At 43.8% G+C, this 288,358-nt stretch overlaps 5 protein-coding genes and 3 long non-coding RNA genes across 25 annotated transcripts; 3 read left to right on the top strand and 5 right to left on the bottom strand.

Annotated features, from left to right (window-relative positions):
• Nucleotides 1–1,850: 1,850 nt before the first annotated feature.
• Nucleotides 1,851–8,439, bottom strand: LOC125391248 (uncharacterized). The gene is made up of 3 exons (XR_007229031.3): nt 5,903–8,439; nt 5,498–5,611; nt 1,851–4,392 (listed from the first exon to the last, which is right to left on the bottom strand). It is a non-coding gene; the product is annotated as an uncharacterized LOC125391248 (long non-coding RNA).
• A 19,129-nt stretch (nt 8,440–27,568) lies between these two features.
• Nucleotides 27,569–44,341, top strand: Tp53inp1 (tumor protein p53 inducible nuclear protein 1). 4 transcript variants are annotated; one of them, XM_085677017.2, is made up of 5 exons: nt 27,569–27,714; nt 34,565–34,820; nt 35,507–35,867; nt 38,607–38,644; nt 39,841–39,981. In XM_085677017.2, the coding sequence occupies exons 2-4, from the start codon at nt 34,706–34,708 to the stop codon at nt 38,626–38,628; spliced, it is 498 nt and encodes a 165-aa protein (XP_085533143.1). In that variant the 5' UTR covers nt 27,569–27,714; nt 34,565–34,705; the 3' UTR covers nt 38,629–38,644; nt 39,841–39,981. The 4 variants fall into 4 exon arrangements, with proteins under 4 accessions (XP_085533143.1, XP_085533141.2, XP_085533142.2 ...); XM_085677015.2 differs by lacking the exon at nt 38,607–38,644 and having other exon boundaries at nt 39,841–44,341; XM_085677016.2 differs by lacking the exons at nt 27,569–27,714; nt 38,607–38,644 and adding an exon at nt 30,655–30,673 and having other exon boundaries at nt 39,841–44,341.
• Nucleotides 44,342–59,147: 14,806 nt separating this feature from the next.
• Ccne2 (cyclin E2) lies at nt 59,148–71,041 on the top strand. 5 transcript variants are annotated; one of them, XM_087897065.1, is made up of 12 exons: nt 59,148–59,275; nt 61,338–61,376; nt 61,474–61,573; nt 61,654–61,707; nt 62,324–62,475; nt 63,292–63,427; nt 65,269–65,415; nt 66,442–66,537; nt 66,955–67,089; nt 68,261–68,372; nt 68,848–69,005; nt 69,581–71,041. In XM_087897065.1, exons 2-12 carry the CDS (start codon nt 61,363–61,365, stop codon nt 69,692–69,694), a joined length of 1,218 nt encoding a protein of 405 aa, XP_087753191.1. In that variant the 5' UTR covers nt 59,148–59,275; nt 61,338–61,362; the 3' UTR covers nt 69,695–71,041. The 5 variants fall into 5 exon arrangements, with proteins under 5 accessions (XP_087753191.1, XP_085533139.1, XP_048276673.1 ...); XM_085677013.2 differs by lacking the exon at nt 59,148–59,275 and adding an exon at nt 60,168–60,191; XM_048420716.3 differs by lacking the exon at nt 59,148–59,275 and adding an exon at nt 60,381–60,463.
• On the bottom strand, nt 70,968–123,035 carry Ints8 (integrator complex subunit 8). 2 transcript variants are annotated; one of them, XM_085677011.2, is made up of 27 exons: nt 122,748–123,031; nt 121,382–121,556; nt 117,945–118,085; nt 117,633–117,704; nt 115,980–116,031; nt 113,599–113,781; nt 109,614–109,721; nt 107,457–107,612; nt 104,799–104,899; nt 104,051–104,192; nt 100,961–101,031; nt 100,093–100,268; nt 99,119–99,252; nt 96,981–97,091; nt 94,947–95,148; nt 92,047–92,168; nt 85,822–86,006; nt 84,055–84,088; nt 83,246–83,302; nt 83,088–83,149; nt 80,570–80,688; nt 78,245–78,348; nt 76,947–76,997; nt 74,571–74,644; nt 74,404–74,468; nt 73,885–73,928; nt 70,968–71,166 (listed from the first exon to the last, which is right to left on the bottom strand). In XM_085677011.2, the coding sequence occupies exons 1-27, from the start codon at nt 122,875–122,877 to the stop codon at nt 71,050–71,052; spliced, it is 2,988 nt and encodes a 995-aa protein (XP_085533137.1). In that variant the 5' UTR covers nt 122,878–123,031; the 3' UTR covers nt 70,968–71,049. The 2 variants fall into 2 exon arrangements, with proteins under 2 accessions (XP_085533137.1, XP_085533138.1); XM_085677012.2 differs by lacking the exons at nt 73,885–73,928; nt 74,404–74,468 and having other exon boundaries at nt 122,748–123,035.
• A 10,096-nt stretch (nt 123,036–133,131) lies between these two features.
• Dpy19l4 (dpy-19 like 4) lies at nt 133,132–193,933 on the bottom strand. 2 transcript variants are annotated; one of them, XM_085677009.2, is made up of 19 exons: nt 193,813–193,933; nt 188,770–188,877; nt 181,532–181,656; nt 174,647–174,737; nt 174,252–174,373; nt 173,623–173,768; nt 167,331–167,454; nt 164,619–164,753; nt 163,053–163,184; nt 162,858–162,956; nt 162,119–162,192; nt 160,496–160,654; nt 158,602–158,721; nt 154,784–154,904; nt 151,701–151,757; nt 147,566–147,648; nt 144,254–144,386; nt 139,448–139,606; nt 133,132–137,850 (listed from the first exon to the last, which is right to left on the bottom strand). In XM_085677009.2, exons 1-19 carry the CDS (start codon nt 193,826–193,828, stop codon nt 137,686–137,688), a joined length of 2,169 nt encoding a protein of 722 aa, XP_085533135.1. In that variant the 5' UTR covers nt 193,829–193,933; the 3' UTR covers nt 133,132–137,685. The 2 variants fall into 2 exon arrangements, with proteins under 2 accessions (XP_085533135.1, XP_085533136.1); XM_085677010.2 differs by lacking the exons at nt 181,532–181,656; nt 193,813–193,933.
• A 5,527-nt stretch (nt 193,934–199,460) lies between these two features.
• On the bottom strand, nt 199,461–256,871 carry Esrp1 (epithelial splicing regulatory protein 1). 8 transcript variants are annotated; one of them, XM_087897058.1, is made up of 17 exons: nt 256,408–256,871; nt 255,780–255,908; nt 254,545–254,658; nt 249,833–249,947; nt 235,269–235,367; nt 235,110–235,164; nt 233,377–233,484; nt 233,141–233,273; nt 232,999–233,041; nt 230,370–230,671; nt 229,326–229,544; nt 227,173–227,359; nt 223,695–223,751; nt 223,053–223,221; nt 212,937–213,087; nt 207,823–207,935; nt 199,461–201,192 (listed from the first exon to the last, which is right to left on the bottom strand). In XM_087897058.1, exons 1-16 carry the CDS (start codon nt 256,537–256,539, stop codon nt 207,858–207,860), a joined length of 2,091 nt encoding a protein of 696 aa, XP_087753184.1. In that variant the 5' UTR covers nt 256,540–256,871; the 3' UTR covers nt 199,461–201,192; nt 207,823–207,857. The 8 variants fall into 8 exon arrangements, with proteins under 8 accessions (XP_087753184.1, XP_087753182.1, XP_087753188.1 ...); XM_087897056.1 differs by having other exon boundaries at nt 233,377–233,487; nt 256,408–256,870; XM_087897062.1 differs by lacking the exon at nt 207,823–207,935 and having other exon boundaries at nt 233,377–233,487; nt 256,408–256,870.
• Nucleotides 256,872–257,100: 229 nt separating this feature from the next.
• LOC146891379 (uncharacterized) lies at nt 257,101–264,307 on the top strand. Its single transcript, XR_015735077.1, has 2 exons — nt 257,101–257,901; nt 263,780–264,307. It is a non-coding gene; the product is annotated as an uncharacterized LOC146891379 (long non-coding RNA).
• Nucleotides 258,923–284,996, bottom strand: LOC125391378 (uncharacterized). 2 transcript variants are annotated; one of them, XR_014997237.2, is made up of 5 exons: nt 284,852–284,996; nt 265,674–265,892; nt 265,064–265,175; nt 264,032–264,142; nt 258,923–259,579 (listed from the first exon to the last, which is right to left on the bottom strand). It is a non-coding gene; the product is annotated as an uncharacterized LOC125391378 (long non-coding RNA). The 2 variants fall into 2 exon arrangements; XR_007229099.3 differs by lacking the exons at nt 265,674–265,892; nt 284,852–284,996 and having other exon boundaries at nt 265,064–265,196.
• Between the last annotated feature and the right edge of the window lie 3,362 nt (nt 284,997–288,358).

The raw sequence follows: 288,358 nt of genomic DNA, 5'->3' as shown, positions 1-288,358 counted from the left end.
AGCTTTAGGGATCCGTTCTTTCTACCTTGTGGGTTCTCAGGATCAAACTCAGGTCATAGGGCTTTGTACAATAGGTGATTTTTGGTTTAGTTTTTTTTTTTTCCTACAGAGCCATCCTGTAGACTCTTTAGAAAGAAGTGGGGTGGCAGGTTGTCAAGAGAGGGGTAGCCTCAAGTCCCCAGGAAAAAGTGATTACAGCTTACTTCCTCTCCTGATTCGGTCTGTGACACTGGCTTGCCACATCGACAGCTGGGGCCTGGGGAGGGCCATTATCCTGAAGAAAACATAGAGCTCTGAATGTTATAACCGTGAATGTTGAAATCCTAAATTTGTTTCTCAGATAAGAGCTTAGGTGGCCCAAGGCTGGCCTTGAACTCCTGATCCTCCCGCCTCCACCTACGAAGTCCTAGAATTACAGCTATGTGCCCCACACGCAGATAATTACGTGATGAAGAGAGGACTTATCTGAAGCACATTAAAAACATGACAGAACACTCCATAGGCCACTTGACTTTACATAACACACATCTCTGCGAGCATAAACATCCAGGCCTAGTAACAACCCTCACACGGATAGAACAGTTTTGAAATGATAAACGGTGTTCATAAAGAAATGGGTCCAAAATTGAAATGCATACGGAGTCATTGGTGGGGCCGTCTGAGCTGGTCCAGCCTCACAGCTGCAGACAAAGAGATGCTGTGGGCAGAGGCTGGGAACGCGGGCAGCTGAGTGGCGGGCACTTGCCTATCTAGCATGAAGCTCCAGGCTAGGATCCAAAACCACTGGGGAGGAGAGGGGTGTCCAAAACCTGCTGTGAGTCACTCCCACACAGGCAGCTCTTCGAGGAGCCAAACCCAAAGGCCTTAGAACCAGAAAAGCCAACCATGCAACTCTCAGCCTGAGGTTGAAAGCGCTTCCGCTCCCAGAGAGACCAACTCGCCGTTCTGTGTCTGTTCTTTCCAGGGCCCTGGATGATTAAACAGTACGTGACACGAGGCTGGACCGTCTCTGCTTCAGATGCCCACACTAATGTCCACACCAGGCTTCCATCCCACATCAACCCAAAATGCATTCAGCCCTTCCCCCAGAACTTGGCTTTCTGCCCCTCTTTTAAGCCTTTTTAAAAAATGGAATTGTATGTTTGGGCACGTTTGCCTTCCAGGGTTTTAATCTTTTAGGATTGTAATTATTTATGGCATAACCTCACACGGTAGCCCATGTTGGCCTTGGATTCACCATCCTGCTGCCTCAGCCCAAGGACTGGAGTTACCGGTACACTCACCAAGCCCAGCAAAGGGACTCCGGGGATTTGAGCGGTTGGCATTAGTGAAGTTGGGACTGTGTCCCTTGGGATCCTTACTACTTAGCTCTAACCCTCGAGGCTTCCCCAGCTGGCAAAACTGAAGACACGGATCCAGCAGCTCCTCTCAAAACCGGCGACTTTAGTCCTACCGTGTTTACAATGCCGCGCCCAACAGACCGTGACTTCACAATCTTTATCCTGGTCTTAGAGACCGGAACTCCCCTCTGCAGTCTGAAGGAGAAAGGGCGTTGTGCTCTACGTCACGCAAAAGAGACTTGGCGCTGGAGCAGGCGGCGCAAGCCCCGGCCACCATCACAGCACCAAGCTTCGTGTTCCTGGCGGTCAAGATGGCTCAGGGAGGAAAGGTGTTTGCTGCCGAGCTGATCCCTGGAAGCTACATGGTGGAAGAAGAGAGCCAACGCCACAAAGGCGACCTCTGACCTCCACATGTGCTGTAGCGTGTGTGTACCCTCTCCAATAACAATAATAAAACCTTTACATTGCCATCCCATGTTTTTGTTTTCATGTCAGTCTTAATGAGATAGATTCCATACACCATGTAATTTAATTACGTAACCTGTACCTGCCGTTATTATTTTTAGTGTTTTTCCGTTTTGAATACAAATGCCGTCACGACAATTTAAGAACATTTTCATTAATTAATTACCCTTCTGTTGCCGGCAGTGTGTAATCAGCTGTCCTGTCCATTAGACAAGCTGGATTATGGGGCGTGTGGGCTTTGTGGCTGGCATCTCACGTGGCGCGGTGTCTTGTGGGTCCGCCCACGTCTCCGGAAGTGCGGGCACTTCATTCCTTTGTGCTGAGCCATGCCCCTGCATGGTGTTGTGCTGTTTGTCTGCTCCTCCGTGGACGGTGAATTTTACCATGTAAATGGAGAAACTGAAACATAGAATTAGGTTGGGGGTTGGGGCCATGGAAAGCCTCGTGTCCTTCGCTCTCGCTTCGGAACTTACTCCATTAAATAGACACATTTGGCTTCGTACTTTCTTTTTCCCCCTTGATGGTGCGTAGATGCATACGTGTGTGCACGTGTGTACAAGTGTACGTGTTCATGCTTGAATGGAGATCAGCGAAGGCCACCAGGTTCCTCTATCACCCTCCACCTTACTCCCCTGAGACAGTTTCTTACTGCACTTTGGAGCTAGACTGGCAACCAGCAGCCCGAGTGAGCTTTCCGTCTCCACCCTCTGCAGTGCGGGTTTAGAGGTACAGCGGCCACGTGAAGTTGCCTGTGTGGGCGCTGGGATCTGGGCTCGGGTCTTCACGTTTATGCAGCACGCATTCTTACCCACGGAGCCGTCTCTCTAGCCTCCGAGGCCTGGCACGTAAAAATGCAGATTCATATCTGCTTTCACAACACACTGGCCTAAGAAATTTTGCAAACAGGAATGAAGCTTAGAAACGCTGTGGGGCTGGGCCACCTTTCTGGGTGCCTGGGATTGTTACTCGAGGGCTTGTCTACTCCTGAAGAAAAAGAGAAGAAACACTTCAACGGTGAAAGAATTCAGTTTTAAAAATCATGTAGAAAGTGGTGGTCAGTGGCTGGCCCCCTTCTCAGATTCTCTCTCTCTATCTGTCTCTCCCCTCTGTTTTCTGTTTTCTCTCTGTACATGCCAAGCATCACGCCAAACCAAGGCTCAAGGGAACTGAGAGGGGCAGCGAAAATTCAGTCCTCGTTATGGAAGGAGAACCCGGGAGGCCGACTGTCACCAGCTTCAGCCTAGGCGGAAAAGAACGGGGCCCTTGAATGTACAGGTCAGGCCGGACTCCTCGCTGCTCTCTGTTGTTTGGCTGGTTGGCTTTGCACTGCCGGATATCAACCCTGCCTCACGTATGCCAGGCCTGATTAGCTGTGCCTGCCTAGCTGGTTTACACTTAGATGAGCCCTTGGGTGGGGCGATCCTAAAGGAGGCAGCTCTAGGAAAGATAATAAAATCGACAAAATTCACTCATGAGTGAAACTCAACATCAGGCAGAGAGGCTGAAATAAATGAGAAAACGTCAGAGCTGCACAAGCCACACCTTGAGATGTCTGCTGCCTGTGTCTGGTGTCCTCTTTCTGCTCCCAGCTGAACGGAGGCAGGTGGGGATTCTAATTCAGGACTCCAAGATCTGCCCCTGACAACTGTTAGGAATATTTTTTAATATTAGCTCCCTGATGACACAAAAATTCCCAATCAAGCCAAATCAAAACAAGCCAAATTAAGAAATATCCAGGTTTAATGGGAGATCTGCGCTCTCGGGTGGCCTAGAGGGGGAAACAGGGAAGCCGCAGAAAGGCAACCCCCAGGAGGAAGAAAGGGAGACCACATGTTCTTCTTTTGGGGGATCACTTAAGTACCCAGGGAGGGGTCAGAACCTGGCCTGCTGGGATTTGAAGTCCAGACCAGGCCTGGGGTCTGGGATAGATGCAAGGGACTGGGACCTTTGTTCCCAACTTAACAACTGGGCAGATCTACTGGCCAGGGCTGTCCCTGTTGGCGGAGGCTACCCCAATACATAGTCAGGTGTACTCCGGCTTCTGAACGAATCCTGACTCCTACCCTGCTTGATTCCCGTTTGACTGCAATGTTGTGTGACGGCTGAGACGCAGGTGGTGCTGTGCTTGGGGACAAGGGCCTCCTGCAGGGAGACCTGCACCTGGTTTGCAGGAAAGGGTGATCAAGAGACACTCCGAGGGTAGACAACAACAAGCCCGACGCAGGCTGCAGCACAGCGCGCACCAATAGTACGGTTGTGCCGGCTGAGACACTGGAAACTCTGCGTCTCCAGGGATTTATCCAAATTTAGAAAAGCCACAGAGGAAGACGCGAGTAGCAAATCCTGGAGAGTCAGTGGTTCTGGGGGGTGAGGCAAGGCTTTGGGCATGGATAGTGAGGAGAGAGAATGGCTCGTTTTGAAAGTTACCTTTATTTATTTAGTGGGTATGCCGTGTGCGTGTGTGGGTCTATTCTCTCCGAGCAGCTGGTGGGTCAGGAGGTCAGATTCAGGCCATCAGACCTGGCGCCAAGTGCCTGTGCCTGCTGAGCCATCATCCATCACAGGCCCAGACGTCTCCTTCTTAAGCCTAGTGGTAGAGACCGCGTGAGCATTGTCCGCACTTGTGCTGGCTAGATTTTCTGTCATCTGACACAAGCTAGTCATTAGATATGAGGGAACCTCAACTGAAAAAAGACTTTATTAAAATCCCCCAGCACTCAGGAGGCAGAAGCAGGCAGATTTCTGAGTTTGAGGCCAGCTTGGTCTTCAAAGTGAGTTTCAGGACAGCCAGGGCTCCAGAGAAACCCTGTCTAAAAACTAAAAGCTAACAAAAATTTGTTCAGTAGGCACGCCTGTAGGGCATTTTCTTGATTAATAATTGATGTGGGAGGGCCCAGCCCATGGTGGGTGGTGATATCCTGGACAGGTGGTGTTGAGTTGTATAAAACAAAGCAGAGGAAGCCAGGCAGGGGAGCGAACCAGTACGCAGCACCCTCCATGGCCTCTGCTTCAGTTCCTGCCTCCAGGTTCCTGTCCTGATGCCTCTCATTGGTAATCTGTCATCTGGAAGTATAAGATGAATAAACCCTTCCCTACCAAGCAGCTTTGGTCATAGTGTTTATCACAGCCACAGAAGAGTAACTAATACAGTTCATAATGGGTTATTTTAGTTAAAAATTTTAATGAACACTGAGGTAAACACTGATCATACACCCGAGCACACGGGAATTCTGTAGTTCTCAGCGTGGGGTGGCTACCAGGGATTGGATGCAGGGTTTCCTGGGCACCACACATGTGTTCTCTGCCTCAATTATCTTTTCCTTTCCTCTCCTCCCACCCTGTTTAGAAACATGATCTCACATAGCCCAGGCTGGCCTCAAACTGCTATGTAGCACATGAAGACTGGCACTCAGGACTGCGCCCAGGGAAGAAGGTGACCAGACTGGTCTGCTGACCAATAATATCTGCACCTCTAACCCCTGCTTTGTGACATCATCTTCAAGACTCACCCAGTTGTTAAAATCACTTCTCATCACAAACACCACTGTGAAAACACAGCCCCAAGATCACCCGGCCATTTTCTACCTCACGTCTCCCTCAGCCTGGAGTCTGCTCCCAGCTTCACTGTTCTAGACTTAGCTAGCCCTCAAACACCCTTTTCCCAGCTATGCCTTTGAACCTCCCCCAAAGACCTTGAATATCTTCAGGATCTTCGGGCAAATGTTGACTCCTCTCTGAGGTCTCCTGGGGAGCTCGAACAGGCTCTGTGGGTCCAGAGGGGGGGGGGCTCTGCTCTGCCCTCTGAGCTGCAGAGGAAATACACAAGAGCGCTTTGTCCTCACAGGCGACCACAGAGTCACAGCTCACCTAGGAAGACTTGGGCAGGGGACGGCAGGGGATGAAGTGCTGGGGCCTCAGTGCTGACAGGTCGCCTGTGGGTTCAACACTGCAGAAATCCTGGGTTTTGTTTCCAGGAGCTATAGAAGGAACCATCTCGAACACTCTGCTCTCCTGAGCTAGCTCTACCGTCCGGAATGGGTCCCCTGGAGACAGACTGGCTCAGCACAGGGCGACAGGCTGCAGGAGGGAACACTCACCTCCAGACCTCTCTACTCATCCTGTCCTCCCAAGGGCCAGGCATGGAGTTCGCAGCTAGAGCACAGGCTCACTAGATGCTGACACAGGGCTGCAGAAGGCATCCCCTCCCTACCGCGCCACCACACAGGAAAGGCCCTATTTATAGCAGTTCCTTTAACCTGGTACATCCCGTCCCTACCGAGAAGATAACACACTAACAGACAAAGTCATTATTTGGAAGCTGGGTGTGGTGGTGGCCACCTGTAATGTTAGCTCTTTGGGAGGCAGAAGCGCTATTGCTGCGAGTTCAAGGTCAGCCTGGGCTACACAGGGAGACCATGTCAGAAAGCAAAGCAAACAAAACACACAATTTGAAGGGGGCCAGACCAGAGGTGGCAGGAATGCTGGGATTACTAGACCAGAAAGTAAGTAAAGGTTGTACTGATTTTTGTTTTGTTTTGTTTTGAGACAGGTGAGACTGAAAGTTGCTATGGAGGTTAAGATGATCCTACTGCCTCCACTTCCTGAGTCCTGGGATTGCAGGCATACATTACTGTATTTATGTAGCACTAGGAGTAGAACCCAGCTTCATGGATGTTAAGCAAGCACTCAGCCAACTGAGTAGTAGCCCCAGCTCTCTTAGGAACAGTCTTTCTGTGTAGCCCACGCTGGCCTCACACTTGCAACGGTTCTGCTGCTTCCGTCAAGCTTGGATCTGGAGCATGCAAGCGCACACTGACTGCATATCAGGGCTCCTGTGCAGATGGCTGCTCCCTTTCACCTGCTGCTGCATTCTCAGGCTCCACGTGGAAGCAAGACTGCAAAAGCTGCTCCTGCCAGCAAGTTTCAAGTTCAGTTACTGGGGGCCTCATTCGGTGGAGGAGTAGGTGCAAACACCAGGCCCTTGTTTCACCATCAGTACAGACAAATCAAAGTTTCCTAGTCAAGAATAACAAGGGTTGAGAATATGGTGGTGGGGCTGAGCCTCATTGCAGCGACTTCCACTCAGTTGGTTTCCATTATTTGCTCCTTCAAGCCAATCATGAGGCACAGGGAAGATGGTGTGTTAATTGACATAGGCCTGTATCCTGTGGTGCTTCTCTTGAGCAGAATATGAAGTCCTGGGAACTCCAAGGGTTTCGAAAGGAAGCCCAAACAAAAGGCACAGTGACAGTTGTTGTCAGTTTGACAGAACGGGCAATCATCTGGGAGATAGGCCTTTGGGCAGGCTGAAATGGAATTGTCTTGATTATGTTAATTAACCACCTGCCCACTATGGGCGGCACCATCCCCGGTTGGGATCCCAGACTCTGGACCTGAAGAAAGGAAGCTCGGCAGCCGCAGCAGTCACCACCCTTCCTCCCTTGAGTTGGTTCTGACAGGACATGTTGTTCCAGCAGTATAAAAACAACAACTACAACAAAACAAAAGCAAGATGGGGACTCTGGCTGGATAAAAGAAGATAACGGAAGTAAACCAAAGCCCACGGGCCTTCATGACAGATCCAGGAGATAGTTTTTCCTCTTAACAACAGGCACAGGGCAGTCACACCTTCCTCAGGATCCGCCCCAGTCTGTTCCTCTGTTTCCCACAGGACAGTTCTCACAAAGGGTAGTTTCTGAGGCTGACTGAGACGGTCTGACATCATGGTTCACTTTCCCTGCCCACCATTAAAAGACCAAACTCTTTTATTTCTTAAGATTTATTTTTTTTTTTACCAGCATTGGGGTTTTGCCTGCATGTGTGTGTGAGGACTCAGATTCAGATCCCCTGGAACTAGAGTTACAGACAGCTGTGAGCTGCTATGTGGTGCTGGGAATTGAACACAGGTCCTTTGGATGAATGGCTGGTGCTCTTAACTGCTGAGCCATCTCTCCATCTCCAAGACCAAGCTCTTTTGGAGACAATGTACACAAGACACAAGCATACAAGAAGAGTTAGAGTTCCAACTCTCTCTTCTCATTACATGAGCGTGACCACTATTTCCTAGGTGTTTCTGTTCAGATCTGTCATCTATGAAACATGATTCATTTCTTGTCACACTCCTGTTTCATATTAGAAGAATGAAAATAGTCCCATATCTATCACCATGCACAAAACTCAAGTCCAAATGGATCAAAGACCTCAACATAAAGCCAGCCACACCGAACCTTATAGAAGAGAAAGTGGGAAGTACACTTGAATGCATTGGCATAGGAGACCACTTCCTAAATATAACCCCTGCAGCACAGACACTGAGAGAAACAATTAATAAATGGGTATCCTGAAACTGAAAAGCTTCTGTAAAGCAAAGGACATGGTCAACAAGACAAAACAATAGCCTACAGAATGGGAAAAGATCTTCACTAACACCACATCAGACAGAGGTCTGTTCTCCAAAATATACAAAGAACTTAAGAAATTGGCCATCAAAAGAACAAATAATCCAATTAAAAAAATGGAGTACAGACCTAAACAGAGAACTCTTAACAGAGTAATCTAAAATGGCTGAAAAACACTTAAGGAAATGTTCAACATCCTTAGTCATCAGAGAAATGCAAATCAAAACAACTCTGAGACTCCATCATACACCTATAAGAATGGCCAAGATCAAAAACACTGATGACAACTTATGCTGGAGAGGATGTGGGGTAAAGGGAACACTTCTGTATTGCTGGTGGTAATGCAAGCTGGTACAACCCCTTTGAATGTCAGTGTGGCAATTTCTCAGAAAATTAGGAAACAACCTTCCTCAAGACCCAGTAATATCACTTTTGGGTATATATCCAAAAGATGCTCAACCGTGCCAAAAGGACATGTGCTCAACTATGTTCATAGCAGCATTATTTGTCATAGTCAGAACCTGGAAACAACCTAAATGCCCCTCGACCCAAGAATGGATAAGGAAAATGTGGTACATTTACACAATGGAGTACTACACAGCAGAAAGAAATAACGACATCTTGAATTTTGCAGGCAAACGGATGGAGCTAGAAAACATTAAATGAGGTAACTCAGACCCAGAAAAACAATTATCACATGTACTCACTCATAAATTGTTTTTAAAGATAAAGCAATGAAAACCAGCTCATAAATCACAATCCCAGAGAACATAGACAACAATGAGGACTCTAAGAGAGACATACATAGATCTAATCTACATGGAAAGTAGAAAAAGACAAGATCTCCTGAGTAAATTGGGAGCATGGGGACCTTGAGAGAGGGTTGAAGGGGAGGGGGGAGGCAGGGAGGGGAACAAAGAAATATGTAGAGCTCAAAAAAATTAATAAAAAGAAAAAAATTTTTAAAATTGAAGAGAGGTAAAAGCCATGTGGTAGAAGATAGATTAACAAAAATGAGGGTTAATTAAAGGTATGAGAGCTAGTGGGACAAGCCTAAGCTAAGGCAGAGCTTCCACAGTTAATAATAAGTCTCCATGTGGTTATTTGTAAGTTGGTGGCCCAAAGAAAAGTTTGACTACATACTAATTTTTACAAAGCCCTCTACTTATCCCTTGGGTGCCACTGATCTATTTACATGCTGACTTTGTAATGACTGCTTTAACAAATGACAGCAAAAAAAAAAAAAATTACCTTCTCATTTTACTTTCTTAATATGGTGTTTCACAATCACTTATAGGGGAGGAATTATGGCCTAGGTACTTCTCAGAGCTGTTTCACTTAGTGCTCACAGCGACCTTGTAAAGTGGGTTTTCCTGATGGTTAGTGCTATCGACTTGACAAAACCTACAATCTTGGGAGGTGGGCCTCTTGCTTCTGTTGCAGTGAGAAGCCCCGCTCCCAGCGGATGGCACCACCCCCTAGGCCTGGACTGAAGAAGACGGGAGAAGACAAGAACTGGCATGCACACACTCATTGCTCTCTTCTGCTCACAGACGTACGTGGTCGCTCCCTGAGGCCGCTTGACTTACTGCTGGGATGGGCTTCAACCTGGAGCTGAGAGCTGCAGTCAACCCTTCCTCCCTTCAGTTGCTTCGGTCAGAGTTTTAGCACAGGCACTGGGAAAGAAATTAAGACAGTCTCCCCGAGGTGGACAGCTGCTCCTCCCCCCAGAAATTATGTAGCTTGCTCAAAGTCATGAAGCTAAGCCAGAATGAACACAGAGAGTTCATGCTTAGACACTGTGACCCTAATCACACGGCAGCCACCTAGGATTCCTTGGTAGAAATGGATTTTCAGTGGTCGGAGGTGCTGCACACCTTTAATCCCACTCTGGAGGCAGACCTCTGAGTTCAAGGCCAGCCTGGTCTACAGAGTGAGTTCCGGGACAGCCAGAACTACACAGAGAAACCCTGTCCCCCCAAAACAAAACAAAATGAAACAAAAAGAAGTAATTTTTTTTCTCATATAGAATAGGCTGGCCTTGAGCTCCTGATCCTCTGGTCTTTACCTCCATGTCCTGGGATTACAACCATGACCACAGCCGACTTCTGCCAACCCCTTTGAAGACAGTCATTAGAAATCAAGGCTCAAATTGCACCTCCTTTCCTTAGACTCCGGGTCTCACTTGATAACCCTGGCTGGCCTGGAACCCACTGTGCAGATCAGGCTGGCCTTGAGCTCACAGAGACCCACCTGCTCCTGCCTCCCAATGACTGGGACTAAAGGTGTGCGCCATGTCCGACCTGCACTTACTTCCACACTGAGAAATCCTTTTTCCTTTACATAGGTTTCACACGAATGTCTTTCTACGCCACTGACCAAAACATTTCATTGTTTTCTTTTCGTTGAGACGAAAGCCCACAAACTCCCTATGTGGCTTCTGATAACATTTAGCTTCTGACTCTCCTGCCTCCACCTCTCGAGTGCTGGAAATACAAACCTGAGAGACTACACCCAGTTTTATGGGGTTCAAAGGATCAAACCCTGGGGACTGTGCTTGCTGGGTAAGCAATCTACCAACTGAGCTACACCCTCCATACCCAGATACTGCTTAAAGACTGAAGTTCTCAGAATCAGCTTCCAACACATCAGAGCCGCCTTCTTCTGACCTAGCATCTGTGAATGGCTGCAGTTTGGTAGGGAGGGAAGGCAAACATGGAGGAGACACAGCCAGAAAACAAGTAACGCAGCTGGTTTTCTCTTAAGCAACTGCACTATCTTTAACTGGTGAGTCAGAATTTTTCAAAATAGAGTCAGGCACTGATAAGGATGGAGATGGAACCTGTGGAGTGCATCCTGAGTAATTCTCTTTATGTGAGTGTCAGAGAATGCAAGAGTACACGTACACAAGACTGGATGCTACTGGCTCATCGATCTAGGTCTCCCTGTAACCAACAGACACAATAAACACCCAACCTATGAGGCTGCTGCTTACTGGCATAAAACAGTGTGTAGGGGGTTTTGTTTTGCTTCTAGAGGCAGAGTCTCCCTCGCTGACCTGGAACTTGCTATGCAGATCAGACTGGCCTCAAACTCAGATCCTCCTGCTTCTGCCTCCTGAGTGTGACCGCTGAGATCAGAAGAAACTTTTCAAAAGTTATTCATTGATCTCTGTGTGTGTGTGTGTGTGTGTGTGTGTGTGCGTGTGTGTGTGTGGCTGTGTGTGGTTGTGCACGTGCCCACGTGGGCCCCCTTCGCCTAGCAAACTGCCACTGTTCAGACACCAGGTCTGAAAAAGACCACTGTGACCATGACAGAGAGGACACTCCTGACAAGCTGTCCATTGAAAGGCAGGTGGTATCACGTCAGATTAGAGGGCAACGTGTTGAGGTCTGTTCTCACCCATCACAGAGGATCTGGGGACAGAACTTGGGTCATCAAGCTTGGGAGACATATCACCGGTACTGGTTTTGCGGGGGTGGGGGTTGTTTTTTGTTGGTTTGCTTTCTTGGGTATTTTTTGTGTGTGTGTGTGCTTTTTTGTTTTGTTGTTTTGAGACTAGGTCTCAGTCACCATGTAGTTGGCTGGGAATCTCGTCTACCGACTTGGCTGGCCTTTAATATGCAGCGTGTCTCCTTCCCCCACCTCCCGAGCTCTGGCATTCTGCACTCTCATGAGCAGCTATGCATATATTGAACTTTTCTTTCCTTTGGGCACATACTGCACAACAATGATGAAAAGTGGGCTGTAGTAAATTCATAAACCTACAACGTGGTTGTTCCTTGTATCGTGTACTACATATAATTGTATAATTGAGCTGCTCTTTTTCCTTTGGTCCAGGGCCGTGCCCGTGTAGGCGAGTGTCCTGCCACCGAGTCACACCAGCCTACTAGACCTTTCCATTTTGGGCAGTCAAACGTGTTTGCTCACTCTGGGATCACTGCAAGCACCAGTAGTCATTACCTGTGGAATCACAGGCAATAAAATCCTTCACCTTCATTGTATGTTAGGCCATGGATGACCAAAGCATACGTGTTGGGCACGTTGTTAGGTCTCAGAAACCTGGGACAAATGGCTGACGGGCCTGTGACATGTGACTCCGTGAACCTATGCAAGGGCTGGGGCCTATGGGTGGGACTCTTCTTTGTCTGTGAACGGCCTGGACGCAGTATGCCCGTCCAGCTGAGCCCGGCACAGAAGCAGGTACTTCCAAGCTAGTCTCTGTCAGAGGTGGGCAGGACGACTTCCTCCAGGAGGGTGTCTGTGGTGGCTCTGACCACAGGCTGAGCAGGAACATCCGTTTAGGAGGAAGTCAAAGACCAAATAGCCGAGAGAATATCAGTCCCGCCCTAGGGCTCCATTAGCTTCACACTCCCTTCTCTTTCCTTTCCTTTCTCTCCCTCCCTCCCTCCACCTCTGGTACTAGGTAATGACTCCAGGGTGGTCAGAATGAGAATGGCCCCCATAGGCCCGCTTTGTTGGAGCCCAGGAATGGTTTGGGAAGGGTTAGGAGGTGTGCCCTTGTTAGAGAAGGTCTGGGCATGGGCTTTGAGGCTTCCAAAGCCCTTACCAGGCCCAGTGTTTCTCTCTCGCTGCCTATGGTTCAGGATATAAAGTTCTCAGTAAAGTTCCAGCACCATGACTGTCCACTTCCCAACAAGAAGACTATGGACTAACCCTATAAAACTGTGAGCAGGCCCCCAATCAAATGCTTTTTTTAATGAGAGTTGCCTTGATCGCGGCACGGCAATAGAACACTGACTTAGCGCCCTACTCAAACCTGTCCAGAAGTACTATACCATGGACCTACATCCCCAGCCTTGACTTGCTGCCCTTTAGGGCCAGGGCCACCTTCACTCCTGGGGTGTCTCTAAGAACACAGCTGACAGCTACAGTCCCCGTCAGTTTTCTGACCTGAGGGTGCAGACAGGAGCAGGGACAGAGGAGGCCAGCTGTGCAGCCAGCTGCCACCTGAACTGGGCTTACTTTTGCTGTATTTTTAGATCCTGGTGATATTTACATCTTTTAGACTCTGCTGTTTACTCCTGATGGTCAGTTTTTCAGATGAGATCAGCATGCTGAGGTTTGGAAGGCTACAGGTGGATCAGTTTTCAAGTTTCAGTTAGACACAGAGCAGAACTTCCTGAGTTACCATTGTACTCTCAAACTTAGTGCAGGGCTGTACAAAGGGGCCCTGCAGGAAAGGGTGCCTTCCTGCGTGACTGTGGGTCAACATGTAGCTGGGTTTTCCTTTACCACGGTCTTCCATACGTGAAATATAAAATACAGTTTAATCTGGCTTGTATGTGCGTGTGTGCGTGTGTGCGTGTGTGCATATGTGTGCATGTGTGTAGTGTACGTGTGTGTGCCCATGAGAGTGGAGGCCAGCGGCCCAGCGTCAGGTGTCATCCTCAGTCACCCTTCACCATATTTTGGGGGGACGAGGTCTCTCGCTGAACCCAGAGCTCACAATTCAGCTGGGCTGACTAGCCAGCAAGGCCCAGAACCCTCCATGCCTTTTGTTCTATGTGGGCTCTAGACAAACTAGGATGCTTACCCTCTGTGACACATGCTTAGCGCTGGAGCCGTCGACACAGCCTCTAATCTTACAAATGAATGAAATATATACATCTTCCCATGACCACGAATGTTTCCTAGATATTTTATGTCTCCACAGTTTAATATTAATAATCTGTACGGTCTTAAATGACTGGCCTATTGCTGTGCAGCAGCACCATGGCTGAGGCAACTCTTATCAGGGAAAGCTTTAATTGGGGGCTCACTTACAGTTTCCGTGGCTTAGTCACTGTCATCACAGTGGGGAGCGTGGCAGCACACGGGGCGCTGGAGCAGTAGCTGAGAATTCACATCCTGGTCAAAAAGCAGGCAGACCAGGAGAGAGAGAGAGAGAGAGAGAGAGAGAGAAGCTGGGTTTGGCATGGGCTTTTGAAACCTCAAAGCCCACCCCAGTGACAAACACCTTTTCTCAAGCGGTGCCACGCTCTGGTGACTGAGCCCATGGGCACCACTTGTAGTCAACCACAACAGTGTGACTGTGTCACAGATCTCTGAGCTGCTCTCTCTCAGTGATTTGAATTATTTTCTATTATTGCAGATAAAATTGTGGCCAACTTTTTTTCGCCTACATCTTAGTTTCTTAGATTTCCCTGAACTGGGATTACGGGAAAAAATGGCATGAAAAGCTTAGTTGAAAACATGTCATCCTGTGGTTTTAATCTGTATTTCTTTCCTTGTTGACGATGTCGAGTATTTTCTTAATCTTTGTTTGCTCGTTTTATTTCCTTCTTGGTGCGCTGTCTGTTTATATCCTTTGTCTGTTTCCTGTTAGGCCTTGGCATTTTCCACATGAATTTGTCCTCTTTCCCACCATTAGATTCCCAGGCTTTGTCTTAATCCTCGCGTCTGTCTTGGTCTGAATTTCAGAACTGCTACAGTATTCGTTTGTTGGTACAGAGATTTCTTAGCTGGGCGGTGGTAATGCACGCCTTTAATCCCAGCATTCAGGAGGCAGAGACTGGCAGTTCGAGGCCAGCCTGGTCCACAAGAGCTAGTTCGAGGACAGCCACCAAAGCTACAGAGAAAACTTGTCTAAAAAAATATATATGTGTGTGTGTGTATGTATATATATTGTAAAAATTATATAAATAATAAAATTATATAAATACAAACATATACAAAACATATATAAATATAAAAATTATATATATAATTTTTCTTAACATAAGTTTTTCCCTCATGCTTTTCTTCCACCTTCTCCTCTTCTTTTTGAGAAGTGACCCTAAAAACACAAGGTGGCTTCACCAGAATCATCTGCCCTCTCTCATCCAAGTTCCCGTCACAGATTTGCTCCCATCTCCCCATTTCCAAAGGTTCTGCAGGCTCCTGGACTCAGTCCAAATGTGTCTTCTCAACTCCTTTAACCCCTAGGCAACAGTTCATCTACCCAGGGCTTTGAATGACTTGACCCCACCCCAGTATCTACTGCCAGCCTGGACCCCCTGCCCCGGCTGCAGACTCTAGCACCCCTCTTGGCTGCCCAACAGGAATCCCAAACGGTTCCTTTTCTTACTGCTATGAGGAAATACCTCACGAAAGCAATTCAAAGAAGAAGGGGTTCATTCTGGTCAGAGTTTGGAGGGAGGATCACGATGGTAAGGAATGGGGGTCGCGGAGGGGCTCCATCTGTGGTGGCAGGGCACTCGGTGAGGCAGCTCTTCTTGTTGGCTCCGGAATTGGGAGTAGGAAGATGAATTCTCTTACTTAGCTCACTTTCTCCTTTTCATTCACCAGCCCCAGTCCACGGGATGCTACTGCCCATATTCAGGGTAGGCCTTCCCTGCTCAGCTAAACCTCTCTGAGAAGAGCCCCACGTGTATACACAGGTGATTTAAAAATCCATTTGAGTCGGGAATGAAAATTAAGCATCACTTATGGCCTTCACATCAAAGTATTTGTTTCTTTTGAGGCAGGGTCTCATGTGGCCCAGGTTAATCCTCCTGCCTCTGCCCTCCAACTCCCAGTTTGAATTACAAGCATGCATCACCATGACCAGCTTCAAATTCTTTTTTTTTCTTTAATTATTTTATTTTATTTTTTGAGGCAGGGTTCCTCTGTGTAGCCCTGGCCATCCTGAAACTTAATATATAAACCAGCTTAGCCTTAAACTCGGAGATCTGCCTGCCTCTATCTGGGAATAAAGGCCTACACAGTTTCAAATTCTTGACACCCCAATGGCATCCTGCATCCTAGACTTCCATTTTAAAGGATCTGCGGCGTCCTTGACTCCTGCCTGTCAGGCTCTGGGTCACCAGAAAGTCCCTGCTCAACAGATCTGGAGTCCAACCAGTTTCCCCCACTTTCAAAGCAAGCCTCAGCGGTCAGCGGCCATCCTCCCTTCTCTCTTAGCCTTTCTGTGATCTGTCCTTTGAAAATGAGGCAGACCGTGCTTCACCACCGTGCAGAACCTTCCGGAATGTTTTCTGTTTGTTGGTTGGTTGGTTGGTTTTGACTATTTCCTGGCTGCTAGGTGATCTTCAGAATCCCTCCTTCCCTGTCTAACTCAGTCTCCTTTGCTCACTCAGCCCCAGTCACAGTGGTTCTGTGATCCCTTAATGATGTCAGTCACCAGCACTCCCACCTCTGGGATGAATAAAAAACCTTTTTTTAATTGTTATTGAGTTATACATTTTTCTCTGCTTCCCTCCCTTCTTCCCCCTCTGGTGACCCCCACACTTGTCTTTTTCTCCTTCCTGTGTAGATCCATGTATGTCTCTCCTTGTTGTAAAAATAAAAAACGGAACCAGGCACTAACCTCTGAGCTCACAAGTTCCACCATTTCTCCTGACAGTGTATCTGATCTTGTTTACCACTTTTCTTTGAATAAAATACCCTTGCTTCTTTGCAAATCTGTATGAACTTTTGAGTAAGCGTCCAAACACCTGGAAAGACCCAGCCTAGACCAGTGTCAATCCTGCCTGCCTTTCTTTTCTGTTTCAGTATTCCGGATCAAGCTCAGGGTCTTGCGCATGCTAGACAACTGAGTTGTATTTCTAGCCCTAATCCTGCACAGAGGTGCCCAGAACTAGCTGCAAGGGAAGCTGAGAGGGGCGGCAAGGGAGGACGCAGAGGACAAGAACGAGGACATTTTCAGACCCTCCCCAAGAGCTGCTGAGTCAGAAATGCTGGGGTTATGGCATGAGTACCAACAATCCAGTTGGTCACAGATCTTTCGGAAGATTCTGATATTTCTGAGGCTATTGAATCATAGCCATGTGATGGGGAGGGTTTATTTGTTTCTCTCTGTTTTGGAAAAGAGTCTCGTGTATTCCAGGCTGGCCTGGAACTTGCTATGCTGCCAAGGGAAATCTTGAGTTTCTTATTTATTTATTGATTGATTGATTGATTGATTGATTGATTTTTACCTCCTGAATGGAAGTATTATAGGTGGTGAGCCACCACACCCCATTTATGGGCTGCTGGGGATAAACCCAGGCCCCCTCCACACTAGACAAGCATTACACCTACTAAGCTGCACCCCAGCTCCCACTATAGCCAGTCTTGTGGGGTCTTGTGGGGTGGAAAGAGTCCTGGACTAGCTCACACAGCACCGGTTTTCTTTGTGGAAGTTCTGTTACTTGGTCACCAGAAGACATTAGCTTTCTGACCAATAGGATGAGGGTGACAACAGCTACACTGGTTTCATCCGATAAACTGTGGCAGTCAATTTAAATACTGCAGAGGAAAATGTTGGCGCCTATAAATCATCAGACAAACATTTTGATTTTTGAACGACTCTTAGAAGTTCTAAATGAATTGGGTCTCGAGTTCAGAGACAAAATGAAACTGAAAATACGATGGTGATGGCCTTCGTCAGCAAAGAACCAGAACGGACCCAAGGAGGAATTTCTAACGGTTATGGAGATGCGGTGGTAACGGTTACTGTGTTCATCTGTACCGCGCTAAGGGCCAACACTCCAGACAAGGGAAACTCCCTTGACGACGCCTAATGTTTGAGGATTGCACATAGCAATCGATAGGAGGTCAGCCTTGTATCAACTCCTAGACGGGCGGCGGTTTATTACACCCTTACTCTATTCTGCGTCAGGACCTCAAGTCACACGATGTAGCTCAGCCTGGTCTGGAGTTCACTACCTAGAAACTCAAACCAGAGTCTCAGGCCTCAGCTTCCCAAGCGGGGATTACAGACATGTGCTAGCACACCCAGCTTGGGTTTCAGTCTTTCTCAGATATTTTCTGGGGTCAATAATGACAGTGGGATTTTGCCATAGCTTTCTCAACCGCTAATACAGCTGACATGATGGGCAGAGTACACGTCTGGGAAACCAAACCTACCCATAAAAGGTGTAAAGAGATAGAAAGTTACAACAGTCAAGGACAGAAATAGAAACCGAAACCACAGACACTCAAAAAAACGCACCATTACAAAACAAAGGTTTGGGGCGGCTGCTCCAGGTGGTTTCCAGGAGGGGAAGGAGGTGTAGGAGGCTTCATAGCGAACACTCTGGAGGGTACAAGAACGGGGGTACTCAAGACGACCGGCGAGAAGCTAGGAAACAAATTCGGGAGATTTCAGATTGAAAAGACAGAGAGGCTATTGTCTGAGCACAAGTATGCCGCCATCCCTTACGGATAAAGCCTGCCCACTCCATTGCCTGTCCATTCACTCCACCACAGCGGCCCACTGAACGGCACTCGGAGCTGTTTTCACTGGGTGAACTGAGACTAGTCCTCAATGCCCAGGAGGCGCCCAGTCGTAGCTAGTTTTGCCCTCGGGAAACTTAGACAATGCCTGGCAACTGTCCTGACTGACAGCAGGGCCTTCCTGAGGCTAGGCGTTTGACCTGCCTCTTCAGGTGAGCCTGTGAGCAGGCGGAAGTGTTGGCAGGGTGTCACCTGGCAACATGGAGACCATGGAGTAGTTAGGAGACTTTGTCTGTGTGCCTACTCAATTGGCCTGTACAAAATGTGAAGCCAAGGTCTATTTATTGATTGATCTGTTTAATGTTTGGGCTGCAACGCCAAGTGCTACGATAAGAGAGTTTGTAGAAACAACATTGCAAAGCCACATATTCCTTGGCTCGAGGAGAGGATACGATGGGCATATGGGAATCCAGTGATGTAACCCTCTGAAACGGCTGAGGGAGGCCTGCCAAGCCACCGTCAAGTTGACCATGCTCAGGTCAAACAAATAGGCCAAGGCTGGGTCAGTTTCAAAATCTACAATCTTTGGACCCGCTTTCTAAGGTGTTTTAGTTTCTCAGGCAGGCAAACAAGGCCCATTTTCCCCCTGCCCCCGCCATGAACCCTCTGACCCACTTCACCTAACGGGCCTTAAGTATCTGGTATATAGGTCGCCAGGGCAGCTGTCACTTGCTGTATGAACAGGTCTCCCCACTCTGAATCCCGAAGGAGAATTCTGATTAGCGCTTCTTTAAGAAAGGATTAAAATGCAGTTTGGTGGCTCTCAGCAGCTGCAGGATGCTAACTCCTGGGGTCAAGCGCGGGGCCGATGACTCACAGGTTATGTGACACGAGTGACATTTAACACCTCTTGATCCCAGCCCTTCTCAGGTAGGCGACTGCCCCCACCCGTCCTCCAGGCAGGTTCAACTTCTCTGTGACACCCTCCTCATCAGCGCCATACCTGGTGTCATTTCTCCCCCAACAGCAATCTGAGACAGAGCCAAAATTCCCTGCCTCTCATCCCCTCTGGTTGCCCTGTGTCCTCTCTAGCATTTCCCCTTTCTTTCTTCTCCTTCACTTCTGTTCTGTTTTTGAGACAGACAGTCCAGGTGGGGCTCTCTAACTCGCTCTGTAGCTGAGATCGGTCCCAAGCCTGCTGCCCTCCTGCTTCTGCCTCCTAAGAGCATAGGTGTATATCACCATGTCTGCCTCAAAATGTCTTTTAAAAGAATTTCTTGGGACTGGAAAGAGGGCTCGGTGATTCTTGCAGAGGCCCCGGGTTCAGTTCCCAGCACATAGCCTCACTCAACTGTCTGGAATTCCAGTTCCAGGGCATGACACACTCTTCTGGTCTTTGTAGGCACCAGGCAGACACATGTGCTCTCACACACCATATCTTAAAAGGACTGCATAATTGTTTGAGCTGAATTGTGCCCCCACCCCGACCTTGAAATTCATGTTAGAGGCCTAGCCCCTGGCACTTCAGAGAGCAGCTAGACTGGAAAGGTGGAGTTAGAAACAGACCACTAGGGTAGGTACCCTGTGAATTGCTCTGCAGCCTGCCTATTCTGGGGACCTGGAGAGGCTGCTGAGCAGACAAATAAATACAGTTAGACTTCTTTTCTGTTCTGTTTTTTCCCAAGACAGGGTTTCTCTGTGTAACAGTCCTTGCTGTCCTGAAGTTTGCTTGTAGACCAGGCTGGCTCAAACACACAGAGATCCACCTGCCTCTGCCTCCCGAGTGCTGGAATCAAAGGTGTGCGCCACCACTGCCCAGCTCAGCTGAACCTTTTAAATTCTGTTTTTAAAATTTATTTATTTATTTTATGTATATGAGTGTCTGGCTCACATGTATGTCTGTGTACTACATTTGTGCCTGGTGCCAACTGAGGAGGGCAGTAGGGTCTCCGGAACAGGGTTATAAACAGTAACGAGCCACCATGTGGGTGCTGGGAATCAAACCCAGGTCTTTTTCAAGAATATGTGCATTTGCTGAGCGGTGGTGACACACGCTTTTAATCCAAACCTTCAGGAGGCAGAGGCAGGCGGATCTCTGTGAGGTCAAGGCCAGCCTGGTCTACAGAATGAGTTCCAGGACAGCCACCAAAGCTACAGGGAAACCCTGTCTGGAAAAACAAAACCAGAACAACAACAAAAGAGTTCTCTTAACCACTGAACCAGCCCTCCAGCCCCCCAGTTAGATTTCCTGTTTCTATTGCCCTTTTTAACCTTGCCCACCCAGGATCCCGCCAGTCCCCACAAACTGCTATTTCAGGGTCATCGCTGACATTACCCAACAGATAATGGCAGGCCTGGGCCACCTCTGGGATTTCCCCGCAGCTGTTCAGATTCTCTGGTGGCGCTATTTCAGCCCCGGTCTCACCCCCCACCCTCTTCCATGACTAAAACACTGGGAGTCACATCCTCACCTCAGCCGTCCCACCGCTCCCTGGAGCTGCGGCCCTGAGGTCCCTACTGGAAGACCTACAGAGAGAGCATTCCCAGTCCAGCGCCAACTCCGTCTCCCGTTCCCTTCTCCAGAGAAGTCAGAACCCCAGCATCCTCCCTTCCCCACCACATACCACAGAACACTTAACAGCCTCACCCCAACCTTAAAATAAGCCCCGATTCCAACAGTTCACCCCACTTCTGCTGCTGCACCCTGCCTCCCACCTCCCTCCTCACCTCTGGGCTCATCCTGACTGAGAGCCCGGCTGATTCCTGAGCCTATTCACATCTCATTGGCTTGTGCTTTCTGCTTTTAAACCTAGGGATGGAAGGCAAATGGTGGGCAGCCGAGCCATACCTCCTACCTTTAGTTTTTTGTTTGTTTTCTGGTTGTTTTTTTTTTTTAAACTTTTCTTTTGAAACACAGTCTTAAGTTGCCCAGGCAGGACTTGTCATCTTCCTGCCTATCCTTCCGAGTCATGGGGCGACAGAGACCCACTGCAGAACCCGGTTTGCAGATTTGCTCTGACTTGCACGTTCCCAACCCGACCCTCTGGCTATGTTGCCAGTCTTCTGTAGTGCCCCTGGGTGGTGACAGGCCTACAGACTCACTGTTCCTTCCACACCCTCTGTGGGTCACTTAGGGCTCAAAGCTCACCCCCTGGAGAGGTCTTTCTTGAAACCCTCCTCTCACCTAGCACTTGCTGGGAGGTTAGAGAAGCCAGCAGACTCGGGTTACAGCCCAGCCATGTGCCAAACATTGTATCAGATACTTCATATTCTTACCTCAGTTAGCCCTCAGCACAGCCTTTAAAAGGGCCTTCAAAAACCGCAGTCAAAAAAGAGCAGTCAATGCCAGGTTCCAAACCAGGCCTCCAAAGCATCACTTTCTGTACCCACCTTGAATTCAGTCCTGAGCTGTGGGTAACACGGCTCCAAGGAGCTGGCTCTCCAGGGCTGAAGATTTCTATGGCACTTCCGTTTAGGCAGGTAAAGCCATTCAGGTGCACCGGCTGTGCTAGGGAGGGACAGCCAGATAATGCAAGGCCAGGTCAGAGCCCAGTGTGCCTACAATCCCACACCTGGAAGGCTAAAGTAGCATTGCCACAAGTTCAAGGCCAACCTAAGCTATGTAAGGAGACTTTGTCTCAAACAAATCAACAGAATAAAACAGAAACCTAACCAAACAAAAAGCAGCAACAACAAAGAACAACATTTGGGTTTGATAGGCATAAATTTACTTATGGATCTAGACACCTTTATGGGTTTGTCTTATCTTCAAAGACTCAAAAAATGATGATATTTAGCTCTTCACTCAGGTGGGCTTGGGACTAAAGCTCACAGAAACCATTAACACTTTTACAATTGCTGGGCAGTAGTGGCGCAAGCCTTTAACCCTGGCACTCGGGAGGCAGTGGCAGGCGGATCTCTGAGTTCAAGACCACCTGGTCTACAGAGTGAGTTCCAGGATATCCAGGGCTATGCATAGAAACCCTGTCTCAAAGAACCAAACCAAAAAAACAAAAGCAAAAAAGAGAACTCTGCCTCTGAAGCACCTTTAGGGATCATCCCCATTTAGGGATGACCTTGCCCCCCACCTCCTGACTGCAGGAGTGAGTCTTAGTATAACCGTACACAAGTGAACTCTCATCTCATCTCCCCAGCAACCAAGGAGCTGAAAGGTAAATGACGGCTTGACTGAGCTGCGGAGCCCGCACTGACTCAGCTGCGGAGCCCACACTGACACGGGTTTCCTTCATGCTCCCTAAGTGCGTGTTTGATCCTTTGTCTGAGACAGCCTCATTCCACAGACCACACTAGCCTGGAACTTACTATACAGCTTAGGCTATTCTTAAACCTATGGTAATCCTCCTGCCTCAGTCTCCTGTGCACTATCATGCTCAGCATGAGGCCCACAGTTCTTGAGGGTGCATCTTTTCAGTGTTCTCCTGAAAACAGAACTCTAACCAGGGCTGCCAGGTCACAATAGCTTCCAGGTTGGGGATGCAGGTCCGTGGCAGAGTTTTCGCCTAACATGCACAAGGCTTTGAGTTCCAGTCTTCGCACCCTGCTGCCTTCGTAACTTCTCTAAGCTGTCTTCTCGGTTTTTGTCTTGTTCTGTGGTTTGGTGCTGCGGGTAGAACCCAGGTTTTCTAGGCATTCTAAGATCCACCATGGAGCTACAGCTATGTCTTTTCAAACCCTGTTTCCGTACAGTGATCAGGAAGAAAGTCTTTGGGCTGGCACAATGACGCAGTTAGGGCACTTGTCCTCAAGCATAATGACCTTCACTGGATGCTGGAGACCCTCATAACGGAAGGAGAGAACTGACTCTCACGAATTATCTCTGCCCTCTATACCTTTCATGTATGTGCATGCACACTTATACACACACATACAATAAAAAATTACAGTGTAAATAAAAACCTCCACACTAGGGCGGTTGAGGCAGTAGAATATGAATTTGAAGTCGTCTGGACTATATATTAAGACCGTGTCTCAGCCGTAAGGTGGTGGCTCACCCCTTTAATCCCAGAACTTGGGAAGCAGAGACTGGCATGTTGGGAGCATTTGGAGTCCTGGCCTCCAGCTGCTCTTCTCTGCTAGAGATCTTTACTTTCCTTCTGATTTGAGTTACTAAAGGCTGGGTTAAAGTTGTTTACCAGCTCTGCTTCACGAGCACGTGTTGCCTTGGCCTTGAGGATCAGAGGATAAGGTTTTCACCTGTTGGCCCACCTGACTGTTGGGTATATAAGCCCCCATGGTACTATTGAATAAAGGGCTTCTTACCAGTGACTAAAGGTTCGTATCTCTGTCTGTCTGTGTGTCTTTGTGTGTTTCAATCTCCAGCCTCTTGCCCAAAGCTCGAGAACTGTATGGTAGCGCATAGAGCGCAGACAGGCGTTGTGTGCTGCACTGGTGGATCTCTGTGAGTTCAGATCTGGGCCTAGTATGAACTTTTGAAACCCCAAAGCCCACCCCAGTGACATACTTCCTCCAACAAGGCTACACCTGCACCTCCTAATCCTGCTCAAGAGTGCCACTCCTTGGTGACCAAGGATTCAAATCTGTGAGCCTATGGGAGCCATTCTTATTCAAACCACACTTCTACTCCAAGCTTTTTGATCCAGTTTGACTCTTTCTCTTCATTTAGGATAATGGATTTCATTGGAATTTTAAGTAATTGATCTTCTTAAATGCATTTTTCCTAGACAACTGGCAATAGTCTAGTCCATGGCCAAAGGCCAGCTGACCCTCTCTATTGGTAGACAAATTTAAGATGACCTAGCGGACTTTACTTTGGGATCATCTACGGTACAGCCAAGCAGCTTGGTGCTTTCTGTTGGAAGGCCGCCTGTAGGACCCTCCTTTGTGGCTAGGAAGAGAAACACCACTCTTCAGCAAACTCAGCGTGGCTGGCAGGGTGGACAGCCACAACCGAATTTGGTGACCAGGATGTATCTGGATGTTGGCACAAATGTGGTTCAGCTCTGTGATCCTTCAAACAAAACTTGAGGTTGAATTCCTTTTATTCTGTCAGATAAGGAAGCGTATTGAGCACCATGGAAAACAGATGAGGGGTACTCTGACAGATGGGAAGAGAGTCGCCCCACAGCAGGGGGTCAGCCTGAGACTGGGTACTATAGCAACACTCTGAGAATTAGCCTATGAATGAAAGGATGGTTGCATTTGCCCAGTCTGTGTAGGCAGGGGATGGCCAGGTCTTTTGTCAGCCAACAGAGAAAAAACTGTTTTGCTGTTGTGCGGTTTGAGTTCAGTCGCAAGCAGACAGCTCCCTGCTGTGGAGGTGACCTTACTCCTGAGTCTCACTTCAGCAAAGTAGGCAAACAGAAGTGTTCCAAGGAGGGAAGCAGCAGGAATGATCCACCCCACCACCACCCTCACCCACTCACCCCTGTGAATGATCCCACACACACACCACCACTACACCCACCCACCCCTGTGTGGGCACTAGGCAGGGAAGGGTTTTGGTGATTTCTTCTTGCTCCTTTTATTACTATTTAGTCCCCTCTCTTCCAGGCAATGCCAGTAATAAAATACTCCTCCCTCGTAGGGACAGACATAAACATTTCCCACAAACAACCATCTACCCCTAATTTCTTGGTGTATATTGGAATAAACAGTACCAGGTGATAAGATACTAAATCAGCAAGAGTAAACAGAAAGCAAGCAATGCCTGAGGTAAGTTATGGTTTCCCTTTTCTTTTGTGGTGCTGGGCATTGAACCCAGGGTCTTGAACATGCCTGGCAGGTACTCTCTGTCACTGAGCTAACATGCTGGGTCTGATGAAAAACACAAAAGCAGTTAAGGTAGAGATGGCTATGTCTGAGATGGCCTTTTGTGGGGTGGGTTTGGTTTGTTCGTCGTTTGAGACAAGGTCTCTGGCAGACTCCATTGCCTCCACTTGGACGATGACCTTGGGCTCCCTCACCCAGCCTCCACTTCCCCACACTAAGATCGCAGGTGTGTGCTACCACTCTACTGGCTTTCTGATTTTTCATTCTGTATTTTGGTCATCTGTTGTTTTAAAAACTGCACCATGGGCTGGGGATATAGAGGTAGATTTCTTGCCCATCTTAAGACAAAAGGCCCTAGCTTCAATCCTGAAAGACAAACAGCCAGATTTTCTCAATGCTCAGAGGTGTGATTCCTGGAATATCATTCCTGGTTTACGATGCGGCTCAAAGCAGCCACAGGCTAGCCCAGATTCAAGGGGTGTGTGTGTGTATATGTGTGTGTGTGTGTGTGTGTGTGTGTGTGTGTGTGTGTGTGTGTGGTGGAGGACAGGTTACATTGAATGCTGCAGATGTTCTGTACTATCTCTGGAAGAATCATTTACCTCAGGTTTACTCTGTCATGAGAAGGTACTGTACACTCTGACACATTGCCTTTAGAGGTAACAAACTTATTAAGCTAGACAAAGTAAGTCTTTTCGATAAAAGACAAAACTAGATGTTTATAATTGTTAGTAAATTCTGGTTTTAAATAGGAGATGACCTCTAGACAGATTCTTAAAAGAGAAACAAGAGATGGTGGGGCTTCTATCACATCAATGGCATTTGAGAGCAAATAACCTGATTTGCCAAAATCCAAAATACAGACCGTGCAAAGACTACACCCTTGAAGCTCATAAGGTCAAATGACCAGGATGTGTCATTACCTGAGTGCCAGACAAATTCCCTGACTCCCTGCAGAGCAGAGGAGAACTGGAGATCAAAATCCATTTCTCGAGGGAAGGCTGGGTGTTTTAAGTGTTCTTGGTGGCCGGGAATGGGTCCCCTCCTCTAATTTTGACTTGGTAAATTAGACAAAGAAGAGCTGATGGGCCCACAGCGTCAGGTAAACACGGTCAGGACCAGCCTTGAACATACCTGAGCAGCCTGAACCAATCACTGAGAAGGGATGCTCTCCTGGCAGGAGAAAAAACACACAAGGTCTTTGTCTCAGGTCAAAAGATTAGGAAGAAGCCAGACATCTGCCATCTTTTATCTATAGCCTGTTTCTTTGTTTCCCCCTCAGGGATCTGTATAGTTCAGGAGCTCTCAACTTTCTTAATGCTTCTACCCTTCAACACAGTTCCTCATGTTGTGGTGACTCTCAAGCATAAAATTATTTTCGTTGCTACTTTGTAACTGTAATTTTGCTACTGTTGTGAATCATAACATAAATGTCTGAGTTTTCCAGAGGTCTTAAGCAACCCCTGTGAAAGGTCGTTTGACTCCCAAAGGGGTTGAGACTCACAGGCTGAGAATTGCTGGTCTAGCTCCTACTCCCTTATAGAGGCCGCCTGAGCGCTCTCCAGTGACAGTTACATCGCAGCCCAGCAGAATCCACACAAGTGACGGGCACCAAGGTGCTGCTGCCAGTTAGCCCACCTATGTACATGCAGTAGAGCTCTGGAAACCCTTTCTAGGGGCAGTGTCTCATTTCCCTCTCACTATAAACAGCTGGTGAGTTCTCATGGGAATCTCTACATTTTTCAGGCACATAAACAAAACGGGTCATAACCTCCTCGGGTCATATGAGCGTTTCGATGCAGGTCCCTGGGAGTACAGAGCTAATTCTCCACTCAGGGTTCCTCTTTTCGGAAGCTAAGGCCTCGACTGAAGGCGTCCTCTGTCTGGCTTTGCCTTGCCCATAGGCAAGACCATGCTCTACCCGTTGAAGTTCCTAAAACAGATGAGGCCCTGGCTTCTTGTCTTACTAAGGGGAATGAGTAGGCCGTCCGCATCCCACCTATTTGAGGCTCAGACTTCAAGGACTGCCCAAGGGTGGGTTCGCCTTCAGCACCACGGCTACTGGTTTACGTCTACACCGGCCAGACGAGTAGCTGGTATCCCCAAGCACCCACCCGCCGAGAAAAAGGGCTCTGCGTGGCTGTGCCCACGCTCAGCACGGCGGCTGTGCGGGTCGGGCTCTCGCCGGCTCCCATCTCGGCCAGTCCCCGGCCCCGTTCTCTCCCCTCCTCCCACTCGCCCGAGAGCGCTCGCTCCTGCTCCCGCTTTGTTGCCCGGGCTTGTCTGAGCCCGGGGCGCGCCGCGGGCTGCCCGCCAGGTCACGTGCGTTAGTGACAACCTCTCCCGGCGCAGCCCATTGGTCATCCCGGGGCTGGCGCGGCTCGGGGCGGGGCCGGGGAACGATCCGCTGTTCCCATTAGCCGTCCCGGGGCTGGCGCGGCTCGGGGCGGGGCCGGGGCAGCGATCAGCTGTTCCCAGAGCTGCACAACAACAAAAGGACCCGGACGGGCCGGCGGCCGCCAGGGCAGAACCGCAGCACCGGGGCCGGCCCGCCGCTACCTCAGCGTCGCTCGGCTCACGTAAGTGCGGGCGGGAAGGAGGCGGTTGGGGCCCCCTCCCGGACGGCTCTCCCGGCCCGGACCTGCGGGTGCCGGCCGGCCCGCTCCATGACCCCCGCTGACCCCGCGCTGCACCCGCGGAGCTCACTTCCCGTCGCCCCGGTCCCGATCCGTGTGGCTCTTGGCGCTTGGCGGGTGCCGAGGACGGCCGCGGGCTCCCGACGCTTCGTCTCGGACCGTCGCGGCCGCCCTGTGAGGCCAGCTGTGCCTACTTAAACGGAGGAAACTTGGAGGCGCGGGGAGATGAAGTAATTTTATGGCCCATGAAAAGGAATGGGTGTTTACTCTTTGCAGAGGGAGTTCGCGTGCAGTTCCTCCCTTTTGCTTCTATTTGCACCGTGTGTCTACTCCATGCGAAAGTTCAGAGTAGGTTAAGGGGGACCCGCTCTCCACCTGTAACCCCTGAGGACCAAGGCAAGGCGGCCCTGCCTGCAAGAGCCCTTTCAGAATGCTTAGTAGTTCTGAGAGAGGACTTCGACTCCTGCGTCTTTGAACCGACATCGTTACAGATGTCCAGGATCTTGAAATCGCATGCTTGGTGACTGTAATGCTTATCACTGGCAGGTGTGAAAAACACCCGGCAGCCTTCCCAGCCTCCGGTGACTATCATTCGAAACTAATTTTCAAAGGCCCTGCTGGAAACCATAGCCTAATTTTTGTGATCAAGGTGTCTTTTGTTTTCTCATGCAGTCTCTTATTCTTTTCTGCTTCCTGGTCTATGTCTCTTGAGAATGGCTGCTTTCAAAAGTCAAGACTAGCAAGCACTGACTTCCTAGCCTAACTGCTTTCCTCTCACCCTCTTCAGCCCTCAGAACAGGAGGTGGTAAGCCCCTCCTGTAATCCCCTTGTAAATTAGCTGAATAGACAGAGTAGAGGTGGGAGGAGCCGAGACAACTTTCTTGGCATGTTTTTGGCTTTTGTTTGTTGTTTTTGCAGTTCAAAATTGACTTTTAAATTACTTGAATCAAAGTCAAGGCTTGGTGGCTCAGGCCTGTAATTCCAGTACTAGAAGGGTAGAGGTTTGAGACTCAAGAGTTCAAGGCCAGCCCAGCCTGTAGTTGGAGGCCAGCCCTTTCTCAGACCAAAAGAGCAAACAGTTAATGTTAGCATCTTTGTTTTTCTGAACTGGTAGGCTCTTTCCTGCCACCGCGTAGACTCTGAGGATCAAGCTCGGGTCACCGGCGTTACTTGTTGAGCTACCCTGCTGACCCAGAGAAATGGTTTTAAGGATGCTTTTCCATGATATGTTTAGTCAGCTGGTATTTCAGAACTGCCAAGGAGACACAACTGCACCCATCAAAGTTGTGGGGGCTTTTGTTGTTGTTAATGTGTTTTTGGAGCCGCCTGCTGGCAGCCAAAACAACTGAAAAGTGCTAGTCTCCGAAGTTTTTAGGCTGGAAGGAACTCTAGATCATGTGGTGGGGGAAGGGAAACAAGGCACCAGGTTAGAAGAATCCCACCCTCCTGCTGCCCTTAGATACCGGCTCTCTTGCTTTTGAGCAAGTTATTTTCATTTCTGGGCCTCAGTTTCTTCATCACAGGACAAAGAAATAAATATCTCAACTGCCTGTCACATACCATAAAGCATTCTGCAAACTGTGATTCTAGTTAACTAGTGTAGTCTTGCTTATATATGTGTCTTTAGAGGAAAGACCCCCAGACCTAAAGATGCTAACTGGCCTGCTTAGTTTCCCTGTGAGCCTGCCTGCTAGGCACCAGGCAGTTACTGTGAAGTTGTTCCTGAAGCAGCAAGAGGCGTCTAAACACCTAATCCCCACACAGTGTAGCAGAAGAACCAAGTTTCAAAACCAGCAGTTAAGCCCACACCACACTCTTCCCCATAGTGTGTGTCTCAAAACTGAGCAAGGCATGCCCACATGATCTCACAGGCTAGCAACTCCACTGTAGGTTCTCAAAGAATATTCTTACCCACAATCAAACTCAGTCACTTTCTCTGCCCATAAAACTTTCTACTCATAAGATGTGAAAAACAGAATAAAATGTTAAATTGAAAAGATAGTTACTTGCCGGAAGGTGGTGGCACATCTTTAATCCCAGTACTCAGGAGGCAGAGGCAGGATAGCCAGGGTTGTTAACACAGAGAAATCCTGTCTTGAAAGACAAAATAAAGATGACTTATTTTTTTAAGTTATTCCTATCAAAAAAACTAAAAGAAAATGCGCCAGATGCTAACAATAATTGAACAAGGTGGTGGAATAGAATCCACCCCCTCTTCTTGATGTGGTTTGGTTCATCTTATTTTTAAAAAGATACCATTTTTGTAATGAAGGTGGAGGTATTTTAAAGCAAGCAAGCAAGCAGTAATGAGTAAATTTGTCTTGATCAATACTTGCGCCCAGATAATTTCTTTTTCCTACTCGGGTTTCCAAGTGCCCCAGGCCAGCAGGCTGCCTCCTCAGCTTCTCGGCCTCTGCTAAATTCCACAGCTGTATTTGTCAATCTGTCCTCTTGGGATTCTTGTTTTCTTGGGAACTACTATAGTTTCTACTGCTGCAGGGTTCTGAATGTGTCGCTAGCCATATGGGGAAAGTGGGAAGCCCTGGCTTTTTCTGTCTCCACACAGAACCTGCTCCCCTCTGGAGCTGACATCTCTGGGTAGGTGCTGAGGTCAAAAGGAATAGTGACTATTAAGACGGGACAGTCTCTGGGTCCTTAGTGGAGGATGGGTGGTAATGTTTTGTTTTTTTGTTTTTTTTTTAATCTCACTCACACAACAGAGACAGCTGGAGACAGGGAACATGCATGCAGTACCCACAGAGGCCAGAAGAGGGCATAGGACCGTCTGGGGCCGGAGTTGTCAGTCACCTGATGCCAGTGATGGGAATCACTCTCTATTGGGAGACAGCATACACTATCTAACTCTTTAGCCCCTAGGAAATTTTTTACAACACTGTCCTATGTGAGTGCTTTAAATTTTCTAGTAGATATGTTTAAAATTAAGAGGAAATTAAATTAATTTTATTAGCACAAGTTATTTAACCATAGCTATCAAAACATGACACTAACATGTAATTGATGTAAAATTATTGAGATATTTAATGTTTTCAGTACAGAAATGTTTCAAGTACATTCCAGTATATGCCTTATATGAGTGGCATAATCAGATGCAAAGTCCTCACTGGAAATACTTAAACCATATTTAGGATTTTTGCTTTAAGAGTAGTTTATTAAGCCAGGCAGTGATGGCGCACACCTTTAATCCCAGCACTCAGGAGGCAGAGGCAGGCAGATCTCTGTGAGTTCAAGGCCAGCTTAGTCTACATAATGAATTCCAGGACAGCCAAAGCTATATACTGCAACCTTGTCTTGAAAAAAAAAAAATCAAAACAAAAAAAGAAGGAAGGAACCCCTCCAAAATTTAAAAATATTTTTAACCCAACAGAACAGTTTTAAAAGTTAAAATTCAGCATTGTTAACAGAAGTAAAATACATGGAATGGTTTATCTGATGCATTTGGTGGCAGCCTTGATAGAGTTTGGTGTACAGGGTTTGATTCTCTAGCAACCCTACAGAAAGTAGGGCCAGAAGCCTCTACTTAGACCGTCCTCACACAGTCGCAGACACCCAGTGCCAGAGCTTGCACTGGTTTCTAGCCTCGCACCCCCACCTCCTCCCAGGACTCCATCCTGAGTACTTCTCAGAGCCTCCAGATGTGTCATCTAAATACCAGCAGTGAGTGACTATGTTCTGTCCTCCCCACTGCTCTCCTTGCAGAGAGATGTGACTTCTGACTGTAAAGCAAAGACAGATGGGCTATGCAGTCTCACAGTGATCTTTAGGAGCATCCTGTCTGTGACAGAGTCCAGACATTACAGGCACAGCCAGCCTCTCTGGGTTTGCCTGTAGCCAGAGGGGGTAGTTTGCAGCTAGCTGTCCCAGAAGCCTTGACCCAGACATTTTGTGGCTTGTAGCCACTGATAATGGCCTGAGTCCCAGTGCCTTGTCCCCAGGCAAGTGGAGGACAAGGCTCTCACTCAGGGTGACTGAAGAAGTCCCTTTGAGGCTCTCCCCACTCCACAGCAGCTCTGGCTAGTGAGGGCATGCAGCCAGAGTCTTATACTCAGCAGCGGTGCCGCTCTCTAAGCCTCAGCACAGCTGGACTTGGGCTGGGATCTGCCCTCGTAGCCTGGGGGAGATTGGGGGAAGCTTGAAAACGTATCTTTATTCCCTCTTTCGTACATGCTCAAAACCCTTTACACCCTAACGATTTGTCCTCTGGTTTCAGGCAGACTGCACAGTGCACAGGTCTCTTAAATTCTCCTATCAGCATGGAGCCCTCATGGTCTGACCATGCTGTTTCCCAGAAGGTTTCAAAAAACTGGTTATGCAAGTGACATTTCCTGTTTACCCGTTTTTAATAATTAATGGCTGAGGATGATGCACTACAACCGCAGAATGTCTTAATGTCATTTGTTTGAGATGTTTTATCCTTGTATGCCAAACAGTTGTGCCAGTCTTTTCTGTACCCAGAGAATGCCCAGGTGTGTTAGCAGCACAATGCAGCTACTCTTAAGGGAAGACGGTTTGGAGAGTGAGCTGGGCATGTGTCTCATGTATATAACCCTAGCTGATATAGAAAGATCACTATGAGTTCCAAACCAACCTGGGTAATCGTAAATTTGCAGTCCTAGCTGAAACCACACTCCCAAACTTGTATTCTGCCCTAACATCTCATGTGTGCCACCATGGACCCCCTAACTCAGGACAGTGGTAGCCCACATCCTGTACTCTGTATGGTGTCGCCGCCCTCCAAACGGTTCCACTATGACTCAACTTACCCAGAAATCTGGGTCTTCCTGACCACACCCCCTTTATTTATTTATAAAAAACAAGCCTATGTACCCCAAACTGGCCAAGAAATACTGATCCTTTTGTTGGTCTGTCAAGTGCTGGGGTCACAGACGGTATTTCCGTACCTGGGTTTCTCTTCATGTCTCCCCTATAAGGTCCTGCAGGATCTGGTCGTGCTTGGTCCCTAGCTTGTTCCTTTGCCCCTCTGTGTGGATGTTGAGCCATCTGCACAATGCCACACTCTCACTTTGCAGGCTTTCAGAGTTGCCTTCCCCTTGTCCAGTACAGGTCTCCCCAGCTGCACCTAAGGTCACTATGGAGAGCTGTGTCAGGGAGCTCTGAGGACCGTCTGGTGATTCTTCTTGCCACATGAGTGATTGTGCTGCTTCACTTCCTGTGTGGTTCTTGTTCACTGCTGGTTGCCTTGTGCTTAGCACTACGCCTTACACATAGTAGGTGCTCACTACATATTTGTAGAACAATTGACATATCTGAAGAACTTTGTACCAGGACTCTTGCTATGCATACTGCCTGTATAATCTCACTTAACAAGAGTAGATTAGGGAGAATGCTGGCCTGAAGTAGAATGAAAGCAATCAAGAAGAGCAAGTAGATTAAGACTTTTTGTATAGCCAGAGTCCACAGAACTTGCTGGTAGTTTGGATAAGGGACTGAATGGCATCAGAGGGGATAGGAGGTAGCAAAAAAAGATATTCTTGAGGAAAAAATTAAAAATTCTTGTTGATGTCTTTTCCATTTACTGTGCTATCAGCCAGCCAGGTAGAAATGGGCACTTATATCTGTAATTCTATGCTTAGATAAAACTGGCTGGGTTTCCTCATTTAGAACTCACCAGAGCTACCTGAGGTGGGAGCCTTAATCAGCTAGAATTGTATAAATTCCCAAGTCTTCTTTTTTAAATGTGTGTGGCACATGTTTGGAGGTCGGAGGGTAACTTGTTTAAGTTGCTTTTCTTCTACCATGTCGGCTCTAGGCATCAAACTGACGTCATATTAGCCTTAGAGCTATCTTGCTGGTTCATCTTCCTAAGTTTCTGTGTCGCTCTTTTTTAAAAAAAGATTTATTTTATACGTGTAAGTATTTTGCCTGCATGTATGTATATGTACTGTGTTCATGCCTAGTGCACTCTGAGGTCAGAAGAGGACGTCAGATCCCTTGGAATTAGAGTTATAGATGGTTGCAGCCTGTCCTGGAACTTACTCCATAGACCAGGCTAGCCTCAAATTCAGAGAGATCACTGCCTGGCTGACCACACAACTCTTACACATGAAAACATTTAATTGAGGTGGTGGCTTACAGTTCAGAGGTTCAGTCCACTGTCATGATGAGAAACATGGTGGCATGCAGGTGAACATGGTGATGAAGAGGTAGCTAAGAGTTCTACACCGCATCCACAGGCATCAGGAAAAGAGAGCTACACTAGGCCTAACTTGAGCTTCTGAAACAAAGACACTCCCCACCCCAGGATACACTTCTACCAACAAGGCCACAGCTCCCAGTAATGCCAGTCCCTATAAGCCTATGGGAACATTTTCATTCAAATGATCAGTTGTGAACTACCATGTGAGTGCTGGGGACTGGTCATCTACAAGAACACATGATCTTAACCACATCTGTCTCTCCAGCCCCATCTTCCTGAGTTGTAAAGTGACAGGGAACCCAGGACCTGAGGATCATGTCTCCACTGAACACCCCATAGAGATAGTGTTGGCAGCCTTGGCTCTTGAAGTTGCATTTCTACAGTGTAAATTTTCCCTGTGAGTAATAGGAATTGTTTCAAAAGCTAAACTACGCTGTTCCTATAGATTTCAAATATGAGGCTTACTTAAAGCCATATATGAAGAATACAAAACAGAAGGATAATTGGGTGGAGAAGATGAGGGCTTGGCATCATGGTGGAAGATAAAGAGGATTGGGGGTCAAAGCCAACCTCTGACCTCACAACAAGTAAAAATAACCCTTTTCTGTTGTATTTTAGGGATGAGGACTCTTCTTGTTCTTTGCCTGAGCTGAAGAAACACTGCACTTTATCTCCCGTCTCTGCCATCAGGCCCGCTGAAGAGAGAGTTCTGAGATCTCAGCTATAAAGATACCCAGCCAAAGTCTCAATCTTGCCTTAATGATGTTTCAGAGACTGAACAAAATGTTTGTGGGTGAAGTCACTTCTTCTCCCAACCAAGAGCCAGAATTTAGTGAGAAAGAAGATGACGAATGGATCCTTGTTGACTTCATAGGTAAGGCATACTCAACAGTCGGCCATCACAGCACAAATGGCATCTAGCAAGCCATGTCGCTAAGGATAGCTCCTGATCCCTGCCTTCATTTCCCAAGCACTACGATCATAGGCACACCCCACCACACCTGGCTCAAACCTGGGAACTCCTGGGGCTGGGGGTGTATGTGTGTGGCTCAGTCAGTAGGGTGCTTCTCTCCACACACACACACTGGTCTTGTGCGCAAACACGAATGTATACATATATCCACAGAAATTGTGAACTCCTGGATGTAATTTTTAAGGTTTAAAAGTAAATAAATAAGGACAGCTCTAGAAACTTTCAAGAAACATTTTATGCCAGACAATCCAGTCAGTGAAACCGACTGACGTCAGACTTTCCAGTTTTGCAACTCTTAAAGCCTGATCCAAGCAGAGGCACTTTAATGGGAAACCCTCATATGAGCACCAGGAACCCACAGGGCTCATAATATGTTTATTTGCAAGAATAGAAGATCCTAAAGCCATTCCTTAATGCCAGTATAACTATACATAGACGGGTTGGAAATTAATTTATAATTGTTACAAACAAAACTTCCTTTGTGAGCATCTGTTAATGTGTTGTCCTTTGTTCTGCCGTGAACTGGATGGCTGACTCCACCACCACTGACTGCTCCCCTCCCGTGTGCAATGTGGACCACAATCTAGACACTTGCAGCGGCTTCTCAGCAGAGGAAGAGGAGGAGGAAGATGATGACATCAGCGAAGAGTCTCCAACAGAGCACACGTCAGTCTTCTCCTGTTTACCTGCATCCCTGGAGTGTTTGGCTGATACCAGTGATTCCTGCTTCCTCCAGTTTGAGTCCTGCCCCATGGAGGAGAGCTGGTTCATCACCCCTCCCCCGTGTTTTACAGCAGGTGGATTAACCGCTGTCAAGGTGGAGACGAGTCCTATGGAAAACCTTCTCATTGAACACCCCAGCATGTCTGTCTACGCTGTGCACAGTTCCTGTCCCGGGCTCAGCGAGGCCGGCTGTGCGAACGAGGACTACAACCCCAGCAGCCCCAGGTATGTTGCAAGCACTTTGTTCTCTGCACAAGAAGTCTGCTACACAGTACAAAGCTAAGGCTTTAGACGATAGAGAGTGATTGTGCTAGAGATTTACTTAAGTAGCATGGTCAGGGCTGTAATTGCTGCATGACTCAGCTGTATAATAGAGAACTATGTCACTTACAGAATTATGGTACTGAAGGGAAACTAAGACTAGTGTTTCTGATAAGTATATTAGAATATAATTCTGGCATATCGTAGACTCGATTATCTAGGGTATCAAATTCACCTAAAATGTCTTAAAATTTTATTTTCTTCAGTATCTTAGCTAAATCACTTTAAATGGTGCTTAACCTAGAAAATCCAAATATTTGTTCCAAGGAAGGGCTGTTCTCAGATATCACACTGCGTGATATTCTATTCTGTGGCAGTCCAAGATGGCAGGGATGAGGGCCCAGCAAGCTCGGGGAAAATAAGTCTGTAAAGTTCAGCCTTCGTCAAGAGAGCATCCCCAGCAGTACATTACAGACATTCTCACCTACCAAACCAAGCCCTCCTCTCCACCTCATCTGCTTAGTCTGGCCGGCCAGTCATGCTTGCCAGTGGACCATGCCCTGTACTGGAAACTGCACTGTGAGTGTTGGCACTGACTCACACCTTCTTTGGGTGCTTCACTGTCACCCAAAGAGCTCCTTTTGGATAGTTGAGGCCACGACTCCACTGGCCCACTATACACAACTTGTTGTATGGAGAAGCAGGCCTGCTTTTCATCCCGCCCAGCTCCCAGCCGCCCAGCTAGCTTAACCCCCAAAATACTCACACAGAAATTGTATTTATAAATTACTGCCTGACCATTAGCTCTAATTTCTTACTGGCCAACTCTTACATCTTGATCTAACCCATTTCTATTAATCTGTGTTCACTTATGAGGGTGTGGCTTACTGGGAAAGATTCTAACCAGCGTCATTCTCAGGCAGGAGAATCATGGAGTCTGCCACACTGCCCTTCTTCCCAGCATTCTGTTTTGTCTACTCCACCCACCTAAGTGCTTAGCCCTATCAAAAGGCCAAGGCAGTTTCTTTATTCAACCAGTGAAAGCAACACAAATACACCAACCTCCTACACCAACTTGTTTCCCATCTATGAAGTAAGACCCTAACCCATTTCCAGAGTTGCTGCCCTCCAAGTCTCAATATAATAGATGCACTTTAGCAAGGCTAAAGACATTCCCCCTTACTTGTACTGAACAAAAAAATCATGTTTTTATACAGTTATGTAATATCAGGCATACACTGGGACTTCATGTGGCACTTTTCGAGAGTGAAGTTTTCAGCATCCCAACAAAAGCGTAAACTACAACTCATTTGGAAGTGGTGGTGATTTAACTGCTTTACTGCCGTGAGCAGTGTTCTTCAGTTAAGAATTCTTCCCTCTGACTTTGACTGTATCTGATGAGTCCACTCAAGAATTTAACATGACTAGGGGCTAGAGAGATGGTGCATGTATGAAGAGCACTGACTGCTCTTTTAGATGACCCAAATTCAATTTCCAGCATCCATATTGCGGCTCATAATTGTAACTTCAAGCCTTAGGGATGACGCCATTTTCTGGCTTCTGTGGATACTGCAGGCACATGGTGCACAGATTTATTTACATGCAAGCAAAACATTCATACACACAAAATGGAAATAAGTAAAATCTAAAAAAAAAATCTCAAAAAAGAATCTTAACATGATTAACAAATGTTCACTTTAAATTTATTTACTGGCATTTGATACTTTTAAGTACTAAAGTACACATGTATGTGTATAATTGGCAGTTTTTCACTATAGCATACATTGCCAAAAATTTAAGTATGTAGAAATTTGAAATGGCATTCCTCATAACCCACAGATAAATACTATAAACACCCTAGGTGTGTCCAAGATTGTTTTTACTACACAGGCTCATTTCAGTCATGTTCACCTCTACGTTGAACCCAAATGTAGACATGCTCTCTTCACTATTTTATTAGACATGATACCCATTATCATATTTCAGCAAATTTTCACTTTATCTTCTTACCAAATCATACGTTAATTTTCCTCTTAAGAGCCTAGCTCTAGAGTATTTCAACTTTATCCAAACCAGCATCTGAGCACTGTATTTAGGGTTAATTGTTTGCTACCTTATGCCCCAAGAGGCTGGATTTGCATGCCTGTATCATATGTATTGATATGTAGGATCAACAGATACTCTTCACAAATGAATTATCGTGGTAATACATGCTTATAGCATTTACGAGGGTGAGGCAGGAGGTTCACTAGTTTAAGGATAACTTGGAATACATAGTGAGATTCCTGTCTGAAAAAGGATGTGTGTGTATGTGTATTTCTAAATAAAGGAAGAACCAGGTGTTATCAAAATGGCAAGATTATTTATGTAGTAAACAGTCTGTGCTTTCCGAGCAAGCAATAAATCATGTTTTTCAAACATACTACTTTCATTCTGTGTGTCCTCAGGGATATTACTATAAACCGCATGAGTATGAAGCTGAGTACTTATAATGGCTTTAGAGTGTACATTTTATTGCATCTTAGCCTTTATATATATTGTTTGTGAAGGTTTATGAGCAACCATAATTTTCAGTAATATGTCTTCAATTGCCCATAGTAAATCAATCTTAATAAAAAAAAATGACCGTGTCCTAGTAGTAAAATTAAAATGGCATTTTAAATCTTACTAGTGATTTAATAGTTGACCATTTAACATTTGTAGGGCCAGGAAAAGCTGCTTATAAGACTCATGGGCACAGAGTAAGTATGTTCACTTTGAGACGGTATGATCTGATCTGTATTATCAGTCTGAGCAGGGAGATGAGGAACCCAAATGCCTGCCTTCTAAAAAAAAAAAAAAAAACTGAGTTTATTTTAGCTTCTGTTTGTTTTTCCTTGAAACTATCCTGAGCTAGACACCTCATCTGAACCCTCACAGCTGTGCTGGGACTGTAGCGGGCCTGTCAAGCACTCACTGTCTGTACAAGAGGCCCGAGATCAACACACAGCACTGCAAAAATATTAAAACTTTGTTATGTGTTAATATAGTTTAACTAATTTGACTTGATTGGCTTTTAGTATAGAAAATACATACTATATACAACCATGTTCTAATATATGTGTTTTTATAAGGGTCTTGAAACACTGATGTAATTGCCATTCCAAAATATGCCCTCGTGTGGTATAAATAAAAAACTGATGTGTGTAATAGGCACTGATCTTTTACCTAGGGGATGTCATGTTAGAGGAATGTTATTTATACATCTCTATGAAATACAGATTCATATGCTACCTAGGCCATTTTACTTGTAGCCAGAAATCATCTGGGAAGGTGCTGTTGATGTAAATGTTTTTTCATCAGTCAAATTTGAGAATTAAAGTATTTTATTTTTAATATTATAGTAAAGCTGAAATAGATATCTTTAAAACAGCTAAAAGCTGGGTGTGGTGGCTCACACTGTAATTCCAGCACTTGGGAAGCTGAGGTAGGAAGATCAGTAATTCAAAGCCAGGGTTGCCTACATGACAAATTTAAGGCCATCCTGAGCTGCATGTGATTCTGTCTTAAACAGACAGAACTGCAGATGCTCAGTAGACATCAGTTCTCCTCCTGGAGAACCATATTAAATTCATTCCGAGTATGAAGCACATTTGGCCATCTCTGAATTATATGCTACATTCCTATTAAAAGTTCTTTTTCACCTGGGAGTTATGACACATTTGTAATTCCAAAACCTGGGAGGCTGAAGCAGGAGCATGGTGAATTAGAGGGCCTGGGCTCAATAACAAGACACCACTTCAAAAACAAAATAGTTGGTTTCTCCCTTTAACACTATCAGCAGATACAGGCCCAGAATATAAGCCTGTCTATCACCAGGACAAACAAATGTAGAACTGACCCCTCAGTAAGCAGTTTCCATAGTCTGTGGTTGACACCCCACTCTGGTCTGTTTCAGGATGGGAGCCCAAAGTGACATGGGGGAACACATTCACTGCTGTGTCACTGCCCTCGCCGCTCAGGCAACGTTTCTGGAACAACCTAAGAGCTTCCGCCCTTCTCAGTGGATAAAGGGACACAGTGAAAGACAGTCTCTGAACAGAAATGGCCTTCGTCGCCAAAATCTTACCAGGGATTGCCACACTCGACAAATGAAGCACGGTGGCTGGGTAGTTCACCAACCCTGCCCACGCCAGTACAATTACTGAGGACGCTGAGTCCTGGCTGGTTTCCTGGGGTTTGTGCCTATGTATGTGGATGCGTGCATACAATGAAATGTTTCTCCTTCTAGTCAACTGAAGACCAATCGCCTAGTGTGTCAGTGTCTAGACACTATCACAACCAGATTTTTGTGCTGTTTATCACATAATGCCTTGCTCCTGACAGTTTCTTAAAAAAAAAAAAACTTTTCAGAATATTTTTGGAAACATATCAATACAGTTGCAGTATTGGGATGGTCTTTAAATACAGTAAGGTATATATGAGTTAGCCAGCATCTTATCAACTTCATTTATTTTGTATTATTTAATCTTTTGTGCAAGCAAAAATTTATTCTCAGGGTCAGCCATATACTTTATTGACCAGTACTTGATAGTCCTTTCTGTATACAGTGAGTATGTTTTTACACACTGGCAGGAGCACTAACAGGTGATTTTTGCCATGGATATAATGGAACTAATGGCTGAACTTACTTCTGAAAGAAAACTTGACATATTCTGTATGTGTGGTTCTTTTTTTCCCAGATTGGTCATTGCAGTTTATTGTGGAATTCAGGTACATTAACTCTGAACAATGCATTCAATGATCCCGATGTGACTCCGCAATATGGTACAGACAGTACAATCTGTCATGGACAAAAGCACTTGTCTCATATGCAAAGGGAAAAATCAGACCTGTGAGCTGATATGGGTGTAACCCACAGAGCAGTCAGTATTTGGAGGCGTCAGGAGCCCAGCTGGAAATGCACAAGTGCTTGCCCAGGCACTTGGTGACTTCATGCTCTTGTCTGCCCTTAAGAAAGGACAAGGTGACAGTGGTAACTCCTCAGCCATGGAGCCTGTCCTCCCAAGGGGAGAGCATGGGGAGATCTGGTGGCGTATGTTTACGGCACCCCAGTGAATATTGATGGGTTGGTTTTCTTGAGCTTTCTTCAGTTTTTAACTTCACAAAATCTTTAACCACTTTGGCCTCTGTTTCCTCCGCAGCAGGAGCAATAATTCTTACCTCCCTCACAGCATTGTGAGGCTTACATTTAATTGGAAGTGGAGCTGTCAGGACTGAACTTGGTGTGAACTTCCAGGGCCTCTCTACTGAACCTAGTGGTGGAAGGCTGCGGCACGTTTTCTGCCATGATTCTTCAGGGTTGGTGCTAATGAGGCCAGCATGCAGGGTTCCACTCACATAGGCCAGTTAACTTGATGTAGAGAAAAGTTCATTTTCTTACCTCTAACTGGTCACTTCTTTTTAAAAGCGGTTTTGATAGATTTTAATGAGCCATCCACACTTGTAACCAACTTTCTGGAAAATTAAACCCATTTACAGTGTAAAGCGCATTCTACTGAGAATCTCATTCCCTGTATAATCCAGCAGCTCCCTCACTGTCTCCTCTGCAGCCCTAATTAAATACTTGTTAATGAGTTATTTCAAGGAAGCAGCAACACACTGTTATGTGAAGCGTTACCCTGTAGCAGACTGATGCAGGGAACTTTGGGGAACTTGGGGAAGAGCTGTGCTCTCCTCTGCAAGCCTCGCTTCTAGAGCTGCAGTCAGACAGTGAAGGGTGTTCCTTACACTGGCTGTGATGGTGCCCGGATGTCTCTCTCAGAACAGGAATCTAGACTCCCCATCCTTAGGCCCTGTCCATAATGACGTCCCCTTTATTTTTTGTAATTAGGGGCCAAGTCTGCAGTTTGTCAAAGTGAGAAGGTATTTGTTACTATTTGTGTTTTTATGGAGGTGTGCATGTTTTACGCCGCGTTTGTTACAGGTCATGCCAGTGACTTGAAAATAGACCAGCTATGTGTCTTCTGGACACAAGCTTCTAAATGTACGTAAGCCTTTCCTACCCTCTGATGTCACAAGCTGGAAGTTCAGCCATGAGAATTTGTTTGGCCAGCATGAACTGATCTGTGTATTAAACTGCGGTAGTTTTCGGTTTTTAAGACAACTTTCCCCCAGATTTGTTCATTCCTTAAGAACATTTACATCTTTCAGTTACCGATTTTTAATTTGCCTTGTATGTCCCTAGTGCTTTTGCCTCGTTCCTGAAAACCAGCAAACAGATAAATTACTGGGACTTTTTTCTTTAGGGTTGAGATTACCACAGCACCTACAGTAGGTAGCACACTGGTTCTTGTGTGAGAATGTAAAGATTATGGCTAAAATTGGCACATGTAAGAACTGAAGGAAAATTGAAGTTCTTGGTCATTAGGTGTTTTGTTATGCAACTGCTGTGTATAAGACCCAAGTCTAATAACACAGAGCAGTGCTAACCTGTTAAATGTTTTTTTGAAACATGACCAAAATGCATTTTCTAAGTTGATTAGCCACTGATTAGCATCATCATTTTGCTGTAATAACCACTGATGGTTTACAATGTACTTCAGTATATTAAAAGTACAGGCAGTAGTAAGACCCCAAGGGGTGGGGATGTGGCTTGGTGGGAGAGCACTTGCAAGGACCTTGTGCAAGGTCCTGAATGCTGTCCCCAGCAGTATAAACAAAACAGGAGTAAGACTCCTTTAGGAGCTCTGACCACTTCTAAACCGATAGCCTAGAACATTGCTTGGAAAGTCTGGAATACAGTATGAATCAGCCATCCATTTGGAGTATGCTTTTTAATTTTTACAGTAGACCCCACGTTCCTCAAATGTTTTGCATTAAACATTTTAGAGTGTGTACTCTGTTAATCACTATTTCCTGAGTTATATTCTGCCTATATGTAGACACTTAGCTTGCCATATTTATCTTGTGGATATTTGTGTTTGTGTGGTTGAGTAGCTACAGAGATGCAAGATTAGAGTTTTACTTCCCGTTAACTTTGTGTCTATTTCTCCAGTTCCCACGCAGATGGCTGCTGTCCTGTCAGGTCTTTGGTTCTGTCGAGAGACTTTACTGAGAACTTGCCAGGGCTCAGAACCTGCTGCCATTCGTGCTTCCTAGATCTGTACTTGTTTAGTCTTCACTTGTGTTGAGATCTGAGTTGCTTTGCTAGTTTGCTTCACTCTCACAGAAGCAGTCTTTGTAAACTATTGAGACAAACAACAAGAGCAAGGGAGGGTATTGCCTCTATTCTCATTTTTTTTAATATGGAGTACAAAGGACTATAAGTAGATGGACATTTAAATGCATTTAAATAGATTAGTGGGGAAAGTTTCTTTTTCTTTCTATTTTAGAGACAGTTAAGAGACTGCTCCTTGTACTGGGAGATACTACTCTATGTTTCTGTTGTTGCCTTGAAGTTATCCTTTTTATTTTATGAGGCCTATAGATACTATTAGTTTTAAATTCTTAAGTTAGGTAGTTCCATGCCATCAGCCTCTGATGCATTATACATGGCAACCCTACCTACTTATTATAATGTTGAAATTTTACATGAATGCTGGTCTATTTAGCAAATCTGTATATACGACAGTGTTGTTTCCTGTGTTATGGGCCAGTTTCTCTTGAAATGTGACACCAACCCAAACAGCTTAGGTGCACAGATGCTCCAGGAAGAGGGTCTTCTCTTGCGGGCAACGGTCCCCTTCATGTGGGAGAGAAGTTAATGTTCAGAGGAAGCAGCTTATGCGGATGATGTTCTGTGTGTCACTGCTAAGTTTCCTTGTGATATTGAAAGGTGTCTCTGTTAAATGACCAGTTTGGCTCTGTTCTTTCCTGCCTGTGTAGTATTGTTTTCTAGGCGGACTTGTAAAAACCAAACAGTGCTTGGGGAGGTTAGACGTGTGCATTTGGGGTCTCAGGTGTGTGTGTGTGTGTGGTTTTGTTTTGAAGTTTAGTCAATAATCGTGTGTTATTTTAAGAAGTGGCTTTCTTTCTTTCTTTGCCCACACACTGGCCTTCTGAAGGCAGGGTGTGAGCTGTGGATATGGAGAAACATTTCAGGTTGTGTTGTGTGCCTTTGTGATGTGTTTATGGGCACAGTTTCTCTCATCAACTTAAACTGAAAAGGGACATTTTGGTTAGGTTTATATACTGTACATCAATCTATGCATAAATGGCAGCTTGTTTTCTTGAGCCACTATCTGTGTTTCTGTTTTTATACATTTTATACTATTTGGGTCACAGATGGTCAGTTTTATACAGAATGGACAGCACAGCACTTTGCCAAAAACACGTGTAGCATTGCCGAAACATTGTGTGTAACACCAGTTCTTGGTAATGGCTTCAGTAGTGCATTTTGCACTGCTGGGAGTTACGGTGTTTTAATCTGTCAGTAAATAAAATGTCCTTTAACTTAACATGTGTTGGATTCTTTTATCTTCGTGGTCATAACTCTTGAAAGTAAACACAACTTAGAACACTTGCGTCTAGCACTGCTTGTGCACAAAGCTGTTTAATATGCACTGGAAACACTCTACCTGTGATCTCAATGCTCAAGAACTGCTAAGGCAGGAGCATTGCTGCACGCTCAAGTTCCTCAGAGAGCAGCCAGGTGTGCTGGCACAGGTCGGAAATCCAAGCTACTTTAGAGGTTAAAGCAGGATTCCAAATTCCAGATCTGCTTGGCTAAGAGTGAGTTTAAGGCTAGCCTGGGCAACTTAGTGAGACCCTGTATCAACAAGTCAAGAGGGCCGTGCTAGGAGTGCCTGAAAGGTACCAGCCTTCCCTCTGCCACTGTTCTAGCTCTTTCTCAGAGAACAGACGATCTCATACATTATTTTTATGTGTGTGATACATTCTTAACACATCTGTCACTAATAGTTTACTCACTAGAAATACATTATCCAGTCAACTAGGAGTGTGTTATGGGTGTGCATATGAAGAAACCGTTATATCTTCACTTTACACGCACAACTGTTTCCTAGAAGTGATAGATGCCGATGACCACCAAGTTTATTCTACTGTGTGGCTAGACTACTTATTCTAATTAAATGCATGAATCCACCTCCCCACCAAAAAGGATGGCTGGGGAGACAGCTCAGTGGTAGAATGCTTCCCTACCATACTAGAGGCCCTAATTCCAACTCCCAAGAATCATAATAAGCAAACAGAAAACTGAGCACACACTGGTTAAGCAGATTTCTTTTTTCCTTTTAAGATTTATTTATTATAAATATATATTATGCATATATACAGGATTCTACCTGCATGTACACCTGCAGGCCAGAAGAGGGCATCAGATCTTATTACGGATGGTTGTGAGCCATCATGTGGTTGCTAGGAATTGAACTCAGGACCTCTGGAAGAGCAGCCAGTGCTCTTAACCACTAAACCATCTCTCCAGCCCGGTTATGCAGATTTCTAACTGTAGACAGTCACTGTGCTTTTCTCTTGTGGTACCCAAATCATTGTGTTCGTGAATGAACACATGCACACACCTACCTCTTATTTTTTAAGCAACGAAACAGAAAGACCATGCGTGGTGGGGAATACTTTTGGATGGTGTCTACTGTAATCAGGGATCTTTACAAGGTCAAAGTGAGGCAGCAGCGTCACTGTAATGAACAGTGATTCACAACGAACATCAGGCTTCCAGAGTTCTCCGTGCCAGGCTCCTAGGCACTTCTGAGCCCAGTCCAGACTATCACTTCTGCTCTCTGGCTGCCTGCTGTTGCATCCTTGCTAATGACGGAAGTTGGAAAGTCATCTTCAGGTTTCTGAAACAGGAGGAAGTGAGCTGTAGAAGCTGGACTAGACAACTGTTTTGGCAGATGCCCGATTCTTTCCTCCTTACTTCTCAGCTGGGTTACTGTAAGTGACAGTACTGGGAAAACAGGTCCTGAGGGGAAAAGGGAGAGATTATTCTTACTCTGGCTATAAGGATTCAAGGGAAACAGATTATCTCCTGATTTTTTTTCCTGAACACTAATTCACCTCTTGAGGGCCAAGGTCAAGACAAGAACGTTGGGAAAGCACACACCAGCAGCAAAGCTCATGAGTTTTGAATGTGTTAATACTCCAATTAATTGCATATGTGGTGAGAAAAATACAGAGGCCTTCAGGGAAGTTTTCCAATGTGCTATCGCTTCTGCTTCCCTGATCTAGGGCCTTGAGGTATATATAGCGCCCCCTTTACAGACAGGACTGAAGGGAAGCAACTGGCAAACATCAAAAGACAGAAAGTAGAAAACAGCCTTCTGAGCATGTCAGTCATTCTCTCAGAACTCTACTCTGCAGTAAACCATCACCATTCCCGAGCCATGTGTAGTTGGAGTCTACTAGAGCACAGCAGGCAGTGGCTGTGAGGCTGGTCTATGCGAGATACTATAAAGCATGCCCACGACAGGAAAGGCTTTAGCAAGGATTTGGGAATAACTTGGAAAGTGGGAGAATACCTTTAGCTGAATTTTTTTATTATTTTGTTTGTTGTTTTATCTTTTGAGACAGTCTCACTACATAGTCTGCGTGGCAGGCAGGGAGCTCACTATGCTGGCCTCAAATCCACAGTACAGGCAGCTAAAGGTAACTTTACCCAGATCTCTGTCCCTCTGTAGAACTCAGGATTCAAAGGTTGAGGTGAAATTCTGCTCAGAGAGACTGAGGAGCAAGCAGCTTACCTTCTCTCCTAGCTCACATCTCCCCACAAACAGGGCATCCTTCTGCTCAGCCCCCACTTAAGAACCCTAGCTACACATGGCTTCCCCCCCACTTCCTGTCAGCTTGTTGCTGACTCAATCTCCTGACCCCAGGTTAATTTTATTTAATCAAACAAATGTAGCACACATCTTTTGCATCATTAAACAAATGTTCCAGAGCATAGATGAATGTAACACATCTTAAATTAATATTCCACAACAAGTAGGCTCCAATGTCGGTGCAGGGGTGGATGTGCTGAGAAAGTGAGGGCAAGTGAGCAAAGGAACATACCCACTTGCTTCTTTCCTTGTCCTTACAGAGACTCTGGGCAGAAGGTGTGGGCCCAGATCTGCCTTCCCGCCTTAAGTCTGGACTAAAGGCGTACGTTATCCAGCCTTAAGATGCAGACCAAAGGTATGCTGCCTTCTTGCCTTAAGATCTGGATCACAAGTGTGCACCCCATTTCTGAATTATGGTTCATTCTAGATACGGTCAAGCTGACAACCAAGAATAGCTATCATCTATGTAAACCTGGCTGGCTTGAAACTTAGCATGCAGACCAGGTGGGCGTGGAACTTGCAGCATTCTTCTCGGCTTTGCCTTCCAAATGCTAAGGTTTACAGGAATGCACCGTGTTTCCCTGCCCAGTGCTGGCCAGAAACAGTGTTAGGATACCAGCCATAAGTGGTGATGTGCTTTCAGTGAGAGATGCAAAAAAAAAGTGTCACCGTGTTCACAAACAAAGCAGGGGGCCATGTGAGAACGAGGGAGGAGCATCTGCCAGGGTGTTCTCAGCGGCACACGACAAAACAGACAGCAAAACTGTTGGTGTTACCCGCTGCTTTGTCACGGCATGCACTTCAGAATAGCAGGTGGACTGTCCCCGCAGGTACACATCCCGTGACACTGACCCCCAACAGCAGGCTCTCGGCTAGCTCTAGGCGGTGGGAAGACTCAGAAGGCTGTTCCTCCAGTATCACTCTTGTCAAGGCGGTGGCTAATGCATCTGGTCTTTTTGGCGAGTTAGGAGCAAGAGGTAGGAGGAAGGTACTTCCATTACCCACTCCATGACAGGATTGTTTTGCTGTTGGTTTGACTACAATGCACCTCAAAATAAAGATAAAAGGCTGCGGTAGTGTGAATGTAATTGGCCCCCATAAGCTCACAGGGAGTGGCACTACTACAAGGTGTGGCCTTGCTGAAGGAAGTGTGTCACTGTGGGGGTGGGTTTTGAGGTCTCATATATGATCAAGCCATGACCAGTGTCCCAGACCATTTCCTGTTGCCTGCACATTATAGGACTCCCAGTTACTTCTCCAGTATCATGTCCGCTTGCATGCAGGCATGTCCCACCATGATGGCAATGAACTGAACCTCTGAATAAGAGCTGCTGTGGTCATGGTGCCTCTTCACAGCAAAACAAAAACCTTAACCCAGACAAAGGTGTCACTCAACATCCAATCAAAGGTAGCATAAAAAGTGTTTATGCAAGATACTGCCAGAAAACAAACTTGTCCCAGGAAGAAAACTCACTAGGAAAACATCACCATGGGTAGAAGATAATTTTAAAAGTGTAATGAGGCAACAGCTATGCAGGAAGATGATAAAGCAGAAGCAATGAAAAGCAGGAAGGGCTGGCCAGAGGCCAGAAGCTATAGGAGGTACTTGAACCAGAAACTGGAAGTTCAGAAAGGAAAAGGGAAAAAAACACACTTCAGAGCTGAAAAACCAATTAAAAAACAAAACAAACAAAAAAGCAGTAACCCATGGTAGCATTTTAAGGACCATCTGTGAAAGATGTGAAGGATGGGGAAGTTTGAAAACTAATTAGATAGGAAATGACAGAGAAGATGGGTAAATGGGAAACACACAAATGAAATACTGAGTCGCCAGAGAAAAAGACCTAAAATAATGGAAGGAAACAGACCAGGATGCAGGCAGCAGCTAGGAGCAGGTCAGAGGTGTCCCAGCCCCCAAGGAGCTGTTCACACAAGATGGTGGCCTAGAGAGGACAAGGCTGGGCCTCATCTCCTAGGCTGAAGTGGTACTCAGCAGTTCAGGAGATCCTTGGGAGCTAAATCAGCAAGCAGAAATTCACAAAGCTCAGAGCTGAACACCTGTCGTGGAATATGCATCCACTGTTATCAAATCTTGACATTTATTATAATTGCTTCTAATGCCTTTAAAGAAATGCAATTTTACTAGTTTAGATGGAGACTATCATGAGCCCCTCTAGTTCCACGTGTCACCCCTGTTGGAGGTTCCGCTGTCCTGACATCAGTGACTTATTTTTACAAACATGTTACCTCAGACGTACATAGCTATGAAGGTGTAACATTTGTCTCATATGCTTTCCAATTTTATATAAATGCAACCATACTGAATATTTCAATTTATAGTCTTTTTTTCTGGCCAAAAACTATGTATCATTTTTTTCTTGGCTTTTTAAATTAATTTTTTTATATGTATGGGTGTCTTATTTGCATGTATGTCTGTATACCATTTCATGCATGGCCCTAGAGGCCAGAAGAAGGTATCAGATTCCCTGGAACTGAACTTACATAGGGGCTGGAAACCAAACCAGGGTCATCTGGAAGAGCAGTCAGTGTTATTAAATACTGAACCATCTCTCTAGTATTCTTTCTTGGCTTTTTGAGAGCTGGCCTTGAACTTGCAGCTTGTCTTGGCTTAGCAAGTGTTAAGATTAGAGACCGGCTATCACATTTAGCACAAACTGATCCCTATCTGTACAGATCCTTTTTTATATACCCTAAAGTTAAAACTTGTTACCTATCCTATGATCTTCAAATTGCACTCTCAGGAATAAAGACATGACTCTGTATGTTCCAAAAAAAAAGACCTTCCTTGTGGATATATAAAATATTTATGACATCTTTATTCATGGTAGCCAAAAATGAAAATCTAAACCATGAGGCATCCACACACCAGGACATCAACCAGCAATAAGAAAGAAGAGAGGGTGTGCTGGAGAGATGGCTCAGAGGTTAAGAGCACTGGCTGCTCCTCCAGAGGTCCTGAGTTCAATTTCCAATATATGATAGCTCAGAACCCTTCTAAAATGAGATCTGGTGCCCTCTTCTGGCTTCCAGGCATACGTGCAGGCAAAGCACTGTGTACATGGAAGGAAGGACAGAGTGCAACAGCATGGTGCAACTGTGCTAATGAAAGAACAGGCGTATGACTCCATTTATTAAGTTCTAGGATGGAAAAAACAGAATTATAGATGCCTTAAAAGGGACTGTAGACAGGGCTTTCCTAGAAACAATTTTTTTCTAAGCATAATCCAAACAGAACACTCCTCCCTTCTGGATTATGCAGAAGGCGTGGCAAGCACAGGCACTGGACTAATGAATGTAGATCAAAAGATATTCAAGTTAACCTTTTGCCATTGGAAACTCCATGATGGGCCTCTTGCAGAACCTATGCCAAATCTGATTCAGCCATTTCCTGCCATCATAGAGAAAACTAACCAGATCAATTAAAGAACCTAATGCCTAGTGTAAGAAGCCATACTGCTGCTCTGGGTAACAGAACAGCTACAGAAGAGAGAACAAAAAAATTTAGGAGAAAACATAAAGCAAGTATTTTAGCAAACTTCTATAAATGAACAAAGACCAAAATTTAAAATATGAACAAATGACATTACCATTGAAGGTCTGATAGACACAGGTGCGGATGTGACAATAATTTTATCAGAGTCTTGGCATACAAAGTGGTCTCTTCAATACATAAATGTTCAGCTTCTAGGATCGGAACTTTATCGCAGATAAAGCAGAGAGTGAGATAGGTCAAATGTATAGGGCCAGAAGGACAGAAAGGAAAATTAAAACCTTATGTGGCTAACATAGCAATGAATTTGTGGGATGTGATTTGTTACAGCAATGGAATACTCAGATTAATATTCCCTCAATCTTAGAAACAAACCTTAAATTAAAATATGTTTGAGAAAAATATTATAAGATATTATAAAGAATAGTCACCCACCACTCAGATTGTACCAGGGCACAACAGCTGCTGATATTTCAAAGGCACCAACAGCCCCACCTTTAAAATGGTTGACACACAAACCTGTATGGCTGTATAGCAGCTGTTGGAACTGATAAGCAAGCAATTTCCTCAATCTATAGTTTGCCATTACATGGATGACACTTTACTATCGGATTCAAATGTAGATACTTTAGAAAGACTTTGAAGAAAGTTTTGCCTTGTTGCAGATTACAAATTGCTCCTGGAAAATACAAGGAGAGTCAATTAATGATTTAGGCTATAAAATAGGTTTACAAAAAATTAGACCCCAAAAGGAGCAAAGTAAAAGAGATGGACTGCAGATTCTTGATGACTTCAGAGCTCGCTGGGAGACATTTCCCAGCTACAGTCAGGATAAAACCTGACCAACTTATTAATTTACACAAACTCTTAGATGGTGACAAGGACTTAAATAGCCAATGATCAGCTGAAGTTGAAAAAGAATTGGCTCTGGTAGAAGAGAAATTACAGAAGGCACATAAAATTCGGATCCCCATGATCCCCAACTGCATTCTGGTCATATTACCCTCCAAACATTCCCCTACAGAAAGTCTAATGCAGAGGGAAGATATTATCTTTAGAATGGATCTTTTTATCACATAAACTGAGTAAATTATTAAAAACTTATGTGGAAAAGGTCTCTGAGTTAATTCTAAAAAGAAAATTGAGACTTGGTCAATTAGCAGGAATAGATCTAGTAGAAATTATAGGACCTTTTAATAATGATGAAACTGACAAATTATGGGAAGAAAGAGAACCCTGGCAAAGAGTTTATGGTATTTTGGGGGAGTGATTAACAAATATCCCTGAAGCAAGAGAATTCAACTTATAAAGATAATTAGCTGGATCTTTCCTTACACCAATAATTGGAACCCCTACATTCTATACTGATGAAATAAATCAGGAAAGGCAGGTTACAGATCAGAAAATTTAAGTAGAACAAAATCCTTATGATTCTGTTCAAAAGTCAGAATTATATGCTTTTCTCATGTTACTAAGGGATTTTAAAGATCCTCTCAATATAGTTACCAATTTGCAGAAAGAGTTGTTTTGCATATTGAAACTGCTGAACTAATACCAGATGCTTAAGAATTGACTTTATTATTTATTCAGTTACAAAATAAAATCAGGAATAGGAATCATCACATATATGTAGCACACATCCAATCCCATATTGGTCTGCCATGTTCTCTAGCACAAGGTAATGGAGAAACTGATCAATTATTGTTTGGAAATGTGCTGGAGGTCTTAGACTTTCATTAAAAATATCATGTCAATAGCAAAGGTTTAAAAAAAAGACTTTTCTATCACATGGCAACAAGCCAAGGAAATTGTAAGGAAATGTCCCACGTGTTCTTTATACAACCTAACCACACTACCTGCAGGAAGTGACCCAAAGGGTATTCAAAGAAATTAAACCTGGCAAATGGATGTGTTCCATTTTGCAGAATTTGGAAAACTAAAATATGTACATCACACCACTGATACCTATTCAGGTTTACAAGGGGCAACTGCTTTGAGTTCTGAAAAGGCTGATTTGGTAATCACACATCTGCTACAAGTTATGGCCATCATAGGTATGTTAAGCCCAAATTCTGGAACCCAAATCACCATGAGACCAACTCCGATGCAAAAACACTGACTCTTTATTCACGAGTTAACTCAGGACAGCAACAGCAATGGAAACAGCACAGGGGGCTTGTGATTGGCTGTCCCCTAGTGGTAGAAGTGGGAATTCCACAGTTCCAGGCTTGAGATTGGCTGCCCTCTGATGATGTAAGGGGGCTTTCCAGGCCTGAGAGGAATTCCCAACTGCCAGTAACTGCCTGAGGCCCTGACTGGTCTGTTTTCTCTGTTCAGGGATTGGTTGGTTTTGAGTCAGGGGTAGAAATGGATCCATTTCTGGGGCCAAACTGTGTTTCTTTTTCTGGTTCTTTCTACCTTTTTAACCCTCATCTTGGGGCCAAGGCGAGTATCTTTGTTATGGCCTGAATCTAGGGACTTAGTGCATTCTTTTGGTCCTAGTTTCAGGGTTCAGGGACTTTTCTCCAGCTCTAAGATTGGGGACTAAGTGTCTCTTCCCCTGACTCTGGATCCATTTTCAGATTGTGTTTCTTCCCAAGTTGGGGCTTGGAGCCTAGCCATTTGGGGTCTGTGTGTGGGCTGCAGATCAGAGATTTTCTGGGGCCTAGGACTCTCGTCCCCCATCTAAAAGAAACTAGAGGACTCAATCATGGCTCTGAGAGAGTATACTGAGACTGTAGCACCATCAACTGTACTGTACTGACCCTCCCCATAATGAAAGTCAGCATCTTATTAAGGATACAGGGCCCAAAAGAAACTACAAACATTAAGATGAGCAGGGCCCTAGCAATGCAGTGATTAAGGTTGTTTGCCATAGGGAGGTATTGAATAAGTATGTGAGCCAGCCTTGAGCTTGTCCACGGTCCCTTTCCTTTTGGCTAATCCCTCCCTATCTTCAGTTAGCAAATCTTTCACCACCCCTGAGTGGTCCACATAAAAACACATTCTTCTTCCAATGATGTGCAAAGTCCACCTAGTAGGAATATAAGGTCTAGCCCTCTCTTGTTTTGCAGCACTACTTTGGCTAAGAAGGTTAGGGACTCTTATAAACGGGTTATTGATGTGTGATTCCCCTCTGTATGCTTTAATTACCATTACTGAATAAAGAAAACTGTCTTGGGCCTGCGCAGGGAATAGAGGTAGGCTGGGAAAACTAAACTGAAGGCTGGGAGAAAGGAGGAGGAGTTGGAGAGAAGCTATGTAGCCCTGCCAGAGCCAGACAGAACTTTATCCAGTAAGCCACAGCCATGTGACAATACACAGATTAATAGAAATGGGTTAAATTAATATCTAAGAGCTAGCCAATAAGAAGCTAGAGCTAATGGGCCAAGCAGTGTTTTAAATAATATAGTTTCTGTGTGATTATTTTGGGTCTGAGCTGCCAGAGCAGCCAGGAAACAAACAAGTGGCCTCTCCTTACAACAGGTATGGAGCTCTCTAACCTTGTATGTCCAAGTCAATAGCCGATCACAGGTCATTATAATGTCTTAGACTGCCAGTGGCCTATCCCAGTCCCTGCACCTGCTAGCCCGAGGCTTAGAAGAATGCCCAATTTAAGACCCTTTTTAGTCGGGTCTCTGCAGTTACTGGGAAATTTCTGTTTGTATGGTAAATTATCTAAGGGACCAAGTGGACTAATACATAGAAGTCCTTATATTGACTTAGTACCTGCTCACAAACGCATGGAGCAAGCCCAAAAGAGCATGCCCACCAACCATTTTTTGGAGGTAAAAGAAATCTATGAGGAGGTACCTGGACTGTACAGATGCATAGGGGTCTGTAGGTGTCAGCCACAATCTCTAAGAAAAACCAAATCCTTCAACTGCCTGTAATGTAAGCCTGGCTTACCCCTTCTGCTGCCAGCAACACAGCATGGGTTGGTCTGAGTCTATGAAATATCCATTAACAGCTACCCCTTCATAGAAAGGGAGCTTCATATCAAGACACAACCAACAGGATTGGGTGAGGTCTGATCTAATAGCATTGAGGACCTGGTAGGAGGCCTGGTAGAAGGTAGGAGCAACCTAAAATGGGGGTCTCACCCTAGAGAAGTTAGAGTAGGCGATGTAGTAGAGCGGCTACCTGGTGCTTCAGTGGGGGATAGCAGTGGTGCAGGCTGGGCCAGTTTCTTGTTGGACTATCTCTTGGGGGATTTTTTGCCTCCTAGAGGGTAGGAACTGTTACAATCAGTCATAACGTGAACAAGGTTCCTGTTCCTATTTCTACTCTTTCATACACCTGATCCCTAACATCTTCCCTGTATCCAGCCTGTTACCATCTACCTTTGGTCTGTGAAACTATTCTTACCGGGTTACAAAGGTAAGGGGTAGGCCCTGGACGGGGGATACTACGTGGAAATCGGATGTTGGGGTCAGCAAGGACAATGCCTGGCTCTCGGTGAAGGGTGATAAGATCTGTCTTTACTAGAGGTACCCACCAGATACCCAGAGGACTCAGCCCCACTCTTCACAAAAATAATCCTCCGAGTCCCTCACTACTCAGTCATCAGTCTGTCCCACTCTGGGACCTCGGAAACGGTGAGCAGCCGCTTTCCTCCTAGAGCACCCGAGGTCCTTACTGCTATCTAACCAACGGGGACCCACTGTCTCACACAGGTCAAATACTATATTGGGGAACCATATTCCAAATGGGGAAACCCTACTAATCTGCTTAACTGGGTTTCCAGGGTGCCCAAAAGTTGCCATGTAAGGTTTCGGGGTTGGTGTGAGCTACTGGCAACCCAGCTTCATGTTAGTAGAAACAGGAGCAGAGCACTGGGAGATCTGACTGCAGGTTTGAGTCTCAAGGGGTTGCTGGGGTTAGGCTTTACAACTCCGTGTGGCTCGTGCTGTCTGGACAGGCTCTGGACGGCTCTGGTGATTCTGGATCAGCCGTGCAGGTGTGGGAGTGATGTACCCATGCGGCAATGCAGTCTACTTTCATGGCAGTGGAGTGGTCAGGATCGTGACATAAGGTCCCTTCCAGCGAAGCTCTAGGGTCCTGTGTTCATGTAAACCCAGTCTCCTGTTTGGAACTGATGCAGAGTAGGAGGCGGAGCCGTCTCATACACCCAACCAACCTCGGCCTGGTGTCTTTGAACAACAAGGCTGCAGCATGGAAAAGGTATTCAAATTGACATCACCAAACTCAGTAAGTCAGAATGCATGTTTGGAAGAATAGGAGGTTTGCCCTCCAGTAGGCTTAGCATTCATTAACCAGCAAGCCAGGCACTTAGAAGCTACCAGTTCTATCTTGTCTCTAAGGCTAAACACCTTGAGATGGGATCTTCTGAATAAGTCCTCAATCTTTTGGGGGCCTAAATGGGTGGTCCGGTGGATATGTCCCAATAAGTACATGTCCATCTTCGCAGGCAGGATTAACCTCCCACTTCCAGGCAGCCACCATTCCTCTAGCCACCTGGGTTGCCAGGCTTGGGGTAGACTACAAATGAGGGCCAAGTATTCCGCATCACATCTGTCAACTCCCGAGGGCCAAGTCTGGCAGCTTAAGGTCTAGTGCTAAGGCAGCTTATTCTGCTGCCACCTTCGGGGTCTTATCCGCACACTGATTTCCCCTATCGGCTGGGGAATCCACTTTCAGGTGTCCCGGACCAAGAATGACTGCTAACTTAGCTGGGAGCCACAAGGCTTTTAACAAGTCCGGGATTTCCTGTTTATTTTTGATAGTTCTTCCTTAGCTGTCAGGAGCCCCCACTCTTGGTATATAGCATCATGTATGTGTGTTATGGCAAATGCATAACAGCTGTCATACATACATCAAGCCTCTTGTTCTTATTCGTTGCAAGGCCTTAGGGCAACCAATTCAGCTTTCTGGCTGATGACCCTGGAGGGGACACTTCAGCCCAATTCCTCTTCCTCCATCACCACTGCTGTGCCCACATACCTTTTCCCCCTAATGAAACTGCTCCTATCAGTATATAGGTGAGTTCTACATCAGGCATTGGTTGGTCTCTCAAAACAGGTCATGTCCCGTGTACTTGGGTAAGTATCTGGGAGAAGTCATGAATCAGTTGATCCAGATTAGGGTCAAGAAGTAAGATAGCAGGTTTTAAGCCACTGACAAGGCAAAGTGTATGTGTGTTGGGGGGAGTAAGTAGGAGGGTCTGGTAGTGGGTCACTCTCGTATGTGTGTTGGGGGAGGTTAAGCAGGAGGGTCTGGTAGTGGGTCACTCTCGTATGTGTGTTGGGGGAGGTTAAGCAGGAGGGTCTGGGAGTGGGTCATTCTCGCATTGCTCAGCCAGCATGAGAAGCTGCTTGAGAATTCCTCCTACTGTATGAGCTGTGTTACGATCAGTTCTTGCCCCAGCATAAGCCTGTCTACATATCTGACAAGTAAAGCTATGGCCACTATGATTCTCAGGCATGAGCCACCTTGAGGCACTGGGGTCTAGTCTCTTTGAAAGATAAGCCACTGGTCTTCACCAGGGTCCAAGCATTATTATCTAATTATCATTATGTATAATTCATTTTTGCTTAGCTTCAAATCAGCTTCTTGATTTAAAAAGTATTAAAAATATAAAGACCAAAGCTTTACACAATTTGTAGCACAAGATTAAGTGCTGAGTTCCATCAAATAGTCATATATACAAACAATGGAGAAAATTAAGCCATGACAGATCTTCAGTACAGAAACTACACATGTGGGGTCTTCATTTGAAAGGAAGGGACGTTATTTCCTCAATACTTAGGTATGAGCTGCATATCCTGACTCTTCCCAAAGAACCCAGCATGGAATGGAAAAAGAACTAACTTTACAATGGCAAAGATTATTTCAGACAGGTGACCAAGGGTCATCATCAACCATGATAAATCAGGGCAGGATAGAGCCTAACTCAATCCAACATCGATTCACAAACAAAGCATGGCTGGAGAGTTGGCTTAGCAGTTAAGAATACTTGATACTTAACCAGGCGGTGGTGGCGCATGCCTTTAATCCCAGCCTTTCAGGAGGCAGAGGCAGGCGGATCTCTGTGAGTTCGAGCCCAGCCTGGTTTACAGAGAAACCCTGTCTCTCCTAAAAAAAAAAAAAAAAAAAAAAGAGCTCCAGTTCTAGGGGATCCTAGAGATCCTAGATGCTTTCTTCTGACCTCTGTGAGCACCAGACAGCAGGCAAAGCACTCAACACAAAACCAAACAATAACAAGGTACACATACACGCAGGCAAAACACAAAACAAACACAAAAAAATATTCAAACAGTCCCATCTTAAATGGCAGCCTACAAAACATTTCATCAGCTTTCTTAAAATTTTTCAGTCATGAAAAACAAGGCAAGGCTCAAAACTGTCACAGGCTAAAGGAAACTACGGACACAGTATTTGAATGTGGTATATCTAAAAGTGCTTGTGGAGGGATAAAAACACAGGTAAAGTCCTGTCACTGTGATGGAGCCCATTATTTAGGACGCGGAGGCGGGAGGTTCAGAAGTTCAAGGCCAGCTTGAGCTGGCTACAGACAGTAAGAGACCCTGTCTAAATAGGTTACAGTCCCACCCAGAACCCTGTAAATTGGTTATGATAGTATACACCTGTGATCCCATTAAGTTCAAAATTATCCTCAACTACAAACAGAATTCAAGGCCATCCTGAGAGTCATGGGAACCTGTGTCAAAGCCAAACAAAGAAACCAACAGGCATTAGGTAAAAACTAAGGACTAAAGGCCTGTACCTGTCATCCTGACAGAGGGCTGAAACTGTTTTAATTTCTGGTAAGGAGGAAGGGTATATAAGAGCCAGAATGACTTGTATTTACTGATCATCAATTCTGATTGGCTGATATGGAAGAAGTCTCTGTATACTACCAAATTTAATCTTTTTTATCAAAACATATTAGCTATACAAAAGAGTTCACCATGACATTCTAAGGCTGCATAAAACCTTGATCCTATTTCTCTCCCATCATCCACCCTTGTTCAGTCTCTCTTTAAACAGTCCCTTTCTATACCATGCCCTCCCAACGTGCTGAGGATCAAACTCATGATAGGTAAGTGCTCTACCACTGAGCCATTCCTCTGTCTTTAATCTTAACCTAGGTTTTGCATGAGAAAACGTGCCATACTCATCTTTCTGGATCTTATCTCCCTTAATATTATGTCCCAGTTCCATCAATTTTCCTGCAAATATAACTTTGTTCTTTATAACTGAAGAATACTCGATTGTGTATGTCTAGCATATTGTCTTTATTCATTCATGTGGACAATGTAAAGCTGATTCTGTCATTTAGGACTTGTGAATATCGGTGTCATAATAAATGCTTGTACTTACTTGGTTTTTCCATACAGTTTCTCCATACAGCCTTGGTTGTCTTATAACTTACTCTGTAGAGTAGGCTGGCTTAGAACTCACAGAGACCCATCTGACTGCCTCTCAACTGCCACTACTGCCCAGGTTGGTGACCTTGTTTTTGTTTTGTTTTAATGTTGACTCAATTCCTTTGGGTGTATGCCCAAGAGAATCATCCTAATTTTGCCTTCACTATGGCTACTCTGCTCACATAACGATAAGGATAGGGCTACAGTACATTTCTAATGACTTTATTTACATTTACTTATTTTGGCTCGGCATATGATAAGACAAACCCTATGTGAACAAAAGCCCTCGTTTTTCAGTATATCTTGGCCAAGCTCACCCAGACGGGCCACCAGTTTGGCTTTTCAGGACAGTGTAACTTAGACTGGTCTCCAACTCAGTATGGAGCTAAGGTTGTAGGCCATCTGTTTTGCTTATACTCATTTGAGAGAGAGAGAGAGAGAGAGAGAGAGAGAGAGAGAGAGAGAGAGAGAGCGTGCGCGAGCGCTTTCTCGTCACCACAGGTTAGGTCACTAAGCTGTACAAGACGACAGGAACTGCAGAAGAAGGCAGCTCCCGCCTCTCTAGAGCCATGATAAGCATTACTGGTTGTTAGGCCTAGGACTCTCTGTGCCTCTCCCACAGATTCTGTCGCCTACGTGTCACTGGGGGAGAACGAGCTTTTGGCCGGAGTAAAAGACTGCCCTCGGAATCCAAAGGTGCATGCGCTGGGTCCTTCCCGGGCTCCGAGGGGCGCATGTCGGGAAGGGCCCGCGCGGCGGTTGGGCCGGGCGGGGGAATCTTTGTTTCCGGAGCTGCGGCCCGGCCGCCGCGGGGCTGTGCGCGGAGTGTCACCCGCACACCCGGCCTGTGCGCGTGCAGGCCTCCTGCGAGGTGACGGGAGCGCCGAGCCGGAACGCCCGATGGCGGCCCGCCACGTCCCAGCAGCGCTCGCTCTCTGCTCGCCGGCGGGCGGGCGACTCTCCCGCGCAAGCCGTTAGCGCGGGCTCCGCAGGGCGCGCTGGCGGCGGGACAGGGCGGGGCGGGGCGCGCGGCCGGGGCTGTGCGCACGTGGTGCGGCCCGTCCTGCCCCCCGGCCGGGTCCCACGGACTGATGGCCGGCCCGGGACGGCGCCCGGAACCGGGACGAGGAGGGGAGGGCGCGGCGCGAGGGGTTCCCGCGCGCCGGCGGGGCGCGAGGATGCGGCGGACACGTACCTGCTCCCAAGGCTGCTTTCTGTGCGCGGCCGGACCGGGGCGGTCGAGCGGCTCGTCCACCGGCGACTGGCTCCGGCGCCGCACGTGGCGGGCCGCGCGCTCCGCCGTGTTTACATTCCGCGGCCGCTCCACGTTGTGCCGCCGTCCTCTCTCGCCATTGGCCGGCTCGGCGGCCGCTGCCTGGCTCCTCCCGGAGGGGCGGGCCCTCGGCTCCCGCTCCCCCGCGTTGCAGGGAAGACCCGGCTTCCCCGGGGCCTGGGAGGGCCCCGCTCCCTGTCCTGCGGGGCCAAGCCGTAGCGGCCCGGCGCCCCGAGATCGGACAGCCATTGTGGGGTGTGGGGGAGAGGAGCGAGCCGGAGGGCGGGCGGGAGCTGGTGGGGGCGCCCCGTCAGCCCGCTGCAGCCGCGGCGCGCGCAGGTGGAGTACCGAGCGGGACGGAGGAGCGCGGTCCGGGAGGGCAGCCCTGCGGCCACTCGGCGCCCGCCCGTCCGTCAGCCCGCGCGCACTGAGGGCAGGGCAGGGAGCGGCGCGCGCGGGCGAGCTGGGCGGGCGCGGGCGGGCGGGCGGGGGAGGGGAAGGCGCCCGCCGAGGTGTCAGTCTGCGGCGCATGCGTGCGGGGCGGGCCTGACCAGGCCTATATATTGAGTTGGCGCCGGCGCCAGCTGAGCCGAGCTGTAGCGGGTCTGGCGGTGAGGAGTTGCTGGCCGCAGCGGGGTGCGGGAGGGAAGGGGACCTGGGCTGGCGGGAGCCGCGGGAAAGGAGAAACGGGGGGCCGAAGAGCTGGGAGCCCGCCTGGGGCGACCGTGTTCCCGAGGTCGGTCCCTGTCTGACAGGATCCGTGTCAGGGGGCCCGGGAGAGGCGCGGGGTGAGGGTACCCCCAGTGAGGGGCCGCGGGAAAGCCTCTCGGGCCACCCTCATTTGGGCAAGATCTCCCGCGCGAGAGGATGGAAGTGTGGGTCCCTTTACGGGGGAAACATTCTTGAACAGAGCTTCCTCATTTAATCCCCCCCCTTTTTCCCTTTTGCTCTACTGGAATTGGGGTCCTGTCGCCCCTGCAAGCGGCACTGCCCGCCGGGCGGGGCCGGGAAGGAGGGAAGGGAGCCTGGAGGACGTGACACCAGGCTTGGGTCCCTCCACCCCCTGCTTCCCCGCCACCGCGGCTCTCCAATTTGGCGCGGAACCGGCTTCTCCAGAGCCCGCTCTTAGAGGCTCGCCCAGGCGCCTGGCGGGCCGAGGCCGGGACGAGCCTTTCCCACCCTTGATGCACAGGGAAATGCGTGAATACCCGAAAAATACTCATCTCAAGGGTGCTGGGGAACAGCGCAGATCTCTGAACGCACTCACTTTCCGAGTGTAATTCGGTTGAGGAAATGAGGGCATATATGTAAAATTATTATGAGATAGTTAATGTATTTCGGAAGATGACCTGGATTTTTTTTTTAAAAGGCTCAGGCCACCTTCTGGTAACGTTAGCTGTTCATTTCTGAATCAATTTTAATTGGCACTTGGAGAACATGAATGAATGAATGTGTTCTTGATTTTGATTTTTCTTCCCTATTTAGCGTTTCATAGACCTTAAAGAAGAGAATGTCGAGACGCAGGTAACACTGTCAGTCTTGGAGACATGTTTGAAAATTAGTTGCTGCCTATGAAATCCATGACTTACTAATTAAACTTCCTGTCTAAAACCCATCACAGTAGCCGTTTACAAGCTAAGCAGCAGCATGCCCAGCCCAGCCAGCCAGACTCCCCGCAAGAAGCCCAGATAATTCAGGCCAAGAAGAGGAAAACAGCACAGGTGATTTAAGGAAAATGAGGGAGAAAGGGAGGAGGTTCTTTCTGAGAGCTTAGCTTATAATGGTCTTTTCTATTCTCCAGGATGTCAAAAAAGGAAAAGAGGAGATCACCAAGAAGCATCAGTACGAGATTCGGGTAATGTAGAACTGGACTGGGTGGATTGGGGAAGGGTACAGTAGTGTGTCACTGCCTTAACGGTGGAAAGATTCCTCGGACACTTGGAATGCTCTCAGAGGTTGACAGGAAGCAGCTGCTGGGAGCTGGCTGGTCCACCAGGCCCGCCTATATACTGCTCTTTGTGCACTTCCAGACTACAGGCGAGGGTCCTAATCGCTACTGAGTTGGCACAAGAAGGATGTGAGATCATTGGCAGCCTGGCAAGCAGCCTTTTGCGCCCCCTTCCTCCTATGTTCACTTGGAGATGGTAATTCTTCCCAAAAGATCCTCTAAGTGACTCCATTTGACTGAATTTTTAAGTCTTTTGCATTCAAGTTTTCTCAACCAGAAAACACTTGTTAAAAAAGAACTTTTATTTAAAAAAAAAAAGTATCCCTGCTAAAATTTCTAAATTCAGAGAACTGCAACTTCTGTTAAAGAACTTCTTTCTTTTAAAGTTATTTTACACTAGAGATGCATTCGTTATTGTTTCAATTTTTAAAGGAATGTCTTGTGGTATTATTTAATTTATGAAGGCTGGTATGAATTCTATGGCTTTAAAATAAGTTTTTCTCTTTCTGTTTTGAAACGACAGAATTGTTGGCCGCCTGTACTGTCTGGAGGAATCAGTCCTTGCATTATTATTGAAACACCCCATAAAGAAATAGGAACAAGCGACTTCTCTAGATTTACAAATTACAGATTTAAAAACCTTTTTATTAATCCTTCACCTCTGCCAGATTTAAGGTAAAAAAATAATGTCAGTAATTTGTTATCAAAGGTTAAAACAGTAAAATTAAAATAATGCCTTCTGTTTTCTTTTGACTTCATTGTAAGACAGAGAAACCAGTTTACTATTTTAGTATTTCCCTTATTGAGAAATAAGTATCATTCTTTGTGAGGCAATATTATTTGCAAGTGTTAGCAACTGATATATTTAAAACTCATACTCTTTTTCACTTGCTTGGTACATGCTTCCAGACTTAGCAGAACTGAACTATTATTTAAATGTAGCTTTAATAGTTGTCTAATTAAGATGGGAACATTTTAAATAGACAGCATTTTCAATTGACTTAACCCACTTAATTCCTTACCAGTTATGACATGACTAAGAGGTACAAGCTTACAGAAAACATTGATGTAATAATTGACATTTAATTTGAATGAGCAAATTCATAGAGTTTGATACTTCAATAAATCATCCCCACCCCTGCTACTTTGTTCCACTTTAACCTCATAAGTGATACTGACCCATAAGTGGTGCTGTTGATGTATATTTCAGTGTTGGGACTTACTTAGCATTGTGTTCATATATTTTAAATATTTTTCTAGTTTGCTTTTAAAAGTTACCTTGAACCATAACTTTTATAAACTATAAGGAAGGATTGTACAGCATTCCTGAAATTTATCAATAAGTGGAAATCTTGGAGTTGACCCCAAGAGCTACTTTTTCCAATTTGTAAGTTGGAGTTGGGTGTCTGAAACGTGGAGTTATGCTAGTGCAAACGGAACTTATACCGATGACCGAATATAAATTATGTGCCCCCTCCCTGCCCTCTGTAGCTGGGGATGTTCACAGGAGGTTTGGCACAACATGCTGCAGAAGGAGAGCAGATACGTACATGGCAAACATTTTCAAGTTCTTCACTCTGACCTGGAACCACAGATGAGGTCAATACTTTTAGACTGGCTTTTAGAGGTATGTTCTAAAATTAGAAATGTCTTGTGTCTATAAGGAAGAACTATTTGGATGGTTGTGTGCTGTCCCTGTGACTTCAGGGTGTGCTGTCCCTTACCTTTTGCGGGGCACAAGCTGTAGTTTGTGGCACCTAAAGTAGAATATGACTTGGGTTTTTTTTCCTCCCTTGTAGTGCTGGGAATTGAACCTAGGGTCTTGTGTGTGTTAGGCCAGCACTTAGCTACAATCCCAAATCAAATACCTTTTTTAAGAGTAAAATCAGGAGTTGGTGGCATATCCCAATGATAGTGTGGTCCTCAGTAACAAAGCAGAGTAAAATCCTAAGAACACATCTTTTAAGATCCAACCCAAAACAAAATCAGAAATCCCTGACATGCCAGGTTTGGGTCTCTGTAAGGTGCTGAAGGTGAACAGTTTACTGGGGTAGTACAAGCAAATGAACAAGCTTAGGCTTCAGAGCCCTCAGACATCTTCTACCTGCATCATCAAAGCCAAATCATGAATTTTGATTTTATACCCTAAACCAAAAGGCTTTGTATACCCAGAGACCCTAAGTCCTCTAAATCCCATTTAGCTTCCTTTATAATGTATTCCTGTTCAGGTCAGGTGTATTGCATACTGAAACCTTGTTTCAGAAGGGGGGGGGGGCATCATACCATAAATGTAAGGAGTATCAGTAAGCCTGGAATCTATAGATCTATGTAAACATTTTTTTTCTTACTTGGGTCCATTCCTTTTCTCTAGATTATTATAAATTCCTTATTATTATTGCTGAGGAAACAATTACTTGATGTTAAAGATTTATAAGTTTCAAGGAAGCTAGTACAGGTTAATGATATCTCAAAATAAGGGGCAGGTGGGGTGTGTGTGTGTGTGTTTATGTATCTTAATGGTGAAATGCTTGCCTAACACACAGTGAAGCCCTGGGTTTAATCCCTAATTGGGGCGAGGATGTAGATTCATTCTAAGGGAGGAAGACTTTGGGTGGGTGGCCTGTGGGTAGAAAAACATATATGGTATCTCAGAAATTATCAGAAATGTTTCCAAGACAATAAAATGAGGTTGTGTTATCAGGTATGACTAGAAGTTTTTACTTTGTATGATGACAAATTTATTTTTAATCTGAATGTAAAAGTAAATTCATTGTTTGAAAAATCTTAAACTGACCATACATGGAAAAGACAATCTTTTTGAAATGCAATATCTATCCCTGGTTTTAAGATTTTAATTATGTATAACCTGAGTGCAGGTGCTCAGGTCAGAAGAGGGAATCTGATCTCCTAGCACTGAGGTTGTAAGCAATGATGAGGTGCCTAGATTCTGGTACTAGGAGTCAGTAGGTTTTGCTTCTGAGCTGTTCACCCCAGGTATCATACTCCTGATTTTAAAATAGTATAAGACAGAAACAGAATAGTTTTTTAATATACTCAGTGTTTGCTTTAAACTCATCTATTACTGTTCCTATTTTCTCATTTCCAGAAAGGAGATAATGGCATGCATTTCATAGAGTAACTCTGAAAGTTAAAAACTTTGCTTTATGTGTGGGAATAGCAATATTTATTCACAATAGTGAAGATGAGGGTAATTCCCACTAAACCAAAGTCATGGAAAGATTTACCACCAATGTTTATATTAGCTTGCAATAAAATACAAAAAGGAAAATTGTAAAAGTAGGAGAATGTGGATGATAAGAGCCTCGCTGTCAGTACATGCTAATCCCTCACTTATAGCGCTGGCATCCTAGAGAGGTTAGCCTCTTTAGTCCATCATTTAGTATAATAAAGGTGACTTTATAACTTGGGTAAGTTCTAAAGATGACATCTGAACACTTGGTTCTTCAGGTATGCGAAGTCTACACACTTCATAGGGAGACATTCTACCTTGCCCAAGACTTTTTTGACAGATTTATGTTGACACAAAAAGATGTAAATAAAAATATGCTTCAACTCATTGGGATTACCTCATTGTTCATTGCTTCTAAACTTGAGGTAAGTTCTTAAATTTCATCACATAGTCTTACTGGCAACCTAGTTTTTAAGTGAACACATTAATCTCAGGATACTATTTTCTGTATTAAATATTTAGGGAACAGGGATTGTTTTATTATAGTGAGGATGGAAGAAATTATCATAGGTCTTTATTTTAGTCTCTAGTTCGTATAGTTTATCTATATTATATTAGGCTCTAGTTTAGATGAGGAATAGTATGACTGACTCATACACAGTCCTCTCCTTCCTCCCCCTGCCCATACTGGGGATTGAGCCAAGGACCTTATCCATCTTTCACAAGCACTTTGAGACAGGGGTCTCTCAAGGTAGCCTTGGCTGGCCTGGAAATTGCTATGTAGACCTCAAAGAAATTTGCTTGCCTCTGCTTCTTGACTTCTGGAATTAAAAAATTACCAGTAACTTGCCTTTGTTTTGTTTTGTTTTTTTAAGGTACAGATGTAACCAAAGCAAGCATAAGCCCAGTATTTTTTTGATAAATATGCTTTTTTACTAAGTTAATGTGTTCAGTTTCTAGACTTTATTGTTTTGAGTGGTCCAAGCTGGCTTTGAACTCACTCTGCAGCTGGAAGATGATGACCTTGGCCTTCCTGTCTCCACTTCCCAAGGAATAGGATTACAGGGCTATATGCAGTGCTAGAATTTTCTACACATTAGGCAAGCACTCAACCAAATCAAATGAACCACACCCCAACTTTTTTTATAGAGTATCTTGTTTTGGTCCTACCACCGGACTAGACAGTATTTAAAAGGTTGCTATTCTTTCTTAATTGAAATAGCAGATCAAGATATATACTGTTTATCAACTAAAATCCAAAGTCAACTCTAGACAAAGAATCCTTGGAAATCAGCACAGTAGCTAGCCACAGATAACTACATACAAAAAAACTTACATGGTTTTGATATATAGTTACTTTGTGAAGCTGTCCTTAAAACTGAAGCCCACATAGTCTGTATATAACTTTTGTTTTTATTTAAAATGCTTAATAAAAATTTTCTAAATTGAAGGAAATCTACGCTCCCAAACTCCAAGAGTTTGCTTATGTCACTGATGGTGCTTGCAGTGAAGTAGATATCTTAAAGATGGAACTCAATATCTTAAAGGTAATAATAATGTCCTTTCTTAGTTGCAGCTTTGTTATATAATAGGAGTGAACTTCAGATATAACAGAGCCAAACTTAGGGGCAATGAGATGACTCAGCAAGTTAATTGCCAGAGAGGCGTGACAACATTTTGATTCCTGGGGAACCCACGTGGTATAAAAAGTTGTCTCTGACCTCTACATGCAAGACACAGCATGTGCCTACCCCAAAAAATAAAATAATTTTGAACAAATTTTTAAAGAGAGCCAAAATTGATGTCTTATTCTGAGCACAGAATTCTATAAGTTAATGCAGCAAAAATACTGGTATTGATTGATGGTTGGTGAGGAACTTAACCTCTCAACTCTACTGTATACATTATGTAATACATGCATATATATGTAGTTACTAATGGACTTTTTAAAATTTCATTGACAGGCTTTAAAATGGGAACTTTGTCCTGTAACAGTCATTTCCTGGTTGAATCTTTTTCTCCAAGTTGATGCTGTTAAAGATGTTCCTAAGGTTCTTCTACCTCAGTATTCCCAGGAGACATTCATCCAGATAGCTCAGGTACTGACCCTGTTTCTGAACATAGCTAATGTTATTGTTGATGACAGATTTGGATAGTGTATTCAGAAGTCCTGGGCTACACAACAAAGTGGCATACTGAGTTAAATCTTACTTGACAAAACCCTTTTGAACCATAAGATACTGTCCCTAGCATTTACATGATTCTAGAAAAGAAAGTCTTAAACTTTTATGAGCATTCCCTCCCCCCGCCTCTTTTAAGGGCTTGGGATTGGAGTAAAATATCTTTGATATAAAATGGAGAAAATGTTCACAGCCAGTTGTCTTTAGAGTTTTATTTGTTTTCAAGACTATGTAGCTCTGCCTGTCCTAGAATTCACTGTGTAGACCTGGCTGGCCTCAAACTCAGAGATTCACTTGTCTCTGCCTCCCAAGTGGGATTAAAGGTGGCATATGCCACTATACCCAACCTGCTGTTATTTAATCTAATTAAACTGCATTACTCAATATTCTATCTGTAGTAGTATTTCACTTCCAGCTCTTTTCCAGTTTATGCCACTTTCTTGCCTGATGAGTCCAAAAACTTCCTGAACAGGAACCGCCTCACCCTCTGAAAATCTAGCCTTTATAGCACTAGCTGCTGTTCGCGTCTTGCATTACCAAGATGATATTTACCTATCTACTTGATGCTAAGAATACTGCATTCTAGCCTGTCCAGTTTACCGTGTTCTTTTTAAAGTGAATTTTCCTGGATTTAGAATCTTACAGTAGCTTCAATAAACTTTAGTGGTGCTCTAACTTCTAGAATGCCTTTATAACTTAACTAGACTACTTCTAGCTTTCCCTGCCTTCAGCTGCTCACCTTGGCTAAGGAAGAAAAGTATTCCTTGCTTATTTCATAATAAGAAATATTACCTTTGGTAATGTCCTTCTATCTCAAACATTCTCTACCCGCCAATTCTTCTGCCTAGTTTATTATCTAATTTAGAAGCCTTCACTAGCTTTTTCCAATCTAGCTGAAGTGCACACCCTGCTAATATATTATCACTCTCTTCCTACAACCCTGTCCTGGTTTTTACTCCTTCCCTGCAATCCTGGGACTGGGCGTGGGTTATGTTTTTACCTTAGAGTTGGCAGCGATGGTATATAAGCTATAAAATAGGAACGTATTCATCTTTTAAATCACTTAAACTTTTTGCTTTTTCCTGGTCAGCTTTTAGATCTGTGTATCCTTGCTATTGACTCGTTAGAATTCCAATACAGAATTCTGGCAGCTGCAGCCTTATGCCATTTTACCTCCATTGAAGTGGTTAAGAAAGCCTCAGGTATGACTATTTTGTTCATTTTTAATGGAACTCAGGAACTTTAACACTTATCAAGCTCACAATTTAATAATTTACTGATTATGTTTTCTGTGAAAAGTACTTTATAGCCTTTAGTGTATCTCCACAAGCAAACTAATATGTGAAAATTAAACTCATTTGAAGTAAATAAGCACAATTCTCTTTATGAATGTGCACTGGTTAAAAAGCTCTGAAGAGGGCCTGAAAATGTGGCTCAGTGCTTAAGAGCACATACTACTCTTGGAGAAGAGCACAGCCTGTGACCCAGCACTTGGGAGGCCAGATCAGGAGGGCAGCCAGCCTGGACTTCAGAAACTAGGAATTCTGCCAGCTTTGGCTCATATAAAGTTTGATAAACATGTGATCATTTCTTTGGGTTTTTAAATGACTTAAAAATTAGAAGCAGAACAAAGTACATTGGCATAACTTTAACATTTTATTAACTTTTCCAATTTAGGTTTGGAATGGGAGGACATTTCCGAGTGTGTAGACTGGATGGTGCCTTTTGTCAGTGTAGTCAAAAGTATAAGTCCAGTGAAGCTGAAGACCTTTAAGAAGATAGCCATGGAAGACAGGCACAATATCCAGACACATACAAATTATTTGGCTTTGCTGGTATGTTTTTTTGTTTGTTTTGGGGATTGGTTATTCTTTTAAAATTCTGTCATTGTATTTTAGATCTTGCTATCTAGGTAAGTCCTGCAACTGATGGAAAGGGTACTATGGATCACTATTTCAAACAGTTATATAAGATCATAAAGGAGAAAATAACAGTCACTCTGATTTTAAAATGTAAAGGAAATAATAAAATTAAGGCAACTTGGTGCCACAAGCAGTAGGGAGGCTGAGGCAACAGGATCATGATTTCAAGGCCAGCCTGGGCCACACAGTAAGACTGTCAAGAAAAATACTGCTGTGAAACAGCTCAATCAAAACCAGCAGTTGAGATAAGAAACTAAAAACGTGTTTTTATTGTTGTTTTGAGAGGGCTTACTGAAGTTAGCTATATAGACCAGGCTGGCCTCGAGTTCATAAAGATCTGTCTGCCTCTGTCTCCTGAGTGCTGGGATTAAACAACTGGCTTAAGTCTTAAAGTAAGCTTGATAGTTTCAAATAATATCTGTTTTACCTTACTATATACTTGTTTTATCTTAGCTGTTAATTGTGGTATAATTCCTTCATGTGTACAGAGTGAAGTGAACTATGTGAGCACCTTCAGAAAAGCAGGGCAGTTGTCGCCAGTGTGTAATGGCGGGATTATGACACCACCGAAGAGTACTGAAAAACCACCAATAAAACCCTGAAGTTAACATCAAATTGGAATTGAAAAAATACTGAATAAGGTTCATACAAATGAGTAAGTTTACAGGAAAGTAGTGTTGTGGCTATCCTTGCCCACTGAGGAGTTACACTGCCATTTTATTTAAAAACTACATCAGTTTGGTGGCACTAAATGCCTAGGGTACATGAAGCCGTGGGCTCAATCCCCAGCACTACAAAAGAACAAAACAAACTTCCAAAAAAAAAAAAGTTGGCACTAAAGAAATTTCCTCTAGCTGTTCATAAGAAAAGAGGACTTGTTTACAGGGGTGACTTCACACCCAAGGACAGTGGCTAGAAGCCAGCAACAATTGGTGCTATAGCAGTTTGTTTGTTACTGTGTTTCTCTTGATAAAGTAGGATTTTATCATTGGACTATGGACTAAACTAGTGATACTCAAAAGATACATCACTGACACACAACTTTGATTCCTAAGTTCCTACACTCTTGAATGGTGCAATTTGTCTTTTGAAAATGAAATTTAAACTTATTTACAAAGAATGTTTTGTAATACAGTGACTAATTTATCTAAAGCTGTTTGTAACAAACAATGATAAAACTTGAATTTTTACAAATGGTGAAGCTCAATCTGTTTTTAGTTTGTCTTACCATAATATTTCTTAATCAGTAAGGCATGAACCAAATGTTTAAACTGTTCTAAACAATGGGAGAACCAAAGAAATTATAAACAAGATAAATGCTTTGGCTTCTGTGGGGTTTTACTTGATCTAAAGGTTGCTTTATGACCTTTTCATACATCACATCTGGGTAAAACTTTAATGCCTTTTCAAACTATTTACATAGGAAAGTCACTTTATTGCACTAAGCTACCCCTAAGTATTTTTGAAATATAGTGTGAAACTAAGGCTTTATGTTTGCAAAACTGGCAGTCCATTTTTAAGCCCCATCTTATGAGATGAACTTAACATATGACCTAAACTTTCTATTTTCTATGGCAGAAAAAATATTAAATGTATACTGACTCCTAGAAATCTATTTATTTAAACTTGTTGTATATAGATTAGCTACTTATACATTAAATATTTTAAGTTAGCCTTTGAAAAAGAAATTTGGGCCTAAAAAGTCAATTTCATTAGAAAAAAATGACGCCAGGTTGCCAGACATGAAAACCTTTTCTCCTTGAAGAAATTGTGAACTATTTGTTAATGTGTGACGTTGTTGTATAGTTTTTGTTAATAAAACTAGTTTGCTTCAGTTTTTGTCTGAAAAGAAAACACCACTAAATTGTACATATGTATTATATAAACTTCATCTTTTAATACTGTTTACTTTTAGCCCATGTTTAAAAAATAAAAGTTTAAAAAATTAACTAACTGCTTAAAAGTAAAGTTTTGCCATTGCTTGTAGAAACTTCTTTTTCCTTCTCTGTGCTGCCAGCTGCAATACTTCTTCAGGGTTGCTCGCGTTCAACTCTGTTTGGCCAATGGCTTTGATCTTAAAACAGAAAAGTATTATCAGAAATTTAGTTAACAACAAAAAAAAATCAAGTCTTCCTAGTAGTACACATAAGTCAAAGTTAAAATAACTAAACAATTATAAAATATAAGAGCTACAGAAAAATCAACAGCTGTTGCACTGAAAGGAAGAGGCTGACTGGGGGTGGGATTACAAACCACACAGAAGGACATCAAAAGAGGCCATGGACAAAACGGGTAATAGTAAATAATAAAACTGGAAAATGACAGTGTAGATGCCTGACACAGATTAAAAGTAGTAAGTAAAACTGGCTAGAGTGGCCTCTAATGTGATAAAAGATACGGGGCTTTAAAAATAATATAGTTGGGGGTCAGGTATGGTAGCACACACCTTTGCCTTAGGCATATGATCTCTGTGTTTAAGACCAGCCTAATCTTCATAGTGAGTTCCAGGGCCCCTAGGGTTACATAGAAAAACTGTCTCCTCACGGGCTATTGCTACTGTCCTTGGTTGCCTCCCAAAGAGAAAGGTAAATTACCCACTCTTGAAGACATGATATACTTCACAGGGCCCAGAGTCTCCTGACCTGCATCTGATCTAAAAGTCTCGTGAAGACTAGCTCCCGTGGTACCAGAAGGCATCATACAAGCTTCCAAAGGAAGTAAGCAAGCAGCAGTCCTACTTAGCTGTGCTTCCTGTGAACCACAACCAGCATGGCACAATAACCCCAAGGGTGCAGTAGTGTCACTCACCCTTGGTGGTAACTGACAGCTCTCTAATCGGACCTAAGATCATGCCTTGTACTGGAAACCTGTCCAACTCCCAAGGCTACTGAAGCCATGGATCTTGAAAGAGTCTACAACCACTTTATTGTCCTCATAACCACTTTATTGTCCTCATACCCACAGATAAGTGTGGTCCTCACTCTATCAAAGAAACTTCTCTTTGCACCAGACAGAGACCATTACAGAAAACCTCAACTGATCAAAGTTGAAACCCAGTCACAACAGATATATCTACAAAGTAACTCCCACACTTAAGACTCAGGAATCATTTTGGAAGAGGGGTCTTAAAGATTTTCCGAACAAGAGGGTAAGGGAGTTTGCTGTGAGATTGTGTCTCCTAGGAGTGTTAGGAGCCCATAAACCTTGACAGAATGAGCTGAACAAGGACAATACGCATGCTAACTAAAGTGGACAGGGCACAGCATACAAGGCCTCAATCCCAAGAGTGGGAAAAATGGCCCACACCAGGGAAGAGTCCCCATCTGTTTATCATTGTGTATATACATACACATACATGCATGTAACAATTACTCTTTTAAAAGCCATGAATTTGAGAGAAAGGGTATATGAGAGGGCTTGGAGAGAGGAAAGGGAGGGAGAAATGATATAATCTCAAATGTTTTTTAATGATGCAGTATAAAAATACCAAGGGACTACTAAAAGTATTGCTTTCCAACCCCAGGTAAATTAGGAATGGGAGAACAGAAGCAAGCTGGCTCATTGGTCAAAGTACTTGCCATGCAAGCCTGATGGTACCACGGTAGAACTAGTTTCCCAAAAACTACCTTCTGAATTCTGTGTGTATACTGTGGTACACATCACACACATGCAGTAATAATAAAAGAAATAGAACAGGGGCTAGGGAGACACATTTGTAATTCTAGCATGCTCTGTGAAGAGATGGGAAGTCAAGACAATTCCCAGAGCCCTACAGACCCACTGTCTAATACACCCAGCAATGAACAAAAGAGCCTATCTCAAAGTTTCTACCTTCTGGCAAGGATCAACACACAAGGTTATCTTCTGATCAACTCTTGTGCCCCAGAGCATAAGTTAAGTAACACTTAAACACTACAAACACAGTGTATACACAGCATTAGTAGATGGAAGAAGGTATGGCATTCAGTCAAGTAGGTTAACTGTAGGCCAGTCCCAATTAAATGTTTCCTTTATAAGAGCTCCTGGGGTCATGGTGGATCTTCACAGCAATAGAAACCCTAAGACAGCAAGATGTTCGGTGGGTAAAGCTTTGCTGCCAAACCTGATATCCTGAGTTTTAATCTTTGACACTCAGATAATAGTGAGTATCCTCTGGCCATTAAAATACACCCAAACATACACAGAAATGTTAAAAAAAAAAAAAAAAAGAAAAGAAAGAAAGAGAAAAGAAAAGAAAAACGAGTAAAATTTAAGTACTTATTCAGTAATTGTTGGGCACCATTCTAGTTATCTATGAACAAGTCTTCACAGAAGAGTAGATAAATATATACCATATCAAATGTTGGCAGATGTTACAGAGAGAAAGAGAATAAGAGTAGGAAGGTGGTGGGAGGCATGCTAATCTAGAAGATGTCCAGCGAAGGCTAACCACTAAAATAGCAAGGCAGAGACCTGAGGAACCTGAATGCTCTGGGATAAGAAAACACCAAAGGTCCCTCCCCAGAGAAGCAGTCTTCTTGACATGTTTGGACAATAGGATATTTGTATTGACATTAACAAAGGGAAAAACTAAACCCGTAAGTCACAATAAGGATCCAGTGAGATGAAAGCTCACTTGAAGATTTAAAACAGGTAAATACAGTGCTCTAATAGTTTAAAGTCACCTAACATTACAAGTAGATAATGATAACTAAATTCTGGCAGTAAATGGCTAAACACAGTCTTTGCTCAATGGTACAAATCTAAATATTCTGAAAACAACATCACTGAAGAAAGGGGTAAGGCAACTTACAGCAATCTGTCTTTTATCTGTTTCTCCTCTTTTATGATGAAGATCTAAATGTGTCAGTTAAGAATAATAAAACTGATTGTTATATCATGATAGGATCTCGACTCTCTTTAAGGCTGGTGAGGTGGTTCATTTGCTGTCAAATCTGATGATGCGAGCTCAACCCCAAGACTCATGGCAAAAGAGTATTGAATGTGTGATATTCACACTGCAGAATATGCACACACACACAATCATATGTAATATATTTTTAAAATTCTGTTTCTATTTTAGATTGGAAAATTTGTTCCTTAAAATACTTTTCTCTTTTTTTTTTTTTTTTTTTTTTTTGGATTTTCAAGTCAGGGTTCTTCTGTGTAGCTCTGGCTGGCCTCGAACTCACAGAGATCTTCCTGTCTCTCTCTCTGCCTCTTGAGTGTTGGGATTAATTGAGTGTTGGGATTGTGTTACCTAACCCCCGGTGAAATACTTTAATTACAGACATGAACTGCTGTAATATCACATTCACTGATAGAAGGATACAGGTCAAGTACTCCAAGATGGTGACATCCCAAATGTAGTCATAGTAGGAGTCCATAGCATCATGGCTGCAAAACAGAATCTCATCACTTATGCCAAAAAGATTCAGCTTATGCCAAAAAGATTCAGCGCCATGTTTCAAAAAAAAAAAAAAAAGCACAAATCCATACCTGTTTTGTTCCTGCAATGACTTGAAAGCTGTCTTGTAGTCAATTTCTCTGAGGAACTGACATAAAATTGCCACCTGTGGAAACAAATTTTTAAAAAGGATAACGTGACCCCTCCTGGTTTGGGAGAGTAATTTTTATTTTTTTCACATTTATCTTATTCTATGTAGTGGGTGTTTTGTCTTCATGTACATCTAAGCACCATATGTGTGCCTGGGGCCTGCAAAGGCCAGAAGACTACGTAAGATCCCCCAGAACTGCAAGGTGGTGGTGGTGGTGGTGGTGGTGGTGCAGGTCTTTAATCCCAGCACTTGGAAGGCAGAGGCAGGTGGATCTCTAAAAGGTCAGCCTGGACTACAAAGTAAGTTGTAGGACAGAAAAACCCTGTCTTAAACAAGAGCCCCCAGACCTGGAGTAACAGATAGCTGTGAGCTGACAGGTGGTACTGGGACATGAGCCCAGATCCTCTGGAAGAGAATGAGTTCACTGTCCTTAGACGACAAGTCAATAATTCAGCCCCGCAAATATATTCTTTAGAATACTTGAAATCATGCTGGATAAAGTCAGCTCATATTTATAGATCCCATTTAATTTTTGTCTAAAAGACCTTTATGCAAGATTTTTGTGTCTATCTGAACCACAAGCTAGGTCATCAATAACCTAAATCACATTTGAAAACTAAGCTGAAGATGGGAGCTGACAACAAGCAACTATCCTAGCATTCAAGGACATAAATCACATGGAACCATACCTTTAAGAACTGGCAGATATAGGAGGTTATTTTTAAAGAAAACATAGGCCACCAGTCTCTAAACACAGAAAGCATCTAGTTCAATCACGCAGATAGGTCTGAGTGCTTATCTTGGAACTGAGAGTGTTGGGTCAGTGTTACAACACTTGGTAGAATTTGTGAGGATCAGGGTTCATCTCTGATATTAGAAAAAGCAAAGGTTAAAAATAAAAATTGAGGGACTAGAGAGATGGCAATGAGGTTAGGAGTATTGGGTGCTCTTCCAGAGGTCCTGAGTTCAATTCCCAGCAACCACATGGTGACTCACAACTGTCTATAATGAGATCTGGTGCCCTCTTCTGGCCTACAGGTAGACATGCAGGCAGAACACTATACTTATTATATATAAGTAAGTCTTAAAAAAATTGAAAGCTGGGCGTGTTGGCACATGCCTTTAGTCCCAGCACTTGAGAGGCAGAGGCAGATGGGTCTCTGTAAGTTCGAGGTCAGGCTGTGTCCTGAAACACAGTGAGTTTCAGGACAGCTAAGGCCACACAGAGAAATCCTGTCTCAAAAAAAAAAAAAAAAAAAAAAGTAGAGACTATTTGTATTAGTTCATATGCCTTAAAATTTTATCTTTTTAAAAAATAAAACACAGGACAGTCAAAGGTACTTAAGAATCCTTATCTCAACAAACAAACAAAAAACCCAAAACAAACAAAAGGCCAGTGGAGGTAGCGAACACCTTTCATTCCCACACTTGGGAGACAAAGCAAGTGGATCTCAGTCTGATCTATAAAGTGAGTTCCAGGACATCAAGACATAGAGAAACTCTGTCTCAAAAACCAAACACCCACAGATGTCTAATATCTTTAGGGAATTGTATAACCATCCCCATTAGTTCTAAAGCATATTAAAGGGATTCAAAGTCAAGTTCAGGAACTCCCCATTCTCTCTTCCATCAAGCCTCTGATAGGCAGTGGACCACACTTTGTCTTGACAGATGTGCCTATTGTGAGCATTCTTACAAATGGAATCAAAATCTATATAAGTCCTGTCTTTCACTTAGCAGTGTGTCAGTTAATCCATGCTGTATTACATCTGTAATTCATTCCTTTATATAGTTGCAGGATTTTGAAGTACAGATACATTACACTTTACTTAATCATACGTTAGTTAATGAACACTAGGATGTTTTTTTCTTTATTTTTTTGGCTCTGGTGAATGTTGCTGCTACGGATATCCAAGTACAACCTTTTCTAATTCTCTTGTGTATTTAAGTAGAACAGAAATTGCTAAATAGTTTGCCAAAGCTGCACCTTTTCAAGTTCCTAGCAGCGTGAGGATTCTAATTCTTCCACAACCCTGGCTGACTGCATCTTAGCAGAAGGCCCACCTACATCACCCAATGGCTAGTACACATACCTCATCATAAACATAAGAAAGCATAAAGTGCTTCATCTGCAGTTAAGTTTAATGGTCAATGCTTACAAATTCCTACCTGCATCTAGTACAGTTCTATAAATACTAAGAAAAGAAAATGCTAAACTACTGACAGCCATTCTGATACAAAATAAAATCTACTTGCCAGCATGCATTTACATGTAAGCACGTGAATAGCAACTAATGTCACAACATCATAAACTAACCTGTGTGTGACAATTCAGCAGGGAGCAGCACTTTATCATTCGCTTTATCACCTACAAAAAAACAAGTATTTAAAAATTAGCTAGCACTAACTGCAATACATGTGCCAGTCTGGAACAAGATGTCAACAGTAGAGGAGCAGGAAGTCTAAGAGAGGACAGTAGCTGTGTAGAACTCAGGGCTTCCCATTCACTTTCGCTAGTTTATAATGCTATAAAGAAAAAATATTTAAATATTACTTTTAAAACTTGTGAAATAGGGGCTGGAGAGATGGCTCAGTGGTTAAAAGCACTGCCTGCTTTTCCAGAGGTCCTGAGTTCAATTCCCAGCAACCACATGGTGGCTCACAACCATCTGTAATGAGATCTGGCGCCCTCTTCTGGAGTGCGGGCATACAAGGAGGCAGAATGTTGTATACATAATAAATAAATCTTTAAAAAAAAAAAAAGACTTGTGAAATACTGAAAATTTTCATTGTTAAACTAGTGGTCTAATCAGATTTAATAGTAAAATATATTAAAAGAGCAAAATATAATGTGGTTTGAGTTAGAGAAGGAGGGCGGAGTATGTCAGCAAGCCAAGTACATCTAGAGAACTAATGGACAGCATGGGGAGTTCACTTGTCTTGGAGGCTACAGATGTAGTTCAATAGTATAGCTCTTGAGTGGCACACAGGAAGTCCTGGGTGAGACACTAACACTGGAGAGATCATAATGGTACTACATGTGCACTAAAAAAAATCTAGAAAGAATAGATTCACTGACCATGCAGAGTGGTGTACACCTCTGATCTCGGCATGAAGGCAGCAGAGGCAGGCAGATCTCTCAGTTTGGGGCCAGCCTGGTCAACAGAGTGAACTTCAGACCAGCCAAGGGTACACAGAGACCCTGTCTCAGAAACAAACAGCAACAACAATAAAGAGTAGGTTTTGTTTGCTTTTAAAGATTTGTAAGTACACATGACAGCCCATTCCTGACTTCAGGTATTCTTATCACAAAAGGGGAGACCATGAAAGGCAATACCACAAGCATCGTAGATATTGGTCCTAAAATGGAGATGCAAGCTGGGCATGGTGGCACATGTCTGTAATCCTAGCCCCGGGGAGGCTGAAGCAGGTGGATCACTAGACGTTCCAGGCTAATATGGGCTATATATCAAGACTATCTCCAAAGGACAGGAAACAAATGGAGAGCAATAGGGTCTAAGCCATCAACCTGAGTGTTCTCATCACATACACAGCAACAGCAAAGCTCTACACTGAAGTTAGGCAAGAAGCAAGCAAGCCCACAAAACAACTTACTTGATCTGTATAGACATCAGGAGGCACAGCCTTGTTAAAGAAGTCAGAGCACACAGCTCCAGCCTGGAGGTAATAGTGAAGAGCTGCCGAATGCTGATTTGTTGCTGTAACAGGAAGCAGAAGCAAACAGTGACTTGCTAATAAAATACAAGAGTAGAAACAGATTCAAACAAGTTAAAGATAAAATTCTGCGGCCAGCAAGAGGGCTCAGCAAGTAAAGGTGCTGCCACCAAGCCTGACCGCCCAAGTTTGATCCTTGGGATCCACATGGTAGAAAGGGAGAAGTGACTTCCACAGTTGTTATCTGAAGTATCTGAAGTCTACATGCATGCCATGTACACACATAAAATGTTTTTTTGTTTTGTTTTGTTTTTTGGAGGGGTTAGGGTTTTTTTTATGGTGTTTTGAGACAGAGTTTCTCTATGCATCAGCCCTGGCTGTCCTGGAACCCGCTCTGTACATCAGGCTGGCCTTGAACTCACAGAGATTCACCCCCCTCTGCCTCCCAAATGCTGGGGTTAAAGGCATGCACCATCACCACCTGGCACACAAATGTTATTTTTAAAAACGATAAAACTTGGCATCTGGCTGAGGAATGATAACACTTTTTATTCAGAGTAATATTGTGAAAAACTGCCTTTATATATTTAAAAAAAATCAAAAAACAGAAAGACTTTTCAAAATGATACAATAAATTATTTACATACTGAGACTGATTAGCCAAAATCTAGCTCAGCTTTCTCATTAAATTTATAGTAAAGGGGGCTGGAGAGATGGCTCAGAGGTTAAGAGCACTGGTTAAGATCCTGAGTTCAATTCCCAGTAACCACATGGTGGCTCACAACACAATCTGTAATAAGATCTGGCGCCCTCTCCCGGCTTGCAGGCAGACATGCAAGCAGAATAGTACAGGAGATTGTGTGTGTGTGTGTGTGTGTGTGTGTGTGTGTGTGTGTGTGTGTTGTTTTGGTTTTCAAGACACAGTTTCTCTGTGTAGCCCTGGCTATCTTGGAACTTTCTGTAGAGCAGGCTGGACTTGAACTCAGAGATCCACTGGCTCTGCCTCCTGAGTGCTGGGATTAAAGGTGCACACCACCACCTGATAACTACAAGATTTATTATAATGGAAATTTTTATTTCCCATATTTTCAGACTGGAAATATATCCTAATTTTTGAATGTATCTTAGAATCTACATATCCAGTGGCAATAAAACAATCGGGTTTGGCAATGCATTCTTTGGAAAGCTAGGATGAAAATAAGTGTTAAAAACAAGCAGTACCTGGCTATTGTGGTGCACAACTACAATCCTAGCACTTGAGAAGTGGAGGCATCATGAGAGAAGTTTACAGCAAACCTCAGCCAAGTCATGAATCCCAGGCCAAAATGGGCTACAAAAGACCATATCTCAACCCTTACAACAACACCCAGATGCCGGGTGGTGGGGTGGTGGCTCACACCTTTAATCCCAGCACTCGGGAGGCAGAGGCAAGCAGATCTCTGTGAGTTCAAGGTCAGCCTGGTCTGCAAGAGCTAGTTCCAGGACGGGTTGCAAAGCTACAGACAAACCCTGTCTGGGGGGGGGGGGGGGGGGGGGGATGGGAGGGGAAACAAAAATTATTGGATACATGACAAAGTTTTATTTTTATTATTTCTTGTACTTTTAAATTTTGAAATTCCTTTTTAAAACACACTGATCCCAAAACTGATACCAGTCAAAAATTTTATCTGTATAGTAATATGAATTTTGGAAGCCCCATTTTAACTTGGAAAGCCTATAAACACAGAATTGTTTATGAGGGTGGTAGACATTAATTTCCAAGAATACAGATTGTAGAGTTATTTATGTATCATTGTGTGTGTGTGTGCACACGCATGAGCACACATTTGCTCCAGAGTCCGAGACAGGGTCTTACCATGTAGCCTTAGCTGGACTGGATATTACTATGTATCTTGGACTGTAGCGATCTCCCTATGTCAGCCTCCCAAGGACTGAGATTAAAAGGATGAGGAACCAACGTAGTTAGAATTTTTACATTTATTTATATTATTTATTTGGGTGTGTGCGCACCCTAGCACATATGAAAGTCCATATGGGTCCTGGATATTGAACTCAGGTCATCAGGCTTGGTAGAAAGCCTTTACACCAAGGCTTTACACCATCATTTTCGGCCCAAGGTAGGATTTTAAACAGCAAACTTACAAACAACGCCTCGCTGACATTGCGAGACCTCAGGAGATGGCTCAGTGATTAGGAAAGAGTGCATAGCCCTATTCCAGAAGACCTGGCACAAATAAAGCATAAAGCAATGAATCTCTCACTTACCAAAATAAATATCTGCTTGAATGATTAGCCAAGCATGGTTGTTTGGATTTATACTGAGTGTATATCGAACTAGTTCTTTCACTGTGATTGCCACGGCTTCAAAATCCACAGACTGGAGGCTGAAAAAAAGTATCACACATTAATCTCTATTTTCACAGTCTGTTTTAAATTCCACACATGCATTGAATATAAAACAAAGACACAGTCAGAATATAAATAGGAACACTATGACACAGCCTTTACCTCGGTTTAGCATTACTTAGAGCTACAACGGCTGGAATACTAACAAACACTGTTATGTGACCTGAAGTCTACCAAGGATTTCTCTCAAGAGTGTGCTCTGCATTGGGTGTTTCACTGGCCATTATGAAGTTACAAGTTAGAGAGGCAAATACACATTTCAGTGCTTTACACAGCAACGCAGTCAAACACACCAGTAGGGGAAGGGCCAGATGCTCTGGCCTGCATACAGCCAGGCCAGCACCCAAGAAAGCGGTCCCTTGCTCCTCTTTCCTAGAAGCCAAAAGCTTAGTGAAAAGGGACCCAGGTCTCAGATTCGGAAGCAGATAAGGCTCAGAGGCTGCAGCCCTTTACAAGGGATGTGACAGAGCAATTCCGTGCCTAAGGGTTAGATTTTATCATGGCTCACAGCTACACCAGCACAATGAAGAAGACCGGCAGTACTGTCAGCAAACAACCAGTTCTACATTTACAGCTAAAGGAATTAAGCTGACTTATGTTATTTTGCTAAATCTATAAAATGTTAACAGGTCAAAGAGTCCTGTCTATGTAATAACCAGTGTTAAACAGTAACACTTAATCCAGTGCTGCCATCTTAGGAATCCATAAGAACTCTTGATCAGGCAAAATATGTTTTCTGCTCAAATCTTTTCTTTTTTTCAGAATCAACTTACATTACAGTATTACCATCATAAAAGACAGCAATTAAGTCTGCACTAACTTATTAACTCTCACATTTCAAGGGTAAATCCTATACCCATTTTAGCAATGAAGAATTCAGCAAAAAAGAAAAAAAAAAAGCAAGTTGCTCACAGTCACATACCTAGTGCACAAAGAGGCATGCTTCAGGGCTCCTGTACAAGCTACGTTTGCTTCTTATGAACATGAGCTGGAAACCGACTGTGACAGTCGGGATGTAACCCACAAGAAGTGACAGAGGGAACAGATTTCCTCACTAAAGCCAGTTAAAAAGACAAAACCAGGGGCTGGGAATGTAGCTCAGGTGAAGATGTTTGCCTAGCACTGGTTCTGAGTTCAAGCCCCAGTACCGTTCAAGACAAAGAAGCAGGACACATAATTGTCTGATTCTTGGAATGCTGTATCGTATAGCAAATTGTGTATAAGTTCAGAAACATACACAGTAAAATCTGCAGCCTGGGTGCTGGGGCGCACATTACTTAGGTAAGAAAACACAGTGCTCCTTTGCAAATAAGCAAGTGGACAGAGGTCACGGAGACACACTGTCCAGACTGCTGTACGTGACACAGCTGCTCTCCTCCCTCCCTCATTTTTGGGGGGGAAAGGATGGGGGGAACTCACTATGTAGCCCAAGCTCACAGCCTGCTGAGTGCTGGGATAACAGGCACACAGCACTGCCAGACGCAGTCCAAGAAGGCAGTTGGAGGAGATTCTAAGTGCTTGTGTGGAAACAAAGAAACCAACACAAGAGTCTTGAAAACTACGGAACTGTTCCTGGATTAAGCTTTTGTGCTCTCCCATGGGTAGGGGTCTGAGTGAGTCTACTTGAGAATATTCATTGCAACAGGCTGTTTTGTCCATGGGGCTTTACAGAAAAGCATGCGACTTGTCTGCCACAGCTTGCCTTGTAACAGGGTCACTTTACTCTGTGACTCTTATCCCTCAGAGTACAAACTGTCTGATGCTCTGAGAAAGTTGGCTACTGCATGAGACTTTAGTCCAGCTCCATCCTCCCGGGTCCCAGTGCTCTAGAGTGATGAGCACAGCACACTGCAGACCTGCTCTTCAGTCTCCGTGCGACGGAAGACTATTCCTATCCACTGTGCTACCGTCCTCCCACCTACCAAATCCGTTTCTCCTTAAAGATGTCAGAAAGATTAAAACTGAGGTTGGGAACAGCAAAAGCGCAGGAGGACAGCGGAAGTCTGAGACAAAAACCACACAACTGCCAAGATGCTATACTCGGTAACTGGGGAGACCGAGACAGGACTGAGAGTTCAAGACCGGCCTAGACTACAAAAAGAAACCCGTGCACAAGCAGGAAGGTGAATGGATGGGCTGGTCCTATGACAGCTAAAAGGGATAGGGAGACTGATAAAAATCATAGCAAGAGAAAAGACCTACAAGGAATTAGAAAACAAATCACTTTTATAATGACAAGGAAGATAACAACAGTAGCAGAAAAACACTAAGACGTCTGTAGAATCCTCTACACTCGCTGCCTTTATCGCAGGATATCTATGCCAAAAAGGAAGATTTCTAAATGTATAGTTTATTCTAAGCATAGATGACTACTTACTTAGGAATGGAAGATGGCCAAATAGAAATGTGTTCAGCTGTGATATCATTCACAATGTCCTCCTTTTAGAAAGAAAAATGTGCTTTTTATTTTTTAAGCAGTATGACTTTTAACAATATCTTTCAAATAATTTTTAACTGAAATTACAAAATACTGACCCGAACATTGTGAAGCTTCACGAACAGTGATAAAATAATAGTCAAAACCAGTGGTTCCTATGAGAAAGAAACACAGAATATTTAAAAAGCATGTGTGCTGCTGCATGTGTCCTGTCAGTCTGAGAGACAATAAGTACTTTTTGTTTTCCTTCAAGACAGGGTTTTTCACTGTTTTTGAACTAGCTCTTGAAGACCAGGCTGGCCTCAAACTCACAGGGATCCACCTGCCTCTGCCTCCCAAGTGCTGGAATTAAAGGCATGCGCCACCACCGTCCAGCCCACGTACTTTCTTACCAGTAGAGAATCTGGGATCTACAGTGCAGCATATTAAGTATCACTTTCAGTTTCACAATAACGTCACAGCGTAATATACATTGAAATCATCACATTTAGATCCCTGGCTTATAATCACTACTCTATCTTTTTGTCTTCTTTTCTTTCCCGTGTTTTTGGGAGAGAATTGCTGGGAAACTGAACCCAATCCCGAGCAAAGACTCAGCCACTGAGTACGCCCACATCATACCTTTGATGTGACTTTCGGAATCTTCCCAAAACTTCTAGCTACTTCCAAAATGAAACTATGTATTTGTTTAAAATGGTATTTAAAAGATGAAACCAGAATTATGTCACCAAAGCTAACCTAAGATTTAGTTTTAAAAGGGCCAACTATATTTATTAAAACCAGCAAGCAAACTTCATGTCTTGATTCAGATTATCCTTGCTCAATAAAGATCACTCCAGACAAACACGTAAGGGATCAACCAGAATCTGGAAATCTGATAAACCCAGTAATTATATTAAAAACTTACCCGTAATTTTTTGATAAAAGAAAGTAATTCACTCCTACAAAAAAAGTATATATATTTAGTATCAGACATTAAAATAACATAAAGAATGCAACTGATGTAATGCTTTACTCCTCTCTCTTATGTGAACAGTATATCTAGCCAGGCATAGTGGTGCACACCTTCAATCCCAGCACTGGGGGCGGCAGAAGCAGGTGGATCTCTGAGTTCAAGACCAGCCTGTTCTACAGAGTGAGTTCCAGGACAGCCAAAGCTACACAGAGAAACCCTATCTCAAAAAACCAAAAAGAAGTGTAAGACAACCCATTGTCATAATCACACAAATGCCTCAATATTATCCAACCACAGACATTGCTGATTTTGAAGTGACACAGAAGAAACTAAATTGCTGGGGCTGGCAAGATGGCCCAGTGGGTGAAGGCACTTGTTGATAAGCCTGATGACCTGAGCTGGAGCCTTGGAACACACGTGAGAAAACTGGAAAACACCCACTTGTCCAGTTGTTCTCTGACCTCCACACACACGCAACCACCCCCAAGCAAAACATGCAAATAAATAAATTGCTGACAGTCTTCTTAAACAAAAAGGAGCACCTCAGAATTCCTTTAACATTTATTCATTGAACACTAATGCACACACAGACAGAGGCGCATGCGCGCGCACACACACACACACACACACACACACACACACACACGGCATGGTACAACTGTGGTGAACAGGAGACAATGGGCAAGTGCTAGTTTTCGTCCTCCAGCATAAGGGTAGGACGGAATTTGAGGTATCAGGCTTGGTGGAGAATGCCTTTACCTAGTGAGCATTTCACCAGCCCAGAATTTTTTGTTTTCCTTTTTGGTTTTTGAGATAGGATCTCACTATGTAGCTCTGGCTGTCTTGGAACTCACAATATAGACCAGATTGGCCTCGACCTCAAGAGAGATCCACCTGCTTTTCTGCCTCCCAAGTACTGGGATGAAAGATGCATTCCACTGTGTTCATCTCCAGAATTCTTTTTTTTTGGGGGGGGGGGGGTGTCAAGACAGGGTTTCTCTGTAGCTTTGGGGCCTGTCCTGGAACTAGCTCTTGTAAACCAGGCTGGCCTTGAACTCAGAGATCTGCCTGCCTCTGCCTCCCAAATGCTGGGATTAAAGGCATGCGCCACTACCACCCAGCTCCAGAATTCTTAAAATCTTGAATTAAGATTATTATACATATATATTGCATATACATATATATACACATAATATATGTACATGTGTGTGTATATATATATACACACACAATATGTGTGTATACAATATATGTGTATAATGTATTAGTTATACAGCTTGGGTTTTTTTTTCAAACATATTGGTTTTTTTTAAATATTTATTTATTTATTTGTTTATTTATTTATTTGTTTATTTATTTATTATGTATACAATATTCTGTGTGTATGTCTGCAGACCAGAAGAGGGCACCAGACCTCATTACAGATGGTTGTGAGCCGCCATGTGGTTGCTGGGAATTGAACTCAGGAACTTTGGAAGAACAGGCAATGCTCTTAACCACTGAGCCATCTCTACAGCCCACAGCTTGGGTTTTATTTTGTTTTGCACAAATGAACCCACAGTCCTGTGAACATTAGGGAATACTAATGCAGCTGCATCACAGCCTAAAATTATCTGTCTTTACAATCTACAGGATAAAGATGTTCTTGAAAAAGTACAAAACTAATGTACAAAAGTGTAAACTAATGCAAATGCAAAAACATCACCAAGAGAAACATACCGGTACATTATTCCTAGCGTGGACTCCCTCTGCTTTATTAAACTAACCCTGCCATCGCTTCCTCGCTTGTGCTGGTTAGACACACTGCAGATCTGAACAACAACTTCCCAAAGGTCCTTCGCAGTCCGCCGACTTTCTTTAGGGCCTGGAAGTTCTTTGCAGGTAGCTGCTAAAAGATGTCCAAGCTGTAATGTAAAAACCAAACAAAAATATATAAAAGAAAATCCAATTCACACGACAATCTTGTAAGAAGGCCACATTGGAATAATGACTGGAACCTACCCAAACATTCAGACATTTGTGCTCAGATTCCAATACAATGTTTGAGAACACTTCTTCCACCATATGGGAACCAGGGATCAACCTAAGGTGTCAGACTTGATGAAAAGTACCTTTTACATACTTGACTGAGGCCTCAGTCAAGATAAAATTAAGATACAGAAAGTGGCTGATCTAATTAAAATTGACATAAGGTCCTAAGATGCAGGACCAACTCTGGAATAAAGAATAGAACTGAAAGTGAACATCAGAGAGAAAAGGGCACCAAATAGGAGAGGGTTCAAGTTTAAATCAAATTCAAGGCCAATAAGATGGTCCAGTGGGGCCAGATTGTGGTGGCACATGCCTTTAATCCCTTCACTCAGTAGGCAGAGGCAGTGGGGCCAGGTTGTGGTGGCACACGCCTTTAATCCCAGCACTCAGGAGGCAGAGGCGGGCGGGTCTCTGTGAGTTCAAGGCCAGCCTGATCTACAAGGAGTTCCAGGACAGTCAGGTCTGTTACACAGAGAAATCTTGTCTCGAAAAACCAAAACAAGCAAACAAGATAGCCCAGTGGGATAAGGACTTGCCACGCAAGCCTGACCCTACCTGATTACCCCAGTATAATCCCTAAAGCCCATGTTTCAAAACAAAAAGTTAACGTGTTGCATCTGAACATCAGGATTCCTATGACAAAAGGGGAGGCAAAGAAAGCAGAGGCCCTGTCGGGGAATATTATCTTCATATGTGCAACTTTTGTTTACGCTGCATCTGTTTAACTCTGTAAAGCTGTGTTACTGTGCCTGTCTAATAAAGAGCTGAATGGCCAATAGCGAGGCAGGAAAGAGGAATAGGTGGGGCTGGAAGGTAGAGAGGATAAACATGAGAAATCTGGGAGAAAAAAGGATCTGGGAATGAGAGAGGAAAGAGGAAGACTTCAGGGGCCAGCCACCCAGCTACACAGCCAGACAGAATAAGAAAGAAGGGAAAGGTCTACAGGAATAGAGAAAGACAAAAGCCCAGAGGCCAAAGATAGATGAGATGATTTAAATTAAGAAACTCTGGTAAGAAACAAGCCAAGCTAAGGCCGGTTATTCATAACTAAGAATAAGCCTGTGTATGTGTGATTTATTCAGGAGATGGGTGATGTCCCCCAACCCCCCAAAAAATTCAAAAGACTACAGAGTCCAAAGAGCAAAACATCACACAAAAAGGCCCCTTGGAAGCTCTTCAGCCAGCTAGCCAGAGAATGCAGCATGGCAGGATCAAGCGCGTCAGAAAACCCAGTGCCCACCAAACTGGACCAGGAAGGTTTGTTCATGGAGTCCTACTATTTCAGGCAGCCTCTCTAGAAGGAAGGCAGGATTGGGACAAACGAAAACTAGTGTTTCCCCATTTGTTATAAAAAATTTCTAACAAAAAAATTCTAAATAGTTCAACAAACACCTGACCCTCCATACACTTCAGTATTTGCTGTGGCTAAGGTTTGCTCACAGGAGAGGTTAAGGCAGGAGAAGCTCAAGTGCAAGGCTAGCCTGGACTATTTATCAAGTTCAAAGCCATCCAGGTCACACATCAAAATTTGTCTCAACAGAAAACAAGGAGAACCTTAAGAGAGACATACATGAACTCCCCCGGGAAGGGGAAGTAGACATTATCTCCTTAGTAAATTGGTAGTGTGGGTAGAAGAGGAGTGGGGAGGGGAGAAGGAGAGAAGGGAGAACATGAGGGATTGGGAAGGTTGAGTTGGGTGACGGACAGAGAGGCAGAGCAAGGAAAGAGATACCTTGAAAGAACGAACCATTATGGGGCTAGCAAGAAACCAGGCACCAGGGAAATTCCCAGGAACCCACAAGGACGACCCCAGCTAAGACTCTAAGCAATAGTGGAGAGGGTGCCCGAACTGCCCTTCCCCTGTAAGCAGACTGATGACCACCTTAATTGTTACCATAGAACCTTCATCCAGTAACTGATGATGGAAGCAGAAGCAGAGATCCACAGCTAAGAACATCTTGAGTTCAGTTATAGAGAAGGAGGAGCGATATTATAAGCAAAGGGACTAAGACCATGATGGGGAAACCCACAAAAGCTACTGACCTTAGCTAGTTGGAGTTCACTGACTCTGGACTGACAGCTGGAGAACCTGCATAGGACCAAACTAGGTCCTCTGAATGTGCACGATAGTTGTATGGTTTCAGTTTGTGGGGCCACTAGTAGTGGAACCAGAATTTGAGCCCATTCCCTGTCAGTGGAGAGAGATACAGGGAGGAAGGCCCTGGTTCTGCCTCAAGTGATGGGACAGGGAACTGGGATTGGTGTGTAAAATAAGATCGTTTTAAAAATAAAACACACACACACACCAAACAACAACAACAACTTGTCTCAGGAGGGAAAATGTTTTTCCCAAAAAAATCTTAAGCACCTTAAATCAAGTGAATTCTATAAACCCTCTTGAACACCAATTTAGGTAATGTATAGAACACAAGATATAAAATTAACTGCTTTCAAGAACTCCCTATCTCACAGACTATTATCCTACTGTGGGACAATGGTTTTGTACCCTGTAAAAATTTGTCACTTGTTTAATAAAACATTGATTGGCCAGTAACCAGGCAGGAAATACAGGCAGGGCAACTAGAACAGGATTCTGGGAAGAGGAAAAACTCAGTTCTGCATTCATGGCCCAGACACAGGAAGTAAGAAGAGAATGCCTCACTGATAAAAGGTACCAAGACACACGGCTAAGACAAACAAGAATTATGGGTTAATTTAAGATGTTAAGAGTTGTTGGGAGCAGTGAACCCCCAGATCCTGAATTTCTTGTAAGCAACTTGTTTTCCTCTGCTCTGAGACAGCCTGCAGCTGCTCTGAGCACGAGACCCTCAGGAGTTCCTGATGGCAGGAGAGTGGTTTCTGGTGGGTTTGGCTGGGGCGTGGCTATCAGTTAAGGATCCCTATAAAAGCAGCTCTGGTACACAATAAAGGGGGCATTCCTGCATCAAGGATGACCTGTGTCTCTGTCTGTGAGTCGTTGTGTGTTTCAATCTCCAGCCACTTGCCTGGTTCATGAACTGTATAGTAGCACATGGAGCGCAGACATGCATGGTGCGCTACAAGAGTTAGTTAATAAAAAGCCTGAACTAATAGGCCAACAAGTTTATAATTAATGTAGACCTCTGTGTGTTTCTTTGGGATCGAATGGCTGCAGGACCATGGCAGGACAGAAACCTCTGTCAACATTATACAGCATAAACAAAAATGTCAACACTGCTGGGCAGTGGTAGTGCACACCTTTAATCCCAGCACTGGGGAGGCAGAGGCAGGTGGATCTCTGTGAGTTCAAGGCCAGACTGGACTACACAGTGAGTTCCAAGATAGTTAGGGCTGTTATACAAAGAAACCCTGTCTTAAAAAACCAATCAGAAAAAAAAGAAAGAAAAAAGCTACTGTGTAATAATCTGTTTGTACACTGAGAAGCTATGTCACTCTGGCTGGTTTAATAAAAAGCTGACTGGCCAATAGCTAGGCAGGATTTCAGGGCAGAGAGGATGCTGGGAAGAAGGCCGAGATGCCAGCAGACACAAAGCAAGCAGGATGGGTAGTACAGAGATGAGGCAGAAAGTAAGCTAACAGAAATGTGTTAATTGAAGTTATAGTGCTAGTTAGAAACAAGCCTAAGCTAAGGCCAAGCTTTCATAATTAAGTTCCCACATTGCTTATTGTGAGCTGGCATCCCAAGGAACACCAACTATGGGAAATGCATGAGCCAAGCAGGGAGGGCCATCCCAGCGGACAGCATGTGCAAAGAACAGAAGAAGGAAAAGGTATCACGGAGCACCGTGAGCTGCCAGCAGAGGTGGCTGATGCAGAGGACAGGCACAGGACACACACCTGCCAAAGAAGCACTCACACCTTAAAAGGTCTATAGATCGAACTAAAATCCTAAGTGTGGGGCCCTTAAGAGTACTTACTGGCTACTCTTCTAGAGGCCCCAACTTCACTCCCAGCACCCACATGGTGGTTCACAACCATCCATAACTCAAGTTTCAAGAGACCCAATGCAGTCTTCTGACTTCTGTGGACACCAGGCACACAAGTATACAGACATGCATGCAAGCAAAACACCCACACACAGAAAAAAAAAAAAATGTTTCTTAAAACATAAAAAGGGGGGGGCATGGGCTGGAGAGATGGCTTAGCAGTTAAGAACACAAGCTGTTCTTCCTGAGATCCTGAGTTCAATTCCCAGCAACCACATGAGATGGACTCTCATCTTCTGGAAATAAGTACATAAATCTTTAAAAGAAAACAAAAAACTAAGCTGTTTTCTACAAGAGAGCACCCCCGCCATCAGCAGCAGCCGTGGCCTCCTCCGAGTTGTGTGACGGATGACAGTAGACCCCGTGCCTGCAGTGCCTGCAGATCCTGTGCTGTGGCCATTTTACTGCAGTGTCTCCTTTCTGGTACAAGGAAGAGAGTAGACAGTTCATATTCATTCAGAAAGGACTATTTTAGTCATCTGCTGAGGAGTTTCCCTTTCCTTTGATTATATAGTAGCATTGTGTTAAGAGAAAGCAGGTTTTGCCCTCAGCCCACTAGTTAGTCACATTCTCAGGGATGCTTCTCTTAATAGATAATTTCTATTCATAAAGAAAACAGGGTGGGGATGGGAGAACGGAAGCTGCACACACATCTAGACCTCCACACTTGATAGGAACCTGAGATGGAAGATCATGAATTCCAGGGCAGTCAGATTTACATACTGAGACATTGTCACAAAGATAAAGTGCATGTCTAACAGAGAACACAGACATAGCTAAAGTCACTCAGTTCCTACCTCAGAAACGGACAGCATCTCCTCACTGTTCCACATTTTTACATACACACATCCCACATAAAATTGAAAGAAACTGCTCCAAACCATATTTTCAAAGCATAATTCTCACTCTATATCTCTGCTTCTTAGTATTATCAAAAGAGGAAGGGGCCAGTTATGGAAGGAGCCCTAATCACCTAACCACCAGGTAACTTTTAACAAGATCACCACAGTCTCCCTCCTTTTAGACTATATCAAGGGCCAGTAGGAGACAACGAGAAAACCTGTATAACCAATGCAATCAATCTACACACAACTTCCTGTGTCCTTACACATCACAAGCCAAGAACATTATTACACAAGCATGGGCCTGCCTGTTTCACATGGTACATGACCCCAAAGACTGCTAGAAGTCAAGAGAGGAGCTACTGTACTGTCTTAACAATGAGCAGCAAACTTCAATTCTACACAGAAACAATAATAACCATGAAAAAACAAAGTTCTGAGGGCCTATTATTAAAAGTCATAGGGAGAGTGTTGGACACAATCAAGTTACTCTGGGTATTAGAACTCTCAGATTCCAGAAAATTTACTAAATTCAGCAAATATCTGAAATTCCAAAGGCAATTTAAATGCACCAATACATTCATGAACTGTAAAAGAGGAAGAAAACTCAAGAATCTACAGATTTTCAAAGGGCTGGATTCAAATGAGCTCTAACGGGCTAATGAGCCCTGTTTTCCACCTGTTCAGAGTCTAACCTTAGCACTCAAACCAAGAAATGGTAACAAACCTCCTGCTACTTTACAATTACAGCAAAGTGTTTGCTTGACCTCTTAACTATTTGTATGTTTATATTATAAGGTATCAGAAAGCAGTATCAGAGCCAAGTTAAGTGGCTTGTGCTATCTATACTATAGGGTGCAAGATTACTGTGGTTTCATGTACCCTAGGATATGGCTCTAAAAACCGAGTTACGTTCCCAGCCCAAAACTACACACATTTCACTACAAACTGACAAGGGCTTGCCTTAACTAACATGGCAACATAGAAATCAGACAAATTTCAGAGTAGTGGAAACTAATAAAATGGGTACTAACGATATAAAATACCAGCACTCTGATAGCCATTTTAGCCTAAACATTAATTACCTTTACATATGGATTACTCTGAAGTAAAAATGCAGGAACTTGCAGGGTAAGATACTCATTTTCTCTCCAGTTTAGCATAAAAGCAACGCACTCTTCAGCTACAACTTGACGAAGAGGAATGTCTAAAAAGCAAGGAAAGAAATAGTTGAAATAGCGAAAAGTAGAGACAAGGGTATTTTGTCAGAAGTTCAAGGTCACCCTGAGCTACAAAAGACCTTACCTGTAAATAAGTGAACAAATAAATAAATGTACTAGAAATAATTTAAAATACAAAAGTAGTAAGGGAAGAAAAAAAAAATCACCAAAGTTTATTTTAAGCATTGTTTCCTTTGAAATAAATACACCAAAATATGTTGTGAATTTTTGTGACTCAAAGCAGTATCAAGATCATAATGTACTTTGGGAATAAGATATAATGTATCCTAAGTCACAATGCCCAGACAATGTTATGGAGAGACAAATGAATCTGGTGCCTGAGCCCAGAAGAGGCCACTGATCTCCTGGAACTGGAGTTATACCAGGCTGTAGTATACCATGGGGGTGGTTGGAACTAAACCCAGATCCTCCAGAAGAGCAGGTAGTGCTCCTAACTGCCGAGCCATCTCTCCATCCCCTCTCAACCCTATTTTTTTTCAGACAGTGTCTCTCAATGAACCTGCAAAGGCACCCTTACACTTGTTCGTCCTGGCCCCAGAAAGAGCATGCCTACCAACTGTGACTCTCATGGTGGCACTGACTCGGTCTACGCTGTAGTCAAATAACCTAAGCCCATAATCATGGCTCCGGCAAAGATAGGAACTGTATCCATGGGAAGAAAAACTCATTTCCTTGCTTTTCTCTGAACCGTTTGAAATAATACATATTTTTCTTCTCATTCTAAGCAGTAGTAATAGTATAAGCTATAGGAAAAGTTGCTGAACAGTTAGGTAAGCGTTTAAATAAATTATGTGTTGAGTGATGATCTACCATTTGAGAGAAAAATAGAGAAAGTGACGTTATGTGACGTTCCTATCAGTTCAGCAATGTAAAGCAGGGCTGGAGCTACAGCTGAGCAGTGAAGTGCTGGCGGGTGAGGCCCTGGGGACAATCCCCGTTCCCACCTAGAGGAAACACATCGAGCTAACAAAGAGCCCTGGCGCTAGAGCTGAGAGAGATCAACAACTGTTGAAAATCTGTCATTAAAAACTGTAGGTCCCTCAGGAAATTAGAATGTAATAACTACACTCATTTGTAACACCCCCGAGGACTACAGCTACTGCTGTTTGGACAAAGAGTTAACATCTTTTTCCACAATTCAAATGTACACATTAATTCCTGCAACTACATTTCAAACCTGTAAGATTAAGAAAGCACTTCACCTAACAACCACCAGGTGTGACACGGGTGTTGGTTTACTCTGTTCTGCTCCTGCGGGGAGCAGCCAGTGAGTCTCCAGCACCTTCTATTGCAGCAGTGAGACATTAGTCTTTATAAACAGTGCCAGCACAGTTAAGGACAGTCAATCCTTTTATACATTACACCTTTTTATATTCAAATAAAAATAATCTTTAAAAATTCACATCAAAATTTGTAAGAACTAAAACTCATACAACTCTGTGAGTTTCTCCCTAGTCAGAATGGTCGTTAGGCTTGCTATTCCTGTTAAACTTCACACTTTCAGTATCAAATACATCTCACACCTATTCACCAGAACCAACAACTGGTGAGTTTCTCCCCAGTCAGAATGGTCGTTAGGTTTGCTATTCCTGTTAAACTTCACACCTTCAGTATCAAATACATCTTACCCTATTCACCAGAACCAACAACTCGTGAGTTTCTCCCCAGTCAGAATGGTCGTTAGGCTTGCTATTCCTGTTAAACTTCACACCTTCAGTATCAAATACATCTTCCACTATTCACCAGAACCAACAACCCGTGGCAGAGTGAGCAGCAGAGAGAGAAGCACTCCTTTCACAGCTCCTGCCGATGGCCTGCACTCAGTCCTCACCCATGTCCTTTCTAACAGACCAAACTTCTTTGGTTTTGTTTTGAACAGTGTCTCTCTATGTAGCTCTGGCTATCCTGGAACTCACTGTGTAGACCAGGCTAGCCTAGAACTCACAGAGCTCTGACTGCCTCCAACTCCAGAGTGCTAGGATTAAAACCATGAACCACCAAACCAGGTTTCTTACCAGGATATCAGAAAATTGCAATATAAGACCTGGGTGTGGTAATTCACACTTGGAATGCAAGCACAGAAGACTGAGAGGCAGGAGGCCCAAGTGTAGACAAGCAGAGCGGCACATGCGTGGAGACCAAATACTCTTCACTTGAAGCCACATGGCCAACATAGAAAGACTATGTCTTAGAAAATAAATAAAATTACAACATATAGTTTCTACAATGTGTTGAAAAGTCCAACAAAGACTCATTCTACCCCAACCCCTACATTGCCCCTGCCTCTAAAACCTCTGAATGTGACCTTACTAAGATCGCTACATATATAGTCAGTTGACCTGAGGTCATACTATTTATGGTGGACCCCAAATGCCTAAGTAGTGTCCTTCTAAGAAAAAAAGCAGCTCCACGAGAACAAGGGCAGAAACCAGACGGATGCAGCTACAGCCAAGCAATGACAAGGATTGCCAGGCAAAGCTACGAAGGCTGAGCAGGGTATGGCTGAATCATTCTGATTTCAGATGTCTAGTCCCTACGAGAGGGCAATGGTCCCATTGCACGGCTGGTACGGAAACCCTTGGCAAGGAAGTTTCTCCCAGTCACTAATGTTTTTAAGTCACTTCCAAACCCAAACTGTTCCAGGAGAGAAGTTTTCCCATAGAGGTAAAGTCAGACCTCCACCCAACACACACCCCAACAGTGAAAGACTGAATTATGAATGTGGACACGTGCACCCGTCTTACCAGGAAGCCTCATTTCCAGATATCCTCGGACCCTACTAATAAGGTCGGAAGGAGGTCTCTCTCCTGACTGTCCCAATCCAGCTTCATGGGTGTGAATATCCAAAAGTAACATCTCATTCAGCATAACCTGCCGCAGTTTCGGGGAGAACTCTGTTACCAGCTCCAAACAAGCTGCAAATAGCTGTTTAGCATGGGGAAAGTCCTATAAAAGAAGCAAGAGGACAGTCTGAGTCAGTCCTCTGGGGCCAAAGTAATGTGGACTTCATGGGCGTTGGAGTGGTCAGCACTGGAGCTAGGAGAGAGGCTAGTCCCATTTCTCTACTGCTGATCGATTACAATATATATCTGTAAGTGCATGCATTGCCAACAAGTTGGACACAAATTACACAGTAACAAAGACTTTGATATAATGCAAATATAAAATGTTATGACAACACTTCTCCATCTAAGATACTCAGACCCTAAAATAGGTTTCACATTCCCACTCCTTGCCTATCTACTGTAGAACTACCTAATAAATCAATGTAATCATCTATGTTCCACTCACTCCTTTCCTACCCACCCCACTGCAAACTAGTACTAACTCTTCCCCAAAGTATGACTTCCCCAGTCACGACACAGCAAGAATAAAAGGTCTTCTCAGTATCTTACAGGGCTACCTGTCAGAGTGTCTGCTAGTCTTTTTGGTCTTTTATTTGCTTGTTTCTTAGACAGGAGCTCAAGATGCAGCTAAGGCTGTCTGGGATTTCCTATGTAGACAGGATGGCTTCAACCTCACAGAGATCTGTCTCTTCCTCCCAAATACTAGGATTAAAGACATGTACCATCACACCCAAATGCTTCTCTTTTCCTTAGACATTTTCTTTGGGTGTTTCAATACACGGTTCACTGTATGGCACTTGCTGTCCTGGAACTCACTCTAGACCAGGCTGGCCTCAAACGGGGAGATCTGACTGCCTCGCAAGATTAAAGGTGTGCGCCACTGGGACTGGAGAGATGGTTAAGAGCACTGGAGGCTCTTTCAGAGGACCCAGATTCAATTCCCAGCACACACATGGCAGCTCACAACTGTTTGTAACTCCAGTTCCAGGAGATCTGACACCCTCTCACAGACATACATGCAGGCAAAAGACCAATGCACATAAAGTAAAAATAAATAAATCATCTTTTAAAAAGACACGTGTCACCATTGCCAGGCATCTTTTATTTTGTGCATGAGTGTTTTGTTTGGACGTATGCACAGTGGGTGTCCATCAAGTGGGCATTAGAATCCATGGAACTGAATTGAGAATGTTGGTAAGTCATTACATTGGCATTGGAAACCAAGCCTGGGTCCCCTACAAGAGCAGCAAGTACTCTAATTAAAGAATCATCTTTCCAGACTTGCTGTCTTTCCCTGTTTTCTATGTGTACGGTATCCATACTCAGCACATCATTCTTGTACTCGATGGTGCTCTGCTCTAGGATTCCGTCTTGCATGTTAACATTAGAAAAGACAGCTCAGCAGGCAAGAGCACATGCTGCTCTCACAGAGGACACACTCAGTTCAAAGACCCGTGTCTCATAGATCACAACCTCCTGTACTTAGGCTCATGGGATCTGATGCCTCTGGCACCCAAGGGCACCTGTACACATTATGCACATGACCACACACAGACACATGCCAACACATAATTAAAGATAAAATTCTTTTTTCAAAGCAAGGAACAATCAGCTTTGACTCCTTTCTCCTGATTATTAACACGTGTGCAGTGCATGTACATGTGTGTGTGATGCATGGGTCATGTCATGTATGAGGAAGTCAAGAAGACAACTTTGGGTTGGTCTGAGACAAGGTGTCTGAGTACACGAGCTGACTCACCCCAGACTTCTGGAACATCTTCTGTCTAGGAGTGCAAGGACTACAGGCTCCTGCTACCCTGTCTGACTTTATGGAATTCTGGGGATTTGAAATCCAGTTCTCATGCCCATGCACCAAGCACTTTACCCTCTGAAGCAGGTCTGAACAAGTGCTTCACACACATTTTCACTCACCTTGACAGTACTGCAGTGTAAACCTTTGGCCATGAGAATGTAAACCAAATCTCTTGTCAAATTGTCCTTAATTCCTAGGATAACACCACTATATACAGAAGGTACTTCCCACTAAAAAAAAAAAAAAAAAAAAAAAGTTTTAAAATAAATAAATACTTAAAATATATAAGTGCGCGCACACACACACACAGCAGAAGGCAAATCTAGGTGAGAATCTCTCAATGCTCATCAATTGCATTTAAAAAATAAACATTGCACCCTTAACTTCAAGAAGAAAAGGCAGGTGGATCTCAAGGCTAGTGGAGTTCAAGGCTAGTCTGGTATACAAAGTTAGTTCCAGAACACCCAAGGCTACAAAAAGAAACCGTCTTGAAAAGCAGAAACAACAATGTAGTGATATTTTCTTTGTGTTTTAACAAATCAAGTTTACCTGGAGATCAGAGTGAAGAGCTAAGCCACTAGAGGCCAGGGAGTGGTGGCACACACCTTTAATCCCAGGACTTTGGGAGCCAGGCAGTGGTGGTACTCGCCAATAATCCCAGTACTAAAGATATTGAGAACAGGAGTGATATGGCTGGGTGGAGATAGGAATATAAGGTGGGAGGAGACAGGACTCATTGCAGTGAGTTTGGTGGAGAGAGGCGATTGTAGTCTGAGGTTTGGTGGAGACAGCTGCAGTCTAAGGATTGCCTTTCCTAAACAGAGTCACTGGGGTGTGGAGCTAGAAACACCGTCGAAAGGCTGCAGAGATGGTCCGGCTGTGAAAGGCTAGGCTCACAAGCAAAACATATCACCTGAGCTTTCTCCTATAGGTACTGCCTTTTGCCCTAGAAACTACAACCCACTGAAAAAGTATTTTATGTACTTTTATTTTTACTACATTTCTGAGACCTGTCTCAGTCTGTCACATAAGTTGGCCCCAAACTCTGGATGTTCCTACCAAAGCTTCTTTCGTGCTGGGATTAAAGGTATGTAGCTGTTTCCAACTTGAAATGCTACCTTAAAAGTTATTTTCGGGGGCTGGAGAGATGACTCAGAGGTTAAGAGCATTGCCTGCTATTCCAAAGGTCCTGAGTTTAATTCCCAACAACCACATGGTGGCTCACAACCATCTGTAATGGGGTCTGGTACTCTCTTCTGGCCTGCAGGCATACAGACAGAATATTGTATACATAATAAATAAATTAATTAATAAATAAAGTTCTTTTCATGTAAGACAGTTTTGAAGAAAAAAAAAGTCTTATAAAGAAGTTAAATTCCAAAGTGGAAGCTGTAGATGTCAAGATAATAGTAAAAAGTAAAACCACCAGCGTGTTTTTATTTTATTTTTTTCAAAGCAAAGTTGTCTTAAAGAAAAAAAAAAAGATGGGTGTTTTTATGGCCCTGGCTGTCCTGAAACTCACTCTGCAGATCAAGGGATCCACCTGCTTCTGCCCTAGCGTGTGGGGAGTAAAGGTGTGCAGCCCTACACCTGGCAGGAGCTAAGGGAGCCCTCCCACCCAAAGCTGAGAACTACCGATGGTCACAGGCTGCTGCTAGAGCAGGGAGCTCTCTTCAGGCCCACCCTCCAGTACACTGCCCCAAACCCAGGTACGTAGGGCGGTATTGGCCGGGTTCAAGGAGCTATAAAAAGAAGAAAAAGCCTGGTAATGGTGACGCAGGCCTTTAATTCCAGCACTTAGGAGGCATTCTAAACATGCATGAAATTCTCAAATAATAAAAATATTAAATAAATAAATAAATAAATAAAATACAAGGGTTAGAGCTACACCTCGGTGGCCTAGTACTTTCCAAGAGTGAGTGAAGACTTGGGTTCAATTCTCAGACTGAAACAGACAGACAACAAAGAGACCCTTTAAAGGTCTTATAAACAACATACATTTCATCTGCATTCACAGTGGTGTTTGAAATGCATGGAGGAGCTGAGACAACAGATGGAATAAAAACTCACTGCCCATGTTACTGGATTTTTGTGTGTATTTTCCCTTTTTTCTCTCTAGGTCCAATTATGGTCATATGAAAGTCTATTAAATGAGTCCTTATTATTTTAAATAAAAAAAGTCAGAAAATGCATTCTTCCTAGAATGCAGAATAAAATTAATGAAATTCATACCTATTCTTAACAGAGAGTTTCTTACCTTATTGGACACAGTCCAAAATTGTCGCTCTGAAGTCATACCATGTAACTCAATTAAGATCTGTCTAATCCTCCAGGGATCTACTGACAATATAAGCTGATGTTCCAACTGGCCAATGTTGACACTTGCTGAAGCTAAGGAAGAGAGTTCCATTTCAGCAATGAGTAAACTCAAAGTTAAATGTAAAATTTTAAGTGTGATACAACTGAGAGAAAAGGCATATGTGAAATATCTTAAACTAGAAACCATTTTGAAAATGGAATTATTTTACATAACTCAAATTTTGTATTACTTTATTCCCACACAGAAAACCTACCACAACATGTATGCACTTAGTAATGTGAATGCATCTTTAGAAATATAAAGCAAAGGGGCTGGAGAGAAGGCTCAGAGTCTAAGAGCTGCTCTTCCCAAGGTCCTGAGTTCAATTTCCAGCAACCACATGGTGGCTCACAACCATCTACAATGAGATCTGGTGCCCTCTTCTGGTCTATAGGCACACATGCAGACAGAACACTGTATACACAATAAAATTAATAAATAAGCAAACAAACAAACAAATAAATATATGAGAGAAAAGTAAAATAAGATAAAAATGAAATTTTCAAAGCTAATGCTAAGCCGGCAGGTGACAGCACAGCTACGCTGGCTGACAATCACAGTTCCTTTTGACCCCAGTATCCCTGATCAACCCCGCACCATCTGTACTTTTATCCTCAAGAACACACTAGTAGTACTGTCTGTTTGGGTCTATCCTCAGCTAAATCCTTTTATGAACTACACCCAAACCTCCATCAGCCTCTGGCTAAGCTAAGAACCAAAAACTGCTCACGAAGAAATCCGACCACAGCAGACAGGTTAGGTTTCTACTAATTACTCAAACAAATACCAACTGAAATACCAGAGAAGCCTTAGGAACATCTTAGTATTAACTTGAGCAGCATCAAAACATGAGCTAGCAGAATAGGTCTAACCTGGGATATCATAAAATGAAGTCACAGGCTTAATGCACAGATTTACTCTAGGGGATCTCTTCCTCATCTGATCAACAAGCAGTTTTCGCTCTTCATCTTTCAACAACGTAATGAAAAGCTCGTGTGAAGAAATCATGAAGACATACTGCAGATCTTCCAGCCCCAGACACACGTTCCTACAGCAGCGAGAAACAGAAGACTTTACATTTTAAAAGTGCAAACTTTGGTAGGGAAAATCATTCCTATCAATCAATTACACTCATAGGCCACCTTAAAAATCCATCATTTCATAAATTATGTGATAAGATAGGCACGCAGTGACACCGGCAATCTCTGAGCAGCAGAGTAAAGAGAACTGGTGTTTGGGCCAACTGGAGTAGAGGTGAGCCCCAGGCTCAAACGAATAAACGCTATGAGTGAAGCCCATCAGCGTGTACAAGTCCCGGGACTGACCTCCAGGATCACACAGACACACCCCTTCCTCAGCAGTCAGGACTCAAGGTCACAGGACTATGAGTCTCAGGATAACTGGGATATTCATAGCAAAACCCTATTTCCAACACTAAAGCTAAGGTAGGGGAGTGAGAGGTGCAGGGTCAGCATAGCTCAAAGGCTTAAAGCAACTGCAGCTAAGCCAAGGTTAATTCCCAGAGCCCACACGGTACAAGGAAAGAACAGAGTCCTTTAGCCTGTCCACTGACATCCACATACACACCCCGGCACGAGCTCACACAGACACACATACATATATACATACATATACATGCACATATAAAATTTATAAGCTAAAATGTCTTTTAAAAAAAGACACTTTCCTCATGAAACTAAGTTTCAAGTTTTAAAAAAAAAGAAAAAGAAAGGTACTTACTTAAGAAAAGCAGCCATATTTCCCTTCAAAGAATCTGAAGCTTTTTCTACATTTATTGATCGTGAACATACCTAGAGAGTTGAATAATTTTCATTTGAGTTATTTAAGAATTACAAACAACTGAAGTTTTAGTTTTTTCCTAATGTGTAGGATGTTTAGTTTGGATGGCGATCTGTGCAACATGCGCATGTCTGACGCCTGCAGAGGTCGAAAGCTGGTGCTGGATGGAGTCCCTGGAACTGCAGGGACAGTTCTGAGCGGCCATGTAGGTCTAGGAGTTCTCTGGAAGAGCAGCCAGTACCCTGAACCACTGTGCTGTCTCTCCAGTGCTCTGAACAACTCAACTTCTGTTTCAATCATTGTGGTGGTTTCAAAAAATGGCCCACAAAGGGAGTGGCAGTATTAGAAGGTGTGGCTTTGCTAGAGTGGGTGTGGTCTTGCTGGAAGAAGTATACCATGTGGAGGCGGGCTTTGAGGTCTCATACATGCTCAAGCCACACCAGTGAGACAAGACTCTCAGTCTCCAGCACCAGCACCATGTAGGGCTGCACTCCACCATGATGATAATAGACTGAACCTCCAAACTGTAAGTCACCCCAATTAAACAATCTTCCGCTATAAAAGCTGCCATGGTCATGGTGTCTCTTAACAGATATAGAAACCCTACCAAACACAATCACTAATCACTGATTTGGTTAAGTAATTTAAGACAAAAGTAAAGGTAAGAATCCATAAAAAAAAAGATGGATCATTTTCATAAATTCATAAGAACATTTTCATAAGTTCAGGCGTATGTAATTAAGAATAACTTAGCACATTAAGTTATTATTATATGAGACAGGATTTGTCTTGTACGACTAGGTTTCAAAAATTCTAATACGTAAGAGGGGAAAATACTGACAAGAACCCTCAAGAAAGGTAGGAGTCCAAGTACCCATGACAGCAGATTAGTTAGACTGAGAAATTTAAATAAAGCTACAATGCTCTTTTAGTTTTTTTATTTTCAACTGTAAAACGTGCCCATTTTTGTTTTCTTTCTTGATTCTCTCTTTTTTCTTTTTGAGACAGGATCCCATATATTCCAGGTGGTCTCCAATCTGTCTTGTAGTTGAGAATGACCTTGAACTTCTCCAGTAGTGGTCTCAGTAGTGGAATTACAGACTGTGTTAACACGACCAGTTTTATATGGTGATGGGGATGAACCCAGGGCATGCTAAGCAAAAATTCTTCTACCAATGGTGCAACATCTCCAGTCCAGTAAAGAAAACTTTTAAGAGATTAGCAAAAATGTTGGCTATAAAAATGTAGAAAGTTCATTATGCCTGTAATCAATGCATCAAATTCATATTAAAACACATAAGTCAGGCAAGGTAGCACATGCCTGTAATCCCAGCACTTGGAAGGTCAAGGCAGGAAGATGTCAGGTTTAATGCCTGCCCAGGGTAGGTAAACAGTCAGCCTCTATCACAAAACAAAACAATGAAAACATGAAAGCTGAGAAACTGCTCAACAGTACACTGAAATCCTAAGGACCAGGACTCAGATTCCAGCCCTCACACGAGGTCAGCAAACCCAGCTCCAAGGGAGAGACAGGACCACTCCTGGCCCCTACTGGATCCCGGCAAAGTGGAGAAAACACAAGCTCAAGGATCAGAAATGAGACCCTGACTCAAAAGTTTAGGTGAAGAGTGACAGAAGAGAATTTAACACCCTCTTCCGACTCTGTGTACACCTCTGTGCATATGCTCACACAGACACCTAAATAAATAAAAGCAAGCCTTTAGGGCTATCAAGATGGCTCATCAGGTAAGGAAGCTCGACAAAGCATGATACCTGAGTTCCAACCGACAGCTTGTCCTCTGAGCTCTGATTTTGTGCAATTACATGTGCACACACAAACGCATACAATATAAAAAATGTAAATAAATATGATAAAACATTTTTTAAAATAAATATTTTTAATTAATAATTAGGGGCTGAAGTTGCACAGTGGCATGTGCCTTTAATCTCAGCCCTTTGGGAGGCAAATCTCTGGAGATTCAAGGTCAGGCAGGACTATGTAGTGACCCTGCCTCAAAAAACTAACAAACAACAACAAAAACCTTGGGAACTGGAGAGGCAGTTCAGCGGCTAAGAATACTTGCTGCTACTGTGTAAGACCTAGATTCACTCCCCAACACCCACAACAGACAGCTTTACAGCAGCTTGTAATAGCCCCAGTTCCAGTGAATCTGATGCTCCAAGGGATCTACAGGCCTCTTCAGACACATGCACACACACAGTGTACATAAAATCAGGCAGACACACACAGAAAATAAACAAATCTTAGACCAAGTGTGGTCTCACCACTTGGGTGGCAGAGACAAATTGTACTCTGTAAGTTTGAGGACAGTCTGGTGTATACAGCAGGACTATGTCTTGATAAATAAGTTTATTGTCTCAATAAATAATCAAATTATTCTCTAAAAAAAGAAAAAAAAAAGGCAGAACCTTAAGGTGAAGTCGGTCCTAACTGCAGCAGAGGAGAAAAGTCACTGAAAAAGTCATTGAAAGACCAAGAAGGATCAAGTATAAAGAACAAGGGAAAAGGAGGAAGAGCTGTCTGAAGATGAAGCAAAAACACAATGTGATGGCACCTGCCTACCTCACCACTGGGATGCTGGGCAGAAGAATAGAATCTGAGGCCTGAGCTACACAGCAGGAGCCAGTCTTTAAAAAAATCCAGGCGGGACTGGGAAGGAGGAGGGAGAGAAGGATGAAGAGAAGGGGGGAGGAAGAGTAAGAGATATAAGGGAGGAGGGAAAAGAGGAGGGGGAAGAGAAGGTAGAGAAAGAGGAGGAAGAGGAGGCAGGAAGAGGAGAAGGAAAAGAGGGATAGGAGGGCAGAGGGAGAAGAGGAGGAAGGAAAGAGGAAGGAGGTGGGGGAGGAGAAAAAGGAGAAGGAAGGGCTGAGGAGAGGCAGTGGCTGCTCAATCTGTTAATACTGTCAACTATACACCACAGGGAAGAGAGGCAGGAGGCAGAGCAGAGAGCACTGGGCGCCCCTGGAAAACATAGAGCAATGGTCTATTACCGTAGGGGAATGCCTTACCTCAAGGAGAAACTCTATTTTCTCTTTGTTTGGTCTAAGAAACAGTTGGTTGAACTGGACACTGACTGCTCTGCCTTCCAGAATATCACGTACTGTGTTGCAGATGCACACTTTAAAACAGATCTCATCTAGAGCTTCATTTCTGCAGAACACAAAAGCAGAAACATCAATGTTGTTATTATAAAATGGGAACAGTAGCATGAAACAAAATTTAAAAGAATGGAACCATTTCTTCTTGAGAAGTAACATTTTAGGATCTCCAAGCATGCTACTAAATATCATATACCAACTCAAAAACAGACAGAAAGGTAGCTGACTTCTAAAGACTGAGCAGAAGAATAGAACTGTGCTCCAAATAACTTTCTCACCGCAAGCACTTTTAGAAGAAACTAGGAGAAACAACTTTCCACTGGGCTATAGGGCTGGTTCAGTGACTAAGAGCAGTGGCTGCTCTTCCCTATGTCACCTCACAACTGTCTGAACTCCAAGTGCAGGGCATCCAACACTCTCTTCCAGACTCTGAGGCACAAGGTATACACAAGGTGCACAGACATCGAAGCAAAGAAAACACCCATCCATATACATAAAACAAGTAATTAAAAAAAAGTCTCCATGATCACATTAGTGTCCCTTGTAACAAAAGTGAAAATAATGCCAATGAGAGACAGGTAATTTTCAAGTGGCATTTAATAACTCACAAAGCACTTCTTCCATTACTCAAAGATCAGAACTAATTTTTCAAGCTTACCCTTGTTGAGCTTTCTGAAAGAGCTCCCTCAATACTGACTGCCGGAACTGAACAGGTAAAGTTAAGGTTAGATTATCTTCAATGAAAATCTGCACTACCTCCTAGAAAAAAAACAGAAAATTGCATCCAAGTAAAAAACCAAGGCAGTTTCTTTAAGACGCACTTTCTTTTTTTATTGATTTTTATTGATCTCTACAATTTTCTCTGTTCCCTTCCCTGTCTCTCCCCTAACCCTTCAACCCTCTGCCATGGTCCTCATGCTCCCAATTTACTCAGGAGATCTTGTCTTTTTCTACTTCCCATGTAGATTCGATCCACGTAAGTCTCTCTTTCTACGGCGTAGGGATGTAGCTCAGCTGTCAGAACACTTGCTTGCCTAGCACAGACAGAGCCCTGGACTACATAAAACTGAGGATGGTGGCACACGCTGTGATCTCAGCACAGGGGAGTAGAGACAGGAGGACCAGAAGTTCAATGTCATCCTAAGCTATACATAAAACATAAAATACTGGAGAAGTATTTTCTTCCAAAATTTATAAAATTAGATTAAGAATAGAAGTAGTTTCCCTTTTCAAAGTTAAAGACTGTGAACCACAAGTTAGAAGCAAGAGAGAAACAAATTACTGACGTCTTTGCATCTAACTAGAAACAAAACAAAAGACCATACCACACCTGAGCCAAGAGCGCTATCAATCACCTCTAACTGAGCACTTGGAAGGCTGAGGCAAAAAGAAGTGAAGGTCAGGCTGAACTGCACAAGCAAAAGTTCACCTCGATAAATAAGAAGAGCCAACAAAAAACCTAAATACAACATCTGAAAGGCACGAAACTTCTATCTATGCAACTGTGACGCATCACAGAGCTGCAACACCATCGCCCTTCCCCTTCCTAGCTACCATTATACCTATCTATGTATCTGCTTCAGCATGCTTGTCTAAGTGGAAGATTCTGATGGTCCTATTTGCATAGACCTTATCACATGAAGGGGATGATGAAACAGGCCTTTTACTATGTAATCCTGGCTGTCCTGGAACTATGTACAACAGACTGGGCTTGAACTCAGAGATCCACCTGCCTCTGCCTTCCAAAAGCTAAGATTAAAGAAACATGCCACCACATCCAGCTGAATTCCCCACACACACCCGAGGCAGGGTTTCTCTGTAGCTTTGGAGCTTGTCCTGGAACTAGCTCTTGCAGACCAGGCTGGTCTCGAACTCAGAGATCCCCCTGCCTCTGCCTCCCGAGTGCTGGGATTAAAGGCGTGTGCCGCCACCACCCAGCTTCTTTTTATTATTAAAAAAAAAAAATTAAGGGTCTTCTTATAATCCATATTTTATGAGCAGTGGTTCTCAACCTTCCTAATTGCTGTAACCCTTTAAAACAGTTCCTCAGTGTTATAATCCCCAACCACAAAATTATTTTCATCTCTACTTCGTAAGCATAACTTTGCTACTGTTCTGGGACCTAAAGTAGAATCTGATATGCAGGATCTCTGATGTGACTCCTGTGAAAGGGGCATCAACTCCCAAACGGGTGGAGAACCACAGGGTAAGAACCACCGCTTTAACAGATTCTGACCGCCTATACGCCTGTACTGCTGAGATGTAGCTGAATGGTATCTCCACTTTACTTCACCAGTACCTATCATTCACCTTGAAAAACACTTAATTTTCTCCCTACACAAAGTATTTAAAAAAAAAAAAAGGCCAAGAGAAAAATGAGAAAATATACTAGTTACAATGTTCCTTTCCATATATTTTTGGATGGATGAAGAAATGACATTTTAGATAAAGATAGTGAATTATAAATCTGGGATTAAAAACTCAATGGGGAGCCAGGCAGTGGTAATGCATGCCTTTGATCTCTAGGAATTAAAGGTCAGCCTGATCCACATAGAGAGTTCTATCAACCAGAGCTGTTACACAAAGAAACCCTGTCTCGAAAAATCATTTAAAAAAAAAAACAAAAAAAAACCTAAAACTGATGAAAGTTAAGCTTGATTGTCTCATTTTGCTGTGCCTCATAAAGGCATGGTTGGGATAACATTCTTAAAATGACTTCACCACCACAAACTCATTGTTAGTGACTTTCATTAAAAAGCACAGGATACACAGATGAGATGGCATATGCCTTTAGCCCCAACAGACACAGGCATTGTGAGCCTGAGACCAGCCTGGTCTACATAATCAAGTTCCAGGACAGCCAGGGCAGCAAAAGAAAGAGATGCTGACTCAAAACAAACAAAGAAGATATTGAAGGACAAGCGCCCAGACAGGACACTATAATCTCAGACAACGACAGGCTCGCTGACAGGGAGTTTGTAAGAGAACATCCCACCTGACCAAACCACTCCGCTCTTCTCATCTAGGGCTGAGGCGGCAGATGAGCTGTGCTGAGACACAATGAGACCTCGGATTCCATAAGAACAAAGCTCCCTCACTCCCTGTGATTTCAAAGCTTAGCCTTCAGGTTTTGACAGTTCTCACAGTTTCCTAGAGAAGTGATTAAGACAGGCAAGCTTTTCTGTCGGTAGCAGTGAACACATGTATGACTAATTATACCGTCTCACCCGAGTCTCATGGTAATCTTAAAAAGTGAAAGTTGGCAGTGGTGGCAGTAGAATTTGAACTACACCGCTATAACCCCATCTCGTCTTACCTGATAGCTGCCAGAGCGTAAACAAATGTGGACTTGACTATATGGAGTCAACTGCTCAGAGTTATTACCAGAGGAAGCTACAAGAACATCACACGCTTGACAATAGCCGGCTAAGCGCTTCTCATCTATGGTACAATGAAGAGATAATGAACCTATCTGTAAAGTAAGAGTTATATATCATTACCCATTAATGAAATATACATAACAGACTAGTACTCCGTAGTGCATCTTAATAGTACAAGAACACGATAATGAAAATTTCAAAACTGGAGGAACCACAAATATTGACAAGATTAAATGTTTTCAGCAAAACAATGTCCAACGACCAGGTGCAATTTGTGATCAGCTTTTGCTTGTCCCTTGAGTTAAAAACAACTTTCTAAGGTTGAAAAAAAAAAACTCCCAAGACAGACTGATGTGATCCACAATACCTAAGCTATTCATAGCTTGGACCTTTGCTTTTCTAGTTTATTTATCATCACTCGGGATGTGACAAACAAAACACCGGTGGGGACAACTCTTCCAGCCTACATCGGAAATCCACACATCAGGCAGATTTAAAAGATAGTAAAAAGAGCAAAAGTCTCTCCAAAAACATTAGAAATGTTACTATCAGAAACATTTCTAAAGACGTTTTTAAATGAATTTTAAGTAATTATACTTAAAATTGAACAAAATTAGCAATTTCTAATAGCTCTACATAGAGTAAGTCTAGGGCTAGAGATACAGCTCCACGGCAGACCACCTGCTATCAAACTGAAACCATGGGATCAACCCTGGCCAGTACAAAAACGATGGACAAAGACTAAATTAAGCTTTGAGGGTATCTGGTTAATTGTGTGTGTGTGTGTGTGTGTGTGTGTGTGTGTGTGTGTGTGTGTGTGTGGTTTTTCAAAAGAGGGTTTCTCTGTGTATCTCAGGCTGTCCTGGAACTTGCTCTGTAGACCAGGCTGGCCTCAAACTCACAGAGATTCACCTGCCTCTGCCTCCCAAGTGCTGGGATTAAAGGCATGTTCCACCACCTGGCTCTGATTAATTTTTCTAAAGAGGAAAGGAAATTAAAATGATTTTTCCAGCCAAGCGGTGGTGGCACACACCTTTAATCCCAGCACTAGCATTTGGGAGGCAAAGGCAGGTGGGTCTCTGAGTTTGAAGCTAGTCTAATCTAGAGTTCCAGGAGAGCCAGGGCTACAAAGAGAAACCCTGTCTTAAAAGTAAAATAAAATAAAATAAATCTAGGTTCTTAAAAATAGTCATACACTTAGGTATTCAACCATCTGAGGCTCGAGTGATGGTCTGGTACATAAGAGCACACACTAAGGACCTGCGTTTGGTTCCCAGTGCCCATGATGGGTGGCTCACAACCACCTATAGTTACAGCTTCAGGGGCTCAAGCACGATCTGCTGGCCTCCAGGTGAACCAGGACTCACATGCATATACCCACCCATACACAGAAACACACTGAACAATTAACTGAAAAAATAAATCATTCCTCTTAGATGTAATTCTCTGAATCATAAAAAGCAACTTGTTCTAAAGATGAGGCTGGCTCTGCCTCCAGAGGGCTCGGACTAAAGGTGTGCACACCACACCTGGCTAGTTCTACCTTTTTTTTAAAAAAAAAAAAAATTGCTTTTAATGCACTATACTTCTTGACACCGGACACAAGAGGAAGAGCTGCTTCACACCCCTACTGCCTTGACTCCCTGCCATAATGAACCTCAAACTCAAAATCAACTGTGTTCTCTTACGTTGCTTGTGGATATTCTATCACAACAACAGGAAAAGACACCACAATAACAAGGAAATGATACACATTTTTAAAAGTTAGTTTATATTATTTCTTTTTAACTTTCCAATTTTCTACACTGGGTACACTGGTTTGTTGCCACTGGGACTGAACCAAAGGACTTATATATGCTAAAAACACAATCTACTGTGAAGCCATACCCCAACACTGGGTTTGCTATCATCAATCTATTAATCCCAGTATTGTGGGTTACAGGCCAACCAGAGCCACATAGTCAAACTGTCTTAAAAACCAAGTAAGTTACACTCTAGCACCCAATACAGATTTTGTTTAGAAAAAGTTAAGTCAAAAACCATATAGGCTTTTAAGGGACCAACTATCATGTACCATTTATGGTTGTACTTACCTCTGCAATTAGCTCTTTAGTTCTAAAGAATTTCTCTCTGGCATTTTCATAGACAGCTGAATTTGTAGAGCCTTGCTGGAAGTAGGCTGCACCCAAATCATAACACACCTGAAATGATAACAAAACACCAATTTGCTTAAAATATTGACAAGCCAAGCAATGGTGGCACACACCTTTAATCCCAGCACTCAGGAGGCAGAGGCAGGCGGGTCTCTGTGACTTCCAGGTCAGCCTGGTCTACTTAGTAAATTCCAGGACAGCCAGGGTTACACAGAGGAACCCTGTCTCCAAAAACAAACAACCAAAAAAAGTTGACAAAATTCAAATTTATTTATTTTGTTTGTTTTGAGACAGGGTTTCTCTCTATAGCCCTGGCTGTCCTGGAACTCACTATGTAGCGGACTTGCCTGGAACTCATGGAGATCCACCTGCCTCTGCCTCCTGAGTGCGAAATTAAAGGCCTCACCACCATGCCTATCTCAAACTTATGTATAATGGTAGGAAAACAGAAAAAAGACAAATAAAACCCATAATCAGAAGAAATATTAATAGACAATAACTTTGATTTAAGCCAAAAAACTAAACTAAAGGGTTTCTGATAACTTACAAAATTATTTGGAAGGTCAAAGAATTGAGTCAGAAAAACAAGAGAAGGAAAGGGGACAGAAGCCAAATCAGAACTGCGGCAGGGACAGTACCACACCAGACACCACAACTCACACTAGCGACCCAAATCAGAACTGCGGCAGAGACAGCACCACACCAGACACCACAACTCACACTAGCGACCCAAATCAGAACTGCGGCAGGGACAGCACCACACCAGACACCACAACTCACACTAGCGACCCAAATCAGAACTGCGGCAGGGACAGCACCACACCAGACACCACAACTCACACTAGCGACCCAAAGGCACCAGCACTCCGCACACTGCCCCAGACACTACAGCTACTGTCACAGCGACTGCCTGCCAGCTACATTACCATGCCTACTTCTTGGACTTAAAAGCTCCTGACTCACTATAAACTAAGTATATCATACATCTGTACAACATTCCTGATTCCAAGCTAGACAAGCAAAAAAGGCAATACCTAAAAAGTGTTCAGCCGCATAGAGGTGGGACCAGTCCACCAAAGGGACAAGGACAAGTGTCTACCCTGACAGGCTAAATGGAGACAGAAATGACTGTGGTATTATAATGATTTCTTAGCTATATTTCTAACTGCAGAATGGACATACTTTCTAAGAACACCTCTCCTCGCCTGAAGTGTCTCCTTTCCCTTCCCTCTCTGTCTTCCTCCCTGGCCTCCCTCTCCGGGGCAGGTTCTCAAACTTGGTGTGTAGTTTAAGATGGTCTTGAAGCTGACACTTTGCTTCCACACCTGTGTGCTATGACAAGTGTACGTCACCATTCCACCTTCACATCTAGGACTTTGTGTATGCTAAACAGGCACTCTACCAACTTAACTGAATCGCCAGCCGCCAAGAACCTTATCTTAGACTGATCGCCTTGCTCGCTATTGACTTCAAGTTTGACTTAATCCAGCAAGCTATTCAGAACACCAGTGGGGAGAAGAGTGACTTGACAAAGCAGAGAGCACCAAGACAGAGCTGAGGATTAACTGTCACTGACTTCTTATTCAAGTGCCCTCTCATAAATTCTCAGCGTATCTTGAACAGATGATTGCCTTCGGCTATCCCCAATCCCAAAAGGACGCCCTTTACAAAACTGTCTTCTTTCCACCTCTTCTCACAATAGGAACTAGGGAAAAGATGCCATGTGTTTGTACAAATACAGTAGCCTTTAAAATTATGATCTAGCCAGACATGGTGGTGCAGACCTTTAATCCCAGCACTCAAACGGCAGAGGCTGGCTGATCTCTGTGAGTTTCAGGCCAGTTTGGTCTATGCAATAAGTTCCAGACCAGCCAGGGTTTATATAGATCCTGTCTTAAAAACAAAAATAATACTCTAATGGATTTTGGCCCTAAAAAGGTAATCAATGAATGCTTTAAAATTTCTATTGTCCTCAAGGGTCTGTACTAGAACACAGGTACGTAGATAGACATAGTACTTTATAATCTAATATCTTAGTTTGACTTCTTTCTATAGCCGTAATTAAGACTTTGACCAAAAGCAACTTAGGGAGGAAAATAATTATTTCATCTTACAATTTTCATATCATACTATATCACTGCAGAAAGTCAGGGAAGAACTCAAAGTGGGAACCTGGAGGCAGGAATTGAAGCAGAAAACATGGAGGAATGATGCCTCCGGCTTTGCTCAATCTACTTTCTCATACACCCAATCAGGAGGATGGGCCCATCCACCTCCATCACTGGTGGCACACTGCTGTGAGATAATGTTCTTGTACACTGTAAAGATTTGTCACTCGTTAATAACAAGCCTGAGCTAATAGGCCAAACAGTTTATAACATAAGCCTCTGTGTGTTTATTTGTGACTAAATGGCTATGGGACCAGGCAGGACAGAAACTTCTGTCTACAGTGCATGCCTTTAGTCCCAGCACTCGGGAGAACAGGATCCAAAGCTACACAGAGAAACCCTGACTCAAAACAACCCACAGGCTCTCCTATAGCTGAATCTGATGAAGACATTTTCTCAGTGAATTCCCTCATTCCAGATGACTCCAGTTTTTGTTAAGCCGACAAAAATCAGTACATCTAGTAAAGAAAAGGAAGGCTTGAACATAAAGACATTCAACAATAAAAATAAATTTCATTTTTGTTGCTGTTTTGTGATATGGGAGTCCCCTCTGTGTGTTGCTTGTATTGGTTAATGAATAAACAAACTGCCTTGGCCTAATAGGGCAGAACTTAGGTAGGCAGAGAAGACAGAACTGAATTCTGGGAGGAAGAAAGCAGAGTCAGGGGATGCCATGGATCCACGGCCGAAAGTAGACGTGCTAAAACTTTTCTGGTAGGCCATGACCATGTGGTGATATATAGATTAATAAAAAGGAGTTAAATCAAGATGTGAGAGTTAGCCAATAAGAGGCTAGAGCTAATGGGCCAAACAGTGTTTTAATTAACAGTTTCTGTATGGTTATTTCGGGACTAGGCTAGTCGGGCGGCCGGGACAAACAAGAGGCCTGGCTCTCCTTGTAACAGTTTTCTTTTTTGAGACAGGGTTTCTCTATAGCCTTGGCTATCTGGGAACTCACTCTGTAGACCAGGGTAGCCTCAATCTCTGCTTCTGCCTCCTGGGTGCTGGAAACGACAGGTATGTACACCATGTCTGACTAAAACTGAAAACTGTCAAAGGGTCTAGGGGCCCAAAGTCAGAGAAACAGATAAGGTCCTTACTGAGTCAATTATCTGACCTGAAGGCCTACATTTTCAGCCTGGCACAACATTAGTTTTTGTTGTCTTCTGGGGAATTTAACTACACTCCTAAAAGAAAGTACTGCAAATCAATTCAGAAACTGCTTTGAAAATAATAGGCTCCATAAAATTTTCCTTTTATTTCCTTTAGAAAAATCTCAAGTACAGGCCTATAAAACTTCTAAGATGACAGTTGGTGGAAGCCTTTAATCACAGCACCCGGGAGGCAGAGGCAGGCGTTCTCTATGAGTTCAAGGCCAGCCTGGACTCCAGAGAGAGTTCCAGGACAACCAGAAATGTTACACAGAGAAGCCTTATCTCAGGAAGAAAAAAAAGCAAAAAACCAAAAAACTTCTAAGAAATAACTGCCAATAAAAATCTAATAGATTATATATGGTGGTGCATGCCAATAACTCCAGCACTTAAGAGGCTAAGGCAAGAGGGTAACAAGTTCAAGGCAAGTCCTGACCTAAGCAAGTTCCAGGTCAACCTTTCTATTAATGAACTCGTTTCTTTAAAAAAAAAAAAAAAAAGGGCTCAGATCAAAATCACAGAAACAAAGGTAAAAATACATCTAACAAAAATATCAAGGTCTTACATGCAATTTCCAATATACTGGCTAATTAAAGAAAGAAATACCTGGCATTGCATCTCCTCAGTTTTGATTTTCAACCCAGCTGTAGAACTCTCAGTTTCTCCATTCACCATGCCTGGTTCCATGGCCAGTAAGTCCAGAGTTCTCATAGTGTGAACATACAGATCCTTCTTTAATTTCAAGGCTGCTTCCAGGACCAAAATAGAATCAGCAGCTTGTTCTTTTAGCTACAAAATTCAACACACAAATGAAATTGTAACAATAGCAACTGATTATAATAACCAAAACATTTTTTACAGAATATTTAGTAGCTTCATGTACTAAAACAGGGGATATTTCAACAGGTACAATTACTTGCTGAAGTAATAATCTTAACTATTAAAAATGCAGTACATTCTGTTGTAACGTTAGAAACAAAATACAAGAAACATCTGCACTGTTTGATTTTAATTTACACTTCCCTGTGCAAAGCTGGATTACTAAGCACCACACAGCAACAATACGACACAGGCTTTTTGCTTCTCTATTCAAAACATTACAAACCCTACTGTGCATTTGTTTCACAGAGGTATGATTTTTTTCTTTTATTCCTACTTTTTGATACTTATGCCCTACCTTCTTCAGAACACTTTGATGTTAAATACTTACAGAGATTATACATAATTTACAGATAATCTCCCATTTCTTTTACATTGAGGAGATTAAACAATAAATATGGGGTACTGGAGAGCTGGCTTAGCAGTTAAGCATGTATTGCTCTTCCAGTGGGCTTGAGTTTAAGTCCCAGAACCTACATTAGGTAACATACAACCACCTATAACTCCAGCTCCATGGGGATCTGGCACCTCTGGCCTCTGTAGACTCCTACACTCATGCACACACAGACACAGACAGACATACGTACAGTCACAAACAAATGAAAATACTGAAAATCTACGAATCATTACAAAAGCCCTCTGGGGTAGCATGTAGCACACAGCTCAGAGGCACAGCACTGCGCACCATCAGTAGGCCTTAGGCTTGAGCCTAGCAAATACACAGGCACGCATTCAAGATTTGCTGTAATTTTCTGACAGTCTTTTGTTTTCCACATTTGTTGTGAATTTTTTAAATTAATTATTTTAAATCCCAGCCACAGTTTCCCTCTCTCCTCTCCTCTCAGTCACTCCCTGTTATGCTACAAATTTTGATAACTACAAAGAGTATAAGGTCATGGAAAAACCAACTTTTTTATTTTCTTAGCGTTTCTTCTTTTTTCTTGAGACGGGTTGGCCTTCTAATGTAGTTGAGGGTGAGCTTGAATGTTTGATCCTCATGGCTTCACCTGCCCAGTGCCACACATACTGCTGCCAGTGTATGCAGTACTAGGTCTCAAACCCAGGGCGTTGTGCAGGCTAGATGAGCAATCTACCAAATTACTTATGTTGCCAGCCCTGTTTGTTTTGTTGATAAGCCCTCATGTAGCCCGGCTAGCCTCAAACCTGCTACAAACCTGAGGATGACCTTCAATTCCAGATCTTCCTCCAGAGTTGTGGAACTCAGTGTATGAAACCACATTTGGCACTGTATGTATGACCATATGCACACACGAGTGCATACATGTCAAGGCCAGAGGGTGATGGTGGAAGTCTCTCTCAATTACTCTTCATCTTAGTTTCTGATAAGACACAATGAACCTGGAGCTCACCAATCCAAGTAGATAAACTACCTAGTGAGTCCCAGGCACCCTTTTGTCTCCATTTCTCCAGTGGGGGACCACAGACAGGCACACTAATACATCTGGCTTTTACACGGGAGCTGAGAATCAACCTCAGGTTCTTTGCTTAAACAGCAAGAGCTTTACCAACTAAGCCACTTCCTGGTCCAATAAAAATCATGTGATGGTGGTGCACACCTTTAATCCCAACACTCTAGGAAGAGACAGGTGGATCTCAGTGAGTTCAAGGCCAGCTTGATATACAAAGAGAGTTCCAGGACAGTCAGGACAGAGAAACCCTGTCTCAAAAAACCAAAAAGAGGAAAAAAAACCTTGACAATGTTAGCTAAGCGTAACACGTCTTGAACAATGTCTGTTAAAATATCATGAACTATTCAACAAAAGAACTAACGATAAAGTATTGTGCCGACAGTGTTGAAAACTGGACAATTTAGGCCAAGTATTGGTAACAAGTGTCTGCAATCCTAACACTTGTGAGGCGGAGGTAGGATGATAATGAATTGAAGACATCTTGGCTACGTGGAAAATTTGAGGCCAACCAGGGCTATGTGATAAGGCTGTCTCATAAAAGCAAAACACACACACACCTTCTTAAATGCTTACAGCAAAGCCCACCCCTGTGCTTAGCTCTCTGTAACACCCTCAAGCTAAGATCAGAGACGCACCTCTCCCTGCTACCTTGACACTGCAGTGACTGCCAGTACTCACCACTTTCAAAATGTTTTCTGTTAGCTCCTTTTCCTGCTGCATCTGATTCATGCTAAAAGAACAAAGATGCAAGAGCACTGAAATACAATTCTCAAGACAAGACTGTAGAAGTCTAAATTTAAGACTATCATTCTTCAGCATGAAACTTAAATTTTTTAAAATGATAACAGCTAACAGGTATTTTTGTTTAAAATGATAACAGCTAACAGGTATTTTTGTTTGTTTGTTTGTTTAAACAAATAAAAGCACGGATTATTATGATGATCATTAATTTACCAGGACCTCCTCAATTGCTTTACATAAAACTCCTAACCTTTCCTTTAGGAGTAAAACTAGCTAAGCATAACACACACCTATAATCCCAGCATTTGAGCAGTGGAGACAGGAGGACTGGGAGTTTCAAGGCCAATCAAATTACAAAACTCTATCAGCTCCTATTGGAAGAGGAGGGAGAAAGAGGAAGGAGAAAGGAGGAGGAGGGAAGGAAACAAAAAGAGTAATAGAGTTTATTGACAACAAAAGCTCATTTATTTAAAGAAGAGCCAACAGAGGGGGCTAGAAAGACACCTCAGTAGTTAGAAGCACTGGCTGTTCTTCCAAAAGACTGGGGTTCGGTTCCCAGTACCCACATGGTGGCTCACAACCAACTGTAATCAAGTACCAGGGATCCGAATCTTCTTGCCTAAGACACCAGGCATGCACATGGTGCAATTACACACATGTAGAGAAAATTCTCAGCAATATAAAAATAAAATTAATTTTATTAATTTTAATCTTTAAAAAAAGTAGACATAGAAGCTGGGCATGGTAGCACAAGTCTTTAATTTTAGCACTCAGAAAGCAGAAGCAGGAGGATCTCTGCAAGTTCAAGACCAGCCTGGTCTATATTAAGTTCCAAGCCAGCCAGAGCTAAATAAATAGTGAGATCCTATTCAAAAATACCAAAAATAAAAATAAAAAATAGCAATAAAGAATGTGTCACAGTACAAAGAATTGTGTTATTTTTTATGTCCTAGCATGTTACTGTTACTTAAATACTGGCAGTTTCCTCGAGAGGTAAGTTTTTAAAGGTTCCGCTCCCCAGATGGCTCTTCTGGGGTATACTGCTGACCTCTGGGAAGTGAGAGAAGTAGCAGGTGGGCAGAACAATGGAGTGTGCCCAGGGGTAATTATTAGCCCTGCTCCACCCTTTCTTCCTTGGCATCCCAGCTCATGAAGTAAAAATCACCTGCACTGACAGAAGCTTCCTTTGACTGCAGCTTGACCCAAGTCCCAAAGAAAGCAGTTAACCATTCAGACCTAGGCCATAAGTAAGTCTATTCTGTTATGAAGTGTAAGCAAGCAGTTCCACTCATGTCCAGTAACTATGCTGTCCAGCTCCCAAGTGGGATGAGCTGCCACCAAGAATTTATGAACTGGATTTAAATCTCCATATTCCATCAAGCTTTTGTCATGAACTTTGTACTGCTAACACTAATATTAACTTCTCCAGGTACAAAACTAATACACATGAAAGACAACTTAGTTATATGGAAAAATTCTTCACAGTCACACCTCCAAGCCCTAGCTCCACGCAGGCCCTCCATCCTCTCTCTGGACAACATCCTTAAATCACAATGAAAGACGCCCCAAGGAAGGGTTGTCACAACTCACACATTTAATTGAGGAGGCCCAGGTTTTGCCTGTTTGACAGGAAAGCTGCTTTGAACAATTGTTCTAATTGCCCTAAAGAAAAGACAGGGAAACAATAAAAAGTCAGTTCAATCATAACAAGTATAATAACTTAATAAATGTAAGATTTCATCCCCAGTTTCAGCAACATGCTTTTTGTCTACATTGCCATACATAAAATGTTTCCACTTCCAGGTGTACAGTTCCAAAGATGCCTAGAAAGATCCCTGAACAAAAGGAAATCCTCAAAAGCATGGCCCTGAACGGCAGCATGCAAGGCAGGAGGCTGCTCACCATCTGTTGTAGAGGAGGATTGCCATGGCTGTGGTCGGGGGGAGGGCTGCCAGGTCCATGTCCACATGCCTGGTCCCAGGAGGGACTTTACTGATGCACAGCAGCTCGTTCAACAGCATGTTCAGCACCGGCACAGACAGGCTTAGGGGAAGCAGAGAGGCATGTCTGCGTGTTAGCTGCACAAGCCACAGAGAAGACGAACCCCTACTATGAGTGGAAATAACTACGCTGTTCAAGGATCGCATCTGCAGATCTATCTACCTGGTAGATTCAAGACTTTTTCCTGTGGGCTTACACAATACAAAAGTGGCAAAACCCATACTGAGCACATACCACACACCCTTAACTGTTCAACTAGTGATCAGTCTTTCATGTTCACTCTTACCTACGTCCCAAATTTAAAGATTTCAGATCCCATCTAAAATGTTTACCTTTCCTTTTTTCAAATAGAGGCCTGCTATGCAAAGCAGACTGGCCTCAAACAGGCAGCTGCCCGTCTTGGCCTCCAAGGTGTTGGCTTAACAGGTGTAGCCACTACACCTGCAAAAAGTGAATTCTTGACAAAATAACTATAAATTCTTCAGAGAAATAATTTAAATTCCTAGTATTCCGGAGGCAGTCATATAAGGATGTCTCAGTTTGAGGGCAGTCTGGTCTACAGATTGAAACTTTGTCTCAACACTAACACCACCCATCACCACCCCACCCCACATCCCCCAAAAAAAGAAGAAAAAGAAGCAATCATTTACATTTGATTATCACCAAATAACCAATAACATTACTGCTGGGTGTAGCCAATAGCAGCTTATTTGTCCTGGAGGTCAAGGATTCAATTCCCAGAACCAGAAAAACCCAGCAGGTGTTCAATTTTCCAACTGTCTCATATAAGCCATGTGTGCCTTAACACTGCATACATTACCATGGAGAGCCATGTCTCCTGGACACTATTACTGCACCACACACACAGTCCCACAAGATAGCAGAAGCCCAAAGCCATCCTTCACTGCAGACCTGGAGACCAGTCTGGGCCTCAACCACAAAATAATCTATTTACTTTTTAAAAAGCTGTATTTAATGCTGAAGAACATATGGTGGAAAAAATGTTTTGAAAGACTATGCTGAATGAAGTATAAGCTGCAGGGTGGGGACACTCACCTGCAAGGCAGAGAGGGAAATGAGGGCAGCCTGGGCTGCACAGTGAACTCATGCTTAGACAAAAACATTTAAGACATTATAGATTATTAGGGTAGAAAACTGCCAACCGCGGCTGGAGAGTGGCTCAGTGGTTTTGAGAGCACTGGCTATTCTTAAAGAGGACCCAGGTTCAGCTCCCAGCACCCACATGGTGGTTCACATCAGTCTGTAACTCTAGTCCCAGGGGATCCGAAGCCCTTTTCTGACTTCCAAGGACACCGGGCACATATGTGGTTCACAGACACACATGCTGTCAAAACACCCATATACATAAAATAAATTAACTAATTAAAATAAATAAAAAGGCCTTGTGGTGGTGACACATGCCTTTAATCCCAGGGAGGCAAAGGCAGGCAGATCTTTGAGTTAGAGGCCAGCCTGATCTACAGAATGAGTTCTAGGATAGCCAGAATCACACAGAGAAATCCTATCTTTAAAAGAACCAACCAAACAAATACACAAACACACGTGTGTATGCATGCATATGTGTCTATGCGTGTGTGTGTGTGTGTATGCACACACACACACACACACACACACACACACATATATATATAGAGAGAGAGAGAGAGAGAGAACTGGAAACAAGCTAAATTAGTGTCAGTGAGGAACAGTTAATAATACTGTGTGGTGGTTCATAGGAGAAGTGGGGAATTGAGACTGGTTCTTGCTAAAAGGCTCAGGCTGACCTTAAACCACTGGTTCTTCTACCCTCAGTTTCCCAAGTGCTGGGATTATGAATTACACACCACCATATCAAACTAGTTAATATTACATTACTCGAAGAAATAAATGAAAACATTATACAGGGTATGATAACATTATTTTAAAATGTAGGAAGTATGATATGAATAATCCCAGCATGTTGGGAGGGAAAAGCGAGATCCTCCTCAGTTACATAGCCAGTTCAGGGTCAGAGTGGGCTATACAGATCCTCTGCATACTGGAGAGGCTGTTAAGTGGTCAGAGCACTTGTTACTCTTCCAGAGGACCTAGATGGGTTCCCAACACTCATACAGTGATTCATAACCATCCATAACTCCAATTCAGGGAATTTGACCTTCTGACCAACGAAGGCACCAGGCACTCACATGGTCACACACAAATGTGCATGTGAAGGTCAAGCATTCATATACATAAAATAAAGAAAATCTAAAAAAAAAAATGTTCAAATTAATTTTCTCAACAAGCCAGCAGCATGCCTTTACTCCCAGCAATGGGCGGCAGAGGCAGACAGATCTCTGTGAGATTGAAGCCCGTCTGGTCTACAAAGCAAGTTCCAGGACAGCCAGAACTGTTACACAAAGAAATCCTGTCTCAAAGAAACCAGTAACAATGATGATAATAATAATAATAGTTTTGTTTTAAAAAACTAATAAAAATTGAGGAAGGCTGGCAGGCAGCTTAGTGGCAGTGTGTCCCTAGCACTACTGAGGTCCAGGTTCGGTCTCTGGCACTGTAAACAAGACACTGGGCAAACGAGGACAAAGATTACCCTAAAATGTTACTTCCATCTTTCTAAATTCTTCAGAGTTTCTTTTTTTTCAATTATGAGAGAAAGAATGAAAGCAAATAACTTTCCAACCACAGCTGTGAAGGCACTGGTTTGTAAGCAAATGAATGCCAAGTCCAGCAGTAATGCTAACTGTGGGGAAGAGGAACTGACACTAACCAAACTGTCTAATAGTAAATCATCCCTCACATCCATCACTAACTTCCACTCGGTGCCTCGATTATTTACATCAACTGAAACATTAGTAACACTTACAGTCTGGATTTTCTCCTGTTACCGTAACTCAGGTAATAATTAGCTTGGTCTACAGCCTCACAGTAAAACTTTGCCTAGGACCTCTGAGGCCCTGACTTCACTTTCCAGTAAGAGGGAGGGAAGTCCTTCCTTGTTACTGACAGAAAACATCTAAACTTTACAGGTGGTTCATCTACTATTCAAATGATCCTGTCAATTCCCTGCTTTGTCTGGGCTGGACGGTGTGAGTAAGCCCATGCTGTCCAGTTTGGTCTCTAAACTGGGGGCTCCCGGGAATCTACTGCCTTTGTCTCAAGATGCTGCAGCTATACACATGTCTAGTTTTAAACATTTTCTTATATCTTTTTTAAAATGTTTGAATATTTGCCATGAACATGCAGAAAAATAATTGAAGTCACTGTGAGAAGAACACTAGCAAACAGACAGAAACAAAGGCATCTACAGTGTCCAGTGGAATGCTACTCAAACTTCCCACCTTTTCTCCAGGATGTCTAAATCCCACTTCAAATGTGCAGCAACCTTAAGAGCAAGAAGCTTCAGGATTCGGTTCCTCTTGTTATCAGGCGGAGGCTGGACTTGGTTTTGCTCATTAACTGAAGGTTTAGAAGCCTGCTCCAAAAACTGAACAATAAGCTGAACTGGTGCGGGATCTAGGAGTTAAAAGAAAAGGAAATTAATTCTTAGGTTTCATTATAAACATGCAAAAGGAGTCCCTGTAGCGGGTGCTTGGGGGCTGTCAGTTCGAGGGCTGGGGGTGGGGCAGGGAAGGGAAGAGGGACACAACACTGCTGAAACTTCTGGAAGACTAGTAAAAGGGACAGTTGCAGCTCAGTGGTTGCCAGTTTCCCAGGTATGCAAGAGGGTCTAAGTTCAATTCCCAGTACGGGAGGGAGGGAGTGGGAGAAGGAAGAGATCAAGAAAGTTAGTTCAGAACAAAGCATTTCTCTCGAAGAATTAAAGGTTCCCAGTTCACCCTAGGACCAGGGCTAATTAGAGGAAGGAAATGCGGGCTGCAGAACTACTGTTCTGACAACTAGGGTCTTTTATTTAGTTATGTCTGCCGCTGTTTCCCACAATGAAAAGTAGAGGCTAATGCCTCTTAGATTATGAAGACTTCACTAAGTAAGGTAAGTGATATAAAAAGCTAAGTAGAGGCTTGGTACCCTGCAAGCCCTAAACAATGTGCCGATACGAAAGCTCTAATAGCACTGCAAGCTTTAAACAATGTGCCAATAAGAAAGCTCTACACGTAATAAAACTGCCTACCTAACGATGCCAACTTTTCACAAAGTAGTCACCTACAAATAGGGCCAAATTTGCATAGAACTGAGCAAACTAAAGCTTACGTGCTAACTTTCCAGAAAAGCCAGGAAAGAGGAAAACAGCCCTTACCCAGTAACATTCATGCAAGCACTGGTATCCCTACCCAACAGCCGCCTGGCGACTGCACAGCAGTTCCTGCCTTCGGGGTTTTTTATTTTATTTCATTCGGGGTCCAACAGTGAAGCAAGCGCACAATGCCCTGGCTGAGTAGACAAAAACCTAAGGCTGGGGTTCACTCCGAGCTCGGCAGCGCCAGACGGATGGCTTCCGCCGCTCTCCCCGCACGGAGCCAGGCCCCGGGGCCGTGCGACTGCAGCGACGCGGCCCCTGCGTTGGCCGTGAGGACCACGGCAGACGGGAGAGCCTTGTCTGGAGCTCTCCTCAGACACCCGGCGGCGGCAACGCCCGCGGTTCGGGCACCGTGCAGCCGGGCTCAGCCGCGCCCGCCAGGCCGCAGCCGCCGGGAACCGCAGCCGCCGGGGACCACGCCCGCCCGCCGCCCGCAGGGGCCCGCTCACCCGGGCAGGCTTTGCGCAGATGCTTCTCCAACAGCGACTCCTCCAGCAGGAACTCGAACCAGCAGGTCTGCGGCGGGGTGCAGGGCCGGCTGGAGGTGGCCGCCTCCCGGTCCGCCGCCTCCGCGCTCATCCTGCCCCCGCCGCCGCCGCTCCCAGCGCCTCCCGGCTCCAACCTGACCCCCGCCTGAGGCCTGGGTCCCCCACCAAGATCCGCCCGGAATGCCCGGACAGCTAGCACGACTCAAGATGGCGGCGGGCCTGCCCGAGAGCCCCGCCCCGGATTCGCGACTCGCCGCGCTCTCGACCAATCGCTGCTGGAATTCAGAGGAAAGGGGCGGGAGCAAGAGATCGCTCCGCCCCCATGCTGCCATGGCGTTAGCTTGCGACGAAGCTCGGCTCTCGAGGGGCTTTCCAGGTCCACTGTGTGCTCCTCACTGGGAAAATGAAGCGACTTCGATGGCTTCGTATTCAGAGAAACGGAACCAGATCTAGTTGTTTTGTCTATGGTGCTTTACCTTTCTGAGATTCCTTCCAACGTACCTCTTCGCCCCGTTTTCCAACAGGAAGAGCGCAAGCAGTTAGATGCAACTTGTCTGCGACTTCTCTGGAGTCTAGGTGTTCAGGACCTAGTTAATGCTGCACAGATCTCCTTTCCGGCGCAGTAAGCCCTACGTTGACATTTGCCGCCATTCTGTCCCCAACAGAACTAAGGAGCAAAGCCTGGTGGGGCCGCCTGAAAAACCCTGCACTTGGGAAGCAGAAGCCCAAGGGTCCCTCAAGTTGGAGGACAGATTCGTCCTCATAGTGAGTTCCTGGGATCCTGGGGGCTGAACTTGAACCTGAGTAGATCTTATTGACTCAGCCTCCCTAGCGCTGAGATTAGAGGTCATCACGTTCCTTGTGGGTTCTTTGTGGGTATTTGTGTGTTTTGTTCTTATGCTTCTTTAAGAAAATAAAACAGAATATGTAAAACCAGTCTATAAATATTCTGGGGGTGGATCTTATGTCCTTTAGGGAATAGTTGAATGGCAGGTCTTTGCAACCAGGCCCAACTTTGCCATAGATTTTCTAAAACAGCAATAAATTTAAAACTATTATGTCAATGCCTTAAGCTTCTGTCTTGCATTACTTGTAGACAGTATCTCACTGGCAGGAGAAATGAGAGAGAGAGAGAGACAGAGAGAGAGAGAGAGAGACCTGTTACCCAAAAAAATAGCGCCACCACTGATTGCCACATTGAGCCACAGCCGAGTTTCTGAGTCATTTGAGTCATTTCGCCTTTAAATGGCAACTCCACCCTGCTCCTTTAAACTTTTAAGTTTAAAACCTACAGAGGCAGATAAGATTGGTAAAGAAAATGGCTGGACAGGCACATCTATGTTGACATTTTCAGGTTGCAGAGAGAGAAAGAGGGAAGAATGCAGCCCTCCTGGCAGTGGGAGTCCGCTACCTGGGCCTCGGGAGAAACAGTCATAGGAACCTCTTTCTCTAGCTTTCAAGTCATAAACTTTCACGTGATTAAAAACACACAACGAGCGCACCGGTTTATGGTGTGCTGCCGTGGGCCATGCTGGAGGAGCAACGAGTTGCAATTGAAGTTCCAGGTGTCGCCCATCAGAAGGGAACGCTCTTAGGAGCCAATCTCGGTTAGGCAAGGCCTGGGGACTGCAGATCCTGGAATGTCTTTTACTTCTGCTGCGCATGTTCTCTGCGGCTCTCTGTCTCCCGCATCTAGAACGGCGTGAGTGACTAGGGAGCTCTCCACTGCCTGTGTTATAGTATGTCCCAGTAGCCCAGCTAGCTTAAATTCTTTTAACCTTAATGTTGGGAGATGTGTTCACAGGTCACAGAAGGCATTACAGCTGAAATAAAGCTTTGAAAATAGCAAAATTAGACTGAGATGTTTTTGTTAAATAACTTTGCAGCGAAAAACCAAGAAGACAACCTAAAGTTTTAGGAAGGCACAGAGTTGAATGAGGAACTCTTTAACGTCAGGGAACAAGAACAAAGCAACCCAATTATTACTGGCTGACGGACTCTCCTTGCTAGGTTTGATTGATGACCAAAGGTGGTGATTAATTACTTATACCCTTTTAAGTCCTCAATCTCCTGATGTAAAAACTATTAATGATTAGCTGTGTACCCTAAAGATTTAAAATAGAGCTGACTGATTCTTTTTCATATATAAAAGTTTAGGTTTGTGATTTCTTTAAGATTCCTTATATTGGGGCTGGAGAAATGACTCAGCGGTTAAGAGCACTGACTGCTCTTCCAGAGGACCCGGGTTCAATTCCCAGCACCCATATGGCAGCTCACAACTGTCTGAAGATCCAGTTCCAGGGGATCTGGCACCTTCACACCAATGCACATAAAATAAAGATAAATAAATCACAAAAGATTAAAAAAAGATTCCTTCTAAGATTACCTTTCAGGATGAGTAATAAAGTAATTGGCTCTTTCTTTGTAACTGCAAAACACAGTCTGCCAGTCAAAGACCTGACAGAAATACCTTGCTTGCCCACACGGTTAATCTATAACAAGTTGCCTGGGTATGAATGCATGTGGATTCCTGGGATAATTTGTTTTTTTCCTGTGATACATAAAATGTTTAATCACGTGAGGGAGATGAAAAGCATGTTTTTACCTATAATCATTCACTTGAAAAATGGATTGCAACTGTTTTGACTCTTGTATTACCTGGAATATTCTGTTGGGGTATAAAAGCTATAAAACAACATGAGATGGGAAGGGATATTAGAGAGAAAAAAGGAATAGAAATAAAGAAGGAAAACATCAAGAGAGCATGTGAGTGCTTTTTTTCCCTCATGCCCCCGGATAGAAAAGTTTAGCCTCGCTGACTCCATGGATTCCTGCCAATGCCGGGTGCTGCTGGAGGTTGGTGTGCTTTTTTTAGGACTGGCTCTCAGAAGTTTCCTCTGTAGCTAGAGAGGCATCATATCACTAGTCAATCACAGGTCCTATTTGCTATTCCCCCCTCCCCATGCTGTGAAGTCACAGTTGTCAAAGGCAGAACCACCCCGGCATAAGCTAAGTCTCTAAAGATTTTTCTATACACTTTTGAAAATGAAGACATATGTAAGCGTGCTAGCAAATAATGTGATTTCTTCCAGAAATCTTTTAACAATTATCTTCCCAAGCCTGGCATAGTTGTGCACACCTATACTCCCGGCATCTGCAGCTGTCAGGTGACTGGTGAGCTAAAGAGCAGCCCTGGCTACATAGTAGAGCCTGTATCTCAAATTACAAACAAAATCAGAGAATACAGATCTTGGTCCCCCACCCCTTGTTTTTTTAAGATTTATTTTTGGAGCCAGCACTCAGGAGGCAGAGGCAGGTGGGTCTCTGAGTTCAAGGTCAACTTGGTCTACTTAGTAAGTTCCAGGACAGCCAGGGCTGCACAGAGAAACCCTGTCTCAAAACAAGATTTATTTTTGGCTTAGAAGTTAACACTGGCCTCTCTTCCATGGTACTCAGGATCAATTTCCAGGCACCTACGTGAGCGCTCACAAAAGTCTGTAACTGCAGCTCCAGGGTATCTGGCACCTTCTTGCTCACTCAGGCTCCAGGTTCACTTGAATGGCACAGACATGCAAGCAGGCAAAACACCCACATACATAAAAGAAAATAGTTGAACATTGCTTTTCATTCATGTATGTGCACCCTGGAGGTATAAGACTATAGCAGATCTCCTGGAACTGAACTCCAGTTCTGGACAGGAGCAGCGAGCACTCACAGAGTCTGACTCGTACTGGAAGTTCCTATGTAGATCAGGCTGGCGTCAAACTCACATATCCTCCTAGCTCTGCTGCCTCGGTGCTGGGATCAGGGCCACCATGCTCAGCTCAAGAATAAAGATCTTAAATACTGCCCACAAGTGCTACTGGCCCACCGTCCTGGTTAGTTTTATGTCAACTTGAAGTAAGTAGTGTCATTTGGGATCCTCGGATGAGAAAATGTCCCTATAAGATTGCTGGTAAATCTGTACTACATTTTCTTGATTCGTTATTGACGTGGGTGGGCCCAGCTCCCTGGAGATGGTGCCTACACAGACCCCCAGATCCTGGATGGTATAAGGCCTCTGCATCAGCTCCTTCATAGGTAGGTTCCTGTGCTGTTTGAGTTCCTGTCCTGATTTCCCAGAGATTGACTGGGCTGTGGATTGTAAACTGAAATAAATTCTACTCCCACACACACTTGTTTTCGGTCATGCTGTTTTATCACAGTCATAGAAACCCTAAGACAGCTCCACAGAGGGTCCCTCAATGGCCTTTGTGGTGGTTTGAATGAGAATGGCCCCCATAGGCTCATATATTTGAATCTGTGGATCTCAATTGGTGGAACTGTTTGGGAAAGATTGGGAGGTGTGTCCTTGGTGGAGTAGTGTGTAGCTGGAGGTAAGCTTTGAGATTTCTTTTTTCTTTTTTGGTTTTTCAAGACAGGGTTTCACTGTAGCTTTGGAGCCTGTCCTGGAACTAGCTCTTATAGACCAGACTGGCCTCGAACTCACAGAGATTCGCCTACCTCTGCCTCCCGAGTGCTGGGATTAAAGGTGTGTGCTTAATCCTGATCCGCCAGTGTCCTGGGACTGGATCTGTGCCTGGCTTCTGCTCCCGATGGAGCTTGTTTCCTCAGGCCCTCTCTGTCTTAGGTTTCTGGGTTAGACTCTTAGCACTAAAAATTAACTAAACATTAGAAGACTAATTAATAATCTTTGGTTTAGACTCATTCTATGCAGCCTATATTAAAGAAAATGCACAATGTGGAGAGGAGTCACCAGGCTGTCAGGGGAAACTAGAAACTTAGGTGTTGAAACAGCAGCTTCAGCAAGCACCCACTAACCAAGAGCTACCTCCCTTTAGCAAATAAACACGAATTAGGAGGGACTCAGCTCTAACTGGGAACTCCAGGGTGGTTGTAACCAGGCTAGAAGTACGAAACTTCTAAAGCCCTGTCAAACTCTAGCCACTCAGAAGTTGCTGACTCCCAAGAGAAGGAATCATCTGACCCAAAGACACACAGCTTGTTGCCTGGAATACAGTCTATAGTGTTTTTAGCCACAAGCCTCCATCAAACTAATTAAAGTACTCAGAGCCCAAGACAAGCTATGGTGGACCCTGGACTTAGAAGTTGGAGCCGAGGCTGTAGCTCAGTGGTAGATCACTTGGTTAGCATGTACGTGGTTCTAGGTTCAAATTACTGTGTTATCCCCTTTATCGCCCCCCAAAAACCAAAGTCAAAAGTAAGTTAAAAAAAAAAAAGAAAAAGAAAAGAAAAGAAAACGAAATAGAGAACCTGCTCTTGCCTACCAGCACCCACGTGGTGGCTCACAACCATCTGTAACTCCAGCACCCACATGGTGGCTCACAACCATCTGTAACTCCAGCTCTAGAAAGCACTGTGTCCTAACTGTACACATGTGGTACAAAGACATACATGCAGGCAAACACTCCTCACACACATAAAATTTAAAAAAAAATAAATAAGAATTTTAAGAGGAAGTGGGTCTATAAAGAGGAGAGAATGATGTAGGTATGCAAAGAGAAATACAGAAAAGGAACCAGGCTTAGCTCCTCCAGGAGAAGGTAATAGCCTGAAAATTTATTTAGTCTCCACTGTGAACCCCACATTAGTAATGTCCACAGCAGTGGTTCCCAGCCTATGGGTCACGATCCCTTTGAGGATTAACTGACCCTTTCAAAGAGGTTGCCTAAGATCATTGAAAAACACAGACACTGATATCAGGATTCATAACAGTAGCAAAATTACATTTATGAAGTAGCAACAAAAATAATCTTGTGGTTGGGGTCACTATAACTATGTTAAGGGAATTGTGTACTGATATTTCATTTGTATTTTAATAAATGAAGCTTGCAGGGCTGGAGAGATGGCTCAGTGGTTAAGAGCATTGCCTGCTCTTCCAAAGATCCTGAGTTCAATTCCCAGCAACCACATGGTGGCTCACAACCATCTGTAATGAAGTCTGGTGCCCTCTTCTGGCCTGCAGGCATACATGTAGACAGAATATTGTATACATAATAAATAAATATTTTTAAAAATAGTCACATTTGTTTTAATAAATAAATAAATAAATCTTGCCTAAAGATCAGAATGCAAAACAACCACACTGGTCACCCACATAGGCCAGGCAGTGGGGGCATACTCCTTTAATCCCAGCGGACACACTAGTTAGTCATGGAGACCAAGCAGTGGTGGTGCATGCCTTTAATCCCAGCACTACAGAGGAATATAAGGTGGGATGAGACAGAAACTCTCTCCTTCAATCTGAAGATTTCACAGAGGTAAGGGCTCTCTATTGACTTTTCTGATATTCAGGTTGAACCTCAATATCTATCTCTGGGTTTTTATTATTCAAGCTACAAATGGCACCCAACATTTGGGGTATGAATTCACACACACACACACACACACACACACACACACACACACACACACACACAAAGTCTTTTAGGTACAGGCTGGAGCTGCACATGGGACTCCCATCCCATCAGGCTAGGCTTTCTTTACTTTTCCCCCCAAGCCTCTGAGCAAGTTTGGGATTTTCCTGTTGTAGTCTCTCTGAAACAATCTCCAGCTGCTGCCCTGACTCCAGTGAAGCACCTGGGCCCCAAATGCCACAGGACTCATCCGCACAAGACTGCCTCGTAGGCTGAGAATTATTATAAGTAGGCACGGTGAAGGCAAATCCTTCTCTGTCCTTTTCTTGTACAGGCATAGTGAAGAAACAATCTTTTAAATCCATAACTATAAGAGGCCATTCTTTTGATAATAGAGAAAGCAGAGAAATTCCAGATTGTAGAGGGTCCATAGGTTGAATTGCTCTTAGATCTGTCACCATTCTCCATTTACCAGATTTCTTTTTAACAAACATACAGAATTCCAAGGGCTGGTTGATCATCTATTTGCTCCTGTACCAGCTGTTCTAGAGCTTGCAACTTATCTTCAGCTAGAGGCCACTGCTTAACCCACATTTGTTTCTCAGATAACCATTTTAAAGGCAAGGCTGTTGCTACCTCTGAAGGTTTGCTAGTTGCTTTGTGTTCTTGTACAGTCTGAATCGCTAGTGACCTTTGTGTATAGTACCTTATAATATCCTTCCCAGAATTATGAGTTTTTGGGACTGCAGGAATGTTAATCTGGGTATTACACTGCTGCATCAGGTCATGACCCCATAAATTCACTGCAATATTAGCCACATATGGCCTCAGCTCTCCTCTCTGTTCTTCTGGCCCTATGCAATCAACCCATCTTGTACTTTGTTTCACTTGAGATAAGGCTCCAATTCCTGGTAATTGAACATCTTCCTCTTGAAGAGGCCAATTTGGATGCCACGATTTTGGAGTAATGATACTCATGTCCGCACCTGTCTACCAAACCCACAATTGCAATGCCATTTTTACGCACTCTTAGCTTTGGTCTTTGATCATTTATAGAAGTCTGCCAGACTACATGTTTCATATTTCCTATTGGAACTTTTAAAAAAATAGTTATTTATTTATTTATTTATTTATTTATTATGTATACAAGATTCTGTCTGTGTGTATGTCTGCAAGCCAGAAGACGGCACCAGACCTCATTACAGATGGTTGTGAGCCACCATGTGATTGCCGGGAATTGAACTCAGGACCTTTGGAAGAGCAGGCAATGCTCTTAACCACTGAGCCATCTCTCCAGCCCCTCCTATTGGAACTTTTGACTCCATGTTTATTCCATCATCTAGAACAGTATGGTTTGTTTGTTTTGTTTTGTTTTGTTTGTTTTTTGGTTTGTTTTTACAGAAGGCTCTGGATTTTTTAATTTTCTTGGTGAGACATGTCCTCCACACTGACTGGGAATGACTGGACCACTCTTGACTTGGGAGCCTGTGAGAGGTCCCCCAAGGAGTTTCCCAATGGTATCAGATTGCGTTGTCTGTCTTTTGTTAATCTGCATTCATTGCTCCAATGTTGGACTTTGCCATACCTTCTACATATACCTGAAGGCTAAGTTCTCCTATATTTGTCATTCCCAGAGGAGATATTATTCTTAGAAATTCCTTGTCTACAATCCCTTATCAGATGTCCTATTCTACAATTAAAACATTTGGCATTTTGATGTCTCTTCATACCTTTGGAAATTGCTTCTCCTACCCAAGATTCAGTATTATAGTCAAATGTCTCAATGTTCATTGTATGCAGAATCCATTCATCCATTGGTGCTGATCTAACTTTTAAAGGCCCAATTATCTTTTTGCATTCTAAGTTGGCATTTTCAAAAGCCAGAGATTCAATGAGTACTCATCTAGCATCTGGGTCTGTTACTACTATTTGTACACCCTTAGTTAATCTTTGTAAAAAAATCACTAACGACTTCTATCTGGCCCTGTTTAACCCTGGTATAGGATTCAATTCATTTTCTTGATTCTTGAATCCTGTCCCAAACATTTAAGGCTGCTTTGTGGTGTAGGGACAAGAATTGTTCATCGTAAAGCACTTGAGCCTACGGGTCAGCACAAGTGCCCTCAACAAGAATTTGGTCTTAGGAAGTCTCAGGCCTTTTGCTTTTCCCTGTTGTTCTAAAACTTTAGCCTCTTCCCTGAAATAATATTTAAACATCAGTTGAGGCCCGTCATCCAGGACTGCTGAAACTGAAGCCAGTCTTGTGGCATGGCTTTAATGCTAGAAGCCTATGTCTTTATCATCTCCCTAACAAATGTGGAATGCAAGCCATAAATTACAACAGTTTACTTAATTTCTTTTAGATCATTCATTCCTATAGGTATCCATCTACCATCTTTGGATCTTTCTGGGCCTTTAGAACTTGATGCTTTGTCAGGGTAGATTACAGGGTAGGAAGCTAAAACCCTGCATACGTCATCTCTGACAGGTACTGGGGATGTTAAATCCTGTCCTTGTACCTTCTTTCCCTGTTTATCAGCTCCAATAATTTCCTCAATCTTTTCAAATCTTTTTACTACTGTCTTTTATAAAGCATGAATCTCCCGGCCTATATATATCTCTAATGATTTAATTGAGGCACCTAACCTCTGGTCCTCATTCTGCACATGTGATTCCAAGGTCTGAAGTTGTTTCTTTAAAGATAACATCTCATCCTTGGATATTGTTTGGATAGTGTGCAGATTGCCTTCCTGGAGAGATACTCTATCTGCTAATCTATCATAACTTTGTTTTTTAACGAATTTTCATTGTCAAATTCAACAGTATAAATTCTTTCAGATAATTTCTCAGTGCCCTTTGACATGGATTCAATTTTGTCTGTCAAATTAATGTTACCCTTTTCCATAGTATTTTTACAGCAACTTTTGAGTTTTGATGGTATTAATCCTGTCAACTAGCTGTTCATTATTAGTCTATAAAGACTGTATCATTCTAAAAGTGCCTCATTCTTGGCTCTGTTATCAAACAATTTTATTAAGGATATAATATGAAGAAAAAACTGAGTCCCAATATCCAATGGATGTATCACAAAAAAAGGCACTAAAATTCTCTGTGGTAATATTATCTGCCATTATAAAACTTTCAAGTTTATCGATTTACTAACTAATAAAATATTTACCTTATGTTATATTATGAGGTCTGGTAAATTGTTTTAGGTGTAATAATCTTAATTCTCTAGCAGATGTTGTGGTTGCAGAGTCACAGCCAGCGGTGCAAACTGGTGGTGCTATGAACAGTCCTGAGCCACTTTAATTTTCTCACCTTGGTGCTGGTTAAATACTGAAAAATATGCTTTGCTTGACAAATTAAAAGCAATTAAGTCAATTTTGTATGTGGCGGGGGGGGGGGGGGCAGGGAGAGATGTGCATAAGCTTGGGAAATTTCCAAGTCGCCGCAGGCACTTAGCTCCGCTGTGGTGGTGGTTTATAGAAAACCCACTTAGTAGACAAAAGCAAGCCATGTGGGTGGGGGTGGGAGATGTTTTGGGCTGTGGACCGGTTAGGCCTTTAAGCCAGTTCACCCAGTAGGTGTGGAGTTCGAATCCACGTGGGCCAGAGGATGGCAGAAGATATAAAATAATCCCACACTAGTTCAGAATTATGTATAATAAAAGGCTATATATTTAGGGGAGACTCACAGATCACTGTCCTAGATCACAATCCTCTGCATGAACAGGGAACAGGAACAGAGTCTAACAGCCAGAAGAAAGAGAGAGCATGCAGGCTTCACAGCTGCCATTTATTGTATACAAGACCACGCCCAAGTGGGTTGGTATCTTAAAGGCTATTGGCTGAAGGGGTGGAAGAAGCTCTCACAGCTACGGTACACGTAAATGAGTGAGTTGTATGATGCATTAATTATATCTCAACAAACTTAACAAGGAAGTTCAAGTATGAGAAAGAGACAGCTTAAAATTCTGAGAGGTTTTATTAAGACAAAATGAGGTTAAACGAGCACAAAAGAACTTCATTACTGATAAAAGGATACTAATGTTACAAAATCTGGAAAAAAAACTATTTCTAGGAAACTCTTTTAAAGTATTTGTATTTACTGACATTTTACACATTTTTGGCAACGTAACATAGTTGCAGGAAGAACACAGTTACTCTAAATACACACACTGTAGACAGGACTCAGAGACCACCCACACCTCTATTCATTGTTAGCAGCTGAACGAGGCATTGGCTTAAAACAGAGAAGGGTATTATATTAGATACTGAAGGTTTATGTTATGCCATTATTTCATAAAATATAGATAACAATCACAAGTAAAGTGTATTTCTCATAGAATTGCACACAGTATTCTACATGTCAAGATTACAATGTTACCATTCTAAGAGACAGAAGCAGAAACAATGCAATGAAACCTTTATACTAAAGTCAACACATTTGGCTCCGACATGTACATTTTATTACAAAAGCAACTTTGTTATTTAGAAAATAAGATAGCATATATATTCCTTTGTAACATTGCATCTAATCTTATTTAAAGCATTAACCTTATACATTAAAAAAAACTCAGTAATTTAAGTAAGAACTTGTTTGATTTTTCTTGTAATTTGCACAGTCAGAAATCTTTTTTTTTTTTTTAAGACAGGGTTTCTTTGTATAGCCTTGGCTTTCCTGGAACTTGCTCTGTAGTGCAGGCTGGTCTCCAACTCACAGAGATTCTCCTGCCTCTGACTCCCAAGTGCTGTGATTAAACGTGTGTGTCACCACCACCACGCCAGAGCCAGAATTCTAGTACATATTGAGTCTAAACGGTATTAGCAAATGACAACAACAGAGATTCTGCATTTAACTTTTGGATTTTTTTTCTTTACAAAGGGGCTCATGCAACCCAGGTTGACCTCAAACTCATTTATGTAGCTGGGGATGATTTTGAAGACTTGATCCTCCTGTCTCTATCTCCCAAGTGCTGTGATTACAGGTGTGTACCACCAAACACAGCAAGACTAGAAATGTTAAAAGATGGATAAAGAAAGAAAGGCTACACTGATATAAATTAAAAAGTAATTACTAGCTTTAAAAAAGGTTCCTACATATACAGAATTAGTAGCACATGTCCATGAAATATTCATGCATTAAAAATAAATTTACCAAAAGATCGATTTACATAGAACTGTTAAAAATCCGCCAACTGAAAAAAATACTTTTATACAAAAAGAGGCATCAAAAAGTATTACCAGTTCAAAAATAAGAGGCCTCAAAGATTTCTCAAAACTAATTTAGTAACAGAGTTATACAAGAAATTAATAATCTATTCGAGGCATATTTTTCAGCCCAAATGGTTAACACTTTGACTTCTTTTTCTCCATTGTTTATTGACTGAATCTGGCTGGTATGGAAGAGTCAGAACGCTGAGGTGACCGGCAATCTGGGTTACTGTCGGGAAAGAAGTGCCTGTGTGCATGCGTGTGCCGAGTCAGGGCTGAAGACTGTATGACTCTGCCAGTACAATGCCCAACACCAGGATGCAGATGCCAGGTCATAAGAAAAGTACTAAACTCGCAGAGCCCGTATCACATCCCTAACAACTCAGTCTCTCTTCGCGGACTACTTGGCGCCCGAGAGGCTGAATGACTTAGTGAGGAGACTGCACATTCCGGACACGGATTTGCTCATTACTGAAGCTAATGGTGACAGTGCACAGTGGGGTAAATCTCAAGGAAGTGCTCTACCGTGGGACTTCCTCCTCAGCCTTCCTCTATTTCACCAATGTACAAAAAGTTACCAATAGTGGCTGATATAAAATATCAAATTTAGAAATAAAGACGATAAGGCACTTATTTCGATAGGTTTGTTACATTAAGAGCAAAATGTTTTGTTTCTTTGAGGAATTCCTTCCTCCCCAACCCCACAAGCTCTGTTCCTGCACTGCTGAACCTGACGGCTGCGAGGCGCCCAGTTACAACTACTTGCAGATTTTTTCACTTGTTCTATACGTTACTAAGTAAAAAGTTAAATGCTCTCAGCAATTAATAGTTTTCTAGTGTTGGTGACAGTTAAGATTGAAGTAATTCAACTTATCTCTCATACCTAACATTTTATTCTTCTCTTTCCTTCATTTTTGTCTTTTTTTCGGTAGTGCCAGGGACTGAACTCAGGGCCTTGTACCTGCTACCCGAGCCCTCTGCCCCTGACCTACACAGTCACAGCCAATATAATCGCTACAATAAAGCTTATGTCTCTGTTTCAGTTGATTCTGAGGGAAAATTTAATTATAAACTTTAACTTTTTTTTTTTTTTTTTTTTGGTTTTTTGAGAGAGTCTCACTCTACAGCTCTGGCTGTCCAGGAACTCACTCTGTAGAGCAGGCTGGCCTTGAACCCAGAGGTCCACCTGCCTCTGCCTCCTCAGAGTTGGGGATGAAAGAGTACACCATATGCCTGGGACTAACTATAAACTTTTAATTAAGAAATTCTTTGTGTCTATTTAAGAAATATATTGACGGGAGCAAAGCAAATTATTATTTCAGGAAAAAAAAACAGAAACTAAAATACCACACACGTTACCATGTCAGTAAAAATTCAATTGAATATTTCATATTACAAGGGAAACAGGGTTTGTACTTTCCTTTACAGTATGTAAGCTGCTTCCGCATGGTTTTGTTTTGCTTTGTTGTTGTTTGTTTGTTTTTTGGTTTTTCAAGGCAGGGTTTTGCTGAAGCTTTGGAGCCTGTCCTAGATCTAGCTACTGTAGACCAGGTTGGCTTCAAACTCACAGAGGCCTGCCTCTGCCTCCCAAGCGCTAGTTAAAAGCGTGTGCCACCACCGCCCGGCTTGTGCATGATTTGATCCTAAGAATGACCAAATGGCTACTCACTGTGTACTGTGTACTTGAGCACTGGTCATTTTTCACAAAGCCTGATGCTAACCACTACTGACTACCAAGGTGCTCAGCGTCAGCCTGAGACGCCCGGCCCACAACTGCTTTCTGTCGTGAAAATAAGAAGGTAAAAGAGCGGACAGACCCACTGACGCTAGACCAGAGGGATGAAAATGTCAGTTAGGCCCCACAATGGTAAAGCATCTTAAAGTTACTGTAAGTGCACATACCTGAAAAAGAAAAATATATCTGTACATATCTACTACAGAAAGAAAAGAGATTATTTTCCTCCTAAAGTACTGATTTAGAGTTCTGAAAATGTAACTTCTTAGGACGCTAACAAATAAGGTAGAGACCTCAACAACTGTCTAACATAAGATTAAATACTCATTTCAGTCAAACCGTTTCTCCACAGGCTTCACCTTCCTCAATCTCTTTAAAAAGCCAAATTAATCTACAATTCCTTTCTTCTTCTCCTCCCTGAAACAGCTTCCCCATGTTCCCTGGTTGCCATGGAGCTCAGAGACCTGCCTGCCTCTGTTTCCCAGTGCTGGGATTAATGGTGCGAGTCACTGCCCTGGCTTAGAATTTCTTTTAATGATAAAAAAATGCAAATACACAAAGGAATATTAGCATTTGTACTGTGAAATGGTGAAGTTTTATTTAACCCTCACTTTGCTCTCACTGTTAAACATATAATGTTTCATAAATAACACCTCTTCATTGGCTATACTTTGTAACCAGGTGGTTTAAAGGCGTCTGCAACACCTCCAGAAAACGATGCCCATGGCAGTGTACATATCACTACTGTGACAGTGTTCATTATTTTTACTTCATACGTTCATAGAAAACATGTGATTAGACTGCATACTCCACCATCACAAAAACGTAAAATTCTTTGAAATGTCCACACATACGTATGTATATGGGTGTACATATGTGTCCATACACACACACACACACACACACACACATAAATATATAAACAAACACAAGTTGTTGTTTTAGCATGATTAAATTGTTAGCCATTTAATGGGCATAAGTGAGAAAGGTAATCACTTAATAGCCATGGAATAATTAAAGTGCTAATTCATCCTATGTGTTGTTAAGAATATGCTAGATCACTCGAGCAGCAGATGACAGGAACAATATAATAAAAACAATCACTTTCCCTTATGTTATTTCCCTTCTAATTTAAATGTCACATATCTTTAACTAACATTTAAATTATTTTTAATTGTAAAAAATTCACATGTTACAAACTTGCTTTGTGAATTTCCTCTTCTACTATAGACTTAAATCACATTATGTACTTATTAAAAATTATGCTTTTGAAGTAAACACTGACCTTGAAAAATATCCAAATGAAAGATCAATATTATGATAGCTAAGCTTCATGAGGAGATAGTAAGGAAGAAAGCTGTCAGGAAGATTGCCGTGGTGGATCTGACACTTTACTCAGACAGCGACATCTCATCTATGTCAAACAAAACCCTAAACCCAGGAACCAGCAGCAGGCGTGGGTGCAGCAGCAGCAGCAGTTCAGACATCCACTCCGCCGCAGGACACCGTGCAGGGCCAGAACCTGCATGTGACTTCAAGTAGCAGTCTCTGCAGCGAAGGCTCTGCTATTCTCAAGACTGGAAGGAAATCACAGTGTTGACTTTATACACAAAGTAGGACCTGTTCCAGTACACACGAGTGAAGTAGTTCACATATGGAGAATAGTTAATCTTGACCTCGTGACAAAACCGTCCGTACTTTGAAAAGGTTAATTTGTTGTCTTCTTCACAAAGCACCTATCAAAAAATAAGAAACAATATAAAAAAACTTACTAAATTTTTGAGGAATATAATCCTTGTACTAGTATATATATATAGATATGAAAATTATCATTGCTAAATATGACTATAAAACACCTCAGGCTGTTTAGCAAATTTAAGCCTTTTTCCTATGTCTTCATGACCACTGAATTCCTGAACTCTGATTGAGAAATAAGCATAAAATACTTGCAGTTTGTAACGATTTAATACTAAAATTTAGCTGCCATTGTTTCTATCACCTGTCACCAGTGCTCTGAAGAACTCACACAGCTTCTAAGGATGAAAAATTAACATACCATCCCCCCCATGCAGTCACCTAGCAAGCACACACGTGACATTGCCTAGTGTTAGGCTTTTACATTCCCATCTACAGTGCTCACCACCACAGCACAACTAAACCTAAGTTCTGTGGGTTTTCCATTATATTCGTGTGTGTGTGAGGGACGGGGGGACACAACTTTTAGAAGTGCTAGGGATGAACTCAGGTTGTCAGGCTTGGAAACACAAACCTAACCCACTAAGCCAGTCTGCTGCCCCATGCTTGCTTGTGTCTGTAATATTGTATACCTATTCCAGACCCCAGACAACCAACGCCAATAGAAAAGTAGCTCAAGCCCATGCCTGGCAACACATGAAAGAAAGAGCAAAGAGGTGGGCTCCAAAATAACATAAAGGCAACTTGATATGCCATGCTTTATTGATACCCATGGGAGGCCTGCCCCTTTCTGAACAGAAGCAGAGGAGTGGATTGGGGAGGGGGGTGTGCAACTGCAGTCGAAATGTAAAATAAAATTGAAAAAAAAAATCTATCACCAGTAAACCAAATCACATTATCAAGTACCCCTGAGAATATTCAAAATATACACATAAGTAAGTTTACAATGCAAGCTTCCTGGGTCATGAAGAGATGAAAATGGGAAATATGTTAAAGATTTATTTTTATTTCATGTGTGTATTTTGTCTGAGGACACTGACTGCATGCATGAAGGGCATGTGCCCCACACGCACAAGCCCCTATGAGTGCCCTGCATGCATGCAGTGTACTCAGAGGACAGAAGAGGGCACCGGACACCCTCAGACTGAGTTACAGAAGGTTGTGAGTGGCTATGTGAGGCCCGAGACCTGAACCTGGGTCCTCTGATGAGGGCAAGAGGGGCTTGAAATGCTGAGCCACCTCTCCAATGCTGAAGGATGGGAATGTGAAAATAAGCTCTTCATCTACAAACCCGTCTCGGCTTATTAAGACGAATATGATTATTTCAGAAGGGGAAAGAAAGAAATCCTGGCTACAGCCTAGATAGAATTTTCTCTACAACTCAGAGTGATCTATTCATCTTTTCCTCAAGTCCTCCAGGCTAATTTTTTCAGGAGTAAAAGCATCTACTCCTGTGGGTACTGTTTATCGGACTTGCAGACTCCTTTGGCCTCCTTGGTTACTAGGTAAGCAGTGTAGCTACTGCGACTGGAGAGGGAGGGTCACTTGCTGAAGCAGGGAAAATTCATGTAGGACGATTATAAGGCTAAGTCAAGTCATTTTCCAAAGAAACAATCAGCTTTTGAAATGGTTACTTACATGTCCATTTGCAACATCTAGTAAATCTTTAACCCTGCAGCCCCTCACGGTTCCCATCTCATTGCAGATGGCATCTTCCACAATTAGGTAGTTAGCTTTGTAAGACGTTAGTATCTTATAAATGTCCTCAGCAGATCGCTTTGAATAGATCTGGTAAATCTGAGAGGAAATAATTAAGACAAAATTTAAAAGACACTTAAAGCACCTGTTAATTGAAGTTATACAGCTTTAATAAGGCACATGCTAAGCGCATGACCTGCTCCTGCAGATGGCCAGCATCTAGTCAGGTAGTTCACAAGGGCTGTAACTCCATCTGTAGGGAGTACGATGTCCTCTTTAGAACCCCTCAGATGGCGGTGCTCACATGCACATGACCCCACCCGGTATACACACAATTATAAAAAACAATTCAATCACATATAATTCACTAACTAGTGGTTTTTAGTATATTTACAAAGTTGCACACCTATGAACACAATTTTAGATCATCTGCATCATCCCAAAGAAGGTGTGGATCCTACTGATCACGCCCAACCCACCTGCCTTAGCCCTCTATAACCAATAATTTACTCGGTCTCTACAAAAGTATCGATTCTAGACACCTGACACTCATGGGTCTATAACATGGAATCTTTTGTGACTGACTTCCTCCACTTGGCATAAAACCTGCCTAACTCGTCCATCTTTAAGTTATATATATATATATATACATATATATATATATGTATATATATATATATAATCTTTCAGAGTCAAGTATTTATTCTATTAACACAAGGATAAGACATTTTGCTTATCATCAGTTAATAAGAGGTTTGGTTGCGTGTACTTGGGGGCCATTAGGAATAATGAACATGAGTGTTCACACAGGAGTCTGTACAGCCCACACATCTTCCTTTCCACCAGGACTGCTGTGTCCTAAGGTAACTACTTCACTTTGCGAAGACTCTGACTAGTTTCCTACAAACTGTGCTTAGGGTTCAGTTCCAGCTATCTAAATCCTAAGTAACACTTGTTTGTCCTTTTTGAGGCAGAGGCTCTACACAGCCCTGGCAGTCCTCGACCTTGCTATGTAGACCAGGCTGCCCTTGAATTCACAGAGACTCGCTCACCTCTACTCCCCATAACCCTCAGTGATGGATTAAAGGTGTACACCATCGAGCCTGGCTTACCAGTCCCTTTGATTTTAGCTATCCTACGTGCTCTCTAGGGGGATCTAATTGTGGCTTTGACTTTCATTTTCTTGATGGTTAATGAAGTTATGCACCTTTTCATATGCAAATTAGTCACTTGTATTTTTTTTTTAGAAAAAAAAATGCCTATACAAGTATTTTGCCTAGCTGAGTGGTAGTGGTGCATGCCTTTAATACCAGCACATGGGAGGCAGAGGCAGGCAGATCTCAGGGAGTTCGAGAGCTAGTTCCAGGACAGGCTCCAAAGCTACAGAGAAACCCTGTTTCCAAAAATAAATAAATAAATAAATAAATAATTGCCTCCTTTCAAAATTTAAATCTGACGTACCCTTCTGTCTCCAAATGAACCCAGACACAAATAAAAATTTAAAAAGAATCTTTTAAACAAAATTCTGTGAAATGACAACATTACTAAGAGACTAGAAGAGTTTTTCACCTTTGGTATGATAAAAACTTTAGACCAAATACTTCATTCTGGGGACAGGACAGAAGTTATCCTGACCAGTGAAGGATGCTTACCAGCACCTCTGGTCTGCACCTGCTCCATGCCCACAGAATTCTACCCATAGTGATGCAACCAAATACGTATCTAGACAGTACCAAATGTCCTCTCCAGGAAAAATACGTATCTAGACAGTACCAAATGTTCTCTCCAGGACAAAAACGTATCTAGACCGTACTAAATGTTCTCTCCAGGACAAAAACGTAGACAGTACCAAATGTCCTCTCCAGGACAAAAACGTATCTAGACAGAACCAAATGTCCTCTCCAGGACAAATACGTATCTAGACAGAACCAAATGTCCTCTCCAGGCAGTCTTCCTGAGCTGACAATGTTAAGTAAGAGACCATACAAAGACAGCCTTGTGTTATAAGATAGAGATGCTGTCTTACTAGAAACCCTGTCTCACCTGCACAGAACTTCATTTGTGATTAGATAAAATCATCCAGTAACTACTACTGACTAGACACCGTAAAGGAAGGCAAACTCTAAAAAAGCAAAAGAAAACAAAATATGATTACTATTCTTGGAGCTGAGTTCCATAAAACATAAAACAGAATATTTATAACTGATTCTGAAACACCATACTGGGGAAAAGTCCTATCGGTGAAGACAAAGAAACTGGGCATTGTGGTAGCCTGGGCTAGACAGTGAGATTTCTGTCTCAGAAACAAAAAGCTAGAGTTGATGGTTTCTTAGGAATTCTGTCCATATTCTACCCAACACCACCCTCTCTCTGAAGCACAGCAAACATTAACCTGACCACCTATAGGTTCACCTCCCTCTCTGTCCTCCCCGCCTGGTCCCTCTGTTCTCTGGTTGCTATAATTAACTTCCCCTTTGTCCCTTTTTTTTTCTTGGCTGATTAACACAAAGTTTCACTTATAGTCCAGTCTGGCCTTAAACTTAGTGCAATCCTTACCTCTGTTTCCCAAAAGCTAGGATTAGAGACATATGGAGTCAAACACATCTAAGGCTGAATTATTCAGTCTTTCATGTTTCCCAACTGTCTCAAGGGCAACCGAAATTCCTGCACACGACTCCACAGGCCCACAGAGCCTGCCTCCTTTTCTAGCTGGTACACAGACTGTCTCAGCACGCAATCACACATACTCCATCTCCAAGCAAGCATCTCATTAGTCCTCAATGCCGAGATCAAAGTGAATGGTCGAATGTGTCATTCTTAGGTTTCTTAGGTTTTATAGGCAAACTAATTCTTCCTGCCTCTGAACTCTCTGTAATGGGCATGTGTGTAATGGGCATGTGTGTAATGGGCATGTGTGTAATGGGCATGTGTGTAAACGCACGCACAGACAATCACAACTTAACAGTACATTCTGAGCACAGAGGAACATTCTCATAATCACAGTACTTGCGGGTGTGGATGCAAGAGAATCATGAGTTCAAGGTTAACCTTGACTATACATACTACTTGAGACCCTCTTTCTAAATACAAAAAAACAAAAACAGGCCTTTTGAAGTTTTACTGTTTTGGTAATTTAATTCTCCTCAGTAGGACGAACCATAACTATTATTTTTTAAAATAATCATTTAAAATTATTTTTATTTTTTGTATATGGATACTTTGCCTGCACGTATGTCTGTATACCATGAGCATACCTGATGAAGACCGTGAGTCCCTGGAACTGGAGCTACAGACCGTGTGAGCTACTATGTGGGTGCTAGGAAAGCTGTCAGTGCTCTTAACCACTAAGCCATCTCTCCAACCCCTAAATTTATCATTTAAATCATAATATTCAAAAAAGACATTCTCCAAACCACATTCTGATGTTATACAAAATTATCTATAGAAACCCACACCAATAAAATAAAGCAAGAAGCCCCACAGGTAGGTTAGTTGGTTGGTTGATTGATTTTTGCAGTACAGATGATTGAACCTAAAGACTTATGAATGCCTGGCAAACAGTACCATTGAGTTACATTTTCTTTTTCCCAAAGCAATAGCTTCTTTCCTAGTTTGATCTTGAAATTGCGATTATCTGCCTCCATTTTCCAAATATCTTGCATTATAAGGATGCTAACATGTTTGGATAAATCAAAACAGTTCACATGTGCTCATGAGGGGCAGGGCAGGAGTATACATCAATTGATTTACTCAATCTCTTGCCATCTTTTTGTTGTTGTTGTTTTGCTTTTTGTTTTTGTCTTTTTTTGTTTTGGTTTGGTTTTTGTTTTGAGACAGAGTTTTTCTGTGTAACAGCCCTAGCTGTCCTGGAGCTTTGCTCTGTAGACCAGGCTGGCCTTGAACTCACAGAGATCCTTTTGTCTCTGCCTCCTGAGTGCTGGGATTAAAGCTGTGTACCACCACCGCCCACCCTCAGCCTCCCACTCAGCACTTCACCTTATTTTTGAGACAGTCTCTTATTCAATCTGAAACTCCCTGACTAGGCTAAAGTGGCTGGCTGGTCATTATGCCTCAAGGATCCTTCTGTCTCCAACTCCCAGCACTGGGACAGAGGCGCAGGCTACCACACTTGGTCCTTAACATGATGCTCTGGCTGCAAACTCGGGCGCTCACACTTAATGGCGAGCAAATTACTCGCTGTGCCCTCTCTCTAGCCCCACAATGCCCAGATTACATTTCTATGTTATCAGCAATAGAATAACTTTGGAAAGACAACACCTATTGAGATAGGAACTTACAGTTTTCTTCAACAATGTGAGAACCATGATACTTTGAAAGGTTGGTGCCCCGTTTTGCAATATTATCCATCCATTCCACTGACAGCGTGACAGAAACTACAGAAGTGTAGCAACACCCACAAAACAGAGAGCTTAGCATTTTAATCTTGGGCTTTCTCTTGGGCAAATTAAGCATATAACTTTTACCTGTTTTTCTGTTTTTTTGTTTTTGAGATGGTCCTGCTATGGAGCTCTGGCTAGTTTGGAACTCACTATGGAGCACAGACTGGCATCAGATTCACAGTGGCTCTCCTGTTTCAACCTGCCAACAACTTCTAGAAACTAAAGTGAACCCACATCTTCTAAAACTGGATTTTCCTAGCTATCAAGAAGCACGTAGCAGCACAGAACAAGATTAAATGATAGTGTCACTTTAAAACACCCAAACATAGAACCTGAAGTGACTTACATTTTCGTTTCTCTTGAGAAGATCGTCATCGCTGTAAAGTGGCAAGCTCGTCACCGTCCACCCGGTACACAGTTTGATCACACCCATTAACTGTGGGCTTCCTGCAAACACGGCTGCAACTGGAGCTTGCCTCCTATGAAGAACCAGAGATTATATGATAAAAGCACAATATGCTATTATATGCTTTCGGATCGCTGATTTATACCAACTCCCAAATACCAGCTACTGGCGACAGACGGCACAGAGACCTCACAGGCAGTGCAGCTCATTTCACTATGCATTACTAAGAAGCAGGTAGGACTGAACATCTACTTTATGCCACCAGGTATTTTAAGTACTGAAGATAAGGAAATTCTTAAAATCAAAGGGAGTGAAGATAAGAAACAAGAATACACTACATCAGAGAGGTGGCTGGTTCTCACATCCCTGTTCTGCAAACATTAACCCACATCACTCAGATCCTTCCACATCCATCCACCCTCCTGCTCATCCTGTCGACAGCAGAGTGGACCACTCCAGAGTCCACTTGCAGGGTGGGAAACCAACAAGTAACGTCCTCCCTTCCTCTTTCCATTTATTTTCACAGTGCTAGGATGAAACTTCATGCCTCTGCGTACGATGAAAGAGTACTCTATCAGCCTGGAGAAAGGGCTCAGCATGTAAAGATGCTTGCTGCCAAACCTGATGGCATGAGCTTGATCCCAGGACCCATACAGTGGCAATAACTCACAACTGTACATTGCCCTCTGACTTTTACACACATACCATGACACACGCATGCTGGGCCACTTTTAGTGTAATTGGCTCACTTAAGCTCATAGGGTGTGGCACTATTAGGAGGTGTGGCTTTGTTGGAGGAAGTGTGTCACCATACCTGTGGTCTCATATATGCTCAAGATAAGGCCCAGTGGGACAAACCACTTCCTGTTGCTTTCTGATCAAGACCTAGCCAGCAGCATGTCTGCCTACACACCACCATGCTCCCCGCCATGATGACAATGGACTGAACCTCTGAAACTGTAAGTTAAATGTTTTTCTTGTAAAAGTTGCCATGGCCACGAAGTCTCTTCACAACACAAACCCTACCTAAGACACAAGCACAAATGCAATCTATCTCTGAGCTGTTCCCCAGCCATCCTGAATCATCTGTTCACTCCGAGTAGGTGCTATTCAGTATCTGGCTACTACGGACTGTGCATACAGCTAAGCTCGGGAAGGAAAGGAACAGCACCGGGCCAATGGAAGACTCAGGAGTAAGGAAACAGACTTAAGCCAGAAAAATCACAATCAGACAATTACCCAATTATAAAATATCCAACTGTTCAAGCCTTTGCCATGTTTTCCCCCCAAAACATACACACCCCAACAGGGTTGCCCTTGCTGTCCTGGAACCAGCTCTGTGGACCAGGCTGGTCTTGAACTCATAGAGATCTGCCTGCCTCTGCCTTCCGAGTGTTGGGATTAAGTATAAGTAGCAATGATTAAGGTGACCTAAAAACATTTTTATATAAAGAATGTCTTTATAAGACTGCACTAAAAGACCTATTCTCACTTTTATTCACTCATTCTATACACAAACTTGTCACTTCTATAGGTAATTTTTGTTTCTATCCCCTTTATTTTCCAGGCCTTAAAACCCAGCACCAGCAGCACCAGTGTCCCATTCTGTAGCTGACGCTGAGAGTGGTCTCAAACTTACAATCATCTCCTTGCCTCAGTCTCCCAAGTATTCAACATTACAGTTATTTGATTCCAGGTTTGGCTCTTCCAGGACTTTTTTTTGGGGGGGGGGGGGCGGCCGGGGGTGCGGGGTGAGACAGGGTATCTCTGTAGCTTTGGAGCCTGTCCTGGAACTCGTTCTGAAGATCAGGCTGGCCTGAAACTCACAGAGATCCACCTGCCTGTCTACCAAGTACTGGGCTTAAAAGCATGTGCCACCGTAGCCACCAGCCTCTTCCAGGACTTTTTAAAGTGTTTCGCCCCTTCTTTTGTGTTTTGTTCCTTCACTTGCTCTTTAACAACTCCCAACATAGTTATCTGGAAGTCTATCCAGGGGCAGACTGATCATAAAAATGGCTGCAGTAATTCTTCTCTTCCTTAGCCATGCACATGGAGGGAAATGCGAATCCTAGCCATGAGATTTCCTGGATCACTATGATCCAGGACAATTGTGGCCAGTTTCATGTCAACCTGACACATGCTAGAGACATATTTGGGGGAAGGGACTCTCACCGAAAATGTATCCCATACGACTGGCAAGTCTGTGGTAAATTTTCTTCATTCATAATTGATGTGTGTGGACCCAGTTCACCTGAGAAGGTGGTCCTGAAAGCTATAAAAAGCAGGCCTGGTAGCTGAGCAGTGGTGGTGCACGCCTTTAATCCCAGCACTTGGAAGGCAGAGGCAGGCGGAGCTCTGTGAGTTCGAGACAAGACTGGTCTACAAGAGCTAGTTCTACGACAGCCAGGACTGTTACACAGAGAAACCCTGTCTTGACCCCAGCCCCCTCCCCGAAAAGCAGGCAGAATAAGCCATGAAGAGCAAGCGGGTCTGCAGCACTCCTCCATGGCCTCTGAGTCAGCTCCTGCCTGCACATTCATGACTGACTTCCTTCAGTGATGGACTGGGATATATAAGTGTAAGTGAAATTCAACCCTCCTTTTCCAAGCCGCTTTTGGTTATGGTGTTTTATCACAGCATACTATTATAGACAGCAAGCTTCCACTGAACCATGTCTACTCTTTCTCTTGGGAATTCCCCAGCTACTACCTCATAAACAGGTGCACACACCACTAGACCACAGGCCCGGTCAATCTGACCTCAGCTGACACAGAGGAAGAGGAGGCCAGTTCAGGCATCCAGTCCCAGCTGAGCTGGCTGAGACTGGGAGAATCTTCCCACTGGGTCACTACTTGTGAATTCAGATCCATTACTACAAACTCAGAGATGACTCTGACTTTCTATTGTTGTGGTTCTTTCTAACCGAGACCTAACAAGCAGAGGAGCACAGCAACTCTGGTATGCTGTTATTTGATGCTTTCCCTGACAGTACAGACTTTTCAGCGGAGGAGCAGGCCGGCCGCATTCCCACTGTGTACAGGGAGGGCTGCAAACCTCCACTGTCACACTTACCAGTGCCGTGTCAACATGAGGTGAGCTCGCTTAGGAAACTACAGTTAGAGAGTGATGGCTGCTGAGGCTTACAAGCGAGTGTGGAGAACAAGTCAGCGAGCCCTGCCCCGTATCTCAGGAGACGGCACGCAAAACTGGTTAATGACAGCTAGCAACAGGCTGGGACAATGTGGTCCTTACTTTATCCAGGTCATGAGTTCCACGGTATCCGGATCATAGAATTCCTGTAGTTCTGTTAATTCTGTAATTAATCTCGGAAAAAACTAAAACACAAAACAAAATACCCAGAGGTGTAAGTAACTGGAAAGTTTAAAACTGTTCCAAAGTCTTTCAAAAGACTAACTCGAAATATTGCTGACCTAATAAAACTGTCCGGTTTCTGCCGTTTGCAGTGACTTATTTCATCCTGAATAATTTTATATTTCCTCAGTGCTTAGACTCAGTGACTAATGTTAGCCCTGCAATCATCAGTTACAGCTTTCATGCGTAGACTTATTAAAGAATAAAAATTCCAAGACAAAAATTTCTCAGGTTTATTGGCAATTAATTTCCTATTATATTACATTCTCTTAAGCCAAAACCTTTTTCATTTCAAATATTAAAATTGAACTTACCAAAATATGTTTAAATATTAAGACCTACTTATTACTGGACACCTTTGTCAATGATGAGCATGTACAATGCCATGAAAGAAATGTTCAGGCTGGATGTGACATGGTACATGTGCAGCCCCAGCACTTGAGAAGCCGAGTCGGGAGGATGACCACAAATTCAAGGACAGCCTGGGCCACATGGTAAGACCTTGTCTCAAAAGACAAACAAATAAAAGCAAAACTTTTTTTTTATTTGTTTGCTTGTTTTGTTTTGGGAGCAGAGGTTGGTGGTGCATGTCTTTAATCCCAGCACCTCGGAGACAGAGGCAAGAAGATCTCTGATGAGTTGGAGGCCAGCCTTATCTACAGAATGAATTCTAAAACAGCCAGGGCTAAATAGTGAAGAATTGCCGAGAGAGAGAGAGAGAGAGAGAGAGAGAGAGAGAGAGAGAGAGAGAGAGAGAGAGAGAAACAGAGAGACAGAGAGAGAGGGAGGGAAGGAGGGAAGGAGGGAGGGAGAAAGAGGGGAGAAGGAAGGAAAGAAGGAAGGAAGGAAGGAAGAGAAGGAAGGGAAAGAGAAAATTTGTTTAGACTCTTTTGTTAGGTTCCTAATATGGGAAAAGAAAAAAAAAAGGCAATAGCAGCAACATAAACAATATCAGCTTGACCACTTCCTAAATGTAACCCAGCAGCACAGACACTGAGAGAAACAATTAATAAATGGGACCTCCTGAAACTGAAAAGCTTCTGTAAAGCCAAGGATATGGACAACAAGAAAAAATGGCAGCCTACAGAATGGGAAAAGATCTTCATCAACCCTACATCAGACAGAGGACTGACCTTCAAAATATACAAAGAACTCAAGAAATTGGTCATCAAAAGAACAAATTCTTTCTTTTTCTTTTCTGTTGATGCAGAATTCTCAACAAAGGAATCTAAAATGGCTGAAAGACACTTAAGGAAATGCTCAACACCCTTAGTAATCAGAGAAATGGAAATCAAAACAACTCTGAGATTCCATCTTATACCTGTAAGAATGGCCAAGATCAAAAACATTGATGACAGCGTATACTGGAGAGGATGTGGGGTAAAGTGAACACTCCTGCATTGCTGGTGGGAGTGCAAGCTGGTACAACCCCTTTGGATATCAGTGTGGCAGTTTCTCAGAAAATTAGAAAACAATGATGACCTGAGAAAAGTAGGTTTTTCATTTCTGGTTTACAAGACCAGTGTAATGTTTATACTATCAGGGCATTTAGTCTAGGTCTAGGATGTTGTTTTCAATTATGCCTGCTATTGGTATGAAAATAACGATAATGACGAAGTAGGCGATTGAGGCTATTTGTCCGATAATGATAAAAGGGTATTCTACTGGTTGGCCTCCGATTCATGTGAGGATGAGTAGGTCAGCTACTAGGATTCAGTATATTGTTTGTGTGATTGGTCGGAAGGTGAGTCCGCGTTGTTTTGAGGTATGGAGGAGTGGTAGAAGGGCTAGGATTAGGATTGACAGGATTAGGGCTAAGACGCCTCCTAGTTTATTAGGGATAGAGCGAAGAATGGCGTAGGCGAAAAGAAAATATCATTCTGGTTTAATGTGTGCTGGAGTGTTGAGTGGATTTGCAGGAGTGTAATTATCTGGGTCTCCGAGAACATCTGGGAAAAACAATACCAAAATTATGAGACCTATTAATAAGATAAGGACCCCTAAAAAATCTTTGATTGTATAATAGGGGTGGAATGGGATTTTGTCCGCGTCTGAGTTTAGACCTGTTGGGTTGTTGGATCCTGTTTCGTGTAGGAATAATAAGTGGACGAAAACGAGGGCTGTGATGATGAAAGGCAGGATGAAGTGGAATGCGAAGAATCGTGTGAGAGTGGCCTTATCTACTGAGAACCCCCCTCAGATTCATTCTACTAGGGTTGTGCCGATGTAAGGGATAGCTCATAGTAGATTTGTAATTACTGTGGCCCCTCAGAAGGATATTTGTCCTCATGGTAGGACGTAACCTATGAATGCTGTTGCTATTACAGCGAACAGTAAGATAATACCTATATTTCAAGTTTCAATTATGTTGTAGGAGCCATAGTATATGCCTCGTCCTACGTGGAGAAAAAGGCAAATGAAGAATATGGAGGCTCCGTTTGCATGTATATAGCGGATAAGTCAGCCGTAGTTTACGTCTCGACAGATGTGGGTAACTGATGAGAATGCTGTTGATGTGTCTGATGTGTAGTGTATCGCTAGGAAAAGTCCTGTGAGGATTTGAATGATTAGGCAAAGGCCAAGTAAGGAGCCAAAGTTTCATCATGATGAGATGTTTGATGGGGCGGGGAGGTCAATAAATGAGTGGTTGATGATTTTGATTAGTGGGTGTTTTTTTCGGATGATTGTCATTAGATGTTTCTATAGTTGAATAACAACGATGATTTTTCATGTCATTGGTCATAGTTAAAGTCTATGTAGGAATTATGACAGAATTAATTTATTTTTTAAGCTTGTTAATTTGTACAGGTTGCTTAGGCACCTCTTTGAAGCCTTCGCCTATTTATGGTGGGTTATGTTTGATTGTTAGTGGATGTTCGGGTTGTTTAGCGGTGTTAGGGCTTGGTGGGTCTTTTTTAGGATTAATGGTGTTTTTAATTTATTTAGGGGGGATGATAGTTGTGTTTGGTTATACTACTGCTATGTCTGCGGAGGAATATCCTGAGACGTGGGTTTCTAGTTGATTAGTGTTGGGGACTAAGTCCCCAAGTCCCAGCAATATCACTTTTGGGTATATATCCAAAGGATGTTCAACCGTGCCACAAGAACATGTGCTCAACTATGTTCACAGCAGCATTGTTTGTCATAGCCAGAAACTGGAAACAACCTAAATGCCCCTTGACTGAAGAATGGATAAGGAATATGTGGTACATTTACACAATGGAGTACCACACAGCAGAGAAAAATAATGATATCTTAAAATTTGCAGGCAAGTAAGATGGAGTTAAAAACATCATATTGAGTTAGGCAACCCAGACCAAGAATGACAAATATCATATGTACTCACTCATAAGTGGTTTTTAAACATAAAGCAAAGAAATCCAGCCTACAAACCACAATCCCAGAGAACCTAGACAACAATGAAGACACTAAGAGAGACATACATGAATCTAATCTACATGGGAAGTAGAAAAAGACAAGATCTCCTGAGTAAATTGGGTGCATGGTACCATGGGAGAGGGCTGAAGAGAGGGGAGAGGCAGGGAGGGGAGCAGAGAAAAATGTAGAGCTCAGTAAAATCAATAAAAAAAGAAAGGAGATATTTTAAAGCTTAACTTTCTCTTCTTCTCACTCCCGTTACCTGAATGGCAAAGCCACATTCATATGCCTTATGAGACCTTAACATTTTATTCTAAAAGTTCAGGTTAATGTCGTAAGAAATTATAGGCACAATGACTGAGGAAAAAACAAACAAAAAAAAAAACCTCACTATTATCTTGGGGGTGGGAGGGTGGGTAGGGTAGGTAAATTTCTTTGAGTTCAAGGCCAGCTTGGTCTACATTGTGAGTTCTAGGATAGTCAGGACTATCACACAGAGAAACCCTGTCTAGAAAATAAATAAATAAAATCAGCTTTGTTAGTTCCATGTCTTGATAGAAGCTTCCTACACACATACATACATGTATTACTTTATAGATAAGTACATTTTCATAAAGTAAAAATTCAGTTTTCTTACCTCTTTCCATAAACTAAGACCTATAATGGTGGGCACAGCCATGCTCAGAATAAGAGCCTAAAATAGTAAAGCAAAAAGGGTTATGGGTAAACATTTTAGAATATATAGAGGTATTCAAACTGACTCTATGACCAACAAAATATCCTTATAGTTAAAAATTCAATCCCAGCCGGGCGGTGGTGGCTCATGTCTTTAATCCCAGCACTCAGGAAGCAGAAGAAGGTAGATCTCTGTGAGATCGAGGCCAGCCTGGTCGACAGAGCTAGTGCCAGGACAGGCTCCAAAGCCCGTTCAGTCAGAAAGACTGGCGTCAGCATGCATCTGGTCTAAAGGGAGGTGAGTGAGGATGAGTGCGAATCAAACACACTGAGGTAAAATGTCTGCGATTAAGGCAGACCATCAAAAAGGGAGAAGGAACATGGCAACACCGCCTTTTATCTTACCACTTGGGAGGCAGAGGTAGATGAAACTGCATTCAAGGCCACCATGTCTACAGAACTAGCTCCAATCCAACCAGAGCTACACAGTGGGACTCCATCTCAATAAAAACCAAAGCAATGCTGTGCTGGAGAGACGGCTCAGCAGTTAGAGTGCTAACCTCTCTTGCAGAGGACCAGGGGTCAGTTCCCAGAAACAACATGGTGGCTCACAGCAGACTGTTTATTACCCTCCCCTAATGTCCATAGGCATGTATGTGCACATACATGCACTAAAGCACATACATATACACATAGGTAATTTTTCAGGGAATGGTAGTGCACACCTTTAATCTCAGCACTCTGAAGCCAGAGGCAGGGGAATCTCTGGAAGTTCAAGGTCAGTCTAGTCTACACAGAGAGATTCTATCTCTAAATAATTAACTTTTAAAATACTAAAAAAGTTAATGCTTAGTTGATGTGAATTTATGGTTGCCTGTATTTATAACACTGAGATACGCAGGAGGATTGAGGATTTGAGGCCAGTTACGTGACTCTGGCTCATGGAACAAACTGGAAAGCATTACTTCTATAGTGATATTTCAAATAACAAACATGTAAAACCTTTTTTTTTTTAAAGATTTATTTATTTATTATGTATACAGTGTTCAGCCTCCATGTATGCCTGTAGGCCAGAAGAGGGCACCAGATCTCATTACAGATGGTTGTGAGCCACCATGTGGTTGCTGGGAATTGAACTCAGGACCTCCAGAAGAGCAGTCAGTACTCTTAACCTCTGAGCCATCTCTCCAGCCCGTAAAACCTTTTTTTAAAGATTTATTTATTATCTATAATATTCTCTGTTTGCATGTCTGCCTGCACACCAGCAGAGGGCATCAGATCTCAATATCGATGGTTGTGAGTCACCATGTGGTTGCTGGGAATTGAACTCAGGACCTCTGGAAGTGTAGTCAGTGCTCTCAACCTCTGAGCCATCTCTCCAGCCCCTATATATATATATAAAACTTTTAAAGACTTTTCTAATTTACATAGGCATGTGTAGCTCTGTGTAAGGGCCTGCATGTGCTGCTGCCTGAGGTGGCGGAAGGCACTGGGTTTGGCGCTGGCCTTAATAACACAGTAGGAAATCTTGTAGAAATAAAGGTACACCTCTTCTACTATCTGTGGGAACACGCAAAGGGACCAGCCCTGCAGACCAAAGCTGCAGGACCTCCATGACACAGGGCAACAGCAGTTTCTCTTAAACAGTATGTGTTTTTATTTTGGGGGGGGGGGGATTGCAAAGGCAAAGGGTGGATATGAAGGGATAACGAAATGAATGGGTTTGAGATACATAACATGAAAAACACGAAGAATAAATAAAAATACAGTTAAAAAAGAAATAAAGGCTACAATATTATCTTAAATATTTAAAAACAAACGTCTTTGGATGGATACCTCACTCAGTCTAGATATAATAGGAAGGGCCGTGGACTTTCCCCAAAGCAATGTACCTTAGCAACTCTGATGAGTAGATGGGGTGGGGAGGAGGGGAGGGAGTAGAAACTGGGGCTGGTAAGTAAAATGAAAAAAGAGTTTGTTTTCTTTTTAAAAAAACTGTGTGTGTGTTTATACCCACACACATATATATACACACAAACAAATGATTCTTATCATCCATAAGAGCAGCTAGGAGTAAGAGCAGTTAGGAAGAAATTCTAGTGGTATATCATATTACGGATTCATTTCAACTTTTCCCCTTTTATTTTGTAAGTACATAAATGGAAATGCATTTGTTGAAACCAAAAATTATAAGCCAAGAGTAGTAGTGCTCATGACTGTATTTCCACTTTTTGGGGATTGCTGTGAGTCCGAGGATAACCTGAGCTGTAAAGAAAGGCCCTGTCTCAAAACAAAACTAAAAGCTCGGGTGGCGGTGCACACCTATGAGCCCAGAACTTGGGTGTGGAAGCAAGACCAGGAGATCAAGGACAGCTGAGCTACATCCAACCTTGTCTCAAAAACAAAGGAACAAACCACAGAACATGGGCAGGGGCACAGATGAGCCAGTGGAGAACCTGGGTAGCACTCAGGAGGTTCTGGATTCAGGCCCTAGCCCTGATATCCTAGCACTGAGAAGATGGAAGGCAACAGACCCAGGAGATCAAGATCACCCTTCACTACACAGCCAAGCACCTGGACTCAATAAAAACAAGAAAAGAAAACTTTTAAAAATGTTTGTCATAGCTGGATGGTGGTGCCCTGGCACTCCTGGAACTCACTCTGTAGACAAGGTTGGCCTTGAACTCACAGAGATCCACCTGCCTCTGCCTCCTGAGTGCTGGGATTAAAGGAGTGAACCACTACCACCCAGTGGAAGAACAGCTCTTAGCAGAAATCATCTTCCTGATAATTCATGGCTCTATGTGTGCCCAGTCGATGGACTATTTTCCCAAGACAAACACACAAGCAGTGAAAAAATACCCATGGCTGGCACATGAGAAAAACTGCAGACAGAAACAACCAGTCATTCGCAGTCAGTGTAAAGCCCCACGGTTTTTCTCAAGTGGGGTCCCCGTCAGAGGTATTCATCCGACAGGTCACCTGCTGTGTTTATCTGACAGAGCTGGTGGGTGAACAAGTACTGCACAGGAAACAATAGCTCACCAGCAGGATGGGGTGCACAGTCCTTAGCCGAAGCCACTTTAAGAGTGTCATCCATAGCTCAGGGGAGCAAACACCAAACGCTGCCAGCATGCACACATACGGGGTCCAGAGGAATTTCAGGCTGGAAAAAAGTAAGTTCCACATCAAAATGAGTAGCATATCATGCACCCTACAACCATCATTATCTGATTTCTCCTTTCCAAACTCTGTTTAACTAGCTACAAATATTACCGCAGAGTGAAAAATCTTTACTTCCAATGTTAGCAACAGATCAGTTTCCAAATGGTTGTTTACTTTTGAGACAAGGACCCATAGTGTAGACCAGGCTGGCATTGAACTCACAGATGCACATATCTCTGCCTCCAAGTGCTGGGATTATAGGTGTGTACCTCAAAGTGAAGCTCTCTTTCCTTCTTTTCTGAGATAGGGTGCTCTCCCGCAGTTGTCCAGGCTGTTCTGGAAATCACTATGCAGGCTGACATTTACTAGCGAGAGTCCCTTCCCCAGCCATTTGAGATCACAGGCAGGAGCTACTGTGACTGACTTTTCCTTAGGTTTTTGGGACAGGATCTCATCCTGCAGCCCAGGTTGTTTTCAAACTCAAGGTAATCCCTCAGCTTCAGCCTTCTAACTGCATGAGCTATCATATCTGACTTTCCTTTTCATTCTTTTTATTTTATTAACTTTATTTTTTAGGTTAGGTTTCAAAATCAATGTCAGGGAAAGGAAGTAGTGATGTGGCCAGGCCAAGGATGACCTTGAACTTCTGACACTTCTGCAAGCCTGCAGGCCAGAGGAGGGAACCAGACCTCATTACAGATGGTTGTGAGCCACCATGCGGTTGCTGGGAATTGAACTCAGGACCTCTGGAAGAATAGCCAGTGCTCTTAATCACCAATCGTATCTCTAGTCACTTGAATTACAATTTAATAATAAATCATCATGCAAAAAGCGTCACCAATTACCTTCCGTCATATTTACTTTCACGCATCTCACTTATTGTGAATCAATGTTAATTTTCCACAGAGTGCTCCGGCCTCTGCCCTCTACTCCTAGGAAGGAAGCACCTGCCTGAAAGGGATGTCTGTGTGGAGATGGGATGGGCAGGCCAAGAATAAGAGTTATGCTAAGAACATGACTTATTGTGGGTTCCTGGGCCACAGAGTATTAGTTCAATTTCTGGAGAGGCTTCACAAACAGGCTAGCCACACACGTGGCCAACTTCTTGTGAGCACCAGTGACAACTGAACACAGACGGGCTTCCCTGACTGACAGCTGTGTCCCTTGTGTACCACTATGTCCGCTCTGTTCCGTGCACCTCCACAGCATGGGGATAACTAGCGCCCTATGCCCATGTCTCTCCTGGACCCCACTCTGTGCGTCTCTGTCTTCTGCTCGTTATATAGACAGGTTTCACTGTAATGAGCAGCAAACATGAAGACAATGACTATTCTGGATGTAAATTCTAGCAATAGAACCAAGACTGTTTGGGGAACTTCTAAACTTGTAGCTGGCTTCAAAAGTAGGGACGGCCTTAAGGACAGCTGAACACTGCACTTGCATCCTATTTGCTAAACCTGACTTACATATAAAAACCTAGAACCTCTGCCGGGGCGAGGAGCACAGGTCGGAGGGACACTGCTTGCCTAGCAAGTGCAAGGTCCTGGGTTAAATCCCTAGCGTTGCACAAAAAGGGGAAACAGATTTTTGAGGCTCTCAAGTTCAAGGCGAGAAAAAACAACAGCAACAACAAAACCTTAGGTCAAGGAATACATTTTCATGAAGTTTATTAACATGTTGGTATGAATTTATTTACAAGTAGGCATAAGGGAGATATGAAAACCAAAAACTTACAAATAAATTAGAGATGTCGATTTTAGGGTTTTTGTTGTTGTTGTTGTTTCTGTTTCCTTATTAAGAAACAGTCTCACTATATAGCCCTGGTTGGTCTAGAACTCAATATGTAGGCTTTGAACTCCCAGAAAGCAACCTGTCTTTGACTCCAACGTGACTGTGACATAACTTATCTGAATATTAATAACAGTAGCTACATGACGGTGTTCTGGCCAGCAGGCTGCACATAAGACAGTAATCCCACAAGATAATATTGCCTAGTGAGGTCATTGATGGTCCGAGCAGGCACATCTACAAAGTTCATATAACTGACTGCGTGCAGAATCTTCCCTTAGCAAATTTAAGAATACACAATAACAGAATAATTAGAAAGAAATGTAAACATTTGGCTTGTCTATACTTAAGGGCATCAAGGGTTCATTTATTATTTTCTTAAAAGATTTATTTATTTATTATCTACACAGTATTCTCAGTATTCTGTCTGCATATATACCTGTAGGCCAGAAGAGGGCACCAGAGCTCATTACAGATGGTTGTGAGCCACCATGCAGTTGCTGGGAATTGAACTCAGGACCTTTAGAAGTGCAGGCAGTGCTCTTAACCACTAAGCCATCTCTCCAGCCCCTCATTTATCATTTACAATCAATTAAAATAATGAAGACAGCTGGGCTGTGGTGGTGCACACCTTTAATCCCAGCACTCAGGAGGCAGAGGCAGGGGAATCTCTGTGAGTTTGAGGTCAGCCTGGTCAACAGAGTGAGTTCCAGGACAGAAACCAAAGCTACACAGAAACCCTGTCTCAAAAAACAAACAAACAAACAAAATGAAGACATGGGGAAAAAAAACAAAAGAACCGTACCCCACTTCAGCCCTCCCCAGCCCAGCCCCAGCCCTGTTATGAGGCCACCAGAGGTCACTGTCCTCCACCCTGCTTCCTCACCTCTTCCTACCAGAGCTTGGCAGTGCAGTCCCTCTGTCTGGAGTGCGTTTCTCTCTTCTGCTCACAAATCCATCTTTACTCACGCTTCAGGCCCCCTCAAGCAGCTTTTCCAGTTCTGTCCTAACTTCAGCCGTCCACAGCCCATTCACCCTTCCTTCAACTGTCAAGTTATGACTTGAGCTTGTATAATCCACATCTGCTGGCTCGCTAGTCAGCAGTTATTCAAAGTAGAAACCCTGGGTTCACGTCACTTACTACTGTATTTTACACATTTAGGACAATGCATGAATCTTACCAGACATTCAAGAGTGTTTTAACAAATGAATAATTGATATAGTTTGCCATATTATAAAAATCTTTGTTAAGCCTGGCGGTGGTGGCTCACGCCTTTAATCCCAGCACTCAGGAGGCAGAGGCAGGCGGATCTCTGTGAGTTCAAAGCCAGCCTGATCTACAAAGCAAGTTTCAGGCCAGGTTCCAAAGCTATACAGAGAAATTCTGTGTCAAAAACCCAAAGCAGAGGACTGGAGAGATGGATCAGAGGTTAAGAGCATTGGCTGTTCTTTCAGAGGTCCTGAGTTCAATTCCCAGCAACCGCATGATGGCTCACAACTATCTGTAATGAGATCTGCTTCCCTCTTCTGGCTGCAGACATACATGCAGGCAGAACATTGTATACATAATAAATAAATAAATAATCTTTAAAAACAAACAAACAAACAAACAAAAAACCCAAAGCAGTAAAATCAAAAACGAAACCAAAAAAACAAAACAAAACAAAACAAAAACTTTTGCTAAATTTACTTATATTTTAAAAGTTTGTAATTTTTGTTGCTGTTGTTTTGTTTTTTTGAGACAGGGTTTCTCTGTGTAGCCCTCCCTGGCTGTCTTGGACAGAACCCCTGTGGGTTCTGCCTACCCCTGCCTTCCGAGTGCTAGGATTAAAGTTCACAAACTGTTTTTAAATGTACTCACAGGCTATCCGTAGACAGTTTTATAATAACTGATAAACAAATGAACTTACCCTTCCATCAGCATTGCAAGAGAACCCAGTATAAGAGTATGAAGGACATGATAAATGATTTCCGGCCTTTCTCCAATTCTTCCATCTTCAAGAGTTACAATTTCTTTCTGGGATTTACCACTATATAAAGGAAACATGTTTTTAACAGTTTGGAAAAATATACATGGAAATTCAAAGATACATTATCATCTTTGAAGGCTATACCTAACACTGAATTTCTTCTCCTTCTCTAAGATCCCTTATGCCTGAACTAGTAATGCTAACCATTACACTTGGACTGCAGAGTTAAGGAGCCACGCCTAACCATCATCCTGTTTCTGTTTGTTTGCTTGGTTTTTGTTGTTGTTTGGATGAAGGGCTTCACCGTTAGCTCAGGCTGGACCTAGAACATATTCTGTAGCTAAGCTTGTCTCTACTCCAGGCAATCCTTTTGCTCGAGGCTATACAGAGTTCAGAGTACGGGTATGAGCTGCCACACCTGGCTTCAAGATACTTTTTTTCTTTTATTATAGCGTTGGGGTCACCAAGCGTAGGTCTTTATACATTAAACAAGTGTTGTATGTATTGTCAGCCTGTAAGGGAGCATGCACTCTACAAGCAGGGAAACTGACTGGGAACTAACTACTAGTAATTCTGGTAAGTATTTATTTTTGGTTTTGCAGTGGAGTTTCTGTAGTCTGACTAGCTCTGAACTTGGTATGTAGGCTAGGCTGGCCATGAACTCTCAAGTGCTGAAATTACAAGCATACTACAAACATACACAACTATCTTTCTAGCATAATAAACACATCAATACACATAATTATTAACAATGATGCTATTATAAATGAATATATTAATATATTCATATTAATAAAGGATAGAAAACAAACATGTTAATAATATATCAATCAGTAATATTTGAAATTATTAAATACATTTAATAATGTATTAAATATAGTTAACATACGTACAGTTGTTTTTATTTTGTTATTGCTTTTGCTTTTGTTTCATTTTTTGAGACAGGTTCTCACTATGTGGCCTAGTGCAGGCTGCCCTTGATTTCACAATTCTCCTAGCTCAGCCTCCTGAGTGCTTGGATTATAGGCCTGACCTATCATACTCAGAAAAATTGACAGCAATTATATAATTACATTGAAATGAAAGTACTAGTGTGATTTGTACTGTAATATCTATAAAACTATTTCAATCACCCAAGATAGGGTGATCCTGTGTAGTCCTGGCTATCCTGGAACTTGCTTTGTAGATCAGGTTGGCCTCAAAATCATAGATCAGCCTGCTTCAGCCTCCTAAGTGCTAGGATTAAAGCCATGCACCATCACACCCAGTCAAATATATTATTTTTAATTCAATAAAAATTTTAGTAAGTCTGCAAAAGCTTAATCTATTATTTACATATTCGTTCATCCAAGCTGCATTACATGAATAACGTTAACCTGAGCTTTCCTAATTAATTTATAAGATCAACAACAGAAGAGCAGAGTCAGAGGCTCTAAATCCAACAGTGCTGAGATGGAGATGGCACACACCTGCAGTTTTCAGTGACCTGGATGCTGAGTCAGGAGGGCTGCTGGGGGAATCTAAGCTCGGGTCACCTGCGGCAGCACAGCAGATCCTTTCTCTTCCTTTCCTCAAGAGTGGAACCCAGGGCCCCAGGCAGGCTAGCTAAGTTCTGCTATAGCACTGCACCCCAAGTCCCAAACCCGGTCTCCAAAAAATAGCTGGATCTGAGTACACCTTGGTGACAAAGCACAAACTCAATGCTCAAAGACCCTGGGTTATCAATGCCCAGCCCCAGACCAACAGAGGCACACACACTCATGCACTACTTAGAGTAGTTAATGTCTTTAAAATGCATTAATTAGCAATACAGTTGATTATTATAAACACTTACCTCATCCTCCTAAATATAACTTGTGTCATAGAAAGAAGACAAATAATTAACACTAAAATATAGAATGGTAACAGGGAAGATTGTGTCAATCGTAAAAAGAAATCCTGAGACGGTGCCTGGAGAGACTCCTGACAGAGCAGCCAGTTCAGTGTAAAATTCCTACAAGAGACAAAATGTATGGTGTTAGAATCACATGTGCTTTAAACACACTGAACATAAAGGTATTTTAAAAATCTCAAGTAAACGGAGACAAAACACATTTTCTAAATCTACTTGTCATGACGGCAGGGACGCAGTTGTCCATGAAGAGGAGGTCTGACTACTACGAAGCACCCGCCTTCATCTAAACTGCTCACAAGGTAACACTGTTGCTTCTCCTACCAGAGTCACAGTTTGTAAACCAAGTCCCGAAAAGATTGGGGCTGGAAAACCTAATTCCCAACAGCACAGTGTTCTGGGGTGGAGGTCAGAGGAACTGATTAGGTCATGGACTGATGGACTCATAATGGGACGGCATCATTGGGAGGTAGGAAAACTTTAGAAGATGGGACCTTGCTGTGGGAGATGCTCTTGTACACTGTAAAGATTTGTCACTCGTATTGGTTTAATAATACACTGACTGGCCAGGAGCCATGCAGGAAGTATAGGCAGGGTGACAAGACTAGGAGAATTCTGGGAAGAAGAAAGGCAGAGATACAGTTGTCAGCCGGATGCAGAGGAAGCAAGATGAGAATACCTGAGAAACCATAGCAAGCAATTTGGCTACATATGGACAAGAATTATGGGTTAATTTAAGCTATAAGAGCCAGTTAATAATAAGCCTGAGCAACAAGCCAAGCAGTTTATAATTAATAAGCCTCTGTGTGTTTCTTTGGAATTGAACGGCCGTGGGACCATTAGGACTCCTGGTGGAAGAAAAGAACTGACTCTCTAGATGGGTGGTGGTGGTGGTGGTGGTGGCGCACACCTTTAATCCCAGCACTCAGGAGGCAGAGACAGACGGATCTCTGCGTGTTCGAGGTCAGCCTAGTCTGCAAGAGCTAGTTCCAAGACAGGCCAAAAAAATAAAAAGAACTACCTCACAGAACCTACCCTCTGATCCTGACATGTGCCGTGGCAAACTCATGCTCACTCACACATACACAACATATCCATATACAACAGTGAAGACTGTTAAATAAAAATACTATAATGCTGTTACAAGTTTAAGTGTATCTACTTTTTAGGAGACTAGAAATTTATTTATAGTATGTGTGAGGTATTCAAATCATGTGTCAAGCATGCTGACCATGTGTTTTTCCTGCAGTGTTGGGTGTAGAACTAGGGCCCTGTGCATACTAGGCCAATGCACTACCACCCCCCCCCACTCCAAATATCAATGGCATGTCTCTTCTATAGAGCTAGGGCTATAGTTTTGGGGTAGTATAGGAATTTGCCTATAATTCGCAAGACCCTGGAGACAATCCTCAATACCAGGAAACCAAAACCCAAAAGTAATCTTCTATATAATATCCAAAACTATTTTCTAAGTGACATGTAACAAGGCACACACTCCCTCCATCAAGGGTTCTTTTTATTTACTAGGTGCTACAGATTAGGTGAACTTGCAAATGTGAAACTTACTTAGTCACATTTAGTCCAAATTTTACTTCAAGAAATTTTAGCACATGCTCATTTTCTTTGTGTGGGACAAATGTCTAGAAGAGAGAGAATCAGGCAGTCAGGCACCATGGAACTTAAGACACACCACTCTCACAGAAAACATCATCTGAACAAAGAATGCTTCCTATGCCTAATGCTTTCTTCTTTTTCTTCTTTTTTTTTATTCTTTGGTTTTTTTGAGACAGGGTTTCTCTGTCTAGCTCTGGCTATTCTAGAATACGCCCTGTAGATCAAGTTGGCCTAAAACTCAAGAGATCTGCCTGCTTCTGCTTCCCGAGTGCTGGGATTAAAGGCATGCACCACCACCATCTAGATCTGTCTATGCTTTAAATATACTTATTTTCAATTACTAATGATAGAAAACATAGCCTGATTAAAAGAATGGTGAATTAAATAGCACACAATGTCTACTATGAACACATTTACTGCATGCTTAGGCAAAAATGAAATGGCATTTTTAGAGTATGAAAATAACAACCTAGGAAAGCTGATTCAAATAATCCCTGCTCCTGAAGAACTTTCTGTTGATTCATTTGGTTTTTGACAGTCTGATGTAGGACACTAGCCTCAAACTCCCTGTGTCACTGAAGATAATTTTTTAAGTACTCTATTACTTTGTTATATTATCATTCTCATTAAAGCTGGCCTAATAGATTTCTCTACTCAAATTAATCTAGAAATAAATCTCAGAGTTCCTTACCTTCATTATCAAATTCAAGGTCAGCGGCAGAGTACATACCAAATAAAACTTAAACACTTTGATTACTTTGGCCACAAAAGTTCCTTTTTTCCCATTCAGCTACAAAAGAAAAACATTACATGAACAAAGGAGTGAGTTATAAAAACTAATGCTCTAACATAAGACTACTTTTTTGAAAACAGCAATGTTAATTACCTGAAGGCACTTAATTAGCATTAACGCTCCTACTAAACTCAATAAAGGAGACACCAATAAAGCTGGATTCTCAAACTGTAGTAAATACCCAAGGAAAAGGGAAAATATGTAGATTTTATACACCTCGTAAATCTGTTGGAACAAAATAAAATAGAGGAGAATAAAATAAATTTTAAAAATTATAATTCTAAGCAAATGCTCAGTTATACTTTAAGGTAATGCCAGGAAATATTCAATCTGTAGGTTTTGGTTTCTAGACAGAGTTCCTGGCTATGGGAACTCACTCTGTAGACCAGGTTGGCCTTGAACTCACTGAGATTCACCTGCCTCTGTCTCCCAAGTGCCAGGACTAAAGATGTACATTACTATGGCCCAGCTTCAATCTGTATTTTAACCATTGTAGTTTATAATGAATTTACCAATTTCTTCTTAGCATTCTATGGGAAAAGTAAAGAGCTCTAAAATCATAAGTGAAAGCTAAGGAACCTTGTTTAACACCATACTTGAATTGGGTTGTTTTTCTGTTATCAAGTCGGTTCTGTGTAGGTGAGGCGCAACACTGCCAGCAAACGTCGATGGCTATGCAGGAGGACTATGAGTAAAGGCTAGTTTGGACTATACGGCAAGAACTTGTCTCAAAAAAATTTAAAAAGGCACCTGGTGGTGATGACAGCACATGGTTTTAATCCCAGCACTTGGGAGGCAGAGGGAGGCCAATCTCTGTGAGTTCGAGGCCAGCCTAGTCTACAGAGAGTTCCAAGACAGCCAGGACTAAGTAGAAAAACCCTATCTGGAAAAACAAAATAAAAGATAACTTAAAAAAATAATAAATAAATTTGAAAAGAGATTTCACTGTAACAAGTCACGATATCCTTGGAGATGCCTGCATGCCTCAGTATAAGAGTCTCCTGGTGTTGGTAATGTGCAATTCTTGGCTAATTCCATACAAGTGTTTGCAGGAGCAGAGGAACCCTCAGCAGCGCAGCCCACTTCTCCCTTCCGTCTGCACTTCTCCTTTCTAGATGAAGCTCTGGCAACAGGATAGTTTCATGGAAAGTGCAGAGCTGGAAGGAGATGTTCGCTCTCTTCTTCTTGTTGGCTTGCACTTCCTCCAAACCTTACCTAAGACTGTCAGTTCTCGATCCCAACAGAACAGTTCTTCCTGTTGAAGCTGGGAAGACAGGTGTAATTTCCAACACTTGGTCATGTGCTCCATCCCTCTTGCTTCCAGTGGTCGCTACAACTAACCAATGAAGACAACTTTGCTCTTGATTAATGACTGTTCTGGAAAGTGGAAAGGGTTGAGGGCTCTGGTGAGACAACTAAACTGGGTCCTCTGCATGGTAAGCACAGTGCGCTGCCACTCAACTTGGCACACAGTCCTGGTTATTAAATCTTTACATTAGGTTCTCTCTGCTCAAATAATTTAAACCTTGATGCTCATTAGAGTTCTGAACAGCTGAGAATAAGGGACGGAGATACAGAAAAGAGGTTTTGAGAGACAGACAATGCTGTAAAATCACTAGTTTTTGCATTTAAATTCCTCATCTGACAATGTCACACTACCTTGTCACTTTGTTCCTCCGAGAAGACGTCCAGCAGCAGGAGAGAGACTGCTTGCAGAAACAAGACATAGTGGCTGTACTCCCACACCATCATGAAAGTGTACGTAGAGGCACTCATCAACAGGTAGCAAAACCGCTACAGAAAAGTCAGATAAGATCAGTAGATTTACACAGTGAACCAAGGAGTCGCAGCACCTGAAGCTACAAATCACAACGCCAGCCAGCAGTGGGGGTGCAGGTTCTAATCCCAGCTCTTGGGACGCAGAGGCAAGTGGATATCTATGAGTTCTAGATCAGTCTGACACAGTCAGTTCTAGGACACATCCAGGGCTATGTAGAGAACCCATCTTAAAAATAAACCGAAACCAACAGGATCCTCACAACACACAGATAGCAGCACATCAGCACCCGTCCTCTGGTCCTGTATTACACAGGGGTGGAACCAAGGGGGTGAAGTTGGTGCACAATCAGTGGAGTGGGTGGTGAGCTGTTGCTAATACAGAAGCTTCTTTTGTCCTAAAATAATATTTTTATTTTCATCTGTGCTGGCTTTATTTTCTTAAAGACTATCAGGAGTTTGGGGATGCCTGGCCTACACTCTGCTCCTAACCAAGTCTGGCCTGTTTTCCTCCAATGCTCTACTCATCAGCCATGTTCAGGACTGTGCTTCCCCATCTCAGTTCTTGGAAGCAGACTAAGGCCAGCCTGGGCTATAAGTCTGAACATATCCTGTTCTTCCTTTTAGCAGGACAAGAACCCCAAACACGGCACTTTACAGTTGAATTTGCATGTTTCATCTTCATGTAGATAACATGAACACATTTCCTATCTGTCAGAGCGATTTCCCATAGATCACACTCAGGTGTGAACACTGGGGTATTCTACATGGAGCTGTGTGGAGCTTGACTGCCCAGAGACACTGCAGCTCTGACAACCTGGGTGACACCAGGACCCAGTATGTAGAAGGAAAAAGCACAGGTGGCAGTGGCCCCAGGCACCTCACTCACTCTCTCCTCCTCCTCCCTCATTCCCCCTCCTATTTATTCTCTGCCTGTTCCTCCCCTGCCTACCTACTGGCCATTCAATTTTTTATTAGACCAATCTGGTGCCTTAGGCAGGCAAGGTGAAACACATCTTTACATAAACACACATCCTTACATCATTAAACAAATATAACACACCTTTACACAATTAAAGTAATATTATACAACATAAACATTAACAAATGTAACACATTTTTCCCAATTAAAATAATATTCCACAACAGCCATCAATGTAAACGGACCTAGAGTAAAAAGAATATTACCTTTCAGTTTCCTATTGTGTTTTCCTTCTTTTTGGTTTTTCTTTTGTTTGTTTGTTTTTCAATTTCTCTGTGTAATAGTTCTGCCTGTCCTGGAACTAGCTCTGTATGCCAGGCTGGCTTTGAAGTCACAAAGATCCACCTGCTTACGGCCCCAGAGTGCTGGGATTAAAAGCATGCACCACCACCACAGGGTGTGTTTACTTCTTGTTATGTAAGCACAAATGGAGAGTTAAAATAGAGGGAGGAATCCAATTAATTCCTCTCAGTGCTTTCTGTTTGGTTATGGTGCTGAGGTAGAACCTCCAGGCCTTGCACATGCTCGCCTCCATGGACCCAACTCCTGCCCTTATCCCTGCCCTGTATTCCAGACAGTCAGGTTTATTATTAGTAGACTCGTTTGGTCTCTCTGATCTCTTCAAGACAGGCAGGTTGCCAAAGGGCTGCTACATTCCAGTCAACCGTGACATAATTAACTGCCTCTGCAGACATGCATCTTTTTTTTTTTTTTCCCGAGACAGGGTTTCACTGTAGTTTTAGAGCCTGTCTTGGACCTAGCTCTTGTTGACCAGGCTGGCCTCGAACACACAATGGATCTACCTGCCTCTGCCTCCCGAGTGCTGGGATTAAAGGCGTGAGCCACCACTGCCCGGCTTGCAGACATGCGTCTTACTAAAGTTATTCTGTGGCTCAATCTATAGGCATCATTCAACTGCCAATAGGGTTATGGCAATAACAGTAACAAAAAATTAAGATCTAAATGATCTGAGATGAATATTTCCTTCCACTCTGACTAGCCTACTGCATTGCAGTCAGGGACGACAGATAAGGCAACGAAAGACTATGCCACACTGCCATCGCAGTTCACACCACTGCCGTCCTCCAGCACCACTGCATCTTCAGTAACGTTTCTTTAGGTTTGCATGACTAAAGGACATACATGTCCCCGAAGTAAGAGAAACGGTAAAAACAATACTCGGCTAGATTAACCTCCAAAATGAGATATTCTTCATGTATTGTCACATAACCACACTAAAAGCAATACAACATCTATCTTCCTAAAATTATTTGGCTGCCATCAGATTACAGGAAAAACATGATATCACAACTACCTAGCTACATGTTGCATAGTGACATGCCTCACTGAACATAAACAAACTCCTAATATGACTTTAAAAAATTATGCACCATAGTCTAGCACGGTTGTGAACAATTGTACCACTACATGAAGGCAGTGGAGTAAGTGCAAGGCCTAGTCTCAGCTACATAATGAGCTTAAAGCCAGCCTGAATGACAAGAGATTATGTCTCCAAAAACAAAACAAAATAAAGCAAACAAAAAACCAAACATGAGCCACATTTGCAAAACATCAGAATTAGTTGTGATGTAGAAAACAGATGTGTGTCTTACCTCTGCATAAGTGTTTAGATTTCTTTTTAAATAGCCTGTAAGTGCAGCAACTTGGCACGCAAAATATGGTAGAGCCCAGTTTTCTCTTAAAGGAATGGAGTATTCAATTCTTGTTGTATCTACCCTAAAATAAAGCAGAGGACACCGAAAGTGAGGCTGCACATGTGACACTACACTTCTCTCTTTATTTCAAGGACTATTATTTTATGCACATGCATACGGGTGTTCTGCCTGCATGTATGTCTGTGTACCATGTGCGTGCCTGGTGCTCTTGGATGCCAAAAGAGGGCATCAGACTCCTGGAACTGGAGCTATAGACAGTCGTGAGCTGCCACTCAGGTGCTAGGAATTGAACCTGGGTCCTCTGAAGATTAGCCAGAGCTCTTAACTGATGAGCCATGATGATTCACAGCAGCAATACCAGTATTTGGAAGGCAGAGGATTGCTGCAAGCTTGGAGCTAGCCTGGTCTATATATCAAGTTCCATGCTAGACAAAGAAATATAGCAAGACCCTGTCTTAAAAGTGTTAAAAATAGAAAATGAAAAAGTGACAGAAATCAGATTAGTTCCATGCTTATGAAGTTGTAATCAGCTTTTAGTTACCTAATATAAAGAGTGTAAAACAGTCAAAGTTCATTGAACTGAACACTTAAAATTCCTATATTTTGCTTTTATTTATTTTCTCAAAAATACCAAGAAAAAAATGATTATTATGTCTTAGTAGATTTGTGTTCCTATAACAAATACCATAGACTTTGCAATTAATAAACAACAAAAACATATTGTTCACAGTTCTAGAAGCTGGGAAATCCAGCCCAAGGAAGACGCAGGGGATTCAGTGTCCAGTGAGGACCCACTCCTCACAGATGGAACCTTCCAGCTCTTTCCTCTAGTGCAGAGGAACAAGACAGCTTGATTCAACAAAAACATTTTTTTTCTGTAGTCTGTGCTGGGGATTGAAGGGCCGTGTGCATGCTCAGCAAGCCCTCTCCCTCACAGCTACTATTTTCAAAGGGGCAATAATCGCAGTCATAAAGACTCCTCCTCACTCATGACTGCATCCCTTAGTAGTAACACATTTACAACTGAGTTTCAGCAGACGAACTTGGAGGAGACACATTCAAAGCACAGCAGAACAAATGGCAGTTCTAACAATTCTGGGCTTGCAAAGGTTTCTTAATTATGATACAAAACTATAAAAGAGAAAAAAATAAGACACAATTCATTGGATTTGATCAAAATTTAAAACTTTCAGGGTTGGAGAGATGGCTTAGTGCACTGGCTGCTCTTCCTAGCACCCACATGGCAGCTCACAACTGTCTGTAACTCTACTTCCAGGGGACCCAACACCCTTATATAAACATACACGCAGGCCAAACACAAATGCACATAAAAATAAATAAATCTTTTAAAAAAGTTTTAAAAAATTTCAAACTTTCAATTTTCATTATTAAGAAAGTATATGGCCGGACATGGTGGCTCATGTGTTTCATGAGGCATTCTGTGAGTTTGAGAAAGCCTGGTCCACCTCAAAAGTTCTGGAACTGCAGGCCTGCAAAGAGAAAGCCTGTCTCAACTGTCTCAAAAGAAGAAAGAAAGAAAGAAAGAAAGAAAGAAAGAAAGAAGGAAGGAAGGAAGGAAGGAAGGAAGGAAGGAAGGAAAGAAAGAAAGAGAAAAATAAGCAAAGAAGCCTCTGAAAACTATACTCTTGACAATGAGAAAACATGGGGAGAAAGCATCACCTGCAAGGGTCAACACTTATCACCTACAGGAAAAGGCTTCCCAGGGGTGCAAGGTTAGTTGTACCCTGTAGAACCAACCACCACATCCGCTCTCCATTACTGACTACAGTGTTGCTATGCCATGCACAAATCTATAAAAAACTCTCACAACCCAATAATCAGAAAGTGAACAACGTCATAAAAAACAGGAAAAAAAATCACAACACACACACACACACACACATCATTTACAGGGGCATGTAGCTTTTAGAGCATGACCTGAGTCCAACCCTCAGTCCTGTAAAACAGAGGATGTGAACAGATACTTTACACAAATATTTCAAGTTTTTAGAAAAGATGTAAAGAGACTTTACCAACTTAGAGCATCATTGAGCATTAAGTTGTGAAAATTAAAACTACACTTTGCTTCCTGGCCATGATGGAGACACACACCCAAGGCAACAGATCCAGCAAACCTTGGCCCCAAATGTCCAAAACCATACTCAAATAAGGTCTACAAGGAAAACGCAGCAGTTCACAGATCAGCAAAAGTAGCCTTCTGAGAAGTCAGTCTAAGGCTCTTCCCAGGATCCTGCAGATTTCGGGCTCTGACTATCATAACAGTGCCTCAAGTCTCTAGGCATCCTCAAAGGCACTGGAGCCCTACAGCTAGAGAAACTCTGAGGAGACAGCCCCTAGAAGCAGAGTGCATTACTCCCTCAAGGGAACTACACCACTCCTCAAACTCCCCCAGCAGAAGGGAACATGTTACAATGGGAACCAAGTGGTCCCCTCAAGCAAAATGTCAACAAAGACTTCTCCTTAAGGGAGCAACTTCCCAGAACCAAAACTGAAGACAGTGAGAAAACAAGCCTCTCTCCCTCCCCTCAGCTACACTGACGGCTCAGGTCAATTCCCTGTGATGATGGGTGGTGTGAGACGTCTGGGGCTTGGTCTCTAGTCTTTCTAGTACAACCATGCTGATAACTAAATTCCCTTCTATGAAAAACATAGGAATAATAAGCTACCGTGAGATATTACTGTAGCTACATGACCTGCTATGCCACAAGCTCTCAGCACCGCAGACCCTAGTGCACACACTGTGGCTTACATTAGGGGCCAATTACAGGGCTCAGTGCAGAGCACTTGCCTAGCCCGGGGCTCAATATCCAGCTTTACCCAAACAAAACCTAAAGGGAAGCAAAGCTAGGGAAAGCTCCTTTGCTTAAAATAGCTTATGCTATGACTTCCAGATGAGATGGGAAGCTGGTGCCAAGTGTGAGTTGGTCAAAGAGAAAGCCAGAAAAATCTACAAAGGAAGCAGAGGATACCTGAAGAGAACAGAGAAAAAGGAAGAAACACAAAAATAGACTGAATACAGCTTTAGCTGTGCAGCTCCCGTGAGAGAAGGGCCAGCGGCTGCTTTCAGAAGCAGTTTGTTTTTTCTTTGAAGAGTGTGGTATTGAGGACTGATCCTTCCAGAATAAGCTCATCAGGGGGCTGGGGAAAGGTTGCTCTCACAGAGGACCCAGGTTCAAGTCTCAAAACCCACATAGCAGACTCACAATGGTCTGTAACTACAATTCCAGGGTATCCGACGCCCTCTTCTGGCCCCTGTGGGTACCAGGAATACATATGATGCACAGGCATACACACAGGCAAAACCCATATACATAAGAATAAATATTTCTAAAAAGAAACTGATCAGTAAGATGCCCATCCCTCTAACTAACTAACTCTGAATGCTTACCTAGCATGCCCCGAAACCTGGGTTCACTCTCCAGCCTCACACAGGGCATGTCTGCCTTTCCAGTGCTGGAGAGGATCGTGCATCTAATACCACACCAGGTACAAAGTAAGCTGAGACCAGCCTGACCAACACAGCAAGATTTTGTCTCAAAAACAAAAACTACCAGGAAACTGGCTCAGTGGGGAAATCCCTACCTAGCATGTAAAAAGCTATATTCTGTTCCTCAACAGCAAAAAGACAGAAAGGTTTTCAGGCTTCTTACCAAGATGCTATGATACATATTTAATGATCAAATGAAAAGAGTATTAATTTTATCTAACGCAGTAGCCTCCATAATGGTCTTACTGGTGGCTGCCTTCTGGCGTTAATGCTGGCATCTTCCACAGTACATGTATCAGTGATGTTATTCTGTCTCCAAGGTTCGGTTATAAAAAGACATCTATCAGCTGGGCAGTGGTGCCGCATCCCTTTAATCCCAGCACTCAGGAGGCGGAGGCAGGCAGATCTCTGTGAGTTTGAGGCCAGCTTGGTCTACAAAGCTAGTTTCAAGACAGCTAAGGGTTATTACAAAGAGAAACCATGTCTCAAAAAACCAACCAACCAAACAAAAAACTAACAACAACAACAACAAAACATCTATCAATGGCATTCTTTTAGTCTCTTGGATTATTTTACTGTAAATAGCAATTTTTTTTTTTGAGACAGGGTCTCTCTGTGTGGCAGCTCTGGCTGTCCTGGAACTCTGGCCACAAGCTCACAGAGATTTACCTGCCCCTGCCTCCCCAGTCCTGGGATTAAAGCTGTGCACCACTACACCAGGCTGGGATTAAGTTTTTTTGAGTCAGACAAGGAGGACCTAAAACTCAGGTAAGTACACAACATGGTGTACACGTAGGGATCACAGGACATTCTGCAGGGATCTGTTCTCTTGGATGGACCATGTAACTCGGTCATCAGGCTGAGCAGCAAGCGGCCTTCTCACACACTCACTGCGTGCTCCCAGCATTCACCTTCTCACACACTCACCACGTGCTCACAGCATTCACCTTCTCACACACTCACCACGTGCTCAAAGCATTCACCTTCTCACACACTCACTGCGTGCTCCCAGCATTCACCTTCTCACACCTCACCACGTGCTCCCAGCATTCACCTTCTCACACACTCACCACGTGCTCCCAGCATTCACCTTCTCACACACTCACCACGTGCTCCCAGCATTCACCTTCTCACACACTCACCACGTGCTCCCAGCATTCACCTTCTCACACACTCACCGCGTGCTCACAGCATTCACCTTCTCACACACTCACCGCGTGCTCCCAGCATTCACCTTCTCACACACTCACCACGTGCTCACAGCATTCACCTTCTCACACACTCACCACGTGCTCAAAGCATTCACCTTCTCACACACTCACTGCGTGCTCCCAGCATTCACCTTCTCACACCTCACCACGTGCTCCCAGCATTCACCTTCTCACACACTCACCGCGTGCTCCCAGCATTCACCTTCTCACACACTCACTACGTGCTCCCAGCATTCACCTTCTCACACACTCACCACGTGCTCCCAGCATTCACCTTCTCACACACTCACTACGTGCTCACAGCATTCACCTTCTCACACACTCACCACGTGCTCCCAGCATTCACCTTCTCACACACTCACCACGTGCTCACAGCATTCACCTTCTCACACACTCACTACGTGCTCCCAGCATTCACCTTCTCACACACTCACCACGTGCTCACAGCATTCACCTTCTCACACACTCACCACGTGCTCCCAGCATTCACCTTCTCACACACTCACTACGTGCTCCCAGCATTCACCTTCTCACACACTCACTACGTGCTCACAGCATTCACCTTCTCACACACTCACTACGTGCTCACAGCATTCACCTTCTCACACACTCACCACGTGCTCCCAGCATTCACCTTCTCACACACTCACTACGTGCTCACAGCATTCACCTTCTCACACACTCACTACGTGCTCCCAGCATTCACCTTCTCACACACTCACCACTTGCTCACAGAATTCACCTCTCTTTGCTTCCAGCCAGCTGTGGCCCAGTGAACCCTACCCATCTTTGAATCTCTTCAATGTCACCACTTCTGTCGCTAGAGAACCCTTTCTGCTTTGTTTTACCCTCATGCGTATATGTGGTGTGCATATATACCTGTGTGTGCTGTCATGTGTACAGGAGCACATGTGTAACCACGTGTAAAGAGTCATGTTGATTCAGGACCCTTCTGCGACTGTGCCACACCTTACTCGTTGAGGTAGGGTCTTATGATCACCGGAGAGCTTGCCGATGTGACAAGACTGGCTAACCAACTGGCTCTAGGGAGACTTCTGAGAGCTGGAATCCCAGGCAGGCCCACGTCCACCCAGCATCTACACAGGCTTTGGGAATCCAAACTCTAGTTCCCACGCTTGCACAGCAAATGCTTTAACCACTGAACCAGCTTCCCAGACCTGCTTTTTCCTATTTTTTTTTTTTTTTTTTGAGACACGGTTTCTCTGTAAAACAGTCCTGGGCTGTGCTGGAACTCACCTTGAACTCACATAGACTTGTCTTCTTCCTCTGCTTTCCAAGTGCTGGGATTAAAGGTGTGTGCCACCACTGCCCAGCTTCCAGACCTGCTTTATAAGTGATCATATCTAGATTAGATCCTCAGGGGAATCTACCTAAGCTGTACCATATAGCATAACAATCAATAGGTTTTGCAGATTATAGCTGTGAATTGTAAGGATGGAAATATTTTTGGAACAAAATTTTGTAGTATCAATAAGAAAACCTTTCATACCTATTGATTAGGAACCACGCAACAGTAAGCATTCCTGCGAGCCATGTGCCACTCATAAGCCAACTTGTGACAAACAAAGCTGTCACATATATTCCTTGTAATCCAAAGACAATGCCAATGTAGAAATACACTGGTTCAATCATCTCCTAAAGGCAGAGAGAGGGGATGAGACAGAGGATGACGTTAAACAACCCAAGGATACACAGCTGTGTGAGAAAACGGACAATAAAGTGAAAAAGAGGGGGGCTGGAAAGGTTCTTCTTGCAGAGGACCTCAGTTCCGTTTCAGAGTCCACAGGTGACTCACAGCCACCTGTGCCTTCTAGGGCAGTGATTCTCAGCCTTCCTAATGCTGCAACCCTTAACACAGTTCCTCGTGCTGTGGTGACCCCAACTAGAAAATAAATTTGCTGCTACTTCATAGCTGTAAATCTGCTACTGTTATGAATTATGATGTAAATATCTGATATGTGACCCCCCAAAGGGGTGGCGATTCATAGGTTGAAAACCCCTGTGATCCGATGCCCTCTGAACTCTGAAGACACCAGGCACACATGTGCTGCACATACAGATATGCAAGCAAAACACTGACACACATGAAGTAAGTGTAGAGTAAAGAGCACCACCTACATGGCTCCCCGTTGCGCGGTAGAGAACACTGGCAATGAGCTCCGGGTACACAGACAGCTGCTGCACCGCGTTGATCGTCCTCAGGGAGACGGTCTTGTTGTTGTGCGTCAGCTCGTAAACACCTAAACACAGAGAGTTCTCTCTGACCACTGCTCTGCTCTGACCACGGCTCTGCATGGCACTCAATCACCATGTGATTAATCAGTCACCACGATTAACACGGAAAGAAAGGCACTCAAGTGCAACGGGGTGCCTCATTTCCCCAGCGTTCTTACCATGTACATAAACACAACCTACATTCTAAGACAAATTCCCCCTCCTAAATCTCTTAATCTCTAAGAACAGTGATTTATTTAGAACAATGTTACAATAATTACAAGTGTAGGTGTCCATACCTCTTTCAAACGACGGCGCCTTTAACATGTCTTTATAATAGGAGTAATACATAGCACTGTCACCCTGAAATGTGAGTTCTCGTTCAAGTTCCTACAAGAAAACAAGTATTGAGATGCCAGTGTTAAATGCCAGCTGTACTCTTTCCTTTCCCTCATCTTCTTGTGTTTGGTTTGCTTCTCGCCTTCATATTTTAAATTGACATAATAAGGATTTACCATTATATTCCAGGAGATACTTGAATTTTCCTTAATTACCATATTACTAAGATTAAATTTCTCAATAGTCTGGCAATCATTTTAGTAAAAACACTTAAGGTTTCAAATGAATTACAACTGGTACCTCATTATGTCTTACATATAAGGAAATTCTAGAAGGAAAACCCAAAGAATATCTAAAAACAGCAATAGTGGTAAAAGGTAATAGCAATAAACTCATGTCAGGATTGAAAATAAAGCCAGACACAGTCCTAGCACTCAGGAGGGTGAGGCAGGAGGATCATGTTTGAGACTAGCTTGAGCTACATAGTGAATTCCTGACCAGCCTGAGTTACTTGGTATGACTCCATATCAAAAAGTATTAAATGGGGGGCTGGAGAGATGGCTCCAGCCATCTCTTAAATGGTTAAGAGCATTGCCTGCTCTTCCAAAGGTCCTGAGTTCAAATCCCAGCAACCACATGGTGGCTCACAACCATCTGTAATGAGGTCTGGTGCCCTCTTCTGGCCTGAAGACGTACACACAGACAGAATATTGTATACATAATAAATAAATAAATATTTTTTTAAAAAAATTCCCACGGGATTCAGATCCTGGGTGGGCCATTTTTAAAAAAAAAAGTATTAAATGACTTTAAAAACAAAAAGTCCAAAATAAGAAGATAAATTAATGCAGAAAGCAGTATTTTCTGTGACTATATATAACCTTACGTACTGATAAGAGTGAGGCCTTAACAGGTACATTTGAGAAACCACAGATTCTTAATCAGTGTTTTCTAAGTCTCTAAGAGGCTGGACGTGCAGCTCCATGGTAGAGGACTTGCAGGTCCTGGTTCAATCCTCACATCACAAAGAAAAGAAGCCTAAGGTTTGACTATAAAGAACCAAAAAAAGTAGCAATTAAGAAGATAATGGGGTTGGGGAGATGGCTTGGCTATTAAAGCGCTTGCTGCTCAAGCAAGAGGACCAGAGTTCAGATCCCCAAACCCATGAAACTGTGAAGTGGGCCGGCCCACCTTGGATGTTCAGCCACAGAAGGCAGAGATGGGACCTTCGGAGCAAGCTTAGCCAGCCATATTGGCTAGCTCTGGGTTTCAGAGACCCTGCCCCAAAGAACATGGTGGAAGGCAGATGAAGATTCCTCTACAGACACACATGTGCATCTACACAGTGTGTGACATTTGGAAAAAAGAAAAAGAAAAAACTTGTAACGGTAGGGGCTTGAGAGGGGGCTCAGCAGTTAAGAGGACCCAGGTTGGATTCCCAGCACCCAAATTCCCAGCTCCCTGCCATCTGCACTGGGATCTGATGCCCTCTTCTGGCATGCAGGCAGACATGCAGACAGAGCACTCACAAAAAGACACACCAAACCACAAGGGTAAAGCCAGGTGTGATGCCGCCCCTTTAGCTCCAGGGCTCTAGAAGCTGAGGCAGGCGGATCTCTGCTGACGCGAGCTTGCTCTGTTAGCAAGTTCCAGTCTAACCAGAAAATACACAGTGAGACCCAATCTCAAACAAACAAGCATGATCAGAATGCTTTATATTCTTTAATGCTAAGTCAGTTTTTGTTCTGCCATAATCTTCTTTCCTCCTGTATTGGGGCCAAACCCTACGCCTGGCAATGGCGTCAAGAGCTCTGAACCCTGCACTGCAGTCGCAGGCCTGAGCAGACCATCTCCTTACATCAAGCTGTGTTCACACACAGTTAAGCAAGAATACTTTAAATTCTGAACTGTTTTTTCTCAAGACAGGGTTTCTCTGTGTAACCTGTTCTGGATGTCTTAGAACTCGCTCTGGAGACCATGTTGGCCTCAAAAATCACAGAGATCTGCCCGCCTCTGCCTCCCGAGTGCAGGGATTAAAGGTATGAGCCACCACACTCAGCTCCAAAATCTGCATTTCAATTGTTCCAGTGGCTAAACTTGTGTGTGTGGACATGCTGGTGCAAGTGGAAAACGCTGAACCCTGACTTTGTGGAAGAACAGTAAAAAGCTAGCACAACAGAAATGCAAAAATACCCTAGACAACATGCATAAAACTACATGATACATGAATTTGTGCTTAGGCTTGGAACCCCTCACCAAGACATCTGATTATGCATATATAAATATTGCAAAATTTTTAAAAAATTGAAATAAAAAATACCCACTTATAATAGTCATGTTAGTTAGACTTTCTAGATGTACAGAGATATATTTCAGATGAATAGTTATTCTTCAAGTCTTTCAAAGACTAACAGAATATGACATTTAAAAATGCCTTAAGAACTTAGGACTTTTCATGACAATGAGATTCATCTGCTCCTTGCAGCACCAATCTACTTCAAGAGGAAGATTGGCATCAAAGAGGCTCTTTATAGAGTTTTGTTAGCCATTTGGGCAAGAAACCACTCTTGCCTGAACTGTTTGATGGTATGTTATATAAACTGGATGTGCAGGACCCACAGAAAAATGACTGCTGAAATTGCCTAAGGAAGGTGAGACAGTCCTTCAGGGCTCCTGCTTCATGAATGAGTCTGCCAGGCATTCTGCAGGACACAGAAGAAAGTGACTGACAAACTGCCAATATAGGCAGAACTGTCTCTGAAATTTCCTGCTCCAGGGAAAAGTCTGCCAGGTACTATGGGCCTCTAGGCTGAAGATGGAGGCCTCAATGTTACAGAACTCTGGGTGACTGTCTAGGTAGCAAGATATCTCTGTCAATTTTAAAGTTTTTGGAAGTTGTTTACAATGTACTTCCTGTTAACTTAGGTAATATTATATTCTTCTGGAGTCTTTGATTGAATTGAAGAAGTTATAATTTTCCTTAGTTATATTAAAAGATAACGTAGATATAAATATTGTAACTGTAATTCTTGCTTGATACCTGTTTTGTTAACATGTAATTTTACTATGTTAAAGTTAAAACCTTCCTTTTTATTTGAACAGAAAAGGGGAAATGGTGTGGGAAGTTCTTCTGTCTATGTGTTGCTTTTATTGGTTAATGAATAAAGAAGCTGTTTTCAGACAATGGCGTAACAGAATATAGCCAGGCTGGAAAAGACATATATAGAGAGAAAGTAGGCGGAGTCAAGGAGAAACCACAGAGCTGCCAGAGGAAAAAGACATGAGCCGCTGGAATCTTGCCGGTAGGGCCACAAGCCTCATGGTAAAACATAAAATAATAAAAATGGGTTAATTTAAGACATAAGAGCTAGCTGGCAATACATTTAAGTGATTGGCCAAGCAGTGATTTAAATAATATAGTCCAGTGTAATTATTTCGAGTCAGGGCAGTTGGAAAATGAACTAGTAGACTCCGTCGACACTCAAGCCCCTATGAGCAGTCTTCCGAAGTTCTAACTTCTTATAGCTTCACTGAGTGTTACTTAAAGAGTCCTGGGATCAGCAAGATAGCTCAGTTGGTAAGAGCACTTGCCACCAAACCTGATAACCTGAGTTTGAGCCCCAAAAGCCACATGTTGGAAGGAGAAAGTTGTCCTCTAATTGCCCTAAACAAACACATGTAAGATAAACAAATAAATACAAATAAAAAATTGAGTGTTTGAAGCTCAAGTCTGTAATCCTAGCACTTAAAGGGTCAAACCCGAAGACTGAGAGTCAAGGTCAGCTCAGGCTACATAGCAAGACGAACATTTAAGTAACTGTTAAAATACAAACAGTGTGCAGCTATGTTTGAAAAGAATTAGATTAAATGGTCTTATGAGTTTCTTTACTGTAAAACTTTTTCATTTCCCATTTATGTTTTCTACTGTGAATCTCAAAGAGAAAATGTCTTCCAGGTCAATTAACCCCTCTCCCATTTAGAAACTGCTAGAGTCTAGATGTTAGTGTCCCCTGACAGGGCTCAATTTTGTATGTTGAAATGCAATCCCCAGTAATAGGTAGTATTTGAAAGAGGGTATTTGGACGGTGGTTATGTCATGAGGACACAGCTTTCACGAGCAGGGTTAGTGCCCTTATGGAAGAGGCCCCAGAGTTCCCTCATCCCTCTGCCACAGGACCAAGAAGCATGTCTGAGCTGGGCCTGGTGACACACACCTCTAACCCAGCACTCTGGAGGCAGAGGCCGGTCAAACTGTGACGTCCTGGCCAGCCAGTGTGACATAATGAGACTCTGTCTTAGAAAGTAAGAGAAGAGGGCGGGCAGACAGACAGACAGACAGACAGACAGACGAGCACACAAGCAGCAGACTCTCACCAAATGCTAAATCTGCTGTGACCTATGCTGGCCTTCAAACCCAATTTGCAGTATTTTGTTTTCACAGCCCAAATATACTGACACATCTAAATGAATTTCTCTTAAAATTATTTTTGAGGCCAGGTCATGGTGGTGCACACCTTTAACCCCAGCACTCAGGAGGCAGAGGCAAGTGGATCCCCATGAGTTCTGGGGGCCAGCCTGGTCTACAAAGCAAGTTCCAGTAGAGCCAGGACTACACAAAGAAACCCCATCTCAAAAAAGACAAAAACAAAAAAATTCTTTTGGGGGATGGAAGATTTGTTTGCAGCTGGGCATGGAAGCTCACGTTTCTAACTCAGGCCACTGTAAGTCTGAGGACAGACTAGTTTATACACAGTGAGTGCCCGGCTAGCCTAATCAACAGAGTAAGTACAAGACTTTGTCTCAAACACAAAGGAACGACAGAACCGGATTTGTCTCTTTACAAGATTTATAAGATGAAATTCTAATCATCATCTTTTAAATTAACCGTGCATGTGAAACACAGAAAGACCTTATTAACTATCTGGGTGTGGTGGTGCACACCTTAACTCCCAGCACTCAGAAGGCAGAGGCAGATGATCTCTCAGTTTGAAGCCAACCTGGTCTACAGAGCTGGTTCTAGGACAGCAAGGGCTACACAGAGAAATTCTGTCTTGAAATGAATGAATGACGTTTACTAAATGTAGACTGATTCTAAAGTGGGCTCCACAAGTTGTGCAGAAGCTCTCAATGCCACTGTCCCTATCTGTACGCACTACATGATTCCATGTTCTTCAGAACACGGCTGCACCTTCACTCCAGTGTCCTCAGTTCTGCCTACAACACAGTGACCTGGTCCTACATAGTGCAGACGGCCTGAAGAACTGAGAGGAAGGCACCTTCTGACGGTTCCTGGGCGACTTCCTTACACTTGGCATGGAGAACTATGAGAGAGATTCTTTTTTTTCTTTTCTTTTCTTTCTCTCTTTCTTTTTCTTTCTTTTTGGAGACAAGGTCTTGCTGTTCTGGAACTTAATGTGCAAATCTGGCTGCCCTTGAAATCGCCAGCTTTGATCCAGACTTTTAAGGAAAAAGTACCGGCTGTTGTGCTAACGTGACCAACATACAGCTGGGAGGAGTAACTCCTCATATCCATTCTCTACAAACCAGGGTCTGAGAGCTCTCGGTCAGCGTGGCCGCCGGCTCGGAATCAATCAGGGACGAACCTGAGCAAGAGCAGACTGTGAGACCGGAACTCTGAGAAGCCCACAGTCAAGTCACTCTGAGAGCAGCTTTATTCAGACACAACTATAGGGACTGAGGATTCTGGGAAATACACATAATTTCAAACCCCAAACATTAACCACGAGGCCACATCTTAACACTGTTAGTGGAGTCAGTCAAATGATACAGTGGATCAAGGCACCTATCATACCACACATATACACACAATAAATTAATAAATGCAATTTAAAATTTAAAAATATTAACATTTTAAAATGTAAATCCTGTCGTACTGATAATCATCTCCAACCTTCCCCAAAACTGCAATTATATAAACTAATTCCAAAATTAAACACGTATAACTACATAATCTAAACATTAAAGTATCTTAATGCTGAAATTCAAAACTCCTTAGAGGCTGACCAATACCACCAGACTTTACTGCAAGTCCCCAGAGAGATTCAGCTTGGTCTGACCATGGCTCTCCAGAGTAGCTCTGCTCTGTTCCCGGTCTCTTAGCTACTATAAACAGACACAACTATCAGAGTGGGCACCTGGAATCTTAGCCTTACATCCTCCCTATATCAGCACCCCATATGTGCCTGATGTTCTTGGTACTAGCTCAATACGAGCCAGTGTCTTTCATGGAAAAGGAGTTAGCATAGCTCTGACCATTCTGTCACTTCTTTTGGATTCCAATCCTAAGACCTCTCTTGTTGGTTACTGCCCACAACCCACATCCACACAAGCCCCATCAACTGCCCTGCAACTGGATCCACCTGTCTGTCTTTGGTCTGCTGACTCCTGCAGCCAGTTCTCATACACTCGAACCATATTCTCCTAACAGCCCCAGATAAATTAATTGTACAAGGAGAGCACCCTAATAATTTTTACTTTATGAATTACCTTATTATATTTTATTTGAGACAGGGTCTCTCTATGAAAGCCTGGTCAGCCTGAAACTAGCTATGTAGACAAAAGTAGCCTAGAACTCAAGCAATCTGCCTACTTCTGCCTTCCCAGTGCTAGGATTAATGACATTAACCAACATGCCCAGCTTACTCTATATTTTGAGGCTGATATTGTAACTGTGTCTCAAAAGAGCTTTTATAACATTTTGCTAATACCTATAAATAAGATGGTATTTTCCATATCTACCATATATACATATGACTGCCTGAGAAACACATTATTCAAAATAATAAGTATAAAAATGCTTTTCATAGGCTCAAAATTCTTCTTACCTGCCTGTTAGAAAACCAGAATTTCCGCTCGTGGTATGCGGATAAGTAGAAAACATGCATCACGCCACTGACGACGGCCGCGATACAGCCAATAAGCACCTTCGCAAAACGCTGAAATGATAAATCTGAGAAAGAGGAACCGGGGTGACTCGTGGTCTGGAGGCAGAGTGATTAAAACAGCATCCTAACTCAATGATTTCTCCCCCAAACAAAGAAATCCAGTCTAAGCATGAGAAAATGTTAAACTAATAGAAGTCCATGCTATAGGCCACCTGATGGGGACTCCTCCAACAGAGAGCTCAGTCACATAAGACAAAAAGTCAGAACATCCGAATAAAATATAGGGTTTACTTAAGGGTGACACCTCAGTATTTATTACCTGTAACAAATGTACCACACTAATTAAAATGCTAACAAGGGAAGAGGTACCAGAGACTGGGGGCCAGCAGGAAGGGTTACTGGGGAAATGTACTAGCCACTAATCATGATGACTTGGGTTCAATCCTTGGTACCAACATGGTGGAAGGAGACAACTAATTCCCTAAAGTTGACCTCTGATCTCCATGTGTGCTCATATGTCAAAACACACACACACACACACACACACACACACACACACACAGAAAAAAATAATTTTTTTATTTATTAATTATTTGGGGGTTGGTTTTCAAGATAGGATTTCTCTGTGTAGCTCTGGAGCTTGTCCTGGAACTCGCTCTGTAAACCAGGATGGCCTCGAATTCACAGAGATCTGGCAGCCTCTGCTTTCTGAGTGCTGGGATTAAAGGTGCTTACCACCACCGCCCAGCAAGAAAAATTATTTTAATTAAGTTCTATTTCACCTGATGAGCACACTACAGAGATTTGCTTCACAAAAAGGTAAATATGTGTAAAATTAAAGAACAATACACTAAAAACTTGTTAAGTCATGAAAAAAGCCAGGTGGTGGTGGCACACAACTTTAATCCTAGCCCTTAGAAGCCAAAGAAGGCAGTCCTCTTAGTTTGAGGCCAGCCTGGTCTACATAGTGAGTTCCAGGACAGTCAGAACTACAGAAAGAAACCCTGTTTTGAAAAGGGCAAACAAGCAAACAAACAAAACACATGATAAAAATGTCCATTGATTTTAAAAGTACTGAAAAAGAGTGCAGTTATCTTACAAACACTCATTCTGAATTACTAGTGCTATATTATAGTAATTCGCTGAGTTTTGAGGGTTATGTCTTAGAAGCATGCACACTGAACTATCTGCATGGAATCCTTCCTGATGAAGCAACACAGAACACACGTGGACTCTGCACCCGGGAGAAAGCAGCCCCACCAGAGCTGTGAAGCACAGAAGTATGGTCCCAGAGGCATGAGACCCATTGCTCCGGTACTGAATGGCAGACAACTTAGGAAATCAGCCTTTGGTTCATTAGATCAGTTAAACAAAACTCTCAAGGCCGTACTTGGCACACTGTTAGCTACAACTTGAACGGGCAATACCCAGGCTCAATCCTTGGCACTGAAAGGCAAACAAACTCAGGGTTTGCCGTTACTATTTATCATATAAAATACATATCTCTAAACAGAAAATAACCATATTCCAAGTAGTTTTAAACTTTTCAATAAATCAACTGTTAGTGCCAATATGATATAACTGTTTTATAGTTTTAGGGTTTTTTGTTGGTGGTGGTGGTGGTAGTATTTGAGTTTTTGTTTTGCTTTGTGTTTTTTGGGGGTTTTTTTGTTTGTTTATCAAGACAGGGTTTCTCTGTGTAATAACACTAGTTATTTTGGAATTTGCTTTGTAGACCAGTCTGGCCCCAAACTCACAGAGTGCTGCCCGCCTCTGTCTCCTGAGTATTGGGATAAAAGGCGTGTGCCGCCACTGCCCGGCTCCCAAAGCACCAAGGGATTAGTATGTGCTACGGGCACAGCAACTATCAGCTGTTATTACCGTGCTAAACAAGCATGTTTTCATAAACATATAAAGCAACTGAAGCAATTAAATTAAAATTTATTTAATTAATTAATTAAAAATAAATAATAAGCTGGGCAGTGATGGTGTTATGTTTTTAATCCCAGCACTCAGGAGGCAGAGGCAGGCAGATCTCTGAGTGAGACCAGTCTAGCCTACAGAGTTAGTTCCAGGACAGCTAGGGCTAACCCTGTCTCAAAAAAACAAATAAAATAAATTAATTCATAATAAAAATTTAATTTGAGGGGCTGGAGAGATGCCTCAGAAGATCACTGACTGCTCTTCCAGAGGTCCTGATTTCAATTCCAGCAACCATATGGTGTTCCATAACCATCTATAATGAGATCTGGTGCCCTCTTCTGGCCTGCAGGGATATATGCAGGCAGAAAACAATATCTGTAATAAATAAATCTTTAAAAAACAAACAAACAAAAAAACACCTCAGGCCAGGCAGTGGTGGCACATGCCTTTAATTCCAAGACTCGGGAGGCAGAGGCAGGTGAATCCCTGTGAGTTCGAGGCCAGCCTGGTCTACAAGAGCTAGTTCCAGGCCAGCTAGGACTGTTACACAGGGAAATCCTGTCTCGAAAAACAAAAACAAACAAACAAACAAACAAACACCCCAAAAAAGCAAACAAAAATTAAAAAAAAACCCTCCCTCAAAATATCAATACCTTACAAGGCAAAGTTTTATGTCTCACTTTCATTATGCATGGGTTCTTTTGTTTTTGTTTTCAAGACAGGGTTTCTCTGTACAACCCTGGCTGTCCTGGAGATCACTCCTGGGTGCAGCTGTCTAGACAGGGCAACGGTGTCAAATCCCCCGAAGCCTGAGTTCCAGATAGTGTAAGCCACCAGCAATGGGTGCTGGGATGAGCTAGTCCTCTGGAAAAGCAGCAAATCCTCTTAACTACTGAACCATCTTTCCAGCCCCCTACTCCTGGCTGGCCTCAAATTCACAGATCCACCTGCCTCTGCCTCTGCCTCCCGAGTGCTGGAACTCAAGGCATACGCCACCACGGCAGACAACACATGGCTTCTGAGTCAACCATAACCCCAATTCAGGTTACTACTTAATTCAAGACCTCAGCTTTGCTCTCGGTCCTCTTGTATCTTCACAGTTCCAGACGAACGTCACTCCCTATCTGGGCGTGCTGTTATCATTGTAAGGGAGGACAGCCCCTCACAGCAGGTACAGAACACAGGGACACCAGTGCTCAGCACAGGGTGGTAGGGGTGCGGGCTGCAAAGGCAGACAGCAAACTGCAGCAGCAGAGAGCAAGCAAGCGGCAAGCAGATGTGTTGACAGGGGTGGGATTTTTAAGGAGAAAAAGGGGACTCTGTGCTAGGGTGAGCTGCTAAATCCCAATTGGACATATTAGCCAAATAATGAATTTTGATGGCTGGACCTTGGTGTTTTGTCTCAGGAATGAGGCAGAGGCCAAATAAGGGAATGGACCTTGGAGGGCAGCTTTAGGAATGCAATCTAATGGTTTTTAGCAAGGAGGAGAAGGGTAAAAGGCAAAACCTGCCAGTGCCATGTTTGCCAGGCTCCTGCCTGTGTTTGCCATGCTTGTGCCCATAACAGAGGAGCAGAGCAAAAAGGCAGCTTGTGCTCAGCACTAGTGCACTGCTCTTACACTTACGCCACAGGCTCAAACCAGTCACAGGCCTGCCTGCCCTGCCTCAGAGGGCAACTGAAGAAACATGCAATCCACTTTTAGGAAAGACAGCATATGTTTCAGAATGAATAAAAAAATAGTAAGTAACTATCTGTTTCCACTGCCACAAATATTTACTGCCTTCGCCAAAGCACAACACACTCATTGAATGGGGACTGAACAGCTTTCTCAGACCGGCTTCCTGCCTACAGACAGGCTCATAAGTCAATTAAGACCCAGAGAGTTGGAAAGTTCCAGGCCTTCTTAATTTTGACAGGTACTTCCAAAGGTTTAATTAGGTAGAGGTAAAGTTACAAACCTCAAGTCCAGTTCCTTGGGAGGTTGAGGTGAAGCAAGAGCTCAAGAGTTTGAGGCCAGCCAGAACAACTTAGTGAGGACCTGACTCTAAAGAAAAAGGCTGGAAATGATAATACATACCTTTAAACTCAACACACAAGAGGCAGAGGCAGGCAATGTCTGAGTTCAAGGCCAGCCTGGTCTACAGAGTGAGCTTCAAGACATTAAGGATTACTCTAGAATGAAACAATGGAGGGAAGGAGAGAGACAGAAGGAAAGAAGGAAAGGAAGGAAGGAAGGTAGGAGAAAAACCTTAATAAAAAGGTTTGCCTATGAGAAATAAAAATAATACATCCACAAACACAAAGTTCACAGCATAAAAACCACCCAAATGTCCAACAAATCAAACAATTAAGAAACAATGAAAAACCGCTAAGTAGGGGGCTGGAAAGATGGTTCAGTAGTTAAGAGGATTTGCTACTTTTCCAGAGGACTAGCTCATCCCCAGCACCCATTGCTGGTGGCTTACACTATCTGGAACTCAGGCTTCAGGGGATTTGACACCTTTGCCCTGTCTAGACAGCTGCACTCATATGCACACACCTACACCCTGACATACATACCTTTACACAGCTAATAATAAAAGGGGGGTGCTGTAGAGATGGCTCAGTGGTTAAGAGCATTGGCTGCTCTTCCAGGGGACCAGGGTTCAATTCCTAGCACCCACGTGGCAGCTGACAACTGTCTGTAACACCATGGAGATCTGACACCCTCAGCTCACCATTCTCAGATCAGATTTTCAGCCTCAGCAGTTACAGGATGTGAAGAGGTTTACATCCATACATGCAGACAGAACACTTATTCACACATATATGTAAATTTAAATAATAACTGCAAGCAGTCACAGCAATAGCAGTATCAAAGGTGTGCCACTGTGTAATATGACTTTGTTTGCGATAGGGTTACACTCTGTATTGTTTGTCAGCCTTGGTTCTCACTCCTCCTTCCTGTGGCCTCCTGAGTTCTGGGATTACAGGCGAGCATCCACCATGCCAGCACCTTGATTCATCTGAGCAAATACATACAGGCCTTTAACTTTCTACAGGCAGGAAGCAAACTAAGAAAGCTGTTTGGCCCCTATATGTGACATAGTTCTAATGCCCTCTTCAGGTCAGGAAGATAATAGGGAAGGGAGAGCCTCTGGAAGACAAATCAAGGACCACAAGGAAAAATGAACTTCAAGAAAGTCCCAAAACACACCATAGGACAAACAAAAGATTTCCCAGCCCAGGGTAAGGAGATCTTGCACTTAGCAGGATTTCTGGATTGCTATGAAACATGTGAAGTCCGGGAGACTCATTTACAGTATCATACCAACAATGTATGTAGAGAGGGGCACGCACATACAGGAAAGAATTAGCAGGGCAGGCCTGAGCCAGCGCCATAGACACGACTGCTTACAGCCTAGGCTCCTTGGCATCTAGGAACTTGAATTTCAAGAGCTTCTACCATTCTTTGATAAGTGTAGTTTTACTGAGCCTACCTTATTTGTACAATGTTGTTTATGCTTTCCTCTAGAGTTTAAAATTTAGTCAGCTGATAGGGAAGGAATACGTACAATACCTGCATGGCCAACTCTGTGAAAACCGAGCGCTGTCTCTAATGAGCTCTGCTTGTTGACAAAGCTGCAAGTGCACAGTGTGAGGACAGACACAAGGGTGGTCCTACAGGTCCGCTGGGAGAGGAGTTCTGGAAGTGTGTGAGGACAGAGACAAGGGTGGTCCTACAGGTCCGCTGGGAGAGGAGTTCTGGAAGTGTGTGAGGACAGAGACAAGGGTGGTCCTACAGGTCCGCTGGGAGAGGACTTCTGGAAGTGTGTGAGGACAGAGACAAGGGTGGTCCTACAGGTCCGCTGGGAGAGGACTTCTGGAAGTGTGTGTCCAGTAACCTACACACTTTACCCGAAAGGCCTTTCCCTATGCTGACTTTATGTTATTCACTATAGTGAATTATGGTTTAAAGACAATTATAAGAGTTTTAAAACTGATGTTATGACAAAATAAAACTGGATGTCTTCCTTAGTGCAGGGACGGTGTGCTTTGGCTGAGAGAGGTGGTGTGGGACGTCCTTCTGTATATGGGTTGCTTTTATTGGTTAATGAATAAAGAAACTGTCTTGGGCCTGACAGGGCAGAATAGAGGTAGGCAGGGGAAACTAAACTGAATGCTGAGAGAAAGGAGGCAGAGTCTGTGAGACACCATGGAGCCGCCAGAGGGGAAAGACATAAGCCGCCAGTCAGAATCTTGCCAGGAGGCCACGAGCCTCGAGGTAAAATATAAAATAATAGAAATGGGTTAAATTAAGATGTAAGAGTTAGCTAGTAAGAAGCTAGAGCTAATAGGCCAGGCAGTGATTTAATTAGTACAGTTTCTGTGTGGTTATTTCAGGGCTGAGCAGTCGGGAACAAACAAGCAGCCTCTCTTACTACAGAGAGGGTCAAATATTTATAAGGAAAAGTATAAAGTGTAGTAAGATGGTGTTAATATTATCAACCATTTTCTCCTTCCTTACACAAAGATTATATGGTGATGTAGCTCACAGACAGCATGAGCCACATGTTCAAAGCTCTGGGCTTGCTCTGCAATATGATAAAATAAATGAATGAATAGAGACAGGAGATAATGTATTTCTACCCATGACCATGCGACTTGTTTCCTGTAGTCATGGTGTGCTTCCGTAAATCCATTATCTGGATTTACTAGGACTTGCTTGGACCACAGACAGAAGTACAAATGGCAGTGGGCCAGACTAGCAGAAGCTCCAAGGGGCATGTATGATTCTACACATTCTCCAGCTCTTTTCCTACATCCCAGAAAAAAAAAAAAAACATGTGCCAAAGAGTGGCTATTCCTTCCTGGGACATGAAGCCAAACAAGCCAACCTGTGACTAAACATGTAACATAACTCAGAAATCAATGTTTGTCGTATCATGTCATGTCATACCATGGCCACAACCCAGACCATAGACAAGATACAAATGTTTATTGTACGGTGATACAGTTTAGGGGCTATTCTGTAGCAAAAAAACAATTGTGTTAATGATGAGTTTAATCTCAAAATATCTTTATGTAAGATGGGAGCATGCTCAGTGGAAGTGCTTGTCTGGCAGGTACACAAGCCCTAGGTTTAGTTCCCAACACCTCAAAACACAAAAAGCAAGAAATAATTTTGAAGTTCACGCACTGACATGACAAAAACATACTTTTCCAGCTGGTGTACCACACCACCCAGGCATCCACCCAGACCTACGTGACTTACATTTTGAAACTCTTTCAGGAACCGTGGGGCTTTTGGTCTTCTCCGCTCTGGCTTCCTGACTTCCTGAAGTCTTGTGCTTTTTCCTTTGGCGGAGTTCTACAGATGACCCTTAAGACATGTAAGACATTATTGCAATGTGTGCATCAATCTTTGGTACCTCAAGTGCATCAAATCTGCTGTGATAAGCCAAGGCTACCAACATGGCCAGATCCCAGTACACACCCCAGGCCCTGTCTCTAATGAGCTTCCCTGCTTGATAAATTGGCACAAATGGCACAACTTTGATACTGAGGGAATCAAGTATAACATCTGTGGCTCTATAAAGAAAAAAATGTTGGCGTCATGTGACTAAAACAGGTCCTATGAGACCCATTAGTGCCGGAAGTAACTTTTTGTATCTGGAGCTCTTCCTCGAATAGTCTTTAGTGTACAGGAACAGAAACAACAACAAACACACACTCCCTACCACCGCCACTCACATTTTTAAGAGACTAACTGGTAAAGAAGCTTACAAATTATCCAGAAATGATGCTCTTTTAAAATGTTTCAAAAGGGGAGGGAGGGCTGGAGAGATGGATCAGTGGTTAGGAGCACTGGCTGCTCAACTAGAGGACCCAAGTTCGATTCCCAGCACCCACATCAGCACCCACATGGCAGCTCACAACTATTTGTAACTCCAAGATCTGACATCCTTACACAGATATACATTTGGGCAAAACAAACAAATAAAAATAATTTAAAAATATTCCAAAAAAGTTCATTTTTTCCCAAAAATTCTGAGGGTATTTTTAACCTTACTATGATAGCTACCCAAGATTAACAAACCCATCACTTGTAAAATTATGCTTTTTCCTGTTCCCCTTTCTTTTTAAAGGCAAGCTCTTGAGTAGCCTCAAGCTCCTGACTCTCCCGCCTCAGTCTTCCAAATGCTGGAATTACAGGCATGCAGCACCATTTTTCTTTCCAGGATTTGGGACTGAACAAAAGGTCCTGACCACACTAGGCACAGACTCTACTGCTGAACTACTGCCCAGCCAGGCCTTCTCCCAGCAGGATCTCAGAGCTGACAGAGGTAGGTGTTTGTTTCTGTCCCAGCACACATGGAAAAGAGCTTGAAAAAAAAAATGCCCTAAAAATGCTCGCCTTTTCTCTCTCTAATGTTTCAAAATGTAATGCAGAAGTTAGTAAACCAGTAAGTTAAATTCCAAATTAAAAACAAGAGACTACACATTGAACAGAAATTTGGCAGAGATAGGTTTTTCCTTTCCTAAAATTATGGCGCGGAATAGAAACTACTGTGATAGGCTAGAGGTCCCTGTCAAGTTCATAATGTGGCCCAGGTTTTTATCTCTCTTCCTTCCTCTTAGTTAAGTCACTAAGCTATAAAATGTGGACCAAAGGATGGAATCAGCAGCAAGGAGAATGGGCTGCTCTGATCAAACAGACAACCTTAGTTTTACTGTGAAACTGAGTAAAAGAGACTCTGAGACTATTTCCAAGTAAAAGAGACTCTGAGACTATTTCCAAGCAAACTCGTGCTTCCTAGCATGTCTCTAAATAACAGTGCAGCAATAAAGAAGTGAGCAGTGCCTGGGAGGTTTGGTCTCGGGGACAGTCTCTCACCTACTTCCACGGCACCATGATCTCTAACCTGCGCTCTAAACTCCCACGGTGTTCTCATTCCTCATCAACGAAACGCCTCTGTGCACATTAAAGAAATCCAGAACCAAGCAAAATGCAAAGTCAGAGAGCCAGGCCCAATGGACACATCTCCAGAACCCCCATACCTAAGGCTGAGGGAACACTGTGGAAGAGGGGGTGGAAGGACGGTAAGAGCCAGAGGATGAAGGACTCTGCTGAGACCACAAAGTCTCCCCAGCACGGCTGCCAGAGCAAGGGCAATAACGGACACGCCACAGGAGAGGGAGAGACCACCAGGTCTCAACCCTATACAAAAGGCAAGGAAGGAGTGCTGACCGAGGGAGACAGTCTACTGACTGCAAATGGTCAGTCCTAAAAACACACACACAAGTAACAGCCACACTGAGTAGGTTGTATTTAGAAATAAATATTGCATATATGTAACAATTAATGAAAAGGGAGGCCGTAAATTTGAAAGAGACCAGGAAAAGGGTATATGGGAGGGTTTAGAAGAAAAAGAAGGAGGAAGAAGAAGTAATTATATTACAATTTCAAAGTTTTAAGAAAAATATTTTTTAAATAAGTAAAAAGAAAAAAATCATTGAGTTTTAAAGTCGTTTAGTTACATTAAATTTCTGCAGCAAAGCCGGGTGATGGTGGCACACGCCTTTAATCCTAGCAGTCAGGAGGCAGAGGCAGGTGGCTCTGAGTTTGAGGGCGGCCTGGTCTACAAAGTGAGTTCCAGGTTCCAGGCCATCCACAGCTACACAAAGAAACCTTGTCTCAAAAAACAAGTAACAACAACAACAACAACAACAAAGGCAGTAAAAAAAAAAACCTGAGCTCAGTGTGGTGACTCACTACCAGAATCCCAGACTCCAGAGGCAGGCAGATCTCTGTGAGTTGAAGGCCAACAAAGCCAGGTCCAGGCCAGCCAGAGTTAGAGTAAGATACTATTTCAAAAGGAAGAGAGAAAAGCACAACCTGGCAAAGAAAACATGTATTTTAATCATTTCATAAACTCTGTCAAGTTTTTGCATGGTACTAAAAAGCTAAATAAATGCAAATTCTTACTTCCTTTGTATTATTATCCATGTAACTGAACAATAGAAAGACAGAACTTATGGCATGGGGATGACGAAGTCAGGCAGCAAAGTTTAGACCCTGGGTTGGAGCTAACACTGACCAAAGGATGGGGCATGGAAAATAGTAAAGCTGAAAGCAATCTCTGGGATGAACTCGAGTTCCCTTTTCAAAAGGTTACAGTTTTAGCATTATAAAGAAAAAGCCAAACCAAATGATTATATAGCCACAAGAAAAATCTGCTACTTCAATCTCTAGTCCATCACCATCACATGAGCTAACGGCTACAAAAGGCTTCTAGATATCCATCTAGAAGAGACAGGGAGGGCCCAGGAGAAAAGCTAACACTGTTCTATCTAAGCGTGTAGAAGAGACAGGAGCTAACGCTACGGAGAAGCTTCCAGATGTCCATCTAGAAGAGACAGAGAGGGCCCAGGAGAAAAACTAACACTGTTCTATCTAAGCATGTAGAAGAGACAGGAGCTAACACTACACTACAAAAGGCTTCTAGATGCCCATCTAGAAGAGCCAGGCGGGGCCCAGGAGAAAAGCTCCTTTCTTTACTGCTCCTTTCTTTGGCTTAGTTTGTTTCAGGGGTATAAATGTAAGCACCAATAAACTTCTACTGCATCAAGAAAGATGTTTGGAAGAATTAACTGTGAGAGACAGTTGGAAAACAACAAGGTTCCAAGTACCTGCGAATAAGCCAAAAGCTAGAAACAGTACCTGGATTCAAATAAAAATATACAAATTGGTCTAATTTTAACGTAACAAATACAAAATATGTAAACAGAAAGTAGCCAGGCTAATACCTGCATGTCTGCTCTGAATACTACCATCAACAGCATCATTATGATGAATATTTATTCATTCTCTGTCTTATATCCCTGAGCCTAAAAATGTAGAGGCCTAGCCATAAAATTAAACATTTGCTGAAGGAACTAACATATTTTAATAAACTGCCGGTCACTAATTGTCCAAAGTACAATACATTGGTTTTTGGATTACCTATAATTCTACAACCAAAAAATCATTTACTAGTTTATAGCCAAATACTTTTACAAAATTATAATAGTCTTTTAACAAGTTTAGCATCATTGCTATTAAGCATAACTACAACCTAAATGGCATTTTTTGCATATTTAACAATATCAAGTTTTAGTAGTGCATATTATTTTTTTCGAATGTGCTCACAAGGGCATGCAAACTGGTTTGTCAACCTTCCGGGATCACAGACTTGTAGCTAACCACAAAAATAGAACTTACAATTTCTTTTTTAACAAATGATAACACATTGCAACAAGTAAAACTAAGGAAACAAGAGGAATTACGGTCGTCCTTGCAAACTACCTATTTCTGAGGCTGTTTTTTAGGCAGTATCTTAAACGTGGATGAGTCCTAAGGCGAAGAACTGCCGAAAGAGGAGTGATTAAATCCTGACTTCGGGACAGGACCAAGTCCCAGTCAGCACGACAGCTCTGATAACCTTCTGAAGAATAGCTTTGCATTGAATTCTGCAAACTCCCCTCTTGTACCCTCGGCTCAAGGGTTTAAATCTAAATCCGAGGAACTAACGAGCCCATTCCCAACTCCACTCTGTAAGATAAACTGTTTACCAAGCGAGGAAAGTCTAAAAGCACAGTCGTGCATACTCGTACCATGCAGTTACTGTATTACAAATACTTTTTTACGCCATTTATCACTGGCAACTTAGTTTCTTACCGCTTCCTATTTTTCCTCTAACTGTGGGCATCCACTCTGGATAAATACTGCTGGCTTAAAACAACAACAACAAAAAAATCATTTTCTTGGCATTGACCCTGAGGGGCATGCAGAGGTCTCTCCAGTCCATTAGTTTTAACCCAAGAAGTCCTTTGGACTCCTCGTTCCCTCAAAACCACTTGCACGCCCCTGCCCTTTGCGGTTCGTTATCCCTCACTGCATAAGTGAGCACCGTCAGGTTCTGCACATTCATCCAGGCTCCCCGCCTCCGTTCCTCGCGCGGGGTGCGATCTCAAGCTCCGGGCGCGCACCCGAGCCCACCCAACCTCGTCCCGCTTTCCAGCGCCGAGCAACTCCGGACCCACAGCTCCGCCACTCCCCACCAGCTCCCACTCCGAGACTCCCAACTCTGAGCTCCACCTCGGCGTCCCACTCGGGAGACAAAACTTTGGGCCATTCTCTCCGCGCGCCCGGGTCCTCTGCAAACTCAGGGGCGCGCGCCCCCGGCCGCCCCGCTCCCCGCGGGCCGCAGCCAGGCCCCGGCCCCTCTCCCGAGCCCGCCGCGGCGGTTGGCGCGCTGCACGGCGCGGCCGTCACCTTCTTCCTTCGCCATCGTCTCCGCGGAGGCCCGGGTGGCCCGCCGGCTGCTGAGCGGCCCGGAGTCTCCCAAACCTCCGCCGTCTGCCAACCCGCGGCCGCCGCGGCCCGCTCCCGGCTGCCGCGCCCCCACTTCCTGACCCGCCCCCCTCGGGTGTCGCCGCCAACTGTGTCCCCCTAGGCGCTCTGGGAACCAGAGTGCAGGGAACGGAGGCCGGCCGGAGCGTTTCGCCGGCGCTCCCGGGCCGAGCCCACGACGGCGCAGTGGTGTCCGCGCACCAGGGAGGAGTGGGGCTCGTGCGCCCGCGGCCGCCCGCCCTCCCTTCCTCCCTCCGCTGTGACCCACCCGCACCGCAAAGCAGGAGCCAGAGCGAGCGTCTCGTGACTTTCGGATTGGACTCGGGAAGTCACAGCCTGTTGTTCCCATCTAGTCCCCGTGTCCGTCCCATTTTACACAGAGAAAATTGAGGTCCAAGCTCAGAGCAAGTCACTAGAGTGTCAGTGCCTGCATGTTCTCATGATGGTTTCATGAAAGCCTGGCAGAACGTCCTAGACGGGGTCTGTGGACTGGGAGGACAGTGTTTGTTTGTTTGTTGTTGAGACTGGAGCTCACTATATATGGCCCAAGGTGGACTCAGTCTGTAGACCTCTTGCCTCAGGTTCCCAACCACAAAGATGGCAAGAATGATCCCGTTTGGTTTCGAACACGCTTGACTGCTACAAAAAAGAAGCTTGTACTAGGTTATTCCCTATTGTAATCCCAGAATTTGACAGAGAGAGGCAGGAGGCTCATTAGTTCAAGGTCAAACGCGGCTACATTTGCAAGTTAAACTATTATCAAATAAAACTGGAAACAAGACAAAGTAACCTGCCAATCACCAAAATTGACTTAAACAAAATATTTGCACATCTCAGTGTTCTGGCAAAAACACAGTAGTGCTTTGGTCTGTGACAAGGAAGGCATGCAGATTATTCCATAACAACAGAATGTAGTTTCCATTTGCTGTACTGTTCATGTCTCACATTGCATACACTGAGCAGAGTAACACTCACAAGTATTAAAAACCCGCTAACACAGTTAAAATTTCATTGTAAAAAACACGAAACAACTTATTTCAAGAGAAATAAACCTTGATTCATACTTTCATGTTATCAAACCTTATGAAAACAGTACATACTTTGTGGAAACTTGTGTAGAATATTCCTGAAAATAAGCACCCTGGAAGATGTACAGTTAAAAAAAAAGAAAGAAGACAGACATTTTGCCATTGAGCCCCAAAGCCTCCAAATATAGTAAAAGTAGAATATCATTCATTAAGACAGTGTGTGTGTGTGTGTGTGTGTGTGTGTGTGTGTGAGAGAGAGAGAGAGAGAGAGAGAGAGAGAGAGAGAGAGAGAGAGAGAGAGAGAGAGAAGTCTGAGTTGAACCTACAGGAACTGTTTTTCTTTTGATATGGTAAATGAAGATGATTTCTGAGACGGCTGTCTTGAACTAATCATGTTGCTCTTTTGTCTCCATTTGTTAATAGTTTTAGTCTTTTTCTTTATTTTTGAGACAGAGACTCATATGCCCTAGACTGGCCTTGAGCTCATAGTAATGTTCTTCACTCCAGTTCCCAAGTGCTGAGAACAGAGCCATGCAACTTTATATCCAGTTTTCTGTAGTTTACCTTTCTTTCTTTTCTTTTTTCTCTTTTTTCTTTTCTCTTATTTACTTATTTCAAGACTGGGTTTCTCTGTGTGGCCCTGGCTATCCTGGAAATTGCACTGTAGACCAGGTTGGCCTCAAATTCACAGAGATCTGCCTGCCTCTGCCTTCCAAGTACTGGGATTAAAGAAATGATCAATCACCACTTGGCTGTACCCTTTTTGTTTGTATGTTTTTTGTTTTGAGACAGGGTTTTTCTGTGTAGCTTAGAAGCCTGTCCTGATACTCATTCAATAGACCAGGTTGACCTCAAACTCACAGAGATCTGCCTGCCTCTGCCTCCTGAATTCTGGGATTAAAGGCGTGTGCCATCACCATCCACTTGTACTTTTTTTTTTTTTAATTTTTAAAATACTGAAGAAGTGGTGCCGAAGAGATGACTTAGAAGTTAAAAGATCCTGGCTTTCACAGACAACAGGCAAGTGAGAAAACACCAATACTCATAAAAGAATACAAAATTAATAAATTTAAACTGTGTTCTATTAAAATATTTGAAAAGGTTTTTTTTTAAAGGATTTATTTATTTATTTATTTATTTATTTATTACATATACAGAGTTCTACTTCCACGTCTGCCTGCAGGCCAGAAGAGGGCACCAGAAATTGAACTCAGGACCTCTGGAAGAGCAGCCAGTGTGTCCTTAACCGCTGAGCCATCACTGCAGCCTCCTAACTCTATTTTATATCTGCCTAGACCTTCCTTGGCCTTCCACACGTCACAGCCACATCTGCCTTGGCAGCACTTTTGGGACTTCTTATGATCCTGACCATGGTTCAGATGCATCAACCCAAATAACTGATGTCTGTGCAAGCTAAAATATATATCCAAAATAGCTAAGATGTGTGAATAAAAAATAATTGTCAGCCAGGCAGTGGTGGTGCACGCCTTTAATCCCAGCACTCTGGAGGCAGAGGCAAGCAGATATCTGTGACTTCGAGGCCAGCCTGGTCTACAAGAGCTAGTTCTAGGACAGGCTTCAAAGCTATAGAGAAACCTAGTCTCAAAAAACCAAAAGAAAAAAATTGTTATGCAATGCCTAGAAAATATGGATAAACTCTACAAGAAAATCAAAATTACATTGGGCAGTGTGGTGGCGCATACCTTTAAACCCAGATCTCGTGAGGCAGAGGCAGGTGGGTCTCTGTGAGTTCGAGGCCAGCCTGGTCTACAGAGCTAGTTCCGGGACAGTCAGAGCTGTTACACAGAGAAGCCCTGTCTTGAAAAACAAACAGAAAAAGGAGGAGGAGGAGGAGGAGCAGGAGGAAGAGGAAGAGGAAGAGGAAGAGGAAGAAGAAGAAGAAGAAGAAGAAGAAGAAGAAGAAGAAGAAGAAGAAGAAGAAGAAGAAGAAGACAACCGATATAGCAATCCAAATCAGACAAAATCAAAGCAAATTAGAAAAAGCCCAGATTTAATGGGTAAGTATTCCCAGATTATTTTCCAGTCCCCCAGAGAGGAGGTGGAAAAGAGAGATCAGAAACCCACAAGTCTGTTTTCGGGGGGGGGGCAGTTTAAGTACCCTCTGGGAGTGGTCTTAAGCGTCTCTGAGTGGGGTGGCATCATTTGGTGGGTTTTCTGAGATGCAGTAGGGTTTAAAGAGAGATAGGGGAGGGGCTTGGGGTAGAACTTCCACCTGAACACCCCAGGCTCTTTGGGTATATGGATGCCAGGGGTTGGGGTGGAGCTTCTACCAGAATATCCCAGACTCTTTTGGTATATGGACACCAGTTCATGTCTGGCTGCTTTCTGAAGGCATGAGGTGACATGGAGGAGCAGAGCTGGGGGCTCATGCTCAGTGGTCGGTGTGGGTGGATAAGCATTCGGGTAACTGCCGTCCTGGAGACCCCAGGCATTTGTTTCTTGAGGAAGCAGAAAAGGCAAATTGCTGGGGGGAAAGCTAGATTCTTAACACCTGTTCTAGCTGTGGTGACAAAGACGAGCGCCAGGAAGAGGAGCAGACAGGCCCTTTATTGGGACATCTGGGGAAACCAGAGGATGGAGGGTCCCAGCAGGCGGACAGGCCAGGTATCCAGAACAGGTGACTGCTTGAGCTTGGAGAGGTAATACCAGCATGGATGTCCCAGGAGCGTGGTTGCCAAAGGGGTGCTGGAGATCTTATGTAAGTGTAGCACCCAGCAGCTTGGAACACACCTGCCAAGACAGGGAGGTAGGCCTGAGCCTCAGTTTACCCTAAGGCAACACCTGGTTCTAAGAAAGACCACAAACTGAGAACACCCAAGCTCCACCCAGGAACAGATGCCCTTTAGCTCAGCACGCACCCATCCCCTTTTCACCAAGGAAGAAATTCTTAACATTCCAACCATTGCAGATAGGATCACCTGCCAGTCCACACTCATGGCTTTTCACCAAGACACCCCTAAACAAATGTCAGCCAATCAGGGGTCCTGAACCTTAGAAATCCCTCACCCCCGACCTTTGCTGCTATAAAAACCCAACCCCAACTGAGTTCGGGGCTCTCTGATCACTCCAATACATTGGACACAGAGAGCCCAAATTTGTGAACTTGTGAGAAAAATAAAGAAAATAAAGGCGCTTTGTTTTTGCATATGGGACTCCTTATTGGTGTCTGGGGGAAGTCCGCAGATCTGTCCATTGGTGTTCCAGACCTAGTAGCTAGCTGCTGGAGGAGTACTCTGTGCCCCAGGGAGTGTGGGGCAGGCATGGCTGGGAAAGTGTGTGTGAGGAATTGCCCAACAAGAATGCAGGGAAGTGACAGGGTCTTCAGCAGGAAGTTAGCTCTTCTTTGCCTAAAATTTCCCTTATCTTTTGTGTGTGTGCATGTTTGTGTGTGGGCAGATGCATGTATGTGCACATGTGATGCTCGGAAGTCAAACTCAGTGTCCTTTTTATTAGTGAATATATGTACATCTGCCACACCATGCATGTCTCCGTCCATCTTTACATGGCTCCTGTAATGGATTAAAGATGCTGCAGGATCCCCAGCGGCTGCAGCGGCAGGAACACTGCAGGTCCCCAGTGGTGGCAGTGGGCAGAGGGTCCCGAAAACAGCCACCTCACAGAGATCTACCACCCTCTGCTTCCCAAGTGCTGGGATTAAAGGCATGTGCCACCGCCGCCCAGGGACCCTTTGCTATTCTCTTAGGAGACAGCCTCCCCCTGAATGCCCGCAGTATCCTGAGCATTGTTTGGGCCCTAATACTGGCTGTCCTGGAACTCATTCTGTAGACCAGGCTGGCCTCAAACTCGGAGCTCTGCCTGCCTCTGCCCACTGAGTGCACGGATTAAAGGTGTGTGCCACCGTCTGGTCATATTGTATTTTTTCCCCTGGTTTTGTGGCTATCTCTCACATTGTATCTCAGTTTGTAATCCTCCTCCCTCCTCCTTCTAAGTATTGTAGTAGTCATGTCCAGTCAAGTACAGAGAATTGGAAATAGGAAGCTCAGTCAGTAAAGACAGTGTCGAGGCACCATAAGATGGTCTAGATTCATAGCACCCACATAAAGAACTCAGGCATGGTAACCACTGTCACCCAAGCACTGGGAGGTGAATCATGGAGCCAGACATGGTGGGACCCACTGTAACCCTGGTACTGGGAGGTAAATAACAGAGATGGGCACAGTGGTACCCACGGTAACCCCGGCACTGGGAGGTGAATCACGGAGACGGGCACGGTGGGCCCACGGTAACCCCGGTACTGGGAGGTGAATCGTCACTGAGCTCAGGGGTGTTCCTGTCTCAAACCTACGTTGGAGAGTAACTTCTCACATATGGGCCTTGACAGGTGCCCAACACAAAAGATAAAAGCATCAAACACGTCACAGCTGTTGAAATTTTCAGAGCCTCTAAGTGAAAGCTTTTGTAATTTTGTATGGTAAACAAGGGCAAAGGACACCCCACCAACAGAAAAGGCAGACCTGCCACCACCCCCACAAGCCTTATCAAGAACATAGACTGTCAACCTTGAGATTAAGCAGGCAAGTTTTATTAGTGAACGTAACAATCCTACAAAAAATACAGTAGACTATAGCAAGCATCGCTGCCTGCCTAAAACCCTCAGAGCTTCGGGCAGGAGTGGCTTAAGGCATCAAGTATGAACTTTTATTCTTGTTTTATTTGGAGTGCTGGATCTCAACAATTTTCCCCACAAAATGTTTTTTTCGTCTCTCTTCCTGCTGCAGTTGAAGGGCTAGTGTGGGTCAAGTAAAAGGGTACGGTTGACTCCCAGAGAGGTGCCAATGCAAAGTAACTAAAAATCGCAGCCGCAAAAGCCGCATGGAATTGCATCCAAACAACAAAGAAATACGTGCATTGAATTAAATCATGAGGCAGAGGGCTGGTTAGCGTCTAGGATTGCACTTCCGGAGCATAAACACAGCTCAACATCGAGCGCTGGTTCCACGCTACCGCATCAATGTTCACGTCAGTCCGCATGGGCGACTAGTCTTACAATTTTGCAGGCTTTAAGTACTTGACAGTTGAGGCATTAGGGAAAAGGGCTCGTAATATGTACAAGCATTCACTTTGGTTAGTATATTGCTTCCAGAATACACTGTTCAAATATCTTCTTTCTGTGACATTAAAAACTATGGAGTTTTTCCTTATTAAAGTCCAAACCATCAACAATGAAAAAAGTACAATATAAAATAATACATATGAAGCCGAACACTCAGTTACAGCTCACACTAGAAATTACTAACTACACATAGCTGCTTCACTTTTGGTCTCCAATTTTGGCCCCTACTTCATTCTTATTTACAACTGGTACCTGCTGAGAAAGACATCCAAACCCTTTAACTAGGCGTGTGTGGAGGGGGTACCGGGACTAGAACCCAGGGCTCAAGCATGCTAGGCAAGCTCTCTCCCACTGAGCTACAGGCCCAGTCTGCCTGAGGTGCTTTAAAAATCTGTTTTTAACTATAACGCATCATGCTGGCATATTAAAGAAAACTAATATTTGAGAAAATATTAGTTTTATTTTATTCTTTTTCTTAGCTTGGTATTTAAGTATTCTAAGAACTTACACTTAAATTACTTAGCAAGAGAGTTTTATTTTACAGAGAACGGGGAGACAGGAGAGTGGGAACACACAAAGAAGCTTCCGTAGCAATTAATGGTGGATGGTGGGCACTAGTGGAATATTTGTTACTCTAAGACTTAAACTTAGGAAGTAATTAATGCCACTTTAGCTGGCAGTGAGACATTTGACTTCAACTTCACATTTTAAATTCCAACTTGCCCTCACCAAGGAGCCAGGTATGTGGGTGCTGCTTGCTATTAAGATTTGGCTTCCAAGCGGGTCTTTGTGCACTGGTGTGTGAGGCAAGGAGGAGGGGGCGTTCTCTGAGGCCCCCACGACTGCCCCGGAGAAGGGTCATGAGGAGGTTAGGGCAGACAATGCTGAAGGAGATGATGGGACCATGCTGCAGGTCTGTGTCCTTCATTGTCTTGTACTTGTGTGTATGTGACTGCCCTAAATGGTCAATAAAGGCGTTGCCAGTGCACGCGGGGAAAAACAAAAAGATTTGGCTTGACTGGCTCAACTTTTTTCACTCCACCAAAAGATGAGGCCCAGGCCTGCTGTCCAGTCGGGCTGGCTGAAAATACTGCAGCCCGAGTGTAGGCAAACGTCCCCTGAAATTGCTGGAAGCTTTCTTGTCTGACGGTTTCAGGATCATCATACGTCTTTCAAACACTGAAGGGAGGAAAAAAGAGAGAGCATGTTATAACTACTACATCTAATTTTTCCAGTTCTTAGAAGGCTGACATTTTCCAGGCGGTCCTACTTCTCAGTCAATGGGTTAGAGTTTAACAGACTGGCAAAGGCATCTGGCCATTTCTGTAATATTTCTGCACGACCCTTCCCTTTGTATGATTCAGTATATTTAACATGAAACATCGCACCTGCCAAACTCAATTCAGTTCCAATTTTACCCATTCTTCAGCGTGGGTCAAATAGTTATGATATTCTCCTAGTAGCAGAAGTTCAACTCAATATTAAAGGCTTTGCACAGAGTTGGAGGATGGGGAATTGTGGTCTACTGTTTGGTCGAAAGTAGATACACCCCAGATCCCTAAGACCCTAATACAGAGTCTGGAATATTATATTCGGGGACCTCACCCCAGCCCCCAGCCCCCATTTTTGGAATGGGGAGGAAGTTCCATTTCAAGCCCCTTCCCCTGGAAGTTGCCTTGGTCTGGACTCCACCTCAGGGAAAGTCCACCAAGCAGTGACCCCTCCCCAGGGAGGGTCAGGACCACTCCCACAGGCTATTTGGGTTGCCTGTGGTCTCCCCCGCCCCTTCCCCTCACCAAGCTTTTTCCCAGTGTCACCTAGGAAGGAGTACTGCATTAGACATGGGCATCTTTTATTTGGTCTAATTTGGTCTGATTGGAATTATTCGCATCGGCGGAGAGGCTGGTCTTAAAAAATATTTCGAACAGTCTACAATCCCAAGAAAGAAGAGACAGAGGTAGAAGAATTTCTGTTGAGTTCCAGGCCAGTCTGGTCTACATAGAGAAGATCTTGTCTCAAGAAAACCAACCAACCTAAATAAAAACATAGATCTGGAGACCTGGCTCCCAGCTCTCAAGAAGGTAGCTCAGAGTAACTCCAGCTCCAGGGGTCCTGATGTCCTCTTGGCCTCTGTGGGTACTACATACTCACAGTACACATGCATGGACATGCACGCACACATGTGCACAGACACACACATCCCCTGACAGGCTAGAGAGATGGCTCAGTAGTTACGAACACAAACTACTCCTGTAGAAGAAAGAGTTTAGTTCTCAGGACCCAGATCAGGCAGGTCACAACTGCCTGGAACTCCAGTCCAGGGTACCAACATTTCTGGTCTCTTCAGGCAGACATAGCACAGACAGAAATACACAATTCAAATAAAGACTTTAAAAATAAATCATAGGGGTCAGGAGAGATGGCTCAGCAGTTGAGAGCACGGGCTGCGCTCCCAGAGAACCTGGGTTCAGTTCCCAGCACCCACACGGAAGCTCACAACTGCCCGTATCTACAATTTCAGGGGATCTGACACCCTCACACAGGCAAAACACCAATGCACATAGAATAAACCAAAAAGAGAATGAAATCTTGAAAAAAATACTTTAAATAGTAGCAAGTAAAAAAAAAAATTCCTATAATTCACAAATTTCACACAAAATGTTAAAACCTATAAGCAGCACCAAGGTATATATACCGATGGCAAACAGGAACTCTCTAAGCCAGTGAGCGCTCAGGGCTTCAGGCCAATCAGCTCCTCACACATCCTGTGGGTCTCAACCCCTTCTGCAAACCTCTATCTCTAAAAACATTCACATTACAACTTGCAACAGTAGCAAAATTACAGTTATGAAGTAGCAACAAAAATGTTATAGTGTGACAGTGTTTGTGTGTGACTGTGTGTGTGTGTGTGTGCGTGTGTGTGTGAAGGGGGTTACTACAACCTGAGGAGCTGTATTAAAGGTCACAGCACAAGGAAGGGTGAGAACCACTGCTCTAGGCTGCCATGCTACAGCCCTTGACACTTGACTGACTCTGGCACTAGGCATCAAATCCAGGTCCTCACGCGTTAGCTAAGGACTACTGACCATACCCCTGAGTCTGTGGCCACCTTGAAGGGAAAGTGAAGCAGATGGTGGCCTCAGTGTCTTCACTGGCAAAGCCATTCATACCCAGGGATCTTGTTTAATCAGCTGTTGAACACTCAGGAGGAAAAGCCCGAGTTCTGATCAGTCTTTTCTGATCAGCGTCTCCTCTTTTGAGACATCTTAATTTTACTTAAGTATAGCCATGTGTGTGTGTGTGTTGGGGGTAGGTATGTGTACTTGAATGCAGGTGTTTGAGGCCATCCCCTGCAGCTGAACTTGCATGTGGTTCTGAGCCCCGTGATATGGGTGGTTAAGAGCCAAATTCAGCTTGTCAGCAAGAACAATATGTGCTCGCTCTTCTATTGTTTTGTTTCCAGACAGGGTTTCTCTGTGCGGCCCTGGCTGTCCTAGAACTCACTCTGTAGACCAGGCTGGCCTCCAGCTCACAGAGAGCTGCCTGCCTCTGCCTCCTAGCTGCTGGGATTAAAGGTGTGTGCCACCACCAACTGGCTAGCAGTATATGCGCTAAAATACTGACTCACCTCAACAGCCAACCTTGTCATTGTTCTCCAAACAAGTAGGCACTGGCAACAGCAGCAACCAGGCCAAGTGTGGTGGTGCCCATTTGTAATCCCAAGCAGCTGACGCAGGAGAATTGCTCCCAAATTCAAGGCCAGTCTGGGCTACATAGACAGTATCAGACTAGCCAGGAGACACAGCAACACTGTGTCAACATTCATTTCGCACTGCATTATAAATAGTCTAGAAATATTTTAAGGAATACAGGAGGATGAGCGTGGGCTATAAACACAAGCTAGGCAGCTTTGTATGAAGGCTGGGAGCACCTGTGGATTACTGGCATGGAAGGCCTCAGACAGAGTCGGATAAAATCTTCACACACACACACACACACACACACACACACACACACACACACACACACAGGCTTCCCGTATGCTGCTTTATTTACATGGCATACTTAGATATTAGAAGGAGACCTGTTGGCACTGTGAGCGCTTCTGCATGTAAATGACAACAGACAAAGACAGGAGTGGAGACGGCTCCAGCTTCACATCAGCCAGTCTGAAATACGGTCGGGACTAAGTAACATAATTGGTAGAAATTTAAAATCAAGTATTAAAAAAAAAATCCCTAACGCTAGTTACTTAAGCATTTGTGTTTAAAATGTGGCTTACAAAGAGGCAATTTAGTGCTCAGCTTAAAACACTCAGCAAGGAAAAACTTCTCTTTGGATACAAAAAAAATATAGAAATCTATCCATTACCATGCTCGCACAATTTCCCACTTCTTTAGCCAACACCAACCTAGTTTTCCTTAAAGAACTTTGCTTTTCCCAATGCTAAAACCATGGAGAAGCAATTTCACCAGCAGCTAAGAGAGCAACTCAGACAGCCTATGAAAGTCCTGCAGAATCCAGCACGAGAGACACCCAATTCCTGGCTTGCGTCTGACTTGAAAGTTGTTGATGGGCATTTCATGATGTGAGCCTGGCTAACACAAGGCCCTGGATCTTCCACGTCAGTCAAAGCTGAGCCTGTCAGGTACCAGTCAACCAATTCCACCTTCTATTCTCAACTATTATAGTAAGAATCACCTTTATGGGCACCTAAAAGTGTATGCCATGCTAAGTTATTGTGTTTGTGGAAGGGTCAGAATTATTAAGAGGACATTAGATGCTTGGCCTCCTCAGACCTGCTTCTTAATCTCAGTAATGTCAGTGGCACGTCAGGGCTTAATGATGGAGCTGCAGCATTCCAACAACAGGAAAGAGAATCTCAGGACACACACACACACAAAAATGTTTCCTTTTCTTCTTTAGTAACAATAAAACAAATATCATGACCCGAAGATAACTTGCGAAGTTTTACATGCAAACACTCACAAATCTGTCTGTCCTTTCTGGCGCGATGCATGTTAAAACAGTGTCTTATTTTGTCATAAAATATCATTAAAGTATTATGTACACAAGAGAATTGTTTTTCCTTTTCCTTTTAGAGACAAGAAAGGCTTCATGCTGCAGACCAGCCTGAGGCTGCCTGGAAACTCACTAAGTAGCCAGGTGAGATTTGAACTTTGAACTCTTCTAAGAGCTAAGATTTGGGTTTACTTTTTGAGACAGGGTTTTTGTGCCGTCTAGGCTGGTCTGGAACTCATGGAAATCCTGCCTCAGTCTCTAAAGGACTAGACAGCTGTGATCTTGCACGAACACACCCAGCTGACACAGGAATTTTAAAAGATAACTGGATCTCACCAGGTATGAAATACTAGCTTGGGCTAACAGACCCTGTCTCAATTAAAAAAAAAATTAAAAATGGAAGTCCAAATTTCTGACAAGTTATGCTTGTTTAAATATACTAATGTAAGGTAGACAGGAGGTCATCAGGTGCCCCACGCTGGCCTTGAGTTCCTTCCAGCTCCTGTTTCCATCTTTCTCTCAAGTGCTGGGATGACAGTCACTGCTAAGGATGACCTGTACTGGCTTCTGCGGTGCACGGACATACATGTAGGCAAAACACCCACACACGACAGAGCGTGTATGTGACACAAAAGTAACAGATTTTATGGAAGGCATAGAAAACATTCTTCCCAAATGCAGTTTCCTGTTGTCCAATGACCACGGGTGAAAGACAATACACTTCGAGTAGGTGAAGATCCAAGGAAGCCAGAGAGACCAAGAAACCAAGGGCCTAGGTCAGCTCCATTCAAGGACTGTAAACAGGGACCACACAACAGAGACAGGCAGAGCAGAATGAGCTCCTAGGCTCCAGGGGCTAACACTCTGAGCAGCACTGCAGGACCTACGCAGTCCCAGGGACAGTCCTGGGTTGGAGCCTGGAATGGGAAAGGATTTGTAAGGAAAAACCAAAGAAATCTTCATTACTTCTTAATTACAATAACTCAGACAGATAAGTAAACTACATTTCTTTAACCCTAAAATCAACAGTATCAATATACAACTTTATAAAGCTTACAGCAGGAGGGGGTGGTACAGCTCAGTGGCAAAGAGTCCGTCTAGTAGACACTCAGCCCAGGGTTCTGTCCCCAGCTCCACAAAAGCATAGCTTACAAAGTTTGCTTACATTCATTAATCCACCTGATTCCCAGATAATGTTAACTCAAATATACAACAATGTTTGTTTGCGTCTTTTGCACGGAAAAATGCCACCTTGAATACACTCGCATCTCTATATGAGCACAGAACACATCTATAGACAAGCAATACTGACAGATTGAAATTTAGGTGCAAACACTACCTTTGGAACCTGAGGAGATAGACTAGAATCGCACAGGAGAGGAACAAAAAACAAAAACAAAACCAAACAAACAAACAAAATCAAAAAACTTGTCCAGTTAGGCAGTGGTGGCGCACGCCTTTGACCCCAGCACTTGGGAGGCAGAATCAGGTGGATCTCTGTGAGTTAGAGGCCAGGCTGGTCTGCAGAGTGAGTTCCAGGACAGCCAAGTCTGCGCAGAGAAATACTGTTAAAAAAAAAAAATCTAATAAAAAAAATCAAACCAAAACCACGAAAACAAAAACAAACAACAACAACAACTGAACAACAACAATGTTCCCACGCTAGAGCGCAACAACCCTTGCGAGGCCTCAGTGCTATAAAGTCTCACGGAAAAGGCAGATCCACTCCTCCTTGCACCCCAAAACTATGTGTGTCTCAGAATGGGGGACCACATACAGAGTCACAATTCTCAAAGATGATGGAATACTAGCAATTTCACCCCCAGTTTTGGGTTAAAGTTCACACCCATGAAAATGACAAGTCTGGAACTCCGACAACCAAATGTGAAGAACCGAGCCACACCAATCCCCATACGTGGCCCTGTGACCTCTTGGACAACCACACAGAGAATGCCAGTGTCCTTCTGGGAAAAGCTGTGAGTTGATAGGAAGGGTCCTTCTTGACAACAACCCATCAACTATCAATATTTCTTCTCTCTAGCTTTAGACGTAAAGTAGAGAAAAAAGGCATACAATGAGAGCTTTTAAATAATTATGGAAAAAAGTCATTTTTGAACATGAGGTCTTAAAGTATTGTCCAGGCTGATCTCAAATCCTAGCCTAGGCTCAAATGAGCTTCCTGGTAGGAAATATCGTGTGTGTGTGTGTGTGTGTGTGTGTGTGTGTGTGTGTGTGTACACCTGGCTGAGCTGTACACTCAAAATAAGGAAAAATAAGGAAATTCTTCTAAAATGGTGAATTTTTCTTTTCTGTAACATTTCTGTACAGTGCATATACGGGAGTTAGCGCTTAACTTCCACTTTGTGGGACTCAGGGGGTCAAATTCATATTCAAGTCACCTGGATAAGCAGCAAGTGAGCCATCTAGTTGACCACCTTCAATTTTATAAAAATGAAGATGATAGAAGAAAAAGGAGGAGGGCAGAAAGAGTGAGGAAGAGGAAAAGCACTCTTACCCTACACCCCTCAACTGAAAGAAAAGCCAGTGTCCACAAGGACACGCACTCCAGAGTCACGACCCCCAGCAGCACACGGTTTGCGCTCCTATCATACTGATACTGTGGTTTTGGATCACAAACTTCATGTTCCACTCTACTTTCCTTCAAGGTCTCCTGACATCGGTGAGGAAAGGGGAACCCCCTCCTCACCTCCTTCCTAGAGAAAAATCTCAGATTCTTGGCATCTCTGTTTGGGCCTCTCTGGTTTAGCTTACACCACAGGTCCTTACCTTCTTTTCTGAGGACGATCTAACTGCTCGGGCCCTTAAATACAAACCCATTCTTTGGGAAGAGTCCTGGCCTGGTCATTTGTGTGGAGGACAAGTCCATCCTCGGATGCATACTAAAATGCAAGTCAGAACAAAGAGGTCAAAAGATGGACAGCTTGTCACTATGATGCCATTGTAACTAAATATATCAACAAAAGAGCAACACTTAGATCGCAGGAGGTGATACTGTTACAAGCCACACTGACACTCAATGCTTCATTCAGTACTTGTTCTAGGAGGAAGTTACACTGGGATATGGATTAACAACTGAAACACGCTGGGGTGGTGGTGTATGCCTTTAATCCCAGGACTCAGGAGGCAGAGGCAGGCAGATCTCTGTGAGTTCGAGGTCTACAAGACCTAGTTCCAGGACAGGCTACAAAGCTACAGAGAAACCCAGCCTCAAAAAATAAAAACAAAACAAAAAAACCCACAACAACAAAACACCATACCACAATGAAGGAGAGGCAAATCTGATCTCTGTTTATATATATGTATACACACACACATACACACACACACACATATACACTTTGCTTGCATATACATGTGTAGACCAGAAGAGGTCACTGGATCTGACGGTTGTGAGCTGCCATGTGGGTGCTGGGAATTGAACTCGGACTCCTGGAAGAACAGCCTGTTAGCCATCTCTGCAGCTCAGAATCTGATCTCTCTCCTCCTTTTTCTCCCCCCCTCCCCCACAAGACAGGGTTTCTCTGTGTAACAATCCTGGCTCTTCTGGAACTTGGTTGATAAACCAGGCTGACCTCAAACTCATGTGGATTGGCCCGCCTTGGCCTCTCAAGTGCTGGGACATAATCTGATCTCTTAATAGAAAGTTCACACAATAACTTGCTAACTTCAGGTACGACAGGCTATCACCTATTTGAGCATCGATCACTTTGTCAGGCACTATACATTAAGCTCCCAAACCCAATGAATTTTAAATAGTTTTAAATTTGAAATAAACTACTGAAATAAATTCTTAGTAGGGCACTAAATAAAATTTTTTTTAATGAGTCATAGAAAGACTCAAAGTCAGAATGTTGAGAAGGAAGCTAGATTTATTTAAAACTCAAGGCCCTTGAGAGCAATGGCTAAGGAAAACAGCAATGAAGTTTTAATGAAGGAGTGGGGACTTGCGAGAGTCCCAAGGAGATGAGCAATCCAACATCCAAGATGCCAGTGCCTTCAATTCACTGACCGATCAACCTTGTCAGATGCTGTCAAAGCATTTTACCTTCAGAATTCTGCTCCCCCTTGCCTTCCGCAGTACCTTCTTCCCTCTCCATACCGCAGACTAGATCCAAACTACACATAACCTTTCTTTTTGTTTGTTTGTTTGTTTTTCAAGACAGGGTTTCTCTGTGTAGCTTTGGAGCCTGTCCTGGAACTCACAGTGTAGACCAGGTTGGCCTTGAACTCAAGAGATCCACTTGCTTCTGCCTCCTGAGTGCTAGGATTAAAGGTGTGCGCCACTACATCCAAAGATAATGTATTTCTAAAATGACGTTTGACACCAAGTTTTGTATTCATTTAAAAGATAAAATTGGACACCATGGGCAAACTTCATTTATTCAACCAATTATTTCCTGGATATTTGTTTACTATGGAAGCACATAAAATCAATCAGTAATCATAACCATATAAAGTTAATCAGAAAGAACCAGAAATAAAATTAAAGCATGCCATTAAGATTAACTACAGTAACCAACACAGAGATGCATTCCTATAGTCTCAGTATTTGGAAGAGAGAGACAGGTGGATCTGTGTGAATTCCAGGCCAACCTGGTCAAAAGAGTGAGTTCCAGGCCCGTCAGGGCTGCACATTTAAATCCTGACAGAAAAGAGAAAAAGGAGGGGTGTGGGGAGGAAGGGAGGATGATTCTAAACAAGAGCAAATAAAAAAATGGCCAACAGTAATCAAGTGCACTCCAGGCAAAGATAAACAGTCTACACTCAAGGGAACAGTTCTGAAGAGGTCATCTAGGGATTGTACCACCCGTGACAGAGCCCAGGCGCCCAGGACCCCATAGGAACCAATTATTACCTGAAGAGCTAACAGCAGAGACGGTGGTATGGACTATTGAAATGATAGGAGAAATTCTAAGTTTTACGTAGGAATGAGAAGAAACTGGGTTAGGTATAGATTTGAACGTGTGTCTCACAGTTTGACTTACTGAAGGGAGACACATGAACTATAGGTTGGGACGACTGAGTTCCGAAGTCATCCCAATTTGATAATCTATAAACTGGATCAAGTCTTCAACAGGTGTGCTGTGCGTGCCTATAAGCTCAGCACCTGGGAAGCAGAGCCGGGAGGGTCACGGCAAGTTAAAGGCTAGCCTGATCTACATAGTGCTCCAGAGGTCAGCCAAACTACAGGAGAGTGTCTCTCAAACTAATTTAATAAATAAGAAAATAAAAATAAGTTCCAAACACTTCCAAAGAGCAAAATACCTAGAAGAAATAAACATGCCATCACTGTGCTTCTGATAGCAGATAATTCTAACTCTGATGACTCCAGGAGCCATGTCCGATTTTTAAAGTTTTAAATCTTTCTCGCTTTTTATTTTGCACATCTAGGTGCATACACACAGGCATGCTTAAGCACACACGTGTGCCACAGCACAGGGGTGGGGTCAGAGGATAACTCTTGGGGTTGGTTCTCCACCACGAGGCTCAAGAACTCAAGCTTGAGGCAGGCACCATTGCCCTCTGAGCCATCCTGACTGTCTGTGTCAGAACTTTCATCACAAATCTAGAAGTGATCCTAATTATGTGTTTGAGGGGAAATCAGCATGTATAATTGCCAACCATGGTACTTTTTACATAAAATTAATTTTACTTAATCTCATCATTATTGTATGTGTAGGGCTGATTACTTTTACTCAGTATGAAAGTAAATGAAATTGGTTCAAGCCAAGTTACACCATTAAGCCCAGCTGGCCATTAAACTTGAAAATTTTTCAGTGTCTCTACAAAGGAAAAATACAAAAGTCAAAAGTATTCTCTTCATAAGACTAAGTAATGTTTTCAATTCACTTCTAGTGAAACCTGTATAATTTGCCAACTGGTGGTGGTGCACACCTTTAATCCCAGCACATGGGAGGCAGAGGCAGGCGGCTCTGAGTTCGAAATCAGCCTGGTCTACAGAGAGAGAGTTCCAGGACAGCCAGAGCTACACAATGAAACTCTGTCTCAGAAAGTCAAAACAAAAAAAAACAGAACCATAAAACGGCTGTATAATTTAGTCAGAGAAGAAGGAATGTAAGGTAACCTTTTAATATCCGGTCCTTCAGAGCCTGAATAATCATTTGGAGAGAGATACTGACTGACCCATCAAGGACCCCAAATTCTTCCAGAAGAAAAGATGACTTTCTCCTCACTGACAGAAGCTGTCCTTAGGTGATGATGGTGGGATTGTTTATCTAATCAGGCAAGGTTTAACTTGAGATCACACCCTCCGGAGTCACGGACCACAGTGAAACGGCCTCCGCAGGCATGGCTCGCCCACGCAGTGCTGCGCGTGAGAAGGGCCCTCCTGGAGCCGGCTATTGTGAAGACTGAAGCTAATCAGCTCTAAGAGGAAAGAGGACAGGTTCTGCTCACAGACCAGTAAGACTTCAAGTTACTGGTCTGGACACTTTGCAGAAGTCTATTTGACTTTAATCAAGTGACTTCAAGAAGGAACGGGGTTTGCTGAGATAAACTGGGAAGAACAGATTTTATCCACTGTTACAAACCTGTTGCCAACAAAGCTTACTCTTAAAGTCAGTGACGGGCGCAGGCAGCAGCCAGGATGGAGAGCAAAGCCAGTGGCAGCAGAACCAGGTCATTTCATGGAGGCCATGCGCCCCCTCCAGGTCAAGGCCTAAACAAGTCTGTTAGCTGGGGCATCTGTTTTCTTTTTCCAAGGTTTTCCAGAGATTTTCCCCAGTGCCATTAGAAGAGGCTTTCTGGTTTTGAAATACTCAACTTGAAACTCCACGTTTAAATGTCCATTTATTATTTGCAGTACTGGAGACTGGACAAGCAGTCTACCACTAAGCTATATATTCCTACACCCCTTTTATTTATCTAAAAGTTTTAAGATGACATTTACTTATTTTGTGTGTGTGTCTGGGAAGTGCACACACTGTCAAATGTATGAAGTGAGAACACAACTTCCACAAGTGAATCCCAGGGATCAAAATCAGGTCACAAGGTTTGGCTGGTAAGCACCTTCTTAAAAAAATAAAATACATTAAAATTAAGGTGGATACGGTGGTGTATGTCTTTAGTCCCAGCACTTGGAAGGCAGAGGCAGGTGGGTCTCTCTGAGTTCAAATCTGTTCTACAGAGTGAGTTCCAGGACAGCCAGGGCTGCATAGTGAGACCCTATCTCAAAACAAAACAAAATTTTATGTGTATGAGTCATTTGCCTGCATGCATGTATATATGTGCCTATGCACTCCTGATGACCTCCTGAGGCCAAAAGAAGGCACTGAATCTCTGGAGCTGGTGTGACGGATGATGGGAGCCAGCCACGTGGGTTCTGAGAACTGTCGGTGCCATCGACAAGAGCAGGAGGCGCTCAGAGCAGGCAAGCCACCTCTCAAGCCCCACTGTTTTAGTTATCGACTTACTTACTTTATGAGACAGTGTCCCACTTTGTGGTGCTGGCTGGCCTGGAACTCAGAGATCTGCCTGCCTTTCTGTACAATTTATTTTATTTTTTAAGTCAAGGATTAAAAGACAATTCCAAGGAAAATGCCCCCTTAGTATGCCTGCTGCATAGCACACACCTGTAACCGCTGCGCCCTCAGGAACTTTCCCATGGCACACAGGTTTCAAAAGCACAGACAGATCACAGGGAAAAGAGAATTATGGGGCAAGAATTATGACAGCAGAGGAAAGCCCTAATCTTGTCCAGAGGATGAGTCAACAGAGACTCGATCTCATGCCTCGACAAGAAAACCCAGGAGCACAGGCACACCTGTTGCAGAGAACCAGTTTTGTTCCTAGCTGCGTTTTCTCGGCAAACCAATTTTAATATAAGGGCACTGAGGATTGTTCTTCCTCAAGCTACTGACCTGGTAACCTTGGAAGAAGTTAAGAATTTCCTTAACTCCAGTATTGTAGGCCAGGCCCTGCACTCTGACCACCGTGCCAGGCTGGGGCGGGACACTGCTAAGATTGGCAGCTGTAGGGAAGTAGCCAAGACTATTAGGCGAACCTGGGGGGCTAAAGGGAGAGAAAGCACAGTGAACCGACAGGAACACACAACGTGGAGTATTTACTCTAAAACATATTACTTAAGAAGCTGATGTTCTTATCCTTCGATGAGGTACCTTTCCTAGAGAGGTAAGAATGCCACAGAGGTTCTTCCTCACGTTGCCATAGCAGCCAAGTGGAGAGGAAGTGGGGTTAATGCAGGATTAGATGCAGAACTTTCCCCGATCTCTCAGGTTCTCAAAGGGAGAGGAAGAAGAACTAAGCCATCTCAGTCACTCAACCACTTCCAAAGCCCAGGTCCCTAAGGGTTAATGAGCCAATTTTAGGCATGAAGAAGAGGCATGGCTATGAGGGACTAAGGGAGAGCACAGCCAGAGACCGACAGTGCCCACAGTGAATGCTCCCAAGATCCAGCAGCTCCACCCACGTGCACACGGAAACACAGAGCACAAGAAAGAACACAGCAGAGCGGCTCACACCCGGGCAATTTCTGCCAACATGACTCTTTAAAAACAGAAAAGGGAGAGAGTTAGAAGGGACACAGAAGAAGCTGAACTGATCACCACTGAAATGCATGAGGCCTCCAGGCATTTTCTGTAGTAATTTCCTCCAGGAAGCACAGGGCCAGTCAGTGCCTACCTTACGTGGTACCTCTAGAGACCATTGTATTAGTCTCAATAATTAACTTGTCAATCAGCTTCATGAAATTCCCACCCAATCAGTTCTCTACAACTGGAGGTCAAATAATTCCAGTTTGAAATATGTACAGGAACATTTTTTTAACCCAGTCATAAACTTAAGAAGCAATACTGATTCCAACTTCAGATTATGAACTTCTAGCCACCTCCCTGTAGAGGAAATTGTACATTTCAGAGAGGCCACCTTACATGATAGTAACAAACAAGTTACCAGATGAGCCTCCAGCCATAGATGACAGGAATTAGCCCAGAAACCTTTCATTTGTTGTTACAGGGGATGATCAACACCTTCAGTCCCCAGGCCGCGATTTAACATACAACCACTCCCGAGATTCTTTGACATTCCCTGACTCTTGTTATCTTATCTCTTATTAAATATGAGAAGCCTGGAAACACCACTGGGCACCCATCACCAAACCTTTAAGTCTCTAAATCAGGAAACGCAAACTATGTGACAAATCTGGATAGTCTTGGGAGACCTTCACACTTCTGACAGTTCTGATAAGAACCCTTCCTACCCACCCCTCCAAATTACAAATCAAAGACTCAAGAAAAGTCAAATGCCCCATTACTGTACCAATATATTTTAAAGCAACCCAAGAGATTTTAATGAAAAATACGATTGAAATAACTGCTTTAAGAGACTTGTGCAATCAACACTAGAAATGGGGTGCATGCTGAATTGAACCTAACGCTCCGGCCACTCTTCAACACCTCCGTGTTTTCAGAGGTGAGAGAGACTTTAAAGTTAAATAACTTCTTACTGAAAACATCAGTTATAGCACCGTGTCAAACTAGAAAACCACACTGATCTCTCAAGTTCAATGTTTTCTTCATATTTAACCAATACTCAGTGAGTGTATTTGTTCACATAAAATATTTGCTATGCTGAGTCTAATATACAAAGATCATGAAGATCTCTTCATATATGTCAAAACCACCTGTATAAAGGATATGAAAAGTCTTGTCATGTCCCTAGCACACTTATTTCCATACACTGTCCTATCTCATTTTATTGCTTTTGCCTGAAGATCCTCTATAAATTCAGACAGGGTCTCTGGTATCTTCAAAATATATTCAAGATAGAAGCAGATAATGGGCCAGTGAGACAGCTTAGTGGGTAAAGGCACTTGCTGTCAAGTCTGATCCCTGGGACCCACATGGCGGGGAGAGACATGACACATGTACACACATTGAAACACAAAATGAATATAGATATTAATTAAATACAGCAGGGCTGCTTAAACAAACAACAAAAAAACAAGTAGTCACCATAAGGGTTGAGGGCTCACTGGATAAATGCACTTGCTGCAGAAGTCATATAATATTGAGTTCAGTCCCTGAAACCCACCCCGAAGTGGGAAGGAGACAGCTGACTGCACAAAGCTGCCCTCTGATGGCCACACCTGCGCATGTACAATTCAAATATCTTTTAAGAAGCCACAATTTGAAATTTAACATTATAAAAGGACAATAAATTCAGCTCTCGAGATGGCAATTATTTATTCTTTTAAAGACTTATTTATTGGTTATATACAACATGCTTTCCTGCACACCAGAAGAGGGCATCAGATCTCATTACAGATGGTTGTGAGCCACCATTTGGTTGCCAGGAATTGAACTCAGGACCTCTGGAAAAGCAGGCAGTGCTCTTAACCTCTGAGCCATCTCTCCAGCCTACTCGAGATGGCAATTATTCCAATAAACTTTAACCCAACTTCAAGTTCATCTAATTTTCTTTTCAGTTTTTTGAGACAGAGTTTCTCTGCACAGCCCTGGGAGTTTTATCCTTTTCCTAGCGACCTTATTTATAGACACTATCCTATTATATTTTATTGCTTTTGCCCAAATAGTTTCTATAAATTTGGAACTCAGTGCACACAAGGCTGGCCTTGAACTCAGAGATCCGGCTACCTTTGTCTCCCGAGTGGAGTGCTCAGATTAAAGGTGGCACACCAGTCAGCCTCTAGTTTCAATTTTCATAACTGTAATTAATGATTATATTCTAGAAGCCATAAGGAAACTCAAGGAACCTGTCTATCTCCATGAGAGGGAAGAATTTTCTATCAACCTAAAATCTAAATTCCAAGATTTTACAAGGATTATTCAAACAATCAGCAAAATGAACAAATTTTTCAATACAATTGACAGTTAAATATGTACTTATCATATAAAAAACCCAAAGAGAGATACTAAAGAAAAACCTAACAGGACTAATAAGTCGGGTCATTTTAAAGAACACAAACTTCAACTGCTTTTCTATATGCAACAAAGAAGACCACCACAATTAAAAGTAATTCTGTTTACATGAACATCAAAAGGAACATTCCCAGGAACAGCTCACAGACGCACAGGAGTTGGGCACATGTATCATAAAGCTCATGCTCGGGGCCTGTAACCCTAGCACTTGGGGGCTGGCGGCAGAAGCACAAAGCCATCCTTAGCTGCACAGCGAGCTGCCGGCCAGCCTGGGCTAGGGGAGAAGCTGCTTCAGAGACCGACAAGCCAGGCTGATAAACAGAAACGTGAACCTTGCTAAGATTCTCCACTCCCTGAGTCGGAAGATGAATCAGATGATAAAAGCATCCGCTGTACTTGCCCGGTTCCTGGAACACACATAAAAACCTGGATGCAGTGATGCAGATCTGTAACCCCAGCACTCATGATGAGATAAGGGGTAGAGATAGAAAAATTGGCTCAGAGCACCATGCTAGTTAGCCTGAGGTACACTGTCCAGTGGCAGGGACAAGGAGACCCTGTCTCAACAAAGTGGAAGGTGAATCTAAGTTCCAAAGGCTTTACCCTCTCAACCTTAATATGACAGGAGCTTGGGTACACCCACACGCAATCTAAAAAAAAGAAAAAAGGCTCCATCACCAACTTTGAAAGCATCAGGAAAATTAAAAATGGCTAAAAAGCTTGCCCAGTATAGCCCATATCTTTAGTTAAGATCAAGTAAATAGCTGAGGTTCACTCCAAATTTGTAATCCTCCTGCCTCAACCTTCTGAGTGTTAGGATCATAGACATTGTTAAGTTTCTATGTGGCTCAGTGGCAGAGAGGAAATTTAACTCAGATTGTCTTTAACCTCAACATGTGCTCTGTGCACACATACAAATTTATTTTTTTCTTTTTGGTTTTTTGAAACAGGGTTTCCCTGTGTAGCCCTGGCTGACCTCCTGACCTCACCTGCCTTTGCCTCCTGAGTGCTGGGATTAAGGGCGCATGCCACCCTATTCAGCCACATACAAGTATATCATACAGTAAAACAAAGAAATAAAAACTAACAAAGTTCAGTTTCTTAAGAGGTTATGAAACAACACAACTTAGATCCCCACACAAAATCCTGCAAAAAATTAACTCAAATTGGCAAGATGGCTCAATCCCAAGAATCCATGTAAATGAGTACAAGCTCATTTCTGGCCAACACACACGAGCCTATACTTCCACACCACACATAGGCCCACAGGTAAGGGTCAAAAAAATTAAAAAGAGCAAACTCCAATTGACTCATTTATCTAAATAGGCAAGCTAAAAATATAAAAGAACAAGGAAATTGTACCAAGCTTTTGTACCTATGTTTAGATTTGATGCCAAAAGCGGAGTTCAGAAAGGTAGAAATAGATGAACACCCACACACACACCCACACACACCCACACACACACACACACACCCCTATATGTCACACCCTTTGGCTGAGGAGGTACCACCATCAACAAGATGCTTGCCATCAACAGGAGGATGGAGTTCAACCACCAACACCCACATGATGAGACACACGTTCATGGTGGGCATCTGTAATCCTAGGACAGAAGAGGCAGACAGGGTGGGTTTTTGCAGCTTGCGGGTCAGTCAGCCTAGCTGAATTAGGAAGCTCAGGTTCGCTAAGAGACCCTGTTTCAAAAATAGAAGGCGAAGGTGAGGAAGACACCCAACACTGATCTCTGGCCTTCACATGTACAAAAGCACACATGTGCATACACCCCACACACAGGGCACAAGGGGTGGGAGTCTGGACCTACAAAAAAAAAAAGAAAATGCAAATCTTTGCTGTTACCTAGTATTTATTAGGAGTGTGACGTCTACTTTATTATCCTAATAGAAATGTTATTACATAAGATTAGCTATGGAGACCATAAGGGACAAGCATCAAGCCCTCAAACTTGCTGCTTCAACTGCTGACACAAAGCAAGACTGAGATTTTCATGTGTCTCTGTATCAGTTCTCACGCACACTTGGAATGAATGGCTGAAATTCTACAAATGGTGAGCACTTGGAAATAATAGAAAAGGATGAAATGGGCACCAAACGAGACGTCAGGATCGCACTGAACTCAAGGTGCTTCCCCCAGTGAGTCGGGGGCCACATAAAAGCAGGGAAAGGGACCGGGAGAAGGACGGGCGCAGAGGAAAGGAGGAAAACATTACCTCACCACGGCTGTGAAGACAGAACAGTGGTCGACACCATGGCTCCCTCTGTGCAAGGGGAGCCAAGAGCACGAGCCATAGGACCCTTCCTTCTCAGAAGAGGACAGAGGTGAACCTAGACATTCACAGTAGGCAGAGATGCAGGGTGGAGTGTGCGACTCCAGAGGGGACAACTCTACGACATCCCTCTCCTCAGGCGCAGGGACCATCACAGAAAGGAGGGCAGAGGAGTTAAGCGCTAGAGACTGAGGGCAGGAACAACCCGTGCCTTCCAGCCATGACAGGCCAAAAATCCATTCAAACAACACATGACAAGGTTTTCCTTTAATAGTGCAAACTTACACAAAATTTATGTACCAATTTAAATACACGTATTTGGTACACAAAAGAAATGAGAAGGGGCTAGAGAGATGGCTCAGTGGTTAAGAACAATGACTGCTCTTCCCAAGGACCTGGGTTCAATCCCGGCACCCACATGACAGCTCACAACTATCTGAAGATCCAGTTGCAGGGGATCTGACACATTCACACCAATGCACATAAAATAAAGTCAAATAAACCATAAAAATATTTAAAAAAAAAAGAAATGAGAAGACATGATCACACTCTTACTCAATTGTTTCAACTGTCTCATGCCTACTTGTCAAAACAGGGTAATAGGGCTGGAGAGATGGCTCAGAGGTTAAGAGCATTGCCTGCTCTTCCAAAGGTCCTGGGTTCGATTCCCAGCAACCACATGGTGGCTTACAACCATCTGTAATGGGGTCTGGCGCCCTCTTCTGGCCTGCAGGCATACACACAGACAGAATATTGTATACATAATAAATAAATAAATAATAAAAAAAAACAGGGTAATAGTTAACACTGTATCTAAAGTACTTTTTTTGTCTTTTGAAATAGGGTCTCTGTAGCCATGCTAACCTAATCTAAAACTCAAGGTAGTTCATATGCTTCAACCTTTCAGGGTGTTAGGATTATTTTTTTAAAAAATTCAAATTATCTTTATTGGGGGGGGAGGACATGCCAGAGTTCACGTGTGCATATCCTTTTACCAGGTGGGTTCTACTCGCTGGTCTTGGTGGCAAATGCTGAGAAAGCTCTGTGGTCCAAGTATTTTGTTTTTAAATTTTGATCCCAGGCTGACAGCTCCGTGATAGAACGTTTACCTTGCTTGTGTAAAGGCCGCAAGGATCAAACCCAGCCCAGGGCTTCGACAGCATGAGAGTACATATCCAGTTGTACTGATATTTTATTTGTATTTTTGTATTTTAGAAGATTGGATGTTGCTATGAACTCTAGTGATATTTCAATTGTATTTCAATAAATAAATAGAGCTTTCCTGAAGGTCAGAGAGTAAAACAGCTGCACTGGTCAGCCTGACAGAGCAGGCAGTGGTGACCACACCTCTAATCCCAGCATTAGAGAGGAATATAAGATGGGAGGAGACAGCTCTCAGACACAGTCTCATTCTGAGATTCCTAGAGGCAGGATAATCACTTCTGACTAAGGTCAAGGTAAGAGCCAGTGGCTGGCTACTTTGCTTTTCTGACCTTCAGGTTGAGTCCTAGTATCTGTCTCTGGGTTTTTATTATTCGTGCGACACACTCCATGTTTCGGTAAGTTTATGTGTTTCTGTAGGTAATCCCACTAGAATTAGGGAAATGTAAATTAATAAACACATTGAGTTAACTTAGGGCTAAAGAGATGGCTCTACAGTGAAGAGTGTGGTTTTCTTCCAGAGGACTCAAAAGTTTGGCTCTCAGTGCCCACATCAGGTGGCTCACAACCACCGGTAACTCTGTGCACATATACATAAAGATTATATACAACCATATAAACTATATATATTATTTGTTATAAAATCTGGCTGTAGTGTGTTTTCCTAGTGATTGATGGGAGAGGGCCCAGCCCAATGTGGGTGGGGACATCCCTGGGCTGGGGGTCCAGAGTGCTATCAGAAAGCAGGCTGATGAAGTCAAGAGCAGCAAGCCAGTCAGCAGCTCCCCTCCTCGGCCTCTGCTTCAGCTCCTGACTCTAGGTTCCTGCCCTGTGTGAGTTCCTGTGCCAACATCCTTCAACGATGAACAGTGATGTGGACGTGTAAGCCAAGGAAACCTTTTCTTCCCCGACTTGATTTTTTGATCATGGTGTTTCATCACTGCAATAGAAACTCTAAGATATTATATTTGTGTGTATGTGTGTGTGTGTGTGTGTGTGTGTGTGTGTGTGTGAATTTAGAAGAAGCAGGATAGAAAAATCTAAAGCACAGAACTTCAATTCAGAAACTCCATGCCTGAATCCTCCTATAGAAGTTAAATATTAAAGATGAACTTTGGGACATAGAGAAAATTAAAAGCTCAAATGTTTAAAATTAAACTGTTATATTATGGTGTGTGAATGTGTGCGTGCGTGAGTGTATGGAGTGTCTCCACAAGGCAGAGTTTCTCTGTGTAGTCCTGGAATTCACTAAAGTAAACCAGACTGGCCTTGAAATTAGAGATATGCCTACCTCAACCTCCTGTGTGTACCACTATGCCTGACATCAGGCTAGTTTTTTTTAAAAAAAAAAAAAAGAAGCAGGTACATATTTAGAAATACAGACGTGTGGGGCCTAGAGAGATGGATCAGAGGTTAAGAGCACTGGCTGATCTTTCAGAGGTACTGAGTTCAATTCATAGCAATCACATGGAGGCTCACAACCATCTATAATGAGTTTGATGCCCTTTTCTAGTGTGTAGGCAATGCAGGCAGAACACTGTATATATAGTAAATACATAAATAAACTTTAAAAAGAAAGAAATATACACATGTATGTTTTAAACTAATAATGACACTTCTGGGCTAGGCAGTATTCAAGAAGAACGTCTCTTACTCATTATACATCTATACTATTAGACTTACTAATTAGCATAACCAAAACTTTAAAACTACTAGCTGAAAAAGTATTCATCCAAAAGCAAGGTTCCAAACTTACAGAATTGATGAAGTCATAAATGTTAGTTCTTCTACCTTTGGCATTTCATTCAACACTCGTGGCCTCATTTCTGAGAGATTCCCTCTTACAAGGCCCTAGCAGTGAGTCTGTAATAGAGGTGACTATGGACACACACTACATCAGTGGCTCTTCATCTTTTAGTTTTGACACTTTGAAGACATAAAGAGGCAGAAAAAGAGCGTCCTGATGCCAGACCCCAACAACGATAAGCATTTTTACAGGGTCTACAGGCCAGCCCACCTCAGCACCCATGTACACGGAGACAGAGGTACTGGCTTCTGCTCACTAGGTGAGCGCTTCCATGAACACCCCAGCCTAACCCTTTCTGAGCCATTCCGTCACGGCTTTATTCCTGTACTTCCTCCCCAGCAGATTTTCAATAGCACAGATGCATCCAAGACTCACGTTCAGCAAGTGTGACTAACTGGTGCTGCTGTGAGACCTTAACTGACATTCTGGTTCCTTGCTACCTTCAGGCCACTATCAAAAGCATTGTGTACAGATTGGTAAATATCCTCAAAATACCAGTCTGAAGATCTTTGGATAAAAATAAACCCTGTTATCAACATTTTGTTCTTGTCAAGCACTATTTTACAAAACTGAAGTTTGGTACAAATAAAGAAAGCTCACTATTTGATAAAGAAAGATACTGAAAAACTTTTAAAACTGAGGATTAAGCTGGGCGGTGGTGGCACATGCCTTTCTTTATTCCCAGCACTCAGGAGGCAGAAGCAGGCGGATCTCTGAGTTCGAGGCTAGCCTGGTTTACAGAGTAAGTTCCAGGGCAGCCAGGGCTACACAGAGATACTACACTGTCTTGAAACACCAAGAATCAAACGCCAAAAAAAAAAAAAGAAAAGAAAAGAAAAGAAAAAACCCTCTGATGATTAAAATTGTTCCTTATATATCCAAGTTAGAATCACAGGCACAGATATAAAAAGTATTCCAAAAATCTTCACCAATTGGATGCAAGACAGCCAACTTTTGTTCCACCCCTGGGACCACACAGCGGAGTTTTCCACAAGTTTTTCTAACTTTCTCATATGCACACTAGCATGTGTGTGTGCATGCATAACTTTAAAGAAACACAGACTTGGTAGAGTAGCACACACCTATGAGCCCAGCACTCTGGGAGGCAGAAGCAGGAGGATTGCTGCCAAGTTGAGGCCAGTGTGGGTAGCACAGGGTACGAAGTGAGATACTGTCCTTAAAAAAGTAAAGGGAGGAAAAGACAGAAGGAAGGAAAAAAGCTAAGAATAAGAAGGACCGACATGAAGACAAAGCTCCCGACTCCCCAAGATTACAGTCTTCCCTTGTACAGGTCCACCTCCCAGGAACTAACTGCCTCCAGGGGAAAAGCAGCAGTGCAAATCCCAGGGAGATACAGATCAATTTTAGTCCGGATTTGTTCACAGTATGTATTTAAGGAGCAATAAATACAAGTATTGGGATATTTATAGCAACTGCATTTATTATGGGCTAACATTCAAGCTTAAAAAAAAATACAGTCGCTCCTATTATGAGTTATTCTGTTTCGTGATTCATTTCTATGTAGTTACCACCCAATCATAATGAACAAAGGGCTAATACCCAAGTGCAGTCCAAACGACAGGAGGTGAAAGCGGAGAGCTGAACTCATGGGCAACCTAGAGACCGCTAGTCACACACTGCAAAATAAGTAATAAACCTCTCGAGTCTGTCTTAAAACAACCTATTGGCCAGAGATGTGACCGGAAGCTGTGGTCGGCCACGCTAACCTTCAGGGAGGGAGACAATATTCTTTTGTGAGCTCAGACTGGTTGTCAAAGGAGTCCTTTGTCTCTGTCCCTGCTGTCACTTCCTGCAGAGCCTTACCTGGGGTAGTAGGCTGTGTAGTTCATGAAGAGCTGAGTGCCTGTTGGGTAGTATGCGGTAGAGGGCTGCAGCGCCCGGGGACTGAAGAGCACAGACGGCTGATAAATGGCAGCTTCGGTAGGGATCACGGTTGCAGGAGCTGGGAATGTGTAGGAAGGAGGAGACAGGCCTAAACGGGGGGGGAGGGGGGGGAGAGAGAGAGAGAGAGAGAGATGCTCTGAGTTACACTGGTAACAGCGTCACCCGCGTCAGCACTCGGGCTGTGGTTACTCTTCCACCTCCATATCTGTGAAGATCACTCTTGTGTGTGTGTGTGTACCTGTGTGAGTTAGTGTACAATACGTGCATGCAGGAGCCTTTGGAAGCCGGAAGAGGGTGTTAGATCCCCTGGTACTGGAGTTAAAGGCAGCTATGAGCTGCCATGTGGGTGCTGGGAACTGAAACCAGGTCCTCTGCAAGAACAGTGAATGTTCATAATGCTGAGCCATCACCCTGGCCTCAGCTATACATTTTAAATAAAATAAAAAAAAAAAACCAAAACCACCACAGTTCTTTATATCCCAAGCACCTTCCATTTGATTTTGTGGATGTCTTTGCCCTTTAGTATGACATGAATCAAAGAGTTAGGATAAAAGGATGTACCATGTATTATGCTAACGCTGTTCCACAGGGGACAGATAAACTGTCTATTATCTTCACCTAAGAGCAATCCAAAAAAATCAGGCTTTGAAGTTAATCTACACCTTCAGACCTATAAAAAAGTCCAACTAGGAAACAGTCCGGAGGAAACAGATACAAAAGTCTTTTCCCAAGCCCGCCGGTCAGAAGCTGGCTTAGCTGGGCATGGGGGTGTAATCAAGAAGCATAGGCTAGAGCTACCGTCATGACGTCAAGGTCAGTCTAGTCTATATATCAAGTCCCAAGCCAGGGCTACACCAGGGCTCCCACCAGGGCTACACCACGAGAGCCTGTCTCAAAAAACCAAACCACACATATACAAAAAGGGGGTCAAGTTTTTAAGCAAATGCAATCTAGGGCTGAGAGTGCAGTTAAGTGGTAGAGTGGGTCTCTGCCTGGGATAGGCCCTGGGCCCAATCCCTGTACTTTCCGTGATCTCAGACTCCCTTACACTGGAGCCGCTGGTAGTCACGAGTTTTCCCAAGTAGCATGAATACATGAGCTAGACCATATGCACTGGATGGAAGATGGACAGCTAAGCGGACAGAATCTGGGGTCAGCAGCGTGAGATCCATTAGATCTCAGTGACTGGCAGAGCCCCAAGGGGTAACTTCTCAGGAAAATCTCCAAGACGACTTCTGATTTTCTTCTTTCTTAACAGTTTCTCCTTCATTATGAAGAATATGGTGAGCAGTTACGACCATGGACTTCTGGTTCAACATCTAAGTAAGTACGTATGTATATACTTATCTATACACTGCCAGGGGCCCAGCCCAGCTCTGAGTGCATTAGGTAATTATATTGACAGCCCTTGAACTTTTGAGATAGTCTCATTATATAGCCCAGGCTGGCCTCAAACTCATAACCCTTTCGCCTCACCCTCCCCAGTGGTGGGACCCGCATGTGTATAATCACACCTGGAAGTGACCAGAAACTCCGCTCATGTTAGACATGACAAGCCTGGAAATTCTGTTGTTCACGTCAGGCATGTGACATACGGAGTACGTGAAGGGTCTGGGTTCAGTCCTCAGCACCACACACACAAACCCCCAAGAGCTGAAGCACCACAGAACACTGTGTACCTGTGCTCCTAACTTGTTTGCAAAATCCTCAAGAAACTCATGACATCAATGCTACGTGCTATGAAGACAAGCAGAGGGCTGAGCCTGCAGCTCAGCGGCCGTGTACTCGTCCAGCACGAGCAGACCCTTGGTCTCATCTCCAGCAACACAAAAATGGAAAGAAAAAAACCATATATTTTGTTTCAAAACAAAGAAAAGTAAAATAAAAATTGAGAAGCGATGAGAAGACCTGGGCGTTCCTCAAGTGGCAGTAAGGCTATTTCTTACTTTCTTAAGAGAGAAACCAGGTGCATCTATGCACAGGATATAAAATAAAGCTGACTGTGAAATAATGTCGATTTTTTGTTTGTTTGTTTGTTTTTTGGTAATTTTGGGCTTTGGCTGCCCCGGAACTAGATATGTAGACCAGGCTGATCAGCCCCATCATCATTTAAACTGCTTTAAGTCTTTGAGATTAGATTAAAAAAAAAAAAAAAAAAAAAGCAGGCAATTTCTTTAAGTTTTGTGGTTGTGGTTTAGGCAGTCACCTAAAGGTGGCAGCACAGAGAGGCAGATTAAAAGCACACAGTCACCAAACTTCTGACTTTTAAAGAAATCAACTCTTCTGCTACAAAGACACAGGACCAAATTTTAGGAAACAAAATCTTGCCTTCTTTTTTTGAAAGTATTAAAAGTAACCAAAGATGCAGAAATGTATATATATATTTTTGGTTGTTGTTTTTCGAGACAGGGTTTCTCTGTGTTAACAGTTCCCTGGCTGTGACTTGATTTATAGACCAGGCTGGCCTCAAACTCACCGAGATCCACCTACCTCTGCCTCCTGAGTACTGGGATTAAAGGCATGCGCCACCACCATTCACCCGGCTGCAGAAATATATTCTTAAAAAATTGTTTTTAAAGATTAGCTCCTCAAAAATACAATTTTACATGAAATAGGGATTTAAAATTCCTCCTTTGCTAGGTGAGAATTATGGCTCGAACCTATAGTCCTAGTAGAATCCAGGAGAATGAGGCAGGAGCATCACTGAGCTCCAAGGTAACAAGGACTATATACTGAGCTCCAGGCCAGCCTGGTAGATAGTGAAACCTTGTCTCAAAACTTGAGTCTACAATAAACTGGACAAGAAACAATGGGGAATTTGTTTCGTGATATTTGATGGACAATCGCTAAGGGATATTACGTTAATGTTACTGATATTCACAGTGATTTATGGGCAGAAGACATTCAAGTATTACCATAAAGTATTTTTTTTCACACTTAATCATAATTTCTAAAACCTTGTATCTCAGTAACAATGAACTATAAGATGTTCACCAACAGCAAGCAGCAGGTAAATGGAATTATTAGAGTTCAGGAATTCCAACGGGAAAAAAAGGATTAAGCCCCACCAGACATTCTACAAACAATTGAACGAGGTAACTGCCACAGATCTCTCTTTGCTCAAAATAAATCTCAATGCCTATTAACTGCCCACTCAAATAGAATCCAGCAACCCAACCCAGGGTCCTTTTCCAGTTATCTTTGAACTATTATCCCAAGGTTTTTAGACACATCCAACATGCAGGTTAAAAACTGCATTTTTAAAAAAAAAAAAAAGACTCAAGTTTGGAAACATCAGGTTTCCTTAGTCATTAACCAAAGCTTGTTTCTAGACTACGGGGCTTATTCCTCTCCAACAGGATTCCAGATGGCTTGCACCCAGTTGCCAATGAGCAAGAGCACAGCTTGGAATTAAGCACTGATCCTGTGATCCAATCAAACATTGGCCAAATCAATTACGCATTTATATATAAACGTAGTTTACTAACTTGCTCATTCCAGATATCCTGGACAGCAGCAGGAACGCTCTTCGGGCTATCATTTTGAAGACAAGGTTGATGCTTAAAACAGTTAAGAATCCAAAATGGGCATCAAATCATCCTTCTTAAAGTTCAACGTGTAAAAGAACAATGAATAAATAAAACATAAAGACAGAAAGGAAAGGATCCGGCCAAATGTGTATTTTACCTTCAAATGCGTATTAAATTATCTACATAGCCAGGTTGCCTCCCAGAGTCAGTGCTTATCTGGAGCACACTAAGCCTCAGAGACCAAATGCTTATCACTGGAAAAGCAAGAATATAATTTGAAAGGAGGTATGGGTAGCATCTCTAATTATGGGTGTCCACAACCAAGAAGGTCTTCACTGATTACCAGATACTAGTGATTTCAGATGGGAAAGCCTGGTGTAACCACCTCGCCTGCCTCAGGAAGAACCAGGGGCACAGAAAGTGAGTGACACAGAGAGCGGCTTAAGCACCTACCAGCGTACAGCGTAGAATAGCGCCAAGACCCAAGAAAAACTTACATGGTAACTTACATGGCGGCGGGGATAAGCCATTTCGATTTAAAGTGCCCCCCATTAACACAAAGTTCATCTCCTCAGCTGAACACTGAAAGACTTCCACATATCTGTCCTTCATGACTTTTTTATGATTCTTCTGCGCAGCCATGAATGCTCGGTCTGCACACTTCATCTGGATAAAGGCATCTCCTGACGGGCGGCCCTGAGTGTGTGGGAAGAGCAGAAACAAAGGAGGCTGTCTCCTTCAACAAGGAAGTAAACGTCCCTTACAAAGTACGCAAAGTGACCAGCACCCGAGTATACGACGTGTTTAGCCACAAAACCTGGGTGACAGTGTGATCTGCTGAAATCGGATTTGGGCTTCGTTCCCTAATCACCAGAATGGCCCACAAAATCTTGAAGTTCTGAGAGACATGACTGAAAGAGATCCCTTGGGTTTCTGCTAAGTTAGTGTCAAATTTACAGGGCTTCCAGAGGTTTCACTCGCTGTGACTGCAGCTTCAGAATGGAGGATTATACAGTGGATTCTTTTCCCTTCTGAAAAATCCGATTAAATATCATTTGATGAGAAAAGCTAGTAACATATCCTCCGACAGGAAACTAAATAAGCCTGTGTTGTCTTTTGGCTCTGCCTTGCTTCCTTTCTGACCTGCCACATCCTTTCAGCTTGTCCCTCACCCCTGGAGACTAGGGTATCTGGAGGGTAAGTCAGGGATTGGCAAGATATGACGCTAAGTGGCTAGATGCCATCTGCAATGCTGGGAAGCCATTCTTTACAACATGCTCCCCCCCCCATCTGCTCAAAGAAGTACTCTGAGGTAGTTTTTGTTAGCAAAAAAATTCCCGTCTGTTTGTGTTACATACAAGTGAAACACCTTGGTAATATTTTAACATCTGAACCACACTGGAGGGGACAAAAGACGACCAGTTTATTAGGCTCTTTTTAAAGTTAGTTCTCCAAGTCTCCTAGGGAACATTTATAATATTATATGGTTTTACAAATGATTACCATGCAAGTTACCATACTAGTCACCATACCAGGGAAACGAGCAACAAACCAGTCCATGATGGAAACCCAACATCTACCAGGCAGCTAAGAACCATCATCAAAGGAGCATTTTTCCCCAGGTCATGGAGGTCAAATGAGAGGCAAATCTGACTACTGTTGTTAATCAAAGGGTAATGGCCCCAGGGTTATTAGAAAACAGTAACTTGAAAGAAATAATTCCCTAATGATGCTGAATAGTGAAGTGGCTTTAAGTTGTCAGATTGAAAAGGTGTGTGGCTTACACAGACAAAGTGTTAGAAGAACATGTGCTAGTGTAGAAAAGGCTGTGCAAGGGCTTGGGAGCTTGTGACTACTTGTGCCCAGTAAGTAGGAAGATAATTACAAAAGTGAACAAACCCTCAAGTGGGAAGACGTGGGAAATTAGTGGTCAGAAAAAAAAAATGAGTATTTCCACTTTAATTCTGCATTCCGTCCATTAACACTCTGAGAAAATGCTTGCTTTTAACAGACTTGCTAAGTTTTAACCTAGTGCTACTTAGTCTGTGAGTATTTGGAACTCTGTCCTGCTTGAGACGGCACAAGACACCAGGCGACTGTCCGGCACCCAGCAGGATTAATTTTGTTTAACCAAAACTCAAGTAGCACCAAGCAAGTGAGTTCTTCACGGCTTAGGGAAGAATTCAGTCTTTTATAGAAAAGCTTTGCAATTGTTCCTGATGCTGCTGAGACGAAGATCCACACCTACTGCTATGGAGGGCAGCTGTCCAGGGCCACATTCTACTGAGTGCAAGTGGACGCCTCACACACGCCTGGGGGTGTGAAGTGGTTCAGAACACTGGTGTGCTCTTTGCTTACGTTTGGTCTGTGATCACTCTTACACCAGAACTGCAGAGTTCAATGGCTACAACAGGAAAAGCTGGACACACTCATAATATATTGATAACAAATGCTGATAATGGGACAGCCGAACTCCAACAATCACACTAACAGCAGGCGAATTTTTGGAGTATGTCTTAAAGATGTCTTATACGTACAGCTAAATCTTCTCTAAAACACAACGTAAAACTTTGGACTATTGTACTTATATCTTAGTGGGGGGGGGGGGACGCGCTTGACCACCAGAACGGCAAACCCATTTTCCAACAGATAACTTCCTTACCTGGTGGTTCAACACCATGTGAACCCCATGTGTCCGGATATCTGTGGAAAACTCCCCCAGGAAGTCCAGAATGTCCTCGACGGTGGCAGCATAGGGAAGACCTCGCAGACGAATACAGTCTCTTACGTTTGTGGGGGGCACAAATTGCTGAGGTAGTACCGGGATGATGGGAGGTGTTGGAAGTGGAATCAGAGGGGCTGAAGAGAATCGATTCAGCACCTACACAAAAGGCAAAACATAAGGGAGTTGAGACTTGCTGCCCCTAACCCGTCCTCCAGAGCACTGCTAATCTCACCAAGAATCCTGTTAGACCCGCAGGGCCTAGTGAGTGTGTTACCAGTTCCATGGAACACTACAGAATGCAGGAGGGGCCCTCAGTCAAATCTTCAAAGGGGCAAGGATGCAGTGGGGTATACTCATGGCTCCACGACATAACTATTACAAAATAAGACTGTTTCTCAGGATCCTTTGGGCGATATCCTTCAGGGATAGCATGACGCCCACTTCTGCCAAATACATGAATTAAGTTGATGCGCGGAACTACATGCCTGCGATCCCAGCCCTCAGGAAGCAGATACAGAAGGGCTGCCCATTAATTTAAGGCTGGTCTGCTGTATATAGCGATTTTTAAGCCAGCCAGGGTTACATAGGGAGACGCTGGCTTTAAAAGAAAATAAATACAATAAAATAAATCATGGCACACACGCCATATAGTACAATGTACTTATTAGGCAGTGTCTGGGTAAACGTATTTAAAATTCTAGGCATATTGCAAGATGTGAATTTTTGTGGTAATTTATTCAACTTCGTTTCACTAAGTACATTTAATATTGTTCCCTTAATATTATCTTCACAGCCCAACAATGAACTCAATGAAGATAATGGCCTCAGGAACTACCTTGACAGTTTTAAAATATTTTTTATTCACTTCTTTCCTATGTCTATGTAATTTCTATTTAGGAAGTTACTTAATATATGAATACATCCTATGACTTAAAAGAAACAGGTAACTGGTGCAAAGGTCCCGGGATAGCCTGCACCCACCTGCTGCACTTCCGCAGCCGTGCTCCGGAAGAGCTCGATGTATCTTTTACCCAACAAGTCCTTATGCTTCCGCAGGGCGTTCTGAGCATATTCCTCACAGGCGAAGAGCACAAAAGCATCTCCCGTCGGCCTACCATCCGGATAGGTGACGAAGAGGATGCCTTCCTTTCCCCCGGTGATGGGGCAATGCTGTCCGAAGAAGGCGACCACTTCCTCGGCGGTGGCTGTGAAAGGAAGCCCCCGCATGCGGACGATGACCTGATTTTCCTTGGAGAGGAACTGGGCCACCTCATTGGATGTCCCTAGAGAAAATGAATATTAGAACACACAGGGAGAACGAGTTAAGATAGCAATATGATAAAATTTAGAATGGCAAAATTCTCAACAGGGTGTGTGTGATGCTGGGAAGCAGAGCCGGCACCTTACCATCAGGAGGCGCTCTACTGCCGGGCCTCCTCCGAGGCCTCTGGCAATGTTCTGAATTTACAGTTAAGATTCGCACCACCACTAGATTCATAATGGTAATATCCTAGGACTCAGAAGTCCCTGCAGACTTGAAACTCTTCCCACAGCACTTTTCTAAAGCACCCCTCTTAACTTCAGAAGCTGGCCACAGAAACCAGAGTGTTCCCGTTTGATTTTCTCACAGATTGCCATGGCACCGACAGACACACAGGTTCCCGGGGGGGGGATCAAACTCAGTACTAGACTCTGCACCTAGTGCACACGTCTTTGAGTTCCACATCCAGCTACACAACAACAAAGGTGATCCAGAACACCGACATCGCATCTTAGCTATCCTGTCTACCGGGCATGACTTTATTCAAGTTTATCTGTGCCTCAGTTTCCACATCTGCTAGGTTAACTCCGCAAACTAGGAGAATGAATTAGGATACTAAAGTGCATTGTGTTTATAATTGCTTCATTACCTCTAATTTAGAACCTTTCATAGAGAATAACGAAAATGCAAATGCCCAGGTCCCACATTCACCAGCTCTGCCCCAAGTGCAGCACAGGACAGCAGTGTATGTGGAAGCATGCATTGAAATGCACAGCTGCAGTTCCCGCTAACACCACGTCCTCTTAACAGACAGTGGTCACACTCGGCAGACAGTGAAATCCAGCTCATCTGTCCCAGTCTGCAGTGTGTTTACCTTCCAAGTCCAGGGCACAGAAGAACCCAGCAACTCCAAACACACCAGCTATGCCCCGTCCATGTCAAACAATGCTGTGAACTTCAGACACTTGAAGTAAAATCAAGTCTTAAAATCTGAAGCCTTAGGATTTAGCCAAAGTAGCAGAAAAGAAACATACTAGAAAATCAGAGGAAGAGAATCCTTTTGTAGAAAGTCTGACAACAGAAAAGATTTACTACTGTTGCAGAACACAGGACTTTACATTTAAAGGGAAGTCACCCTAGCATAATCTGGCACCTTGTCAAAATCTATTGAAGGTTTCAGTTCTAAGATTCAGCTCTCCTACTTTCAGAGACCCACCCTAAAGAATAGTACAAACATAAAACTTTACAACATACTTAAACCAAGCTCCAGGAGTTTCGTAGGGATGTACAAAGACATGGCATACAAGCCGGGTGGTAGCAGCACACAGGCACACGCCTTTAATTCCAGCACCCAGGAGGCAGAGGCAGGCGGATCTCTGAGTCTGAGGCCAGCCTGGTCTACAAAGTGAACTCTAGGACAGCCAGGGCTGTTACACAGAGAAACCCTGTCTCAAAAACCCCAAAACAAAACTGTTGTAAATACAATACTGTGTATAGTTAACATTAAAGAAACTGAACATGTGATGTGTAGAATGTATTAAAAGAAACAAAGTTTTAAAATCCACATGAATCAAACAACAGAAACTTACAAAGTAGATGTCTAAAAACTACCTTCAAAAAACAAACAAACAAAACCAGCCCGGCATCGGGGCTCATGCTTCTAATACAAACACTGCAAGGCAGAGGAAGGAGGACACCCTGGAGTTCAGCCTCGTCTACAAGAGCTAGTTCCAGGACAGGCTCCAAGTCCACAGAAAAACCCTGTCTCAAAAAACAAACAAACAAAAAAAACCTAAAAGTTTTTTATTAAATTCCTCTATTCATATTTCGGTGAATACCACATATCTGAAAATACTAGACCGGGACCTGATGACCTAAATTCAATCCTGAGAGCCCACATAAAGGTAGAAGGAGAGAAATAACCAAGTCCAGACAATTGTCCCCCCAAATTCAAGAAACTACCATGGTCTTGAGCACCAATGAGTTCAACAACTGAGAGAAAAATCTAGAAATAGACTTGTAATAGCCTCAGGCACCGCAGGCGGCTGATTCCAACAGTTCAGAAACATTTCTCTCAAGAGTGTGTAACTGTACGTGAGTGACCCTTTCACCTTTGTATGGTATCATTCTCAATAGCTATTTAGCCATAGCAGATTTGCTCAGGCCTTAGGGCAAACGTTACAGTCCATTAAATTCACCAGCAGTAAGGGAAATTTCTTCTCCCTATTTATAAACCAACCCCCAGGTTTTACTAGGAGAAAACCACTGATGGTCACAGGAGTCCACTCTTAGTGTGTGCGCAAAACCTCAGGTTATCAATGAAGTGTGTACTACGTAAGAGCAACCCACCTCCAGCAATCTTAAGAAAGTCTTCACCCGTTGCTTTGTAAACCTAAGAAAATAAAGAGACATTATAAAACCATTTCTAAACCACCCCACCACACCTTAGCGGTCAAGGGCAGAGGTCAGGGTGTTGGGCCGTGTCGCGTACCTCAATGTACCGGTTCCCCATGTGATGTTTGTGCCTCTGCAGGGCTAGATCTCTGTGCTCCTCACTTACAAACCTAACCAGTGCTTCTCCGTTCCTCCGGCCCTGAGCATTCAGACAGAGTGCCGCACCTCCCCTGTGAAGGAAACAAAACAGGGCAGGAAGGGGGGGACATTGAGGACACACAACAGAAAACCCCGTAACTCCTCTGGGGTCGGGCGAAACAAAGAAAAACCAACTTGGCGATATTGAGTCCTTTGAAGAACCTGGCGATGTCTTGATCCGAGGACTGCCAAGGCAAGCCGCGAGCCCTCACCACCGTGTTGTCGTCGATGAGCTCCATCTTGCTGCTGCGAACCAAACACAACGCCATGTAGCCTACTGGATGGGAAGCAGGCCGCGTGGAGATGGAGGAAACCTGCTTCCCTTTGAGACCAGACTGACTTGCAGTTCCAGCTTCTCCGGACCCTCACAACTTGTCTGGAAATGGCACAAAAATCTGCCGTGTCACTACAGAATGATGGCTGCCTGTGTAGGTCCAGTGTAGCTAGCTCGTCTAAGAAAATCATCTACCAGCTGCGTAGCTCCTTGCCCGCCATGCACTCAAAAGCATCTCAGATCAATTTACAGGAAGCGACTTCTTTCAGAACCCTTACGGCCTGACCTAGAAGGAAGAAGGTTTCTTTGTTTTGTCTTGGAGACAGCCCTTCAATAAATCATCCTGACTGACCTTGAACTTGAGAACTTCCTACCTCAGTCTTCCAAGTACTAAGATTCCTAGCCTGAGACACTATATTGAGGTCAAGCAGGGTCGGGGCTTCAATCTTTTTTCACAGGTATCAAGCACACGTGTGGGAGTTAAATCCAGCCTGGCAGCAAGGATGGGAACAGAGCTACAATTAACCCACGCCGGGAGTGTGAGCGTGTGGTCAGAGGACTATGTAAGTGTCTCCGTCGGCAAAGGGGAGTGCCAGGCAACATAAAGTGTTTATGGAAACACTTGGGAGTCTCCACTCCTTGGTGAGTCACCTGAAAAGCACCCACTATATATTTTGACCTTTTGAAGGTCTGTCTCCCGTCCATATTTTCACTAATCCTAGGACATTTTTCTACTGAGTCTCTTTCTCTACAACAAAATTCAGCACTACAGCTACGGTTTCCCCGCCGGTAAAGCCGGCAGTTTCTGGTTATCACCAGGTGCCAGACAGTCTCACGACAGTGACTGACTAGTATAACCACATCTACCTATCACAGAGATGCCGCTCCGGACTCCTCCCGAGATGTCTGCGATACAGTAGCTACTATAGTAGATAGGTAACTTAGCCCAGGAACATAAGAACCCCTTTAAAGATACATTGTTATTTATGTGTATGTAAGTTGTGCCTACATGAATTTATGTGCACCAGACAGACAGTATTTAATCCCTTGGAAATGGAGTTACAGGGAGCTGTGAACTGCCTGGTATGGACTCTGGGAACCAAACCTCAGGTCCTCAACAAGAGCAATAAGAACCCTTAAATAATGACTATCATTTTTCCAATCACTCCAGAACTTCCAAATCCTATGGGTTAAACAGACATGAAAACTGATGTAAGAATCATATATTAAACAGCATATGCCTAAGCCTATTAAAGTAATTAAACACACCAACACTTCTTTTTTTTTTTTTTTGGCGAGAGTTTCTCTGTGTAACAGCCTTGGCTGTTCTGGAACTCACTCTGTAGACCAGGTTGGCCTCAAACTCACAGAAATCCTCCTGCATCTGCCTCCCGAGAGCTGGGATTAAGGTGCGTGCCACCAGCACTCAGCATCAAATTTTAACCTCAATTTACAAGCTTACTTAAGTAATAGATTAGTTGACAATAAGAATGGTAACTGGAAGGTTTAATAAAATTAGGAAACTCTAGAGGGACTTCGCTACCACGAGTAAGAACAAGGCTAAGGTCCCAGGGAACAGTCCGGAACCACTCACCATGTACCGCTTTCAAATTTGTAGTTTACTCTTTCTGGATCTGAAAACCTGTGATCTGGAAATGAGAAAATACAGTCGTCATCCTGGCTACTGACAGCAAAGCTGTGCAAAGCAATCAGAGCCCGGCACGGTGAGATCGATCACTACAGCGATACTCACTGTAAGGCTCCGAGATCATGGCTAATATTATGTTCCCCATATCTTCAACTTGAGATGCTCCATAGCGGGAGACGGAGTCATTCTTCTCAAAGTTTAGACCTGTGGGGCTGTTAAGGAAACATCTGGAGAGGTCAAGGCAGATTACTACGAGCAGAGGTTAACCTGGAAGCCAGGGAAGTTCCTCAGTAAGAAAAGTTGGTTAACTTAGAAAACAACAAACGCATGAGAAAACTGTGCACTTAGGGTCGAATCATAAAGCAACCAAGTTAATTTGACTTCTTGATCATTACACATACAAGGCAGGTAACCTGAAGATAAGCCTGTCAGTCAAGACCAGGTCTAAACTTTGCAGTCCACACTGGACAATACCAGTAGCACAATTCCCAGGCTTTTACCCAGAACGTCCCTTCCAGAATACTCACAGCACTCTACGGGATAGCCTATCAATGGCAGTCCATAAAACCCCAAGAGCATTCACAGCAGATTTTAGAAATAACTCAAGCACTCAGAACCAGCAATGTCATGTGTGTTTTGACATGGTGACCTCAACACTGCCCGGGCTGGTCAGGACTCCAGGGCTCGCTCAAGCAATCCTTCTACTTCAGCCTCAGAGGGTTGAGGATGTAGGGACACACCACGGCCAACCCTAATGCTCCTTGATCACACCAGGATACTTTCTGGGTGAACCAGGGCTTGTCTCCCACACTTTGTATTGAGTGTAAATCACAACTATTTTTTTAAAATTTAAATTATATTTTAATTATCTTTGTGTGTGGTCTTTGCCTCTAAAAACTGGCATTCAATGTGTGGGAGTGTTTACGCCACAACCCACGAGTGGCAATGAGGCCAGCTTTGAGGGTGATTCTCCCTTCGCCATGCGGCTCCCGGGATTGAACTCGGGTCCTGAGTCATATGGCAGCAGGCAGCACTCTTAGCTGCTGCACCATCTCACAGGTCCAGAACACATCTTAAAGATTTATTTAAGGTGCTCTGGTGTTTTGTCTATATAGACTCTGTGTAAGCAAGTCTGTTCCCCTAGAGCTGAAATTACAGACAGTTGTGAGCTGCCACGTGGGTGCTGGGAATTGAACCTGGGGCCTCTGGAAGAGCAGCCAGTGCTCTTAAACCACCGAGCCATCTCTTCAGTCCAGACTACGGTTTTAACAGGAATCAAAGATGATACTGTGGGAACTGCATCTGTTCACACCTAGCGGAATGTTTGCCTACACCATACTGTCCCCTAACTGATGTTTTTTACGTTTCCAAAGCTTAAAAAGTATTTGTAAAAAAGAAGAAACAAAGATTTAAGATCCCTCGTGGACTACTTACGGAAAAGTAGAATCCATAAGTCAATGATTCAGAAGCTGGTCACTCAGTCGAGACCACAGTACTTCTTTCCCATCTCTTCCAAGTCTTTCCCCACCCCTCAACCTCCCCTTCTTCTCTGTAGGGACAGATCCCAGGGAACAACTTAACCAGCTAACCCCAGCTCATCTGTAAAGCCAAAGCTGTGACAACCCCACCTCCTGGGCTCCGTGAAGACAAAGATAAAAAGACACAAACTAGACATTTAGTCACAGCACATTCCCTTCCATCAGACACCCCAGGGTCAATCTAACCCATGATGACCACACATACGCCCAGGAGTGCAAACAGTCTGAAAATTCTCATAGGACAACCATCAGTCTCAGACGGTAGATCAAGTCCACGCACTTGCCTCTACCCTTTCCACTGTCTGGTGAAAAAGAACGAACGTGAAGGACTAGAGAGCATCAGCCCCAGGACATGTTCAGGTAGACAGTGTCTCTGCACCAGCCACCACCACGCATCTATGAATCCAAAAGAGGAGACTGCCGGGAAGGACAACTGCCCTGGCGTCTTCAGGGAAGACAGAAACGACAACTGGAACCTTTAAAGAATCAAGGACTGGAAACCAGCCCCACCGCACAAGTCTGGCCTGGCGTCTCCCGCCCAGATTGGGCTTCACCGGAGTTCTTTGTTGAGGGTGGGGAGGGTGGTGGCGGTGTTTCTGTGTGGCTTTCACCACGCTGTTCTTTACCTTCCCATGTATGCTGTCTCAAAAAAAATAAAAATACCACTGTCTGTGCAGGCTACAGACTATCAGTGCCATCAAATAGCTCCCAACATCCCCAGCGTCACCCTTTCTCATGCATGCATTTCTCAGAGGAAGTTCTTATACCAAACAAACAAACAAAAACAAAGGCATTGTCATTAGCCATTTTGGAGAAAATTGGCCAAGTTAACGCTGCATATGGGCCAGCACGATGCTAGATCAAAATGGAGGCTGTCAAACTCCACGAGAGGTGCTGCGTGTGTGTACCTTGGAGAGCCTGGAGAAAAAGTGACCACTTCCTGCAAGGTTGACCCTGGCTCATCAAAGGACTTAGTATACAGCTAGAACAAATAAGAGATTTTATATTGTTAAAGTGTTGGGGTGCGGGTGGGGGACACACCCTATATGAACAGCAGACCCTAAACTTTCAGTTTTTGGTCATTTGTGGACTTCTGACCTAGAGGCATGCAGACAAGCAAAGGATGGCAGTCACAGCAATTTTAACTACATCCTAACTTTCCACCCTGAAAGAAAACACCAAGGCTTAGGATGAGGTTTGGAGAAACAGGGAGTCTAAAAAGATACTCTACTCACCGGGCATGACAGCGCTAGCCTTTAATCCCAGCAATCAGAGAGGGAGAGGCAAGCAGATGTCTGCGGGTTTGACGTTAGCCTGGTCTACAGAATGAGTTTCAGAACAGCCAGGGCTACACCATCATCACTACAAGGCCACTTTCATCACATACAACGAAGGTCCCCGACAAAGATGGAGCTACATCTTTTGGTTTCACATTTCTTTTTTGTTCTGTTTATTTCAGACAAATCTCACTGTGCAGTTGAGCTGGGATGGAACTTCCTCTAGACCATGCTAGCCTTGAACTCGCAATGCCTCTGGCTCCCTGAGTGCTGGGATTAAAAAGACATGAGCTACCATGTCCAACCAGACTTGACATTTTCTAATCCTACTTCTAGTGATTTTAGTCTTCCTTTCCATGTTATGATTAAACAAATCAAATACATACCTATAAATAATCCTCTAGAAGCCATGTATGAGTTTGAGACCAGCCTGGTCTATACAGCAAGTTTCAGAACAGCTAGGACTACAAAGAGACCCTGTCGTGAAAAAACAAAACAAAACAAAACAAAAAAACCCAGATACACAACATACCAATCATAACAGAACTACTTAAAGGTTCCCCACCCAAACAAACATAGCCAAATAATACACATACGTATGCATCTGCCATCAGCCACCTCCTTCGCTGTTCACAACATTCCATCGGGTAGGACAGCAACACCCACAAAGGAAGACCTAGGATTTGGAGATGTTCTCCAACTGTTCCTCTACGGTAGGTCATGGGACTGGATCATATAACACAGCCACATGTTGCTGTACACACATCCCTGCTGTAGGCTAAAAAGCTTCACTGACTTTGTTTTATCTTGAGCAATACTTTTGAGAAAACAAAATTAAATTTATAGGTATAAGTCAAGGAGAGGGAGATCAAAAATAAAAATGAAGAGTCTCTTTCTGGGTTGAAATAGATTGGAAGCTAAAGAATCATTTTACTAAATTATCATTTTCATTAAGAATACGTCACTGGCCTTTGGCTAATATGGTTCTATATAATACATCCCAACATACTTCCCTTTGTGCCACCAGGGACCAGCGGCTGGAAGCCGTAACAACTTTTACAAGCCACTGGACCTGCTCCATGCACAAATCACCTCTTTACACGTGTCTCCTCCCATACACACCTCTTAAATCTGCTCACTCCATTTCCTTACCAGAATCGGAACACAAATAACAAAGGGAAGCCTTCCCTTCTTGTCTTTTGTACACGCTAGGAAATGCACGTTTGTTGAGTTGCATACCTGGCCCTAGGTGAGTCTGGCAATTATCTTTTTATTTTTTGATGATTTCTTTTTCATTTTTTATGTGCACTGGTGTTTTGCTTACATGTATGTCCGTGTGAAGGTGCTGGGTCCCCTCAATCTCGAGTTACAGAGAGTGTGAGTGGCTGTGTGGGTGCTGGGACTTGAATCCCTGTCGTCTAGAAGAGCAGTCAGCACTCTGAACTGCTGAGCCATCTCTCCAGCTTGGGTTTTTCTAATGCTTTAGCACCAATACTTTCTTCCACCGAGGCCTATTATATTTTCAATTACTTGCTCACGTCACATCTTGAGAGAAGGTGAGATGAGCCTGTGCCTCCTGACTTCCTGCAGGGCTGCTCACGGGAGTGACTCACTGTGCCCTCAGGCAGCGGCAACAGCACAAACAGGCTCAGCCAGCTTTACAAACCAGAAATGCCAAGAGGGAAGGAAGAATACAGCCTAGGCTGGTGGGAACAAAACCCTACATTTTAAACTATACTGAACAGAGTGTCCACCTACAGAGAAGCTGGACCAGGAGACGAGGCTGTCCCAACCGCAGGAGCCTTTCCTATCAGCACCCTCAGTGAAGTGGCCTGAAGGTTTAGCCCCTTTAAGCCCATCTATTCTGGCTGACTAAACACACAAAGTCTTCCATGACTGGCAAAGAACCGACACACTTTCAGGGCATTGATTGTCCACACGTAAACAACATCTTTCTCAAAACCATGCTTTCAGTTTGCATCTAAGACAACCCACATAAAACAGCGACAGTATTAGTTAGGGAAGAAGTACGTTTCAAGTCTCAGGATTACGTTCCAGCAGAAACTCCGTATCAAAGTCCTGCTGAGACTCATCAGCAGACAGTCTTATTATCTCCCTACCGTACTACAGCACAACACAAATACTATGTTGTCAGATCTAGTAAAGCACCTGTGTACCAAACAGAAGCGCACACAGGGAGCACACAGCAGTGGTGAGCCAAGAACCAGCATGTCCACAAGTACAGGAAGGAGGCTGAAGAAGAAAGTAACGAGTGCTGTGGGTTAGAGAGACAGCTCAGAGGTCAAGAGTGAGAGCACCAGCTGCTCTTCCAGGGAGCAGAGTTTGATACCCAGCTCCCACACCAGCCACAACTCCAGTCCCAAGGAATGGGACACTTTCTTTTGGAACAACACAAATGTGGCACAGAGACATACTCACAGGCAAAAAAAAAAAAAAAAAGCCACACCAAAAACCCCATACACAGGAATGAAGGCAGGCAGGCAGGCAGGCGGAAGGAAGGGGAGGGAAGAGGAGAGGATAGAAGAGAAGGGAGAGGAGGGGAGGGGAAGGGAGGGGAGGGGAGGGAAGGGGAGGGGAGGAGAGGGGAGGGGAAGGGAGGAATGGATCTGACTGAAGATGTAGCTCTGCAGGCAGAGCCCTTGCCTAGTATGTATGAGGTCCTGGGTTCAAACCCCACAACAGATGCTACATAACAAGTTGGAGTATTTGGAGGACACAGGGTGCCCCCACTTCTCTTGTGCTGGACTTACTGATGTAGCCAAGGATGACCCTGAACTCAGGGCTTTCCTGCCCCACTTCCCTTGTGCTGGACTTACTGATGTGCACCAGTCCATAGACATTTGGCTTACACCGTACTAAGAGTGGACATCAGGTATCAAACCCAGGGTGTCCTGGGTGCTAGCCAAGCACTCTACCAAATGAACTACATCAAAAGCAAAAATACACTTCTAGAGTTGATAAGTCACACAAAGTTCCTCTGTGTGCCAGCTGGACAAGCGGTCACTTCTAGTGCTTAACTCACGCTGACCGCAAGCCAAGGCATTTGCGAACTGGGATCACACTGTGCCAGTGTGATGCCAAAGGTATTCCTTCTCCCTCCAGCTAACAAGGTCAACTGTCAGAGCACATCTCAACTACACACTGGAGGGTTTGAGCAATTCCTATAAGGAAGTCAGTGCTGTCCCCCCATCTTTTAAGGTGGGTAGTAGCTTGTGTAATAGCAATAGTCCTGTTCAACTCATCATAAAAATCTCGTAAAACTGAGCCATAAGCTGGGCAGTGGTGGTGCACGCCTTTAATTCCAGCAGTGAGGAAGCAGAGGCAGGAGGATCTCTCTGGATTCGAGGCCTGCCTGGTCTACAGAGTGTTTCAGGACAGCCAGGGCTACACAGAGAAACTGTCTCGAAAAAAAAAAAAAAACCAACAAAAAAAGTAATAATCACAATATTTACAAAAGGAAAAGACAACATGAACTAATATGTACCTAAAATGAAGTTTTCAGAGTTCTCCAGAAATGTCACACAAGGTTCAGAAACTTTAACTGTAAAACAGTTCAGACAAGATTTTAAGTGAATAAGAAAGTCCATTTTGAAGCTGTTGGCAGCTGTTTTACCTCTTTTCATATACCCAATAATCTGGGAGGAAACAGTCACACTGGGCAGGCACGGATACTGTGGCGACAGACACCATGGCACTATTCTTTCCAAGCCTTTCCTATTTTAATATAGGGAAACTGAGGCTGACAAATGCCAACAACTTAACTCTAATACATGAGACTCCAGAGTTCATGGTTTCAAGCACAACATTACGTCATTTTTGATTGTTTTTTTTTTCCTGGAGCCTGTCCTGGAACTCGCTCTGTAGCCCAGGCTGGCCCGCCTCTGCCTCCTGAGTGCTGGGATTAAAGGTGTGGGCCACCATGGCCCAGACAGCTATTTTAGTAAATGAATAAAAAATATCTATACAAATGGCTCTGTAAGTCATCAAAGTCTCCCAACCAAAAAAAGCCCAGGACCAGATGGTTTCAGCTCAGAATTTTACAAGACTTTCAAAGAGGAACTAATACCAATACTCCTCAAATTATTCCACACAACAGAAACAGAGGGAACATTGCCAAACTCTTTTCATGAGGCTACAATTACCCTGATACCCAAAGCACAGAAAGACAATACTAAGAAAGAGAATTACAGACAAATCTCACTCATGAACATTGATTCAAAAACACTAAATAAAATACTAGCAAATCAAATCCAAGAACACATCAGAACCATCATCCACCATGACCAAGTCAGTTTCATCCCACAGATGCAGGGATGGTTCAACATACGAAAATCTGTCAATGTAATCCACCATATAAACAAGCTGAAAAATAAAAAACACATGATCATCTAATTAGATGCCAAAAAAGCATTTGATAAAATACAACAACACCCCTCATGATAAAGGTCTTGGAGAGAGCAGGGATACAAGGAACATACCTAAACATAATTAAGGCAATATACAGCAAGACAACAGCCAACATCAAACTAAATAGAGAGAAGCTCCAGCGATTCCATTGAAATCAGGAACAAGACAAGGTTGTCCACGCTCTCCATATCTATTCAATATAGTTCTTGCAATAAGACAACAAAGGGAGATCAAGGGGATACAAATTGGAAAAGAAGAAGTCAAATTCTCACTGTCTGCTGATGATACAATAGTTTAGATAAGTGATCCCAAAAATTCTACCAAGGAACTTCTACAACTCAATCACTTTCAGCACACAAGATTAACTCAAAAAAATCAGTAGCCCTCCTGTACACAGATGATAAAAGGGCTGGGGAAGAAACCAGGGAATCAACATCTTTCACAATAGCCACAAATAGCATAAAATATCTCGGAGTAACTCTAACCAAACAAGTGGAAGACTTGTATGACAAGAACTTTAAATCTTTGAAGAAAGAAATTGAAGAAGACACCACAAAGTGGAAAGACCTCTCATGCTCTTGGGTAGGCAGAATTAATATAGTAAAAATGGCAATCCTACTGAAAGCAATCTACAGATTCAACACAATGCCCATCAAAATCCCAGCAAAATTTTTCAAAGACATCCAAAGAATGGTACTCAACTTCATTTGGAAAAGCAAAAAAATCCAAGATAGTCAAAACAATCTTGTACAATAAAGGAACTTCTGGAGGCATCAAAATCCCTGACTTCAAATTCTACTATAGAGCTACAGTACTGAAAATAGCCTGGTATTGGCATAAGAACAGACAGGAGGACCAATGGAACCAAATAGAAGACAGAAATATCAATCCACACATCTTCAAATACCTGATCTTTGATAAAGAAGCAAAAATTATCAAATGGAAAAAAGAAAGCATATTTAAACAAGTGGTGCTGGCATAACTGGATACCAACATGTAGAAGAATGAAAACAGACCCATATCTATCACCATACACAAAACTCAAGTCCAAATGGATCAAAGACCTCAACATAAATCCAGCCACATTGAACCTTATAGAAGAGAAAGTGGGAAATACACTTGAACACACTGGCACAGGGAACCACTTTCTAAACAACCCCAGCAACACAGACACTGGGAGAAACAATTAATAAATGGGACCTCCTAAAACTGAAAAGCTTCTGTAAAGCAAAGGACATGGTCAACAAGACAAAACGGCAGACTACAGAATAGGAAAAGCTCTTCACCAACCCCACAGCAGACAGAGGTCTGATCTCCAAAATGTACAAGGAATTCAAAAAATTGGACAATAAACGATCACATAACCCAATAAAAAAATGGAGTAGAGACCCAAACAGAGAATTCTCAACAGAGGAATCTAAAATGGCTGAAAGATATTTAAGGAAATGCTCATCATCCTTAGTCATCAGAGAAATGCAAATCAAAACAATTCTGAGATTCCATCTTACACCTGTAAGAATGGCCAAGATCAAAAACACTGATGACAACTTATGCTGGAGAGGATGTGGGGTAAAGGAAACACTCCTGCATTGCTGGTGGAAGTGCAAGCTGGTACGATTTCTCAGAAAATTAGGAAACAACTTTCCTCAAGACCCAGAAATATCACTTTTGGGTATATATATCCAAAGGATGCTCAATCGTGTCACAAGGACATGTGCTCAACAACGTTCATAGCAGCTTTTCTTGTCATAGCCAGAACCAACCTGGAAACAACCTAAATGCCCCTTGACTGAAGAATGGATAAGGAAAATGTGGTACATTTACACAATGGAGTACCACACAGCAGATAAAATAACGGCAGCTTCAGTTTTGCAGGAAAATGGATGGAACTAGAAAACATTTTTTTGAGTGAGGTAACCCAGACACAGAAAGACAATTATCACATGTACTCACTCATAGGTGATTTTTAAATATAAAGCAAAGAAATCCAGCCTACAAACCACAATCCCAGAGAACTTAGACAACAATACGGACACTAAGAGAGACTTCCATAGATCTAATCTACATAGAAGTAGAAAGTATAAAAAGAAAAGATCTCCTGAGGAAATTGGGAGCATGGGAACCTTGGGGGAAGGTTGAAGGGGGGAGGGGAGAGGCAGGGAGGGGAGCAGAGAAAAATGTAGAGCCCAATAAATATCAATAAAATAAAATAAAGAAGGGAGGCAGAGGCTGCCACTTCAGAAGAAGGGACACGGGGGATGGGAGGGAATAGGAGGTCTGAAGGGGGGAAAATGGGGGCGCGGAGGGGAAGGGAGACAGAGGGAGATCAGTTTGCCTCAGGGGAAGTGGGCAGAGCTTTTCTCTTAAAGGGAGAAGAGAGAGAGAGAGAGAGAGAGAGAGAGAGAGAGAGAGAAGAGAAGAGAAGAGGAAGAGAAAAAGAGGAAGGAAAGGAAGGCAGAGGCTGCTTTTTCAGAAGGGGCACAAAGAGAGAAGAGAGAGGGAGAAAGAGAGGGAGGCAGAGGCTGCCTCTTCAAGGAGAAGGGACAGAGAGAAAGGAGGAGGAGGAAGGGGTTGAGAGAGAGAGAGGAGAGAAGAGGAAGAGGGGAAAAATAGCTCTGTAATAAATGCGCCAATAGGAAGTAGCTCGTATTAATTTCTCTGAGGGATGTAATAGAAATCCTTAAAAAAAAAAAAGACAGACCACCACCATGCCATCATCACCCTCTCCGCACCCCCCCCCATTAAAGACACTGCAATGCACAGTTCACCTGATAGATAAGGCCTTTCCACCAGCATTGTGTAACTCACAAATGGCTAGCTGGAATTATCTAGACACCTAAACTTAGCCTAGAAACAATTTCAGAAAAAAAACAAAAACATGAGGGGAGAAGGGTTGATGGAAGCAGAGCCGCATCCCAACATCCCTAACAAAACAGCCATCCTTTCCCTTCACACAGAGTGACAAGGGAAACAAAACTTTCATGGGGAAATATTCCCACAAAGAGAGGCAGGTCTAGCTCCCCCAAGGGCCATCGACAGAACGGCAGAGCCCTCCGAAGTCCCAGTTACAAAACTTCAATACTTAAGTTTCCTTTTCCACTAAAACTGACACCACAGGGCCAGGGCTAAGCGACAGAACAACGGTGCAGAAGACAGCGGCACTCTCACCATCTTCCGTAAGCGCCTTGATTCTTTCTAAACTGCACAAAGCCCAAACGATCAGAGTTGTATCATATACAACCCAGCAATCACAATTCTCGGTACTTAGCCCAAATGAATTACAAACGTATGTTTGCCTGCAGTCACATATCGTGATGTTTAGAACAATTCTGCTCACAGCGGCCACACTGGGAATCAACAGCATGTTTCGAAGGCAGAGGGAATCAGCTGAGGTACAGCCAGACAACACTGTGCATCACTAGAAGGTGAGACACCAAATCGTGAAAATACGCACAAATATACTAGGCATGTCTTGTTGGGTTTAAAAAGCAATCTGAAAAGACTATTGTTACTTCATTTTGACAAGAAAGTCTGAAAAAGCCAAAAGCACAGAAACAGTAAAATGGTTAGAGAGGGAAGAACAGTCCTGTGTGTCCCGATGTTACATGGTGGATACATCATTACATACCTACAAAAACCCAAGAACGTCCAACACCGAAAGTGAACACTAACATAAACTGAGAATATGTGTTCAAAGGAGGTTCTATAAAAAGGAATTTTAGTTGGGTGTGATGCTCATGCATACAACCTGAGCACCCGCAAGAGCTGATGCAGGACCGCCCAAATTCCAAGCAAGTCCCCAATTTCCAACTGAAACAAAAACAGAACAGTAGTAGGAATCTACATTTTAATTGGATCTAAAGTGAAGAAATACTCCCAACAGTACCACAGCCACTGACAGTACCACAGCCACTGACATTCCAAACAAATCCACGTTTCTACACTTGCACTCAAAACAACAAAATACACCAGGCTGGCCAGGGCGGGCGTACCTATCACCCCAGCACTTAAGAGGTAGGGACAGGAGAATCAGGAGTTCAAGATCATCCTAATGACTCAGCAAGTTCTAGGTCAGCTCGGGCTACATGAGACTGTCTGAAACGACTGAGCTTTAAAAATAACACAACTCACCGCACAGTAGGGAAAATATAAAGTGTGTTAGCTTGCACGCTCTGGTTACCAGTGGGACAGACAAGCTCCTAAGAGCCAAGACTCTCTATCACCCAATACGCTTAATGACTACCTCCACGCTTGCAGACTCAGGACCACTTCCATATTAACAAGGGAAATGTATAGCAGTTTCAGAGAACACAGCTCTTCAGCTCAGACATGCTCAGGTAGATGGTTCGCAGCTTCAGCCTCCTCTGACCTCTGCAGTTGGTTTGGCAGCGCTCAGCTGGGAAATTATCTATTTCTCTGAATAGAAATGCAGATTAATTCATCCCAGCAGGAATGAAACATAAAAACTATTGCTAAGAAAGGTTAATAGGGTTTCTAAAATGTTAAAGGGGGAAAAAGATACAAACATCAATCAAAACACTTAAGGTTGGAATCCATTTAAAAAAAAAAAAAAAAAAAAGACAGGGCCCCGGCTGGCCCAGAATGTGCTATATCATTGAGGAGAACCTGGAATCACTGATCCTCCTGCCTCTATCTGCCAAGTGCTGGGATTACAGTGTATCCAGCCCAGAGCTCCATCTGCATGCAGTAGGCACGCTGTAGCCTAAGCTAGACCTCTGGTCCTTAAAACAAGTTACATTGTAAGAAACAGAAAATCCTGTCTTTGTTTTTAATGGTCAAGAACAAGGTGTGGAAAGAGGAAGTTCAGCTCGACTTAGTCACAACTTATCTGTTCACCACAGACAAATACTTCTGAGCTTCATCTCCACTTGAAAAAACTGCCAATGTGTGCTTATAGACCAAGGGTCAGCGGGAGCAGTAGACGAAACCACTGGTACATCATGCTGACCCCTCCCCAAAGGACAGCTACTAAATATGCTAAGAAGTATAGCAGCCCACAGCAAGGAAGCAACCCAGGTAACATTTCTCAAACGCCCCAAAGCCTCAACCTTACATCCACCAAGACTTCTAGAAGAAAAATGGTGGATTATGTTTTATCTAGATTTCTCTGAATTGTCAACTCTTGAGAAAAATAAAAATGCCTACCCAGAGAACCTCATGTACATAGCAATAGACATGTTACCAAGCCAGAGGCCCTCCTGCATACAGCAGCGGATCATTTTACCAATGAGAATACTACAAGTTAAAAGGTTTGATTTTGGGGGGAGGGAGTGGGAATCCAGGGCCTCTATGTGCTCTATCAGTGAGCTAGATCCAGGCCTTGATTTTTTTTCTAGTTACTTTTATTTTTTATTTTATAGAAATATTCTTTTTGCATCAAATAGTTTAGCATTTTGCTAATCACTGAATTGTATGTGTATGCTTGCTCCCTAACTCCCACAGCAACTCTGTGGTGGTAAGGTCTTCAGAGGATAAAAAAATTGTAAGGTCTTGTTAGGAGTGAACAAGAGTGGTGGTACATGCCTTTAATCCCAAGCACTCAAGAAGCAGAAGCAGAGGCAGAGGCAGGTGGATCTCTGTGAGTTCAAGACCAGCCTGGTCTAGAAATAAAGTTTTAGGACAGCCAGGGCTGTTACACAGAGAAACCTTATGAGGGTGGGGAATGAGGTTTTAGTTATTGAAAACGAGAGAGTTTAAGCATTGTACAGTTTGGGTGATGAAATCCCAGCACTAGGGAGGTGGAGGCAGAGAATCGTGAGTTGAAAACAGCCTGGTGCCTTATGGGAAGAAAAAAGACAACGGCAGTAAGTACCAGCAGCCCCACAATCCTAAAAAAAAAAACAAAACCTCAAGTTGGATTTCAGGATGATGCTCCAAGTGACTCATTAAAAGAAAATAAATTTGCATGTCTATTAATATTTTTAAAAAGATTTTGTAATTTGTTTTTGTTTTTTATATGGATGTGCGATGTCTGCAATATATATACGCACACCATGTAGGTGCCTGGTGCCCACAGGGGCCAGAAGAAGATCTCTAATCCCCTGAACCTAGAGTCCCACCCCATGTGGACGGCCAGCAAGAACTCTTAACTGCAGAAGCATCTCTCCAGCACCCCAAGGACCAACACAGTCCAATGCTCAGCTCCCCTTCTGCCACATCAATACACAACTACTTATCAGCACATTAAAGAGATTCCATAGATAAAAGACATCAGGACCCTTGTGATCTAAGATTTCTAAGCATTGAAACTTAATTTAACAATATATGAAGTGTAATATACTATTTTCGCAGCCAGGTGGCATACACCTTTATCCTAGCACTTGGGAGGGAGAAGGATCTCTGATCTTCATAGTAAATTCTAGGACAGACAGAACTACTTAGTGAGATCCTATCTTAAAAAAAAAAATAAAGGAAGAAGAAAGGAAGGAAGGAAGGAGGGAGGGAGGGAGGGAAGAAGGAAGGAGGGAAGGAGGGAGGGAGGGAGGAAGGCAGGAAGGCAGGAAGGCAGGAAGGCAGGAAGACACTACCTCTGTAAGTAAACACTTTCAGGACAATCTGCTTCCCTCTCTCAATTTTCTGAGACAGCCTCACCATGTATTTCTCTAGCTGGCTTTAAACTCACAGGTGTGTACACCTGCCTCTACCTCCTGGTGCTGGGATTAAAGGTGTGCTCCATGATGTCTTGGCTTAGTCCCTGTTTTATCATGCCCCCAAGTACCTTATTATGATCACAAGACCTGGCTGGTATATATTTGAAACAGGTGAAGTCTAAAGGGCACCTAGTACTTCAAAACAAAATCTTATCTACTGCAAGGAAGCCAAATAGACCCCAAGACCAAAGTAACCAAGCACTAACGGCTTTGGGATCTGTAGACAGTGTAAAGTCTTCCAATTTTATCTAATCCATCAAATGTCTATGTGAGTGTATTCTCTCTCTCTCTCTCTCTCTCTCTCTCTCTCTCTCTCTCTCTCTCACACACACACACACACACACACACACACCCTTGTATAAGATACATTCACATAATTATTACCAGAAATGCAGTCACCTCACATAAACCTGTAAACCACATACCAGCTCCGGTTCAGTCATGACCACCCTGAAAGACGCCTATCATTTATACTGTTTCTTCCTCCTGGTACAGTATGTATCAACAGTTTCAACAGGGACACACACTGCCGAAGTTTAAAGCATTTCAGCAGGTACAGTGGTCAATGCCTTTAATGCCAGCACTCAGGGGCTTCTCAAGGACATCAAGCTTGAAGTCAACCTCCCTCCAGGAGGACTCCAAAACTTAAAAACAAAAACAAACAAACAAACAAAAAAAGTGAAAATAACAGGAAGAAAAGAGAAAGAAAAGCACGGGATAGGTACAAAGCCTTCTTAAGTAACTTTAAAGGATACTCTCGGCCATCGCTGCTACGTCCAGCTTGTCGATATCAGGTGAGCCAGGGCAACATTTCTTGAATTCTTTTCGAAGATCAAAAAAGGAATAGAAGCATTCAGGTAGTAACACATTCTGAGGGAGGAGAAGGCAGAGGCTATTAACTAGGTGGATCTGGTCCATATTTCTCTAATAACTAGGAACCTATGAACGGGGGATATTGTACAATTTACCACAATTTTTAGAAATATAAAATTCAATGTGGAATGGTTCTAATTTTTAATGCTTGGTCACGATACTACATTAGATCCCGTAGCAATTTCATAAAGTCATCTCATTGTAATGAAATGGATAACAATGTTTATGGTTCGCTCTCTCTTCCAATCAAACCATTTTCATTTTTGGCTTGTTTTGTTTTGGAGACAGGGTTTCCTCTGTGTAGCCTTGGCTGTCTTGGAACTCGTTCTGTAGACCAGGCTGGCCTCGAATTCACAGAGATACTCCAGCCTCCGTCTCCCGAGTGCCGGGATTAAAGGTGTGCACCACCACCACTCGGCATCAAGTCATTTTTTTTTTCCATTTTAATTTAGTCTTGTGTATCTGTGCATAGTTGTCCGCATGCACACCAGATGTGTGTGGGTTCTCATGAAGCCAGAAGTTGTCAGAACCTCTGGGACAGAAGCTCAGATGTGAGGGTAGGGAACCGAACAGATCCTCTGCTAAGTGCTCACTCCTATCAAACCCTTTCTGAAGCTAGTATTTATGTGCAATATTGGGTTGTTGTTTTCCATGCTGTAACAGACTTTTTCTAGCTGTTATCATTTTAGATCATCTGTGTTTTTAGGTATCAGTTTTCACACAGATAAATTTAGACTACAATTAACTGGTAAGATCTGTTGAGTCCCAGTAATATGCGTATTTGTTATTATACAAGGCTAGGAATAGTGAAGTCCCTGTACTTTGCAAAAGATTACTTTTGACCCAAATTACAGTTCCAAATCCATTTTTGCCCATTGATCTGGGTTTATCTGAGGATTCAAATTAGATTTTAAACTACACATCACAAGGGCTGATGAGGGCTCAGGGGTTAAACACCTGTTCAATTCCCAGCACTCACAGGGTGACTCACAATCACCTGTCACTTCGGTCCAGGGATCTGACACTCTCTTCTGACCTCCACAGGCATGCATGCACACGGCACACATGATCCATGCAGGCAAAACACGAAAACATACAAAAAATAAATCTTAAGCAAACAAACCACAGGCCGGTCAGGTGTCTCAAACAGAAAAATGCTTAAACCCGATGGTTTGATTTTGATCCGTGAGACCCACATCACAGTGGAGGGAGAGAATGGACTCTAAGGTATCTATCCCCTGACCTCAGTGTGAAATGTGGCATACTAGAACCGCGTGTGCGTGCGTGCTCACATGCTCTCACACACAGAGACACACAAATACACATGTTAACAAAAAGACAAAACTAGACAAGTTAGAGAGTGCACATAATTCCGGAGGGGGGGGCTGGAGAATTGTGAGACCATGCCCAGCCTGAGTTATATACTAAAACCGTCTCAAAAAAGTCAGGGGGGCCTGCCGAGCACGTGCAACACCCTCAAGGTTCAATTCCCAGCAAAGGACCAAAAAGAAAAGGGCTCTTTATGCCAAAGAGAGGAGAAAGTTACTGGTGGTTCTTAGCTCGGAATTCCACTCTTAGGGCTAGTAAGGATCTCTGTGCAGATAAACAAATACTACACCGCTGGTTGGTCTTCTGTCAATGTTTGTTTGTGTAAGACAAGAGTCTCCCTGTGTCAACCCAGGCTAACCTCAAACTCAAGGCTGAGCAAACCTTGACCTTTTTTTCCCCCTTTATTTTCTTTCTTTCCTGACCAGACTGGCCTCTACCTCCCGAGTTCTGGGACTAAAGGTGTGCGCACCCTGCCTGGCGAAGCCTGGAATTAGAAGTTCTCATCCCTGTCACCCCCCTTGAATGCTCCTCCACACCCAGTTTTACGCAGGCTGGTGGGATGAACCCAGGATGCCAGACAAACACTTGCTTAGCTGAGGCGATCCTGGGCTTCTGCTTTTCGTTCAGAACCTACTGTCTATGACCCCAGGCTGGTTCTGAACTCATATCCTGGCTCAGCTGCAAGTGCACTGTTTTTGGAGGCGTGGATGGCTGTTTCTGGATAAAAATAACTTCTTCCAGGGAAGAATTTAGATTCCCCCCACCTTCTTACATTATCTGCTGGATGGCGCACACACTTGCCATTACACGAATGTGGAGGTCATAGGACTACTTGGAAGAGTCAGGTTTTTTTCTCCTACCATGCAGGTCTTGGGGCTGAACTCTATTCAGCTTGGAGGCAAACATCTTTACCTGCTGAGCCAACTCTAGCTCTAGAGGTTTTTAATTACAAAATGGCTAATGTTCATTAATTTGAAATTTCCATTAACTTTTTTTAAAAAAGGAAATACATGTTTTTCTTAAAAAAAAGTTTTAAAATTTTATATGTGTAAGTATTTTGCTTTCATGCGTGTATGTATACCATGAGTAAGCCTGGTGCCTACAGCGGTTATAAGCAGGCTTTGGATCCCATGGAACTGGAGTTATAGACGGTTGTGAGCCACCATGTCGAACCAAAGCCAGGTCCTTTTCAAGAGCACGTGTTCTAAACTGCTGGGCCATCTATCTCTCCAGCCAGGAAATACTAAATGCATAATAACATCTCTAGTGGATTCTAGTCATTTTGATTTTCTTATGCTGTATGTGAAATCAGCATCATTGGTTTGAAGAACTACATGAGGCATGAATCTTCACAACGCCTGATGGCCATGAAAATCTATAATACTAACTCACCCAATAGAAAACATCAGTTTAAATCACTATTCCCATTTGAAATACTTAGCATTTTATTTAGTGTTTATAAATGTATTGACATTACATTAAATTATAAAGCAAAGCAAACAGGTTTGTATAGTATAAATGCTACTGCAAAAATAATGCTTCCACCCACAGCATTCTAGAGAACATAATATAAATTATATATTTTATATATAATTTAAATATAATATTCTAATATTAGGAAAAAAATTTCACCTATTGTTTTCTGTATAGCAAAGTTATTTTCTCTACAAGTTTTCTCCCCTTCAAAGCAATTCATCTAATAAACAGAAGAAACGGGGTGGGGGGTGGGGGGTGGGGGGTGGGGGCAGGGGTCAGTGCCCCTTACCTGTAACCCAGAATCTGAGAAAATAAGGGGGAGAGGCTCTATAAACCATCCTCCAAAACACTGACAGGCTAGTCTGGGCTATAACCATCTCAAAAAATTGGGAGAGGTTAAATTATTGTAAAAAGGCATTTTGTCAGTAATGAAGAAATTAAGTCTAGGCCCTTTGTCTATGACTTGGGGGTTGGAGGGGAAGCCTCCTTTGTACTTCTGAGTCAATGACATGGTTACTGGTAGACCATTCCATGACATCAACCAGCTACTAAGATTCCTATAAAGGACCGATCAACCGTCAAGGTGGAGGACCTGGGGCTTCTTCTGCAGACTTTCAAGCCATTATACATTTAACTAACTTACTAGCTTTCCCTGCTTTAGAGAACGAGACAACAAAGCTTGGTCTGTCAGTTTACCACCTTTCTTAGCCTCACACAACCTCTTCAACCTCAGTGCCTGCCCTTCTGCGCTGCAGACACAACTAACCTCAACCATTAAGAGAAACTACATCAGCACAAATCAGCTACACTGGGCAAGTTGTCTATGCTCTTCACTGTCCTGCCAAAATACTCTTCCCAGCGAGACAAACAGGAGATCCAGGGGAAGACTAGTTTTGCTTATTGTATGGTCTTTTTCACATTGAGAAGTCAGTAAAGGTAACCCTACTGATAGAAGATTTCAGTGTGTCCTCAATCCCAGCACACAGACGATGCAGGAGTGCTTGGACCCCAGAAGGAGACTGTCTCAAAAAATCCACACATTTACAAAAACAAACAAAACCTTTAAATTTTGGTTTTCGACACTTACTTCAAATCAAAGGGAAGTATTCTAAAATATCGTCTGTTATGTTGGTAACTGCTATCTAAGCAGCCCTAAATAGAAGTTCAGAAGGTTTTGATTTTCTTTCATGGATAAAGCATTTCACATAAGAAAATTATCACAATGCAGTAAAATACCAGTCTTTTCTACTTCTACTGTAAGTGACAAAAATTTAAACCTTATATTAGCTTTGGAAAATGCAGTGTCAAGCTGAATACATAACAAAGATGATGTTTTAATCACTGATGGATACCTATAAAATTACTGCAATCCCAGACACCTCCATGAAAATTACATGAGTTTTTCAATCGTGATAAAATATACATAATGTTAAATCTACCATGTTACCCCTTGTAAGCTACAGTTTTATTGCCTGCTTGCAAGTACAGCAGCGTCAAGTTCACAGCAGCTTTGCGACTTTCACCACCATCCTTTTGATTCAAAACATGTTTACATCTCCAAAACGAAAAGCTGCACCATTAAACCGAAGTCCCAGTCTGCCCTTCTTTAAAGTAGAATAATCTGGATGACGCTTTAAAAAGCCTCCAGTCAACCCCCAAAGTGCAGCTGTTTTTCCAGAAGCCTCAACAAACATATGAATAAACCATCTGGTTTGTTCGTTTGTTTTCAGGTTCCCCAAGTCACCTGGCTGGGAACATCATCCACCTTTCCAGAAGCCAGCACTCTTACCTTCTTGGAAGCCTCGGGATGCAGGATCTGCCTGACATGAAGCTGCCCATCAGTACACAAACAGAAGGAAGTGCCTACCCCAATGTTCAGCTCATTGCTCACTGACTGGTTAAACTGCAAGAACAAGAACACGGAAGAAGGCAACGAAAGCAGAATTTACAAACATGTCAAAGTGGCCCAACTTGGAGATAATCAGAGAAAGTCGTCCTGAGGACTCTGAGTCCTGATGCGGGCAATATCGCAAACCCTCCCTCCCAATCTGTCACTTTGCGCTAGACAAGGATGCTCTTTCCAGCAGCCCTTATATTCAGGATGAGCCTATCGGAGGTCTCTCTTCACAGTTTGCCTCCAGATTACATCATTCCACGGGGCTGCTTTTTAAATGTTGAGATGTTCCAGCTTTAGATCACCCACTTCCGATACGCAAGCGGGGGGTACTGAATAATCAGAACGCTGTAAGGCGGGTGGCACTTTTCTTAGAAAACACTCTAGAAATAACTTCCTCCTTTAATAGGAGACTCCTGCGTTACGGCACGGCAGAGGCTGGGAGAGCGCAGAACACAGCGCCGCACAGGTGTTGAGACCCGCCCTATCCAGGTTTCTAGCAACCTCAGCACGCACAGCAGCCAGTTTTTAGGTCACCTCAATTCCTACAGGGGATCCCGCCAGCTCCACGGTGACCCAACAGGCAGGCCCACAGGTCCGTACTTGCAACCCCTCCCAGGGATCCCAATCAAAGCACTAAAGAAGCAATGAGGAAGCCGAGCCTTTGGAAATTGAGACTTGAGGCTGAAATCAGGCGGGCGCTCAGGAGCTAGAACTAACTCGGGATGACGGATGCACGGATGGTCTGCTCCTCAACCTGGCTGGGCTGCAGACCCAGGCCCACTAGGGACTGGCTTGGGCTTGCGGGAGTTAGGCTTCAAACTTCGCCGGGGGAAAACGCGACTAATTCGCCCGCCCAAAGAACTACGCGGGAGGCAAGTGGAATCCTGCGAATTTCTATCCCTTTCTATCCCAAGACCCGGGGGGCCAGGAACAAGCACAGCAGCCCCCCCTCTAGAGCCTCTTCCCCGCCCTCCGGCCGGACGCCCACACACAAGGCTGGGAGTCTCGCCACCCCGCCCCAGAAACAAGCGGAGACCGCTCCACGAGGGCGTGGAGCCACAGGGCTGGGTCGGGTCTGGGGGCCGCAGAAATGGGGGTGGACGGCGTGGCCCGGCCCAAACTGTCACCTGTCGGAGGGCTTGGTCCAGCTGCGGCGCGGAAGACAGGCTTTCAACGTCAATTTTAGTTTCTTCTTTACAATCCTCCGTCAGTTCCAACTGATCCGGTCTAACTAGTACTTCGTGCAACTGTCCCACCTCGGGGGGTGAAGGGTGGAGAATAAGGGGTCAGTTCCCCCTTTTCAATTTGGAAATTCTTCCTCCTCCCCGCCTTCCCCCCGGCGGCTCGAGGCTTTCCAGGTACCCAGCAGCAAAATCAAGGCTCCCTGGACGACCAGGGATCTGGTCTCGGCTCCCCCGCCCCACCCCCACCCTACCCGGATCAAGTCGCCGAGGCCCGAGAAGGGACCTCAGCGCCCCAAGAACCACAGCCTGGCCCGGGCGTCCCACGACCCGCAGAGAACGTGGCTCGGCAGCGGGGGCCTCTCTACCTGGGCCAGGTTTCGGAAGACTGAAATGGCCCCAAGGTGGTTTAGTCAAAAGGTTTGCTTTATTATGGATCCTCTAGGCCTCGGGGCCCCGCTTCGTACGCGTGCAAACAAATAAAATAGGAAAAAGAAACCCTCTATCTCCTCTCCAACTTCTACAATAAAGTTCTTGCCCCACTCCTTGTTTGGACCAGAACGTTGTGCAGTACCTTCTTGTTGGCCAAATCCACGACTTTCCATAACAGCAGGATCAGTTCCTTCTCATCTGAACCCAGCTTGGCTCCGGTGGCCCCAGCAGTGATCCCAAAAAGCACCACCAAGTAATCCGGAGACGCCGTCATGACGATAGGTGGGGAGGGGGAGGAGGGGGTTCGGGAGGTGGCGAGGTGGGGTTGGAAGTGAGAACGAGAAAACCTGTGCTAAAAGTCTCTTCCAGGAGAAAAAGAAAGCGCCCACCCCCCTCCTCGCGGCCGCCAGGGCAAAAGGCGGTAACCAACCACCCAAGCCCACACCTGGCCGGCGCTCCACACCCAGGGCAGGAAGGGGGGTGGAAGGAGGGAGCAGCAGGCCTGCCCTTTCTGTATCCAATTGCTGGTGCGTCTATGAAAAAAAGCCGAGGAGCCCAGCTGCACCCCCGGGAGGCGCGAGCAATGGCTGAAAGCTTTTCTGTGTTGGGATGTGGCTCTACCTGCCCGCCCCTTTCCCCCTCCCCCACGTGGTGCAGGTAAGAGACACCTGGCGGCGCCCGCCCATTGGCTCCTTCAAACCACGACGTGGCAGCGGGGAGGGGGGAAGGGCTGGGGAGGAGGGCGAGGAGGGGGCGGGAGACAAAGGCTGGATGAATGGTGAGGCCGGGGCTGGAGGAAGGGAGGGGGCGGGGGAAGAGCGGGTTGTCACCCTCGGGGTAGCCAAGGCCAGACCGGGAGAGGAGTAGGGGGCCTAGGGCCCACAACGGCGGGGAGGGGACGGAGAGGCGAGGGAAGCCTTGGCGGTGGGGTTAGGAACTGAAGGGTCGCACGGGAGGCCAAGGCGCCGGGAGGCCAAAGGAGGCCAGAGGTGAGGCCCTGGGCGCGGCGCCTGGGAGGGACCGGCCTACGGCCGCCCGGGTAGGTGGTGCGGGCAATTGCGGAACTCGGGGACAGCCGCTCCTGAGCCCAGCACACCTCGAAGTGCAAACAGCGGGAGGGACAAGTCTTGCGGGCCCTGCCCGTCGACCCGGCGCGGGAGCTGGCGCTCGCTCTCTCCACCTCGGGGCGACGAGCCACCCCCAACCCCCCAGCCGCAGAACCCGACGCCCGGCTAACTAGGCAGGTCCCGGGGCGCAACCACAGTGCTCACAGCTAGGGGACCCCGGGAGGAAGGACCCTGCAGCCCCTTCTTTATCATACACTTTGTTATGTCGGCTGCTAGTTTGAGGCCGAAACGCTCTCCAGGATCGACGCACTTTTAACTGTGATTTGCCCTGGATACAAAATAAAATGCATCTCTGCCTGCTTGCCTGCCTCAAAAAGACCTCCCTGAATCCGGTCAAACAAGCTTTTTACTAAATTTTCTGCACTGTCTCCACGCCCTTCACCCCTGCCTCTTGAATTTGTTTTGGGAGTGTGACTTGACCAAGGTCTCCAGCCCAACGTGTGCCCACAGACTCTAGCGCCGCCGCCAACTCCACCCCCAGCCCCGGCCACGAGTCACCAAGGGGCAAGGTAGGTCATGTTGACATTTTAGAAAAGCGCTAGAGGTATAGTTCCCTCGAGTTTTCTCTTTCAAACCGATCTATTCTTGGGAACCGGATTCCGTCTGAAATATTACTAGCAGGGTGGCCCCTTGTATTCTTGGTGTGAAATGCGGCCGCCACACCCTTGCAACCCCTGGAACCTGTCGGTATTCTCCTGGGGATGTTTGTTAGTGGAAGCCTAGACTCTGGGGAGTAAGGGAAGGGAGTCGGAGGCCGGCGATGCGCGCTTCCCGGTAAGATGGGGTGCGGCGGGTGGCAGGCGGAGCAGGTGGCAGCGGCGTCCGGGAGAGCGGGTGGAGGCCTGGTTCGCTCTCCGCCCCCGAGAGGGCGCTGGTACCACCTGGGTCCTCGGCTGCCACTCCGGGGTTTCAAGGACGCCTCGCAGCCCCGCCCTAGCCACGGAGTCCCTGAGCCAACCTCCTCCCTTGGAGTCGCGGGGGCTGGGTCTGGGCGGGGGAATCTGGAAAAACCACCCAGATTGCATTGCAGTGGGCGAGGCTACCTGGAGTAGCCGGTTCCCCCGAGCTGCGTCGCCCCGGGGCTCTCTAGACTAAATTTCTCTGTTGCTCAGCTCTGTCAAGAGAGGCAACACCTGGCGGGGGTGCGGGCCTCGGCAGGACCGACTGCTCAGCACACCAGGCTGGGAGGCCCGACGTCAGGTGAGCGCGGTGCAGAGAAAGTGATTACAACCGCACCTGAAGCGGCTCCGACACTAATGTGGAGTTTGGATTCGTCGTTTGTAGAACGAGTTTCGACGAACTGAAGACTTAAAAGTCAGCGCTTTTACTAGGAGAAGCCGCAGTAGGAAAACTAGAGGCACGAATCTCATAGCTGCCCCTCTTTGCAGAGACCTTCCATTCCCCACTTACGAAAGCTGGATTCTCCGTTTCTAACATTAAAATAACTTAGGTTAATTTGTCCAACTGGATTTACCTTAACAGAGGTTTTGTTCTTGAATAAATTCTCAGGCCTTCTAACAGCCTGACATGTACGCTGCACTCAACAAATATTTTATTAATTTGAATGAAAAGGAAGACATGATTGCTCCTAGGTGTGGAGAAAGGACAAGGGTTTTGTTTTGTTCTGTGCAGCTATGAGGGAGATGTCGAGCATAGCGGGAGGCATCTGGAGAGGTCCAGAGTGAGCCTGACTCTGAGGAGAGTGGAGAGAGGGGGAACTTGGAGCAGCGACCAAGATGCCAAAGGGGACCAAAAAGGGGTGAACGTAGCCAAAATGACTGGGTTATACCAGGGATGAGCTTCTGGGGAAAGGGCAGTACCGCCAGTCCCTGGGTAGGGGACGTGGGATGCTGGAGGACCTGCGCGCGTCTTGGATATGTTAATATGCTCCTCAGCCATTCAGCTGGGATTTGAGACGCAACTTCCCAGCCTTTGTGTAGTTGTGGCTGAAATCCGGGCGTTGTCAGGGACCCTGGAAAGCTGGAATTCCGACCGAGGCTGGAAAGAAAGGAGTGCAGACTGTTCCCCTACTGTTTCTGCCCAGGTTCTGCAGGTCCGCCTGGAGCTGACTGGCTGGATCACCTAGAACTAGAGCCGCTTTGGGGGTCTGTCTAGGATGCAGATTCCGAAGGAACACCTGGGGCCGGCACGTTGTTGCTGTTGACTTGAAACCTGCCGGGATAGAGACTAGGGAGAGAGAGAAGGTAAAGTTAAGGAGATTAGGGGAAATTTCTATCTTGGGTGTACACTTGAAACTTTCCCGCCCATGGCCCTGGTTAGGGGAGGGAAATCTCAAGAACCAGGAAAAGGGGGAGAGACCCCCACCCTCAGGCCGTTGGGAAAACGGCCTGTTGATTCACAGGGGTATTTATCTGGAGTTTGTTTGACCTGTGAGAGACCGATGACTCTCTGAAGCTTCCATGAATTTGTTTTTGTTTTTCCCTGTGTAATATTTTCTGCAATAGCCTTGGCTTTCCTGGAACTCGCTTTGGAGATCAGGCTGGCCTCGAACTCACTGAGATCCACCTGTCTCTGGAGTTGAGGGGTTAAGGGCTTTAGCCACCACCACCTGGCATGAATTTTTAAAGTTTAGAGCACAGAGCATTTTAAAGTTCATACTTAGGAGATTTACAATTTTGAGCTTGTGGCTGTAGTAGGTAGCAGTTCTTTACCAGGGATTAATATTTTATCAGCACTCCGTTGATTAATGTTAAAACTCTGGAGTCTTAGGTTTTTTTGTTTTGTTTTTTGAGAAAGGGTTTCTCTGTGTACCCTTGGCTGTCCTGGAACTCGGAGATCTGCCTGACACTCATTTCTATATACCTTAAATCACTTTCATAGATCTTTATGACTTGTATTTATGCATCTTAAAACAAGTTTTTAGACCCTCACAACTTACTTAAGGTTTCATATCCTCAGACCTTTGCCTCTTGTATTTATATACCTTAGAGCACGTTTCTTAGACCCTCAAAACTTACATATCCCCCCTTTAAAAAAAAAAGACTTATTTTATATACTTTGGTATTGCCTTCAGGTATGTGTGATGGTACCAGATCTCCTGGAACTGGAATTACAGACAATTGTGAACTCCGTGTGGGTGCTGGGACTTGAACCAGGGCCCACTGGAAGAGTAGTCAAGTGCTCTTAACAGCTAAGGCATCTCTCCAGCCCTAAACATTTTTGTTTTGTTGTTTTGTATTTTTTTTTTTTGAGACAGGCTTTTTTTGTATAGCCCTGGCTGTCTTGGAATGCACTGTGTAAACCAGGCTGGCCTCCAACTCAGAGATTCGCCTGCCTCTGCCTTCTGAGTGTTGGGATTAAAGGCGTGCGCCACCACCTCCCAGCTCTTTTTTTTATTATTATTAATTCAACCATTTACCAGGGGTCACGGGTGACTGATTACTGATTAATCAGTTTTGATATGTTAATAGACACCTCAGCCATTTGCCCCAGGTTTGAGACCTAACTTAACTGTAATAACACACACCAAAATTTGCAGCTTTGTTTTATGATCTAGATGTTAATTCATCACTGTAAATATGAGACTCAGCTGACAGTCTACAAAAACAGTCCACCATCCCATCCCATACATACATATCCCCGCCTCCAACCAAGATTTCTCTGTGTAGCCCTGGCTATTCAAAAACCCGATTTACAAACCAGATGGCCTCAAACTCAGAGATCATCTACCTTTGCCTGCCTCCCAAGTGCTGGGATTAAAGGCTAGTCTACAGAATATTTAAATTTCAAATGTTCTAAAAAAAAAAAAAAAGGTAAAGGCCTTTAGGGACCTGGGCACAGCAGGACGTGCCTATAATCCTGGCATTGGGGAGGAGGAGGAAGATCAAGACAAAGGAGTTCTAGCTACATGACAGAGATTCTGTCTATGAAAAATAGATTCGGCCAGGTGGTGGTGGCGCACACCTTTAATCCCAGCACTCGGGAGGCAGAGGAGGACGGATCTCTGTGAGTTCGAGGCCAGCCTGGTCTACAAGAGCTAGTTCCAGGCTACAGAGAAACCCTGTCTCGAAAAAAAACAAAAACAAAAAAATAAAAATTGTTAAAAAAAAAAAGAAAAGAAAAATAGATTCGAAACTAAAGGAAACAGAAACATAAAGGGCAGACAGACTTAAGTAACACTGGGTTACTCATCACTGGGCAGCACCACGTAGGCAGGAGCACATCCTGGATTTAAAAATGCATGAATGAATGAACATTCTAGCGATAAAGAAAAATGTCTGGAAGTTGCTCCCCAAGGATTCAGACAAACCTTATAGATGTTACCATGATGATCCAATGAGGGACTTTTCTCCCCTGCCCCAATGCTGGCGGTCAATCCACTAGGGGCCAATCCTAGGTCTTACTTTCTCCCGGATGCTGGGTAAGAGCATGGCAGCCTTAGTGGTAGGGGAGAGAATCCACTGTACTATTCTCGGCTACTTCTGTGAGGCTGAGATTGCTTCAGACTTGCCATGCTCTGTGTTAGCCTCCCTGCCCACCGTGCTCCCCCACCCCGCCGCGCCCCGCCTCGCCCCGCCTCAGATACTGCCATGCAAGGATTTAACAATGTTCTGTGCCACCCCTGTCTTCTATGATGTAATACTTCATTACCGTAGAATTCATGTATGTTTGTTGCTTTTCTTTAGTAAATAGAATAAAGGTAAAGAAAAAAAGGTTTTCTTTGGTTTTAGTTTCTTTCTTTCTTTTTTTTTTTAATTGAGGGAGAAGCATGAGTATGCTCGTGTTGAGTGTGAAGGACAGGACCCGGAGTTACAGGCGGTTCTGAACCTCCGGATGTGGACACCAAACTCAGCTCCACTGCAAGAACAGGAAGTGCCCATACTGGGCTGAGTCTCCATCCCTCCCTGTTCCTTATCACAATCTCTTCCTACACTTTAAAGTTGCCGTTAAGTGACCCTTCCTACACTGAACAGCTGCAACCTCTTCATTTCCTGTTCTTTAATTACCTTCTTAGCCTCGTCTAGTCCTCGGGCATGCGCGAACGTGCATGTGCCTGTGTTGCTGGTAATTGAATTTCTTGCTATTTTAGGGGGTTTCATTTGTTTTAAGAAAAGATCTCATACAGTCTAGAATGGCCGTGACTTTGCTGACCTGGAAGCTCTCATCACTTTCGGGGGGGGGGGGGGGTGATACACGTGGAGGTCAGAGAGCGACTACTTTAATGATTCCAATTTCACTCAAGTCTGCATCGTTCTCACTTGCACACTCCTGGTTGTTACTATAAAAGCTTAGGTGTCAGATGGGGAAAGTCTGCCTCTCTTGAAGAGCTCTCTTGCTAGCCCACTTTCAGGAACTGGAGGAGTGAGTGCTTGGGAGGAAGACACGTCAGAGCCGACGAGCTACTATGCCACCAAAAGCGTTCACCAGAAGCCAGCATTCACAGCGAGCATCCCAAGCCCATGGGAGATGTACCAGCGGGGCCAGAAGACTGCGTGTCAAGGAACAATGGAAATAACAACTAGAGATTGACATTTTCTTTTTTTCTTCTTCTTGAGATGGATTTCTTTGTGTAACCTTGGCAACTATTATGTAGTCCTGGCTGTCCTGGAACTTTCTCTGTAGACCAGGATGATCTCTAACTCACAGAGCTCTGCCCGCCTCTGCCTCCCAGAGTGCTGGGATTAAAGGCACGTGCCGCCTCTGCCTGACTAGGACTGAAGTGTTCAACCATGCAGGAATGAAAGATTGGTTGAATTAAGAACTTGTGTGTTGAGAGTATTTTTTAAAGGTGTGTTACTTTTGTCGATGTTGCTTTTGTTTGGCTCCGTGACCTGTGTTACTGTGTCCATCTAAAACACCTGATGGTCTCATAAAGAGCTGAACGGCCAATAGCAAGGCAGGAGAGAGGATAGGCGGGGCTGGCAGGCAGAGAGAATAAATAGAAGGAGAACCAAGCAAGAGGAGGGCATCAGGGGCCACCCAGCCAGCCACGGGGTAAAAGTGAAAGTCAGATATGCAGAAGTAAAGAAAGGAAAAAGCCCAGAGGCAAAAGAGTAAAGATAAAAACCAATCCCAACACTTGAGTATTTCACCCCTGAAAACCCCATTATGAACAGTGTGGCTCTCTGGCAATGTCCACTGATGCCCTCCTGTCAGAAGCAAAAGGAACTTCACAACATCCCCACTGAAAACATGAAGATCCTGAATAAGAATCTCTCCTGCGTGGCGGTGGAAGATCTCTGTGAGTTCAAGGCCAACACGGTCCACAAGAGCTAGTTCCAGGACAACTAGGACTATTACACAGAGAAACCGTGTCTCAAAAACTTAAAAAAAGAAAAAATTACGTCCCAGATAGGAAATGAGGTTGAGATGTTGAAAACACTCAAGCATGTATTTGAGACATTCATCTGTGTTCACACTCTGCAGTTGTTGATCAAGAGCTGTCATGATTTCTGCAACCGGCTCAATCCACCTGCACTCGCTCTGCCCATGCCAGCCCGGCGGGAGCCGCAGCCCAGCAGGCCCCTGCGTATACTCCGAGATGGCAAGCGTGGAAGCGTTCACAGTACTCAGGCTCCTGGTTGAACCCGTCTGTGACTGCACTAAGGACAGTAGCACTGTAACCCTGAATGGGAGAAATGCCGTAGCGTGTAACTAGCATCTCAGGTTTTAAAATACCAAGTGGAAATCTGTGTTCGAGGCCATCAGAAGTCACTGATTTTCCTGGGTATTCACTGCAGATGGGGTTGTGAGACACCTCATCTTCTGCTCCCTGATCAGACCAAATTTCTGCAATGGGGAGGGAAGGAAAAATGACAGTCAGGATGATGAAATAAATGACAATTTTCTATTATCCTGTGTATTCCACATTTAAACACATTACTGGCCTGAACCTTGATTGTACCCATTACCATAGACTGTCTGTAGAAAAATATAGCCTCTTGCTATCTTGTGGTTTGGGCTTGTTCTTTAGTCTCAAAGGGACTTGGTTTCTCATTGTGACAGTCAGGTACCAATGATGACATGTACTCCATGGTCTTTAAGGAAACAGGGATGTGTAAATGTTTACTTAAAGAGAATAAACCTAAGAGCCAGGAAGGTTACACTGAGAAGACTCCCTGAGAGAGGGTCAGGATGGCTCAAGGTAACCACAATGTCCCTGACTCTCAGCCTCTGTCTTAAAGACAGCAAACCCAGTAGCCTTCTGAGTTCAGGACATTTGGGGCAAGCCTGGGCTTCATAATGAAGCCCCTACAAAAGAGAGTGGCAAGGTGTTTAAACCAGACCTTGTCTCAACCCCTGCTTGTCACAGGCAAATTTAGAGAAAAGGCAGATACAAGACACAAGGAATCTGGATAGCAGACCAGCATGAGACACCAACGCTTGGAGATTATAGAAACGAGCCTGTTTTACTGGGCATTGGGGGGAAGTGATGCCCCCAGAAACCCCTCTCTCCTTACTCTGGCCTTTTGGCACAACTACCCTCTTCCCACCTATTCCTTACTCGGGCTCTTATACAAGTTCCGGAGAGGAAGCCCAGCAGCACGATTTTCCTATTAAGTCAAGGTGAGGTTGACAGCTAGGACTTTAAAGACCTGAACTAAAGAGGAGTGTGGGCCATTGTCTTGGGCCTTCTATTGCTGTGAAGAGACACCATGACCACGGCAACTCTTATAAAGGAGAACATTTAATTGAAGGGGCCTCACTTACAGTTTGAGAGGTTCAGTTCATTTTCATGGTGACTGGGAGTATGGCCGTGCGCAGGCAGAGATGGTGCTGGAGAGCTAGTTGAGAGTTCATCTTGCAGGCAACAGGAAATGGCCTAAGACACAGGAATAACTCCAGCCTGGAAGATCTCAAAGCCACTCCCACAGTGACACACTTCCTCCAACAAGGCCACCCCTACCCCAACAAAGCCACACCTCGTAATAGTGCCACTCCCATTGGGGACCATTTTCTTTCATACCACCACAGCCATGCTCCCTGTAATAAACCTTCCGTGCTAAGGAAAGTCAGAGGTGAAACTAGAAAGGGGGTAGAGTTAGAGCAAGGAGACCAGGAGTGAAGGGGACAGGAAAAGGGATGTGGGTGATTATGATCGAACACTTTTTATACATGGGTGACAATGTTATAATGACACCTATAGAATATTAGTTAATCTTCACTGATTGCTTTTCAGGGAAAGGAAGTATTGTCTCTTATTTTCTAAGTCTCTGGTTTCCTTGCAGTCAGCTTAGCCAACCCTTTGGCTGATAAAAGTACCAGTGTTGCTAGTCTGGCAAAATATAACCCAGGAACCAGGAAATGGTTTTCTCCTTACTTTGTGTGTTTGCAGGATATAAATGTTAGGTTGAAAGAGCACATCTGGCAGAAGCTGCAGTTTGGAGAGGAGGAAGGTAATTTTTATGATGGGTCTATATCTGCTTCATACAGTGTAGTCAGTATCTCTCACCCGGGACTCGGCGGGTGTGTTCAGTCATTCATTTATCCTGTTGACAGGCTTGTTGCCCCAAGCAGGATGTTCGGCACTGGAGACTCACTAGTGAAGAGAGACAAACATGGCCCTTGTTCAGTGAGGGCGATGACCAAGTAGCTAGACACAAAAACAGATGTATAAACCGTACAAGTGCTCTCAGAACCAGGGCCTGGGACTCCACAGCAGTGAGGCACCGGGAGTCAGGAAGTGGCATCTGAATTCCAATCCACTAGTCAAAGTGAAACAGCCAAACGGGAAGAGCTCTGACTCCTCACTCTAGAGCCAAGGTTGGGAGGGATCGCAGCCTGCCAGAGTTGTCTGCAGAGGAGGAACTTGGGAGCTGCACTTGACTTGCTGTGGCCAAGTGCCAAGTGCATGGACTCTTCCTGAGTCTAACGTGGCTGACTGTGTGTGTGTGTGTGTGTGTAACATTCCTGACTCTGTGTGTGGATCTAACATTCCTGTCTCTGTATCTGTGTGTGTGTGTGAATCTAACATTCCTGATTCTGTGTGTGTGTGTGTGTGTGTGTGTGCGTGCGTGCGCGCGCAGGTGTGTATATTCCACAGCACACCTGTGGAGATCAGAGGACACTTTTGGGGAGTTGGTTCTTTCGTTGTATCTTGGTGCTTGAGTCCGGGTCTTTTGTTTGTTTGTTTGTTTTTCTTACTGTAGCCGCATTTGGCTTCTATTAGTTTTCCCAGCCTGTGTGTCCCATCTCACTAGAAGAAAGCCAGGACTGCCAGGGGATGGTGGTACACTGCTGTGGAAAACCCTTTTGTACACTGTGAAGTCTCCTCACTGTGACTCGTTTAATCAATCAAACAAACAAACAAACAAACAATTGACTGGCCAATAGCAGAACAGGATAAATTAGGTGGAAAAACAAATCTAAGAATGATGGGATAAAGAAGGGCGGAGTCAAAGGAGTCACCAGTCAGACACAGAACTAGTCAGATGTACAAAATGGGATAGATAGCCAGGCGGTGGTGGTGCACACCTTTGATCCCAGCACTCAGGAAGCAGAGGCAGGTAGGTTTCTGAGTTAGAGGCCAGCCTGGTCTACAGAGTGAGTTCCAGGACAGCCTGGGCTATACAGAGAAACCCTGTCTCATGGTGCAGGGAGAAGCTAAGATACAGATACACACTATTGCACATGGCTTTTTGTGTGGGAGGGTGGGGAAGCAGGGTTTCTCTGTGTAGCCCTGGCTCACCTGGAACTGGCTCTGTAGACCATGCCAGTCTGGAACTCACAGAGACCCGCCTGCCTCTCCATCCTGAGTGCTGGGATTGGAGGTGTGCGCCACCAATCACCTGGCTGTAGGTGGCTTTTTATGTAGGTTCTGGGGATCACATTTGGGTCACCAGGCTTGTGCAGTGAGTACTGTTACCCACTGAGCCATCTCCTGGCCCTAAGAAATGTTTTAAAATAATTAATATGGGTTACTATTCTTTCATTTCATATAAGAATGCAGTTTTAGCTACCTTGAATTCAATTTAGGAATATAACTGAAGGAAGTTCTCTCTTGAGTTCAAGGCAACATAGTGACACCCTGTCTCAGAAAAAGACAGTTTTAATATCAAAAAGACTAATCAAGAATAAAGAAGTTTTGTTTTTGTTTTTTGGGTTTTCTTCTTATGAATAATTGGTCAAATCACTTTCATATAAAAAAGAAATCATATACTAGAGGTTTGCAATCATTACCTTAATCTTTTCTGAAAATTATGAACAAATTGATTTCCCTAAAATTCATTTTGGCTTACCATATGTGTGTGTGTGTGTGTGTGTATGTGTGTGTGTGTGTGTGTGTGTGTGTACCTCACTATTTTTTTTAAACAGATTCTCATGTAGCCTGTGCTGGCTTCTAGCTCACTTTATGGGGGAGGATGGCCTTGAACTCTCGATCATCCTGCCTCTACCTGTTGAGGGCTAGGCTTGGGTTCTAATTTTAGCATTTCCACTGTTTGGGGTTAAACCCAGGGCTGTCACCCTGCTCAGCAAGCACTCCACCAACTGAGCTATGTCCTCAGCCCTGCGGCATCATGTCTGTCTCTCCTACTTTCCCCCTTCCCTCTCTCCCTCCTTGTAATATTTATCTTATTTTATGTATGTGCATATGTGTCTCTGTATATGCACAAGGGGGCAGATGCCTTTGGAGCCTGGAAAAGGCATCAGAACCCCTAAAACTTGGGTAGTTGTGAGCCAAGTTTGGTGCTAGAAACCAAACTCAGGCCCCCAGGAAGAGCAGCCAGTGCTCATGACCTCTCTTTGTTCTCCTTTCATTTCAGACAAGATCTCCCTCTGTATTCCCAATTGTCCGGACCCTATGTACCCCGGTACTCTATGTACTGACTGCAGATTCCCGGCAGTCCCACTGCCTGAGTCTCTACAATCACGCTCAGCTCCTTCTATATGATTTATAATGAAATCTGCAGCCACCTACCTGCATCCTTCCTAAACTCCAATCCTGTTTCCCAGAGGTAGCTCCTCCCCTTTGTCACCTCTTCATTTTTTAAAAGATTTATTTATTATGTACCTAGTGCCTGCATGTATGTCTACACCCCATAGAGGGCACCAGATTTCATTACAGTTGGTTGTGAGCCACCATGTGGTTGCTGGGAATTGAACTCAGGCCCTCTGGAAGAGCAGCCAGTGTTCTAAGCCTCCAAGCCATCTCTCCAGCCCCATTTCGTTTTTGAACACTATGCATTTACTACTATTAAACCTTGGTCTAAGCCAGGTATTGCTGGTGCACATCATTAATTCTGGCACTTGGGAGGCAGACACAGGCAGATCTCTTGAGTTTGAGGCCAGCCTGATCTACAGGACAGTCAGGGCTACACAGAGAAACCCTGTCCCGAAAACCAAAGCATACAAGCAAGCATTATTCTAGAAGTCTAATCTGGAGCCAGCAAGATGACTCACTGGGTTGATGGGCTTGCTGCCCAGCCTGTGTGCAGACAAACTGCAAGACCTCTGCCATCCTGGTGCCATCAAGGATATTGGACCCAAGCCACTGAGTAAACTAGCTGTGATCCAGTGCGTTACCACCAAAGATTTGCATCCGGAATTTGGTCTGGACATGTATAACCAAGCAGAGACTCACAAGCTCTTGGCGCTGGTTCACACGAATGGGTGAATGTTGCTCTGAGAACCAGAGGCCAACCATATAAGATGTCCAGGGAGAGAATTCTAGATTCCATTTTCTCAAAAAATCAAGTTTGGGGAGAATCCAGAGAAGGGGGGAGAAGAGGAAGGGGGAGGGTCTTCCGTGTTCTGAGATGCAGGAAATGACTGTCTGTCAATAAACATGAACACCAAAATACATACAAGACCGCAAACATTTTAGCACATGCCTATGATCTTGGCACTTGGGAAGCTGAGACTGGAGACTCACCAATCAGAAGCCATCTGGATGTCTGTATACCACGGACCTGTCTCAGAAAACGGGTCACTGAGATGGCTCGTCAGGTAAAGACGTTTGCCACCCAGCCTGAAGACTGAGCTGATCCTCAGAACCCACACAGTGAAGGAGAGAACTGATTCTCTAAGTCGTCCCAACTTCCACACACATCGTTGTGTGCACTTACGACCAAAAAAGGGTAAGGGTTCATTTTTAATTGTACAATGTCAACACAACATGGGAGATATGGACAGAACTGAGATTCGTACATATGGACTCTCATTTCAGTGACTGTGTTTCGCACTGCTACACTGTATGGAATGAGAAGCTCTGGGAGCCAGCTGTCAGAAATTAAAATACCGTCCTGGGGCTGGCGTGGTGGCTTAGTCATTAAAGTGCTTGTCATGAGCTTGCATGGCCACATCCATACTGTGCCGGGAGGTGGACATGGGTGAACACCCTAGGCTTGGTGGGCATACACACAGTTCTCCGAGCTAGAGATCTCAAGAGATCTGGCTAAGAGTATGCTTGCTGGACAATAATGAGGACCTGAGTTCAGATCCCAGCACCCATGGAATAAGCCATTCGCCCCTTGCGCATGACCGTCAGCTCTGAGGGAGGCAGAGACAGAGGAGGACTGGGGATGGTTGGCTTCCAGCCATGCCAAGAAAATGCAGGCCCTAGGTTTAAGGCAAGGTCCTGCTTTGATAGAGGAGATGGAATGGTAGAGGTGAACGCCCGATGCTTTCCTTGAGCACCTCCGTGTACGCAACAGCAAATGACCCCTTACACATGAGTACATATACCCAGATACCTCACCAATGCAGCAGGCTGTGAGCCTGTTTACAACTGCAGTGATCACACATCTTAAACTCTCTAAAGTAGCAGCGCAGTATATCCTCAGATTGATAATTACAGTCGTGGATTGGGAAGAACATCTGAGACACACTGAGTGTCGTTCTACAATGATGTTACAAAACCGTGTTGGTTAAAGTAAACAGTAAGCGTGTCATCAAAGTTGTTTTACCAATTATAAAGAGTCAAGTATCTGTTTTATCCCAACGCCCTTGTTTCGCAAGAGCAGAAGCTCAGTGACTTAGCCAACCAGGATGACACAGCTAATCGGAAGAACAACTGTACTCACCGCTCAGGTCTCCTGGCTCACGGGCCAGTGATCTCCTCCTGTGGTGTCCATGGTTACCCGGATGGGTTGTCCTGAAAACATGCTAACTTTCACGATTGGCCTTGGTGCGTATTGTTGCTTTTGCTTAAAGTTCTCTCTCTCTCTCTCTCTCTCTCTCTCTCTCTCTCTCTCTCTCTCTCTCTCCTCTCTCTCTCCTCTCTCTTTGAGACAGGGTTTCTTTGTGTAGCCTTGGCTGTCCTGGAACTCACTCTGTAGACCAAACTGGCCTATAACTCACAGAGATCCACCTGCCTCTGCCTCCCAAGTGCTGGGATTAAAGACATGAACCACCACACCAGGCTCAAATTAGTTCTCTTACAGTCAAACTCAGGGCCAAATAATAGGGCGTGAAAGTTCACTAAAATTCGTTATATAAATTCACAAAACTGGCAAACAGTGTATGAATGCACACAGAAACAAACAGATCAAACCTGGGGTCTTGTGTTTCCTGAGCAGACTTCCCAGCACTGTCATAGAGAAGGCATATTCTTGAGAGATCTTGTTTATTCCAGATTATGGGATGTGAGTGGGGTTTAGGTGCTCACCCCAAATGCTGGACCACTCCTTCCTCCCCTCTATGGTTCTGGAGCTGCTGCTTGCCTATTGAGAGCTTAGGAAAATTTATGGGTAGGAAATGGGGAGGAGTGGATGAGCTTTCCTTTTTAAAAAGTGTTCAGAGATTTATTTATTTGTTTAATTGTTTGAGATAGGCTCTCACTATGTAGCTCTGATTGACCTAGAACTTTCTATGAAAACCAGGCTGACCTCACACTCACAGAGATCCGCTGCCTTTGACTCCTGAGTGCTGGGATTAAAAGTGTGAACCACACATGAGATTGGTTCATTTATTTTACAGTGGTAGGGGCTGGACCTGGGCCCTTGTGCATTCTAGCTAAACATTCCTAAACCCCCATCTCCTCTTATTAGAAATGAGGTCTTGCCAGGATAGCCTTAAGTTCTGAGCTGAAGATATCCTCCCGCCTCCACTTCAGACTAGCTAAGACCACATCCTCGCAACACAGACTTGTAATACAAATAAAACTCTCACTGCTCCCTCTCCCACCTTCCCCTTTGACTTTGAGATGAGATCTCGCTACATAGCTCAGGCTAGCCTTAGACTCAAGCCTCCTGCCTCACACCCCTGAATGATGGTATTACAGATGTACACCATATGACTGACATCAGTAAATATTTCCTTAAGGAATACATACAAATGGGCTCAGAGACCGAAGCGTGAACTTAGTGAAGAGCTTGCCTTCTGTGAGTGAGATACTCACATTTTGTTTTGTCTCTAGCATTGGAAGAAAAAAAAAGGGTGGAGAATGTTGGGGGAGAAATATATCTATGAATAAGGGGGTAGCACACACCTTGTAAACCCAGCAATAGAAAGGGTGATACAGGAGATTTGAGAACTGATGTGGGAGTCCCCTCTGTGTGCTGTGATTACCATAATGAATACAGAACTGCTTTGAGCCTATAGCAGAGCAGGGCAAAGCAAAAGCAGATCTTGGCAGGGAGGACTTGACTGAATGCTGGGAGAAAGAAGGCAGGGTCAGGGAGATGCAATGGAGACACCAGAGTCAGACATGCCGAAACTTTAGCTGGTAAGCCACAGCCATGTGGCAATACACAGATTACTAGAAATGGGTTAAACTAAGATGCAAGAGTTAGCCGATAAGAAGCTAGAGCTAATGGTCCAAGCAGTGATTTAATTAATACAGTTTCTGTGTATTTTGGGGCTGAGCTGCCTGGAACCAGCAAGCTGCTCACTCCCTCCTATAGGGAATTTGAAGCCAATTTCTCTGCAACACAATTAAAGCCTGCCACAAATATGTTTGTGTTGATATGTGTATATGTACATCTAGACAATAAGCACATGAAAAGACTTAATGTTATTTGTCATTATGGAAAGTCGAGTAAAAATGAAGTACTTCTTCAGCCCATTGGGCTGGCCAAGATTAAAGAGACAGGCTTGAAGGTATTGAACCCTTATACGTTGTTGGAAGAACTGTTCCATGCTATAGTCATGCTGGTAAACACTCTGACAGATTTTCAAAGGGTTACACACAGAATCACCATGTGACCTGGCAATTGTACTTCCAGGCACAAACTTAAAAAACACAAAAACAAACGGCTCGGTCAACATGTACTTATAATCCCACAAAGCCGAAGAGGTCAACACCACAAGTTTGAGCTCAGCCTAGTTCATGTAGAGAGTTCTAGGCTAGCCAGTGCTACACAGTAAGAGGGAAGGGAGAAGAGAAGGTAAAGGGAAGGAGGAAGGAAGGAAGTATGAAAACACATAGCATCCACACACACAAATGCCCAGATCCTCTCCAGCTAAGGACTTGTTACATTGTATCACCTCTCTCTACAGTGGAGTATTATTTAGCTATATAGGAAAGCAATGACAGAGACTGGGAATGCAGTTTGGTGGCGGAGTACCTATCTAGTCTGTGTGTATGTTCAGAGGCCCTAGGTTTGATTCCTCAGTTCTGGGGAAAGGAAATAATTTTGTAAGGCAGTGATTATTGTACATGCTGTCACCTGGATCAACTTTGAAAATATGAAATATGCCAAGCAGAGAAACTGTATTTGAATGACATCGTGTGTATGAAATGCCAAGAACTAGAATTTTTTTGTTTTGTTTTGTTTTTGGTTTTCAGGTTTATCTGTGTTGCCCTGGCTGTCCTGGAACTCACTCTGTAGACCAGGCTGACCTTCTATTCACAGAGATTTGCCTACCTCTATCTCCCGAGTGCTGGGCTTAAAGGTATGTGCCACTACCGCCTGGCTTATATAGCTTACAAAAAATAAACAGCTTATTTACTTTTTGTCTACAGAGGTTCCAGGACACCCATGGCTACACAGAGAAACCCTGTCTGGAAAATAATAATGATAATGTTACTGTGGGCTTAGAATAAAAGAGCAAAGAGCAGGAAATGTCTGGTCATGGATCTCAGCTTTCTTTTGGGGGTGATGGAATATTCTGAAATTTTATAATAAAGTTGAATTTTAGACTCTGTAATATGCTAAAGACCACTGAACAGCACACATTTACGGTGTGTAACCAATGTGTCGATAAAGCTGATCGGAAAACCAGAGCCTCTCGCACAGCGTCAAAGCTATTTGCTCGTATTCTGTCCTAGTGAGGCATGTACTCCCTTAATCTCTAGGCGCTGTGCCCATCCGGACGCACAATAAACTTGATGAAGTCCTGAGTGTGGTTCTGCAATAGAGTGCCTGTTTGCACATGAGAAGTCTTGAGTTCAAGCTTCCCCTACTGATGTGGGATTCCCCTCTGGATGCTGTGAATACCATTGGTTAATAAAGAAACTGTCTTGGGCCTGTGCAGGGAACAAAGCTAGGTGGGGAAAACTAAACTGAATGCTGGGAGAAAGGAGGCAGAATCAGGGAGAAGTCATGTAGCCCTGCTGGAGACAGATTCAGGAACTTTAGGCAGTAAGCCACAGCCACGTGACGATACACAGATTAATAGAAATGGGTTAAATTAATATGTATAAATCAGCCAATAAAAAGCTAGAGCTAATGGGCCAAGCAGTGATTTAATTAATACAGTTTCTGTGTGATGATTTCGGGCAAAAACAAAACATGATAACCTGTAATTAATTCATTGTTGTAATCTTTGAGTTAAAATCTGACAGGTAATTGGGAAGGATAACTGTTTCTTACAGAGGCCACAACCCAGCAGACACTTGGAGAGACACAATGTTCAGCCCGGCCTTCCATCCTCTTAGTGGCAGAAGAGAAAACAGGAGCGTGGGATTGCCTGCTGAGTGTGTCCACTCATTCACTGATATTGATCAGTGGAGTTTAGGAGAAATTACGTTCAGACAAAACACTGCTCCTGCCTTCATCCATTTTCCTGCCTCCTTAGTCAAAAGCTGTAAGAATGAAGACCTTTGAAAATGATATGTATTTTGTATGTGTGCATGTGTGCCACCACTGCATGTGTGTGGGGCTCAGAGGACAATGTTCAGGAGCTGGTTCTCCCCTCCCCCCATGAACTCAGGTAATCAGGCTTGGCAGCAAATGCCTTTATCCAAGAGGCCATCTTGCCAGCCCTACAGCTCTACCTTTGGCAGCCCACAGCCATCTCCACCCACTCTGGATACCCTGATTTAAAAGCTGGGGGTGGGGCCCAGGGGCGTGGCTAAACAGTAAGGCAAGAACCTAGCATATGCCAGCATATGTTCAGTCACCTGCCTGTACACGTGCACACAACCACACAAAGTCTACAGTGGCTACTACATGAGAACAGGCAGGGCTCCTCTGGATCCCACGTGTGTGATACGGCATAGCTGCTTTCAGGTCGTGCCTCCCTGGAATGACTCCATTGTATGAAGCAGCAGCTGCAGCCTGAGTTATTCCATTTTAAGTGCCAAGAAAGGGTGACTGTACACCTTGCTTTCGCAAGTGAGCAACCTCCTGTACACCAGCAGGCACACAGTGATCATTTCTGCCAGTGAAGGGTGACGTCAGCAAATACATTGAGTCACACAAGCATGTCAATCACACAGAACAGAGCCCCTTACCTGGGAGCAGCCCGACTGCAGTGCAGCAGGCGTACTGACTACTCACCCAGCCGCTTGTCAATATCCTCACCTAGGGAAACCTCACAGCTCCACCTCTGTCCCGCACTCCAGCTCAGTCTCCCCTCTGAGCCGGGTTCTCCTAGCTGACTCTCAGGTCTGCCGTCCAGGCCCACTCCTGACAGCTCAGCACTGAACAGCTCTTGTCTGGTCAGCCGCGAATTCTTCCTCATGGCTCCCAGTTCCAACTTTAGGACAATCTCCCTGATCTTTCTAAAGTTTAACCCTTTGCCTGACATTCTCTCACCTGCCTAGGTACACTGTGAGGAGCGAACACGTGACCTCAAAGGTAATATTAGTAATTAAGATGGGAATAAAGGAAACTGATTGCCAGTGGCTACCAGTCAAGGGAGATAGAGGCTACATGACAAACTGCAGCCAACACACTGAGTAGACTGTCAAGTTATTGTCATTCGGTAAGTTCTGATAAGGTAGAAAGGCACAGACTTACCCATCTGTGTTTCTGACATACAGACAGTGGTGTGGGCTATTCACTCCACCCCATTTTCTAACAGTTCTGAAGTAAGAATTCTCCTGTTTGAGCCAGTGATGAGGCTCGACAGGTAAAAGCACTGACCACCACACCTGAAAACCTGAGTTCCATCTCTGCACCCCACCTGTTAGAAGGAGAGAACTAGCTGGGCAGGGGTGACACACACCTTTAATTCCAGCACTTGGGAGGCAGAGGCAGAGGGATCTTTAAGTTCGAGGTCAGCCTGGTCTACGGAGCAAGTTCCAGGACAGCCAAGGCTACAGATAAACTCTATCTTGAAAGACCAAACCAAATCACTAACCACACGAGAAACAACAAAAAGATCTACCACAGCTTCCTACTGATTGCACACACGTCCCATGGTGTGCTCCCCCTTCAGAGACAGAGGATGAATTAATAAATGAGCAGTAAGTAATACTTGCTTACTGTTCACATCTACTTATCCAGATTTCTTCCTTTGTTAATTCACTACTTCCTTTCTTCTCAGGGGTTGTACCTGGTGCTGGATGTGTCCATAAATAAATAAGCCATCTTCTTGACAGATGTCATAATGTCCCACATTAGGTGAGGCATTTATATTCATTTAGCACCAGTGTTTTGGAGGCTTCTCTGAGAATTTCTTAAGAACACCCTTTGCATTTGAATAGGACTATTCACGGACGTGGGAGTCCTAGGGATAGAGCTTACTGGTAGACTCCTTGACAAACAGGTCCAGTCCCCAGCATCAGACACACAGGAATATCTCATGTGCAGTGTTCCATTTGATAGTCAAATCTCTTAAGAAATGGAGAGACAGGTAATGTCTTCATCATACAGAGTGTGGAGTGGTTTCTTCCAGTCCAGACAGCTAATAAACAGTAAAGCCTGCTTAGAGCCCTTGCTAAGGCAGCTCACTGGTTGCTTTTACTATGGTTCCTTCCCAGACAGGAAGTTGACTTCTTAGAGAACAGCTGTCTCTGTGCAAACAGCAATGCAGCAGAGAACTGCTAAGTTTGATCTTTTAAACGTTTTAATAAATCACACTGCATGTACTATCGATTTCATAACCAGGCACCCATTAAGGAGCAACGCAAGGAAGCCAGCAGGGGCTGCTGAGAAAATAGGTTTCTATGAGACTGGGGAGTGCACAGTTAACGAGAACAGAAGTCAGTGCACAACTATCGGTAGCACAGTGTACAGTTCTCATCAGCCCGTGCAGGCCACAGAGCTGGCTAGAGAGGAACTTGCCATTTATCCCAAGAATCACTTCTCTGCGAATGAATTTTTCTAAACCCAGCTCGACCTACAAAATGCCTGGCCCATTGAGAACATAAGCAAGAATGAAGTCCCACTCCAGATTTCAGAGTTTCCAATCCACATTAGAGAAACAAAGGGTTAAAGTGCACACACACAGGAAAAAATAAGCTGTCTCTAGTGGCACATATCGTTGTGTGGCGAAACCCTTCCTGGAGAGATGCAGTCCGTGGCTGCTCACCCCAGACAAGGAGCCCACAACAGAACAAAGTGCAGATACCAGCAAAGTCCAGCTTGGTGAACCAGGAGATTTACTGGGGCTACTTACAGGAGTTTGGGTAAGGAGTTACTTATAGGTACAGAAACGACCCACAGACGACTACATCACCAAAGCCCACCCGAGCATGTGTGCTCACAAATGGGACCTGAGCACACTGCACACCTGCCAGCAGCTCACTAGGTTGGACAGTGTCCTTTCCAGGGGCCTTGGTTGCTCTAAACCTCTTCAGGCAGTTCAGCTGGTTTCTGATTTTTCCAGGCAGTTTGATCTGGCCTGAGATTCTTGGCGTTTCTGTTCTGATAGGCAAGTTTCCCGGGACCCTCACCTTCTTATTGGTTATTTTGGCAGGGAGGAGCCTAGTGAATCCCAGTCAGTTTTAGGGACTTCCTGAATCGATTTTGAATTATTTCCCTTCCTGTTTAAGGCACTTCCCTGAGGATGGAATGTTTCAATCTCAAAGAAATTTGTTACACAACACAAACCTTTAATCTCAGCTGATGGGAGTCAGAAGCAATCCTCTGACCTCTGCACACGATTGTACCTTCCCTCCTTTTGTTTTTGCAGTACTGGAGATCAACCTAGGACAGTGCATTCCCTAAGTCAGTGGTCTACTACTAGACTGCATCCTCAGACCTTCAGAAGTTGTATTTCCCCAGTCCTCCCTACAATCTAACATGCCTCCCGGTTTGAGGACCGAACAAGCTGCCCGCACAGCCGGGCAGAAGTGGTAAACACAAGCAGGCGCAAGCACGAAGCTGCTCCGTTGGCCCTTTGTCCACAGCATTCCACAGACTACGGTATCTCTTCCTTCTCTTGCGCTTTAAGGGAATCCATTATCCCTTCCCCATCTTTCTCCTGCCTTTTGGCAAGCCTTTCTCATTAGGTTTCTCTTCCATCAAATGCCCATCTCACTCTGCCCCCTTTCTTACCCTCTGTCATAGTGCCAGCTGAGCTTCCCTTGTTAATGAGTTCCAAAGTCTGGTCTTCATGGCGGACCTCTTGTTCCAGTGCTAGGCTATCCTAGCTCAGAGCCTGCGCCTCAATCCTGACTTATTGATTTGTTTATTCTCTTATGATGGTGTCTTTCTGTGTCGTCCAAGCTGAACTCTAAGTCTCCGTCCTCCTGCCTCAGCCTTCTGAGTGCTAGGATATAGGAGTAGGCACCGTTCACCCAGCTTTTCAGTCCCGACTTTAGTCCTGAAGATGGAGAGATAGTTCAGTGGTTAAGAGGGCTTGCTAATTTCCAAGAGACCTCTGTCTGGTTCCCAGAACCAGTTTGGGCAGTTCATAGCTTCCTGTACCTCCAGCTCATGAAAATCCCTCTTCTGGCCTCTGCAGGCACATAGCATCTCTAATGAACATATACATATTAAAAACAAGAGTAAATTTTTTTTTCTTTTTTTCTTTTTGTCCTGGGTTCTGTGGTGCCGACCAAGTCTGACAGTCTGAGTTTGATTCCTGGGCCCCACACAGTGAAGGAGAAAACTGACCTCCACAAGTTGTCTTGAGACCTCCACAGGAAAACCATGACTCACGAACACACAGACAGATGGCTTGTACTGTCCTGTCAAGGGACCTAGGTTCGATTCAGCACCCACATGGGGGCCACAACAGTCCCAGGAGATCCGACACACGCTTCTGACATTGGCCAGCACCAGACAGCCACACGGAGCACATGCATTCAGGTAACACTTATGTGAAGATATCTTGTTGGTACTCTACAAATCAAGCTTGCCTGAAGATCAGAGGGTAAAGCAAGCCACTAGTTAACCATAGAGGTCTGGAGGTCCGTACTGACAGGCAGGAAGTGGAAAAAGACAGGAACTCAGCCCCGTCTGAGTAGTTAGCAAGGTAAAAGCTGTAGCTAGCTCCTTTCTCTCTCTGATCTTTCAGCATTTGCCCTGATATCTGGCTCCAGGTTTTTATTATTAATACCAAATAGAACTCATGCAACAATTGGTGCCCACCTGCCTCAGCCTACCAAGTACTGGGATTAAAGGTGTGCACCACCATTGTCTGGCCGACCACTGGGATTTTTTAAAATTAGTTAATTTACTTATTTAAAAAAAGAAAACAATCTTTTTTCATTTTACATACTGTTAGGAATATTTCCTAACGCCAGCTCCCTGCTGACGCAAAAATTCCCAATCAAGCCAAATCAAAACAAGCCAAATTAAGAAATATCCAGGTTTAATGGAAGTTCTGTATTCTCGGGTGGTCCTGAGGGGGGAACCGGGAAGCCGCATAAACGTGCCCCCCCCCAAGAAAAAGGGACCATGTGTTCCTCTTTTGGGAGATCACTTAAATACCCTGGGGAGAGATCCTGACCCCACCAGGGAGAGGACCTGACCTGCTGGGATTTGGAGTCCAGACCAGGCCTGGGGGCTGGGATAGATGCCAGGGGCTGGGGCCTACGCTCCCAACTTGACACATACCAATCCCAGTTCCCAGTTCCTCCCCTCCTCCCATTTCCTACACTTACCTCTACATGCCACTGCCCCCCATCCACTCCTCAGAGAGCATGAGGCACATTGCTTTGGAGAAGGTCCAAGGCCCTCCCTACTATATCTAGGCTGAGCAAGGCATCCATCCAAAGAGAATAGATTGCCAAAAAGCAGTACAAGCAGTAGGGATAAATCCTGGTGCCACTGCCAGTAGCCCCGCAGTCTGTGCCAGCCATACAACTGTCACCCACATTCAGAGGGGCTAATTTGGACATATGCCTGTTCCTTCCCTGTCCGGCCAGAGTTGGTGAGCTACCATTAGCTCGAGTAAACTGTTTCAGTGGGTGTACCCATCATGGTCTGGACCTTTTTGCTCATATTCTCACTCCTCGACAATTGGGAATTCTTAAAGAGGGAGAACTAGTTTTTTTTTAAAAAAAGGTTTTTTCCCATGTTAAAAATTGTGAAACACAATTATAATGGGTGTTGGGGGTTGTGGATCCCCAGACACTGAATTTCCTGTAGACAGCTTGTTATTCTTGCAGCTGCTTTGAGCAGGAGACCCTGGGGGCGTGGTTTCTGGTGGGTTTGGCTGGGGAGTGGCTATCAGTTAAGGATCCCTATATAAGCTGCCCTGGTACACAATAAAGGGGCATTCTTGGGGAATTCAAGAATGACCCGTGTCTCTGTCTCTGTGTGTATGTGTGTGTTACAATCTCCAGCCCCTTGCCCAACTTGCAAAAGGTCCTGTAGTGCCAGCCATACACTACACTACACTACACTACACTACCAGGCACAGTACCGTAGTACATGTAGTACAGGCACCACAGGACCGTAGTCCACATAGTAGTATGGACGGTACACATGGAGAGAGTTGGGTCTCTGTACTATCTAATGCATGATCTAAAATTATAACAATTACGTCAGTTACATGAAGGGACAATCAACTTAGCTGGGATTGACATAATATTAACTATCATCTTGGTAATTCTTGTTTTATCTCTAAAAAAGTTGGCTGATATGAGTGCCAAGATACAGACCTTAGAAAAACATTGAAACAGACAATAGAGATACTCAGATCCAGACAGAGGAATTTTTTTTTTAATTTTTATTTTATTTATTTATTTACTTTTGTTTTTTTGAGACAGGGTTTATCTGTGTAACAGCCCTGGCTGTCCTGGAACTCACTCTGTAGATCTAGCTGCCCTCAAACTCACAGAGAGCTGCCTGCCTCTGCCTTCTAAGTGCTAGGATTAAAGGTGTGAGTCACCACCTCCTGGCTAAATTTTTTTGTTTGTTTATTTTTGGTCAGACAGAGGAATTTAATGGAGAACCAATTTCAGCGTTGCATTATAAGGTTAGAAATGAACAGCCTAAGGTTTTCAAACAACCAACTTTAATTTAACCAGTCACCTTACATGAACAACTGCCAAATAATAGATATCCCCAAGGTTGTGCAAGAGTTAAATGGAATCTTGTGGAAATGTTAGATTTAAAGAGATTCAAGGAAGTGACAGTCTCATAAGGTAAGCACTCACCTTTTGTGAAGCAAATGTTAAACTCAGGGTCAACTTGTAATAGAATTATCCTCAAAGACTGGAGAGACTTGGTTACAGCGGTTTTGGAGCCTGGTCCTCAATTACAGTGGAGGACCTGGTAGAAAGGTAAGGCTAAGACCATTGAACAACAGAGTAGGGCCAGAGGTATGGAAGTCTCCCAAGATCAACTTCTTAGAGAGGGAGATTATGCTGAGGTACAAAAGTAATCTATGGGATGACCATGCCCTGGGTTTGTGCCATGCAGCAGCTTTGAATGCTTGGGACAGAACTGAAGAAGTAGGAAAGAAAAGTGAGCCATTTACTAAAGTTATTCAGGGCCGAAAGAAAACCATCACAGATTTCTTACAAAGTTTGACTTCAGCGGTGAATAGAAGGATACCAAATTCAGAAGCTGGACAAATAGTAATTGAATCTCTGACTTTTGGAAATGCTAATGCGAAAGGGTAATTAGGCCACAAAAGGCAAGATCAGCACCCTAGGAGGAACAGATTCAAGATACAACCAATATTGAACCACATGACCATGATGATGCTTGGGGAGAAGAGGTGATTTCCAGGGGTTTGAAGAAAAATTGAAATGTCAAGTGTTTCAGTTGTGGCGAGCAAGGTCACCTTTTTAAAAAAGGGATTGTAAATAAATTGTTCTTAGAAGCAGTGTTTTCCTATGCATAATTCAAATAGAATGTCCTTCCCTTCTGGATTTTGCAGAATGTGTGGCAAAGGTAGGCATTGGACTAATGAATGCAGGTCAACAAGGGACATGTAAGGTAGCCCCTTGTCATCAGGAAACTCCGTTGAGGGTCCATACCAAATTTGGTTATATTGTTTCCTGTAATCATGGAGGAAACTCCTTCCAAGAGCATTTAAAGACCCTAATGCTGCCCCAGACATCAAGAAGTGATTTTAAGAACATGACACCCACATTCCTAAAAGGTAGGATGGGTAGTTTTTGGTCTTTCATTGGGTTATGTATATTTGTCATTGTTTAGAGAGATTGGTTACAAGTTGTTATTGGTAACGGTCAGGAAAAAAGTTGAACAAAGGAAATTAGATCCAGGGTTCTTGTTTATAAAAGAAAAAAAGGGGGGATATAGATAAAATAGAATATAAGCGTTGATTATTAAATCTACTCTGAAAAGAAAAAGGGGTTATATAGAAATAGAATAAAAATGTAGATTATGGAATCTGCTTTTAAACTGAAAAAACAACCATTAGTTTTAAATATTTTACATTGGCTTGGATTTTTTTTATATTGATACAAATTTGAGGATATTTTTATTAAAACATTCTGTAAATACATTTCTAATGTTGTTCTAAGTATTATACCTATACAGCTCAATTAACGATGTAATACAAATTTTTTGCCCTTGAAAGTTATTATTACCAACTATTTAGAATAATAAGGAAATGCAGGTTAGTAATAATTCATCTATTGCAATTGAACTTGTAGTCATATTAGGTATGTTTTCAAGGTCAAACAGAGATACATTTTAGATAGATGATCTTCAAACACTTTCGAGATCTACAGAATATGGCACTTAAGATACCTTAATAACATAGGTTCTTTTCTTTGTTTATGACAATGAGACATGTCTGATCCTGGCAGCACCTATCTACTTTGGAGAAGATAATGGGCACTGAAGAAATTCCACATGGAGTTTACTTTCTCTGTGGCAAAAATAAGCCTACTGGACAAGAAAGTGCTCTTGCCTTGGCTGCTGGCAGTACATAGGAGGTTCTTCTGTATTTGTGTTGCTGTCATTGGTTGAATAAAGAAACTGCCTTGGCCTTTTGAGAGGGCAGAACTTAGATAGGTGGGAAAGGCAGAACTGAATGCTGGGAGAAAGAAGGCAGGTGGAGAGAGCCACTATGGAGCTACAAGGTCAGACGTGCTGAATCTTTTTCAGTAAGCGACGACCTTGTGGTGCTCTACAGATTACTAGAAATGGGTTGAATCAAGATGTGAGAGTTAGCTAATAAGAGGCTAGAGATAATGGGCCAGGCAGTGATTTAATTAATACAATTTCTGTGTGGTTAAGCTAGCGGGGTGGCAGGAAGCAGCCTGTCGCTCCTACTACTACAACAGTTTGCTGTCCTAATTAGACAAGCAGGAAACAAAAGAAAGTGATTGCCAAACATTGTCAAGACGAGGAGGGAGAGTCCTTCAGAATATCCTGCTTCACAGAAAAGTCTGTCAGATATGCTAGATCTATAGGCTGAAGATGGATGCCCCAACATTGCAGAGGAACCTTGGGTGACTGTCCAGGCAGTCAGCTGTTTCTGTCATTTCTTACATTTTTTTGAAAGTTGCTTGCTCACACTTCCTACATACTCAGGTAATATTATTTCCTTCTTGGGTCTCTGATGGAGACGAAGACTTTATCGTTATAGTTTTCCTTATTACCATATTCAGAAAAGAAATTCACTAAAGAGGTGTAAAACATATAAGGTTGAGAGACATTAACACACAGTTTTGGTAATGCAAGTTAGAAGAGAAAGTAAATTAAGTGCAACCTTTTGGACTCAAGATAGAATAGATATGGAGTATCGTCTCTGAATCTGTCAATTGCTAATGGATTCAACATTGTTGATGTATCTATTGCCTATATATATATATATATATATATATTATATATATTATTGTACTTATTGTATATAGTTTTTCTTATGTTAGTTAAACCTTCCTTTTTTATTTTATACACAAAAAGGGGGAATGTGGTGATATTTTGTTTGTACTTTGCTGAAGATCAGAGACTGTAGCTAGCCACTAGTTAACCATAGAAGTCTGGAGGTCTGTACAGACAGACAGGAAGTGATATGGCTGAGTGGAGAGAAGATTATAAGGTAGGAGGAGACAGGAGCTCAGCCCCTTTTTCAGCAGAGGAGTTAGCAAGGTAAGAGTTGGCTATGTGGGGGCTGGAGAAATGGCTCATCGGTTAAGAGCACTGACTGCTCTTCCCCGAGGACCTGGGTTCAATTTCCAGCACCCACATGGCAGCTCACAATTGTCTGAAAATCCAGTTCCAGGGGACCTGACACCTTCACACCAATGCACATAAAATAAAAGATAAATAAATCATAAAATTAAAAAAAAAGAGTTGGCTGTGGCTTGCTTCTTTGTCTCTCTGATCTTTCAGCATTTATCCTGATATTAGAACTCATACAACAGACTCACACACATGACATAAGTTAAGTAAGTATTAGCAACAAAAACAACAACAACAAAACCCTTAAATCTCACATGTCCTCAGATTCACTATTTTCTCTGCCTGCAATCCTGTTCGTCCTTGTACGTTCCCTTCTGAGCCACACTTAGTAGGATCCTGCATCATGCTAGACTCTTTTCTTTGTCCTTCATCCTTTCCATTCAATCCATTATACAACGTCCAAAACCTTGGAATTCTTTTTAGAATGTTTTTATGCACATAATAATAGGCTTCATTATGGTAGTTGCATAAATGTTCATTCATAATGTTCATATTCTCCCCATCCTCCATTCCCACTAATCTCTTTTCTCTTCCCAGCTACTGCCCTTTTCTACATTCGTGTCCTGTGTGTGTCTCAAGAGGTTTCATTACGGTGGCTTACAGAAGCATGAGTGAGAGTTTGTCCACGGCAGCACGGACACCTTACCAGTGGCTGCGTCACTGAGAACAATGTCTCTCCCTCTACTGTCAACTGTTAATTGTGTCCTCAGGTAGGGGCAGTGCCCTGTGAGCCCCTGCCCTTCTGTGATTAGGCGTTGATAGTTCTAGTACTGTACAGGTCTGGTGCATGTCATTACAAGGACTCTGGGTCTAAGGGTACAACACTCACCATGCCCGAAGTCTTCATTCCACACATCTTTCTCCTCTCTTCTCCTGGATCTTATGTTCACTCAGGATGTCTTCTGGTCCTTAGAAGGTCTGATATAGATGTCCTATCTGTGACTGGACTTTCCACAGCCATTAATTCTCAGTTCTTTGACCAGTTATGGATCTCTGCTGTCAGTCACCACTCTCTACTGCAAAAAAAAAAGCTTCTTGATCAAGACTAAAATCAGCACTATTCTAATGACATAAACATAATTAAACATACTAATTTAGAAGGCGATCTGACAGTTACATAATGCCTAGCTAGCAAAACAACAGCAAAAGCTTTTCCGCTAGGCAAAGTCGCAGTCTCAGACTTCTGACAATATTTAGTACCCGTGGTGGTTTATGGCCCCCATAGAGTCATGTGTTTGACTGCTTGGCCTGTAACACAAAGGCCGGCTTGTTGGGGTATCTGTCCTGCCCAGTACCCCACAGCTGGCAAGCCCTCCCAAAAAAAATTACACACAGGACTCCATAAGATTATAAACTGATTGACCCATTAGCTCAGTCTTCTTATTAACTAATTCTTACATCTTACGGTAACCCATAATTCTTGTCTGTGTTAGCCATGTGACTCAGTACCTTTTCCAGCAGGGCAGGTTACATCTTGCTTCTCTGTGGTCTGGGCAGGAATGGCGGAGGGAGCTTCCTCCTTCCTAGCCTTCTCCTGATCTCCTTGCCCTGCCTCTACATCCTGCCTGGTTAACCCGCCTATACTTCCTGCCTGGCCAATCCACGTTTTATGAAAATACATGATTGACAGAATACAGATAATTCTCCTGCACCATTGGCCCATAGGCAGTGGCACTATTAGGAGGTGTAGCTTTATTGTAGTGGGTGTGGCTTTGTTGGAAGAAGTGTGTCACCGTGGAGGCAGGTTTTGACGTTTCGTATATGTTCAAGCAATGCCCAATCTGACAGTTACTTCTTGTTGCCTGTGGACCAAGATGTAGAACTCCCAGCTCCTTCTCTAGCACCATGTCTTCCTGTATGCTGCCATGCTTCTCACCACAAGGATGGTGGCCTAAACCTGTGAAACCATAGTTAGCCCTAATTACATGTTTTCCTTTGTAAGCATTACCGTGGTCGTGGTCTGTCTTCCCAGCACCAAAAACCCTAAGATAGTGTCAGAGTCGAATTCTCGTGGATTGAGCATCAAATGGAATAAGAAAGTGATTGGTTATGCCAGTAATGGCTCTGCCACTATGGCTTCAGTGGAGTCATTATGCCTGGCTGGTAGGTATTCAAATCCTGTAATTCTTATTCTTTATCATCTATACCCAGCACCTCCTGTCTTTGCTTTCTTTCACCTATTTCACATTCCACACATCTTTCTCCTCTCTTCTCCTGGATCTTATGTTCACTCAGGATGTGTGGAATGTTTATCTCAATTGCTCCAAGATCTCCTAGCCCAAGTTCCCTGATTCCAGAATTCCAAGCGATCCTCCAGTGACCTAGCCAACATATGCCTTAATTGTGGTAGCCACATCGCTAAAATCAAGGGTGTGTCTCTCTCTCTAAGTTAATGATGAAGCTGACCAAATGGAAGAGTATTGTCTGGGAGCACAGTTTGGTGACTTTCTGCTGAGACTCTTTGTCTACCTCTGGGATACTGTGAGATCAGAATATGGTATATATTTGTTTGTTCTTTGGATCCATTTCCTAAAATACAGCTAATTAAGTCCCTAGAACCTACCAAATCCTACATTTCTTGATACTAATAAAATGACTGGTGGTTAGTAGTAGCCTTAGTGGCTTCCGGAGTTGTTCACTAGGAAGACAGAAGAAACCCGAGTAGGTTAGCAGTTTCAGCTCCATCCTCCGGCTAGTGAGAAGGCAGAGAGGTTGAAGGTTGGATTGAACAACTTTTTCTTTTTGAGACAAGATCTCACATTGTAGCCTAGGATAGTCTGCAACTCAGTCCAAGCTGGTTTAGAACTCACCATGTCGCTTAGGCTGGCCTCAAACTTATGTCAATCCTCCTGACTCAGTTCCCAATGGCTATGATTCTAGGTGTAGGGCCCAGGACAGATTGGTACAAGACAGGCTCTATAGAGACCACCCTAAAGTAACACCTGACTCCAGAAAAGACCACAAACTGGAACCACCCAACCACCACCCAGGAACGAACCATCTAAGGGGAAAGTACCTAAAGTTCCAAAGAAAATTCCTAACATTTCAACTGTTGTAGATAGGGGTTCCTATCTAAACAAATGTCAGCCAATCAGGGGTCCTGAGCCTTAGATACCCCTCACCTCAACCTCTGCTATTATAAAAACCCAACCCCAACTGAGCTAAGGGCTCTCTGATTGTGCCAACGTGCTGAACACATGGAGAGTCTGAGTTCAAACATGAATAAGAATAAAGGCTCTATGCCAGGTGGTGGTGGCACTTGGGAGGCAGAGGCAGGCGGATCTCTGCGAGATTGTGGTCAGCCTGGTCTACAAGAGCTAGTTCCAGTTCAGGCTCCAAAGCTACAGAGAAACCCTGTCTCAGGGGAAAAACAAAACAAACAAACAAACAAAAAAAAAACCCAGAAGCAAATGAGGCCGCACAGAAACCTCTGAACACTTTCCCATGGAGTATTTAGTTGTTTCTTGCCTGCCATGCCCATGCCCTGCAATATTAGCATTAAGGGAAAAGCCAAAAGAGGAAGAAACAGCAAAGACCTGCTTTGTTACCAGAATTGTTAGGGTCAAAGTCTGGACCCCGACAGCCCTAATAAGGCAGACTTGGCCACTAGTCCTTAATAGGACAATTAAAAGGACATGCAAAGGGAGAAAGAGAGGTGCTCTTTATTCAGTGTGGCCACAGTGGGAAAAGAGACAAATGAAGAGGTCCAGTGACCCCCCCACACCCCCAAATCCACTGAAAAATGCTGGCACAAGCGTTATGTTTAAATAAAGGGCCAGAGGTATACCTCATAACATTTCTGTTCAATCCCAGACCTGTTGCTGTGTCTGCTTCGGTCTATTCTGAAAAGTGGTGTGGTGTTGGGATGGAAATGTCCCCATAGGCTCAGGTCTTTGCACACTTGGGTTCCCAGCTGCTGCTTGAGGGACGTCATGGAAACTTTAAGAGGAGTGTGTCACGGGTGGGGTACTTTGAGAGGGTCTAGCCTTGTCTCACGTTCCCTTCCTTAAGTTAGCTGCTTTGGTCATGGTGTTTGGTCACAGCCAAAGAAACATAACTAATAGGGATGCAAGTCATCAGCCAGTGTGAAATCTCTCCCTGCAAGACAAATTCCTCTTCAGGCTGGCACCAGCCTTCAGCCTTCCCTTCTCCCAGCATGAGATTCCTGGAGAAATTCCAATTCCTTGACTTCCTGTGTTTCAATAGTCGATAGCCAAGGGAGGGCTACAGGTAACTTCAGAATATTGTCCCTCCAGCCAAGACATTTGTAGAACAATGAAACCCATGCTGCTACCACAAGCCTATCCAGGAAGTAGCAGGGCAATCGCTACTCCAG

Source organism: Myodes glareolus, chromosome 16, assembly GCF_982192425.1.
Source record: "Myodes glareolus chromosome 16, mMyoGla1.1, whole genome shotgun sequence".
Classification (NCBI taxonomy): domain Eukaryota; kingdom Metazoa; phylum Chordata; class Mammalia; order Rodentia; family Cricetidae; genus Myodes; species Myodes glareolus.
The sequence above is the reverse complement of the archived record's forward strand: the minus strand, read 5'-3'. Positions and strand labels throughout refer to the sequence as shown.

Excerpts from the sequence above, each read along its gene's own strand:
- Dpy19l4 (XM_085677009.2), bottom strand. Across the intron at positions 160,655-162,118 it reads TTTGGACTAAATGTGACTAA|GAATTTTACACTGAACTGGC; the intron begins GTAAGTTTCACA and ends TGTCTCTTGTAG. Across the intron at positions 158,722-160,495 it reads GTTATATTTAGGAGGATGAG|TGGTAAATCCCAGAAAGAAA; the intron begins GTAAGTGTTTAT and ends TCCTTTATATAG.
- Ints8 (XM_085677011.2), bottom strand. The coding sequence starts at position 122,877 with ATGAGCGCGGAGGCGGCGGACCGGGAGGCGGCCACCTCCAGCCGGCCC. Across the intron at positions 107,613-109,613 it reads CTAAAGAGCTAATTGCAGAG|ATAGGTTCATTATCTCTTCA; the intron begins GTAAGTACAACC and ends CTTACTTTACAG. Across the intron at positions 100,269-100,960 it reads AATATGGCTGCTTTTCTTAA|GAACGTGTGTCTGGGGCTGG; the intron begins GTAAGTACCTTT and ends TCGCTGCTGTAG.
- Tp53inp1 (XM_085677015.2), top strand. The coding sequence starts at position 34,706 with ATGATGTTTCAGAGACTGAACAAAATGTTTGTGGGTGAAGTCACTTCT. Across the intron at positions 34,821-35,506 it reads GATCCTTGTTGACTTCATAG|ACACTTGCAGCGGCTTCTCA; the intron begins GTAAGGCATACT and ends ACCACAATCTAG. Across the intron at positions 35,868-39,840 it reads TACAACCCCAGCAGCCCCAG|GATGGGAGCCCAAAGTGACA; the intron begins GTATGTTGCAAG and ends GGTCTGTTTCAG.
- Ccne2 (XM_087897065.1), top strand. Across the intron at positions 61,708-62,323 it reads AGCATCAGTACGAGATTCGG|AATTGTTGGCCGCCTGTACT; the intron begins GTAATGTAGAAC and ends TTGAAACGACAG. Across the intron at positions 67,090-68,260 it reads CATTCATCCAGATAGCTCAG|CTTTTAGATCTGTGTATCCT; the intron begins GTACTGACCCTG and ends TTTCCTGGTCAG.
- Esrp1 (XM_087897056.1), bottom strand. The coding sequence starts at position 256,539 with ATGACGGCGTCTCCGGATTACTTGGTGGTGCTTTTTGGGATCACTGCT. Across the intron at positions 233,042-233,140 it reads TGGGGAACCGGTACATTGAG|GTTTACAAAGCAACGGGTGA; the intron begins GTACGCGACACG and ends TTATTTTCTTAG. Across the intron at positions 223,222-223,694 it reads CAGCGTTAGCATAATACATG|GCCTGTCTCCTCCTTCCTAC; the intron begins GTACATCCTTTT and ends CCCCCCGTTTAG.